The 288,358-nt window shown below is 48.3% G+C and overlaps 2 protein-coding genes across 2 annotated transcripts; both read left to right on the top strand.

Moving 5' to 3' along the window:
- The first annotated feature begins 102,492 nt into the window (after positions 1-102,492).
- LOC134911017 (formin-2-like) lies at positions 102,493-212,680 on the top strand. The gene is made up of 5 exons (XM_063919410.1): positions 102,493-102,501; positions 102,743-103,641; positions 104,417-104,490; positions 206,463-206,655; positions 212,591-212,680. Exons 1-4 carry the CDS (start codon positions 102,493-102,495, stop codon positions 206,606-206,608), a joined length of 1,128 nt encoding a protein of 375 aa, XP_063775480.1. The 3' UTR covers positions 206,609-206,655; positions 212,591-212,680.
- Positions 212,681-212,682: 2 nt separating this feature from the next.
- Positions 212,683-222,483, top strand: LOC134910571 (zinc finger protein 318-like). Its single transcript, XM_063918763.1, has 7 exons — positions 212,683-214,069; positions 216,834-216,933; positions 217,072-217,313; positions 217,570-218,250; positions 218,430-218,514; positions 218,616-218,734; positions 219,195-222,483. The coding sequence occupies exons 1-7, from the start codon at positions 212,774-212,776 to the stop codon at positions 221,601-221,603; spliced, it is 4,932 nt and encodes a 1,643-aa protein (XP_063774833.1). The 5' UTR covers positions 212,683-212,773; the 3' UTR covers positions 221,604-222,483.
- Positions 222,484-288,358: the final 65,875 nt, after the last annotated feature.

Genomic DNA, 288,358 nt, shown 5'->3' with positions numbered 1-288,358 from the left:
GATGTCCGACCAGAAGATGAGGCAAAACGGCCAGTCAGCCATGAGTTCCAGTAGCTGGCGCCTGATCTCGAGGCGAATGTCGAGCCCAGTGCGGCGTACCAGATCATTGCCCCCCAGATGCAAGACCAAAATCAGGGGGTACCCAAATCGGCCAACTGCCGCCCGAAGCCAGTCCCGCAGGCCATCCCAGCGGAGGCCTCTACGCCCCAACCAGCGCACAGCCTGCAGCTCTGGAAACCGGGCAGTGTCGCAGGCCAGAGCCGACACGGACAGCCAATAGATGTAGGAATGGCCGACAAACCATATAAAGTGCGGATCTAACCGCCGCCCTGCAAAAGAAGGTGTGACGAAGGTTAGGAATGAAATAAGGTATGTAAATGAGAAACCTGACTGCATCCCTAACGGGGAGGGAGTGGGGGGGGGGGGGGGCGCCCAATTTGACTTGAGGCAAAAACAAAACTTCGTTAGCCGGCAAAAGCCGAAATTAAAACCAACGATAAAACAAAAATTCCTCAAGGCCCCCGCAATCACAAAGTGCAACTGCGACGAGCGGCTAGTCCTCAAAGGGGCGCACTGGGAGGAAAAGGCCTGATATAGCGTCTGACTGCACCAGACCTCCACCTACCCAGTGCCCGGACTTCGACCTCGGACCAACCCGCCGCAGCAGCAGCTGAAGCAGCGCCGATGCGGAAAGAGTGAGTCCCATAGACGGTCGGAGATAGACCTAGGTACAAAATACAATGCCCCAAAACCGACCGGAATTGATATCTGGTCAACGGGGAGCCGTCACTATGGACGAGCCACCCGGTGGGCGTTGGAGGCCGTATGGACGAATATGCCCGGGCCGCGGAAACTGGACAAATGCCCCGCGCACGAGCCGGACCCATTCGAACCCACTGCCCCCTGCCGGCTACGTCAGTCTTGGAGCGCTGAATCCTGCACCATAAACCGTCGGGGCGGATGACGACGTGGGCCTCCAGCATGGGTGAGACAGAAGCCCGAGAGACGGACACCAGCTCACCCACCCTGAACGCACCGTGGAAGGCCATAGTAAAGGCCGCCCGGAAGAGGCGAACCTCGTATCCCGAAAAGCAAATGCTCTGTAGGGATCCCAAAATCCGCCTCAACAAAGCACCGGTGATCGGCTGGCGAGTATCCGGGAGGGGCGGGGTGGCCCGAGCCCAACCTTTCAACACCCGCCGGAGGAAAAAGGACTTCGTAAAATCCGCTTCCCCCTGCAGCTGCAGAAAGTAAGATATACCTGCCAGAACCCTGTTAACAGACGCCCGCGAAATCCCGTCGGAGTACAGAACCCAGATGTAATCTAAAAGTAAATCATGAGAGGTCTTACCACACTGGCCTCTCTCCAGGAGGAAGCGACACCACCGCTCCCAGGCGGCCCGATAGGCCGCAAAAGTTGCAGGGGCCAATGACCTGTGAGCTAACGCCTCCAATCCGGGTGGATGACCTGCCACACAGAAGCAGGACATAATTCCCCATGGAGGAGAGCTGCAGGAGCCAAGCGCCTAAATCGCTGCAAATCGCCGCGTGACAGTGCATCTGCAATTTCGTTACGCACGCCACGGACATGTTTGGCTCGCAACGTAATGTTGTTCACCAAACATAACAAGACTATCTGCTCAATGACCCGCAATACCGGCAAGGACGTGGATTTTTGGCGGTTGATGGCAAAAACCACTCCCAGATTGTCGCACCAGAAGACAACATGTTTATTACGCAGGGCATCGCGCCATAATTCCAAGACGACCAGAATAGGAAAAATTTCCAGCAACAGCATGTTCGTAGTGAGGCCCTTGCTAAGCCAGGCATGCGAGGCATGAGAGGCGCACCAACGACCCGCAAAGTAAGCGCCGAAAGCGCCGGAGGCGTCCGTGAAAAGCTCCAGGGTCGGGCTAGACACGACCGCCTCCTGCCAAATACAGATGCCGTTGAAACGAACAAGAAATTCGTCCCAAATGCTTAAATCCCGATGGATTTCGAGGGACAACCTGAGGAAATGATGCGGGCGTCTAACCCCCACGGTAGCCCGTTCCAATTTTCTACAGAAAACCCTGCCCATGGGGATCACTTTGCAAGCAAAGTTAAACAGGCCCAATAGGGATTGGGCCTGTTTGAGAGTGAGCTTGCCCGCGGACAGCGCATATATGATACCGTCACGTAAACGCAACACCCTGTCCGAAGGGAGCCTACAGAGACCACCGACCGTATCAATCTGGATCCCGAGGTAAACCAAGGAGGCGGAGGGTCCCTCCGTCTTTTCTGGTGCAACCAGAACCCCGAAGCGTGCAAAGAGGGCCAGAGCCCCCTGCAGCAAGTTGACGCAGCGAGGGGAGTCTGAGGGGCCGATAAAAAGAAAATCGTCCAAGTAGTGGGAAATTCCCCGTTCGCCCGTTGCCTGCTGGAGACACCAGTGGAGGAAGGAACTAAATCTCTCAAAGTAGGCGCAAGAGATAGAACAACCCATAGGGAGGCACCGATCTATGTAGTAGCCATCGTCCAGCTTAAAACCCATAAACTTGAAGGCGGAAGGGTGCAGCGGAAGGAGACGAAACGCAGACTGGATGTCCAACTTACACATAACTGCCCCAGGGCCAAAAGACCGTACGGTGTCAATGGCCGAATCAAAGGATAGGTAAACGACCCTACACTGGTCAGCAGGGATGGCATCATTAACCGAGGACCCCATAGGACAGGAAAGGTGTTGGATGAGGCGAAATTTGCCCGCTGTCTTTTTGGGCACTACGCCTACGGGGGACAAGACCAAATCTGGCAAGGGGGGTTCCCGGAAAGGACCTATCATCCTCCCTAAAGCCACCTCTGCCTCTACCTTGTGCCGGAGCACGTCCGGAAACTCCCGAGCCGAACGCAGGTTAGTACCCACCCCGGGACCCACCCGTCCATGTATCGGCAAGGGGAAACCCGACGCGAAACCCAAGTGTAAAAATTGGGCGTCCCCCGACCGCGGGTATCGTCGCAGCCAGGGAATGAGCGCCCGAAGTCTAATTGGGGTGGGAGCTGTGGCTAGCGCCGGTGGCCGCGGGAGCGCGACTCTGTCGGGGCTGCGAGCCAAAAGCACTCCCGGTCCCAGGACTGGGGCAATCCTTAATCCCGTGGCCCCCGCCACATCTGATACAGGAGTGGCGAAAACGACATTGCCCCCCCAAGTCGCATTGTGCATTATTAAAAGCGAATCATTTCCCATGCCCCGCCCGCCCTGCGCCTCCGCGAAAGCCGACAGACCGAGAGGCAGGTTTTTTTGCCCATCGTCTTGCCGTGCCGCCGTCATCAGTGCCGGCCGAAACCTGTGTCAATTCAGAGCACAATTCCACGTCTTTTTTACCAAAGTTATAGATCTGCCGCCCGTGTTGTTTTTGCGTCGGAAATCCTCGTCGTAGCGCCGCCAGGCAGACCCTTTGTACTTATGGTACAGAACGTGTATGAGAAATTGATAGCGCACCACATTCATATGTTCATCCGGGCGCGTCTCCAGGTAACACGCCGCAAAGATCAACATGCAGCGGACCCAATTCTGGTAGGACCGCAAAGCTTCCTCGCTACCCTGCCCCTTTTTCTTAGCCGAAAACAAGGCTTTGCGATTGTCGCTGGTAAGGGCAAAAATGTTCACATATTGGCCCTTACGGATACGGTCCCGGACCCGGGGCCTGAGTCCACGTTGTACCGCCGTATTGGCGCAGTGCACGGTGTCCGATTCCACCGATACTTGGGAAGCGGACGAGGTGGAATACCGACGCTCGCGTCGTCTGCAACGCTTCACCCTGTGCAACCCACCATCTGAGGAGGACAGACCCTCCGAGGAAGTAGAGGCAAGGGAGGAATCTGTGCCCCGACGCCTGCGCCTGCGCCTACTGCGCTTGCCGGAAATCCTACCCGCGCTGCTACCTATGCTAGAGGCGCTGGAGCGAGTACCCGAACCCAAGCCGCTATGGTGTGACACCGCGCTCCCCTTGGACCAGTTAGGGTCCGAGGAAGACTCACCTGCTCGAGAGGGAACGCCGTCCGCGCCTCCGGCCACCGAACGACTCGTGGATACACCGGCGGACTCCATTGCCGACCCGACTACCGTGGCTGGGGAGACAAAAGAGACATTGTTCCCCTGCTCCACCACCGGTCCCGCAGCCGCCGGGAGCAGGGCAGAAGGGGGGGGGGTAGTCGCGCCAGGAGACAGAAGTGGGATAAGGGATTGCGCGATGCTATCCGCCAAGGAAGCAGTGGGCCGCCCCAGTCCCCCGGGTACGGAAGATAACAAGGGAGCCACCGCCGACACCACAGCGGCACAAATGGCAGACAAGACGGTGGCGTCCACCAAGGGTGCAGCCGCAGGGGAAGGTGAAGTAAGAACGGACCCCCTCCGCGAGTCACGCGCCCGACGTGAGGTACGCAAACCTCCCGTCGGGAGCAAGGATCCGGAGGATCCCTCACTGTCGGGAATCATGGCACAACCGTCTGGCTGTGCCAGACCGCGGATAGACCGCCGACCCCTCGACCGTCTACCGACCCGAACGTCGGCCACAGGAGGAGAAGTCGGAGAGTCGTCACCACTAGAAGGGGGGAGCGCGACGTCGGACTGAGTGCTGACCGCAGAAGCGTCAGCAGGAGAAAATTGGATGCGGGGAGGGGGTGCTGGTTCGTGAGCCGCCTGCGCACGCCGCCCCCTAGTGGGGTGATTTGCCGGCAGGCGCGACCCCGGCCGCTGTCTGCCAGGAGCCGCGCGGCCACGGGCGGCGGCCGAAATACTCGCCAAGGCGGGCGTACAGGAAGGGCCCGACGCCCCGGGCCCCACCACGAAGGGGGAGGTCGGGCGGGCAGGCACACCGGGGGCGGGCGCGGGCCGCCCCCGCACGACAGGCCCCGCACTGTCTGCAATAGGTAATGCCCCCCCCCCGCTGGCGCGGAGCGGGGGCGACGCCCCACCCCCACGCGGGAGGGCGCTGACCGCACGGGTAAGGGGGGTAGTGGCACAGAGGGGGTATGCCTCATATGGGCCCCCCTCATGTTTGCAGCACGCGCAGGCAGCAGTCCGGCTGCCGCACGACCCCCCACCCGCCCACTGAAAGCGCCGGCCGTGTTGGGGACTGGTGAGAGCCGCCGGGCGGGAGCTCCGCCCCCGCCCCACGTGACCCGTGCGTCCACCCGCTGCAACAAGCGGCGGGGCCAGGGACGGCAAAACACCGTCCCTGGCAAGCCGTCTGAGGCTTCTCCTGCTCCCCGGCGCTCCGTCCCCCGCCGCTGACTGCAGCGGGGAAGGAGACGGGGAGGACGCACGTGGGGGAGCGCGGGCGGGCGGCCGAGCGCGGGCGGGCGGCCGAGCTCGGCCGCGCACAGCCCTCGTCTCCCTCACAGCAGCCGAAGCAGCAGGGCTTCCCCGACCCGGCGGGACATCAGGGGCATCTAAAAGCCGGGCGGGGAGGCCAGCGCTGCGTGCAGGACGGGAACGGGGGTTTTGCAACCCCGACATGGTCCAGGGAGAGGGGGGGGCTGAGGAGTCACCGCAGGCAAGGGGGGGAATACACAGATAAATAACCTCTAAGAGAGGAGGGGGAACAGTAGGAATAAAAGAGTTAGGAATAGGATAAATGTAGAAGTACGAATACAGGCAAGATAAGATATGGAAAAAGAGAAGGAAAATAAAGTAAAATTACTGAATGACTGAATAATACTTGCTCTGCCTCACGTGAAGACACTGAAAGAGGCAGGAAATGGTGGATTAGCAACCTATATCCAGGCAGTACAGCCCCTATCCACAATCCGGCCAATAGCCTCCCGGTTCCTCCATCTACGTTCCTCCCACTACAAAAACCTTAACCCCTTGCAGGCCAAAGTGATGCACCGAGCAGCGCTCTGCAAGCACGGACGGCGTGTTTATGCTGCTGCTGTCATATTATATTCCTTACGCAGTCTTGCGGTGACACGCACACTCCTGCTTACCCCTCCAGGCAGTACACACACACAAACAGGCACACGCACACCCCTGCTTACCCCTCCAGCAACATACATACATGCCTGCTTACCCCTCCATTGCTGGACACATGCACACACACACATACACACCCCTGCTTACCACTCAAACAACACACACACACCCCTCCATTGCTGGACACATGCATCCCCCCACCCCTCTTACCCCTCCAATAACACCCACCCACCCATCCATTGCTGGACACACACACACACACACACACACACACACACACACACACACTGCTTACCCCTCCAACAACACACACACAAACCCCTCGATTGCTAGACAGTAGACACATGCACCCCCACACACACCCCTGCTTACCCCTCCAACAAAACACACAAACCCCTCCATTGCTGGACACATGCATGCATGCACACACAAACACCCCCCCCCCCCCCAATAACACACACACCCCTCCATTGCTGGACACATGCATGCATGCACACACACCCGCCCTCTTACCCCTCCAATAACACACACACCCCTCCATTGCTACACGCTTGCAGCTTACCCCGGGCCCTCCATCATTGTGAGCGGGCGGTTGGCAGGTCCGGACCGGGGCACTCCGTGTCTGCGCACACTGGCTGGTGCTCAGTCACAGCGGCGACCGGGAGGCAGACGGCAGGTCCGTGGCGGGGGCCTTCCTTCGCGTCGCTCACAGCGGCGGGCGGGCGGGAGTCAAACGATAGGTCCTGGGCCCTCCCTCTATTTATTGCACTCTCCTGGCCGCGTCTGTGAGTGCAGTGAATAGAGGGAGGGCCCAGGAAGACAGCACGTCTGGAGGTCTCACAGCGGCGCCGGCGGACTAGCAGCGGCAGGCAACATGGGGCGAGCGGGTCGTGCAGGTGCCAGTGGCGCCCCCTTCTGCTGGGGCTGTCACGGCGCCCAGGGCACGTGCCCTGCTCGCCCCATGCTAGTTACGCCTCTGCACATACATATACACATATACTTAGCATATTAAACATGCATACATACATATATATATATATATATATATATATATATACATACACATACAGTACACGTATATATACACACATGTATATATATCATATATGTGTGTGTTTATATGTATGTATGTATATACCTGTGTATATATGTATGCACATGGATATATATGTACTATAATTAAAATAAAGTAAACTTTTATTAAGCACTTACAAGTGCCACCAGGAAGACAGCAGGCTGCAGAGGACGCTAGACAGACATTAATAATACTCATGCAGCAAAAAATAATAATAATTTACTCACCGGTAATTCTATTTCTCGTAGTCTGTAGTGGATGCTGGGAACTCCGTAAGGACCATGGGGAATAGACGGGCTCCGCAGGAGACTGGGCACTCTAAAAGAAAGATTAGGTACTATCTGGTGTTGTTACGCACACCAGTGCTAACAGGAGTATACCGGTGTATGAACAGAGAGGGATGCGAAGCAAACGAACTCACAGACAGTATAACATAACATACACAGGAGGTGATGGAATAACTAATAAACACAAAGTGAACGGAGAAGCCCAAAGGCTCAGGAACTGGGTGTCTCCCTAGTGTCAGGAATGCTCAGATGGAATAGAGCGGACAATGAAGCGAGGTGTAGTGATTTAACATGTGGAGCACCCGAAATGATGTTGCTAAGAGCAACAGAAAAAACCCCAAAGGGTTACCAACGGGTGTGGGAATAAACTCCTTGGTCAGAGATAGAAATATAGACACAAGGAGAGTATCCACAATCCTAACCCCCAATTGCAGGGCACAGGTTCAGCTTACTGCCACTAAGCTGACACCTGGACGCCCTGCACAGTGAGGGAGGATTAAGCAAGCAGGTCTGAAAGTACAGCCGCAAACCTGCTGGGTTCACAGAATAGCAAAAGAACCCCAGCAGGTTAAACAACTGACTCCAGTCTTACTGCTAGGTCCGGATTGGCAGAATGAAGTACCGAATCCCAAGGCCTATTTGCAGTAAGCAACAAGTAAATACAAAGTCACACAGTACTAGCTAACTCTCTGGAACTGGCTAACAAACAAAGATTCAGCAGCATTTGCCTAGCCTGAGAGGATGGTTTATATAGCAGGTGCTGTCCACGCCCCACTCAGACCTCACAGACTGTGAGCACAAAACCAGCGCCGGATTCCCTGCCGTGCACAGAGCCTGTAACCACTACACAGTAAAAACCCGGACCGGAGTATCAGCTGCGCTCAGGTTACTTGCCTCCCGGTTGCCATGGCGACGTGGCAGCACAGAGCAGGAGATCCTAACAGTACTCCCCCTCTGACGAGGGGTCAAAGAACCCTACCACCGGGTTTATCGTGGAACTGCGAGAAGAAAGAGCGTATCAGTCTGGGGGCATGAAGATCACAACTGCGCACCCACGACCGCTCCTCCGGGCCATACCCCTTCCAGTGCACCAAAAATGACAGCCGACCCTGAACCATCTTGGAGTCAAGAACCCTTTCAACCACAAACTCCCTCTGACCCCGTATCAGAAGAGGAGAAGGTCTTCCACTGGAAGAAGGATTACTAACCGCCAGTTTTAAAAGGGAACAATGAAATGTTTTATTGATACCCAATGAACGGGGCAGATCTAACTGAAATGCCACCGGATTGATAACCCTGGTGATCTTATAAGGGCCGATGAACCGGGGGCCTAACTTATGAGATGGCTGTCTCAACTTCAAATTCTTGGTGGACAACCAGACGAAGTCTCCTAATTTGAAGCTGCAGGGTCTTCTCCGCTTATCAAAAACCCTTTTGGTCACTAATGACACAGACACAAGGGCTTTCTTCACTTTCCTCCAAATACCCCTAAGGGCCGAAACCACAGAGGAACCACCAGGCGTGGAATCCAGGGGGTCAAAAGAATTGGCCTTAGGATGATGCCCATACACAAAGGAAGGGAGAGATCCCTGTAGCAGAGTGAGCCGCGTTGTTATAGGCAAACTCCGCCATGGACAGATGAGCAACCCAGTCAGTATGACACTTGGAGACATAACACCTGAGGAACTGCTCCAAGGACTGGTCCACCCTCTCAGTCTGCCCATTAGACTGTGGATGGTAGCCTGACGACAAGCTCACAGAAATCTGGAGATCAGAACAAAATGCCCTCCAGAATTTGGCCACAAACTGGGATCCGCGGTCAGAGACCACATCAAGTGGCAACCCGTGGAGGCGCACAACATGCTGCATAAATAACTCAGACAGGCGTCTGGCCGATGGCAACCCAACCAGTGGAACGAAATGCGCCATCTTCGAAAACCTGTCAACGACAACCCAAATGGCTGTCATCCCCGAGGATTTGGGCAAGTCCACCACAAAATCCATGGAAATGTGGGTCCATGGCTTAGATGGAATAGAGAGTGGATGTAATGGGCCGACAGGAACCCCTCTAGGAGTTTTATTTCGTGCACAAACGTCACATGCCCAAACCCACTGATCCACATCCCTAGCCACCGAGGGCCACCACACCGCCCTAGACAGCAACTCCCGAGTTCTGGCAATACCAGGATGCCCTGCCGACCTCTTGGCATGGAATTCCAGGAACACTCGCTGTCTTAACCTAGGAGGCACAAACAAGAGACCTACCGGAAGGTCTGGAGGAGCCTGCTCCTGTGCTCTAGGGACTAATGACAAGAGGTCCTGGGTAATGCCCACTTTAATACATGATGGGGACACAATGGGCAATGGCTCCTCGGTGGTCTCTTGGACTGGAGCAAAACTCCGCGAGAGCGCATTAGCCTTGATGTTTTTTGACCCAGGGCGATATGTTATCAAAAAATTAAAGCGAGCAAAAAACAAAGCCCATCGTGCCTGCCTGGCATTGAGCCGCTTCGCTGACTCTAAATATGCCAGATTCTTATGGTCGGTGAGAATTGAGACCACAAACTTAGCCCCCTCAAGCCAGTGTCTCCACTCCCCGAGTGCATCCTTTATAGCCAACAATTACCGGTTACCCACATCATAATTCATCTCGGCAGACGAAAATTTACGGGAAAAGTAAGCACAGGGATGAAGGCGATTATCAGACACCCCCATCTGAGAGAGCACTGCCCCAATACCTATCTCAGAGGCATCCACTTCTACCACAAAAGGACGCTCTGGATCTGGGTGTCGCAGCACCTTGGCAGAGACAAATGCCCTTTTGAGACGGGCAAAGGCCGCTTTGGCCTCACAAGACCAGTGAGCAACATCCGCCCCTTTCTTAGTGAGTGCCACCAAGGGGGCCACTATAGACGAAAATCCAGCGATAAACCGTCTATAAAAATTCGCAAAGCCCAAAAAACGCTGAAGCGCCTTCAAACTAGTGGGCTGCACCCAATCCAGGACTGCCTGTACCTTAGAACCCTCCATTTGGAAATCTTCTGAGGAGATAATATACCCTAGAAATGCGATTTGCTGGACTTCAAATTCGCACTTCTCCAGCTTCGCCCCAAGCTGGTGGTCTCTGAGTTTCTGGAGGACTAAGCGTACATGCTTCCGATGTTCCTCCAGGGAATGGGAGAAGATTAGGATGTCATCTAGATAAACAACTAAGAATCTATCCAAATATTCCCTGAGCACATCGTTCATGAATTCCTGGAAGACTGCCGGGGCATTAGAGAGCCCAAAAGGCATCACCAAATATTCATAATGCCCTGAGTGGGTATTAAAGGCAGTCTTCCATTCATCCCCCTCTCTTATTCGGATTAGATTGTAAGCACCGCGTAGGTCAATCTTAGAAAAAATGGTGGCAGTACGAAGCTGGTCAAACAAAACCGAAATGAGAGGCAGTGGGTACGAGTTTTTAATCGTGATACGGTTCAATTCCCTGAAGTCGATGCAGGGTCGCAACGAGCCGTCCTTTTTACCCACGAAGAAGAACCCCGACCCAACTGGGGACTGTGAGGTCTGATAAATCCCTTAGCCAAGTTCTCCTGAATGTACTCTGCCATAGCCTGAGTCTCAGGACGTGACAGGGAGTACAACCTGCTCTTGGGAAGCTTAGCATCCGGCAACAAATCAATGGCACAGTCATAGGGGCGATGGGGAGGTAGTACCTCCGCAACTTTTTTGGAGAACACATCCGCAAAATCTGCATAACATCCTGGCAATCCTGGCAAACTTAGCTGCGAGAGCCTGACTGGAAGGCTCAAGCAACTCCTGAAACAATCACTACCCCAGCTAAGAATCTCCCCAGAGACCCAGTCAAATTGAGGGTTATGGGCCCTTAACCAGGGTAACCCCAAAACCAATGGGGCAAAAGAATAGACAGTCACATAGAAAGACAATTTTTCAGAGTGTGTGGCTCCAATAAACAAAGGAATTTGGCTGGTGCAGGAGGTAATTTTACCCTGGGGCAATGGTTCCCCGTTTAACCCACAGATCTCAATCTCTGATGCCAAAGGTACTGAGGGAACAGAGTGTTCCAGGGCGAATTGACGGTCCATGAAAACCCCATCGGCCTCACTGTCAACAAAGGCCTCAGTCTTGACAGTTTGACCGAGGATCTCCAAAGTCACCGGAATGAGAAAAGTCTTTTTGGGAAATTCTGACTTCTGGCCTGACAGGATATTTCCCATCACCCTCAGGCCCTGAAGTTTTCTGGCTTTTCTGGGCATGATACTACAACCGGATTCCCTGCCGTGCACAGAGCCTGTAACCACTACACAGTAAAAACCCGGACCGGAGTATCAGCTGCGCTCAGGTTACTTCGCTAACACTTGCCTCCCGGTTGCCATGGCGACGTGGCAGCACAGAGCAGGAGATCCTAACAGGTGTGCACTGGCTCCTCCCTCTATGCCCCTCCTCCAGACCTCAGTTAGGGAAACTGTGCCCGGAAGAGCTGACACAACAAGGAAAGGATTTGGAATCCAGGGTAAGACTCATACCAGCCACACCAATCAAACCGTACAACTTGTGATAACCATACCCAGTTAACAGTATGAACAACAACTGAGCCTCATTTAACAGATGGCTCATAACAATAACCCTTTAGTTAAGCAATAACTATATACATGTATTGCAGAGAGTCCGCACTTGGGACGGGCGCCCAGCATCCACTACGGACTACGAGAAATAGAATTACCGGTGAGTAAAATCTTATTTTCTCTGTCGTCCTAGTGGATGCTGGGAACTCCGTAAGGACCATGGGGATTATACCAAAGCTTCCAAACGGGCGGGAGAGTGCGGATGACTCTGCAGCACCGAATGAGCAAAGGCAAGGTCCTCCTCAGCCAGGGTATCAAACTTGTAGAACTTAGCAAATGTGTTTGAACCCGACCAAGTAGCGGCTCGGCAAAGCTGTAAAGCCGAGACCCCTCGGGCAGCCGCCCAAGAAGAGCCCACCTTCCTTGTGGAATAGGCTTTTACTGATTCAGGATGCGGCAATCCAGCCGCAGAATGAGCTAGCTGAATCGTGTTACAGATCCAGCGCGCAATAGTTTGCTTTGAAGCAGGAGCACCCAGCTTGTTGGGTGCATACAGGATAAACAGCGAGTCAGTTTTCCTGACTCCAGCCGTCCTGGCTACATAGATTTTCAAAGCCCTGACTACATCCAGTAACTTGGAGTCCTCCAAGTCCCGAGTAGCCGCAGGCACCACAATAGGTTGGTTCAAATGAAATGCTGATACCACCTTAGGGAGAAATTGGGGACGAGTCCTCAATTCTGCCCTGTCCATATGGAAGATCAGATATGGGCTTTTACATGACAAAGCCGCCAATTCTGACACACGCCTAGCTGAAGCTAAGGCCAACAGCATGACCACCTTCCACGTGAGATACTTTAGCTCCACGGTCTTAAGTGGCTCAAACCAGTGTGATTTCAGGAAATCCAACACAACGTTAAGATCCCAAGGTGCCACTGGAGGCACAAAAGGGGGCTGAATATGCAGCACTCCCTTAACAAACGTCTGAACTTCAGGCAGTGAAGCCAGTTCTTTTTGAAAGAAAAGATAGGGCCGAAATCTGGACCTTTATTGACCCCAATTTTAGGCCCTTAGTCACCCCTGACTGTAGGAAGTGCAGAAATCGACCCAGCTGGAATTCCTCTGTTGGGGCCTTCCTGGCCTCACACCAAGCAACATATTTTCGCCATATGCGGTATTAATGCTTTGCTGTCACATCCTTCCTAGCTTTTATCAGCGTAGGAATGACTTCATCTGGAATGCCCTTTTCCGTTAGGATCCGGCGTTCAACCGCCATGCCGTCAAACGCAGCCGCGGTAAGTCTTGGAACAGACAGGGACTCTGCTGTAACAGGTCCTGTCTGAGAGGCAGAGGCCATGGGTCCTCTGAGATCATTTCTTGTAGTTCTGGGTACCAAGTTCTTCTTGGCCAATCCGGAACGATGAGTATAGTTCTTACTCCTCTCTTTCTTACTATCCTCAGTACCTTGGGTATAAGAGGAAGAGGAGGGAACACATAAACCGACTGGTACACCCACGGTGTCACAAGTGCGTCCACAGCTATCGCCTGAGGGTCCCTTGACCTGGCGCAATATCTTTTTAGCTTTTTGTTGAGGCGGGACGCCATCATGTCCACCTGTGGCAGTTCCCAACGATTTACAATCTGTGTGAAGACTTCTTGATGAAGTCCCCACTCTCCTGGGTGGAGGTCGTGCCTGCTGAGGAAGTCTGCTTCCCAGTTGTCCACTCCCGGAATGAACACTGCTGACAGTGCTAGCACGTGATTCTCCGCCCATCGAAGAATCCTTGTGGCTTCTGCCATTGCCATCCTGCTTCTTGTGCCGCCCTGGTGGTTTACATGGGCGACCGCCGTGATGTTGTCTGACTGAATCAGTACTGGTTGGTGTTGAAGCAGGGGCTCTGCTTGACTCAGGTCGTTGTAATCCGTGGTCACCAGGACCCAGTCCTGTATTCCGAACCTGCGGCCCTCGAGAAGATGAGCACTCTGCAGCCACCACAGCAGAGACACCCTGGCCCTTGGGGACAGGGTGATCAATCGATGCATTTGAAGATGCAATCCGGACCATTTGTCCAACATATCCCACTGAAAGATCCTTGCATGGAACCTGCCGAAGGGAATTGCTTTGTAAGAAGCCACCATCTTTCCCAGGTGCAAAAAAGAAGAATTTACCAATTGGTAATTCTAGCCAGGTGCTGATTGGGGAGGTTCAACACAGCAGCTATATATGAGGTTGGTCAGACCTCGCATACAATAGGCAATAGAAATAATAAATAGCGCTAGTAGGTCATAGATGGGATAAGTATATCAAACAACATATTTAATACATAATAAAACCAATGTAACATCCATATGGAGTAATAATATATGATAAATAAAACATTAAAAAAACCTTAATGAAAAAGGATTTAGGAAAAAACTCCCATGTGCACTGATAAAGCAGTTGTGGAGATAATAGGACCTGTTCCTATGAAGTAGTCCCCTTCTAAAAGTCCATAGACCCACTTAGTGGTCGAATGCCGACATTAATAGTTACCACAGGTATGTCCAAGGATAATTTTAAGCGGCTTGGCAGTCCGCAGTATTGCAATTCCTCGGTGAGGTAGGTGGTTTAGCAATTTCCACAGTTCAATTGGTATACCTCTAGTTGGGGTCTTTGGGTCCCAGTGAAGTGGGGGGAACTTGGTTCAGGTCGTCCAATCTCCAAACAGTGCAGGTCCAGGGATTGATGCAGAAAGGCAGCTCACACCGCTTTCCCAGGACTCGCGTGCAGTGATGCACCAACACCTGTTTTGGTTTCAGGAGGTCCCTGACCAGAGATGACAATTCCTGGGCCTTCTCCACCGGGAGAAACACCTTCTTCTGTTCTGTATCCAGAATCATGCCCAGGTAAAGCAGACTTGTCGCAGGAATCAGCTGCGACTTTGGGATATTCAGAATCCAGCCGTGCTGTTGCAACACTTCCTGAGAGAGTGCTACGCTGATCAACAACTGCTCTCTGGACCTCGCCTTTATGAGGAGATCGTCCAAGTACGGGATAATTATAACTCCCTTCTTCCGAAGGAGTATCATCATTTCAGCCATTACCTTGGTAAATATTCTCGCTGCCGTGGAGAGACCATACGGCAACATCTGGAATTGGTAATGACAGTCCTGTACCACGAACCTGAGGTACTCCTGGTGAGGTGGGTAAATGGGGTCATGTAGGTAAGCATCCTTGATGTCCAGCGACACAATAAAATCCCCCTCTTCCAGGCTTGCAATAACCGCCCTGAGCGATTCCATTTTGAACTTGAACTTCTTTATATAAGTGTTCAAAGATTTTAAATTCAGAATGGGTCTCACCGAACAGTCCGGTTTCGGTACCACAAACATTGTGGAATAGTAACCCCTTCCCTGTTGAAGGAGGGGGACCTTGATTATCACCTGCTGGAGGTACAGCTTGTGAATTGCCGCCAGTACTACCTCCCTTTCCCTGGGAGCAGCTGGCAAGGCTGATTTGAGGTAACGGAGAGGGGGAGGCGCCTCGAACTCCAGCTTGTATCCCCGAGATACAACTTGTACAGCCCAGAGATCCACCTGTGAGCGAACCCACTGGTCGCTGAAGTTTCGGAGACGCGCCCCCACCGCACCTGGCTCCGCCTGTGGAGCCCCAACGTCATACGGTGGACTTAGTGGAAGCAGGGGAGGATTTTTGTTCCTTGGAACTGGCTGCCTGGTGCAGCTTCTTTCCTCTACCCTTGCCTCTGGCCAGAAAGGATGCGCCTCTGACCCGCTTGCCTTTCTGAGGGAATCAATGTTGTCTGACAGGGTATCAGTCCATGCTGCTGCAGCACTACACATCCAGGCTGAAGCAATAGCAGGTCTCAGTAGAGTACCAGAGTGTGAATACACAGACTTCAGGATAGCTTCCTGCTTTCTATCCGCAGGCTCCTTTAGGGTGGCCGTATCCTGAGACGGCAGTGCCACCCTTTTAGATAAGCGTGTGAGCGCCTTGTCCACCCTAGGGGATGTTTCCCAACGTAACCTGTCCGTTGGCGGGAAAGGGTACGCCATCAGTAACCTCTTAGAAATCACTAGTTTCTTATCAGGGGAACTCCACGCTTCTTCACACAATTCATTTAATTCATCAGATGGGGGAAAAGTCACTGGCTGCTTTTTCTCCCCAAACATAATACCCTTTTTGGTGGTAACCGGGTTAACGTCAGAAATGTGCAATACATCTTTCATTGCAGTAATCATGCATCGGATGGCCTTTGTAGACTGTACATTTGTCTCATCCTCATCTACACTGGAGTCAGACTCCGTGTCGACATCTGTGTCCACTATCTGGGCTAGCGGGCGTTTATGAGCCCCTGACGGCTTCAGAGTCGCCTGGGCAGGCACGGGCTGAGACCCCGGCTGTCCCAAGGCTGCTGCGTCATCTAACCTTTTATGTAAGGAGTTGACACTGTCGGTTAAGACCTTCCACATAGCCATCCAATCAGGTGTCGGCCCCGTCGGGGGCGACACCACACTTATCTGCCCTTGCTCCGCCTCCACGTAACCCTCCTCATCAAACATGTCGACACAGCCGTACCGACACACCGCACACACACAGGGAATGCTCTGACTGAGGACAGGACCCCACAAAGTCCTTTGGGGAGACAGAGAGAGAGAGAGTATGCCAGCATACAACACAGCGCTATATAACACAGGGATTTACACTATAATAAGTGATTTTTCCCAATAGCTGCTTAATTATCTTATTTGCGCCTAAATTTATGTGCCCCCCCTCTCTTTTTTACCCTTCTTGTATCAGGATACTGCAGGGGAGAGCCTGGGGAGCTGCTTCCAGCGGAGCTGTGAAGGGAAAATGGCGCTGGTGTGCTGAGGAAGAAGGCCCCGCCCCCTCAGCGGCGGGCTTCTGTCCCGCTGTTTCGGACTAAAAAATGGCGGGGATTTTACTAGAGATGAGCGGGTTCGGTTCCTCTGAATCCGAACCCGCCCGAACTTCAGGTTTTTTACACGGGTCCGAGCAGGCTCGGATCTTCCCGCCTTGCTCGGCTAACCCGAGCGCGCCCGAACGTCATCATCACGCTGTCGGATTCTCGCGAGGCTCGGATTCTATCGCGAGACTCGGATTCTATATAAGGAGCCGCGCGTCGCCGCCATTTTCACACGTGCATTGAGAGTCATAGGGAGAGGACGTGGCTGGCGTCCTCTCCGTTTAGAGAAGAGAGAGACACAGTATTTTGGGGAGCATTATTAGGAGGAGTACTACTATACTGTATACTACTATACTACTTGCTGAAGTGATATTTATAGATTAGATAATAGATAGTGTAACTGTAAGTGTATTATCTGACTTGTGGGGGAGACACTGACAGTGGGGAGCAGTTAGAGTCTGAGAGCAGGACTCAGGAGTACATATAACGTACAGTGCACACTTTTGCTGCCAGAGTCAGTGCCACACTGCCATTGTTGTGACCACACTGACCACCAGTATAATAATATATTTTGTGATTGTCTGCTTAGGCCTCGGAGTACTAGTTGCAAGTTGCAACGTGACCTGAAGTGACCACCAGTTTAATAATCAATCACCACCAGTTTAATATATATATATATATATATATATATATATAAAATTGTATATAATATATATATATATAATATTGTATACCACCTACCCGTGTTTTTTTTTTTTTTTCATTCTTCTTTATACATACTACTATAGTAGCTTACTGTAGCAGTCTGCGGTGCTGTGCTGACCTGACAGTGTCCAGCAGGTCCGTCATCAGTCATTACATAATAAATATATATAGTACCTGTCCGGCTGCAGTACTAGTGATATTATATTGATTTCATCTCATTATCAATAATTTATCATCCAGTCTAGACTCTATATTAGCAGCAGACACAGTACGTTAGTCCACGGCTGTAGCTACCTCTGTGTCGGCACTCGGCAGTCCATCCATAATTGTATACCACCTACCCGTGGTTTTTTTTTTTTCTTTCTTCTTTGTACATACTACTATAGAGTATAGTAGCTTACTGTAGCAGTCTGCGGTGCTGCTGAGCTGACAGTGTCCAGCAGGTCCGTCATCAGTCATCATTACCTAATAAATATATTATCTACCTGTCCGGCTGCAGTACTAGTGATATTATATATACATACATATATATATTGATTTCATCTCATTATCAATCATCCAGTCTATATTAGCAGCAGACACAGTACGTTAGTCCACGGCTGTAGCTACCTCTGTGTCGGCACTCGGCAGTCCATCCATAATTGTATACCACCTACCCGTGTTTTTTTTTTTTCTTTCTTCTTTGTACATACTACTATAGTATAGTAGCTTACTGTAGCAGTCTGCGGTGCTGCTGAGCTGACAGTGTCCAGCAGGTCCGTCATCAGTCATCATTACCTAATAAATATATTATCTACCTGTCCGGCTGCAGTACTAGTGATATTATATATACATACATATATATATTGATTTCATCTCATTATCAATCATCCAGTCTATATTAGCAGCAGACACAGTACGTTAGTCCACGGCTGTAGCTACCTCTGTGTCAGCACTCGGCAGTCCATCCATAATTGTATACCACCTACCCGTGGTTTTTTTTTTTCTTTCTTCTTTGTACATACTACTATAGTATAGTAGCTTACTGTAGCAGTCTGCGGTGCTGCTGAGCTGACAGTGTCCAGCAGGTCTGTCATCAGTCATCATTACCTAATAAATATATTATCTACCTGTCCGGCTGCAGTACTAGTGATATTATATATACATACATATATATATTGATTTCATCTCATTATCAATCATCCAGTCTATATTAGCAGCAGACACAGTACGTTAGTCCACGGCTGTAGCTACCTCTGTGTCGGCACTCGGCAGTCCATCCATAATTGTATACCACCTACCCGTGGTTTTTTTCTTTTCTTTCTTCTTTGTACATACTACTATAGAGTATAGTAGCTTACTGTAGCAGTCTGCGGTGCTGCTGAGCTGACAGTGTCCAGCAGGTCCGTCATCAGTCATCATTACCTAATAAATATATTATCTACCTGTCCGGCTGCAGTACTAGTGATATTATATATACATACATATATATATTGATTTCATCTCATTATCAATCATCCAGTCTATATTAGCAGCAGACACAGTACGTTAGTCCACGGCTGTAGCTACCTCTGTGTCGGCACTCGGCAGTCCATCCATAATTGTATACCACCTACCCGTGGTTTTTTTTTTCTTTCTTCTTTGTACATACTACTATAGAGTATAGTAGCTTACTGTAGCAGTCTGCGGTGCTGCTGAGCTGACAGTGTCCAGCAGGTCCGTCATCAGTCATCATTACCTAATAAATATATTATCTACCTGTCAGGCTGCAGTACTAGTGATATTATATATACATACATATATATATTGATTTCATCTCATTATCAATCATCCAGTCTATATTAGCAGCAGACACAGTACGTTAGTCCACGGCTGTAGCTACCTCTGTGTCGGCACTCGGCAGTCCATCCATAATTGTATACCACCTACCCGTGGTTTTTTTTTTTCTTTCTTCTTTGTACATGCTACTATAGTATAGTAGCTTACTGTAGCAGTCTGCGGTGCTGCTGAGCTGACAGTGTCCAGCAGGTCCGTCATCAGTCATCATTACCTAATAAATATATTATCTACCTGTCCGGCTGCAGTACTAGTGATATTATATATACATACATATATATATTGATTTCATCTCATTATCAATCATCCAGTCTATATTAGCAGCAGACACAGTACGGTAGTCCACGGCTGTAGCTACCTCTGTGTCGGCACTCGGCAGTCCATCCATAAGTATACTAGTATCCATCCATCTCCATTGTTTACCTGAGGTGCCTTTTAGTTGTGCCTATTAAAATATGGAGAACAAAAATGTTGAGGTTCCAAAATTAGGGAAAGATCAAGATCCACTTCCACCTCGTGCTGAAGCTGCTGCCACTAGTCATGGCCGAGACGATGAAATGCCAGCAACGTCGTCTGCCAAGGCCGATGCCCAATGTCATAGTACAGAGCATGTCAAATCCAAAACACCAAATATCAGTAAAAAAAGGACTCCAAAACCTAAAATAAAATTGTCGGAGGAGAAGCGTAAACTTGCCAATATGCCATTTACCACACGGAGTGGCAAGGAACGGCTGAGGCCCTGGCCTATGTTCATGGCTAGTGGTTCAGCTTCACATGAGGATGGAAGCACTCAGCCTCTCGCTAGAAAACTGAAAAGACTCAAGCTGGCAAAAGCACCGCAAAGAACTGTGCGTTCTTCGAAATCCCAAATCCACAAGGAGAGTCCAATTGTGTCGGTTGCGATGCCTGACCTTCCCAACACTGGACATGAAGAGCATGCGCCTTCCACCATTTGCACGCCCCCTGCAAGTGCTGGAAGGAGCACCCGCAGTCCAGTTCCTGATAGTCAGATTGAAGATGTCAGTGTTGAAGTACACCAGGATGAGGAGGATATGGGTGTTGCTGGCGCTGGGGAGGAAATTGACAAGGAGGATTCTGATGGTGAGGTGGTTTGTTTAAGTCAGGCACCCGGGGAGACACCTGTTGTCCGTGGGAGGAATATGGCCGTTGACATGCCTGGTGAAAATACCAAAAAAATCAGCTCTTCAGTGTGGAGGTATTTCAACAGAAAAGCGGACAACAGGTGTCAAGCCGTGTGTTGCCTTTGTCAAGCTGTAATAAGTAGGGGTAAGGACGTTAACCACCTCGGAACATCCTCCCTTATACGTCACCTGCAGCGCATTCATAATAAGTCAGTGACAAGTTCAAAAACTTTGGGTGACAGCGGAAGCAGTCCACTGACCAGTAAATCCCTTCCTCTTGTAACCAAGCTCACGCAAACCACCCCACCAACTCCCTCAGTGTCAATTTCCTCCTTCCCCAGGAATGCCAATAGTCCTGCAGGCCATGTTACTGGCAATTCTGACGATTCCTCTCCTGCCTGGGATTCCTCCGATGCATCCTTGCGTGTAACGCCTACTGCTGCTGGCGCTGCTGTTGTTGCTGCTGGGAGTCGATGGTCATCCCAGAGGGGAAGTCGGAAGACCACTTGTACTACTTCCAGTAAGCAATTGACTGTCCAACAGTCCTTTGCGAGGAAGATGAAATATCACAGCAGTCATCCTGCTGCAAAGCGGATAACTGAGGCCTTGACAACTATGTTGGTGTTAGACGTGCGTCCGGTATCCGCCGTTAGTTCACAGGGAACTACACAATTTCTTGAGGTAGTGTGCCCCCGTTACCAAATACCATCTAGGTTCCACTTCTCTAGGCAGGCGATACCGAAAATGTACACAGACCTCAGAAAAAGACTCACCAGTGTCCTAAAAAATGCAGCTGTACCCAATGTCCACTTAACCACGGACATGTGGACAAGTGGAGCAGGGCAGGGTCAGGACTATATGACTGTGACAGCCCACTGGGTAGATGTATGGACTCCCGCCGCAAGAACAGTAGCGGCGGCACCAGTAGCAGCATCTCGCAAACGCCAACTCTTTCCTAGGCAGGCTACGCTTTGTATCACCACTTTCCAGAATACGCACACAGCTGAAAACCTCTTACGGCAACTGAGGAAGATCATCGCGGAATGGCTTACCCCAATTGGACTCTCCTGTGGATTTGTGGCATCGGACAACGCCAGCAATATTGTGTGTGCATTAAATATGGGCAAATTCCAGCACGTCCCATGTTTTGCACATACCTTGAATTTGGTGGAGCAGAATTTTTTAAAAAACGACAGGGGCGTGCAAGAGATGCTGTCGGTGGCCAGAAGAATTGCGGGACACTTTCGGCGTACAGGCACCACGTACAGAAGACTGGAGCAACACCAAAAACGCCTGAACCTGCCCTGCCATCATCTGAAGCAAGAAGTGGTAACGAGGTGGAATTCAACCCTCTATATGCTTCAGAGGTTGGAGGAGCAGCAAAAGGCCATTCAAGCCTATACAATTGAGCACGATATAGGAGGTGGAATGCACCTGTCTCAAGCGCAGTGGAGAATGATTTCAACGTTGTGCAAGGTTCTGATGCCCTTTGAACTTGCCACACGTGAAGTCAGTTCAGACACTGCCAGCCTGAGTCAGGTCATTCCCCTCATCAGGCTTTTGCAGAAGAAGCTGGAGACATTGAAGGAGGAGCTAACACGGAGCGATTCCGCTAGGCATGTGGGACTTGTGGATGGAGCCCTTAATTCGCTTAACAAGGATTCACGGGTGGTCAATCTGTTGAAATCAGAGCACTACATTTTGGCCACCGTGCTCGATCCTAGATTTAAAGCCTACCTTGGATCTCTCTTTCCGGCAGACACAAGTCTGCTGGGGTTGAAAGACCTGCTGGTGAGAAAATTGTCAAGTCAAGCGGAACGCGACCTGTCAACATCTCCTCCTTCACATTCTCCTGCAACTGGGGGTGCGAGGAAAAGGCTCAGAATTCCGAGCCCACCCGCTGGCGGTGATGCAGGGCAGTCTGGAGCGACTGCTGATGCTGACATCTGGTCCAGACTGAAGGACCTGACAACGATTACGGACATGTCGTCTACTGTCACTGCATATGATTCTCTCACCATTGAAAGAATGGTGGAGGATTATATGAGTGACCGCATCCAAGTAGGCACGTCACACAGTCCGTACTTATACTGGCAGGAAAAAGAGGCAATTTGGAGGCCCTTGCACAAACTGGCTTTATTCTACCTAAGTTGCCCTCCCACAAGTGTGTACTCCGAAAGAGTGTTTAGTGCCGCCGCTCACCTTGTCAGCAATCGGCGTACGAGGTTACATCCAGAAAATGTGGAGAAGATGATGTTCATTAAAATGAATTATAATCAATTCCTCCGTGGAGACATTGACCAGCAGCAATTGCCTCCACAAAGTACACAGGGAGCTGAGATGGTGGATTCCAGTGGGGACGAATTGATAATCTGTGAGGAGGGGGATGTACACGGTGATATATCGGAGGATGATGATGAGGTGGACATCTTGCCTCTGTAGAGCCAGTTTGTGCAAGGAGAGATTAATTGCTTCTTTTTTGGTGGGGGTCCAAACCAACCCGTCATTTCAGTCACAGTCGTGTGGCAGACCCTGTCACTGAAATGATGGGTTGGTTAAAGTGTGCATGTCCTGTTTATACAACATAAGGGTGGGTGGGAGGGCCCAAGGACAATTCCATCTTGCACCTCTTTTTTCTTTAATTTTTCTTTGCGTCATGTGCTGTTTGTGGAATGTTTTTTGGAAGGGCCATCCTGCGTGACACTGCAGTGCCACTCCTAGATGGGCCCGGTGTTTGTGTCGGCCACTAGGGTCGCTTATCTTACTCACACAGCTACCTCATTGCGCCTCTTTTTTTCTTTGCGTCATGTGCTGTTTGGGGAGGGTTTTTTGGAAGGGCCATCCTGCGTGACACTGCAGTGCCACTCCTAGATGGGCACGGTGTTTGTGTCGGCCACTAGGGTCGCTTATCTTACTCACACAGCTACCTCATTGCGCCTCTTTTTTTCTTTGCGTCATGTGCTGTTTGGGGAGGGTTTTTTGGAAGGGCCATCCTGCGTGACACTGCAGTGCCACTCCTAGATGGGCCCGGTGTTTGTGTCGGCCACTAGGGTCGCTTATCTTACTCACACAGCTACCTCATTGCGCCTCTTTTTTTCTTTGCGTCATGTGCTGTTTGGGGAGGGTTTTTTGGAAGGGCCATCCTGCGTGACACTGCAGTGCCACTCCTAGATGGGCACGGTGTTTGTGTCGGCCACTAGGGTCGCTTATCTTACTCACACAGCTACCTCATTGCGCCTCTTTTTTTCTTTGCGTCATGTGCTGTTTGGGGAGGGTTTTTTGGAAGGGCCATCCTGCGTGACACTGCAGTGCCACTCCTAGATGGGCCCGGTGTTTGTGTCGGCCACTAGGGTCGCTTATCTTACTCACACAGCTACCTCATTGCGCCTCTTTTTTTCTTTGCGTCATGTGCTGTTTGGGGAGGGTTTTTTGGAAGGGCCATCCTGCGTGACACTGCAGTGCCACTCCTAGATGGGCCCGGTGTTTGTGTCGGCCACTAGGGTTGCTTATCTTACTCACACAGCTACCTCATTGCGCCTCTTTTTTTCTTTGCGTCATGTGCTGTTTGGGGAGGGTTTTTTGGAAGGGCCATCCTGCGTGACACTGCAGTGCCACTCCTAGATGGGCCCGGTGTTTGTGTCGGCCACTAGGGTCGCTTATCTTACTCACACAGCTACCTCATTGCGCCTCTTTTTTTCTTTGCGTCATGTGCTGTTTGGGGAGTGTTTTTTGGAAGGGCCATCCTGCGTGACACTGCAGTGCCACTCCTAGATGGGCACGGTGTTTGTGTCGGCCACTAGGGTCGCTTATCTTAGTCATCCAGCGACCTAGGTGCAAATTTTAGGACTAAAAATAATATTGTGAGGTGTGAGGTATTCAGAATAGACTGAAAATGAGTGGAAATTTTGGTTTTTGAGGTTAATAATACTTTGGGATCAAAATGACCCCCAAATTCTATGATTTAAGCTGTTTTTTAGTGTTTTTAAAAAAAAACACCCGAATCCAAAACACACCCGAATCCGACAAAAAAAATTCGGTGAGGTTTTGCCAAAACGCGGTCGAACCCAAAACACGGCCGCGGAACCGAACCCAAAACCAAAACACAAAACCCGAAAAATTTCAAGTGCACATCTCTAGATTTTACACATATACAGTCACAGACTGTATTATGTGTATTTTTATGCCAAAGGTATTTTTATTGCTGCCCAGGGCGCCCCCCCCCCCCCCCAGCGCCCTGCACCCTACAGTGACCGGAGTGTGTGGTGTGCTGTGGGAGCAATGGCGCACAGCTGCGGTGCTGTGCGCTACCTTAATGAAGACAGGAGTCTTCTGCCGCCGATTTCATCACTTCTCTTCTGTCTTCTGGCTCTGCAAGGGGGACGGCGGCGCGGCTCCGGGAACGGACGATCGAGGTCAGGCCCTGTGTTCGAACCCTCTGGAGCTAATGGTGTCCAGTAGCCTAAGAAGCACAAGCTAGCTGCAAGCAGGTAGGTTTGCTTCTCTCCCCTCAGTCCCACGTAGCAGTGAGTCTGTTGCCAGCAGATCTCACTGAAAATAAAAAACCTAACAAATACTTTCTTTCTAGCAAGCTCAGGAGAGCCCACTAGGAGCACCCAGCTCTGGCCGGGCACAGGTTCTAACTGGGGTCTGGAGGAGGGGCATAGAGGGAGGAGCCAGTGCACACCAGATAGTACCTAATCTTTCTTTTAGAGTGCCCAGTCTCCTGCGGAGCCCGTCTATTCCCCATGGTCCTTACGGAGTTCCCAGCATCCACTAGGACGTCGGAGAAATAATAAAAATTTTTTTTGGTGGAGGGGGGTTTCTGGGTGCTCAGAAACCCCCCCTGGGTGCGCCACTGATAACATAACTGTCACTGTATGATATACAGATCACTGTGAGGGCTATAGAATCACTGTCTACCCAGCTAGTACAGCTAGTGCCTAGGTTTCTATAGGGGTGATGCGATACTGTCAGATTTGCCAAGCTTTGGAATGTGAAGCTCCAGCTTTGGCTACTTCTCCATTGCCACTCCTGATGATGCATGTGCAGTGTGCACCGGGGACTTAGGGGGTCATTCCGAGTTGATAGCTGGCTGCAGTTATTCGCAGCGCAGCGATCAGGCTAAAACAGGAACTAAACAGACTGAAGAAGTAGGTCTTGAGCTACTCTGAAACTGCACATATTTTTTGTAGCAGCGCTGCGAACCTTTCGTTCGCACTTCTGCTAAGCTAAGATACACTCCCAGAGGGAGGCGGCTTAGCGTTTGCACTGCTGCTAAAAGCAGCTAGTGAGCGAACAACTCGGAATGAGGGCCTTAGACCATGAAGAATTAGCTTTACTCTTTCACCCTGCATCCAGCTCTTTGCATGGATGAGCTCTTATCAGAGCATGTCAGCTTTCACGAGCAGGGCCTTCTTCCCTCATGTACTTTTGACGCTTACATAATCTATTTTCTTTTCAATACTCCCTTTGACAGCACCAAATCCCTCAGATTTCTGCCACCCTGATACTTAGCTCAGTGTCGGCTGCTGAAGCAGCCATGTTTATATACCCTGTACTTGTCCTATATTGTAAGTCACTGTTTTTTTGTTTTTGCTTATTTGTTTACGTACTCTGTAATTGGGCGCTGCGGATCCCTTGTGGCGCCAAATAAATAAAGGATAATAATAATGTCTCCTGGTAAGAGGATGTTAGTACTTGTAAATTTGCATAATTTTCCCTTTGCGAATTTCTGTAAAAATGATTTATCACATCTGCATGAAAAAAATAGGATTTTAATTACAGTACCTACCGGTAAAACCTTTTTTTCGTAGTCCGTAGGGGATACTGGGAATCCATTTAGTACCATGGGTATACACGGGTCCAATGGAGGAGCCTTGGGCACAGTGTGCGCTGGCTCCTTCCTCTATGCCCCTCCTACCAGACTCAGTCTAGGAAACTGTGCCCGAGGAGACGGATATACTTTGAGAAAAGGATATAGAAAAAGGAAAGTGATGAGATTCCGAACCAGCACACACAAAACAAGAGGAAAGCCATGCTAACCAAACTTGAAACCAGGAACAGCAACAGCTGAACCAAACAACATTACTGAATCAATTAACAGTGCAGGAAGAACGAAGCACCGGACGGGCGCCCAGTATCCTCTACGGACTATGAGAAAAGGATTTACCGGTAGGTAATTACAATCCTATTTTTTCTTACGTCCTAGGGGATACTGGGAATCCATTTAGTACAATGGGGAAGTACCAAAGCTCCCAAACCAGGTGGGAGAGTGCTGAGGTTCCTGCAGAACTGAATGACCAAACTGAAGGTCCTCAGAGGCCATAGTATCAAACTTTGCAAACATGTTCGAACCTGACCAAGTAGCTGCTCGGCAGAGCTGTAGAGCTGAGACACCCCGGGCAGCCGCCCAAGAAGAACCCACTGACCTAGTAAAGTGGGCCTGTACAGATTTTGGTACTGGTAAGCCTGCTGAGGAATAAGCATGCTGGATAGTGAGCCTGATCCAGCGTGCAACTGACTGCTTTGAAGCAGGACACCCAATTTTGTTGGGATAATAAAGAATGAACAGCGAGTCCGATTTCCTGTGATGAGCTGTCCTCTTTACATACACCTGCAAAGCCCTCACAACATCCAAAGACTTTGAAGTAGCAGAGGTGCCCGTAACGACCGACCCACAATAGATTGGTTGATGTGAAATGCGGACACCACCTTAGAAAGAAATTGCTGACAATTCGTGAGTTCAGCTCTGTGGTCATGGAAAATTAAATAGGGGCTATTGTAAGACAATGCCCCCAGCTCCGACACACGTCTTGCTGAAGCCAAGGCCAACAGTGTGACGGTTTTCTGTAAGATACTTCATATCCACCTCCTGTAACGGTTCAAACCAGTCTGATTGGAGGAAGTGCAGCACCAAATTGAGATCCCAAGGTGCCTTGGGAGGCACAGAGGGAGGTTGAATGTGTAAAACACCCTTCAAGAACATCTGGACCTCAGGGAGAGAAGCTAATTATTTCTGATAGTAAATAGACAAGGCCAAATCTGGACTTTAATGGAGCCTAGACGTAGGCCCACATCCACTCCCGACTTCAGAAAAAGCATGAAACTTCACAGATGAAATTCCACCATAGAATATTGTCTGCTTTCACATGAGACATACTTCTTCCCTATACAGTGGTAATGTTTAGACGGTACTCCCTTCCTGGCTTGGATCATAGTCAGGATGACCTTGTCAGGAATCCCTCTCCTGGCTAGAATCAGCCGTTCAACTTCCATGCCATTAAACGTAGCTGCGGTAAGTCTTGATAGACGAACGGGCCCTGTTGCAGAAGAACCTCACAAAGAAGTAGATGCCACGGAGCTTCGATCAGCATCTCAAGAAGATCTGCGGGAAAATCTGCGTACCAGGCCCTTTGCGGCCAGTCCAGAGCAATAAATATTGCTTCAACCTTTTCCCTTTTTATTCTTTTTAGAATTCTTGGGATCAGAGGAACTGGAGGAAACACACCAGCTGGTAGATTAATGGAGTTAGAACACAGAAAGAAAAAGTATTCCACATTGGGGCACTCATCTGTAACTGGCTGTAATGATATTTCTAAATCTAGGTGCAGGACGATTCCCTCTAAAACGTAACCTTTATTATAATTAGTATAAAATACCAGTAATGGGTAGCTAGCGAAATATTAGAAGAAAATGTGTGAAAAGTGAATAGTGTAGAAGAAAAATCAAAAAATAAAAATAGAACACACACCAGTCTCAAATATGATCAATCAGTTAGATAATTCTCTCCTATAATGATTATACAACTATATCGTTGTGCTTGTTATCAATATTGACCTATAGGATTATATACATAAATTGTGCGCTCCCCTCATTGGGATATATGGGCTTATTGTTAGGGTATTTTAAATTGGGAGATCCACTTTAATATTGGTCACAGTGTACGATAATCACAGTCTGCAATTCGCATACTGATGCCATGAGTAGGTAAAATTCTGACACACTTGTGATTGTTACTCATGTAGACAAATTAATGCAGTACCATGTCTTAATAAGTGATGATTTTATTCTTGTGATCCTAATTTACTACACATTCCAGTCTGATTTGTATGAAAACTGAGGTACTGCAGCGATATAATCTGAACACTTCTCTGTGCAACAGTGGAATCACTTAAATTAAATTGATGTTCTTGTCTAACATGCATTAACACAGGTCAGTTGAGGGGTTAATCTTACTGGAGCATAACATTACAAACTCTCCGGGAGTTGGTAGGTGTCCTACGTCTCCCTGCTCCTATGTGTAATCAATCAGAAGCAGCTAAGTCAGGCCGTAAAATTGTAGCTCAGTCGGAGAATCTTGGTGACATACACTTAAGATAATAATCTATTTCACTTGGTGCAGTATGTCTACGGCTGATTATGTCAGTCTAGAATGGTCTGACTACAATACAAGGTATCACAAACGTGTTGTACAAATAGTGGACTCATTCACACTGACCCGCTACAAATGTATCAGAATCAGCCGTGTCAGTGTTAGCATAACCTGGCTACTTTACATTGTATCCACCACATGTGCTGCCAGTTACGTTCTCTTGCAGTTGCCATATAACATAGTGAGGGATCTATTCTGTATATAGATATTGAGCTAACTGTTTCTATGAATTAAATCCTAATATGCTGGCTGGATAAAAGGGAGAGATCGAGTGTCAGTTTACTGCGTGTCTTGTTGTTCAATGCCGTTAATAGCAATAGTGCATTATATCAGACTCGTTCTCTCAACTGTGCCCAAATAAGCTTTAATATATCCCTGGTGAGAGGGAGACAACACTTAATTAATATCTAATAGTATCCTACGGTACATTTGATCCGGTGCCCCGGATATCAGATTATCTCAATAATCAACATATACTGATTGCACAATAAGATATAATGTATAGAGACAGTGTGATCATTTAAAAACACGGCACCCAGAAGGTGGGTGGCGTGCTAACCAATGCGCATTTCGCATATAAGCTTTAAAGCTTATATGCGAAATGCGCATTGGTTAGCACGCCACCCACCTTCTGGGTGCCGTGTTTTTAAATGATCACACTGTCTCTATACATTATATCTTATTGTGCAATCAGTATATGTTGATTATTGAGATAATCTGATATCCGGGGCACCGGATCAAATGTACCGTAGGATGCTATTAGATATTAATTAAGTGTTGTCTCCCTCTCACCAGGGATATAGTAAAGCTTATTTGGGCACAGTTGAGAGAACGAGTCTGATATAATGCACTATTGCTATTAACGGCATTGAACAACAAGACACGCAGTAAACTGACACTCGATCTCTCCCTTTTATCCAGCCAGCATATTAGGATTTAATTAATAGAAACAGTTAGCTCAATATCTATATACAGAATAGATCCCTCACTATGTTATATGGCAACTGCAAGAGAACGTAACTGGCAGCACATGTGGTGGATACAATGTAAAGTAGCCAGGTTATGCTAACACTGACACGGCTGATTCTGATACATTTGTAGCGGGTCAGTGTGAATGAGTCCACTATTTGTACAACACGTTTGTGATACCTTGTATTGTAGTCAGACCATTCTAGACTGACATAATCAGCCGTAGACATACTGCACCAAGTGAAATAGATTATTATCTTAAGTGTATGTCACCAAGATTCTCCGACTGAGCTACAATTTTACGGCCTGACTTAGCTGCTTCTGATTGATTACACATAGGAGCAGGGAGACGTAGGACACCTACCAACTCCCGGAGAGTTTGTAATGTTATGCTCCAGTAAGATTAACCCCTCAACTGACCTGTGTTAATGCATGTTAGACAAGAACATCAATTTAATTTAAGTGATTCCACTGTTGCACAGAGAAGTGTTCAGATTATATCGCTGCAGTACCTCAGTTTTCATACAAATCAGACTGGAATGTGTAGTAAATTAGGATCACAAGAATAAAATCATCACTTATTAAGACATGGTACTGCATTAATTTGTCTACATGAGTAACAATCACAAGTGTGTCAGAATTTTACCTACTCATGGCATCAGTATGCGAATTGCAGACTGTGATTATCGTACACTGTGACCAATATTAAAGTGGATCTCCCAATTTAAAATACCCTAACAATAAGCCCCTATATCCCAATGAGGGGAGCGCACAATTTATGTATATAATCCTATAGGTCAATATTGATAACAAGCACAACGATATAGTTGTATAATCATTATAGGAGAGAATTATCTAACTGATTGATCATATTTGAGACTGGTGTGTGTTCTATTTTTATTTTTTGATTTTTCTTCTACACTATTCACTTTTCACACATTTTCTTCTAATATTTCGCTAGCTACCCATTACTGGTATTTTATACTAATTATAATAAAGGTTACGTTTTAGAGGGAATCGTCCTGCACCTAGATTTAGAAATATCATTACAGCCAGTTACAGATGAGTGCCCCAATGTGGAATACTTTTTCTTTCTGTGTTCTAATATGATTAATTTATTCCAGGGAGCACCCCCAAACTAATTATTAATACTAACAATTTTTTCTAAGAACTGTTTTTGACTATAAACAATGGGAAGTAACTGATTGATATGTATATATGACCTATATGATCTGTGCGGATTTTTTCTTCGTTTGGAATCAGATTAATGGAGTTGTCAGAGCGTCTACCGCCACAGCTTGTGGGTCTCTCGACCTGGAACAATACCGCTTGAGCTTCTTGTTGAGTCGAGAGGCCATGGCGATCTGTGGATATCCCCACCGACATGTCAACCACTGGAACACCTCCGGGTGAAGGCCCCACTACCCTGGATGCAGGTCATGTCTGCTGAGGAAGTCTGCTTCCCAGCTGTCTACTCCCGGAATGAAGACCGCCGACAATGCCACAGTGTGTTTTTCCACCCAGAGGACGATTCTTGACACCTCTGACATTGCTGCTCTGCTTTTCATTCTGCCATGTCGGTTTATGTACGTTACCGCCGTTACATTGTCCAACTGGACTTGAATGGCCTGATTCCGAAGTAGAGCTGAGTTCCAGGATGTGTATTTGAAGGTCGACTTACTGACTTGACCATCTTCCCTGAAACTACACCCCCTGGGTGACTGCTCACCAACCTCTGAGGCTTGCATCTGTGGTTAGCAGAATCCAATTCTGAATCCCGAACCTCCTACCCTCGTTGAGGGGAGAAGTCTGTAGCCACCACAGGAGGGAGATCCTGGCTTTTGGCGACAGACTAATCCTCTGGTGCATGTGAAGATGCGATCCAGATGACTTGTCCAACAGATCCAGCTGGAAGGGCCTCGCATAAAACCTTCCGTACTGAAGCACCTCGTAAGAGGCCACCATTTTCCCCAAAAGGCGAATGCACAGATGCACCGAGATCTGGGTTGGCTTCAGGACTGCACGAATCATCAACTGGATTACCATAGACTTCTCTAAGGGAAGGAACGCTATCTGAGACTCTGTGACTAGTATAATTCCCAGGATAGAAAGCCTCTGTGTCGGTTCCAGGTGAGATTTTGGTCAATTCAGATTCCACCCGTGATCCAGGAGTAGTCTGGTTGAGAGGGCAATGCTGTCCAACAACTGCTCCCTGGGCGTTGCCTTTATCAGGAGATCGTCCAGGTACGGAATTATGTTCACTCCCCGTTTGCGGAGTAGAAACATCTCTGCCATCATTTTGGTGAACACTCTCTGTGCTGTGGAGAGATCAAATGGCAGGGCCTGGAACTGGTAGTGACAGTCTTGCAGCGAAAAACCGTTGATAAGCCTGATGAGGCGGCCAGATCGGAATGTGAAGGTATGCATCCTTGATATCCAGAGACACTAGGAATTCCCCCTCCTCTAGACCTGAGATCACTGCTCTCAGCGACTCCATCTTGAAATTGAACACTCGTAAGTATGGGTTCAACGACTTGCGGTTCAGAATCAGTCTTACCGAACTGTCCGGTTTCGGTACTACAAACAAGTTGGAATAATACTTCTTGTTTTGCAGATGAGGTGGAACTGGAACAATGACCTGGGTCTGTACCAGTTTTTGAATGGCGTCCTGTAAAGTTATACTTGCCTCTTATGAAACTGGTACGCCTGATTTGAAGAATCTGTGAGATGGGAGCTCCTGAAACTCCAGTCTGTAGATATGGGAAATAAGATCTATGACCCAAGGATCCTAGCACGAACTTGTCCAGATGTGACTGAAGAATTTTACTCGGGCTCCCACCTGCCAGTCCTCCAGGTATCGCGGTCCACCGTCACGCTGAAGGTTTTGAGGAAGCAGAGCTTGAGCTCTGTTCCTGTGAACAGGCAGTTGCTGGTTTGCGTGGTTTACCTCTAGTGCCTCTGGTGGCTGTAGAAGAACCTCTCAGTAGTACGTGCCTTAAGCAAGCCTATTTCTTCCACCATAAAGTTCGCAGAGTCCTGCATATGTTGCAGGAGTAAAATAATCTCCCCTTGAGGCAAGGTATCTAACCCCTCAATTAGGTTACCTGACCATTTGGCAGTGGGTCTTGTAATCCACCCACATGCTATAGTGGGTCTCTAGGCCACCCCCGCAGCTGTATATAAAGATTTGAGCGTAATCTCAATCTTGCGTTCAGCGGTGTCTTTCAGGGAGGCTACACCCGGGACAGGCAATACTGATGCATCCACTATCGTTTTCCCATTTTTTCCTATCCTTGGGAGGAAAAGATGATAGCAACCTTTTAGAGATTTGAAATTTCCTATCAGGATTAACCCACGGTTCTTCAAACAGGGTATTTAGTTCCTTTGACACAGGAAAAGTGGCTGAGGAATTTTAGATATTAAAATAATATTCCTCACTCTCCTCTGTCACCTTATCAGGGATATGCAGAACTTCTCTGATAGCCTCTATGAGAGCCTTTATTCCCTGTGACAGAGTACCCTCCCCCACCTCCATTTCTGACCCCTCATCATCAGACTTAGACTGTACGTTTTTGCGGAAAAATGGCAAGGGACTGAGACGCTGGTTTGGGTAACGAGCCTCTTTTCATAAACTCAGACATAGATTGTCTTAAGTATTGCGTCCCTTTCTCATTGCAGAACAATTTATTAGAAATATTGGAAATCATTCCCCTAATGGAGTTCAGTCATGCTGGCTCTTCCCCACTAGCCTGGGAAGGGACACTAAACTGAGTACACAGTAGTGAACCGCCTGGAGAAGAGGAATACTGTGCTTTACATGAAACACTCCTTGCCTGACATACTCTAACAGTGACAGCGCGCACACACACACACACACGCGAAAAGGTTAAATGCACAATTATCCCACAAAGAGCCCTTCCAGGGAGACACAGAGAGTGCATGGAGCCAGCCCACGGCACCCTTACCAGTAATGCCAAGTTTAGCCGGGTCGCAGACTACCTAGATTAGGGACTTAGTATACTAATAACGAGATTTATGGTAAGAACTTACCTTTGTTAAATCTCTTTCTGTGAGGTACACTGGGCTCCACAAGGATTGGACAATGGGGTGTAGGATCTTGATCCGAGGCACCAACAGGCTCAAAGCTTTGACTGTTCCCAGAATGCACAGCGCCACCTCCTCTATAACCTCGCCTCCCTGCACAGGAGCTCAGTTTTTAGTTAACCAGCCCAATGCAGTAGCAGGAAAAGAGACGACAACGGTTAGTAGCTACATACACCACACTCTCATGACGAGAAGTGTCAGCGGCTAATGCCATACCAACCCAAAGAAGCTAAGTGCATCAGGGTGGGCGCCTTGTGGAGCCCAGTGTACCTCGCAGAAAGAGACTTAACAAAGGTAAGTTCTTACCATAAATCTCATTTTCTGCTGCCGGGTACACCGGGCTCCACAAGGATTGGACAATGGGGATGTCCTAAAGCAGTTCCTTATGGGAGGGGACGCACTGTAGCAGGCACAAGAACCCGGCGTCCAAAGGAAGCATCCTGGGAAGCGGCAGTATCGAAGGCATAGAACCTAATGAACGTGTTCCTGGAGGACCACGTAGCCGCCTTGCACAATTGTTCAAGGGTCGCACCACGTTGGGCCGCCCAAGAAGGTCCAACAGACTGAGTAGAAAGGGCCGTAATGTGAGTAGGAGCTGATAGACCAGCCTTCACATAAGCATGTGCAATCACCATTCTAATCCATCTGGCCAGGGTCTGCTTGTGAGCAGGCCAGCCACGTTTGTGAAATCCAAGCAAAACAAAGAATCAGATTTTCGAACAGAAGCAGTTCTCTTCACGTAGATACGGAGAGCCCGTACCACATCCAAAGACCGCTCTTTGGGAGACAGATCAGGAGAGACAAGGGCCGGAACCACAATCTCCTGATTAAGGTGGAACGAAGAAACCACCTTAGGTAAATATCCGGGACGAGTCCTAAGAACCGCCTGGTCACGGTGAAAAATCAGATATGGGGAACTACAAGACAAGGCACCCAGATCCGACACTCTTCTAGCAGAGGCAATAGCCAGCAAGAACACCACCTTAAGGGAAAGCCACTTAAGGTCAGCTGAACCCAGGGGTTCAAACGGAGGCTCCTGCAACGTCTCCAAAACCACCGACAAGTCCCAAGGAGCCACAGGCGGGACATAGGAAGGTTGGATACGCAACACACCCTGAGTGAAAATATGAACATCAGGTAAAGTCGAAATTTTTCTCTGAAACCACACCGACAAGGCAGAAATATGAACCTTGAGGGAGGCCAGACGCAGGCCTAAATCTAGGCACTGCTGTAGAAAAGCCAAAAGTTTGGCTGTACTAAACTTGGAAGCGTCATAATTATTAGATGCGCACCAAACAAAGTAGGAATGCCAGACCCTATAGTAAATCCGAGCAGAAGCCGGTTTCCGGGCCCGCAACATAGTTTTAATGACCTCTTCAGAAAAATCCTTAGCCCTCAAGACGGAAGCTTCAGGAGCCATGCCGTCAAAGACAGCCGGGCTAGGTCCTGGTAGACACAGGGGCCCTGAACGAGGAGGTCTGGGCGTTGTGGAAGCAGAAGTGGACACTCTGACGATAGGCCTTGCAGGTCTGAGAACCAATGCCGTCTGGGCCACGCCGGAGCTATGAGAAGCAGATTTTCTTTTTCTTGCTTGAAGTTCCGAATTACCCTGGACAGGAGTGACACCGGAGGGAGCACGTACGGCAGCCGAAACCTCCACGGCACCGCCAGCGCATCCACAAATGCTGCTTGGGGATCCCTTGTTCTTGCTTCGAAGACCGGAACCTTGTGATTGTGTCGAGACGCCATCAGATCTACATCTGGAAGACCCCACTTTTCCAATAGAAGTTGAAACACTTCTGGATGGAGGGTCCACTCGCCGGCATGCACGTCCTGACGACTGAGAAAGCCTGCTTCCCAATTCAGGACTCCCGGAATGAATATTGCTGATAAGGTCGGTAGATGGCGTTCCGCCAAACGTAGAATCCGTGAGACTTCCTTCATTGCTGAATGGCTTTGAGTGCCGCCTTGATGATTTATGTAAGCCACAGTGGTGGCGTTGTCTGACTGTATTTGAACAGGACGGTTCTGAATTAAATGCTGGGCCAGGTTCAACGCATTGAAGACTGCCCGCAATTCCAGAATGTTGATCGAGAGGAGAGACTCCTCCTTGGTCCACCGACCCTGAAGGGAGTGTTGCTCCAGCACCGTGCCCCAACCTCTTAGACTGGCATTTGTCGTCAACAGGACCCAGTTGGATATCCAGAAGGGACGGCCCCTGCACAACTGTTGGCCCCGGAGCCATCAAAGTAGCGACATACGGACCTCCGGAGTCAATAAGATCATGTGAGACCTGATCCGGTGAGGCAGGCCGTCCCACTTGGCTAGAATCAGCCTCTCGAGGGGGCGAGAATGGAATTGAGCATACTTCACCATGTCGAATGCTGAGACCATGAGGCCCAGCACCTGCATCGCCGAATGTATCGACACTTGCGGACGAGAAAGGAAGCAACGAATCCTGTCCTGAAGCTTCAGGACTTTCTCCTGAGACAAGAACAACCACTGGTTGTGAGTGTCCAATAGCGCTCCCAGGTGCACCATGCTCTGAGCAGGGACCAGGGAGGATTTCTTCCAGTTGATGAGCCACCTGTGGGCTTGTAGAAACCGGACCGTCATATCCAGATGACACAGGAGAAGTTCTGGGGAATTTGCCAGGATTAACAAGTCGTCCAGATACGGCAGTATCCTGACCCCTTGACGGCGGAGTACCACCGTCATCACCGCCATTACTTTGGTGAAGACTCGCGGAGCCGTTGTCAAAAAAAAAGGTAACGCCCAAAACTGGTAATGAAGGTTGCCAATAGCGAACTTCAGGTATTGCTGATGTGACGCTGTTATAGGAATATGCAAGTAAGCATCCTGTATATCCAGGGAGACCATGTAGTCCCCAGGTTCCAAGGCCCGAACTATAGAGCGAAGGGTTTCCATACGGAACTTGGAAACCTTCACAAACCTGTTCAATGCCTTGAGGTTGAGAATGGGCCGGGAGGACCCATTCGGTTTCGGGACTAGAAACAGCAGAGAATAGTACCCCCGGCCCCTCTGAGCAAGAGGCACCTGTACTACGACTCCTGTATCCAGGAGGGTCTGTACCACCGAATTCAGAGGGTTTGCCTTTGTCTAGTCCGACGGGACGTCTGTCTGGCAAAATCGATGAGGGGGTCGGTTTTTGAAGGCTATGGCGTAACCTCGAGTGATGACTTCCCGTACCCAGGCATCTGAAGTGGTCTTCAACCATTCCTGGGTATAACCTAGAAGCTGGCTCCCACCTGGGATCCCCTAGGGGGAGGCCCGCCCCGTCATGCGGCAGGCTTATCGGTCTTGGAAGCTGGCTGACGAGCAGCCCAGGCTCTTTTGGGCTTCGGCTTACCAGGTTTGGAAGTGCGGGCCTGTTTGTAGTACGCCTGACCTTTTGCTTTACCTGAAGGGCGAAAGGGTCGAAAGGACGTACCTTTAGCCTTCGATACAGAAGGAGCGGTATTTGGTAGACAGGCAGTTTTGGCAGTAGCCAAGTCAGCCACTATCTTATTTAAGTCCTCCCCAAACAGAATATTTCCCTTGAAAGGGAGTACCTCCAGGGTTTTTCTAGAGTCCAGATCCACAGACCAGAATCTCAGCCACAATATCCGGCGAGCCAGGACTGACGTAGTAGAGGCCTTGGCTGCTAGGATACAGGCATCCGAAGCCGCCTCTTTAATATAGCGAGAAGCTGTGACAATATATGACAAGCATTGTCTAGCATGGTCAGAGGAGATTTTACACAAAAGTTAGGTATTTTACTCACGGCATAACGAGGATTTTTCATCGTTCTGGTGAACGTACTGTGATTGACAGGAAGTGGGTGTTTCTGGGCGGAAACGTGACGTTTTCTGGGCGTGTGTGAAAAAACGTTGGCGTTTCTGGGAAAAACGCAGGAGTGTCTGAAGAAACAGGGGAGTGTCTGGGCGAATGCTGGGTGTGTTTGTGACGTCAAACCAGGAACGAAACCGACTGAACTGATCGCAATGGCTGAGTAAGTCTGGAGCTACTCAGAAACTGCTAAGAATTTTCTATTCGCAATTCTGCTAATCTTTTGTTCGCAATTCTGCTAAGCTAAGATACACTCCCAGAGGGCGGCGGCTTAGCGTGTGCAATGTTGCTAAAAGCAGCTAGTGAGCGAACAACTCGGAATGAGGGCCATCGTGACTAAATCACAGAGAAAAAAATAAGAATTTACTTACCGATAATTCTATTTCTCATAGTCCGTAGTGGATGCTGGGGACTCCATAAGGACCATGGGGAATAGCGGCTCCGCAGGAGACTGGGCACATCTAAAGAAAGCTTTAGGACTATCTGGTGTGCACTGGCTCCTCCCCCTATGACCCTCCTCCAAGCCTCAGTTAGGATACTGTGCCCGGACGAGCGTACACAATAAGGAAGGATTTTGAATCCCTGGTAAGACTCATACCAGCCACACCAATCACACCGTATAACCTGTGATCTGAACCCAGTTAACAGCATGATAACAGAGGAGCCTCTGAAAGATGGCTCACAACAATAATAACCCGATTTTTGTAACAATAACTATGTACAAGTATTGCAGACAATCCGCACTTGGGATGGGCGCCCAGCATCCACTACGGACTATGAGAAATAGAATTATCGGTAAGTAAATTCTTATTTTCTCTGACGTCCTAAGTGGATGCTGGGGACTCCGTAAGGACCATGGGGATTATACCAAAGCTCCCAAACGGGCGGGAGAGTGCGGATGACTCTGCAGCACCAAATGAGAGAACTCCAGGTCCTCCTCAGCCAGGATATCAATTTTGTAGAATTTTACAAACGTATTTGCTCCTGACCAAGTAGCTGCTCGGCAAAGTTGTAAAGCCGAGACCCCTCGGGCAGCCGCCCAAGATGAGCCCACCTTCCTTGTGGAGTGGGCATTTACAGATTTTTGGCTGTGGCAGGCCTGCCACAGAATGTGCAAGCTGAATTGTACTACAAATCCAACGAGCAATAGTCTGCTTAGAAGCAGGAGCACCCAGCTTGTTGGGTGCATACAGGATAAAAAGCGAGTCAGATTTCCTGACTCCAGCCGTCCTGGAAACATATATTTTCAGGGCACTGACAACGTCTAGCAACTTGGAGGCCTCCAAGTCCCTAGTAGCCGCAGGCACCACAAATAGGTTGGTTCAGGTGAAACGCTGAAACCACCTTGGGGAGAAACTGAGGACGAGTCCTCAATTCCGCCCTGTCCGAATGGAAAATCAGATAAGGGCTTTTTCAGGATAAAGCCGCCAATTCTGACACGCGCCTGGCCCAGGCCAGGGCCAACAGCATGACCACTTTTCATGTGAGATATTTTAACTCCACAGATTTAAGTGGTTCAAACCAATGTGACTTTTGGAACCCAAAACTACATTGAGATCCCAAAGTGCCACTGGAGGCACAAAAGGAGGCTGTATATGCAGTATCCCTTTTACAAACGTCTGAACTTCAGGGACTGAAGCTAGTTCTTTTTGGAAGAAAATTTACAGGGACGATATTTGAACCTTAATGGACCCCAATTTCAGGCCCATAGACACTCCTGTTTGCAGGAAATGTAGGAATCGACCCAGTTGAATTTCCTCCGTCGGGCCTTACTGGCCTCGCACCACGCAACATATTTTCGCCAATTGCGGTGATAATGTTTTTGCGGTTACATCCTTCCTGGCTTTGATCAGGATAGGGATGACTTCATCCGGAATGCCTTTTTTCCTTCAGGATCCGGCGTTCAATCGCCATGCCGTCAAACGCAGCCGCGGTAAGTCTTGGAACAGACAGGGTCCTTGCTGGAGCAGGTCCCTTCTTAGAGGTAGAGGCCACGGATCCTCCGTGAGCATCTCTTGAAGTTCCGGTTACCAAGTCCTTCTTGGCCAATCCGGAACCACGAATATAGTGCTTACTCCTCTCCATCTTATCAATCTCAGTACCTTGGGTATGAGAGGCAGAGGAGGGAACACATACCCTGACTGGTACACCCACGGTGTTACCAGAGCGTCTACAGCTTATTGCCTGAGGGTCCCTGGACCTGGCGCAATACCTGTCGAGTTTTTAATCATGTGGAAGACTTCTGGGTGAAGTCCCCACTCTCCCGGGTGGAGGTCGTGCTGAGGAAGTCTGCTTCCCAGTTGTCCACTCCCGGAATGAATACTGCTGACAGTGCTATCACATGATTTTCCGCCCAGCGAAAAATCCTTGCAGCTTCTGCCATTGCCCTCCTGCTTCTTGTGCCACCCTGTCTGTTTACGTGGGTGACTGCCGTGATGTTGTCCGACTGGATCAACACCGGCTGACCTTGAAGCAGAGGTCTTGCTAAGCTTAGAGCATTGTAAATGTCCCTTAGCTTCAGGATATTTATGTGAAGTGATGTCTCCAGGCTTGACCATAAGCCCTGGATATTCCCTCCCTGTGTGACTGCTCCCCAGCCTCGCAGGCTGGCATCCGTGGTCACCAGGACCCAGTCCTGAATGCCTAATCTGCGGCCCTCTAGAAGATGAGCACTCTGCAACCACCACAGGAGGGACACCCTGTTAGGCGCCGAGGTCCGCTCGTCGGTGCGGCCCGGCGCCTAGCAACCAGGGACGCCGTGCGCGTACAGCCGCCGGCTCCCTGGCAACGCTAGACGCCGGGCGCACGGAGCCGCTCAGACCCTAGCAACGGGGACGCCACGTTCGGGCCGCGTTCCCCGTTGCTGGGTCTTTTCTAATTGTATAATGGTGTGCTGGCCGTGCAGCATGCAAGCTGCACGGCATTACTTGTGATTACCCAGTCTGGCTCCTGATTGGGGAGCTCACAGTTATAAGCACCCTTTGGACTTCTCACAGACGCCGGTGATAGCTTCCTGTTTGCCTGTGTCGGTTACAGAGAGTTCCAGTCCTGCTCAATCCGGTTGTTCCTGTCCTCAGTGATCCTGTACTCGGAAGTTGTCATCTGTTCCTGGAGTCTGACCGAGCACCTTTAAACATCCTGTGGTGTTCGTGAGTCGCGGCGTAGCCGTGTGTTGCGGCTTGACCGCTTACTGTTTATTATTTTGTATCTTTGTGTTCTGGAGCTTTTGCGGAGGATTCCGCTCCCCCTGATCCACTCTGGTATCCAGCGGTGCTGGATAGGAGTTACGGATCAGTGGATCTTTGGTTGTCCTTTTCCCTGGCGGCTAGTCCGCACATACTTTTTGGTTTAGTTAGTTAGCTTGTAACCCCTGGCCTGGTTGCTTAGTCAGAGGGCCCCTTGTTATCACCCTGTCTCGGATTTCCCTTTGTCTCCCATTTAGACCTGAGGGGGCATCGGGGTTGGGCAGACATAATCCGCCCTTCGAACGCGGCTGCCATGGGCTCAAGCAACCATAGTCTCGCAGGGGATTTCTGATAACACGGGCGAGACAACGGAGTTAGGGCGCCAGGGGTTACTAGGCTCTCCTGCTCCCACAACCAGTATATCTTTCCAGTACTCAGACCTCTGCCATAAGATCTCCTCTGGTCTGGAGTACGGGAATCCTAACATTATCACCGGCCAGACTAAAATTTAAAATTAAACAGGAGTTAATTTTTCCCTTGTTCAGTTGGGAGATTTGTCGGCCTCATGAATCCCACCGGTGTCGGGCCAAATCCTGGCCAGCTTCTAGTTAGCCAGATTCAAGAACTTACTCAGATGGTTCAGGATCTGTCCCTTCGGGTGAGGTCACAGGAAGATCTGTTACGGACTTCCCCGAGGGTCATTCCTGAACCAAAAATGCATCTGCCTGACCGTTTTTCTGGGGATAGAAAACAGTTTTTTTATTTTAAAGAGTCTTGTAAACTTTATTTTCGTTTGAGACCAGTCTCCTCAGGTACGGAGGCTCAGCGGGTTGGAATTATTATTTCTCTGCTTCAGGGGGATCCTCAGACCTGGGCTTTTGGTTTAAAGACAGACGATCCGGCTTTATTTTCTGTAGACGCCTTTCTAAAGTCTTTAGGGCTATTGTATGACGACCCTGATAGAGAGGCATCCGCCGAGAGTCAGTTGCGTGCTCTCAGACAGGGTAGGAATCCCGCAGAGATTTATTGTACGGAGTTTCGCCGTTGGTCGAACGACTGTGGATGGAATGACCCAGCCCTGCGCAGTCAGTTTCGCCTCGGCTTATCTGAGTCTATAAAAGACAGTCTCCTTCAGTATCCCGCTCCTGAGACTCTCGATAAACTCATGGAGCTCTCTATTAAGATTGATCGTCGGCTCAGAGAGCGGAGGGCTGAAAAAGGAGCATCTGTCGGGTCAACTCCTTGTGTTTTTTCCATCCCTGTGGACATAGAGGAGCCTATGCAGATAGGTCTCTCCAAACTGTCTCCTGAAGAAAGAACCAGAAGGCAAAATTCTGGTCTTTGTTTATACTGTGGAGGTAAGGGACATTTTGCCCGTAGTTGTCCGAACAAGTCGGGAAACGTCTCGACCAAGTGAATTGTGAGGGGGTTCACTTTGGTCTGCAGCTTATCTCCTCAAATAATTCACTGTTAGTCCCAGCTAAAGTTTCCTTTGGCAGCCTCTGTTCCTCGGTCTCTGTTTTTGTGGACAGTGGAGCTGCAGGGAACTTTATGGATTTAACATGGGCCAAGACCTTAGGTATTCCTCAGTTAGCCTTGGGTAGGTGTATCACCATGCATGGTTTAGATGGGAGTCCCTTGTCCAATGGGGTTATTTCTCTCTGTACACCTCCTGTTCTACTCTCGGTAGGAGCTCTGCATTCTGAAAAAATTGAGTTTTTCCTCACCCATTGCCCAGCAGTTCCAGTGGTTCTGGGTCACCCTTGGCTGGCCTTTCATAATCCCATCATTGATTGGCAGTAGGGGGAGATCTCACAATGGGGTACCATCTGTAATAAGGAATGTATTACGCTTCCCATCAGAATAGCTGCTGCCATTCCCGCACCCATTCCTGTGGAATACCAGGATTTTGTTGATGTTTTTTCCAAGGGCAATGCGGATATTCTGCCTCCCCATAGGCCTTATGATTGTGCTATTGAGCTAATTCCTGGTGCCACTTTGCCTAAGGGAAGGTTATATGCATTGTCCGGACCTGAAACTGTGGCCATGAATGAGTATGTTAAAGAAAGCCTAGGGAAAGGATTTATCAGGCCATCTAAATCCCCTTTAAGTGCAGGCTTCTTCTTCGTAGAGAAGAAGGATGGTTCACTCAGACCCTGCATTGACTTTAGAGCCTTGAATAAAATCTCAGTAAAAAATACTTACCCTCTGCCACTGATCTCTGTCCTCTTTGATCAGCTACGTTCGGCTGTGATTTTTTCCAAGATTGACCTGAGAGGAGCATATAACCTCATCAGAATCAAGTCAGGGGATGAGTGGAAAACGGCATTCAGTACTCAGTCAGGCCACTATGAGTATCTGGTTATGCCATTCGGCCTGTCTAACGCTCCGGCAGTTTTCCAGGATCTCATTAACGATGTGCTCCGTGAATTTCTTGGAAAATTCGTTGTAGTCTACTTAGACGATATTTTGATTTATTCTGACTCTGTAGAACAACATGTTACCCAGGTGCGTCAGGTTCTAAAAAAATTACGTGAAAATCACCTATATGCCAAGCTGGAGAAGTGTGAATTTCATGTCACGGAGGTATCCTTTTTAGGACACATTATTTCCCCTCGGGGATTCCGTATGGAACCAAAGAAGCTCCAAGCCATTCTTAGTTGGGCGCAACCCACCAACTTAAAAGCAATTCAGCGCTTTTTAGGGTTTGCGAACTACTATAGAAGATTTATTCACTCTTTCTCTGACCTAGTTGCTCCCATTGTGGCACTGACTAAGAAGGGAGCGGATCCTACCAATTGGTCACGTGAAGCCGAGCTATCTTTTCAGGCCTTGAAACAAGCCTTTGTCTCAGCCCCTGTCCTCAGACACCCCAACCCAGAATTGCCTTTCATTGTTGAGGTTGATGCCTCAGAGGTTGGAGTAGGGGCTATCCTATCTCAGAAGGATCCGGATTCCCTTGAATTACACCCTTGTGCCTTTATGTCCAGGAAATTCTCTTCTGCTGAATCCAACTACGATGTTGGTAACCGGGAATTGCTGGCTATTAAATGGGCTTTCGAGGAGTGGAGGCATTGGCTTGAGGGAGCGACTCATATCATTTCAGTTTTGACTGATCACAAAAATCTTCAATACATTGAATCAGCTAAACGACTGAATGCCCGGCAGGCTCGTTGGGCTTTATTTTTTACTCGTTTCAAATTCATTATCACCTTCAGGCCAGGTTCCAAGAATACCAAGGCAGATGCCCTGTCACGCAGTTTTCTTCCAGTTCAAGACAACAGTCCTGTTACTCCCATACTTCCGTCTTCAGTCATTCGGGCAGGCCTCACACAGGATTTATTTACCCAGTTAAAGCTGCTTCAACATCAGGCTCCTGGAAATACTCCTGCTGGTCGTCTTTTTGTCCCTGAGTTTTTGAGAGCAACTGTTTTGACGGAGTTTCATGATAGCAAAGTTGCCGGGCATCCGGGAATCGCTAAGACTTTGGAATTAGTCTCCCGCTCAGTATGGTGGCCTGGTCTTTCCAAAGACATTAAAGAGTTTGTTTTTTCATGTCAGGTCTGTGCACAGCATAAAGTTCCCCGTTCTTTGCCTATCGGTCAGCTTATGCCCTTGAATGTTCCTCTTAGGCCATGGTCTCATATCTCCATGGATTTTGTGGTGGACCTCCCTCTGTCAGCCGGATGCCGAGTCATATGGGTGGTAGTGGACCGTTTTAGTAAAATGGCCCATTTCATTGCTCTTCCCCGATTGCCATCTGCCCAGGGATTGGCAGTCTTGTTCCTCCGCCATGTTTTCAGACTCCATGGGTTACCCACTGATATTGTTTCCGATCGGGGTCCACAATTCATTGCACAGTTTTGGAAATCTTTTTGTGTCTCATTGAAGATGAAATTATCTTTAACGTCAGGCTACCATCCCCAATCCAACGGGCAGACTGAGCGAGTTAACCAATCACTAAAACAATATTTGCGGTTGTACTCGGCCAAACTCCAAAATGACTGGTCTGAGTTTCTTCCATTGGCGGAGTTCGCTTACAATAATGCCTGTCATTCCTCCACCAATGTGTCTCCATTTTTTGCAGTTTTTGGTTTTCACCCCAGAGCTAATTCCTTTTTTCAACATTCCTCTGTTTCCTCACTGACCTTGACCTCTCATCTTAGGCTCATTTGGAGAAAAGTGCACCTGGCTCTCAGAAAAGCGGCATTTCAGGAAAAGAGATTTTCTGACAGGCTCCGGCGGCCGTGCACTTTTAAAGTAGGAGATAGGGTGTGGTTGTCGACTCGCAACATTAAACTTCGACAAACCTCAGCCAGATTGGGTCCTAAATTTATTGGACCATTTCACATTATCAAAAAAGTCAATCCAGTTGCCTTCCGGTTACGTTTACCAAAAACTTTACGGATCGGAAATACTTTCCATTGCTCATTACTGAAACCATATGTTTCGTCCAGTAGATTTCCTCGTAAGATATCTCAGGAGAGATCACCAATAGTTGTACAGGGTCAGCAGGAGTTCTTGGTGGAGAAGGTTCTCGATTCCAAGTTGTCCCGGGGTCGGCTTTATTTTTTGGTGCATTGGAGAGGTTATGGTCCAGAAGAAAGGTCTTGGGTCCTGGATAAGGATCTCCATGCCCCGAGGCTCAAGAGGGCATTTTTTCGAGAATTTCCTCGGAAACCTGGCTTTAGGGGTTCCTTGACCCCTCCTCAAGGGGGGGGTACTGTTAGGCGCCGGGGTCCGCTCGTCGGTGCGGCCCGGCGCCTAGCAACCAGGGACGCCGTGCGCGTACAGCCGCCGGCTCCCTGGCAACGCTAGACGCCGGGCGCACGGAGCCGCTCAGACCCTAGCAACGGGGACGCCACGTTCGGGCCGCGTTCCCCGTTGCTGGGTCTTTTCTAATTGTATAATGGTGTGCTGGCCGTGCAGCATGCAAGCTGCACGGCATTACTTGTGATTACCCAGTCTGGCTCCTGATTGGGGAGCTCACAGTTATAAGCACCCTTTGGACTTCTCACAGACGCCGGTGATAGCTTCCTGTTTGCCTGTGTCGGTTACAGAGAGTTCCAGTCCTGCTCAATCCGGTTGTTCCTGTCCTCAGTGATCCTGTACTCGGAAGTTGTCATCTGTTCCTGGAGTCTGACCGAGCACCTTTAAACATCCTGTGGTGTTCGTGAGTCGCGGCGTAGCCGTGTGTTGCGGCTTGACCGCTTACTGTTTATTATTTTGTATCTTTGTGTTCTGGAGCTTTTGCGGAGGATTCCGCTCCCCCTGATCCACTCTGGTATCCAGCGGTGCTGGATAGGAGTTACGGATCAGTGGATCTTTGGTTGTCCTTTTCCCTGGCGGCTAGTCCGCACATACTTTTTGGTTTAGTTAGTTAGCTTGTAACCCCTGGCCTGGTTGCTTAGTCAGAGGGCCCCTTGTTATCACCCTGTCTCGGATTTCCCTTTGTCTCCCATTTAGACCTGAGGGGGCATCGGGGTTGGGCAGACATAATCCGCCCTTCGAACGCGGCTGCCATGGGCTCAAGCAACCATAGTCTCGCAGAGGATTTCTGATAACACGGGCGAGACAACGGAGTTAGGGCGCCAGGGGTTACTAGGCTCTCCTGCTCCCACAACCAGTATATCTTTCCAGTACTCAGACCTCTGCCATAAGATCTCCTCTGGTCTGGAGTACGGGAATCCTAACACCCTTGTCCTTGGTGACAGGGTTATCCGCTGATGCATCTGAAGATGCGACCCGGACCATTTGTCCAGCAGGTCCCACTGGAAAGTTCTTGCGTGGAATCTGCCGAATGGGATTGCTTCGTAGGAAGCCACCATTTTACCCAGAACCCTTGTGCATTGATGCACTGAGACTTGGCTCGGTTTTAGGAGGTTCCTGACTAGCTCGGATAACTCCCTGGCTTTCTCCTCCGGGAGAAACACCTTTTTCTGGACTGTGTCCAGGATCATCCCTAGGAACAGAAGACACGTCGTCGGAACCAGGTGCGATTTTTGGAATATTGAGAATCCAATCGTGCTGCCGCAACACTACCTGAGATAGTGCTACACCGACCTCCAACTGTTCCCTTGATCTTACCCTTATCAGGGAATTGTCCAAGTAAGGGATAACTAAAATTCACTTCCTTCGAAGGAATATCATCATTTCGGCCATTACCTTGGTAAAGACCCGGGGTGCCGTGGACCATCCATACGGCAGCGTCTGAACTGATAGTGACAGTTCTGTACCATAAACCTGAGGTACCCTTGGTGAGAAGGGTAAATTTTGACAAGAAGGTAAGCATCCTTGATGTCCCGAGACATCATGTAGTCCCCTTCTTCCAGGTTCGCAATCACTGCTCTGAGTGACTCAATCTTGAATTTGAACCTCTGTATGTAAGTGTTCAAAGATTTTAGATTTAGAATCGGTCTCACCGAGCCGTCCGGCTTCGGTACCACAACAGTGTGGAATAATACCCTGTTCCCTGTTGCAGGAGGGGTATCTTGATCATCACCTGCTAGGAATACAGCTTGTGAATGGCTTCCAAAACTGTCTCCCTGTCAGAAGGAGACATCGGTAAAGCCGACTTTAGGAAACGGCGAGGGGGAGACGTCTCGAATTCTAATTTGTACCCCTGAGATATCAGCTGAAGGATCCAGGAGTCTACTTGCGAGTGAGCCCACTGCGCGCTGAAATTCATTGAGACGGGCCCCCCACCGTGCCTGATTCTGCTTGTAAAGCCCCAGCGTATACTGAGGGCTTGGCAGAGGCGGGAGAGGGTTTCTGTTCCTGGGAACTGGCTGATTTCTGCAGCCTTTTTCCTCTCCCTCTGTCACGGGGCAGAAATGAGGAACCTTTTTTCCGCTTGTCCACGAAAAGACTGCGCCTGATAATACGGCGTCTTCTCATGTTGAGAGGCGACCTGGGGTACAAACGTGGAATTCCCAGCTGTTGCCGTGGCCACCAGGTCTGAAAGACCGACCCCAAATAACTCCTCCCCTTAATAAAGCAATACTTCCAAATGCCGTTTGGAATACGCATCACCTGACCACTGACGTGTCCATAACCCTCTACTGGTAGAAATGGACAACGCGCTTAGACTTGATGCCAGTCGGCAAATATTCCGCTGTGCATCACGCATATATAGAAATGCATCTTTTAAATGCTCTATAGGCAAAAATATACTGTCCCTATCTAGGGTATCAATATTTTCAGTCAGGGAATCCGACCACGCCAACCCAGCACTGCACATCCAGGCTGAGGCGATTGCTGGTCGCAGTATAACACCAGTATGTGTGTAAATACCTTTTAGGATACCCTCCTGCTTTCTATCAGCAGGATCCTTAAGGGTGGCCATCTCAGGCGAAGGTAGAGCCCTTACAAGCGTGTGAGCGCTTTATCCACCCTAGGGGGTGTTTCCCAACGCACCCTAACCTCTGGCGGGAAAGGATATAATGCCAATAACATTTTAGAAATTATCAGTTGTTATCGGGGGAAACCCACGCATCATCACACACCTCATTTAATTTCTCAGATTCAGGAAAACTACAGGTAGTTTTTCCTCACCGAACATAATACCCCTTTTTTGGGTGGTACTCGTATTATCAGAAATGTAAAACATTTTTCATTGCCTCAATCATGTAACGTGTGGCCCTACTGGAAGTCACATTCGTCTCTTCACCGTCGACACTGGAGTCAGTATCCGTGTCGGCGTCTATATCTGCCATCTGAGGTAACGGGCGCTTTAGAGCCCCTGACGGCCTATGAGACGTCTGGACAGGCACAAGCTGAGTAGCCGGCTGTCTCATGTCAACCACTGTCTTTTATACAGAGCTGACACTGTCACGTAATTCCTTCCAACAGTTCATCCACTCAGGTGTCGACCCCCTAGGGGGTGACATCACTATTACAGGCAATCTGCTCCGTCTCCACATCATTTTTCTCCTCATACATGTCGACACAAAAGTACCGACATACAGCACACACACAGGGAATGCTCTGATAGAGGACAGGACCCCACTAGCCCTTTGGGGAGACAGAGGGAGAGTTTGCCAGCACACACCAGAGCGCTATATATATATACAGGGATAACCTTATATAAGTGTTTTTCCCCTTATAGCTGCTGTATAGTTAATACTGCGCCTAATTAGTGCCCCCCTCTCTTTTTTAACCCTTTCTGTAGTGTAGTGACTGCAGGGGAGAGCCAGGGAGCTTCCCTCCAACGGAGCTGTGAGGGAAAATGGCGCCAGTGTGCTGAGGAGATAGGCTCCGCCCCCTTATCGGCGGCCTTATCTCCCGTTTTTCTATGTATTCTGGCAGGGGTTAAATGCATCCATATAGCCCAGGAGCTATATGTGATGCATTTTTTGCCATCCAAGGTGTTTTTATTGCGTCTCAGGGCGCCCCCCCCCAGCGCCCTGCACCCTCAGTGACCGAAGTGTGAAGTGTGCTGAGAGCAATGGCGCACAGCTGCAGTGCTGTGCGCTACCTTGTTGAAGACAGGACGTCTTCTGCCGCCGATTTTCCGGACCTCTTCTGCCTTCTGGCTCTGTAAGGGGGCCGGCGGCGCGGCTCTGGGACCCATCCAAGCTGGGCCTGTGATCGTCCCTCTGGAGCTAATGTCCAGTAGCCTAAGAAGCCCAATCCACTCTGCACGCAGGTGAGTTCGCTTCTTCTCCCCTTAGTCCCTCGATGCAGTGAGCCTGTTGCCAGCAGGTCTCACTGAAAATAAAAAACCTAAACTAAAACTTTCACTAAGAAGCTCAGGAGAGCCCCTAGTGTGCACCCTTCTCGTTCGGGCACAGAGATCTAACTGAGGCTTGGAGGAGGGTCATAGGGGGAGGAGCCAGTGCACACCAGATAGTCCTAAAGCTTTCTTTAGATGTGCCCAGTCTCCTGCGGAGCCGCTATTCCCCATGGTCCTTACGGAGTCCCCAGCATCCACTTAGGACGTTAGAGAAAATAAGAATTTACTTACCGATAATTCTATTTCTCATAGTCCGTAGTGGATGCTGGGGACTCCGAAAGGACCATGGGGAATAGCGGCTCCGCAGGAGACTGGGCACAAAAGTAAAAAGCTTTAGGACTACCTGGTGTGCACTGGCTCCTCCCACTATGACCCTCCTCCAAGCCTCAGTTAGGATACTGTGCCCGGACGAGCGTACACAATAAGGAAGGATTTTGAATCCCGGGTAAGACTCATACCAGCCACACCAATCACACCGTACAACTTGTGATCTGAACCCAGTTAACAGCATGATAACAGAAGGAGCCTCTGAAAAGATGGCTCACAACAACAATAACCCGATTTTTGTAACAATAACTATGTACAAGTAATGCAGACAATCCGCACTTGGGATGGGCGCCCAGCATCCACTACGGACTATGAGAAATAGAATTATCGGTAAGTAAATTCTTATTTTCTCTAACGTCCTAGTGGATGCTGGGGACTCCGAAAGGACCATGGGGATTATACCAAAGCTCCCAAACGGGCGGGAGAGTGCGGATGACTCTGCAGCACCGAATGAGAGAACTCCAGGTCCTCCTCAGCCAGGGTATCAAATTTGTAGAATTTAGCAAACGTGTTTGCCCCTGACCAAGTAGCTGCTCGGCAAAGTTGTAAAGCCGAGACCCCTCGGGCAGCCGCCCAAGATGAGCCCACTTTCCGTGTGGAATGGGCTTTTACAGATTTTGGCTGTGGCAGGCCTGCCACAGAATGTGCAAGCTGAATTGTACTACAAATCCAACGAGCAATCGTCTGCTTAGAAGCAGGAGCACCCAGCTTGTTGGGTGCATACAGGATAAACAGCGAATCAGATTTTCTGACTCCAGCCGTCCTGGAAACATATATTTTCAGGGCCCTGACTACGTCCAGCAACTTGGAATCCTCCAAGTCCCTAGTAGCCGCAGGCACCACAATAGGCTGGTTTAAGTGAAAAGCTGAAACCACCTTAGGGAGAAATTGAGGACGAGTCCTCAATTCTGCCCTGTCCGTATGAAAAATTAGGTAAGGGCTTTTATAGGATAAAGCCGCCAATTCTGAGACACGCCTGGCTGAAGCCAGGGCTAACAGCATTATCACTTTCCATGTGAGATATTTTAAGTCCACAGTGGTGAGTGGTTCAAACCAATGTGATTTTAGGAATCCCAAAACTACATTGAGATCCCAAGGTGCCACTGGAGGCACAAAAGGAGGCTGTATATGCAGTACTCCCTTGACAAACGTCTGAACTTCAGGAACAGAAGCCAGTTCTTTTTGGAAGAATATAGACAGGGCCGAAATTTGAACCTTAATGGACCCCAATTTGAGGCCCATAGACAGTCCTGTTTGCAGGAAATGCAGGAAACGACCCAGTTGAAATTCCTCTGTAGGGGCCTTCCTGGCCTCGCACCACGCAACATATTTACGCCAAATACGGTGATAATGTTGTACGGTTACATCCTTCCTGGCTTTGATCAGGGTAGGGATGACTTCATCCGGAATGCCTTTTTCCTTCAGGATCCGGCGTTCAACCGCCATGCCGTCAAACGCAGCCGCGGTAAGTCTTGGAACAGACATGGTCCCTGCTGGAGCAGGTCCTTTCTTAGAGGTAGAGGCCACGGGTCTTCCGTGAGCATCTCTTGAATTTCCGGGTACCAAGTCCTTCTTGGCCAATCCGGAGCCATGAGTATAGTCTTTACTCCTCTCCTTCTTATGATTCTCAGTACTTTTGGTATGAGAGGAAGAGGAGGGAACACATACACTGACTGGTACACCCACGGTGTTACCAGAGCGTCCACAGCTATTGCCTGAGGGTCCCTTGACCTGGCGCAATATCTGTCCAGTTTTTTGTTGAGGCGGGACGCCATCATGTCCACCTTTGGTTTTTCCCAACGGTTCACAATCATGTGGAAGACTTCTGGGTGAAGTCCCCACTCCCCCGGGTGAAGATCGTGTCTGCTGAGGAAGTCTGCTTCCCAGTTGTCCACTCCCGGAATGAACACTGCTGACAGTGCTATCACATGATTCTCCGCCCAGCGAAGAATCCTTGCCACTTCCATCATTGCCCTCCTGCTTCTTGTGCCGCCCTGTCTGTTTACGTGGGCGACTGCCGTGATGTTGTCTGACTGGATCAACACCGGCTGACCCTGAAGCAGAGGTCTTGCCGGACTTAGGGCATTGTAAATGGCCCTTAGTTCCAGGATATTTATGTGAAGTGACGTTTCCATGCTTGACCACAAGCCCTGGAAATTTCTTCCCTGTGTGACTGCTCCCCAGCCTCTCAGGCTGGCATCCGTGGTCACCAGGACCCAATCCTGAATGCAGAATCTGCGGCCCTCTAGGAGATGAGCACTCTGTAACCACCACAGGAGAGACACCCTTGTCCTTGGAGACAGGGTTATCCGCTGATGCATTTGAAGATGCGATCCGGACCATTTGTCCAGCAGATCCCACTGAAAAGTTCTTGCGTGGAATCTGCCGAATGGAATCGCTTCGTAAGAAGCCACCATCTTTCCCAGGACCCTTGTGCATTGATGTACTGACACTTGGCCTGGTCTTAGGAGGTTCCTGACTAGGTCGGATAACTCCTTGGCCTTCTCCTCCGGGAGAACACCTTTTTCTGTACTGTGTCCAGAATCATCCCTAGGAACAGCAGACGTGTCGTCGGAATCAGCTGCGATTTTGGAATATTTAGAATCCATCCGTGCTGTCGTAGTACTACTTGAGATAGTGCTACTCCGACCTCTAACTGTTCTCTGGACCTTGCCCTTATCAGGAGATCGTCCAAGTAAGGGATAATTAAGACGCCTTTTCTTCGAAGAAGAATCATCATTTCGGCCATTACCTTGGTAAAGACCCGGGGTGCCGTGGACAATCCAAACGGCAGCGTCTGAAACTGATAGTGACAGTTCTGTACCACAAACCTGAGGTACCCTTGGTGAGAAGGGCAAATTGGGACATGGAGGTAAGCATCCTTGATGTCCAGAGACACCATATAGTCCCCTTCTTCCAGGTTCGCTATCACTGCTCTGAGTGACTCCATCTTGAACTTGAACCTTTTTATGTAAGTGTTCAAGGATTTCAGATTTAAAATGGGTCTCACCGAGCCGTCCGGCTTCGGTACCACAAACAGCGTGGAATAATACCCCTTTCCCTGTTGTAGGAGGGGTACCTTGATTATCACCTGCTGGGAATACAGCTTGTGAATGGCTTCCAATACCGCCTCCCTGTCGGGGGGAGACGTTGGTAAAGCAGACATCAGGAACCGGCGAGGGGGAGACGTCTCGAATTCCAATTTGTACCCCTGAGATACTACCTGCAGGATCCAGGGGTCCACTTGCGAGTGAGCCCACTGCGCGCTGAAATTCTTGAGACGGGCCCCCACCGTGCCTGAGTCCGCTTGTAAGGCCCCAGCGTCATGCTGAGGACTTGGAAGAAGCGGGGGAGGGCTTCTGTTCGTGGGAAGAGGCTGTCTGCTGCAGTCTTTTTCCCCTTCCTCTGCCCCGGGGCAGATATGAGTGGCCTTTTGCCCGCTTGCCCTTATGGGGACGAAAGGACTGAGCCTGAAAAGACGGTATCTTTTTCTGCTGCGAGGTGACTTGGGGTAAAAAGGTGGATTTTCCAGCCGTTGCCGTGGCAACCAGGTCCGATAGACCGACCCCAAATAACTCCTCCCCTTTATACGGCAATACTTCCATATGCCGTTTGGAATCCGCATCCCCTGACCACTGTCGCGTCCATAATCCTCTTCTGGCAGAAATGGACATCGCACTTACTCTTGATGCCAGAGTGCAAATATCCCTCTGTGCATCTCGCATATATAGAAATGCATCCTTTAAATGCTCTATAGTCAATAATATATTGTCCCTGTCCAGGGTATCAATATTTTCAGTCAGGGAATCCGACCAAGCCACCCCAGCACTGCACATCCAGGCTGAGGCGATTGCTGGTTGCAGTATAATACCAGTATGTGTGTATATACTTTTAAGGATATTTTCCAGCTTTCTATCAGCTGGTTCCTTGAGGGCGGCCGTATCAGGGGACGGTAACGCCACTTGTTTTGATAAGCGTGTGAGCGCCTTATCTACGCTAGGGGGTGTTTCCCAACGCGCCCTAACCTCTGGCGGGAAAGGGTATAATGCCAATAACTTTTTAGAAATTAGCAGTTTTTTATCGGGGGAAACCCACGTTTCATCACACACCTCATTTAATTCATCTGATTCGGGAAAAACTACGGGTAGTTTTTTCACACCCCACATAATACCCTTTTTTGTGGTACTTGTAGTATCAGAAATGTTCAAAACCTCCTTCATTGCCGTGATCATGTAACGTGTGGCCCTACTGGAAAATACGTTTGTTTTCTCACCGTCGACACTGGAGTCAGTGTCCGTGTCTGTGTCTGTATCGACCTGAGGTAACGGGCGCTTTAGAGCCCCTGATGGTGTTTGAGACGCCTGTACAGGTATTAACTGATTTGCCGGCTGTCTCATGTCGTCAACAGTCTTTTGTAAAGTGCTGACACTATCACGTAATTCTTTCCATAAGACCATCCAGTCAGGTGTCGACTCCCTAGGGGGTGACATCCCTAACACAGGCAATTGCTCCGCCTCCACACCATTTTCCTCCTCATACATGTCGACACAACGTACCGACACACAGCACACACACAGGGAATGCTCTGATAGAGGACAGGACCCCACTAGCCCTTTGGGGAGACAGAGGGAGAGTTTGCAAGCACACACCAGAGCGCTATATATATATATATATATATACAGGGATAACCTTATATAAGTGTTTTTCCCTAATATAGCTGCTGTATATATTTATATGCCAATTTAGTGCCCCCCCTCTCTTGTTTTACCCTGTTTCTGTAGTGCAGGACTGCAGGGGAGAGTCAGGGAGCCTTCCTCCAATGGAGCTGTGAGGAAAAAATGGCGCCAGTGTGCTGAGGAGATAGGCTCCGCCCCTTTTTTGGCGGCCTTTCTCCCGCTTTTTTATGTAAAAATTGGCAGGGATTAAATACATCCATATAGCCCAGGAGCTATATGTGATGTATCTTTTGCCAAAAAGGTGTTTTTATTGCGTCTCAGGGCGCCCCCCCCCAGCGCCCTGCACCCTCAGTGACCGGAGTGTGAAGTGTGCTGAGAGCAATGGCGCACAGCTGCGGTGCTGTGCGCTACCTTAGTGAAGACAGGACGTCTTCTGCCGCCGATTTTCCGGACCTCTTCAGTCTTCTGGCTCTGTAAGGGGGACGGCGGCGCGGCTCCGGGACCCATCCATGGCTGGGCCTGTGATCGTCCCTCTGGAGCTAATGTCCAGTAGCCTAAGAAGCCCAATCCACTCTGCACGCAGGTGAGTTCGCTTCTTCTCCCCTTAGTCCCTCGATGCAGTGAGCCTGTTGCCAGCAGGTCTCACTGAAAATAAAAAAACCTATTTAAACTTTTACTCTAAGCAGCTCAGGAGAGCCACCTAGATTGCACCCTTCTCGTTCGGGCACAAAATCTTAACTGAGGCTTGGAGGAGGGTCATAGGGGGAGGAGCCAGTGCACACCAGGTAGTCCTAAAGCTTTTTACTTTTGTGCCCAGTCTCCTGCGGAGCCGCTATTCCCCATGGTCCTTTCGGAGTCCCCAGCATCCACTAGGACGTTAGAGAAATACGTAATACAGTATATCTTTGTGAAAATTCTATATTAGATAAAACCTGACGCACCAAGCCCCCTTAGGTTATAGAATATAGGGATAGCAAGTTGAGTGAAAAACACGAAATGGACAACACTCAGCTATCTAATGTACACACAGATAGTCACAGTTTGTACAATGCAGAGGTTATTACTGACAATAATACTGCACTGGACTAGCTTACACAGCTACATAACAATAGATATAACAGTACACAGTAAGAACTGGATGTATATCACAGGGTAATTGTACTATAAAACCCTGACTAAGTGCACTCTTTCTTACTAACACTGACTAAAACAGGCCGGTAGAATACTTAAGTGTCATGTAAAGTCACAGCACTGACAACCAGGCGGCTTTACATAGGAGGATTTGCCCAAGCAGTCCCAGGAACAGTGAGCTGAGGGATAATGGCGCCGCAGACACTGACAGGGATTGTGGAAAAGACAGAGATGCAGCTCCAGGGCGGGAACACTTGCTAGCAATGACGCCCTGGGGCTGAGGGAGGGGCTTCAGGTCTAAGCCTTATCCCCTCTGCTTGCAAAACCACCGGGTACTGTGGGCGATATAAGAATTGGTTTAGAGGGAAAACCTGACCTGCGCCCATGCCCTGGTGATCTAGTGGGATCGCCTGTATCCACAGTGTCCACTGCCAGCGAGCGCGTCCCGCCTCCCACTGACCGCGCCGGATCGCGATAAAGACCGGGTACCGCAAGAGGGACCCACTTACCACCTCCCGAAGTGCGGCCACGCGATCCTGGAGAGCCCCTGCCGCGTATGTCTGACGTGAAGAAAACCGGAGCCTCCACTGTAGGTACCCGGCAACCAGGGCTCGGGAGTGTACAGCACCGCTGGGGAGAGCTGGATCTGCAGCAGTGAATGTCACAAAACATTTACCACCACTGCTGCCCTTGAAGTCTTCACTTTTTACCTCATAAAAAGCATTTCTTAGGGCTGCTTGGAGCAGCCCCTCTGTTAAGTGCCTGCTTACTGCAGCACCAACTTACAAAGCTGAGCTCCTGTGCAGGGAGGCGGGGTTATAGAGGAGGCGGCGCTGTGCATTCTAAGAACAGTCAAAGCTTTGAGCCTGTTGGAGCCTCGGATCAAGATCCTACTCTACACCCCATTGTCCAATCCTTGTGGAGCCCAGTGTACCACGCAGCAGAAAAGTAATTTCCCCCACTGCTATGACCCACTGGTACCGCTGAGGTAATCTGGAGTCTCTCCGGAGAAGCTACGCGACCATGTCAGTCAGTGTCTGTGTCAGCTGCAGAGGGAAAATGGTGCTGGTGAGTCGCTGGATCCGCTCATAGTGAAGCCCTGCCCCACCAATGGCGCGCGGTCTTCCCGCACTTTATTATACTGGCTGTTTGTGTCTGAGTGAATAAAGGGGGTAATTCTGTGTTGATCGCAGCAGCAAGTTTGTTAGCAATTGGGCAAAACCATGTGCACTGCAGGGGGGGGGGGGCAGATATAACATTTGCAGAGAGAGTTAGATTTGGAAGGGGTGTGTTCAACTGAAATTTAAATTTAAATTAAGCAGCCAGTATTTACTCTGCACAGAAACAAAATAACCCACCCCAATCTAACTCTCTCTGCAAATGTTATATCTGCCCCCCCTGCAGTGCACATGATTTTGCCCAATTGCTAACAAACTTGCTGCTGCGATCAACTCAGAATTACCTCCAAAATGGAGACAGACTCCTTTTATGGCTTTGTTGCCAGTCTGGGTACTGTGTCTGCTGTTCAGCGTCTGTGTCCTTACCAGACTTGCCTACTCTCCCGGAATGGCCGGGAGGCTCCCGAAAATCGGGTGACCCTCCCGGCCCCCCGGAAGGGCAGGCAAGTCTCCCGATTACAGGGGTCCCCCAAAGCCCGGCCGCCCACTTAGCGAGTAAAGTGGGCGGTCCGGGCAGGCGATGACGCAATTCTTGTTGATTCGCGTCATCGTAGCCACGCCCCCTGCTGTATAATGCCATAATAGCGGCATTACACAGCGGGGGGCGGGGCTAACACGTCACGGTCCCTATGGTCACGCCCCCGGCCCGCCTCCGCCACGCCCCCGGTCCGCCCCCCTCGGCATACATATCCCAGCCCGCCCTCCTGCCGAACGGACCTGGCTGCTCTCTCCCGGAGAGAGCAGCAAAAAAGTAGGTAAGTATGGTCCTTACACAGGGAGACGCAGTCCGTCCCGCTCAGAAGCCGTGCATCTCCGTATCCTCATGCCGCCATAATGGCCGGTGACTTGCTAACCGGGACGCCGGCTTAGTAGTCACCACTCTTCTTTCTTCTGGCTCTGTTAGGGGTGGCGACGTGCTTCGGGAATATACGCTCGCCGCGGTGGGGCTTGCGAATAGTTCCCTCAGGAGCTAGCGTCCTGTCACCGGGGAACGGGACCATTAACACTTCAACAGGTTGGGCCGTTCCCCCACCCCACCCCCCTGAGTCCCACGTAGCAGGCAGGCTGGTGCCATCCAGTCCTGCCTAAAAATAACAAACAGAGAAAATAAAAATAAAAGGATTTTAATACCTACCGGTAAATCCTTTTCTCTTAGTCCGTAGAGGATGTTGGGGTCATCATAGAACCATGGGGTATAGGCGGGATCCGCAGGAGACATGGGCACTTTAAGACTTTGAAAGGGTGTGAACTGGCTCCTTCCTCTATGCCCCTCCTCCAGACTCCAGTTATAGGAACTGTGCCCAGGGAGACGGACATTTCAAGGAAAGGATTAATTGTTAAACTAAGGTGAGATTCATACCAGCTCACACCTCAAGCATGCCGCACAACGTGGCATTCAACAGAACACAAGCCAATGGCATGAACAATTTCAGCAACAGGCTGACTATGGGGGTAATTCCAAGTTGATCGCAGCAGAAAACTTTTTAGCAGTTGGGCAAAACCATGGCCCTCATTCCGAGTTGTTCGCTCGTTATTTTTTTCTCGCAACGGAGCGATTAGTCGCTAATGCGCATGCGCAATGTTCGCACTGCGACTGCGCCAAGTAAATTTGCTATGCAGTTAGGTATTTTACTCACGGCTTTTTCTTCGTTTAGGCGATCGGAGTGTGATTGACAGGAAGTGGGTGTTTCTGGGCGGAAACAGGACGTTTTATGGGCGTGTGGGAAAAAACGCTACAGTTTCTGGGAAAAACGCGGGAGTGGCTGGAGAAACGGAGGAGTGTCTGGGCGAACGCTGGGTGTGTTTATGACGTCAAACCAGGATCGACAAGCACTGAACTGATCGCAGATGCCGAGTAAGTCTGGAGCTACTCTGAAACTGCTAAGAGGTGTGTAATCGCAATTTTGAGAATCTTTCGTTCGCAATTATAAGAAGCTAAGATTCACTCCCAGTAGGCGGCGGCTTAGCGTGTGCAAAGCTGCTAAAAGCAGCTTGCGAGCGAACAACTCGGAATGAGGGCCCATGTGCACTGCAGGTGTGGCAGATATAACATTTGCAGAGAGAGTTAAATGTGGATGGGTTATTTTGTTTCTTTGCAGGGTAAATACTGGCTGCTTTATTTTTACACTGCAATTTAGATTTCAGTTTGAACACGCACCACCCAAATCTAACTCTCTCTACACATGTTATATCTGCCCATCCTGCTGCGATCAACTTGGAATTACCCCCTATAAACGTAACACAACCTGTGTGTAACGACAACTAATAAATGCAGATACAGTACGCACTGGGACGGGCGCCCAGCATCCTCTACGGACTAAGAGAAAAGGATTTACCGGTAGGTATTAAAATCCTATTTTCTCATACATCCTAGAGGATGCTGGGGTCATTATAGAACCATGGGGTTATACCAAAGCTCTAGAACGGGCGGGAGAGTGCGGATGACTCTGCAGCACCGATTGACCAAACTTAAGGTCTTCATTGGCCAAGGTGTCAAACTTGTAGAACTTTGCAAAAGTGTTTGACCCCGACCAAGTAGCTGCTCGGCAAAGTTGCAATGCCGAGACCCCCCCGGGCAGCCGCCAAGGATGAACCCACCTTTCTAGAAGAATGGGCTTTTACCGATTCCGGTAACGGCAATCCAGCCATGGAATGAGCCTGCGGAATCGTGTTACAGATCCAGCGTGCAATGGTCTGCTTGGAAGCAGGACACCCAACCTTGCTGGGAGCATACAGGACAAACAGAGCTTATGTTTTCCTAATCTGAGAAGTTCTGGCGACATAAATCTTCAAAGCTCTGACCACATCCAGAAATTTTGACTCAGCGAAAGCGTCAGTAGCCACAGGCACCACAATAGGTTGGTTCACGTGGAAAGAGGAAACCACCTTCAGCAGAAATTGTTGACGTGTCCTCAATTCAGCTCTATCTTCATAGAAGATAAAATAAGGGCCCTTGTGAGACAAGGCCGCTAATTCAGACACCCGCCTTACAGAAGCCAAGGCCAAAAGGATGACCACTTTCCAAGTGAGGAATTTCAACTCCACCTTCCGTAAAGGTTCAAACCAATGTGATTGAAGGAATTGCAACGCCACATTAAGATCCCATGGTGCCACTGGAGGCACAAATGGATGTGCAACACGCCTTTCACGAAAGTCTGAACTTCTGGAAGGGGGGCCAATTGTTTCTCAAAGAAAACGGACAAGGCCAAAATCTGGACCTTAATTGAGCCCAATTTTAGGCCCACATCCACACCTGCTCATAGAAAATGGAGAAAACGTCCTAGCCGAAACTCCTCTGTAGGAGCCCCCTTGGATTCACACGTATTTTCTCCAAATACGGTGGTAATGTTTAGACGTTACCCCTTTTGAATAATGAATAAGTGTGGGAATGAATTCACTGGGAATACCCTTACGGGCTAGGATTTTGCGCTCAACCACCATGCCGTCAAACGTAGCCGCGGTAAGTCCTGATACACCCACGGCCCCTGTTGTAACAGATCCTCGCGCAGAGGAAGAGGCCAGAGATTTCCTATGAGTAATTCCTGAAGCTCTGTATACCAAGCCCTCCTTGGCCAGTCTGGGACAATGAGGATCGCCCGGATCTTTGTTCTTCTTATGATCTTTAGAACATTTGTAATGAGAGGAAGTGGAGAGAATACATACACCGACTGAAACGGTGTTACCAGTGCATCCACTGCAATTGCTTGAGGGTCCCTTGACCTGGAACAATATCTCTGAAGCATCTTGTTGAGCCGAGATGCCATCATGTCTACTTGAGGAACTCCCCAACGACTTGTCACCTCTGCAAAGACTTCTTGGTGGAGGCCCCACTCTCCTGGATGGAGATCGTGTCTGCTGAGGAAGTCTGCTTCCCAGTTGTCCACTCCAGGAATGAAGATCACTGACAGAGCGCTTGTATGCTTTTCCGCCCAGCGGAAAATCCTCGTGGCTTCTGCCATTGCCGCTCTGCTTTTCGTTCCACCCTGACAGTTTATGTACGCTACTGCTGTTACAGTGTCCGACTGGATCAGTACAGGCAGATCTCGAAGAAGATGTTCCGCTTGCAGAAGGCCGTTGTAAATGGCCCTTAACTCCAGAACATTTATGTGGAGACAAGTTTCCTGACTTGACCATCTTCCTTGGAAGTTTTCTCCCATTGTGACTACCCCCCAGCCTCGGAGGCTTGCATCCGTGGTCACTAGGATCCAGTCCTGAATCCCGAACCTGCGCCCCTCTAGGAGGTGAGAGCTGTGCAGCCACCACAGGAGTGATAGCCTGGTCTTGGAAGACAGGATTATCCTCCGGTGCATGTGTAGGTGGGACCCGGACCACTTGTCTAACAGGTCCCACTGGAACACTCTGACATGGAACCTTCCAAACTGAATGGCCTCGTAGGCCGCAACCATCTTCCCCATCAACCGAATGCATTGATGGATTGACACTCTTGCTGGCTTCAGAATTTGTTTGACCAGACTCTGAAATTCCAGAGCCTTTTCCACTGGAAGAAAGACTCTCTGTAGTTCTGTGTCCAATATCATTCCCAAAAACCACAACCGCGTCATCGGAATCAACTGTGATTTTGGCAAGTTTAGGAGCCAACCATGTTGCTGAAGAACTGTCAGGGAGAGTGCAACTTTTTCCACCAACTGGACCCTGGATCTCGACTTTGGGGTATATTTACTAAGATTCGTAATTTCCGAAAATAGGTCAAAGTTCAATCACGAATGACATCGACAGTGTAAAACTGCAACTTTTTGAATTGATTACGATGGATTTACTAAGCTGTCGTATTCGTATTTTTCTTTGCTTCCGATGTCGATGTCATTCGTTTTTTTTAACCTATTTTTACGGCAGTGATTAGCAAAACACTGCCGTTTTTTTTTACAATCAATCTCGGCCGGATCTGTGTGATCCGTGCTGGGGTTCTTATTTTTTTTTTTTTTAATTAAACAATGTAAAATCCAAAAAAAAAATGCGTGGGGTCCCCCCTCCTAAGCATAACCAGCCTCGGGCTCTTTGAGCCGATCCTGGTTGCAGAAATATGGGGAAAAAATTGACAGGGGTTCCCCCATATTTAAGCAACCAGCATCGGGCTCTGCGCCTGGTCCTGGTTCCAAAAATACGGGGGACAAAAAGAGTAGGGGTCCCCCGTATTTTTAAAACCAGCACCGGGCTCCACTAGCTGGACAGATAATGCCACAGCCGGGGGTCACTTTTATACAGTGCCCTGCGGCCGTGGCATCAAAAATCCAACTAGTCACCCCTGGCCGGGGTACCCTGGGGGAGTGGGGACCCCTTCAATCAAGGGGTCCCCCCCCCCAGCCACCCAAGGGCCAGGGGTGAAGCCCGAGGCTGTCCCCCCCCATCCAATGGGCTGCGGATGGGGAGGCTGATAGCCATTTGTGATAATGAAAAGATATTGTTTTTAGTAGCAGTACTACAAGTCCCAGCAAGCCTCCCCCGCATGCTGGTACTTGGAGAACCACAAGTACCAGCATGCGGCGGAAAAACGGGCCCGCTGGTACCTGTAGTACTACCACTAAAAAAATACCCAAAAAAACACAAGACACACACACCGTGAAAGTATAATTTTATTACATACATACACACATACATACATACTTACCTTATGTTCTCACGCAGGTCGGTCCTCTTCTCCAGTAGAATCCAAGGGCTACCTGTTGAAGAAATTCTACTCACCAGATCCATGGGTCCAGGCTCCTCGGCAAATCCAGGGTTAATCCACGTACTTGAATAAATAAAAAAAAACGGTGTCCCGACCACGAACTGAAAGGGGACCCATGTTTGCACATGGGTCACCTTCCCACGAATGCCAGAAACCCACTTTGACTTCTGTCTAAGTGGGTTTCTTCAGCCAATCAGGGAGTGCCACGTTGTAGCACTCTCCTGATCAGCTGTGTGCTGCTGTCCTCACTGACAGGCAGCACGCGGCAGTGTTACAATGTAGCGCCTATGCGCTACATTGTAACCAATGATGGGAACTTTCTGCCCTGCGGTTGACCTAAAGTGACGTCACCGCTGAGCAGAAAGTTCCCAGCATTGGTTACAATGGAGCGCATAGGCGCTACATTGTAACACTGCCGTGTGCCGCCTGTCAGTGAGGACAGCAGCACACAGCTGATCAGGAGAGTGCTACAACGTGGCACTCCCTGATTGGCTGAAGAAACCCACTTAGACAGAAGTCAAAGTGGGTTTCTGGCATTCGTGGGAAGGTGACCCATGTGCAAACATGGGTCCCCTTTCAGTTCGTGGTCGGGACACCGTTTTTTTTTATTTATTCAAGTACGTGGATTAACCCTGGATTTGCCGAGGAGCCTGGACCCATGGATCTGGGGAGTAGAATTTCTTCAACAGGTAGCCCTTGGATTCTACTGGAGAAGAGGACCGACCTGCGTGAGAACATAAGGTAAGTATGTATGTATGTGTGTATGTATGTAATAAAATTATACTTTCACGGTGTGTGTGTCTTGTGTTTTTTTGGGTATTTTTTTAGTGGTAGTACTACAGGTACCAGCGGGCCCGTTTTTCCGCCGCATGCTGGTACTTGTGGTTCTCCAAGTACCAGCATGCGGGGGAGGCTTGCTGGGACTTGTAGTACTGCTACTAAAAACAATATCTTTTCATTATCACAAATGGCTATCAGCCTCCCCATCCGCAGCCCATTGGATGGGGGGGGACAGCCTCGGGCTTCACCCCTGGCCCTTGGGTGGCTGGGGGGGGGGACCCCTTGATTGAAGGGGTCCCCACTCCCCCAGAGTACCCCGGCCAGGGGTGACTAGTTGGATTTTTGATGCCACGGCCGCAGGGCACTGTATAAAAGTGACCCCCGGCTGTGGCATTATCTGTCCAGCTAGTGGAGCCCGGTGCTGGTTTTAAAAATACGGGGGACCCCTACTCTTTTTGTCCCCCGTATTTTTGGGACCAGGACCAGGCGCAGAGCCCGATGCTGGTTGCTTAAATATGGGGGAACCCCTGTCATTTTTTTCCCCATATTTCTGCAACCAGGATCGGCTCAAAGAGCCCGAGGCTGGTTATGCTTAGGAGGGGGGACCCCACGCAATTTTTTTGGCAAAAATAAGCACTTTCCCACCCCTTCCCACTGATATACATGCACGGATCTCATGGATCCCTGCATGCATCTCAAATCACGGAAAAAAAAAGCAGGTCTGTTTTTTTTTAGGACTTTTTTACGAGTTGTAATTTTTCACGGCAGTGTTTTGTGTTTTTTTGCTTTGCACTTCTTAGTAAATGACCGAGATTCATATCTAAACAGGCGTAATTTGACCGATGGTGTATTCATTCGTAATTTTTTACCTGAACTAGCAAAAAAATACGAATGCCCTCATCACTGCCGTGATTAGTGTTTAGTAAATGACCGAGATTAACCGAGATGACACTTTGAAGAAAAAACGGCATCTCGGTCAAAATCGGGAGCTTAGTAAATATACCCCTTTGTCAGAAGATCGTCCAAGTATGGGATAATCATGACTCCTTGCTTGCGAAGGAAAACCATCATCTCCACCATCACTTTGGTGAAAATCCTCGGAGCCGTGGACAGACCAAACGGCAACGTTTGAAATTGGTAATGACAATCCTGAATTGCAATCTCAGGTAAGCCTGATGCGGAGGATAAATGTGAACATGTAAGTAGGTATCCTTTATGTCCGCCGACACCATAAAATCCCCCTCCTCCAGACTGGAGACCACTGCGCTTAGAGACTCCATCTTGAATTTGAATCTCTTTAGGTACAAATTTAGGGATTTCAGGTTTAGGATTGGTATGACCGAGCCGTCCGGCTTCGGGACCACAAACAGGCTCGAATAAAAGCCTTCTCCCTGTTGTGACTCGGGGAACCCTGATGATAAGTTGATTTTGACACAACGTTTGTATTGCGTCGCAAACTACCTCCCTGTCCGGAAGAGAAGCTGGTAAGGCCAATTTGAAAAAACGGCGAGTGGGAACGTCTTGAAACTCCAGCTTGTACCCTTGGGATACTATTTGTAAAACCCATGGGTCTAGGTCCGAACGAAACCAAAACTGACTGAAGAGTTTGAGATGTGCCCCCACCGGTGCGGACTCCCGCATAGGAGCCCCGTCATGCGGTGGAAGTGGCAGAAGCCTGGGAGGACTTCTGCTCCTGGGAGCTTGACATGGCTGGTGAACGTTTACCTCTTCCCCTTCATCTAGTAGCAAGGAAGGAAGAACCTCGGCCCTTTCTGTATTTATTGGGCCGAAAGGACTGTATCTGATAGTGGTGCGTTTTCTTTTGTTGTGGGGGAACATAAGGCAAAAAAGACTTACCCGCGGTAGCTGTAGATACCATGTCATCAAGGCCATCACCAAATAAAGCCTTACCTTTATATGGTAGAGATTCCGTACTTTTCTTGGAATCAGCATCAGCATTCAATTGGTGAAAACACAACGCTCGTCTGAGACTGCCATGGCATTGGCCTTTGATCCCAAAAGACCAATATCTCTTGCAGCTTCCTTAAGGTATGCTGCAGCGTCCTTGATCTAACCCAGCGTCAAGAGGACGCTATCCCTATCTAGGGTATCTATTTCAGAAGACAAGTTGTCTGCCCACTTTTCGATAGCACTACTTACCCACGCAGACGCAATGACAGGTCTGAGTAGCGTACCTGTGGTCGCATAAATGGATTTTAACGTAGTTTTTTGTTTACGATCCGCAGGATCCTTAAGGGCCCCGTGTCAGGTGACGGGAGAGCCACTTTTTTAGACAAACGTGGCAGGGCCTTGTCCACGGTGGGGGGTGACTCCCACTTTTTCCTATCCGCCGAGGAAAATGGATAAGCTACCTTAATTCTTTTGGGAATCTGAAACTTTTTGTTAGGAGCTTCCCAGAGTTTTTCAAATAGCGTGTTCAGTTCATGAGGGGGGAAACGTTACCTCAGGTTTCCTTTCCTTATACATACAGACCCTTTTATCAGGGACAGCCGGGTCCTCAGTGATATGTAACACCTCTTTAACCGCGACAATCATGTACTGAATGCTCTTTGCCAATTTTGGATCTAATCTGGAATCGCAATAGTCGACACTGGAACCAGAGTCCGTGTTGCTATCAGTGTCTGCTAACTGGGCCAGCGTTCGTTTCTGTGACCCTGAGGGGACCTGACTTTGCAATAACATATCTTCTACAGATTTCTTCCATGCCTGGGTCTGAGACTCAGAATTATCTAGCCTCTTACTAATAAGAGCCACATTAGCATTCAAGGCGTTCAACACATTTATCCAATCCGGCGTTGGCGGTGCCGACAGGGTCACCCCCGCAGCCGTTTGTGTCCCTAATACAGCCTCCTCCTGGGAAGAGCCTTCAGCCTCAGACATGTCGACACACGTGCACCAAACACCCACAGACACACCGGGCCTATATGTGACAGAGACAGACCCACAGTAAAGCCTGTTAGAGAGACACAGAGATTTGCCAGCTCACACCCCAGCGCCCAATCAGCGGTTCTGAAGCGCCAAATAAATGCCTTAGACCTGTAGCGCTTTTAAATAAGAATTTACTTACCGATAATCTATTTCTCGTAGTCCGTAGTGGATGCTGGGAACTCCGTAAGGACCATGGGGAATAGCGGCTCCGCAGGAGACTGGGCACAAAAGTAAAGCTTTAGGACTACCTGGTGTGCACTGGCTCCTCCCACTATGACCCTCCTCCAAGCCTCAGTTAGGATACTGTGCCCGGACGAGCGTACACAATAAGGAAGGATTTATGAATCCCGGGTAAGACTCATACCAGCCACACCAATCACACCGTACAACTTGTGATCTGAACCCAGTTAACAGCATGATAACAGAGGAGCCTCTGGATAGATGGCTCACAACAATAACCCGATTTAGTTAACAATAACTATGTACAAGTATTGCAGACAATCCGCACTTGGGATGGGCGCCCAGCATCCACTACGGACTACGAGAAATAGAATTATCGGTAAGTAAATTCTTATTTTCTCTGACGTCCTAGTGGATGCTGGGAACTCCGTAAGGACCATGGGGATTATACCAAAGCTCCCAAACGGGCGGGAGAGCGCGGATGACTCTGCAGCACCGAATGAGAGAACTCCAGGTCCTCCTCAGCCAGGGTATCAAATTTGTAGAATTTAGCAAACGTGTTTTTCCCTGACCAAGTAGCTGCTCGGCAAAGTTGTAAAGCCGAGACCCCTCGGGCAGCCGCCCAAGATGAGCCCACCTTCCTTGTGGAATGGGCTTTTACAGATTTTGGCTGTGGCAGGCCTGCCACAGAATGTGCAAGCTGAACTGTATTACAAATCCAACGAGCAATAGTCTGCTTAGAAGCAGGAGCACCCAGCTTGTTGGGTGCATACAGGATAAACAGCGAGTCAGATTTTCTGACTCCAGCCGTCCTGGAAACATATATTTTCAAGGCCCTGACTACGTCCAACAACTTGGAGTCCTCCAAGTCACTAGTAGCCGCAGGTACCACAATAGGTTGGTTCAGATGAAACACTGAAACCACCTTAGGGAGAAAATGAGGACGAGTCCTCAATTCCACCCTGTCTGAATGGAAGATCAGATAAGGGCTTTTACAGGATAAAGCCCGCCAATTCTGACACGCGCCTGGCCGAGGCCAGGGCCAACAACATGACCACTTTCCATGTGAGATATTTTAACTCCACAGATTCAAGTGGTTCAAACCAATGTGACTTTAGGAACCCCAAAACTACATTGAGATCCCAAGGTGCCACTGGAGGCACAAAAGGAGGCTGTATATGCAGTACCCCTTTTACAAACGTCTGAACTTCAGGAACTGAAGCTAGTTCTTTCTGGAAGAAAATTGACAGGGCCAAAATTTGAACCTTAATGGACCCCAATTTTAGGCCCATAGACACTCCTGTTTACAGGAAATGCAGGAATCGACCTAGTTGAAATTCCTCCATCGGGGCCTTACTGGCCTCGCACCACGCAACATATTTTCGCCAAATGCGGTGATAATGCTTTGCGGTTACATCCTTCCTGGCTTGATCAGGGTAGGGATGACTTCATCCGGAATGCCTTTTTCCTTCAGGATCCGGCGTTCAACCGCCCTGCCGTCAAACGCAGCCGCGGTAAGTCTTGGAATAGACAGGGTCCTTGCTGGAGCAGGTCCCTTCTTAGAGGTAGAGGCCACGAGTCCTCCGTGAGCATCTCTTGAAGTTCCGGGTACCAAGTCCTTCTTGGCCAATCCGGAGCCACGAGTATAGTTCTTACTCCCCTCCGTCTTATAATTCTCAGTACTTTTGGTATGAGAGGAAGAGGAGGGAACACATACACTGACTGGTACACCCACGGTGTTACCAGAGCGTCCACAGCTATTGCCTGAGGGTCCCTTGACCTGGCGCAATACCTGTCCAATTTTTTGTTTAGGCGGGACGCCATCATGTCCACCTTTGGTTTTTCCCAACGGTTTACAATCATGTGGAAGACTTCTGGGTGAAGTCCCCACTCTCCCGGGTGGAGGTCGTGCCTGCTGAGGAAGTCTGCTTCCCAGTTGTCCACTCCCGGAATGAACACAGCTGACAATGCTATCACATGATTTTCCGCCCAGCGAAAAATCCTTGCAGCTTCTGCCATTGCCCTCCTGCTTCTTGTGCCGCCCTGTCTGTTTACGTGGGCGACTGCCGTGATGTTGTCCGACTGGATCAGCACCGGCTGACCTTGAAGCAGAGGTCTTGCTTGGCTTAGGGCATTGTAAATGGCCCTTAGCTCCAAAATATTTATGTGAAGTGATGTCTCCAGGCTTGACCACAAGCCCTGGAAATTTCTTCCCTGTGTGACTGCTCCCCAGCCTCGCAGGCTGGCATCCGTGGTCACCAGGACCCAGTCCTGAATGCCGAATCTGCGGCCCTCTAGAAGATGAGCACTCTGCAACCACCACAGGAGAGACACCCTTGTCTTTGGTGACAGGGTTATCCGCTGATGCATCTGAAGATGCGATCCGGACCATTTGTCCAGCAGGTCCCACTGGAAAGTTCTTGCGTGGAATCTGCCGAATGGAATTGCTTCGTAGGAAGCCACCATTTTTCCCAGGACCCTTGTGCACTGATGCACTGACACTTGGCCTGGTTTTAGGAGGTTTCTGACTAGTTCGGATAACTCCCTGGCTTTCTCCTCCGGGAGAAACACCTTTTTCTGGACTGTGTCCAGGATCATCCCTAGGAATAGAAGACGTGTCGTCGGGATCAGCTGCGATTTTGGAATATTGAGAATCCAACCGTGCTGCCGCAACACTACTTGAGATAGTGCTACCCCGACTACCAACTGTTCCCTGGATCTTGCCCTTATCAGGAGATCGTCCAAGTAAGGGATAACTAAAACTCCCTTCCTTCGAAGGAGTATCATCATTTCGGCCATTACTTTGGTAAAGACCCGGGGTGCCGTGGACAAACCAAACGGCAGCGTCTGAAACTGATAGTGACAGTTCTGTACCACAAACCTGAGGTATCCTTGGTGAGAAGGGTAAATTGGGACATGGAGATAAGCATCCTTGATGTCCAGAGACACCATATAATCCCCTTCTTCCAGGTTCGCAATCACCGCTCTGAGTGACTCCATCTTGAATTTGAACCTTTGTATGTAAGTGTTCAAGGATTTCAGATTTAAAATAAGTCTCACCGAGCCGTCCGGCTTCGGTACCACAAACAGCGTGGAATAATACCCCTTTCCCTGTTGTAGGAGGGGTACCTTGATAATCACCTGCTGGGAATACAGCTTGTGAATGGCTTCTGCTGCAGCCTTTTTCCTCTCCCTCTGCCACGGGGCAGAAATGAGGAGTCTTTTGCCCGCTTGCCCTTATGGGGCCTAAAGGACTGCGCCTGATAATACGGCGTCTTCTTATGTTGAGAGGCTACCTGGGGTAAAAATGTGGATTTCCCAGCCGTTGCCGTGGCCACCAGGTCTGTTAGACCTACCCCAAATAACTCCTCCCTTTTATAAGGCGATACTTCCATATGCCTTTTGGAATCAGCATCACCTGACCACTGTCTTGTCCATAACCCTCTTCTGGCAGAAATGGACAGCGCACTTACTCTTGATGCCAGTCGGCAAATATCCCTCTGTGCATCACGCATATATAGAAATGCATCTTTTAAATGCTCTATAGTCAGTAATATACTGTCCCTATCTAGGGTATCAATATTGTCAGTCAGGGAATCCGACCAAGCCACCCCAGCACTGCACATCCAGGCTGAGGCGATTGCTGGTCGCAGTATCACACCCGTGTGAGTGTATATACATTTTTAGGATATTTTCCTGCTTTCTGTCAGCAGGTTCCTTAAGGGCGGCCGTATCCGGGGACGGTAGTGCCACCTGTTTAGACAAGCGTGTGAGCGCTTTATCCACCCTAGGGGGTGTTTCCCAACGTGCCCTATCCTCTGGCGGGAAGGGGTATGATGCTAATAACTTTTTAGGAATTAACAGTTTTTATCGGGGGAAACCCACGCATCATCACACACTTCATTTAATTCCTCAGATGCAGGAAAAACTACAGGCAGTTTTTTCTCACCCAACATAATACCCTTTTTTAGTGGTACTGGTATTATCAGAAATATGTAAAACATTTTCCATAGCCTCAATCATGTAACGTGTGGCCCTACTGGAAGTCACATTCGTCTCTTAATCGTTGACACTGGAGTCAGTATCCGTGTCGGCGTCTGTATCTGCCATCTGAGGTAACGGGCGTTTTAGAGCCCCTGATGGCTTTTGAGACACCTGGACAGGCACAGGCTGAGTAGCCGGCTGGCTCATGTCATCAATCTTTTGTAAAGAGCTGACACTGTCACGTAATTCCTTCCATAAGCTCAGCCACTCAGGTGTCGACTCCCTAGGGGGTGACATCTCCATTACAGGCAATTGCTCCGCCTCCACACCATTTTCCTCCTCATACATGTCGACACAATCGTACCGACACACAGCACACACACAGGGAATGCTCTGATAGAGGACAGGACCCCACTAGCCCTTTGGGGAGACAGAGGGAGAGTATGCCAGCACACACCAGAGCGCTATATATATACAGGGATAACCTTATAGAAGTGTTTTTCCCCTTATAGCTGCTGTTTTATTAATACTGCGCCTAATTAGTGCCCCCCTCTCTTTTTTAACCCCTTTCTGTAGTGTAGTAACTGCAGGGGAGAGCCAGGGAGCTTCCCTCCAACGGAGCTGTGAGAGAAAATGGCGCCAGTGTGCTGAGGAGATAGGCTCCGCCCCTTTTTCACAGACTTTTCTCCCGCATTTTTATGGATTCTGGCAGGGGTTAAAATACATCCATATAGCCCTGGGGGTTATATGTGATGTATGTTTGCCAGCCAAGGTGTTTTTATTGCTGCTCAGGGCGCCCCCCCCCAGCGCCCTGCACCCTCAGTGACCACAGTGTGAGGTGTGTATGAGGAGCAATGGCGCACAGCTGCAGTGCTGTGCGCTACCTTGGTGAAGACTGATGTCTTCTGCCGCCAATTTTCCGGACCTCTTCTTGCTTCTGGCTCTGTAAGGGGGCCGGCGGCGCGGCTCTGGGACCGGACTCCGAGGCTGGGCCTGTGTTCGGTCCCTCTGGAGCTAATGGTGTCCAGTAGCCAAGAAGCCCAGGCTGGCTGCAAGCAGGCAGGTTCGCTTCTTCTCCCCTTAGTCCCTCGATGCAGTGAGCCTGTTGCCAGCAGGTCTCACTGAAAATAAAAAACCTAAAACTAAACTTTCACTAAGAAGCTCAGGAGAGCCCCTAGTGTGCACCCTTCTCGGCCGGGCACAAAAATCTAACTGAGGCTTGGAGGAGGGTCATAGGGGGAGGAGCCAGTGCACACCAGGTAGTCCTAAAGCTTTACTTTTGTGCCCAGTCTCCTGCGGAGCCGCTATTCCCCATGGTCCTTACGGAGTTCCCAGCATCCACTAGGACGTCAGAGAAATATAAGGTATATTGCACCAAATTAGCCAGTGTCCCCCTTCCGATTTGCACCCTGATACTTGTCAGTGTGAAGGAAGGACCAGCATCTCTGCAGCCTGATGGAGAGAAAATGGCGCCGAGTGAGCTGAGGACGAAGCTCCGCCCACCTAATGGCGCGCTTCCGTCCCGCTTCTTCTATGATTATACTGGCGGGGGTTTTGGACAGTCCTCGGCACTAATGTCCCTCTTTTGCCAGTGTCCACTGACGATATATTAGCTGCCCAGGGCGCCCCCCCCCCAGCTCCCTGCACCCTGTAGTGCTGTGTATATGTGGGAGCTTGGCGCGCAGCGTCCGCATGCTGTGCAGTATCTCAGAGAATGACGGCAGGCTTCGGCAGTGAGCATCTAGGCGTACCTAGCGATCAGCACCCTCAGGAGCTAATGGTGTCCTTTAGCCAGAAGCAGAGCCCTTGAACTCACTGGACGTGGGTCATACTCCGCTCCCCTAAGTCCCACAAAGCAGGGAGACTGTTGCCAGCAGCCTCCCTGAACAGAAAAAACCTAACAAAAAGTATTTTTCAGAGAAACTCAGTAGAGCTCCCTGTAGTGCGTCCAGTCTCACTGGGCACAATTCTAAAACTGAAGTCTGGAGAAGGGGCATAGAGGGAGGAGCCAGTTCACACCCTTTCAAAGTCTTAAAGTGCCCATGTCTCCTGCGGATCCCGTCAATACCCCATGGTTCTATGATGACCCCAGCATCCTCTAGGACGTATGAGAAAGAAAACTCTTCAGGAGCTTCCATGTGACGTGACTGGCTCCTCCGGACACATTTTCTAAACTTAGTCTGGTAGGAGGGGCATAGAGGGAGGAGTCAGAGCACACTATCAAATTCTTAACGTGCCCAAGGCTCCTAGTGGATCCGTCTATACCCCATGATACTAACTGGATTCCCAGTATCCCCTAGGACGTGATAAAAATGTGGAATGTAATAATTAAGCTCAGTGCCACTTCTTGCAGCGTGCGATGCACTTTGTGGCCACTTCTGCTCCCCCTCCTCCCTCTAGCATACTACTCCACTCGGAAGGAGGCAGTGTTTCGCCAAATGGTGCGGTTGTGTCACGATGTCGCGACACAACCGCGTCATTCCTCAAAGCCCCCACCCCCCGAGCGGAGTAGTATTAGGGAGGAGAGGGAGCAGAAAATCTACGCCCGCCAGTTAATGTACTTACAGCCCCATGGTAACGAGCATGGATGTCAGAGCATGAAAAATAAGAATTTACTTACCGATAATTCTATTTCTCGGAGTCCGTAGTGGATGCTGGGGTTCCTGAAAGGACCATGGGGAATAGCGGCTCCGCAGGAGACAGGGCACAAAAAAGTAAAGCTTTACTAGGTCAGGTGGTGTGCACTGGCTCCTCCCCCTATGACCCTCCTCCAGACTCCAGTTAGGTACTGTGCCCGGACGAGCATACACAATAAGGGAGGCATTTTGAATCCCGGGTAAGACTCATACCAGCCACACCAATCACACCGTACAACTTGTGATCTAAACCCAGTTAACAGTATGACAACAGAAAGGGCCTCTTAAAGATGGCTCCTTAACAATAACCCGAATTAGTTAACAATAACTATGTACAAGTATTGCAGATAATCCGCACTTGGGATGGGCGCCCAGCATCCACTACGGACTCCGAGAAATAGAATTATCGGTAAGTAAATTCTTATTTTCTCTATCGTCCTAAGTGGATGCTGGGGTTCCTGAAAGGACCATGGGGATTATACCAAAGCTCCCAAACGGGCGGGAGAGTGCGGATGACTCTGCAGCACCGAATGAGAGAACTCCAGGTCCTCCTTTGCCAGGGTATCAAATTTGTAAAATTTTACAAACGTGTTCTCCCCCGACCACGTAGCTGCTCGGCAGAGTTGTAATGCCGAGACCCCTCGGGCAGCCGCCCAAGATGAGCCCACCTTCCTTGTGGAGTGGGCTTTTACAGTTTTAGGCTGTGGCAGGCCTGCCACAGAATGTGCAAGTTGAATTGTGTTACAAATCCAACGAGCAATCGACTGCTTAGAAGCAGGTGCGCCCAACTTGTTGGGTGCATACAATATAAACAGCGAGTCAGATTTTCTGACTCCAGCCGTCCTTGCAATGTATATTTTTAAGGCTCTGACAACGTCCAACAACTTGGAGTCCTCCAAGTCGCTAGTGGCCGCAGGCACCACAATAGGTTGGTTCAGATGAAATGCTGATACCACTTTAGGGAGAAAATGCGGACGAGTCCGCAGTTCTGCCCTATCCGAATGGAAGATTAGATAAGGACTTTTATAAGATAAAGCCGCCAATTCAGATACTCTCCTGGCAGAGGCCAGGGCTAGTAACATAGTCACTTTCAATGTGAGATATTTCAAATCCACCTTTTTCAATGGTTCAAACCAATGGGATTTGAGGAAATCTAAAACTACATTTAGATCCCACGGTGCCACCGGAGGCACCACAGGAGGCTGTATATGCAGTACTCCCTTGACAAAAGTCTGGACCTCAGGGACAGAGGCCAATTCTTTTTGGAAGAATATTGACAGGGCCGAAATTTGAACCTTAATGGATCCCAATTTGAGACCCATAGATAATCCTGATTGCAGGAAATGTAGGAAACGACCCAGTTGGAATTCCTCCGTCGGAACCCTCCGATCCTCGCACCACGCTACATATTTTCGCCAAATGCGGTGATAATGTTTCACGGTGACTTCCTTCCGTGCCTTAATCAAGGTAGGAATGACTTCTTCTGGAATGCCTTTCCCTTTTAGGATCTGGCGTTCAACCGCCATGCCGTCAAACGCAGCCGCGGTAAGTCTTGAAAAAGACAGGGACCCTGCTGTAGCAGGTCCCTTCTCAGAGGTAGAGGCCACGGTTCGTCCGTGAGCATCTCTTGAAGTTCCGGATACCAAGTCCTTCTCGGCCAATCCGGAACCACTAGTATTGTTCTTACTCTTCTTTGCCGTATGATCTTCAATACCTTTGGTATGAGCGGCAGAGGAGGAAACACATACACTGACTGGTACACCCAAGGAGTTACCAGTGCGTCCACAGCTATTGCCTGTGGATCTCTTGACCTGGCGCAATATTTGTCCAGTTTCTTGTTGAGGCGAGACGCCATCATGTCTACAATTGGTCTTTCCCAACGGTCTATTAACATGTTGAAGACTTCTGGATGTAGACCCCACTCTCCCGGATGAAGATCGTGTCTGCTGAGGAAGTCTGCTTCCCAGTTGTCCACGCCCGGGATGAACACTGCTGACAGTGCTATCACGTGATTCTCCGCCCAGCGAAGAATCTTGGCAGCTTCTGCCATTGCACTCCTGCTTCTTGTGCCGCCCTGCCTGTTTACATGGGCGACCGCCGTGATGTTGTCCGACTGAATCAACACCGGCTTTCCTTGCAGGAGAAGTTCCGCCTGGCTTAGAGCATTGTAGATTGCTCTTAGTTCCAGAATGTTTATGTGAAGAGACTTTTCCAGACTCGTCCATACTCCCTGGAAGTTTCTTCCTTGTGTGACTGCTCCCCAGCCTCTCAGGCTGGCGTCCGTGGTCACCAGGATCCAATCCTGAATGCCGAATCTGCGGCCTTCTAATAGGTGAGCCTTCTGCAACCACCACAGAAGTGACACCCTTGTCTTTGGTGACAGGGTTATTCGCAGGTGCATCTGCAGATGCGACCCTGACCATTTGTCCAACAGATCCCTTTGGAATATTCGTGCATGGAATCTGCCGAATGGAATTGCTTCGTAAGAAGCCACCATTTTTCCCAGGACTCTTGTGCATTGATGTACTGACACTTTTCCTGGTTTTAGGAGGTTCCTGACCAGATCGGATAACTCCTTGGCTTTTTCCTCTGGAAGGAAAACCTTTTTCTGAACCGTGTCCAGAATCATTCCTAGGAACAGCAGACGAGTTGTCGGGATTAAATGGGATTTTGGAATATTCAGAATCCACCCGTGTTGTCTTAGCACCTCTTGAGATAGTGCTAAAGCTGTCTCCAGCTGTTCTCTGGACCTTGCCCTTATTAGGAGATCGTCCAAGTATGGGATAACTAATACGCCTTTTCTTCGAAGAAGAATCATCATCTCGGCCATTACCTTGGTAAAGACCCGAGGCGCCGTGGACAATCCGAACGGCAGCGTCTGAAACTGATAGTGACAGTTTTGAACAATGAACCTGAGGTACCCCTGGTGTGCGGGGTAAATCGGAACGTGTAGATACGCATCCTTGATGTCCAAGGATACCATAAAGTCCCCTTCTTCCAGGTTCGCTATCACTGCTCTGAGTGACTCCATCTTGAACTTGAACTTTTTTATGTAGAGGTTCAAGGACTTCAGATTTAGAATAGGCCTTACCGAGCCATCCGGCTTCGGTACCACAAATAGAGTGGAATAATACCCCTTTCCTTGTTGTAATAGGGGTACTTTGACTATCACCTGCTGAGCGTACAGCTTGTGAATGGCTTCCAACACCCTCTCCCTTTCGGAAGAGACGGTTGGTAAGGCAGACTTCAGGAAACGATGAGGAGGATCCGTCTCTAATTCCAACCTGTACCCCTGAGATATTATCTGCAGGATCCAGGGGTCTACCTGCGAGTGAGCCCACTGCGCGCTGTAATTTTTGAGACGGCCCCCCACTGTCCCCGAGTCCGCTTGAGAGGCCCCAGCGTCATGCTGAGGTTTTTGCAGGAGCCGGGGAGGGCTTCTGTTCCTGGGAAGGAGCTGCCTGTTGGTGTCTCTTCCCTCTTCCTCTGCCTCGTGGCAGGTACGACAAGCCCTTTGCTCTCTTATTTTTGTAGGAGCGAAAAGGCTGCGGTTGAAAGGTCGGTGCCTTTCTCTGTTGGGGAGTGACTTGAGGTAAAAAAGTGGATTTCCCGGCAGTAGCCGTGGCCACCAAGTCTGATAGACCAACTCCAAATAACTCCTCCCCTTTATACGGCAAAACCTCCATGTGACGTTTTGAATCCGCATCGCCTGTCCACTGTCGTGTCCATAAGGCTCTTCTGGCTGAAATGGACATAGCACTCACCCGAGATGCCAGTGTGCAAATATCCCTCTGTGCATCACGCATATAGATAAATGCATCCTTTATTTGTTCTAACGACAGTAAAACATTGTCCCTATCTAGGGTATCAATATTTTCAATCAGGGATTCTGACCAAACTACTCCAGCACTGCACATCCAGGCAGTTGCTATAGCTGGTCGTAGTATAACACCTGCATGTGTGTATATATTCTTTTGAATAACTTCCATCTTTCTATCTGATGGATCCTTAAGTGCGGCCGTCTCAGGAGAGGGTAACGCCACTTGTTTGGATAAGCGTGTGAGCGCCTTGTCCACCTTAGGGGGTGTTTCCCAGCGCGCCCTAACCTCTGGCGGGAAAGGGTATAATGCCAATAACTTTTTTGAAATTATCAACTTTTTATCAGGAGCAACCCACGCTTCATCACACACGTCATTTAATTCTTCTGATTCAGGAAAAACTGTTTGTAGTTTTTTCACACCATACATAATACCCTGTTTTACGGTATCTGTAGTATCAGCTAAATGTAACGTCTCCTTCATTGCCAAAATCATATAACGTGTGGCCCTACTGGAAAATACGTTTGAATTTCTACCGTCGTCACTGGAATCAGTGCCCGTGTCTGGGTCTGTGTCGACCGACTGAGGCAAAGGGCGTTTTACAGCCCCTGACGGTGTTTGAGGCGCCTGGACAGGCATTAATTGATTGTCCGGCCGCCTCATGTCCTCAACTGACTGTTTAAGGGAAGATAAACCATCACGTAATTCCACAAATAAAGGCATCCATTCTGGTGTCGACCCCCTGGGGGGTGACATCTGCATATTTGGCAATTGCTCCGCCTCCACACCAATATCGTCCTCATACATGTCGACACCACGTACCGACACACACCGCAAACTCACAGGGAATGCTCTAATGAAGACAGGACCCACTAGCCCTTTTGGGGAGACAGAGGGAGAGTCTGCCAGCACACACCACAAAACGCTATATATACAAGGGATATCCTTATATTAAGTGCTCCCTTATAGCTGCTTTAATATATATATATATAGCCATTAATGTGCCCCCCCTCTCTGTTTTACCCTGTTTCTGTAGTGCAGTGCAGGGGAGAGACCTGGGAGCCGTTCTGACCAGCGGAGCTGTGACAGAAAATGGCGCCGTGTGCTGAGGAGATAGGCCCCGCCCCTTTTTCGGCGGGTTCTTCTCCCGCTATTTTTCCAGTCAGGCAGGGGTTAAATATCTCCATATAGCCCCTATGGGCTATATGTGAGGTATTTTTAGCCTTGTATAAGGTTTATATTTGCCTCTCAGAGCGCCCCCCCCCAGCGCTCTGCACCCTCAGTGACTGCCCAGTGAAGTGTGCTGAGAGGAAAATGGCGCACAGCTGCAGTGCTGTGCGCTACCTTATGAAGACTGAGGAGTCTTCAGCCGCCGGTTTCCGGACCTCTTCACGCTTCAGCATCTGCAAGGGGGTCGGCGGCGCGGCTCCGGGACCGGACTCCACGGCTGGGCCTGTGTTCGATCCCTCTGGAGCTAATGGTGTCCAGTAGCCAAGCAGCAAATCCACTCTGCATGCAGGTGAGTTTACTACTTTCCCCCTAAGTCCCACGTTGCAGTGATCCTGTTGCCAGCAGGACTCACTGTAAAGAAAAAAACCTAAACTAAACTTTCTCTAAGCAGCTCTTTAGGAGAGCCACCTAGATTGCACCCTTCTCGTTCGGGCACAAAATCTAACTGGAGTCTGGAGGAGGGTCATAGGGGGAGGAGCCAGTGCACACCACCTGACCTAGTAAAGCTTTACTTTTTTGTGCCCTGTCTCCTGCGGAGCCGCTATTCCCCATGGTCCTTTCAGGAACCCCAGCATCCACTTAGGACGATAGAGAAATAAGAATTTACTCACAGGTAATTCTATTTCTCGTAGTCCGTAGTGGATACTGGGAACTCCGTAAGGACCATGGGGAATAGCGGGCTCCGAAGGAGGCTGGGCACTCTAGAAAGATTTATGACTACCTGGTGTGCACTGGCTCCTCCCACTATGACCCTCCTCCAAGCCTCAGTTAGGACACTGTGCCCGGACGAGCTGACATAATAAGGAAGGATTTTGAATCCCGGGTAAGACTCATACCAGCCACACCAATCACACCGTACAACTCGTGATACTATATCCAGTTTGACAGTATGAAAACAACTGAGCCTCTCAACAGATGGCTCAACAATAACCCTTTAGTTAGCAATAACTATTTACAAGTATTGCAGACAATCCGCACTTGGGATGGGCGCCCAGCATCCACTACGGACTACGAGAAAATAAGATTTTACTTACCGATAAATCTATTTCTCGTAGTCCGTAGTGGATGCTGGGGACTCCGTCAGGACCATGGGGATATAGCGGCTCCGCAGGAGACAGGGCACAATAATAAAAGCTTTAGGATCAGGTGGTGTGCACTGGCTCCTCCCCCTATGACCCTCCTCCAAGCCTCAGTTAGGATACTGTGCCCGGACGAGCGTGCATAATAAGGAAGGATATTGAATCCCGGGTAAGACTCATACCAGCCACACCAATCACACCGTACAACCTGTGATCTGAACCCAGTTAACAGTATGATAACAACGAAGGAGCCTCTGAAAAGATGGCTCACAACAAGAATAACCCGATTTTTGTAACAATAACTATGTACAAGTATTGCAGACAATCCGCACTTGGGATGGGCGCCCAGCATCCACTACGGACTACGAGAAATAGATTTATCGGTAAGTAAAATCTTATTTTCTCTGACGTCCTAGTGGATGCTGGGGACTCCGTCAGGACCATGGGGATTATACCAAAGCTCCCAAACGGGCGGGAGAGTGCGGATGACCCTGCAGCACCGAATGAGAGAACTCCATGTCCTCCTCAGCCAGGGTATCAAATTTGTAGAATTTAGCAAACGTGTTTTCCCCTGACCAAGTAACTGCTCGGCAAAGTTGTAAAGCCGAGACCCCTCGGGCAGTCGCCCAAGATGAGCCCCCTTCCTTTTGGAATGGGCTTTTACCGATTTTGGCTGTGGCAGGCCTGCCACAGAATGTGTAAACTGAATTGTATTACAAATCCAGCGAGCAATCGTCTGCTTAGAAGCAGGAGCACCCATCTTGTTGGGTGCATACAGGCTAAACAGCGAGTCAGATTTTCTGACTCCAGCCTTCCTGGAAACATATTTTTCAGGGCCCTGACAACGTCAAGTAACTTGGAGTCCTCCAAGTCCCTAGTACCCGCAGGTACCACAATAGGTTGGTTCATGTGAAAAACAGAAAACACCTTAAGGAGAAATTGAGGACGAGTCCTCAATTCTGCCCTGTCAGAATGAAAAATTAAGTAAGGGCTTTATATATGATAAAGCCGCCAATTCTGACACACGCCTGGCTGAAGCCAGGGCTAATAGCATCGTCACCTTCCATGTGAGATATTTTAAGTCCACAGTGGTGAGTGGTTCAAACCAATGTGACTTTAGGAAACTCAAAACAACATTGAGATCCCAAGGTGCCACTGGGGCACAAAAGGAGGCTGTATATGCAGTACCCCTTTTACAAACATCTGAACGTCAGGCACTAAAGCCAGTTCTTTCTGGAAGAAATTCGACAGGGCCGAAATTTGAACCTTAATGGACCCTAATTTTAGGCCCATAGACAGTCCTGTTTTCAGGAAATGTAGGAAACGACCCAGTTGGAATTCCTCTGTAGGGGCCTTCTTGGCCTCACACCACGCAACATATCTTCGCCAAATGCGGTGAAAATGTTTTGCGGTTACATCCTTCCTGTCTTCGACCAGGGTAGGGATGACTTCATCTGGAATGCCCTTTCAGGATCCGGCGTTCAACCGCCATGCCGTCAAACGCGGCCGCGGTAAGTCTTGGAACAGACAAGGCCCCTGCTGGAGCAGGTCCTTTCTTAAAGGTAGAGGCCACGGGTCTTCCGTGAACATCTCTTGAAGTTTCGGGTACCAAGTCCTTCTTGGCCAATCCTGAACCACGAGTATCATTCTTACTCATCTCCCTCTTATGATTCTCAGTACTTTTTGTATGAGAGGCATAGGAGGGAACGCATACTCTGACTGGTACATCCACAGTGTTACCAGAGCGTCCACCGCTATTGCCTGAGGGTCCCTTGACCTGGCGCAATATCTAGTTTTTTGTTCAGGCGGGACGCCATCATGTCCACCTTTGGTTTTTCACAACGGTTTACAATCATGTGGAAGACTTCCCGATGAAGTCCCCACTCTCCCGGGTGGAGGTCATGCCTGCTGAGGAAGTCTGCTTCCCAGTTTTCCACTCCCGGAATGAACACTGCTGAGAGTGTTATCACATGATTTTTCGCCCAGCGAAGAATCCTTGCAGTTTCTGCCATTTCCCTCCTGCTTCTTGTGCCGCCCTGTCTGTTTACGTGGGCGACTGCCGTGATGTTGTCCCACTGGATCAATACCGGCTGACCTTGAAGCAGAGGTCTTGCTAAGCTTAGAGCATTGTAAATTGCCCTTAGCTCCAGTATATTTATGTGGAGAGAAGTCTCCAGACTCGATCACACTCTCTGGAAATTTTTTCCTTGTGTGACTGCTCCCCAGCCACTCAGGCTGGCATCCGTGGTCACCAGGACCCAGTCCTGAATGCCGAATCTGCGGCCCTTTCATAGATGAGCACTCTGCAGCCACCGCAGAAGAAACACCCTTGTCCTTGGAGACAGGGTTATCCGCTGATGCATCTGAAGATGCGATCCGGACCATTTTTCCAGCAGATCCCACGGAAAGGTTCTTGCGTGAAATCTACCGAATGGGATCGCTTTGTAAGAAACCACCATTTTTCACAGGATCCTTGTGCAATGATGCACTGATACTTTTCCTGGTTTTAGGAGGTTCCTGACTAGCTCGGATAACTCCCTGGCTTTCTTCTCCGGGAGAAAACATCCTTTTCTGGACTGTGACCAGAATCATCCCTAGGAACAATAGACGTGTCGTCGGAAAAAAATGCGATTTTGGAATATTTAGAATCCACTCGTGCTGTCGTAGAACTACTTAAGATAGTGCTACTCCGACCTCCAACTGTTCTCTGGACCTTGCCCTTATCAGGAAAGCGTCCATATTTCTTTTAAGAAGAATCATCATTTCGGCCATTACCTTGGTAAAGACCCGGGGTGCCGTGGACAATCCAAACGGCAGCGTCTGAACTGATAGTGACAGTTCTGTACCACGAACCTGAGGTACCCTTGGTGAGAAGGGCAAATTTGGACATGTAGGTAAGCGTCCCTGATATCCAGTGACACCATATCGTCCCCTTCTTCCTGGTTCGCTATCACTGCTCTGAGTGACTCCATCTTGATTTGAACGCTTGTATGTAAGTGTTCAAATATTTCAGATCTCACCTAGCCGTCTGGCTTCAGTACCACAATATAGTGTGGAATAATACCCCTTCCCTTGTTGTAGAAGGGGTACTTTGATTATCACCTGCTGGGAATACAGCCTGTGAATTGTTCCCAATACTGCCTCCCTGTCGGAGGGAGACGTTGGTAAAGCAGACTTCAGGAACTTGTGAGGGGGAGACGTCTCGAATTTCCAATGTACACCTGGGATACTACGTGTAGGATCCAGGAGTCCACTTGTGAGTGAGCCCACTGCGTGCTGAAACTCTTGAGATGACCCCCTACCGCACCTGAGTCCGCTTGTACGGCCCCAGCGTCATGCTGCGGACTTGGCAGAAGCTGTGGAGGGCTTCTGTTCCTGGTGATGGGCTGCCTGCTGCAGTCTTCTTCCCTTTCCTCTACCCCTGGGCAGATATGACTGGCCCTTTTGCCCGCCTGCCCTTATGGGGACGAAAGGACTGAGACTGAAAAGACTGTGTCCTTTTCTGCTGAGATGTGACTTGGGGTAACAAAAGGTGGATTTTTCAGCTGTTGCCATGGCCACCAGGTCCGATGGACCGCCCCTTTATACGGCAATACTTCCATGTGCCGTCTGGAATCTGCATCACCTGACCACTGTCGTCTGGCAGATATGGACATCACATTTACTCTTGATGCCAGAATGCAAATATCCCTCTGCGCATCTCGCATATATAGAAATGCATCCTTAAAATGCTCTATAGTCAATAAAATCTTGTCCCTGTCAAGGGTATCAATATTTTCAGTCAGGAAATCCGACCAAGCCCCCTCAGCGCTGCACATCCAGGCTGAGGCGATTGCTGGTCGTAGTATAACACCAGTATATGTGTATATACTTTTAGGATATTTTTCAGCTTCCTATCAGCTGGCTCCTTGAGGGCTGCCGTATCTGGAGACGGTAACGCCACTTGTTTTTATAAGCGTGTGAGCGCCTTATTCACCCTAAGGTGTGTTTCCCAACTCGCCCTAACTTCTGGCGGGAAAGGGTATACCGCCAATAATTTTCTATCGGAGGAAACCCACGTATCATCACACACTTCATTTAATTTATCTGATTCAGGAAAAACTACAAGTAGTTTATTCACACCCTACATAATACCCTTATTTGTGGTACTTGTAGTATCAGAAATATGTAACACCTCCTTCATTGCCCTTAACATGAAACGTGTGGCCCTAAAGGAAAATACGTTTGTTTCTTCACCGTCGACACTGGAGTCAGTGTCCGTGTCTGTGTCTGTGTCGACCGACTGAGGTAAATGGGCGTTTTTACAAGCCCCTGACGGTGTCTGAGACGCCTGGACAGGTACTAATTTGTTTGCCGGCCGTCTCATGTCGTCAACCGACCTTGCAGCGTGTTGACATTATCACGTAATTCCTAAATAAGCCATCCATTCCAGTGTCGACTCCCTAGAGAGTGACATCACCAATACAGGCAATTTGCTCCGCCTCCTCACCAACATCGTCCTCCTACATGTCGACACACACGTACCGACACACAGCACACACACAGGGAATGCTCTGACAGAGGACAGGACCCCACTAGCCCTTTGGGGAGACAGAGGGAGAGTTTGCCAGCACACACCAAAAACGCTATAATTATACAGGGACAACCCCTTATACAAGTGTTTTCCCTTATAGCATTTTTATATATGTAATCATATCGCCAAATAAGTGCCCCCCTCTCTGTTTTAACCCTGTTTCTGTAGTGCAGTGCAGGGGAGAGCCTGGGAGCCTTCCTCACAGCAGAGCTGAGCAGGAAAATGGCGCCGTGTGCTGAGGAGAATAGGCCCCGCCCCCTTTTCGGCGGGCTCTTCTCCCGGAGTTTGTGAGATCTGGCAGGGGTTAAATACCTCCATTTAGCCTCAAGGGCTATATGTGATGTATTTTAGCCATAAAAAGGTATTATACATTGCTGCCCAGGGCGCCCCCCCCCAGCGCCCTGCACCCTCAGTGACAGTTGGTGACTGTTGGTGAAGTGTGCTGACAACAATGGCGCACAGCTGCAGTGCTGTGCGCTACCTTATGAAGACTGAAAGTCTTCTGCCGCCTGTTTCTGGACCTCTTCAACTTCGGCATCTGTAAGGGGGGTCGGCGGCACGGCTCCGGGACGAACCCCAGGGTGAGACCTGTGTTCCGACTCCCTCTGGAGCTAATGGTGTCCAGTAGCCTAAGAAGCAAATCCATCCTGCACGCAGGTGAGTTTTCTTCTCTCCCCTAAGTCCCTCGTAGCAGTGAGCCTGTTGCCAGCAGGACTCACTGAAAATAAAAAACCTAACTTAAACTTTTATTCTAAGCAGCTCAGGAGAGCCACCTAGATTGTACCCTTCTCGTCGGGCACAAAAATCTAACTGAGGCTTGGAGGAGGGTCATAGGGGGAGGAGCCAGTGCACACCACCTGATCCTAAAGCTTTTATTATTGTGCCCTGTCTCCTGCGGAGCCGCTATATCCCCATGGTCCTGACGGAGTCCCCAGCATCCACTAGGACGTCAGAGAAATAGAATTACCGGTGAGTAAATTCTTATTTTCTCTGACGTCCTAGTGGATGCTGGGAACTCCGTAAGGACCATGGGGATTATACCAAAGCTCCCAAACGGGCGGGAGAGTGCGGATGACTCTGCAGCACCGAATGAGAGAACTCCAGGTCCTCCTCAGCCAGGGTATCAAATTTGTAGAATTTTGCAAACGTGTTTACCCCTGACCAAGTAGCTGCTCGGAAAAGTTGTAAAGCCGAGACCCCTCGGGCAGCCGCCCAAGATGAGCCCACCTTCCTTGTGGAATGGGCATTTACAGATTTTGGCTGTGGCAGGCCTGCCACAGAATGTGCAAGCTGAATTGTACTACAAATCCAGCGAGCAATAGTCTGCTTAGAAGCAGGAGCACCCAGCTTGTTGGGTGCATACAGGATAAACAGCGAGTCAGATTTTCTGACTCCAGCCGTCCTGGAAACATATATTTTCAGGGCCCTGACAACGTCTAGCAACTTGGAGTCCTCCAAGTCCCCAAGTAGCCGCAGGCACCACAATAGGCTGGTTCAGGTGAAATGCTGACACCACCTTAGGGAGAAACTGGGGACGAGTCCTCAATTCTGCCCTATCCATATGGAAAATCAGATAAGGGCTTTTACATGATAAAGCCGCCAATTCTGACACTCGCCTGGCTGAAGCCAAGGCCAATAACATGACCACTTTCCACGTGAGATATTTCAGATCCACGGTTTTTAGTGGCTCAAACCAATGTGATTTTAAGAAACTCAACACCACGTTGAGATCCCAAGGTGCCACAGGAGGCACAAACGGGGGCTGAATATGCAGCACTCCTTTCACAAATGTCTGAACTTCAGGTACTGAAGTTAGTTATTTTTGAAAGAAAATCGACAGAGCCGAGATCTGTACTTTAATGGAGCCTAGTTTTAGGCCCATATTCACTCCTGCTTGCAGGAAATGCAGAAATCGACCTAGTTGAAATTCCTCTGTTGGGGCCTTTTCGGCCTCGCACCATGCAACATATTTCCGCCATATGCGGTGATAATGATTTTCCGTAACATCTTTCCTGGCTTTAATAAGCGTAGGAATGACTTCTTCCGGAATGCCCTTTTCCTTCAGGATCCGGCGTTCAACCGCCATGCCGTCAAACGCAGCCGCGGTAAGTCTTGGAACAGACAGGGCCCCTGCTGTAGCAGGTCTTGTCTGAGCGGCAGAGGCCACGGGTCCTCTGAGATCATCTCTTGAAGTTCCGGGTACCACGCTCGTCTTGGCCAATCCGGAACCACGAGAATTGTGTTTACTCCTCGCTTTCTTATTATTCTCAATACCTTTGGTATGAGAGGCAGAGGAGGGAACACATAAACCGATTGGTACACCCACGGTGTCACTAGAGCGTCCACAGCTATCGCCTGAGGGTCCCTTGACCTGGCGCAATATCTTTTTAACTTTTTGTTGAGGCGGGACGCCATCATGTCCACCTGTGGTTTTTCCCAACGGTTTACCAGCATCTGTAAGACTTCTGGATGAAGTCCCCACTCTCCCGGGTGGAGGTCGTGTCTGCTGAGGAAGTCTGCTTCCCAGTTGTCCACTCCCGGAATGAACACTGCTGACAGTGCTAGTACATGATTCTCCGCCCATCTGAGAATTCTTGTGGCTTCTGCCATTGCCATCCTGCTTCTTGTGCCGCCCTGTCGATTTACATGGGCGACTGCCGTGATGTTGTCTGACTGGATCAGCACCGGCTGGTGTAGGAGCAGGGATTTTGCTTGACTTAGGGCATTGTAAATGGCCGTTAGTTCCAGAATATTTATGTGAAGGGAAGTCTCTTGACTCAACCATAGTCCTTGGAAGTTTCTTCCCCGTGTGACTGCCCCCCAGCCTCGAAGGCTGGCATCCGTGGTCACCAGGACCCAATCCTGTATGCCGAACCTGCGGCCCTCTAGAAGATGGGCACTCTGCAGCCACCACAGTAGAGACACCCTGGTTCTTGGAGACAGGGTTATTAAGCGATGCATCTGAAGATGCGATCCGGACCATTTGTCCAACAGGTCCCACTGAAAGATTGTGGCATGGAACCTGCCGAAGGGAATTGCTTCGTAAGAAGCTACCATCTTTCCCAGGACCCGCGTGCAGTGATGCACCGATACCTGTTTTGGTTTCAGGAGGTCTCTGACTAGAGATGACAACTCCCTGGCTTTCTCCTCCGAGAGAAACACTTTTTTCTGGACTGTATCCAGAATCATCCCCAGGAACAGTAGACGTGTCGTCGGAACCAGCTGTGACTTTGGGATATTCAGAATCCAGCCGTGCTGGTGCAGCACTTCCTGAGATAGTGCTACTCCCACCAACAACTGTTCCTTGGACCTCGCCTTTATTAGGAGATCGTCCAAGTACGGGATAATTAAAACTCCCTTTTTTCGAAGGAGTATCATCATTTCCGCCATAACCTTGGTAAATACCCTCGGTGCCGTGGACAGTCCAAACGGCAGCGTCTGGAATTGGTAATGGCAATCCTGTACCACAAATCTGAGGTACTCCTGGTGAGGATGGTAAATGGGGACATGCAAGTAAGCATCCTTGATGTCCAGGGATACCATGTAATCCCCCTCGTCCAGGCTTGCAATAACCGCCCTGAGCGATTCCATCTTGAACTTGAATTTTTTTATGTATGTGTTCAAGGATTTCAAATTTAAAATGGGTCTCACCGAACCGTCCGGTTTCGGCACCACAAATAGTGTGGAATAGTAACCCCGGCCTTGTTGAAGTAGGGGTACCTTGATTATCACCTGCTGGGAATACAGCTTGTGAATTGCCGCTAGCACCGCCTCCCTGTCTGAGGGAGCAATCGGCAAGACAGATTTTAGGAACCGGTGGGGTGGAGACGCCTCGAATTCCAGTTTGTACCCCTGAGATACTATTTGAAGGATCCAGGGATCTACCTGTGAGCGAGCCCACTGATCGCTGAAATTCTTGAGGCGGCCCCCCACCGTACCTGGCTCCGCCTGTGGAGCCCCACCGTCATGCGGCGGACTTGGAAGAAGAAGCGGGGGAGGACTTTTGCTCCTGGGAACCTGCTGTTTGTTGCAGCCTTTTTCCCCTACCTCTGCCTCTGGACAGAAAAGACCTGCCTTTTCCACGCTTGTTTTTCTGGGTCCGAAAGGACTGGACCTGATAAAATGGCGCCTTCTTAGGCTGTGAGGGGACATGGGGTAAAAATGCTGACTTCCCAGACGTTGCTGTGGAAACTAGGTCCGAGAGACCATCCCCAAATAATTCCTCACCCTTATAAGGCAAAACTTCCATGTGCCTTTTAGAATCTGCATCTCCTGTCCACTGGCGAGTCCATAAGCCTCTCCTAGCAGAAATGGACAATGCACTTACTTTAGATGCCAGCCGGCAGATTTCCCTCTGTGCATCTCTCATATATAAGACTGAGTCTTTGATATGGTCTATGGTTAGCAGAATCGTGTCTCTGTCTAGTGTGTCAATATTTTCTGACAGTTTATCTGACCAGGCAGCGGCAGCACTGCACATCCATGCTGACGCAATAGCTGGCCTAAGTTTAATGCCTGAGTGTGTGTATACAGACTTCAGGATCGCCTCCTGCTTTCTATCAGCAGGTTCCTTGAAGGCGGCCGTATCCGGAGACGGTAGTGCCACCTTTTTAGACAAACGTGTGAGCGCTTTATCCACCCTAGGAGGTGTTTCCCAACGTGACCTATCCTCTGGCGGGAAAGGGAACGCCATTAGTACCTTCTTAGGAATTACCAATTTTTTATCAGGGAAAGCCCACGCTTCTTCACACACTTCATTTAATTCATCTGATGGGGGAAAAACTACGGGTAGTTTTTTCTCCCCAAACATAATACCCTTTTTAGTGGTACCTGTATTTACATCAGAAATGTGTAACACCTCTTTCATTGCCTCAATCATGCAGTGAATGGCCTTAGTGGGCATCAGGTTAGACTCATCGTCGTCGACACTGGTGTCAGTATCAGTGTCGACATCTGCGTCTGCGGTCTGAGGTAGCGGGCGTTTCAGAGCCCCTGATGACCTTTGAGACGCCTGGATAGGCACGAGCTGAGAAGCCGGCTGTCCCACATTTGGCATGTCGTCAAATTTCTTATGTAAAGAGTCTATACGTGCACTCATTTCTTTCCATAAGCACATCCACTCAGGTGTCTGCCCCGCAGGGGGTGACATCCCTCCTAAAGGCATCTGCTCCGTCTCCACATCATTATCCTCATCAAACATGTCGACACAGCCGTACCGACACACCGCACACACACAGGGAATGCTCTAACAGAGGACAGGACCCACAAAAGCCCTTTGGGGGGACAGAGTGAGAGTATGCCAGCACACACCAGAGCGCTATATAATGTAGGGACTAACTGAGTTATGTCCCCTATAGCTGCTTTTTCTATATAATGTATACTGCGCCTAAATTTTGTGCCCCCCCCTCTCTTTTTTTACCCTTTTCTGTAGTGTAGACTGCAGGGGAGAGCCAGGGAGCTTCCTTCCAGCGGAGCTGTGAGGGAAAACGGCGCCAGTGTGCTAAGGGAGATAGCTCCGCCCCTTTTCCGCGGACTATTCTCACGCTTTTTTCTATATTCTGGCAGGGGTATTTTCCACATATATAGCCTCTGGGGCTATATATTGTGGTATTTTTGCCAGCCAAGGTGTTATTATTGCTTCTCAGGGCGCCCCCCCCAGCGCCCTGCACCCTCAGTGACCGGAGTGTGAAGTGTGTGTGAGGAGCAATGGCGCACAGCTGCAGTGCTGTGCGCTACCTTGGTGAAGACTGATGTCTTCTGCCGCCGATTTTCCAGACCTCTTCTTGCTTCTGGCTCTGTAAGGGGGACGGCGGCGCGGCTCCGGGACCGAACACCAAGGACTGGGCCTGCGGTCGATCCCTCTGGAGCTAATGGTGTCCAGTAGCCTAAGAAGCCCAAGCTGGCTGCAAGCAGGCAGGTTCGCTTCTTCTCCCCTTAGTCCCTCGCTGCAGTGAGCCTGTTGCCAGCAGGTCTCACTGAAAATAAAAAAATAAGAATTTACTTACCGATAATTCTATTTCTCGTAGTCCGTAGTGGATGCTGGGGACTCCGTAAGGACCATGGGGGAATAGCGGCTCCGCAGGAGACTGGGCACAAAAGTAAAGCTTTAGAACTACCTGGTGTGCACTGGCTCCTCCCCCTATGACCCTCCTCCAAGCCTCAGTTAGGATACTGTGCCCGGACGAGCGTACACAATAAGGAAGGATTTTGAATCCCGGGTAAGACTCATACCAGCCACACCAATCACACCATATAACTTGTGATCTAAACCCAGTTAACAGCATGATAACAGAGGAGCCTCTAGAAAAGATGGCTCACTACAGCAATAACCCGATTTTTTGGTAACAATAACTATGTACCAGTATTGCAGACAATCCGCACTTGGGATGGGCGCCCAGCATCCACTACGGACTACGAGAAATAGAATTATCGGTAAGTAAATTCTTATTTTCTCTGACGTCCTAGTGGATGCTGGGGACTCCGTAAGGACCATGGGGATTATACCAAAGCTCCCAAACGGGCGGGAGAGTGCGGATGACTCTGCAGCACCAAATGAGAGAACTCCAGGTCCTCCTCAGCCAGGGTATCAAATTTGTAGAATTTTACAACCGTATTTGCTCCTGACCAAGTAGCTGCTCGGCAAAGTTGTAAAGCCGAGACCCCTCGGGCAGCCGCCCAAGATGAGCCCACCTTCCTTGTGGAATGGGCTTTTACAGATTTTGGCTGTGGCAAGGCCTGCCACAGAATGTGCAAGCTGAATTGTACTACAAATCCAACGAGCAATAGTCTGCTTAGAAGCAGGAGCACCCAGCTTGTTGGGTGCATACAGAATAAACAACGAGTCAGTTTTTCTATATTTCCAGGGCCCTGACAACGTCTAGCAACTTGGAGTCCTCCAAGTCCCAAGTAGCCGCAGGCACCACAATAGGTTGATTCAGGTGAAACGCTGAAAACCACCTTAGGGAGAAACTGAGGACAAGTCCTCAATTCCGCCCTGTCCGAATGGAAAATCAGATGAGGGCTTTTACAGGATAAAGCCGCCAATTCTGACACGCACCTGGCCCAGGCCAGGGCCAACAGCATGACCACTTTCCATGTGAGATATTTTAACTCCACATATTTAAGTGGTTCAAACCAATGTGACTTTTGGAACCCAAAAACTACATTTAGATCCCAAGGTGCCACTGGAGGCACAAAAGGAGGCTGTATATACAGTACCCCTTTCACAAACGTCTGAACTTCAGGGACTGAAGCTAGTTCTTTTTGGAAGAAAATTGACAGGGCCGAAATTTGAACCTTAATGGACCCCCATTTCAGGCCCATAGACACTCCTGTTTGCAGGAAATGTAGGAATCGACCTAGTTGAAAATTCCTCCGTCGGGGCCTTACTGCGCACCACGCAACATATTTTCGCCAAATGCGGTGATAATGTTTTGCGGTTATATCTTTCCTGGCTTTGATCAGGATAGGAATGACTTCATCCGGAATGCCTTTCTCCTTCAGGATCCGGCGTTCAACCGCCATGCCGTCAAACGCAGCCGCGGTAAGTCTTGGAACAGACAGGGTCCTTGCTGGAGCAGGTCCCTTCTTAAAGGTAGAGGCCACGGATCCTCCGTGAGCATCTCTTGAAGTTCCGGTTACCAAGTCCTTCTTGGCCAATCCGGAGTCACGAATATAGTGCTTACTCCTCTCCATCTTATAATTCTCAGTACCTTGGGTATGAGAGGCAGAGGAGGGAACACATACACTGACTGGTACACCCACTGTGTTACCAGAGCGTCTACAGCTATTGCCTGAGGGTCCCTTGACCTGGCGCAATACTTGTTGAGTTTTATAAACATGTGGAAGACTTCTGGGTGAAGTCCCCACTCTCCCGGGTGGGGGTCGTGTCTGCTGAGGAAGTCTGCTTCCCAGTTGTCCACTCCCGGAATGAATACTGCTGACAGTGCTATCACATGATTTTCCGCCCAGCGAAGAATCCTTGCAGCTTCTGCCTTGCCCTCCTGCTTCTTGTGTCACCCTGTCTGTTTACGTGGGTGACTGCCGTGATGTTGTCCGAATGGATCAACTCCGGGTGACCTTGAAGCAGAGGTCTTGCTGAGCTTAGAGCATTGTAAATGGCCCTTAGCTTCAGGATATTTATGTGAAGTGATGTCTCCAGGCTTGACCATAAGCTCTGGAAATTCCTTCCCTGTGTGACTGCTCCCCAGCCTCGCAGGCTGGCATCCGTGGTCACCAGGACCCAGTCCTGAATGTCGAATCTGCGGCCCTCTAGAAGATGAGCACTCTGCAACCACCACAGGAGAGACACCCTTGTGCTTGGTGACAGGGTGTCAGATTGTGTTTGGGCTGTGTCCCCGGAGGGGGCGCTAGTGGGTCAGTGGAGGTAGATGGGAGAAAACGAGGAGGCTGGATAACGTTCCTGCGCATGAGCGCAATGGTATTTATTTGGCAGATGATATTAAACAGGATGGTAGCAGAAACAATAATAACAGATGAATAAAGTCAATCACTCAGCATGATAACTGAAAGTCTATGGCAATGGATGACAGATGACTTGAGAAAATAATAACCGGTAATATATAAACAGAAGAACAAATGCTTGTGAAATGGTTCTGGTTTGGAAACCAGTGCAGGTTTTAAAACAGGAAACTTAGGCAGCAAGGTGTAGAATGGCAAACCTGAGCAGAGGCAGGAGTCTGACTTCACAGTGCAGGTGATGAGGCACTGGCAGCAGCAAGCTGTATCACAGGTGGAGGAATGAAACACACCTGGAGTCAGTCTCAACTGCAGGCTGAAGCACACAAGGTGGTGATGAGTGTGAAGCCTTGTTGCAGGTTGCAGGTATTGCTGGGCCTTGAAGTTCCACGGAGCTGTGCAGAGTAACCAGGAGTACAAGTTCTTAACCAGAGAACCAGGAACACAGGAGGAACAGGAACAGATCCTTTCACATGGGTCGCAGGAATGACACAAAGTCCAGGATGCCTGCAGACTGATCCTGCAGTCTCTTATGTACCCCATGGTGCACAGGGATTGGATGAGTGAAGGAAAGTGGGTGCGGCCAAGCACCGGATTGGCCGCAGTGTACTGGCTGTTTACAGACTGTCATGGCGGCGCCCACGCTGCGGCCTAGCAGGGACGCGGCGCGCTACATGCCCGCTATCTCAGGAGTGTTCCCAGGCCCTTGATGATGTCCCATGGCAGGGGCATAGGTGACAGGTGACCGCAGGGAGCCAGGACGGAGTCCGCAGCGGCGGACGGATGTCAGCCTGGTAAGTCGATTCCTGACAGTACCCCCTCCTTTAGGGGTGGACACCGAACACCCACGTGATTTGGAGGGATGAGTGCTGTGGAAGACACGGACCAACCTAGGAGCATGGACATCGGACGAATTCACCCAACTTCTCTCCTCTGGGCCATAACCGGACCAATCAACCAGGTACTGGAGACGTCCATACCGACAACGGGAGTCCAGAATTTTGTTGATCTCGAATTCCACGCCCCGCTGAGTTCGAACCTTGGGACCTACTGGAAGAGTATTCTGAAAGCGGTTTAGGACTAGAGGTCTGAGGAGAGAAATATGAAAAGCGTTAGGTATACGAAGGGAAGATGGTAACTTTAATTTATAGGCCACTGGGTTGATGACTCTTTCGACAGGGTAAGGACCAATGAAGCGTGGTGCAAACTTCATGGATGGGACCGTGAGACGGAGGTTACGGGTTGATAGCCAAACCTTGTCCCCAGGTTTCAAATGGGGAACCGCACGTCTCTTGCGGTCGGCAAAGACCTTGTACCGACTGGAGGCCTTTTTGAGGGAAACGTGAATTTTTCTCCAAATAGATGAAAACTGAGTCAGAGCAGTAGTGGCAGCAGGAACATCCACATGAGGGAGTTCTTGGAAATCAGGTACACGGGGATGTTGCCCATATACTGCAAAGAATGGTGTCGTTTCAGTGGCAGTATGGTATCGAAAGTTGTGGGCAAACTCGGCCCATGGGAGCAGATCGAACCAGTCATCCTGGGAAGATGAAACATATAATCTTAAAAAAGTCTCAAGTTCTTGATTGACCCTCTCTGTCTGCCCATTCGTCTGAGGATGGTATGAAGATGAAAACTTCAGTTTGACCTGCATGGCAGAACAGAGGGCCCTCCAAAACCTCGCTACAAACTGTACCCCCCGGTCAGATATTATTTCAGAGGGTAAACCATGTAAGCGGAAAATCTCCCGTAGGAAGATTTGGGCAAGTTTTGGGGCAGAAGGGAGACCCTGGAGAGGAACAAAATGAGCCATCTTGGTGAATCTGTCCACTACAACCCAAATGGTATTATGTCCTTGAGAAGGAGGAAGGTCGGTGATAAAATCCATGGACAGGTGTGACCAAGGACGACTAGGGATAGACAGTGGTTGTAACTGACCTGCTGGAGACTGACGAGGAGTCTTGTGCTGCACACATTTAGGACAGGATGCCACGAAATCCTGGATGTCCATTTTCATCTTTGGCCACCAATATGTAGCAGAAAGGAACTTGTAGGTCTTCAGGACCCCAGGATGACCAGTAAACTTGGATTGATGGGCCCAAGATAGCAACTTGGGACGGAGATCTGGGGAAACAAAAGTCTTACCAGGAGGAGGAGCTGGGGAGACTTGAGATGCAGCGAAAACCACGGGACTCAGGATGGAATGTGGCACTGAGTCAGATGTTCCTTCTTCAGATTCCATGGATCGGGATAACGCGTCGGCTTTCACATTCTGCGAACCTGGGCGGAAATGAAGCTTGAAATTAAAACGTGAGAAAAACATAGCCCACCTGGACTGGCGAGGGTTAAGGCACTGAGCTGCCTTTAAATATAGCAGGTTTTTATGATCCGTGTAGATATTAAACGGATGTTTGGCCCCTTCTAGGAGATATCTCCATTCCTCGAGAGCCAGCTTGATCGCCAGTAGTTCTTGATCTCCCACGGAGTAGTTAGCTTCTGCAGGAAGAAACTTTCGAGAATAAAATCCACAAGGGTGGACTTTCCCATCGGATCCCTTCTGGGAGAGAACAGCTCCAACCCCAACTGTAGAGGCATCTACCTCCAACTCGAAAGGTCTGTTGACATCTGGCTGAGACAGCACTGGAGCAGACATAAAGGCTAGCTTGATCTTCTGGAAGGCTGCCAAGGCTTCTTCTGACCAGTTGGAATGGTCTGCCCCTTTCCGAGTTAGGTTGGTAATAGGAGCGATGAGAGTGGAGAATCCTCGAATAAATTTTCTATAGTAGTTGGCGAAACCCAGGAATCGCTGGATAGACTTGAGAGAGTTTGGAATGGACCAATTGGCAATAGCTTCCAATTTTGTCGGGTCCATCTGAAGATCCGATCCGGAAATTATATAACCCAGGAAGGGTATAGAGGGAACTTCAAAGGTGCATTTAGATAGTTTCCCGTAGAGCCGGTTCTCACGAAGACGTCGGAGAACTTCACAAACTTGTAGACGATGAGATGGAAGGTCTTGGGAGAAGATAAGGATATCATCTAAGTAAACAACGAGGTACTTATACAGGACATCACGAAAGATTTCGTTCACAAAGTGTTGGAACACTGCTGGAGCATTACTCAACCCAAATGGCATTACCAGGTATTCATAATGGCCATCTCGAGTGTTGAAAGCTGTCTTCCACTCGTCACCACTCCGGATTCTGACGAGATTATAGGCACCGCGGAGATCTAACTTGGTGAAGATGCGGGCTCCTTTAACTCTGTCGAATAATTCGGTAATGAGTGGTAATGGATAACTATTCTTGATAGTAATGTCATTGAGACCCCGATAGTCAATGCATGGACGCAGTCCTCCATCCTTCTTTTTAACAAAGAAGAAACCTGCACCAGCGGGAGATGATGACGGACGGATGAATCCCTTCTGAAGATTCTCTCTGATGTAATTACTCATCGCCTCAGTTTCAGGAACAGACAACGGGTAGGTGCGCCCCCTAGGTGGCTTCTTGCCAGGAAGGAGATCGATGGGACAATCCCATTCCCTATGGGGCGGCAGGATATCAGCAGCCTTTTCACAGAAGACGTCTGAGAAGTCTTGATAAGCTGCTGGGAGACTTGACTGTGTCTTTACTTCGGTAGACTTAATGGGACACACTTGGGCTAAGCAGGATTGATGACAATGTGAACCCCATGAGGTAAGCTGCAACGTTGACCAGTCAAACTGTGGATTATGTAGCTGGAGCCAGGGCATGCCCAAGACAATCTCCTGGGTGGCTTGAGGGATGACCAGGAACTTGATCAGTTCAGAATGGAGAAATCCAACTCCCAGAACCACTGGAACAGTTTGATGAGAAATGTTCCCCTTGGAGATTCGACTACCATCCACAGCAGTAATGTAAACTGGACAAGAAAGTTCACAGGTAGATAGGCAAAATTTATTTACCGCAGCTTGGGTGATAAAGTTTCCTGCAGCACCGCAGTCCACTAATGCTGACGCAGACTGGAGCCCAACTGGAGTCTCTAGCATCACTGGAAGGATGAGGTCTTGTTGAGAAGGAGCTTGACTGAAAGATCCTAACTTGACTCCTCCCTTACAAGTCAGGATCTGGCGTTTCCCGAACGCACCGTGCAGGAGTTAATCTGATGGCCCGCAGCAGCACAGTATAGGCAGAGTCTCTCACGTAATCTTCTTGCCCGCTCTTCAGGAGTTAGGCGGGACCTATTTATCTGCATAGGCTCGTCAGAAGAGGGAGACTGGAACTGTACAGAAGGTATGAACCTTGATCTGCGTGGCTCACTCCGAGCGCGTTCATTATTGCGTTCGCGGATGCGAGAGTCCAACTTAATGCACAGGGAGGTCAAATCAGACAGTTGAACAGGAATGTCACGGGTCGCCAATTCATCCTTGATCCGATCCGAGAGTCCGTGCCAGAAAGCTGCTACCAGAGCTTGGTTGTTCCACTGAACCTCTGCAGCCAACGTCTGGAACTGGATGACATATTGTCCCATGCTTCGGGTACCTTGACGAAGTTGGATCAGGTCTGCCGAAGCTGATGTCGCACGACCAGGCTCGTCAAAGATCCGTCTGAAGGTTGACACGAAGTCTGTGTAGTTGTTAATCAGAGGGTCAGCACGTTCCCACAGAGGAGACACCCAACTCAGAGCAGATCCAGAGAGTAAGGAGATGATGTAGGCAACCTTGGATCTTGGCGTGGGGAAATTATGTGGCAATAACTCAAACTGTATTTCACATTGATTGAGAAACCCGCGACATAACTTAGGACTGCCATCATACTTGCTCGGCACGGGCAGATGCAGACGTGACACTGGAGCTGATGCAGCCGGCATAGAAAAACTCACAGCACTGGCAGGTGCTGGAGTAACAGGAACAGTAGGAGAGAGTACACTAGGCAGGGATTGCTGTAGTGTATCTAATCGGGAGGACATCCCTTGCAGGAATTGAAGCATCTGCTGCTGCGCAACCTCTTGACCATCCAGACGGGAGACCAGATTTTGCAAGGCCTCTGACCCCACACTCCGTCCACCATCCGAGTCCATGGATCCTGGACTTACTGTCAGATTGTGTTTGGGCTGTGTCCCCGGAGGGGGCGCTAGTGGGTCAGTGGAGGTAGATGGGAGAAAACGAGGAGGCTGGATAACGTTCCTGCGCATGAGCGCAATGGTATTTATTTGGCAGATGATATTAAACAGGATGGTAGCAGAAACAATAATAACAGATGAATAAAGTCAATCACTCAGCATGATAACTGAAAGTCTATGGCAATGGATGACAGATGACTTGAGAAAATAATAACCGGTAATATATAAACAGAAGAACAAATGCTTGTGAAATGGTTCTGGTTTGGAAACCAGTGCAGGTTTTAAAACAGGAAACTTAGGCAGCAAGGTGTAGAATGGCAAACCTGAGCAGAGGCAGGAGTCTGACTTCACAGTGCAGGTGATGAGGCACTGGCAGCAGCAAGCTGTATCACAGGTGGAGGAATGAAACACACCTGGAGTCAGTCTCAACTGCAGGCTGAAGCACACAAGGTGGTGATGAGTGTGAAGCCTTGTTGCAGGTTGCAGGTATTGCTGGGCCTTGAAGTTCCACGGAGCTGTGCAGAGTAACCAGGAGTACAAGTTCTTAACCAGAGAACCAGGAACACAGGAGGAACAGGAACAGATCCTTTCACATGGGTCGCAGGAATGACACAAAGTCCAGGATGCCTGCAGACTGATCCTGCAGTCTCTTATGTACCCCATGGTGCACAGGGATTGGATGAGTGAAGGAAAGTGGGTGCGGCCAAGCACCGGATTGGCCGCAGTGTACTGGCTGTTTACAGACTGTCATGGCGGCGCCCACGCTGCGGCCTAGCAGGGACGCGGCGCGCTACATGCCCGCTATCTCAGGAGTGTTCCCAGGCCCTTGATGATGTCCCATGGCAGGGGCATAGGTGACAGGTGACCGCAGGGAGCCAGGACGGAGTCCGCAGCGGCGGACGGATGTCAGCCTGGTAAGTCGATTCCTGACACAGGGTTATCCGCTGATGCATCTGAAGATGCGACCCGGACCATTTGTCCAGCAGGTCCCACTGGAAAGTTCTTGCGTGGAATCTGCCGAATGGGATTGCTTCGTAGGAAGCCACCATTTTTCCCAGAACCCTTTCATTGATGTACTGAGACTTGGCTCGATTATAGGAGGTTCCCGACTAGCTCGGATAACTCCCTGACTTTCTCCTCCGGGAGAAACACCTTTTTCTGGACTGTGTCCAGGATCATCCCTAGGAACAGAAGACAAGTCGTCGGAATTAGCTGCGATTTTGGAATATTGAGAATCCAATCGTGCTGCCGCAACACTACCTGAGATAGTGCTACACCGACCTCCAACTGTTCCCTGGATCTTACCCTTATCAGGGAATCGTCTAAGTAAGGGATAACTAAAATTCCTTTTCTTCGAAAGAGTATCATCATTTCGGCCATTACCTTGGTAAAGACCCGGGGTGCCGTGGACCATCCATACGGCAGTGTCTGAAACCGATAGTGACAGTTCTGTACCACAAACCTGAGGTACCCTTGGTGAGAAGGGTAAATTGGGACATGAAGGTAAGCATCCTTGATGTCCCGAGACATCATGTAGTCCCCTTCTTCCAGGTTCGCAATCACTGCTCTGAGTGACTCAATCTTGAATTTGAACCTCCGTATGTAAGTGTTCAAGATTTTAGATTTAGAATCGGTCTCACCGAGCCGTCCGGCTTCGGTACCACAACAGTGTGGAATAATACCCCGTTCCCTGTTGCAGGAGGGGTACCTTGATTATCACCTGCTGGGAATACAGCTTGTGAATGGCTTCCAAAACTGCCTCCCTGTCAGAGGGAGACCTCGGTAAAGCCGACTTTAGGAAACGGCGAGGGGGAGACGTCTCGAATTCCAATTTGTACCCCTGAGATATCACCTGAAGGATCCAGGGGTCTAATTGCGAGTGAGCCCACTGCGCGCTGAAATTCATTGATACGGGCCCCCACCGTGCCTGATTCTGCTTATAAAGCCCCAGCGTCATACTGAGGGCTTGGCAGAGGCGGGAGAGGGCTTCTGTTCCTGGGAACTGGCTGATTTCTGCAGCCTTTTTCCTCTCCCTCTGTCACGGGGCAGAAATGAGGAACCTTTTGCCCGCTTGCCCACGAAAGGACTGCGCCTGATAATACGGCGTCTTCTTATGTTGAGAGGCGACCTGGGGTACAAACGTGGATTTCCCAGCTGTTGCCGTTGCCACCAGGTCTGAAAGACCGACCCCAAATAACTCCTCCCCTTCTTCCAAATGCCGTTTGGAATCCGCATCACCTGACCACTGTCGTGTCCATAACCCTCTACTGGCAGAAATGGACAACGCACTTAGACTTGATGCCAGTCGGCAAATATTCCGCTGTGCATCACGCATATATAGAAATGCATCTTTTAAATGCTCTATAGGTTTAATTTCTCAGATTCAGGAAAACTACAGGTAGTTTTTCCTCACCGAACATAATACCCCTTTTTGGTGGTACTCGTATTATCAGAAATGTGTAAAACATTTTTCATTGCCTCAATCATGTAACGTGTGGCCCTACTGGAAGTCACATTTGTCTCTTCACCGTCGACACTGGAGTCAGTATCCGTGTCGGCGTCTATATCTGCCATCTGAGGTAACGGGCGCTTTAGAGCCCCTGACGGCCTATGAGACGTCTGGACAGGCACAAGCTGAGTAGCCGGCTGTCTCATGTCAACCACTGTCTTTTATACAGAGCTGACACTGTCACGTAATTCCTTCCAACAGTTCATCCACTCAGGTGTCGACCCCCTAGGGGGTGACATCACTATTACAGGCAATCTGCTCCGTCTCCACATCATTTTTCTCCTCATACATGTCGACACAAACGTACCGACACACAGCACACACACAGGGAATGCTCTGATAGAGGACAGGACCCCACTAGCCCTTTGGGGAGACAGAGGGAGAGTTTGCCAGCACACACCAGAGCGCTATATATATACAGGGATAACCTTATATAAGTGTTTTTCCCCTTATAGCTACTGTATTTTTAATACTGCGCGTAATTAGTGCCCCCCTCTCTTTTTTAACCCTTTCTGTAGTGTAGTGACTGCAGGGGAGAGCCAGGGAGCTTCCCTCCAACGGAGCTGTGAGGGAAAATGGCGCCAGTGTGCTGAGGAGATAGGCTCCGCCCCCTTCTCGGCGGCCTTATCTCCCGTTTTTCTGTGTATTCTGGCAGGGGTTAAATTCATCCATATAGCCCAGGAGCTATATGTGATGCATTTTTTGCCATCCAAGGTGTTTTTATTGCGTCTCAGAGCGCCCCCCCCCAGCGCCCTGCACCCTCAGTGACCGGAGTGTGAAGTGTGCTGAGAGCAATGGCGCACAGCTGCAGTGCTGTGCGCTACCTTGTTGAAGACAGGACGTCTTCTGCCGCCGATTTTCCGGACCTCTTCTGTCTTCTGGCTCTGTAAGGGGGCCGGCGGCGCGGCTCTGGGACCTATCCATGGCTGGGCCTGTGATCGGTCCCTCTGGAGCTAATGTCCAGTAGCCTAAGAAGCCCAATCCACTCTGCACGCAGGTGAGTTCGCTTCTTCTCCCCTTAGTCCCTCGATGCAGTGAGCCTGTTGCCAGCAGGTCTCACTGAACATAAAAAACCTAAAACTAAACTTTTCACTAAGCAGCTCAGGAGAGCCACCTAGTGTGCACCCTTCTCGTTCGGGCACAAAAATCTAACTGAGGCTTGGAGGAGGGTCATAGGGGGAGGAGCCAGTGCACACCAGGTAGTTCTAAAGCTTTACTTTTGTGCCCAGTCTCCTGCGGAGCCGCTATTCCCCCATGGTCCTTACGGAGTCCCCAGCATCCACTAGGACGTCAGAGAAACCTAATTTCTATACTTTCTTTCTAAAGGCTCAGGAGAGCCCCTAGTGTGCATCCAACCTCGGCCGGGCACAAAATCTAACTGAGGCTTGGAGGAGGGTCATAGTGGGAGGAGCCAGTGCACACCAGGTAGTCATAAATCTTTCTAGAGTGCCCAGCCTCCTTCGGAGCCCGCTATTCCCCATGGTCCTTACGGAGTTCCCAGCATCCACTAGGACGTCAGAGAAACCCCTGGAAACGCGCATGACACCCAGCACATGAAACCCCTCCAACGAACATGACACCCAGAGCGTAAAACCCCTGGCAACGAGTGTGACACCCAGAGAGTGAAACCCCTGGCATCGAGCGTGACACCCAGTGCATGAAACCCCTGGCAACGAGAGTGACACCCAGTGCATGAAAACCCTAGCAGCAAGCAGATAATTTAAAAGTAGGGTGTAAGGTTTTTTTCTGGAATGCCACACCTATTTTACTGCAGTCATGCCCATTTTAACGATGTCAAGACGCGCAAAATTGGGTTTATGTGTATGGGGCGGCGCAAGTTTTAATGTCGGGGGGGGGGGGGGGGAGCGCATTTTTTGGATGCTTGCACTGGGAGCCAAATTGTCTAGAAACAGCACTGACTAATGTTTCTAGGTGCCTAAATCTTAAGGTTTAAGCCAGTGGTTTCCAAACTTTTTTGAATCACGGCGCAATAGAATATCAGAATTTTCTCACGGCACCCCTAAACCAAAAATTTCTTATAGAGAAATTTAGAAAGAAATATTACATTAAGTAGATCGCGTTTATATATCATCCTTAGAATCAGTTGTGTGGTGAGGGACAAGATTTGCTTCTGTTTGGCCACATATTTTATGACTGGCAGCCACCAGCACTAGTTTTGACAATTATATTGACCATGAATCATTTAAATTGGTCCTGGACCACCAACCCAGGGCACGCCTGCAAGTGTCCCGACTCCCGAGGCACCCCAGGGAGCCACGGCACACAGTTTGGGAACTTCTGGGTTAAACTGTCACACTCCCTAGCAACCAGCACCATGGACACACAAGACGTCCGCCCGGCGTCTTCCAAACACTCCCACCAATGGCTGTCCCAGAATGAGTGTAGCCGGATGTAGTAAGATGGCTGCTGTAGGATGTGAAGGCACCAACCAGCATGGGTGTAGATAGATGACGGGCGCAGCGCCGATGACGTAGCGGCGTCAGATGCGTGCGCTGCAACATTAGAGTTTGGTGTCGAGTACATTCCCTTCCCGAATAGCCCGTTCGCCGCGGCTAGTGACCCGGTGCTCGCCATGTACCGGACCCCGATGCGGCGCGGCCAGTCCCCGGACATCCCACCCTTAATGAGCTGCGACAGGACCCGTAGCAGGTCACGGAGCTGGTCCCGGGGCTGCTCGCCGTCCAGGCCGCACCGCTCTCCGGTCAGGCGCGGCCGCTCCCGTTCGCCGGTCAGGCGCGCACGCTCCCGTTCTCCGGTCAGGCGCGGCCGCTCCCGTTCTCCGGTCAGACGCGGCCGCTCCCGTTCTCCGGTCAGGCGCGGCCGCTCCCGTTCTCCGGTCAGGCGCGGCCGCTCCCGTTCCAGGTCCCGCGGGCGCTCCCGCTCCAGGCCCTCACCGGAGCACCGCTCAAAGTCCCTGCACCGACGCTCCCCCTATACGTCTGGCCGCTCTCGCTCCAGGCCCTGCCGTTCCCCGTCCCCCCGCCACCACCCAACCACCCCACGCCGCTCTCCACGCCGCTCTCCATCCCCCCCACGCCGCTCTCCATCCCCCCGCCACCGCACAACGACGTCACGTCGCTCTCCATCCCCCCGCCACCGACAAACGACCTCACGTCGCTCTCCATCCCCCCGCCACCCCCCAACGACCCCACGTCGCTCTCCATCCCCCCACCACCGCCCAACGACCTCACGTCGCTCTCCATCCCCCCGCCACCCCCCAACGACCTCACGTCGCTCTCCATCCCCCCGCCACCCCCCAACGACCTCACGTCGCTCTCCATCCCCCCGCCACCCCCCAACGACCTCACGTCGCTCTCCATCCCCCCGCCACCCCCCAACGACCCCACGTCGCTCTCCATCCCCCCACCACCGCCCAACGACCTCACGTCGCTCTCCATCCCCCCGCCACCCCCCAACGACCCCACGTCGCTCCCCCGCCCTCCCGTGACCACTCTACGACTCCTCGCCGATCCCCGTCACCCCGGTACTCTGACCGGAACCGCTCCCCACCGAGTTCCCGGCAGCATGAGAGCAGCAGCAGAGAGCAGGTGAGGGCCACGCCTATGCAGTACTGAGTTGCCACGCCCACACAGATTAATTGGAGCCTTTTGTCATGTTCCTCCCGCTTGACTCCACAGCCCTTGACTACCTCACACCTTGTCACATGCTCCCTTCTTCTGTGGTCAAGTTTGCCAACCACTTCAGTCATGGGCCTGTCTCATTGCCTTCTTCCTCTCATATACGTGTGCCCGCCTTATCCCTCTTGTTCCCACCTACCTCTTGTTCATGGTTGACAACCCTAAAACCAGTCCACTGCCCAGTTATGGCCATACATCATTTCCCCGTACCCTAGTCAAATGTCCACCATGTTGCCTGACCCCTCCAATAGCCAAGTGTCTATCTTGTTACCTGTGACCCAATGCCCTCTACCATAGCCACATGCCCACCCCATTACCTAACCTCACTTCCCCGCTCAGTCCATTGCTTAATAACAGATCCAATCACCAATTCATTCCACCCCTAGCTAAGGGCCTGTCTCATAACCTCCCCATCCTATAAATAAATGGGCCGCTCTGTCGCCTGACCCCATCAATACTCCATCTTGTAATCAGACTTGTCTCGTCACCTGCCCTTTCCCATAGTCACAGATCTGCTTCATCACCTGTCCTCCAGTCTGAGCTATGTACTGTCCTGCCACTAGACATACCTACTCCATTTTAGACCCTCCCCACACTGCTCCAGTTACAGGCCCACCCTCTCCTGCAGACACCTGTATTGTTTTTGTATCATCAGGTATTTTCTGACTTTTTTTTTCCTCCACAGCGTCGCCACTCACCCAGTTACAATGCAGCCAGTGACCGCCGCTCCCCTGAACACCCTCTGGCCAGTGCTGACAGGTACAATACCCTACATCGCATGAAAATTAAAAGCTGTTGCAGAAGAGAAATGTTGATACATGTTAAGGAAGGTCAGCCATTCAGAGAACAAGGGTGTTATTCAATTTGTCCTGAGGGTGGCGGGTGATAAGTTTCGCCGCCGGGGGCTATTTAATTGGCCCCGATAAGCCGGCGCGTGCCGCGGCTTATCGGGGGTTTTGCTACACCTGCCTCCGGCAGGCGAATCAAAATGCCCGATAACAGCCCCATTTTCATCCGAAAACGGGGCTATTTCACCCGAAAACACACAGGTTTCACTGAACCAGTTTGTTTACGGACGGAAAATAAAAAGCTTTTACCGGCCGAGCAAATTAAATATCCCGACCGCAGCAGCCAAAGAAACATCAGGGTTTTTTACTCCCGATGTCTCTTTGGGCCAAATTGAATATTCCCCCCCCCCCCCCCCCCCCCCCAGTGTCTAGGTGACTTCTTGAAGTACATTTGGACTTCCACTTACAACCCCTACTGTTTCTGCACTGGAGTAGTAAGGTGACTAATATTAAAGGTACAACATTTCCACAGTGCCCTGGTTGCGAAAGTGTTAAATGGCATGATTGGCTGTAGATATCATTTTGGAGTCTTCCATTTTGTTGGCTCCTGTTCAGGACCCCTTTAATGTGGATGCACTACAAAATGCAATTTATGTTCAGATCATGTCCTGTTGTGGTGGATGTACTCAGCTTGGCCACTGTTCTGGCTCAGTCACCTGCTTGTACTTGGCTTGGTCCTCCAGCAATAGTGTGTGGTCGGCCATTCGATTTAAACTTTGTACTACTGTGTGATGCAATCGTCTGCCAGGGCTACATATTCATATACCTTTGGTAACAATGTGCCTCAACTAGTGTTCATACTAGGATTTTTTTAGGGCAGGGTGCTGATCATTGAGGAGGGCACATTTTCATTTTGAAGTGCACATTTTTGATGTGACTCTTTGCGCACAAAGCATAGCGCATATGCTTATAGTTTTTATACATATTTCTCTAACGTCCTAGTGGATGCTGGGGACTCCGTCAGGACCATGGGGATTAGCGGCTCCGCAGGAGACAGGGCACAAAAATAAAGCTTTAGGATCAGGTGGTGTGCACTGGCTCCTCCCCCTATGACCCTCCTCCAAGCCTCAGTTAGGTTTTTGTGCCCGTCCGAGCAGGGTGCAATCTAGGTGGCTCTCCTAAAGAGCTGCTTAGAAAAAGTTTTTAGGTTTTTTATTTTCAGTGAGTCCTGCTGGCAACAGGCTCACTGCATCGAGGGACTTAGGGGAGAGAAGTCAACTCACCTGCGTGCAGGATGGATTGGCTTCTTAGGCTACTGGACACCATTAGCTCCAGAGGGATCGAACACAGGCCCAGCCATGGAGTCCGGTCCCGGAGCCGCGCCGCCGACCCCCCTTGCAGATGCCGAAGATGGAAGAGGTCCAGAAGCAGGCGGCAGAAGACTTTTCAGTCTTCCTGAGGTAGCGCACAGCACTGCAGCTGTGCGCCATTGTTGTCAGCACACTTCACACAGCGGTCACGGAGGGTGCAGGGCGCTGGGGGGGCGCCCTGGGCAGCAATGTATAATACCTTTTTATGGCTAAAAAATACATCACATATAGCCCTTGAGGCTATATGGATGTATTTAACCCCTGCCAGATCTCACAAACTCCGGAGAAGAGCCCGCCGAAATAGGGGGCGGGGCTTATTCTCCTCAGCACACAGCGCCATTTTCCTGCTCAGCTCCGCTGTGAGGAAGGCTCCCAGGACTCTCCCCTGCACTGCACTACAGAAACAGGGTAAAACAGAGAGGGGGGGCACTTTTTTTGGCGATATTACTATATTTAAGCTGCTATAAGGATACAACACTTATATAGGGTTGTTCCCATATATATTATAGCGCTTGGGTGTGTGCTGGCAAACTCTCCCTCTGTCTCCCCAAAGGGCTAGTGGGGTCCTGTCTTCAATAGAGCATTCCCTGTGTCTGCTGTGTGTCGGTACGTGTGTGTCGACATGTATGAGGACGATGTTTGTGTGGAGGCAGAGCAATTGCCGGTAATGGTGATGTCACCCCCCAGGGAGTCGACACCGGAATGGATGGCTTTGTTTATGGAATTACGTGATAATGTCAGCACATTACAAAAATCAGTTGACGACATGAGACGGCCGGAAAACCAGTTAGTACCTGCCCAGGCGTCTCAGACACCGTCAGGGGCTGTAAAACGCCCTTTACCTCAGTCGGTCGACACAGACCCAGACCCAGACACGGACACTGAATCTAGTGTCGACGGTGAAGAAACAAACGTATTTTCCAGTAGGGCCACACGTTATATGATCACGGCAATGAAGGAGGCTTTGCATATCTCTGATACTACAAGTACCACAAAAAGGGGTATTATGTGGGGGGTGAAAAAACTACCTGTAGTTTTTCCTGAATCAGAGGAATTGAATGATGTATGTGATGAAGCGTGGGTTAACCCAGATAGAAAAGTGCTAATTTCAAAAAAGTTATTGGCATTATACCCTTTCCCGCCAGAGGTTAGGGCGCGCTGGGAAACACCCCCTAAGGTGGATAAGGCGCTCACACGCTTATCAAAACAAGTGGCGTTACCATCTCCTGATACGGCCGCCCTCAAGGATCCAGCTGATAGGAGGCTGGAAACTACCCTAAAAAGTATATACACACATACTGGTGTTATACTGCGACCAGCCATCGCCTCAGCCTGGATGTGCAGTGCTGGGGTGGTCTGGTCGGATTCCCTGACTGAAAATATTGATACCCTGGATAGGGACAGTATTTTACAGACTTTAGAGCAATTAAAGGATGCTTTTCTTTATATGCAAGATGCTCAGAGGGATATTTGCACTCTGGCATCGAGAGTAAGTGCGATGTCCATATCTGCCAGAAGAAGTTTATGGACACGACAGTGGTCAGGTGATGCGGATTCCAAACGGCATATGGAAGTATTGCCGTATAAAGGGGAGGAATTATTTGGCGTCGGTCTATCGGATTTGGTGGCCACGGCAACTGCCGGGAAATCCACCTTTTTACCTCAGACCCCCTCCCAACAGAAAAAGACATAGTCTTTTCAGCCGCAGTCCTTTCGGTCCTATAAGAAGCGGGCAAAAGGACAGTCATATCTGCCCCGAGGCAGAGGAAAGGGTAAGAGAGGGCAGCAAGCAGCTCCTTCCCAGGAACAGAAGCCCTCCGCGGGTTCTGCAAAGCCCTCAGCATGACGCTGGGGCTTTACAAGCGGACTCAGGAACGGTGGGGGGTCGACTCAAGAATTTCAGCGCGCAGTGGGCTTGCTCACAGGTGGACCCCTGGATCCTGCAGGTAGTATCTCAGGGTTACAGGTTGGAATTCGAGAAGTCTCCCCCTCGCCGGTTCCTAAAAGTCTGCTTTGCCAACGTCTCCCTCAGACAGGGCGACGGTATTGGAAGCCATTCACAAGCTGTTTTCTCAGCAGGTGATAGTCAAGGTACCCCTCCTACAACAGGAAAAGGGGTATTACTCCACGCTATTTGTGGTACCGAAGCCGGACGGCTCGGTAAGACCTATTCTAAATCTGAAATCTTTGAACCTGTACATACAAAAATTCAAGTTCAAGATGGAATCACTCAGAGCAGTGATAGCGAATCTGGAAGAAGGGGACTTTATGGTGTCCCTGGACATAAAAGATGCTTACCTGCATGTCCCAATTTGCCCTTCACATCAAGGGTACCTCAGGTTCGTGGTGCAAAACTGTCATTATCAGTTTCAGACGCTGCCGTTTGGATTGTCCACGGCACCTCGGGTCTTTACCAAGGTAATGGCCGAAATGATGATTCTTCTGCGAAGAAGAGGCGTATTAATTATCCCTTACTTGGACGATCTCCTGATAAGGGCAAGGTCCAGAGAACAGCTGGAGGACGGAGTAGCACTAACCCAAGTAGTGCTGCAACAACACGGGTGGATTCTGAATTTTCCAAAATCTCAGTTGACCCCGACAACACGTCTGCTGTTCCTGGGAATGATTCTGGACACGGTTCAGAAAAAGGTGTTTCTTCCGGAGGAGAAAGCCAAGGAGTTATCCGAACTTGTCAGGAACCTCCTAAAACCAGGAAAAGTGTCTGTGCATCAATGCACAAGAGTCCTGGGAAAGATGGTGGCTTCTTACGAAGCAATCCCATTCGGCAGATTCCACGCACGAACTTTTCAGTGGGATCTGCTGGACAAATGGTCCGGATCGCATCTGCAGATGCATCAGCGGATAACCTTATCGCCACGGACAAGGGTGTCTCTTCTGTGGTGGTTGCAGAGTGCTCATCTGTTAGAAGGCCGCAGATTCGGCATACAGGACTGGGTCCTGGTGACCACGGATGCCAGTCTGAGAGGCTGGGGAGCGGTCACACAGGGAAGAAACTTCCAGGGAGTATGGTCAAGCCTGGAGATGTCTCTTCACATAAATATACTGGAGCTAAGAGCGATTTACAATGCTCCTAAGCCTGGCAAAACCCCTGCTTCAGGGTCAGCCGGTGTTGATCCAGTCGGACAACATCACGGCAGTCGCCCACGTAAACAAACAGGGCGGCACAAGAAGCAGGAGAGCAATGGCAGAAGCTGCAAGGATTCTTCGCTGGTCGGAAGATCATGTGATAGCACTGTCAGCAGTGTTCATTCCGGGAGTGGACAACTGGGAAGCAGACTTCCTCAGCAGACACGATCTACACCCGGGAGAGTGGGGACTTCATCCAGAAGTCTTCCACATGATTGTGAACCGTTGGGAAAAACCAAAGGTGGATATGATGGCGTCTCGCCTCAACAAAAAACTGGACAGGTATTGCGCCAGGTCAAGAGACCCTCAGGCAATAGCTGTGGACGCTCTGGTAACACCGTGGGTGTTCCAGTCAGTGTATGTGTTTCCTCCTCTGCCTCTCATACCCAAAGTACTGAGAATTATACGGCAAAGGGGAGTAAGAACGATACTCGTGGCTCCCGATTGGCCAAGAAGAACTTGGTACCCGGAACTTCAGGAGATGCTCACGGAAAATCCGTGGCCTCTACCTCTAAGACGGGACCTGATTCAGCAGGGACCGTGTCTATTCCAAGACTTACCGCGGCTGCGTTTGACGGCGTGGCGGTTGAACGCCGAATTCTAAGGGAAAAAGGCATTCCAGAAGAGGTCATTCCTACACTGGTTAAAGCCAGGAAGGAGGTGACTGCACAACATTATCACCGCATTTGGAGAAAATATGTTGCGTGGTGTGAGGCCAGGAAGGCCCCCACGGAGGAATTTCAATTGGGTCGATTCCTACATTTCCTGCAAACAGGATTGTCTATGGGCCTCAAATTGGGGTCCATTAAGGTTCAAATTTCGGCCCTGTCGATTTTCTTCCAGAAAGAATTGGCTTCAGTTCCTGAAGTCCAGACTTTTGTAAAAGGAGTACTACATATACAGCCCCCGGTTGTGCCCCCAGTGGCTCCGTGGGACCTTAATGTAGTTTTGGATTTTCTCAAATCCCATTGGTTTGAGCCACTCAAATCGGCGGATTTGAAATATCTTACATGGAAAGTAACCATGCTACTGGCCCTGGCTTCAGCCAGGAGAGTGTCAGAATTGGCGGCTTTATCGTATAAAAGCCCATATCTGATTTTCCATTCGGACAGGGCAGAACTGCGGACGCGTCCTCATTTTCTGCCTAAGGTGGTGTCAGCGTTTCACCTGAACCAGCCTATTGTGGTGCCTGCGGCTACTAGCGATTTGGAGGATTCCAAGTTTCTGGACGTTGTCAGGGCATTGAAAATATATATTTCAAGGACGGCTGGAGTCAGAAAATCTGACTCGCTGTTTATACTGTATGCACCCAACAAGCTGGGTGCTCCTGCTTCTAAGCAGACGATTGCTCGTTGGATTTGTAGTACAATTCAACTTGCACATTCTGTGGCAGGCCTGCCACAGCCTAAATCTGTCAAGGCCCATTCCACAAGGAAGGTGGGCTCATCCTGGGCGGCTGCCCGAGGGGTCTCGGCATTACAACTCTGCCGAGCAGCTACGTGGTCGGGGGAGAACACGTTTGTAAAATTCTACAAATTTGATACCCTGGCTAAAGAGGACCTGGAGTTCTCTCATTCGGTGCTGCAGAGTCATCCGCACTCTCCCGCCCGTTTGGGAGCTTTGGTATAATCCCCATGGTCCTGACGGAGTCCCCAGCATCCACTAGGACGTTAGAGAAAATAAGATTTTACTTACCGATAAATCTATTTCTCGTAGTCCGTAGTGGATGCTGGGCGCCCATCCCAAGTGCGGATTGTCTGCAATACTTGTACATAGTTATTGTTACAAAAAAATCGGGTTGTTCTTGTTGTGAGCCGTCTGTTCAGAGGCTCCTACGTTGTCATACTGTTAACTGGGTTCAGATCACAAGTTGTACGGTGTGATTGGTGTGGCTGGTATGAGTCTTACCCGGGATTCAAAATCCTTCCTTATTGTGTACGCTCGTCCGGGCACAGTATCCTAACTGAGGCTTGGAGGAGGGTCATAGGGGGAGGAGCCAGTGCACACCACCTGATCCTAAAGCTTTATTTTTGTGCCCTGTCTCCTGCGGAGCCGCTAATCCCCATGGTCCTGACGGAGTCCCCAGCATCCACTACGGACTACGAGAAATAGATTTATCGGTAAGTAAAATCTTATTATTTTCCTCTTAATGTATCATTTACCCCTACATACACATAGGACACCCATGTAACACCCAACATCTGTACTGAGAAAAATACTATATATGTCCAGTCTTCTTGAAAGAACGGCTACAGCAGAGCTGGCCAAACCAGTCCTCGAGATCTACCAGCGGTTCACATTTTCCAGGCCACCTAGCTAGTGCACAGGTGTAGTCATTACTAATTAAGATGTGCTGCATTCATTCCTAACTGACAATTCTACAGATCTCCAGGAGGCCTGGAAAACATGAACTGTTGGTAGATCTCGAGGACCGGTTTGGCCAGCCCTGGGCTACAGCATATAAATAAGTGGATAATAATAAATGTCTCCTCCGGTGCTGAAGTAGCTATAATCGTTATGTGTTATAAAACAGAAAAGTTAAGCAGAGAGTTAAAATTTACAGTATATGTACAAAAAAAAAAAAAAAAATAAGTGTTCTTCTATTAGGGAAATAGTTTAAGCAGTACATTCTCACTGCTTACCCTGTTCTTTCCGGTATCCGTTCACATGGTCGACCATGTTATGGTCGACAGTCAATAGGTCGACATTGACATGGTTGACATGGACAAATGGTCGACATTGACATGGACAAATGGTCGACACATGAAATGTCGACGTGGGTTTTTGTTTTTCCTTTTTCTTTTGGGGAACTTTTCCATACTTTACGATCCATGTGGACTACGATTGGAACGGTAATCTGTGGCGAGCGAAGCGTTAGCCAAGTGAATTCACCATGCCCGAAGCGGTGCACTAATTGGGGTTCCCAGTCACTTTACGCAAAAAACGACACCAAAAAAAGTTTAAAAACCCCATGTCGACCTTTTCATGTGTCGACCATGTGTCCATGTCGACCATGTCAATGTCGACCAATAGTGGTCGACCTAATGACTGTTGACCATAACATGGTCAACAATTCATACCGGAACTGTTCTTTCCCTCTATCAGAGTGCTGTGCTATGCCATTTACAGTGCCTCCTCTTCCATCCATTTCATTAAGGATATAAATTGTTTCCAATTTCAGAGGTACGCAAGGAGTAGACAACTATATTGTAACATGCACTCTGACTGTTGCATTCTGTATACAAGGGGAGATTTATGATCATGCAGGGTGCGCTGGAAAAGGGCAGGGTGCTTTTTCACATCTCAAAAATGGGTAAGGTGCAGCACCCTGCTGAAACGGCGTAGAAGGAACACTACTCAACTGTTGCCTGCATGGGGGGATTTAAAGATCTTAATCATTCCGTTTTGAGTACTAGGTTTAGTCTAGAAGAATTGAATTTAATATATTCCAGTCATGTGGAGGAATGGTTCTTTACACTCTAGAGGGCATATGTATCAAAGCTTAGAGAGAGAGTACCAATCTGCTCCTTACCGTCATGTACTGTATCAAACACAGCCTGTAAATTGACAGGAGCTGATTTATCTCTCTCCACCTTATCTCTCTGTAAGCTTTGATACATATGCCTCTAGGTTACTAGGGTTCTATGGGTGTGTACACACTATGCAATATTGCATATGATCCAGCTGATCTCGGCCGGATTGTTGCGATATTGTATAGTGTGTACCCTTGATACAGGATACAACGCGCGCTCCTGCGAATCGTATCCTGGATCGCACGTCGGACCTGCTTGCAGGCCATCCCGGTGATATTGCTTACGAGGGCAATGCTGTCGAATGCAGCATGGCTCCGCTCCTAACCCCATCGCAGCTGACATCGGCAAATGTGTATGCACTTGCTGATGTCTGATCCCATCGAGGACAACATCGCATGTTTTGCGATGTCGTCCTAATGTGTAAATAGCCTATCTGCACAATCCTTTTCTGTTCTTGATGTTCAAAGAAGCTGCACATTTAGCCTTCATTGCACTTTACTGCACATTGATGTGCAACGATCTGAATGCTAGCAGATCCCACTTTAAAGATTGTCTAATGCTGGCCATAGTCATCCCACTCCCCATTCCCCAACCAGCTTCCTGGCATACAATAGATTGGAAGGTGCTTTCTGCAGCGGGGAACACTGGGATTCCACAGGGAATACATCGGGGTGTAGAGTTGGATCTTGATCCGAGGCACCAACAGGCTAAAAGCTTTGACTGTTCCCAGGATACATTGCACTGCCTCCAGGCACTGGAGCTCAGTTTGTAAGTTGGTGCCTGCAGTGCAGGTCACTAACAAGTGGGGCTGCGCTAGGCAGCCCTGAAAAGAGCTTTTTAAGAAGACTTCAAGGGCCGCAGCACTATTTAGCTAACGTCCTAGTGGATGCTGGGGACTCCGTAAGGACCATGGGGAATAGACTGGCTCCGCAGGAGACTGGGCACTCTAAGAAAGAATTAGGACTACTGGTGTGCACTCGCTCCTCCCTCTATGCCCCTCCTCCTGACCTCAGTTAGAATCTGTGCCCGGTCAGAGCTGGGTGCACTTTAGTGAACTCTCCTGAGCTTGCTAATAAGAAAGTATTTTAGTTAGGTTTTTTTATTTTCAGAGAGCTTCTGCTGGCAACAGACTCTCTGCTACGTGGGACTGAGGGGAGAGAAGCAAACCTACTAACTGCGGCTAGGTTGCGCTTCTTAGGCTACTGGACACCATTAGCTCCAGAGGGATCGAACACAGGAACTTTAACCTTGGTCGTCCGTTCCCGGAGCCGCGCCGCCATCCCCCTCGCAGAGCCAGAAGACAGAAGCCGGCGAGTGAAGCAAGAAGACGTCAAAATCGGCGGCAGAAGACTCCTGTCTTCATATGAGGTAGCGCACAGCACTGCAGCTGTGCGCCATTGCTCCCACATTACACCCACACACTCCGGTCACTGTAGGGTGCAGGGCACAGGGGGGGGGGGCCTGGGCAGCAATTGAGTACCTCCTGCAAAATAGAGCATATATACAGCTGGGCACTGTATATATGCATGAGCCCCCGCCATTATTGTACACAAAATAGCGGGACAGAAGCCCGCCGCTGAGGGGGCGGGGTTTCTTCCTCAGCACTCACCAGCGCCATGTTTTTTCTCCATAGCACCGCTGAGAGGAAGCTCCCCAGCCTCTCCCCTGCATTTACACGGTAGAAGAGGGTGAAAAAGAGAGAGGGGGGGGGGGGGGGCGGCACATACATTTGGCGTAAAAACAATATATACAGCAGCTACAGGGTTAACACTAAGTTACTGTGTGATTCCTGGGTCATATAGCGCTGGGTTGTGTGCTGGCATACTCTCTCTCTGTCTCTCCAAAGGGCCTTGTGGGGGAACTGTCTTCAAATAGAGCATCCCCTGTGTGTGTGGTGTGTCGGTACGTGTGTGTCGACATGTCTGAGGTAAAAGGCTCCCCTAAGGAGGAGATGGAGCTAATATGTGTGTGAGAGGGTGTCTCCGTCGACAACGCCGACACCTGTTTGGATATGTGTAAGTGCTAAGGTGAATTTATTGCACAAAAGATTAGAGAACAGACAGGAAATCTACCCATGTCTGTCCCTATGGCGCAGAGACCTTCAGAGTCTCACAATGCTCACTATCCAAAATAATAAACACTGATATCGATACGGAGTTTGACTGCAGTGTCGACTACGATAATGCAAAGTTACAGCCAAAATGGCAGAAACGTATTCAATATATGATTATTGTAATAAAAGATGATTTGCATATCACTGATGACTCATTTGTCCCTGACACAAGGGTACACATGTTTAAGGGGAAGAAAACTGAGGTAAATTTCCCTCCTCTCATGAGGAAAAAGAGCGGAAATCTCCAGACAAGAGACTGCAGCTTCCCACAAAGAATTCTCAGGCAGTATCCTTTCCCCACGAGGACCAGGATGTGATGGGAATCTTCCCCTAGGGTGTCACGTTTGCCCAGAAGGTAGCCTTAGCTATTCTCAGGGATCCTGCAGATAGCGTGCACATTCTGATACACTACTCAGACCGGCGATTGTGTCGGCAAGGGTTTATAGCGCTGCGGCGGCGTGGACAGGTACCTTATCAGCAGAAATTGAGACCCTAGTGTGTGTGTGTATGGTATGTATGTATGTGTGTGTGTATATATATATATATATTTCATCCACTAGGGGTCACTGGAGTACTCTTGGGATATGGACGGTTTCCGTAGGAACAAGGCACTGAATATTAAAATTTAGAACTCTCCTCCCCTCCATATCCCAGAGTACCTCAGTGTTTTTTCTGTGCTTCTCGTAGCAACAGGGCTTGTGTGGAGCTTAACCACAACACGGGCCACGGGGAGGGAGCAGAAGGGGTGGGGAGATGACATTAGCGGAGGGCTGCATAAGGGGGGTGACATTGATGAAATAGGCTGTTCAGCCTATATTACAGGGTCGGCTGCACTTGTTACATACACCCTGCACTGTGAGGTATGGCGGCCTTTTTAATCTTGCTTCCTGTCTTCCAGTTTGTGATTCCGGAACGTTCCTGTACTACATCTCTACTCCACCGGAGGCGCAAGGGTGTTGGTGGGAATGAGACACCTTAGTACTATTTACTGAGTCGTGCAGGTTGTCTGTCTTTGTATGTTGTATTGTCTGTCTGCATAATGAATAAGGCACCGGAAAAACCAAAAAAGCACTGCCATGTCTGTCAGAGTGTGTTACCGGATGGATCTACCACATGTACAGTATGTTTTGTGGATTCAGCTACGAATACAATCTCTGCTCTGCTATCTAAGCCGGTTTCATCCCCGGACCCTCCATCGGCTATGCTAGCAGATGTCATGGCTGGATTGCAATCAGAATTGGCCGCCGCTCGACAGGAGCGGGAAGCGGCAAGATCTGAGTCTAGGGTGAGACCGCTAGGAATACCGGAGGGGTCTCCGCCTTGACAACAGTCTAAGTCCATTTTGGGTAGTAGGGATAAATTTACTTTGTCTTATGATTTACCAGTTTCTGCTATGTTGCATTCTGACGATTCCATGCCAGACCTCACTGCGCAAGATGAGGGTGAGGAGGGCGAAGTGTACCAGCAGTCCGATAGTGAAGATTTTGACAGCCCAGGCATTGATACTCTCATCAGAGCGGTGCGTCAGTCTCTGAGGTTTACAGAATCTGAGGAGCCTCTGACAAATTATGAAGTCGTCTTTGCTAAACGACAGAGGACTCCGATGTGTTTTCCGGTTTCGGAATCTCTTAATAAGATGTTACTGGAAACGCCAAAGAATCCGGATAAACGGTTCTCTATACCTCGCAGATTTAAGTCTAGTTACCCGTTTCCGGAGTCTGTGACAGCGACATGGGAGAATCCGCCATTAGTGGATTCGTCTGTGTCTAAACTTACAAAGAAATTAACCATACCAGTACCAACGGCTACTACGCTTAAAGACCCTTCAGACCGTAAAATTGAAGCTATGCTAAAATCCATGTATATAGCAGCAGGAGTGTTGCTTAGACCTGGATTGGTTGGCATTTGGGTAACCAAGGCGCTCATGGTATGGATAACAGAACTCAAGTCTGCCCTACATGACGATCACCTTATACTTCTCGCTGATCAAATCTGGGAAGCTGCTGATTATCTATGTACAGCTTCTACTGACGTCTGTCAGCTCACTTCTCGCCTTTCATCATCGCTAGTTGCAGCACGACGAGAGGCGGAGGTCAAAAGAGGTATAGAGGCGTTACCTTACGGTGACGAGAAGTTGTTTGGTCCTGAATTGGACAAATGGATTGCGGAGGCCACGGGAGGTAAGTCTGTTTTCTTACCATTGCCTCCAACGGCGCCTAGACGGAAATACTCGGGCCCGGCGTTCAAATCTTTTCGGCCTCAGCCCTTTCGAGGCCGTGGTAGGGGACCAGCCACGGCCGGTAGACGAGGTCGAGGGCGTGGTTTCCAACAAACCAACGCCAGTCGTCAAGATGCTAAGGTCACCGACAAGCCAGTGGCATGACGGACTCCCAGCCCATCTTGGATCTCCAGTTGTGGGAGCACGCCTTCAGACGTTCCATTTGGTGTGGTTCCAGACGTCCACAGATGGGTGGATCCGCAATTTAGTGCTAAAAGGTTACAAAATAGAGTTCGACTGTCTCCCGCCACTGCGGTTTTTCAAGACTGCCTGTGTCGGACGACAAAAGGGCAGTTCTTCAACTTGCCATTCAGTCTCTGCTGGAGTCAGCAGTTTTGATTCCGGTCCCTGTACACCAACAAGGGCAGGGTTATTATTCCAGTCTGTTTGTGGTACCAAAGCCGGATGGCTCGGTCAGGCCAATATTGAACTTAAAGGGCCTCAATCAGTACGTCACTTACTACAGATTCAAGATGGAATCTCTGCGGTCGGTAATTGCAGGTTTAGAGCCACAGGAATTCATGATTGCGCTGGATCTCAAAGATGCGTATTTACACATTCCGGTTTGGCCACCTCATCAGAGGTTCTTGCGGTTTGCAATCCGGCAGAACCATTACCAGTTTCAGGCTCTACCGTTTGGCCTCTCGTCAGTGCCTCGGGTATTCACCAAAGTGATGTCTGTGATGATAGCTCATCTCAGATCCTTGGGAGTGATAATAGTTCCGTACTTGGACGATCTGCTCATCAAAGCTCCGTCTCAACAGATGCTCCTCCAACATGCGTTGCTAACGTACGATGTCCTAGTTCAGCGCGGTTGGATTGTCAACTTCATGAAATCACATCTGATTCCGTCTCAACGACTGCAATTCCTAGGTATGATTCTCGATACGGTAAATCAAAGAATTTACATACCAGAACAGAAAGTACAGATCATTCGTCATCTGGTTCGATTGGTGCTCAAGCCACGCACAGTCTCGGTACATTTGTGCATTCGCCTCTTAGGCACAATGGTGGCGGCTTTCGAAGCGCTTCAGTTCGGGAGACTTCACTCACGTCCTTTTCAACTGGATGTGCTCGCACAGTGGTCGGGCTCGCATCTGCAGATTCACCACAGAGTGAGGTTGTCGCCACGGGCCAGGGTATCTCTACTCTGGTGGCTCAATGTACACAATCTGACCGCATGGAAACTGTTCGGCGCCTGGAATTGGATAATTCTAACGACGGATGCGAGTCTCAGAGGTTGGGGAGCTGTAGTTCAAAATTGTCAGCTCCAGGGTCTCTGGGCGGCTCACGAAAGATTGCTGTCTATAAATGTCCTGGAACTCCGGGCAATTTACAATGCGCTACGACAAGCAGTGCACATTCTTCGGTCTCAGCCTGTCCAGGTGCAGTCGGACAATGCGACGGCGGTCGCATACATCAACAAACAAGGAGGAACGAGAAGCCGCATGGCAATGCGAGAAGTAGCTTGAATCCTCAATTGGGCCGAGCGTCACCAAGTGATGTTGTCGGCAGTGTTCATTCCGGGAGTGGACAACTGGGAGGCGGATTATCTCAGCCGTCGGGATTTTCATCCAGGAGAATGGGCATTACATCCAGAAGTGTTTCACAGGATGGTCCAGAGGTGGGGTTACCCTCAAGTGGACCTGATGGCATCTCGCCACAATCGCCAAACGCCCCAGTATGTGTCAAGAACGCGAGATCCAAAGGCAGTGGCGGTGGATGCTCTCACCGTCGTGTGGCCGTACAGCCTCGTGTACCTGTTTCCGCTGCTCCCTCTGTTGCTAAAACGGATCAAAAGAGAGTCCGTCACAGTCATACTAGTGGCGCCTCATTGGCCTCGGAGAGCTTGGTTCTCGGATCTCCGAGGACTACTCGCAGGCGAGCCTTGGCCGCTCCCACTTCGTCCGGACCTGTTACAACAGGGTCCGTTCCTTTACCCCGATTTAGCGCGGCTGCGTTTGACGGGGTGGCTGTTGAGATCGCCCTCTTAAGGAGAGAGGGCATTCCAGAATCGGTTATACCAACCATGTTACGTGCTAGGAAGCCAGTTACGGCAGCTCATTATTACAGAATTTGGCGTGCCTATATAGGTTGGTGTGAGGATCGGAAGTTTCCGACATCATCTTTCAAGTTATCCCGTCTTTTGTTATTTCTACAGACGGGGTTAGATGGAAGACTGCGTTTATCTACACTAAAGGTGCAGGTATCTGCTTTGTCAATTTACTTTCAAAGACGTTTGGCTCTATTGCCGTCTGTACACACTTTTCTGCAAGGTGTCCTCAGAGTACAGCCTCCATTCATTCCACCTACAGCGCCATGGGACTTGAATCTGGTTTTAGATTTCTTACAGTCTTCATATTTTGAACCCTTACACCAAGTGGATATTTAAGTTTCTCACTTGGAAAACAATTTTCCTACTAGCCTTGGCTTCGGCAAGGCGTGTTTCCGATTTGGGTGCCTTGTCATGCAAGCCACCGTATTTGGTGTTTCATGATGACAGAGCGGAACTTCGGACGAATCCCGCTTTCCTACCAAAGGTAGTGTCATCCTTTCACATCAATCAACCAATAGTAGTTCCTATGTTGACAGGAAATTCTGGAACCTTGGATGTGGTAAGTTCGTAAGACGGATACGTTGTTTGTTCTGTATGATGCTGCCAAGATGGGTTGGCCAGCTTCTAAGCAGACGTTATCCAGATGGATTAAACTGACCATACGTCAGGCTTACCTTCATGCTAGGTTACAGCCGCCTACATCAGTAACAGCTCATTCCACACGTTCTGTGGGAACTTCATGGGCAGCTGGTCGTGGGGCTTCTACGACGCAGCTTTGCCGTGCGGCTACCTGGTCATCAGTGCACACTTTTGTGCGCTTTTACAAGTTTGATACGTTTGCGGCATCAGCATCTAGCTTTGGCCGCCTAGTGTTACAGGTGCCAAACTGCTTTGGTACGTCCCAAGAGTACTCCAGTGACCCCTAGTGGATGAAAAAGAAAGTAGGATTTTGGTACTTACCAGGTAAATCCTTTTCTTTGAATCCATAGGGGGCACTGGATGCCCACCCAGAGCAGTTTTACCTGGTTTGCGGTAAGTTCAGGGAATCGTATGGTAACACATTCTCACCGACTGGTTCAAGTTTCAAGTTCTATCGGTTATTGTGCCAACTGTTTAGTTGTCAGTCACGTTATGTGTCAACTTTATTGTTGTCCGTTCTGTTATATGTAATTCTCCATTGTCAACCTCTCTATCGCTCCTGTTCGGCTCAGTAAAAGGTACTCCGGGATATGGAGGGGAGGAGAGTTCTAAATTTTAATATTCAGTGCCTTGTTCCTACGGAAACCGTCCATATCCCAAGAGTACTCCAGTGTCCCCTATGGATTCAAAGAAAAGGATTTACCTGGCAAGTACCAAAATCCTATCTATCTATCTATCTATCTATCTATCTATCTATCTATCTATCTATCTATCTATCTATCTATCTATCTATCATATCCCAATAAAGATGACAGCGGCACTCAGGGTTTTATAAACATGAAAAAACTGTATTCAAACGTGAATAACCAAGCCGACGTTTCGGGGCTTACCCGCCCCTTTGTCAAGGTGTTATACACCTTGACAAAGGGGCGGGTAAGCCCCGAAACGTCGGCTTATTTATTCACGTTTGAATACAGTTTTTTCATGTTTATAAAACCCTGAGTGCCGCTGTCATCTTTATTGGGATATTACACAATCGTCATCAGGAGGCACCAGGGTCACGTTTGGCCATCAGGAGGAGTGCCGGTCCACACCTGCTATATATATATATATATATATCTATCTATCTATCTATCTATATCAAACATGCCCAAAGAGACATGAGTATACTGGGGCCTAGAGTCAAAGCTATGTCGATTTCTGCTTCACGTGTCCTGTAGAATATGCAATGGACAGATGATGCCGACTTAAGAGGCATATGGAAGGCTGAGGATTGTGTGGAGAAGGGTTCTTGGACTTGGTCTCCACAGCTATAGCTGGTAATTCTGATATTTCTCTATCGTCCTAGTGGATGCTGGGGTTCCTGAAAGGACCATGGGGGAATAGCGGCTCCGCAGGAGACAGGGCACAAAAAGTAAAGCTTTAGGATCAGGTGGTGTGCACTGGCTCCTCCCCCTATGACCCTCCTCCAAGCCTCAGTTAGATTTTTGTGCCCGGCCGAGAAGGGTGCAATCTAGGTGGCTCTCCTAAAGAGCTGCTTAGAAAAGTTTAGCTTAGGTTTTTTATTCTACAGTGAGTCCTGCTGGCAACAGGATCACTGCAACGAGGGACTTAGGGGAGAAGAAGTGAACTCACCTGCGTGCAGGATGGATTGGCTTCTTTGGCTACTGGACATTAGCTCCAGAGGGACGATCACAGGTACAGCCTGGATGGTCACCGGAGCCTCGCCGCCGGCCCCCTTGCAGATGCTGAAACAAGAAGAAGGTCCAGAATCGGCGGCATGAAGACTCCTCAGTCTTCTTAAGGTAGCGCACAGCACTGCAGCTGTGCGCCATTTCCTCTCAGCACACTTCACACGGCAGTCACTGAGGGTGCAGGGCGCTGGGAGGGGGGCGCCCTGGGAGGCAATGAAAACCTATTTTTGGCTAAAAATACCTCACATATAGCCTCCGGGGGCTATATGGAGATATTTAACCCCTGCCAGAATCCGTTAAGAGCGGGAGACGAGGCCGCCGAAAAAGGGGCGGGGCCCATCTCCTCAGCACACAGCGCCATTTTCCCTCACAGAAAGGCTGGAGGGAAGGCTCCCAGGCTCTCCCCTGCACTGCACTACAGAAACAGGGTTAAAACAGAGAGGGGGGGCACTAATTTGGCGTTAGAAATATATAAAAAAGATGCTATAAGGGAAAACACTTATATAAGGTTGTCCCTATATAATTATAGCGTTTTTTGGTGTGTGCTGGCAAACTCTCCCTCTGTCTCTCCAAAGGGCTAGTGGGTCCTGTCCTCTATCAGAGCATTCCCTGTGTGTGTGCTGTGTGTCGGTACGTGTGTGTCGACATGTATGAGGACGATGTTGGTGAGGAGGCGGAGCAATTGCCTGTAATGGTGATGTCACTCTCTAGGGAGTCGACACCGGAATGGATGGCTTATTTAGGGAATTACGTGATAATGTCAACACGCGCCAAGGTCGGTTGACGACATGAGACGGCCGACAAACAATTAGTACCGGTCCAGACGTCTCAAAAACACCGTCAGGGGTTTTAAAACGCCCGTTTACTTTAGTCGGTCGACACAGACACAGACAGGGACACTGAATCCAGTGTCGACGGTGAATAAACAAACGTATTCCTTATTAGGGCCACACGTTAAGGGCAATGAAGGAGGTGTTACATATTTCTGATACTACAAGTACCACAAAAGAGGGTATTATGTGGGATGTGAAAAAACTACCGTAGTTTTTCCTGAATCAGATAAATTAAATGAAGTGTGTGATGATGCGTGGGTTCCCCCCGATAGAAAATATGGGCGGTATACCCTTTCCCGCCAGAAGTTAGGGCGCGTTGGGAAACACCCCTTAGGGTGGATAAGGCGCTCACACGCTTATCAGAACAAGTGGCGGTACCGTCTATAGATAGGGCCGTCCTCAAGGAGCCAGCTGACAGGAGGCTGGAAAAATATCATAAAAAGTATATACACACATACTGGTGTTATACTGCGACCAGCGATCGCCTCAGCCTGGATGTGCAGAGCTGGGGTGGCTTGGTCGGATTCCCTGACTAAAAATATTGATACCCTTGACAGGGACAGTATTTTATTGACTATAGAGCATTTAAAGGATGCATTTCTATATATGCGAGATGCACAGAGGGATATTTGCACTCTGGCATCAAGAGTAAGTGCGATGTCCATATCTGCCAGAAGATGTTTATGGACACGACAGTGGTCAGGTGATGCAGATTCCAAACGGCACAAAGGTGTATTGCCGTATAAAGGAGGAGTTATTTGGGGTCGGTCCATCGGACCTGGTGGCCACGGCAACTGCTGGAAAATCCACCGTTTTTACCCTAAGTCACATCTCTGCAGAAAAAGACACCGTCTTTTCAGCTTCAGTCCTTTCGTCCCTATAAGAGTCATATCTGCCCAGGGATAGAGGAAAGGGAAGAAGACTGCAGCAGGCAGCCCATTCCCAGGAACAGAAGCGTTCCACCGCTTCTGACAAGCTCTCGGCATGACGCTGAGACCGTACAGGACCCCTGGATCCTACAAGTAGTATCCCAGGGGTACAGATTGGAATGTCGAGACGTTTCCCCTGCGTAGGCTCCTGAAGTCTGCTTTACCAAGGTCTCCCTCCGACAAGGAGGCAGTATGGGAAACAATTCACGAGCTGTATTCCCAGCAGGTGATAATTAAATTACCCCTCCTACAACAAGAAAAGGGGTATTATTCCACACTATATTGTGGTACTGAAGCCAGAAGGCTAGGTGAGACCTATTCTAAATCTAAAAAAATTTGAACACTTACAAAGGTTCAAATCAAGATGGAGTCACTCAGAGCAGTGATAACGAACCGGGAAGAAGGGGACTATCTGGTGTCCCGAGACATCAGGGATGCTTACCTCCATGTCCCAAATTTGCCCTTATCACTAAGGGTACCTCAGGTTCGTGGTACAGAACTGTCACTATCAGTTTCAGACGCTGCCGTTTGGATTGTCCACGGCACCCCGGGTCTTTACCAAGGTAATGGCCGAAATGATGGTTCTTCTTCGAAGAAAAGGCGTCTTAATTATCCCTTACTTGGACGATCTCCTGATAAGGGCAAAGTCCAGGGAACAGTTGGAGGTCGGAGTAGCACTATCTCGGATACTGTTACAACAGCAGGGGTGGATTCTAAATATTCCAAAATCGCAGCTGATCCCGACAACAAGTCTCCTGTGCTTAGGGATGATTCTGGACACAGTCCAGAAAAAGGTGTTTCTCCCGGAAGAGAAAGCCAGGGAGTTATCCGAGCTAGTCAGGAACCTCCTAAAATCAGTGCATCATTGCACAAGGGCCATGGTAAAAAAATGGTGACTTCCTTCGAAGCAATTCCAGTCGGCAGATTTCATGCAAGAACTTTTCAGTGGGATCTGCTGGACAAATGGTCCGGATCGCATCTTCAGATGCATCAGCGGATAACCCTATATCCAAGGACAAGGGTGTCTCTCCTGTGGTGGTTACAGAGTGCTCATCTTCTAGAGGGCCGCAGATTCGGCATTCAGTTTTGGATGTTGGTGACCACGGAGGCCAGCCCGAGAGGCTGGGGAGCAGTCACACAAGGAAAAAATTTCCAGGGAGTGTGATCAAGTCTGGAGACTTTTCTCCACATAAATATAGCTAAGGGTAAATTTATAATGCTCTAAGCTTAGCAAGACCTCTGCTTCAAGGTCAGCCGGTATTGATCCAGTGGGATAAAACATCACGGCAGTCGCCCACGTAAATAGACAGGGCGGCACAAGAAGCAGGAGGGCAGTGGCAAAAACTGCAAGGACTTTTCGCTGGGCGGAAAATCATGTGATAGCACTGTCAGCAGTGTTTCATTCCGGGAATGGAAACTGGGAAGCAGACTTCCTCAGTAGGCACGACCTCCACCCGGCAGAGTGGGAACTTCATGGGGAAGTTTTCCACATAATTGTAAACCGTTGGGAATTACCAAAGGTGGACATGATGGCGTCCCGTCTGAACAAAAAACGGGACAGGTATTGCGCCAGGTTAAGAGACCCTCAGGCAATAGCTGTGGACGTTCTGGTAACACCGTGGGTGTACCAGTCGGTGTATGTGTTCCATCCTCTGCTTTTCATACCTAAGGTACTGAGAATTATAAGACGTAGAGGAGTAAGAACTATACTCATGGCTCCGGATTGGCCAAGAAGGACTTGGAACCCGGAACTTCAAGAGATGCTCACAGAGGACTTATGGCCTCTGCCGCTAAGAAGGGACTTGTTTCAGCAAGTACCATGTCTGTTCCAAGACTTACCGCAGCTGCGTTTGACGGCATGGCGGTGGAACGCCGGATCCTAAGGGAAAAGGCATTCAGGAAGAGGTCATTCCTACCCTGGTCAAAGCCAGAAAGGAGGTGACCGCACAACATTATCACCACATGTGGCGAAAATATGTTGCGTGGTGTGAGGCCAGGAAGGCCCCACGAAGAAATTTCAACTCTGTCGATTCCTGCATTTCCTGCAAACAGGAGTGTCTATGGGCCTCAAATTGGGGTCCATTAAGGTCCAAATTTCGGCCCTGTCGATTTTTCTTCCAGAAAGAATTGGCTTCAGTTCCTGAAGTCCAGAAGTTTGTCAAGGGAGTATTGCATATACAACCCCCTTTTGTGCCTCCAGTGGCACTGTGGGATCTCAACGTAGTTCTGGGATTCCTCAAAACACATTGGTTTAAAACCAGTCAAATCTGTGGATTTGAAGCATCTCACATGAAAAGTGAACATGCTCTTGGACCTGGCCTGGACCAGGCGAGTGTCAAATTGGTGGTTTTTTTCTCAAAAAAGCCCATATCTGTTTGTCCATTCGGACAGGGCAGAGCTGCGGACTCGTCCCCAGTTCTCTCCCTAAGGTGGTGTCAGTGTTTCACCTGAACCAGCTTATTGTGGTGTCTTGCGCCTACTAGGGACTTGGAGGACTCCAAGTTGCTAGATGTGGTCAGGGCCCTGAAAATATAGGTTTCAGGACGGCTGGAGTCAGGAAAACTGACTTGCTGTTATCCTGTATGCACCCAACAAACTGGGTGCTCTTGCTTTTAAGCAGACTTTTGCTAGTTGGATGTGTAATACAATTCAGCTTGCACATTCTGTGGCAGGCCTGCCACAGCCAAAATATGTAAATGCCCATTCCACAAGGAAGGTGGGCTCATCTTGGGCGGCTGCCCGAGGGGTCTCGGCTTTACAACTTTGCCGAGCGGCTATTTAGTCAGGGGAAAACACGTTTGTAAAATCCTACAAATTTGATACCCTGGCTAAGGAGGACCTGGAGTTCTCTCATTCGGTGCTGCAGAGTCATCCGCACTCTCCCGCCCGTTTGGGAGCTTTGGTATAATCCCCATGGTCCTTTCAGGAACCCCAGCATCCACTAGGACGATAGAGAAAATAAGAATTTACTTACCGATAATTCTATTTCTCGGAGTCCGTAGTGGATGCTGGGCGCCCATCCCAAGTGCGGATTATCTGCATTACTTGTACATAGTTACAAAAATCGGGTTATTATTTGTTGTGAGCCATCTTTTCAGAGGCTCCGCTGTTATCATACTGTTAACTGGGTTCAGATCACAGGTTGTACAGTGTGATTGGTGTGGCTGGTATGAGTCTTACCCGGGATTCATAAATCCTTCCTTATTGTGTACGCTCGTCCGGGCACAGTATCCTAACTGAGGCTTGGAGGAGGGTCATAGGGGGAGGAGCCAGTGCACACCACCTGATCCTAACGCTTTACTTTTTGTGCCCTGTCTCCTGCGGGGCCGCTATTCCCCCATGGTCCTTTCAGGAACCCCAGCATCCACTACGGACTCCGAGAAATAGAATTATCGGTAAGTAAATTCTTATTTTTGCTTTATATTCCTGCACAGCCTAGGAAAGCACGACATTATCAAATGCAGCTTTTCGAACAAAGAAACAAGAAAGTCCGAGGTGCGTACTTTCTTGCCAGAGGAAAGAAGCTGCACAACACAACTAGTTCCCAGGAACAGAAGTCCTCCCCGGCCTCTATGAAAATCCACCGCATGTCGCTGGGGCTCCACAGGCGGAGCTAGGCCCGGTGGGGGCATGCTTTCGTAAGTTCAGCCACAAGTGGGTTGACTCCCTGTTAGATCCCTGGGCAATAGATAGTGTCTCAGGGATACAAGCTGGACTTTGAGAAGATGCCTCCTCACTAACGGCCCTGCCGGCTTCCCCCCACGAGAGGGAAACAGGGTTAACTGCAATTCACAAATTGTATCTTCAACAGGTGGTGGTCAAGGTTCCCCTCCTTCGACAAGGAGTGGGTTATTATTCGACCATGTGGTAGTCCCGAAACCAGACGGTTCGGTCAGACCCATATTGAATTTAAAATCCCTGAACATATACCTAAAAAAGGTTCAATTTCAAGATGGAATCGCTAAGAGCGGTCATTGCAAGCCTGAAAAGGGGCAGATTTTATGGTGTCTCGGGGCAAAAAGGAGGTATACCTTCATGTCCCCATTAATCCACCTCATCAGGTGTACCTCAGAATTGCGGTACGGGATTGTCATTACCAATTTCAGACGTTGCCGGTTGGTCTCTCCACGGCCCCGAGAATATTCACCAAAATAATGGCGGAAATGATGGTGCTCCCGCGGAAGCAAGGTGTCACTGTTATCACGTACTTGGTCGATCTCCTCATAAAAGCGAGATCAAGAAAGCAGTTGCTGAACAGCGTATCACTTTCTCTGGAAGTGTAACGGCAACACGGCTGGATTCTATGTATTCCAAAGTCGCAGTTCGTTCCTACAGCTCATCTGCCTCTTCTAGGCATGATCGTAGACAGACCAGAAAAGGGTTTATCTCCCGATAGAGAGAGAGCTCAGGAGCTCGTGACACTGGTCAGAAATTTATTAAAACCAAAACAGGTATCAGTGCATCACTGCACTCGAGTCCTGGGAAGGATGGTGGCATCATACGAGGCCATTCCCTTCGGCAGGTTCCATGCGAGGACCTTCCAATGGGACTTACTGGTCAAGTGGTCCGTATCACATCTTCAGATGCATCGGTTAATCACCCTATCCCCCAGGGCCTGGGTGTCTCTCCTGTGGTGGCTGCAGAGTGCTCACCTTCTCGAAGGTCGCAGATTCGGCATTCAGGACTAGGTCCTGGTGACCACGGATGCAAGCCTCCGAGGGTGGGGGGCAGTCACACAGGGAAGAAATTTCCAAGGGCTCTGGTCAAGTCAGGAGACTAGCCTTCACATCAATATCCTGGAATTAAGGGCCATATGCAACGCCCTAAATCAAGCGGAGAACCTGCTTCGCGACAAATCGGTGCTGATTCAGTCAGACAACATCACAGCAGTGGCTCATGTGAACCGCCAAGGCGGCACAAGGAGCAGAGTGGCGATGGCGGAAGCCACCAGACTTCTTCGCTGGGCGGAGAATCACGTAAGAGCACTGTCAGCAGTGTTCATTCCTGGGAGTGGACAACTGGGAAGCAGTCTTCCTCAGCTGGCACGACCCCCACACGGGAGAGTGGGGACTTCATCAAGAAGTCTTCACGCAGATTGCAAGGTGGTGGGAACTGCCACAGGTGGACATGATGGCATCCCGCCTCAACAAAAAGCTATAGAGATATTGCGCCAGGTCAAGATACCCTCAGGCGATTGCTGTAGACGCATTAGTGACACCGTGGGTGTTCCAGTCGGTTTATGTGTTTTCTCCTCTTCCTCTCATAACAAAGGTGCTGAGAATCATAGGAAAAGGAGGAGTGAGAACAATACGCATTGTTCCGGATTGGCCAAGAAGGACTTGGTATCCAGATCTGCAAGAAATGCTCACAGAGGACCCATAGCCTCTGCCTCTCAGACAGGACTTGTTGCAGCAGGGGCCCTGTCTGTTCCAAGACTTACCGCGGCTGCATTTGTTGGCATGGCGGTTGAACGCTGGATCCTGGCAGAAAAAGGCATTCCGGATGAGGTTATTCCTACACTGATAAAGGCTAGGAAGGGGGTGACGGCTAAACATTATCACCGTATATGGCAAAAAAAATGTTGCTTGGTGTGAGGCCAGGAATGCCCCTATGGAGGAATTCCAGCTGGGCTGTTTCCTTCACTTCCTACAGTCGGGAGTGACATTGGGCCTGAAATTGGGTTCCATTAGGGTTCAGATTTTGGCCCTATCCATTTTTCTTTCAAAAAGATCTGACTTCTCTTCCTGAAGTCCAGAGGTTGTATAGGGAGTGCTGCATATTCAGCCCCTTTTGTGGCACCTTGGGATCTTAACGTGGTGTTGAGTTCCCTGAAATCTCGATGGTTTGAGCCACTTAAGACCGTGGAGGTAAAATATCTCACGTGGAAAGTGGTCGTGCTAGTGGCCTTAGCTTCGGCTAGGCGTGTGTCAGAATTGGCGGCTTTGTCATGTAAAAGCCCCTATTTGGTTTTCCATATGGACAGGGCAGAATTACGGACTCCTCCGCAATTTCTGCCGAAGGTGGTGTCATCTTTTCATTTGAACCAACCTATTGTGGTGCCTGCGGCTACTCGTGACTTGGAGGATTCCAAGTTACTTGATGTAGTCAGGGCTTTGAAGATTTATGTAGCCAGAACGGCTGGAGTCAGGAAAACTGACTCGCTGTTTATCCTGTATGCATCCAACAAGCTGGGTGCTCCTGCTTCAAAGCAAACTATTGCTCGCTGGATCTGTAACACAATTCAGCAGGCTTATTCTGCGGCTGTATTGCCGCATCCAAAATCAGTAAAAGCCCATTCCACAAGGAAAGTGGGCTGCTCTTGGGCGGCTGCCCGAGGGGTCTCTGCATTACAGCTTTGCCGAGCTGCTTCTTGGTCGGGTTCAAACGCTTTTGCAAAATTCTACAAGTTTGATACCCTGGCTGAGGAGGACCTTGTGTTTGCCCATTCGGTGCTGCAGAGTCATCCGCACTCTCCCGCCCGTTTGGGAGCTTTGGTATAATCCCCATGGTCCTTACGGAGTCCCCAGCATCCACTAGGACGTTAGAGAAAATAAGATTTTACTCACCGGTAAATCTATTTCTCGTAGTCCGTAGTGGATGCTGGGCGCCCGTCCCAAGTGCGGACTTTCTGCAATACGTGTATATAGTTATTGCTTAATAAAGGGTTGTATTATGTTGGCATCCATTGGTTGATGCTCTGTTGTTGTTCATACTGTTAACTGGGTATGGTTATCACAAGTTGTACGGTGTGATTGGTGTGGCTGGTATGAGTCTTACCCTGGATTCCAAAATCCTTTCCTTGTAATGTCAGCTCTTCCGGGCACAGTTTCCTTAACTGAAGTCTGGAGGAGTGGCATAGAGGGAGGAGCCAGTGCACACCAGTGGAGGGAGGGAGCGGCATACCCACGGCTAAATTCTTAAGGGTATGCCGTACCTGCCCACTTGCACCGCTGCTCCTCTGTAGAGAGCCGCCTTTCTCATCAGCACTGAGCATTTACAGGTACTTAAGTATTGTACATGTCATTTTAGACAGTGTTAGTTAAGAACAAGTGTACTGCTATCTGAATATTTGGTACAAGTATTCTGTGATATAACAATGGCCAGTAAATACTGGATATATATCTATACTCTTACATATTTATATGTAGTTTTACTAGTCCAGTGCAGTTTTTATTGTTTATATGTAATAACTTCTGCATTGTACATGTGACTGAGTGTGCCTGTAGCTGTTGTGTGGGATTCCATTCTCTTGTATCACATATTGCTATCACTATATTCTGTATATATAATATGTTACACAGAATATACGATTTGGTATTTTTACTGTGTGTTTCAGTCACCTCATACCGCTTAAATCCTTTGTCCTGTGTTTCCTGTTACATAACATAGGGGGTTATTTGCAGGTATTGTTTGTCTGGCTATATTGTACTGTTACGCCCTAAGGCTACATTCCTTATAATGTCTGCCACACAGGGCTGGAAATCCGTGGACACTTCTGCATCCTGCAGTACGGACACCACGGATTTAGTTTTAGCTGCTGGTTCAGGCACTGAGTTCCATACACCCAGTCAACCTGCAACACGTGTGGCCAATCAGGACCCACCTTGGGCAGCGTTCTCAAGTATGCTTACTACAATTGGGACACGTCTGTCGCCCCCTGTGGGACCTCCTGTGCCATAGCAGCCACATATTGTCCCTGTAGTTAATCCACCCTGGGTGGATACTCTGTCTACCCAATTACAACAATTTAAATCAATTTTTGGTTAGACAAATGTCTACCCAACGCACCTCTGCGGCGAAGGGGTCATCTAAATGGGCCATTTCTTCCTCACAATCCACTAATATTTCGGGTAATTCTTCAGATGAGGATGGGGAATATACTGATCCTTCAGACACATATACAGTTGCTTCTGATGAGGAATCTACAACCCTGCTGAACGAGCTCAGAGGGCTTAAAAAAGAGGAGGGGGGCACATTACAGGCGCAGTGAGTGGGAAATCAGTGTAATTTCATATAAAAGCGCTATCTGGGTTTATTCCAGTGTCATTTTGGCGTTGGGTGTGTGTTGGCATACTCTCTCTCTGTCTCTCCAAAGGGCCTGGATGGGGAATTGTCCCCTTATAGTTATATCCCTGTGTGTGTGGGGTGTCGGTACGTGCGTGTCGGCATGTCTGAAGCGGAAGGCTTATCCAAAGAGGAGATGGAGCAGATGAGTGGTGTGTCCCCGTCGGTGGTGCAGACTCAGGAATGGATGGATATGTGGCATATGTTAAATGCAAGTGTAGCATCGTTACATAAGAGACTGGACAAAGCAGAGTCCAGGGTGTCGACAGGGGGTCAATCCACGAATTACACAGACTTACAGGGCCCGTCGGGGTCTCAGAAACGTCCCTTGTCACAAATAGTGGACACAGATACCGACACGGACTCTGATTCCAGTGTCGACTATGATGAAGCGAGATTGCACCCTAGGGTGACAAAAAGTATTCAGTGCATGATTATTGCAATAAAAGATGTTTTGCATATCACTGATGAACCCTCAGTGCCCGACACGAGGGTGCACATGTTTAAGGAGAAGAAACAGGTAGTAAACTTTCCTCCATCTCATGAAAGTTATGTGAAAAAGCTTGGGACACTCCAGATAAGAAACTGCAGATTCCCAAAAGGATTCTTATGGCGTACCCTTTCCCTACACAGGATAGGGTACGTTGGGAATCCTCTCCCACAGTGGACAAGGCTTTAACACGCCTGTTCAAGAAGGTGGCGCTGCCGTCACCTGACACAGCGGCCCTCAAGGATCCTGCGGACCGCAGGCAGGAGACTACGTTAAAATCTATTTATACACATACTGGTACTTTACTTAGACCGGCAATTGCGTCGGCATGGGTATGTAGTGCAGTAGCAGCTTGGACAGATACCCTGTCAGCTGACCTTGATGCCCTTGATAGGGATACCATTTTGTTAACATTAGCCCATATTAAGGACGTGGTCTTATATATGAGGGTCGCTCAAAGAGACATTGGATTACTGGGTTCAAGAGCCAATGCCATGACTGTTTCTGCGAGACGATCCTTATGGATCCGCCAATGGACGGGTGATGCGGACTCAAAAAAGCATATGGAGGTATTACCTTACACGGGTGATGTATTGTTTGGGGATGGTCTCGCGGACCTGGTTTCCACAGCTACCGCGGTTAAATCTACTTTTTTTGCCCTTTGTTCCCCAACAGCAAAAGAAACCTCCACAGTATCAGATGCAGTCCTTTCAGTCGCATAAGTCCAGAAGAGGTCGGGGCTCCTCTTTCCTCGCCAGAGGTAAGGATAGAGGTAAGAGAACACCTGCTTCGGCTAGCTCCCAAGAGCAGAAGTCCTCCCCGGCTTCCGCTAAGTCCACCGCATGATGCTGGGGCTCCCCTACGGGAGTCCGCACTGGTGGGGGCACACCTTTGACTCTTCAGCCAAGTCTGGGTTCAGTCCGATGTGGACCCTTGGGCGAGGGAAATTGTTTCCCAGGGCTACAAGCAGGAATTCGAGGAGGTGCCCCCGCAAACGCTGTGTCAACAGCAAGTGATTGTCAGGGTTCCCCTGCACCACCAGGGAAAAGGATATTATTCGACCCTGTTTGTGGTCCCGAAGCCGGATGGTTCGGTCAGACCTATTTTAAATCTAAAATCCCTAAACCTGTACAAATTCAAGATGGAATTGCTCCGAGCTGTAATAGCCAGCCTGGAAGGGGGGGGGATTTTATGGTTTCGCTAGACATAAAGAATGCTTACCTTCATGTCCCCATATATCCCACTCATCAGCAGTACCTGAGATTCGCTGTACAGGATTGTCATTACCAGTTTCAGACGTTGCCGTTTGGGCTTTCCACGGCCCCGAGGATTTTCACCAAGGTAATGGCGGAAATGATGGTGATCCTGCGAAGGCAGGGTATCACAATTATCCCATACTTGGACGATTTCCTGATAAAAGCAAGATCAAGAGATCAATTGCTGAAGAACGTGTCGCTCTCCCTGAGGGTGCTCCAACAACACGGTTGGATTCTCAATCTGCAAAAGTCGCAATTGGTTCCAACGACTCGACTATCGTTCCTAGGCATGATACTGGACATGGAACGAAAGAGGGTTTTTCTGCCGTTGGAAAAAGCCCAGGACCTCCAGAACATGGTCCGAGATCTGCTAAAGCCAAAAAGAGTGTCAGTTGATCAATGCACTCAAGTTCTGGTTAAAATGGTGGCCGCATACAAGGCCATTCCTTTCGGCAGATTTCATGCAAGGACATTTCAGTGGGACCTTCTGGACAAATGGTCAGGGTCCCATCTACAGATACACCAGGAAATAACACTGTCCCCCAGGGCCAGGGTGTCTCTCCTATGGTAGCTGCAAAGTGCTCACCTTCTAGAGGGTCGCCGGTTCGGCATTCAAAACCTGGGTTCTGGTAACCACGGACGCGAGCCTCCGAGGATGGGGAGCGGTCACCCAAGGAAGAAATTTTCAGGGACTGTGGTCAGACCAGGAGTCCTGTCTGCACATCAACGTGCTAGAATTAAGGGCCATATACAACAGCCTTCGACAAGCGGAAAGTCTTCTTCGCAACCTACCGGTTCTGATTCAATCAGACAATGTCACATCCGTGGCGCATGTAAACTGCCAGGGCGGGACAAGAAGCAGAGCAGCAATGGCAGAAGCCACCAGGATTCTTCGCTGGGCGGAAAATCATGTAAGCGCTCTGTCAGCTGTCTTCATTCCGGGAGTGGACAACTGGGAAGCAGACTTCCTCAGCAGACACGATCTCCATCCAGGAGAGTAGGGACTTCATCAAGAGCTCTTTGCAGAGATAACAAGTCGTTGGGGACTTCCTCAAATAGACATGATGGCGTCACGCCTCAACAAAAAGCTTCGGATGTATTGTTCCAGGTGAAGGGACCCTCAGGCAGTGGCGGTGGACACACTAGTGACACCGTTGGTGTTTCAGTCGGTCTATGTGTTCCCTCCACTTCCACTCATCTCAAAAATATTGAGAATCATAAGACGAACAAGAGTGCAGACAATACTCATTGTTCCAGATTGGCCTCGAAGGGCCTGGTATTCAGATCTTCAGGAAATGATCGCGGAAGATCCGTGGCCTCTCCCTACCAGGGAGGACCTGTTGCAACAGGGGCCCTGTCTATTCCAAGACTTACCGCGGTTACGTTTGACGGCATGGCAGTTGAACACCAAATCCTAGCTAGAAAAGGTATTCCGGGGGAAGTCGTCCCTACTAAAGCTAGGAAGGAGGTAACGGCGAAGCATTATCACCGTATCTGGAGGAAATATATTTCTTGGTGTGAGACCAAGCATGCTCCTACGGAGGATTTTCAGCTGGGGCGTTTTCTCCACTTTCTACAGACAGGAGTGGATATGGGCCTTAAGTTAGGCTCCATTAAGGTGCAGATTTTGGCCTTCTCTATATTCTTTCAGAAGGAATTGGCTTCTCTCCCAGAAGTCCAGACTTTTGTAAAGGGAGTGCTGCACATCCAACCTCCTTTTCTCTGACGTCCTAGTGGATGCTGGGAACTCCGAAAGGACCATGGGGAATAGCGGCTCCGCAGGAGACTGGGCACAACTTTTAGGTCACCTGGTGTGCACTGGCTCCTCCCACTATGACCCTCCTCCAAGCCTCAGTTAGATTTTGTGCCCGGCCGAGGTTGGATGCACACTAGGGGCTCTCCTGAGCTTCTAAAAAGAAAGTATATAATTAGGTTTTTTATTTTACAGTGAGACCTGCTGGCAACAGGCTCACTGCAGCGAGGGACTAAGGGGAGAAGAAGCGAACCTACATGCTTGCAGCTAGCTTGGGCTTCTTAGGCTACTGGACACCATTAGCTCCAGAGGGATCGACCGCATGGAACTGGCCTTGGTGTTCGGTCCCGGAGCCGCGCCGCCGTCCCCCTTACAGAGCCAGAAGCAAGAAGAGGTCCGGAAAATCGGCGGCAGAAGACATCAGTCTTCACCAAGGTAGCGCACAGCACTGCAGCTGTGCGCCATTGCTCCTCATACACACTTCACACTCCGGTCACTGAGGGTGCAGGGCGCTAGGGGGGGGGCGCCCTGAGCAGCAATAAAAACACCTTGGCTGGCAAAAATACCATAATATATAGCCCCAGAGGCTATATATGTGATAATTACCCCTGCCAGAATCCATAAAAAAGCGGGAGAAAAGTCTGCGAAAAAGGGGCGGAGCTATCTCCTTCAGCACACTGGCGCCATTTCTCCCTCACAGCTCCGCTGGAAGGAAGCTCCCTGGCTCTCCCCTGCAGTCTACACTACAGAAAAGGGTAAAAAAGAGAGGGGGGGCACTAAATTTAGGCGCAGTATATATAACAGCAGCTATAGGGGACATAATTCAGTTAGTCCCTGCATTATATAGCGCTCTGGTGTGTGCTGGCATACTCTCACTCTGTCTCCCCAAAGGGCTTTTGTGGGTCCTGTCCTCTGTTAGAGCATTCCCTGTGTGTGTGCGGTGTGTCGGTACGGCTGTGTCGACATGTTTGATGAGGATAATGATGTGGAGGCGGAGCAGATGCCTATAGAAGGGATGTCACCCCCTGCGGGGCAGACACCTGAGTGGATGGACTTATGGAAGGAATTGCGTGCACGTGTCGACTCCTTACACAAAAAATTTGACGACATGCCAAATGCGGGACAGCCGGCTTCTCAGCTCGTGCCTGTCCAGGCGTCTCAAAGGCCATCGGGGGCTCTAAAACGCCCGCTACCTCAGATGGCAGACGCGGATGTCGACACGGATACTGACACCAGTGTCGACGACGATGAGTCTAGTCTAATGTCCACTAAGGCCATTCGTTGCATGATTGAAGCAATGAAAGAGGTGTTACAAATTTCTGATATAAACCCAGGTACCACTAAAAAGGGTATTATGTTTGGGGAGAAAAAACTACCCGTAGTTTTTCCCCCATCAGAAGAATTAAATGAAGTGTGTGAAGAAGCGTGGGCTTTCCCGGATAAAAGATTGGTAATCTCTAAGAAGTTACTAATGGCGTTCTCTTTTCCGCCAGAGGATAGGTCACGTTGGGAGACACCCCCTAGGGTGGATAAAGCGCTCACACGTTTGTCTAAAAAGGTGGCACTACCGTCTCCGAATACGGCCGCCCTCAAGGAACCTGCTGATAGAAAGCAGGAGGCGATCCTGAAGTCTGTATATACACACTCAGGCATTATACTTAGACCAGCTATTGCGTCAGCATGGATGTGCAGTGCTGCCGCTGCGTGGTCAGATTCCCTGTCAGAAAATATTGACACCCTAGACAGGGACACTATTCTGCTAACCATAGAGCATATAAAAGACTCAGTCTTATACATGAGAGATGCACAGAGGGAGATCTGCCGGCTGGCATCTAAAATAAGTGCATTGTCCATTTCTGCTAGGAGAGGCTTATGGACTCGCCAGTGGACAGGGGATGCAGATTCAAAAAGGCACATGGAAGTTTTGCCTTATAAGGGTGAGGAGTTATTTGGGGATGGTCTCTCGGACCTAGTTTCCACAGCAACTGCTGGGAAGTCAGCATTTTTACCCCATGTTCCCTCACAGCCTAAAAAGGCGCCGTTTTATCAGGTACAGTCCTTTCGGACTCAGAAAAACAGACGTGGAAAAGGCGGGTCCTTTCTGTCCAGAGGCAGAGGTAGGGGAAAAAGGCTGCAACAAACAACAGGTTCCCAGGAGCAAAAGTCCTCCCCCGCTTCTTCCAAGTCCACCGCATGACGGTGGGGCTCCACAGGCGGAGCCAAGGTACGGTGGGGGGCCGCCTCAAAAATTTCAGCGATCAGTGGGCTCGCTCACAGGTGGATCCCTGGATCCTGCAAATAGTATCTCAAGGGTACAAACTGGAATTCGAGGCGTCTCCACCCCACCGGTTCCTAAAATCTGCCTTGCCGATTACTCCTTCAGACAGGGAGGCTGTGCTAGCGGCAATTCACAAGCTGTATTCCCAGCAGGTGATAATCAAGGTGCCCCTACTTCAACAAGGACGGGGTTACTATTCCACACTGTTTGTGGTACTGAAACCGGACGGTTCGGTGAGACCCATTTTAAATTTGAAATCCTTGAACACATACATAAAAAAAAATTCAAGTTCAAGATGGAATCGCTCAGGGCGGTTATTGCAAGCCTGGTATCCCTGGACATCAAGAATGCTTACCTGCATGTCCCCATTTACTATCCTCACCAGGAGTACCTCAGATTAGTGGTACAGGATTGCCATTACCAATTCCAGACGCTGCCGTTTGGACTCTCCACGGCACCGAGGGTGTTTACCAAGGTAATGGCGGAAATGATGATACTCCTTCGAAGAAAGGGAGTTTTAATTATCCCGTACTTGGACGATCTCCTAATAAAGGCGAGGTCCAAGGAGCAGTTGTTGGTAAGAGTAGCACTATCTCAGGAGGTGCTACACCAGCACGGTTGGATTCTGAATATTCCAAAATCACAGCTGGTTCCGACGACACGTCTACTGTTCCTGGGTATGATTCTGGATACAGTCCAGAAAAAAGTGTTTCTCCCGGAGGAGAAAGCCAAGGAGCTGTCATCTCTAGTCAGAGACCTCCTGAAACCAAAACAGGTATCGGTGCATCACTGCACGCGGGTCCTGGGAAAGATGGTGGCTTCTTACGAAGCAATTCCTTTCGGCAGGTTCCATGCCAGAATCTTTCAGTGGGACCTGTTGGACCAATGGTCCGGATCGCATCTTCAGATGCATCGCCAAATAACCCTGTCTCCAAGAACCAGGGTGTCTCTGCTGTGGTGGCTGCAGAGTGCTCATCTTCTAGAGGGCCGCAGATTCGGCATACAGGACTGGGTCCTGGTGACCACGGATGCCAGCCTTCGAGGCTGGGGGGCAGTCACACAGGGAAGAAACTTCCAAGGACTATGGTCGAGTCAGGAGACTTCCCTACACATAAATATTCTGGAACTAAGGGCCATTTACAATGCCCTAAGTCAGGCAAAATCCCTGCTTCTACACCAGCCGGTACTGATCCAGTCAGACAACATCACGGCAGTCGCCCATGTAAATCGACAGGGCGGCACAAGAAGCAGGATGGCAATGGCAGAAGCCACAAGGATTCTCCGATGGGCGGAAAATCACGTACTAGCACTGTCAGCAGTGTTCATTCCGGGAGTGGACAACTGGGAAGCAGACTTTCTCAGCAGGCACGACCTCCACCCGGGAGAGTGGGGACTTCATCCAGAAGTCTTCACGCTGATTGTAAATCGATGGGAACGGCCACAGGTGGACATGATGGCGTCCCGCCTAAACAAAAAACTAGAGAGATATTGCGCCAGGTCAAGGGACCCTCAGGCGATAGCTGTGGACGCTCTAGTGACACCGTGGGTGTACCAGTCAGTTTATGTGTTCCCTCCTCTGCCTCTCATACCAAGGGTACTGAGAATAATAAGAAAACGAGGAGTAAGAACAATACTCGTGGTTCCGGATTGGCCAAGACTAGCGTGGTACCCGGAACTTCAAGAGATGATCTCAGAGGACCCATGGCCTCTGCCGCTCAGACAGGACCTGCTGCAGCAGGGGCCCTGTCTGTTCCAAGACTTACCGCGGCTGCGTTTGACGGCATGGCGGTTGAACGCCGGATCCTGAAGGAAAAGGGCATTCCGGAGGAAGTCATTCCTACGCTGATTAAAGCCAGGAAAGATGTAACTGCAAAGCATTATCACCGCATATGGCGGAAATATGTTGCTTGGTGTGAGGCCAAAAAGGCCCCAACAGAGGAATTTCAACTAGGTCGATTTCTGCATTTCCTACAAGCAGGAGTGACTATGGGCCTGAAATTAGGCTCCATTAAGGTACAGATCTCGGCTCTGTCGATTTTCTTCCAGAAAGAACTAGCTTCACTACCTGAAGTTCAGACGTTTGTGAAAGGAGTGCTGCATATTCAGCCCCCGTTTGTGCCTCCAGTGGCACCTTGGGATCTCAACATGGTGTTGAGTTTCTTAAAATCACATTGGTTTGAGCCACTTAAAACCGTGGAATTGAAATATCTCACGTGGAAAATGACATGTTGTTGGCCTTGGCTTCAGCCAGGCGTGTGTCAAAATTGGCAGCTTTGTCATGTAAAAGCCCTTATCTGATTTTCCATATGGATAGGGCGGAATTGAGGACTCGTCCCCAGTTTCTCCCTAAGGTGGTATCAGCTTTTCACTTGAACCAACCTATTGTGGTGCCTGCGGCTACTAGGGACTTGGAGGATTCCAAGTTACTGGACGTAGTCAGGGCCTTGAAAATTTATGTTTCCAGGACGGCTAGAGTCAGGAAAACTGACTCGCTATTTATCCTGTATGCACCCAACAAACTGGGTGCTCCTGCTTCTAAGCAGACTATTGCTCGCTGGATTTGTAGCACAATTCAGCTGGCGCATTCTGCGGCTGGACTGCCGCATCCTAAATCAGTAAAAGCCCATTCCACAAGGAAGGTGGGCTCATCTTGGGCGGCTGCCCGAGGGGTCTCGGCTTTACAACTTTGCCGAGCTGCTACTTGGTCAGGGGCAAACACGTTTGCAAAATTCTACAAATTTGATACCCTGGCTGAGGAGGACCTTGAGTTCTCTCATTCGGTGCTGCAGAGTCATCCGCACTCTCCCGCCCGTTTGGGAGCTTTGGTATAATCCCCATGGTCCTTTCGGAGTTCCCAGCATCCACTAGGACATCAGAGAAAATAAGATTTTACTCACCGGTAAATCTATTTCTCGTAGTCCGTAGTGGATGCTGGGCGCCCATCCCAAGTGCGGATTGTCTGCAATACTTGTACATAGTTATTGTTAACTAAAGGGTTATTGTTGAGCCATCTGTTGAGAGGCTCAGTTGTTTTCATACTGTTAAACTAGGTATAGTATCACGAGTTATACGGTGTGATTGGTGTGGCTGGTAGGAGTCTTACCCGGGATTCAAAATCCTTCCTTATTATGTCAGCTCGTCCGGGCACAGTGTCCTAACTGAGGCTTGGAGGAGGGTCATAGTGGGAGGAGCCAGTGCACACCAGGTGACCTAAAAGCTTTCTTTAGTTGTGCCCTGTCTCCTGCGGAGCCGCTATTCCCCATGGTCCTTTCGGAGTTCCCAGCATCCACTACGGACTACGAGAAATAGATTTACCGGTGAGTAAAATCTTATTTTGTGCCCCCAGTGGCACCGTGGGACCTTAACGTGGTGTTACGGTTCCTTAAATCACACTGGTTTGATTTCTCACTTGGAAAGTGGTCATGTTGTTGGCCTTGGCATCTGCGAGGCGTGTGTCCGAATTGGCAGCTTTGTCTCGCAAGAGCCCCTATTTGATTTTCCATGTGGATCGAGCGGAGTTGAGAACTCGTCCTCAATTTCTACCTAAGGTGGTTTCGTCGGTCCATATGAACCAACCTATTGTGGTGCCTGTGGCTACGGGTGACTTGGAGGATTCCAAGTCCCTTGATGTAGTCAGGGCCTTTAAAAATTTATGTAGCCAGGACGGCTCGAGTTAGGAAAACAGAGGCACTGTTTGTCCTGTATGCGGCCAACAAGGTTGGCGCTCCTGCTTCTAAGCAGACTATTGCTCGCTGGATCTGTAACATGATTCAGCAGGATCATTCTACGGCGTGATTGCCGTTGCCAAATTCGGTAAAGGCCCATTCCACAAGGAAGGTGGGCTCTTCTTGGGCGGCCGCCCGAGGCGACTCGGCATTACAGCTGTGCCGAGCAGCTACTTGGTCGGGTTCAAACACTTTTCCAAAATTCTACAAGTTTGATACCCTGGCTGATGAGGACCTCATGTTTGCTCAATCGGTGCTGTAGAGTCATCCGCACTCTCCCGCCCGGTCTGGAGCTTTGGTATAATCCCTATGGTCCTTACGTAGTCCCCAGCATCCTCTAGGACGTAAGAGAAAATAAGATTTTAAATCTACCGGTAAATCTTTTTCTCCTAGTCCGTAGAGCAGGGGTGGGGAACCTTTTGTTCTACCGTGGGCCATTTGGGTATTTATAAAATCCTTCGGGGGCCATACAAAAATTCTCAACTTAAAAAATTATCCTCTCTCCCTCCCTCCCCCAGTAGGTCTGCCCCTTAGAGGTACTGTGTGCCCAAAAAATGGGTGTGGCCAGTTAAAATGGGACGTGATACATGTATGCCCCCAATAGTCCAGTGCCAGATCCACAATTGCCCCCACAGTGCCAGGTATACAGATGCCCCCACAGTGCCAGGTATACAAATGCGCCCGTGCGCCCCCCCCCCCCTCCAGTGCCAGGTATAGAAATGCCCCCCCCCCCCCCCCCCCCCAGTGCCAGGTATACAAACGCCCCCCCCCCCCTACAGTGCCAGGTATACAAATGCCCCCGCCCCCCAAAAGTGCCAGGTATACAAATGCCCCCCCACAGTGCCAGGTATACAGATGCCCCCCACAGTGCCAGGTATACAGATGTCCTCACAGTGCCAGGTATACAAATGTGTCTCAACCCCTGATTGGCTCACGAACCGGCGGCTGGTTTGAAGTCCTACATGCCGCCGCCACCCGACATAGCCGCGCTTTCCTCCCTGTCCTGACAGCTGAGACACGCTGCCGCCGGACTGAGCGGCAGCGTGTTTCACTGACAGAAGCGGGTGGGCCGGAGCAAACGGCTTCGCGGGCCTTATACGGCCCGCGGGCCGGAGGTTCCCCACCCCTGCCGTAGAGGATGCTGGGTGCCCGTCCCAGTGCGGACAATTTCTGCAAGGCTTGTATATAGTTGTTGCTTACATAAGGGTTATGTTACAGTTGTGATCAGTTTCTGACTGATGCTGTGTTATTCATACTGTTAACTGGTTTGGTATATTCCATGTTGTACGGTGTGTATGGTGTGGGCTGGTATGTATCTCGCCCTTAGATTAACAAAAATCCTTTGATCGTACTGTCCGTTTCCTCTGGGCACAGTTCTTTAACTGAGGTCTGGAGGAGGAGCATAGAGGGAGTGCACACCCGTCTAAAGTCTTAGAGTGCCCATGTCTCCTGCGGAGCCCGTCTATACCCCATGGTCCTTACGGAGTCCCCAGCATCCTCTACGGACTAGGAGAAAAAGATTTACCGGTAGGTTTAAAATCTTATTTCTCTAACGTCCTAGTGGATGCTGGGGACTCCGAAAGGACCATGGGAATAGCGGCTCCGCAGGAGACTGGGCACAAAGTAAAAGCTTTACGACTAGCTGGTGTGCACTGGCTCCTCCCCCTATGACCCTCCTCCAAGCCTCAGTTAAGATTTTGTGCCCGAACGAGAAGGGTGCAATCTAGGTGGCTCTCCTGAGCTGCTTAGAGTAAAAGTTTAAATAGGTTTTTTATTTTCAGTGAGACCTGCTGGCAACAGGCTCACTGCATCGAGGGACTAAGGGGAGAAGAAGCGAACTCACCTGCGTGCAGAGTGGATTGGGCTTCTTAGGCTACTGGACATTAGCTCCAGAGGGACGATCACAGGCCCAGCCATGGATGGGTCCCGGAGCCGCGCCGCCGGCCCCCTTACAGATGCTGAAGCAAGAAGAGGTCCATAAATCGGCGGCAGAAGACTTTCCTGTCTTCATAAGGTAGCGCACAGCACTGCAGCTGTGCGCCATTGCTCTCAGCACACTTCACACTTCGGTCACTGAGGGTGCAGGACGCTGGGGGGGGGGGCGTCCTGGGAAGCAATGAATTTACCTTATTTGGCAAAAAATACATCACATATAGCTCCTGGGCTATATGGATGTATTTAACCCCTGCCAGTTTTCCAGAAAAAAGCGGGAGAAGAGCCTGCCGTGAAGGGGGCGGGGCCTATCTCCTCAGCACACAGCGCCATTTTTCCCACACAGCTCCGCTGGTATGAAGGCTCCCAGAATCTCCCCTGCATCCTGCAACTACAGAAACAGGATAAAAAAGAGAGGGGGGCACTTATTTGGCAAAATAACAGATATAAGCAGCTATAAGGGATAGACACTTAATGTAAGGTTGTCCCTATACATATATAGCGCTCTGGTGTGTGCTGGCAAACTCTCCCTCTGTCTCCCCAAGGGGCTAAGTGGGTCCTGTCCTCTATCAGAGCATTCCCTGTGTGTGTGCTGGGTGTCGGTACGTGTGTGTCGACATGTATGAGGAGGAAAATGATGTGGAGGCGGAGCAATTGCCTATAATGGTGATGTCACCCCCTAGGGAGTCGACACCTGAATGGATGGCCGTAATTAAGGAATTACGTGACCGTGTCGGCACGTTACAGAAAACTGTTGACGACATGAGACAGCCGGCAGCTCAGTTAGTGCCTGTCCAGGCGTCTCAAACACCGTCAGGGGCTATTAAACGCCCGTTACCTCAGTGGGTCGACACGGACCCAGACACAGACACTGACTCCAGTGTCGACGGTGAAGAAACAAACGTATTTTCCAGTAGGGCCACACGTTACATGATCACGGCAATGAAGGAGGTTTTGCACATCTCTGATACTGCAAGTACCAGAAAAAGGGGTGTTATGTGGGGTGTGAAAAAACTACCCGTAGTTTTTCCTGAATCAGATGAATTGAATGAAGTGTGTGATGAAGCGTGGGTTACCCCCGACAAAAAACAGCTAATTTCTAAAAAATTATTGGCACTATATCCCTTTCCACCAGAGGTTAGGGCTCGTTGGGAAACACCCCCTAGGGTGGATAAGGCGCTCACACGCTTATCAAAACAAGTGGCGTTACCGTCTCCAGAAACGGCCGCCCTTAAGGAGCCAGCAGATAGGAGGCTGGAAAATATCCTTAAAAGTATATACACACATACTGGTGTTATACTGCGACCAGCAATAGCCTCAGCCTGGATGTGCAGTGCTGGGGTGGCTTGGTCGGATTCCCTGACTGAAAATATTGATACCCTGGACAGGGACAATATATTATTGACTATAGAGCATTTAAAGGATGCATTCCTATATATGCGAGATGCACAGAGAGACATTTGCACTCTGGCATCAAGAGTAAGTGCGATGTCCATTTCTGCCAGAAGAGGATTATGGACGCGACAGTGGTCAGGGGATGCGGATTCCAAACGGCACATGGAAGTATTGCCGTATAAAGGGGAGGAGTTATTTGGGGGCGGTCTATCGGACCTGGTGGCCACGGCAACGGCTGGGAAATCCACCTTTTTACCCCAAGTCACCTCGCAGCAGAAAAAGATACCGCCTTTTCAGGCTCAGTCCTTTCGTCCCCATAAGGGCAAGCGGGCAAAAGGCCACTCATATCTGCCCCGGGGCAGAGGAAGGGGAAAAAGACTGCAACAGACAGCTTCTTCCCACGACCAGAAGCCCTCCCCCGCTTCTGCCAAGTCCTCAGCATGACGCTGGGGCCTTACAAGCGGACTCAGGCACGGTGGGGGCCCGTCTCAAGAATTTCAGCGTGCAGTGGGCTCACTCGCAAGTGGACCCCTGGATCCTGCAGGTAGTATCTCAGGGGTACAAATTGGAATTCGAGACGTCTCCCCCTCGCCGGTTCCTGAAGTCTGCTTTACCAACGTCTACCCCCGACAGGGAGGCGGTATTGGAAGCCATTCACAAGCTGTATTCCCAGCAAGTGATAATCAAGGTACCCCTCCTACAACAGGGAAAGGGGTATTACTCCACGCTGTTTGTGGTACCGAAGCCGGACGGCTCGGTGAGACCCATTTTAAATCTGAAAGCCTTGAACACTTACATAAAAAGGTTCAAGTTCAAGATGGAGTCACTCAGAGCAGTGATAGCGAACCTGGAAGAAGGGGACTACATGGTGTCTCTGGACATCAAGGATGCTTACCTCCATGTCCCAATTTGCCCTTCTCACCAAGGGTACCTCAGGTTTGTGGTACAGAACTGTCACTATCAGTTTCAGACGCTGCCGTTTGGATTGTCCACGGCACCCCGGGTCTTTACCAAGGTAATGGCCGAAATGATGATTCTTCGAAGAAAAGGCGTCTTAATTATCCCTTACTTGGACGATCTCCTGATAAGGGCACGGTCCAGAGAACAGTTAGAGGTCGGAGTAGCACTATCTCAAATAGTACTACGACAGCACGGATGGATTCTAAATATTCCAAAATCGCAGCTGATTCCGACGACACGTCTGCTGTTCCTAGGGATGATTCTGGACACAGTACAGAAAAAGGTGTTTCTCCCGGAAGAGAAAGCCAGGGAGTTATCCGACCTAGTCAGGCAACTCCTAAGACCAGGCCAGGTGTCAGTGCATCAGTGCACAAGGGTTCTGGGAAAGATGGTGGCTTCTTACGAAGCGATTCCATTCGGCAGATTCCACGCAAGAACTTTTCAGTTGGATCTGCTAGACAAATGGTCCGGATCGCATCTTCAAATGCATCAGCGGATTACCCTGTCTCCAAGGACAAGGGTGTCTCTCCTGTGGTGGTTACAGAGTGCTCATCTCCTAGAGGGCCGCAGATTCGGCATTCAGGATTGGGTCCTGGTGACCACGGATGCCAGCCTGAGAGGCTGGGGAGCAGTCACACAGGAAAAAAAATTTCCAGGGCTTGTGGTCAAGCATGGAAACGTCACTTCACATAAATATCCTGGAACTAAGGGCCATTTACAATGCCCTAAGTCAGGCAAGGCCTCTGCTTCAGGGTCAGCCAGTATTGATCCAGTCGGACAACATCACGGCAGTCGCCCACGTAAACAGACAGGGCGGCACAAGAAGCAGGAGGGCAATGACGGAAGTGACAAGGATTCTTCGCTGGGCGGAAAATCATGTGATAGCACGGTCAGCAGTGTTCATTCCGGGAGTGGACAACTGGGAAGCAGACTTCCTCAGCAGACACGATCTTCACCCGGGGGAGTGGGGACTTCACCCAGAAGTCTTCCACATGATTGTAAACCGTTGGGAAAAACCAAAGGTGGACATGATGGCGTCTCGCCTCAACAAAAAACTGGACAGATATTGCTCCAGGTCAAGGGACCCTCAGGCAATAGCTGTGGACGCTCTGGTAACACCGTGGGTGTACCGGTCAGTGTATGTGTTCCCTCCTCTTCCTCTCATACCAAAAGTACTGAGAATCATAAGAAGGAGAGGAGTAAAGACTATACTCGTGGCTCCGGATTGGCCAAGAAGGACTTGGTACCCGGAAATTCAAGAGATGCTCACGGAAGACCCGTGGCCTCTACCTCTAAGACAGGACCTGCTCCAGCAGGGACCATGTCTGTTCCAAGACTTACCGCGGCTGCGTTTGACGGCATGGCGGTTGAACGCCGGATCCTGAAGGAAAAAGGCATTCCGGATGAAGTCATCCCTACCCTGATCAAAGCCAGGAAGGATGTAACCGTACAACATTAACACCGTATTTGGCGTAAATATGTTGCGTGGTGCGAGGCCAGGAAGGCCCCTACGGAGGAATTTCAACTGGGTCGATTCCTGCATTTCCTACAAACAGGACTGTCTATGGGCCTCAAATTAGGGTCCATTAAGGTTCAAATTTCGGCCCTGTCGATATTCTTCCAAAAAGAACTAGCTTCTGTTCCTGAAGTTCAGACGTTTGTCAAGGGAGTACTGCATATACAGCCTCCAGTGGCACCTTGGGATCTCAATGTAGTGTTGGGATTCCTAAAATCACATTGGTTTGAACCACTCACCACTGTGGACTTGAAATATCTCACATGGAAAGTGGTAATGCTGTTAGCCCTGGCTTCAGCCAGGCGTGTATCAGAATTGGCGGCTTTATCCTATAAAAGCCCTTACCTAATTTTTCATACGGACAGGGCAGAATTGAGGACTCGTCCTCAATTTCTCCCTAAGGTGGTTTCAGCATTTCACTTAAACCAACCTATTGTGGTGCCTGCGGCTACTAGGGACTTGGAGGATTCCAAGTTGCTGGACGTAGTCAGGGCCCTGAAAATATGTTTCCAGGACGGCTGGAGTCAGAAAATCTGACTCGCTGTTTATCCTGTATGCACCCAACAAGCTGGGTGCTCCTGCTTCTAAGCAGACGATTGCTCGTTGGATTTGTAGTACAATTCAGCTTGCACATTCTGTGGCAGGCCTGCCACAGCCAAAATCTATAAAAGCCCATTCCACACGGAAAGTGGGCTCATCTTGGGCGGCTGCCCGAGGGGTCTCGGCTTTACAACTTTGCCGAGCTGCTACTTGGTCAGGGGCAAACACGTTTGCTAAATTCTACAAATTTGATACCCTGGCTGAGGAGGACCTGGAGTTCTCTCATTCGGTGCTGCAGAGTCATCCGCACTCTCCCGCCCGTTTGGGAGCTTTGGTATAATCCCCATGGTCCTTTCAGAGTCCCCAGCATCCACTAGGACGTTAGAGAAAATAAGAATTTACTTACCGATAATTCTATTTCTCATAGTCCGTAGTGGATGCTGGGCGCCCATCCCAAGTGCGGATTGTCTGCATTACTTGTACATAGTTATTGTTACAAAAATCGGGTTATTGTTGTTGTGAGCCATCTTTTCAGAGGCTCCTTCTGTTATCATGCTGTTAACTGGGTTCAGATCACAAGTTGTACGGTGTGATTGGTGTGGCTGGTAAGAGTCTTACTCGGGATTCAAAATCCTTCCTTATTGTGTACGCTCGTCCGGGCACAGTATCCTAACTGAGGCTTGGAGGAGGGTCATAGGGGGAGGAGCCAGTGCACACCAGCTAGTCGTAAAGCTTTTACTTTGTGCCCAGTCTCCTGCGGAGCCGCTATTCCCATGGTCCTTTCGGAGTCCCCAGCATCCACTACGGACTATGAGAAATAGAATTATCGGTAAGTAAATTCTTATTTTTTCCTACCTGCACAGCGCTGTCCAGGAAAGAAGCAAGTCCCTCCACAGCAATCTCCAGCTATCTCTCGGTACCAGGGGGTTGTAGAAGGGAGGGGGGGGGAGGCTGCTAAGTTACACAGTCAGCGCTCATAAGGAGTCTCCCTTATATGTATAAAAGCACTGTGTGTGGGTTGGCTCCAATCTGTGTCTCTCTTGCCATTCTTGGGGAGAAACTCTGTATCCCCTCTGTGTGTGTGTGTGTGTGTGTGTGTGTGTGTGTGTGTGTGTGTAGTGTTTGTGGTCACCAATAGCAATGTCCAGGGACTCTGGGGCAGATGTATTAACCTGGAGAAGACATAAGGAAGTGATAAATGCAAGGTGATAAACCCACCAGCCAATCAGCTCCTAACTGTTTGTTTACATATTGGAGGTGATTGGCTGGTGTGTTTATCACCTTGCATTTATCACTGGTTTATCACTTCCTTATGCCTTCTCCAGGTTAATACATCTGCCCCTCTGTGTCATATGCTGCAGAGGATTTGTCCTCTCAAGATGATCCCATTCCATGTAATCAGGATTGCACTGATTTAGCACAGATTCCAGCAAGGGAGCCAGAATTGTTATCCTCTATCAAAAATATGAATCTGCTACCCAGGTGCTGCAGAATATGGCAGTATGGCCGAGTTCTGGTACCTCAGGTCCACCCGCTGTGTACTCCCATAAGTGTCCTTTAGCACATATTATGCAGGATGACACTGATACAGATTCTGGTGGGGAACAGCATCTCTTGCTAAAGGGGTGCAGTTGATGGTAGAGGCTATTAGGGTTGTGTTGAATATTAATGATACACCACCTGAGCAGGTTGAGGAGGCTTACTTCACTGAGAAAAAGAAAGCCTTGCTAACCTTCCCTGCATCAAAAGAATTAAATGCTATTTCTCTTACGTCCTAGAGGATGCTGGGGACTCTGTAAGGACCATGGGGATAGACGGGCTCTGCAGGAGACAAGGGCACTTTAAGAAAGACTTTAGATCTGGTGTGCACTGGCTCCTCCCTCTATGCCCCTCCTCCAGACCTCGGTTTGATACTGTGCCCAGTGGCGACTGGGTGCTTACAGGGAGCTCTCCTGAGTTTCCTGTCAGAAAGTATTTTAGTTAGGTTTTTTATTTTCAGGGAGCCTGCTGGCAACAGACTCCCTGCATCGAGGGACAGAGGAGAGAGAAACAGACCTACTTCTGTGAGTTTCAAGGCACAGGTCTCAACCTGGAGTTCGTCCCGGAGCCGTGCCGCCGTTCTCCTAACAGAGCCGGAAGATAGAAGCCGGGTGAGTATGAGAAGTAAAGAAGACTTCAGAGGCGGCAGAAGACTTCATGATCTTCATTGAGGTAACGCACAGCAGTGCAGCTGTGCGCCATTGCTCCCACACACCTCACACACGGCAGTCACTTTAAGGGTGCAGGGCGCAGGGGGGGGCGCCCTGGGCAGCAATATAAACCTAATTTCTGGCAAAAGAGATATATATACAGCTTGGCACTGTATATATAAAGAGCCCCCGCCAGTTTTTATTATTTCTCTATCGTCCTAGTGGATGCTGGGGTTCCTGAAAGGACCATGGGGAATAACGGCTCCGCAGGAGACAGGGCACAAAAAGTAAAGCTTTACGATCAGGTGGTGTGCACTGGCTCCTCCCCCTATGACCCTCCTCCAAGCCTCAGTTAGATTTTTGTGCCCGGCCGAGAAGGGTGCAATCTAGGTGGCTCTCCTAAAGAGCTGCTTAGAAAAGTTTAGCTTAGGTTTTTTATTTTACAGTGAGTCCTGCTGGCAACAGGATCACTGCAACGAGGGACTTAGGGGAGAAGAAGTGAACTCACCTGCGTGCAGGATGGATTGGCTTCTTGGCTACTGGACATTAGCTCCAGAGGGACGATCACAGGTACAGCCTGGATGGTCACCGGAGCCTCGCCGCCGGCCCCCTTGCAGATGCTGAAACGAGAAGAGGTCCAGAATCGGCGGCAGAAGACTCCTCAGTCTTCTTAAGGTAGCGCACAGCACTGCAGCTGTGCGCCATTTTCCTCTCAGCACACTTCACACGGCAGTCACTGAGGGTGCAGGGCGCTGGGAGGGGGGCGTCCTGGGAGGCAAATGAAAACCTTTTTTGGCTAAAAATACCTCACATATAGCCTCCGGGGGCTATATGGAGATATTTAACCCCTGCCAGAATCCACTAAAGAGCGGGAGACGAGCCCGCCGAAAAAGGGGCGGGGCCTATCTCCTCAGCACACAGCGCCATTTTCCTCACACAGCTCTGCTGGTCAGGAAGGCTCCCAGGCTCTCCCCTGCACTGCACTACAGAAACAGGGTAAAACAAGAGAGGGGGGGCAAAATTGTGGCAAAACTATATTATTAAAGCAGCTATACAGGGAGCACTTATTATAAGGCTATCCCTGTCATATATAGCGCTTTTGGTGTGTGCTGGCAAACTCTCCCTCTGTCTCCCCAAAGGGCTAGTGGGGTCCTGTCTTCGTTAAGAGCATTCCCTGTGTGTCTGCTGTGTGTCGGTACGTGTGTGTCGACATGTATGAGGACGATATTGGTGTGGAGGCGGAGCAATTGCCAAATATGGGGATGTCACCTCCTAGGGGGTCGACACCAGAATGGATGCCTTTATTTATGGAAGTACGGGATAGTGTCAACACGCTAAAGCAGTCGTTTGACGACATGAGACGGCCGGACAATCAATTAGTGCCTGTCCAGGCGCCTCAAACACCGTCAGGGGCTGTAAAACGCCCTTTGCCTCAGTCGGTCGACACAGACCCAGACACAGGCACTGATTCCAGTGGCGACGGTGACGAATCAACCGTATTTTCTAGTAGGGCCACACGTTATATGATTTTGGCAATGAAGGAGGCGTTACATATTGCTGATACTACAGGTACCACAAAACAGGGTATCATGTGGGGTGTGAAAAAACTACCTATAGTTTTTCCTGAATCAGATGAATTAAATGAGGTGTGTGATGAAGCGTGGGTTGCCCCCGATAAAAAAATGCTAATTTCAAAGAAGTTATTGGCTTTATACCCTTTCCCGCCAGAGGTTAGGGCGCGCTGGGAAACACCACCTAGGGTGGACAAGGCGCTCACACGCTTATCAAAACAAGTGGCGTTACTCTCTCCTGAGACGGCCGCACTTAAAGATCCAGCAGATAGGAGGATGGAAAATATCCAAAAAAGTATATACACACATACAGGTGTTATACTACGACCAGCTATAGCGACAGCCTGGATGTGCAGTGCTGGGGTAGCTTGGTCAGAGTCCCTGATTGAAAATATTGATACCCTGGATAGGGACAATGTTTTACTGTCTTTAGAGCAAATAAAGGATGCATTTCTTTATATGCGTGATGCACAGAGGGATATCTGCACACTGGCATCACGGGTAAGTGCTATGTCCATTTCGGCCAGAAGAAGTTTATGGACGCGACAGTGGTTAGGCGATGCGGACTCAAAACGGCATATGGAAGTTTTGCCGTATAAAGGGGAGGAGTTATTTGGTGTCGGTCTATCGGATTTGGTGGCCACGGCTACAGCCGGGAAATCCACCTTTTTACCTCAAGTCACTCCCCAACAGAAAAAGACACCGACTTTTCAACCGCAGCCCTTTCGTTCCTTTAAAAACAAGAGAGCAAAGGGATATTCATATCTGCCACGAGGCAGAGGAAGGGGGAAGAGACAGCAACAGGCAGCTCCTTCCCAGGAACAGAAGCCCTCCCCCGCTTCTACAAAAGCCTCAGCATGACGCTGGGGCTTCTCAAGCGGACTCGGGGGCGGTGGGGGGTCGTCTCAAGAATTTCAGCGCGCAGTGGGCTCACTCGCAGGTAGATCCCTGGATCCTGCAGATAATATCTCAGGGGTACAGGCTGGAACTAGAGACGGATCCACCTCGCCGTTTCCTGAAGTCTGCTTTACCAACGTCCCCCTCCGACAGGGTGACGGTCTTGGAAGCCATTCACAAGCTGTACTCTCAGCAGGTGATAGTCAAGGTACCCCTTTTACAACAAGGAAAGGGGTATTATTCCACTCTATTTGTGGTACCGAAGCCGGATGGCTCGGTAAGACCTATTCTAAATCTGAAATCCTTGAACCTGTACATAAAGAAGTTCAAGATGGAGTCACTCAGAGCAGTGATAGCGAACCTGGAAGAAGGGGATTTTATGGTATCCTTGGACATCAAGGATGCGTATCTCCACGTTCCAATTTACCCCTCACACCAGGGGTACCTCAGGTTCGTCGTACAGAACTGTCACTATCAGTTTCAGACGCTGCCGTTCGGATTGTCCACGGCACCTCGGGTCTTTACCAAGGTAATGGCCGAGATGATGATTCTTCTTCGAAGAAAAGGCGTATTAATTATCCCATACTTGGACGATCTCCTAATAAGGGCAAGGTCCAGAGAACAGCTAGAGATGGGATTAGCACTGTCTCAAGAAGTGCTAAAACAGCACGGGTGGATTCTGAATATTCCAAAATCCCAGTTAATTCCGACAACACGTCTGCTGTTCCTAGGGATGATTCTGGACACGGTTCAGAAAAAGGTTTTTCTCCCGGAGGAAAAAGCCAAGGAGTTATCCGAGCTTGTCAGGAACCTCCTAAAACCAGGAAAGGTGTCTGTACATCAATGCACAAGAGTCCTGGGAAAAATGGTGGCGTCTTACGAAGCAATTCCATTCGGCAGATTCCACGCAAGAATTTTCCAGAGGGATCTGTTGGACAAATGGTCAGGGTCGCATCTTCAGATGCACCAGCGGATAACCCTGTCTCCAAGGACAAGGGTATCTCTTCTGTGGTGGTTGCAGAGTGCTCATCTATTGGAGGGCCGCAGATTCGGCATACAGGATTGGATCCTGGTGACCACGGACGCCAGCCTGAGAGGCTGGGGAGCAGTCACACAAGGAAGAAACTTCCAGGGCGTGTGGTCGAGCCTGGAAACGTCTCTTCACATAAACATTCTGGAACTAAGAGCAATCTACAATGCTCTAAGCCAGGCAGAACCTCTGCTTCAAGGAAAACCGGTGTTGATCCAGTCGGACAACATCACGGCAGTCGCCCATGTGAACAGACAGGGCGGCACAAGAAGCAGGAGTGCAATGGCAGAAGCTGCAAGGATTCTTCGCTGGGCAGAGAATCATGTGATAGCACTGTCAGCAGTGTTCATCCCGGGAGTGGACAACTGGGAAGCAGACTTCCTCAGCAGACACGACCTTCACCCGGGAGAGTGGGGACTTCATCCAGAAGTTTTCCACATGCTGGTAACCCGTTGGGAAAGACCAATGGTGGACATGATGGCGTCTCGCCTCAACAAAAAACTGGACAGGTATTGCGCCAGGTCAAGAGATCCGCAGGCAATAGCTGTGGACGCGCTGGTAACGCCTTGGGTGTACCAGTCGGTGTATGTGTTTCCTCCTCTGCCTCTCATACCAAAAGTATTGAGAATTATACGGCAAAGAGGCGTAAGAACGATACTAGTGGTTCCGGATTGGCCAAGAAGGACTTGGTACCCGGAACTTCAAGAGATGATCACGGAAGATCCGTGGCCTCTACCTCTGAGAAGGGACTTGCTTCAGCAGGGTCCCTGTCTGTTTCAAGACTTACCGCGGCTGCGTTTGACGGCATGGCGGTTGAACGCCGGATCCTAAAGGAAAAAGGCATGCCGGAAGAAGTCATTCCTACTTTGATTAAAGCAAGGAAGGAAGTAACCGCGCAACATTATCACCGCATTTGGCGAAAATATGTTGCGTGGTGCGAGGATCGGAGTGCTCCGACGGAGGAATTTCAACTGGGTCGATTCCTACATTTCCTGCAATCAGGATTGTCTATGGGTCTCAAATTGGGATCTATTAAGGTTCAAATTTCGGCCCTGTCGATTTTCTTCCAAAAAGAATTGGCTTCAGTTCCTGAAGTCCAGACTTTTGTTAAGGGAGTGCTGCATATACAGCCCCCTGTGGTGCCTCCAGTGGCACCGTGGGATCTCAATGTTGTTTTGGACTTTCTCAAATCTCATTGGTTTGAACCACTAAAAACTGTGGATTTGAAATATCTCACATGGAAAGTGACCATGCTACTAGCCCTGGCTTCGGCCAGGAGAGTGTCAGAACTGGCAGCTTTATCTTACAAAAGCCCATATCTGATTTTCCATTCGGACAGGGCAGAACTGCGGACTCGTCCGCATTTTCTCCCTAAGGTGGTGTCAGCATTTCATCTGAACCAACCTATTGTAGTGCCTGCGGCTACAAGCGACTTGGAGGACTCCAAGTTGTTGGACGTTGTCAGAGCTTTAAAAATATACATTTCAAGGACAGCTGGAGTCAGGAAATCTGACTCGCTGTTTATACTATATGCTCCCAACAAGTTGGGCGCTCCTGCGTCTAAGCAGACTATTGCTCGCTGGATTTGTAGTACGATTCAGCTTGCACATTCTGTGGCAGGCCTGCCACAGCCAAAATCGGTAAAAGCCCACTCCACAAGGAAGGTGGGTTCTTCTTGGGCGGCTACCCGAGGGGTCTCGGCATTACAACTCTGCCGAGCGGCTACGTGGTCGGGGGAGAACACGTTTGTAAAATTCTACAAATTTGATACCCTGGCTAAGGAGGACCTGGAGTTCTCTCATTCGGTGCTGCAGAGTCATCCGCACTCTCCCGCCCGTTTGGGAGCTTTGGTATAATCCCCATGGTCCTTTCAGGAACCCCAGCATCCACTAGGACGATAGAGAAAATAAGAATTTACTTACCGATAATTCTATTTCTCGGAGTCCGTAGTGGATGCTGGGCGCCCATCCCAAGTGCGGATTATCTGCATTACTTGTACATAGTTACAAAAATCGGGTTATTATTGTTGTGAGCCATCTTTTCAGAGGCTCCGCTGTTATCATACTGTTAACTGGGTTTAGATCACAGGTTGTACGGTGTGATTGGTGTGGCTGGTATGAGTCTTACCCGGGATTCATAAATCCTTCCTTATTGTGTACGCTCGTCCGGGCACAGTACCTAACTGAGGCTTGGAGGAGGGTCATAGGGGGAGGAGCCAGTGCACACCACCTGATCGTAAAGCTTTACTTTTTGTGCCCTGTCTCCTGCGGAGCCGCTATTCCCCATGGTCCTTTCAGGAACCCCAGCATCCACTACGGACTCCGAGAAATAGAATTATCGGTAAGTAAATTCTTATTATTTAAGCCGGACAGAAGCCCGCCGCCGAGGCGGCGGAGCTTCTCCCTCAGCACTCACCAGCGCCATCTTCTCCACAGCACAGCTGAGAGGAAGGTCCCCGGACTCTCCCCTGCTTATCCACGGTGAAAGGGGGTTTCAGAGAGAGAGGGGGGGGGGGCACATAATTGGCAGCAAATAATATTAGCGCTGGGTGTGTGCTGGCATACTGTCTCTCCAAAGGGCCTTGTGGGGGAACTGTCTTCAGATAAGAGGATTCCCTGAGTGTGTGGTGTGTCGGTACGGCTGTGTCGACATGTTTGATGAGGAGGCTTTTGTGGAGGCGGAGCAGGTGCCGATAAATGTGATGTCACCCCCTGCGGGGTCGACACCTGAGTGGATGGATATGTGGAAGGAATTACGCGACAGTGTCAACTCCTTACATAAAAGGTTTGATGACATAGCAGATGTGGGACAGCCGGCTTCTCAGCCCGTGCCTGCCCAGGCGTCTCAAAAGCCATCAGGGGCTCAAAAACGCCCGCTACCTCAGATGGCAGACACAGATGTCGACACGGATACTGACTCCAGTGTCGACGACGATGAGACTAGTGTACATTCCAATAGGGCCATCCGTTGCATGATTACGGCAATGAAAAATGTGTTGCACATTTCTGACATTAACCCTGGTACCACAAAAAAGGGTATTATGTTTGGGGAGAAAAAGCAACCTGTGGTTTTTCCCCCATCTGAAGAGTTGAATGAAGTGTGTGATGAAGCGTGGGCTTCCCCCGATAAGAAACTGGTAATTTCTAAAAAGTTACTAAGGGCGTACCCTTTCCCGCCAGAGGACAGGATACGTTGGGAGACATCCCCTAGGGTGGATAAAGCGCTCACACGCTTGTCAAAGAAGGTGGCACTACCGTCTCCGGGGACGGCCGCCCTAAAGGAGCCTGCGGATAGAAAGCAGGAGGCTATCCTGAAGTCTGTATATACACACTCAGGTATTATACTGAGACCGGCTATTGCTTCAGCATGGATGTGCAGTGCTGCAGCTGCGTGGTCAGATTCCCTGTCTGATAACATTGATACCCTTGACAGGGACACTATATTGCTAACCGTAGAGCATATTAAAGACGTAGTCTTATACATGAGAGATGCACAGAGGGATATTTGCCAGCTGGCATCTAGAATAAATGCAATGTCCATTTCTGCCAGGAGAGTATTATGGACTCGGCAGTGGACAGGTGATGCGGATTCTAAAAGGCACATGGAGGTTTTGCCTTACAAGGGTGAGGAATTGTTTGGGGATGGTCTCTCGGACCTCGTTTCCACAGCGACGGCTGGGAAGTCGACATTTTTACCCCATGTTCCCTTACAGCCAAAGAAAGCACCGTATTATCAGGTACAGTCCTTTCGGCCCCAGAAAGGCAAGCGGGTTAAAGGCGCGTCCTTTCTGCCCAGAGGTAGAGGGAAAAAGCTGCACCATACAGCCAGTTCCCAGGAACAAAAGTCCTCTCCCGCTTCCTCTAAGTCCACCGCATGACGCTGGGGCTCCACAGGTGGAGCCAGGTGCGGTGGGGGCCCGTCTCCGGAACTTCAGCGACCAGTGGGTTCGCTCACGGGTGGATCCCTGGATTCTACAAGTGGTATCTCAGGGGTACAAGCTGGAATTCGAGACGTCTCCCCCTCGCCGTTTCCTCAAATCAGCCTTGCCAACTACTCCCCCAGACAGGGAGGCGGTGCTGGAGGCGATTCACAAGCTGTACTCCCAGCAGGTGATAACCACGGTACCCCTCCTTCAACAAGGACGGGGTTACTATTCCACAATGTTTGTGGTACCGAAACCGGACGGTTCGGTGAGACCCATTTTAAATTTGAAATCCTTGAACACTTTTATATAAGAAGGTTCAAGTTCAAAATGGAATCGCTCAGGGCGGTTATTGCAAGCCTGGACGAAGGGGATTACATGGTATCACTGGACATCAAGGATGCTTACCTGCATGTCCCCATTTACCCTTCTCACCAGGAGTACCTCAGATTTGTGGTACAGGACTGTCATTACCAATTCCAGACGTTGCCGTTTGGTCTGTCCACGGCACCGAGGGTATTTACCAAGGTAATGGCCGAAATGATGATACTCCTTCGAAAAAAGGGAGTTCTAATTATCCCGTACTTGGACGATCTCCTTATAAAGGCGAGGTCCAGGGAGCAGTTGTTGATCGGAGTAGCACTAGCTCGGGATGTGCTACAACAGCACGGCTGGATCCTGAATATTCCAAAGTCGCAGTTGGTTCCTACAACGCGTCTACTGTTCCTGGGGATGGTTCTGGACACAGAACAGAAAAAAGTGTTTCTCTGACGTCCTAGTGGATGCTGGGAACTCCGAAAGGACCATGGGGAATAGAGGCTCCGCAGGAGACTGGGCACAACTAAAGAAAGTTTTTAGGTCACCTGGTGTGCACTGGCCCCTCCCACTATGACCCTCCTCCAAGCCTCAGTTAGATTTTGTGCCCGGCCGAGGTTGGATGCACACTAGGGGCTCTCCTGAGCTTCTAGAAAGAAAGTATATAATTAGGTTTTTTATTTTACAGTGAGACCTGCTGGCAACAGGCTCACTGCAGCGAGGGACTAAGGGGAGAAGAAGCGAACCTACCTGCTTGCAGCTAGCTTGGGCTTCTTAGGCTACTGGACACCATTAGCTCCAGAGGGATCGACCGCATGGAACTGGCCTTGGTGTTCGGTCCCGGAGCCGCGCCGCCGTCCCCCTTACAGAGCCAGAAGCAAGAAGAGGTCCGGAAAATCGGCGGCAGAAGACATCAGTCTTCACCAAGGTAGCGCACAGCACTGCAGCTGTGCGCCATTGCTCCTCATGCACACTTCACACTCCGGTCACTGAGGGTGCAGGGCGCTGGGGGGGGGCGCCCTGAGCAGCAATAAAAACACCTTGGCTGGCATATATATCACAATATATAGCCCCAGAGGCTATATATGTGATAAATACCCCTGCCAGAATCCATAAAAATGCGGGAGAAAAGTCCGCGAAAAAGGGGCGGAGCTATCTCTCTCAGCACACTGGCGCCATTTTCTCTTCACAGTGCAACTGGAAGACAGCTCCCCAGGCTCTCCCCTGTAGTTTTCAGGCTCAAAGGGTTAAAAAGAGAGGGGGGGCACTAAATTTAGGCGCAATATTGTATATACAAGCAGCTATTGGGAAAAATTCACTCAATATAGTGTTAATCCCTAAATTATATAGCGCTCTGGTGTGTGCTGGCATACTCTCTCTCTGTCCCCCCCAAAGGGCTGTGTGGGGTCCTGTCCTCAGTCAGAGCATTCCCTGTGTGTGTGCGTTGTGTCGGTACGGCTGTGTCGACACGTTTCATGAGGAGGCTTATGTGATGGCAGAGCAGATGCCGATAAATGTGATGTCGCCCCCTGGGGGCCGACACCAGAGTGGATGGATAGGTGGAAGGTATAAACCGACAGTGTCAACTCCTTACATAAAAGGCTGGATGACGTAACAGCTATGGGACAGCCGGCTTCTCAGCCCGCGCCTGCCCAGGCGTCTCAAAGGCCATCAGGGGCTCAAAAACGCCCGCTCCCTCAGATGGCAGACACAGATGTCGACACGGAGTCTGACTCCAGTGTCGACGAGGTTGAGACATATACAGTGTTCGCAAATACGCGCTATAGCGCGTATTTTACCCGGATCTGATGGCGGGGACTCACTTTTCAAAAATGGGAGGGTCCCCGGGGACGCGCTCCGCTGCAGCCAACTACTTGTAAATTGAAGGGGACGGCGCTTCTTGCCCGTACAGAGCGGAGGGGGAGCCTTACCACTGGCAGTCTGGCGGTGCCCCCTCCCCCTCTTGGTCACGTGCAGTGACCAGGAGGGGGAGGGGGCACCGCCGCACTGCCTGTGGTAAGGCTCCGCTCTGTACAGGCAGGAAGCGGCGTCCCCTTCAATTTACAAGTAGTTGGCTGCAGCGGCTTCACACGGGAGCCAGGCCGAGGTCACGCATACTGTACGACGTGTGTCCCCTGGTTACGTTTACTGTAGGCTGTGTCCGCCCATCCGCCCCCCCCCCCTCCCCTCCCCCCCGGTTACTTGTACTGAACGCTAAGTCATCCCTCCCTGGTTACGTGTACTGTACGCTGTGTGTGTCCCCTGGTTACATGTACTGTACGCTACGTGTCTCCCCGGTTACGTGTACTATACGCTATGTGCCCCACTGGTTACGTGTACTGCACACTGTGTGTGCGTGTCCCTGGTTACGTGTACTGTACACTATGTGCCCCACTGGTTACGTGTACTGCACACTGTGTGTGCGTGTCCCTGGTTACGTGTACTATACGCTATGTGCCCCACTGGTTACGTGTACTGCACACTGTGTGTGCGTGTCCCTGGTTACTACACAATCCACTAGGAACATCCGTTACATGATCCCGGCAAATAAAAAATGTGTTACGCATTTCTGACATTAACCCAAGTACCACTAAAAAAGGGTTTTTATGTTTGGGGAGAAAAAGCAGGCAGTGTTTTGTTCCCCCATCAAATGAGTGAATGAAGTGTGAAAAAGCGTGGGTTCCCCCGATAAGAAACTGGTAATTTCTAAAAAGTTACTGATGGCGTACCCTTTCCCGCCAGAGGATAAGTTACGCTGGGAGATATCCCCTAGGGTGGATAAGGCGCTCACACGTTTGTCAAAAAAGGTGGCACTGCCGTCTTAGGATACGGCCACTTGAAGGTACCTGCTGATAAAAAGCAGGAGGCTATCCTGAAGTCTGTATTTACACACTCAGGTACTAGACTGAGACCTGCAGATAGTGCTGCTGCAGCGTGGTCTGTAACCCTGTCAAACAGGGATACTAGTTTGCGAACATAAGACGTCGTCTTATATATGAGGGATGCACAGAGGGATATTTTGCCGGCTGGCATCCAGAATTAATGCAATGTCCATTCGGTCAGGAGGTTATTAGAGACCCGACACTGGACAGGTGATGCTGACTTTAAAAGGCACATAGAGCCTTATAAGGGTGAGGAATTGTTTGGGGATGGTCTCTGGGACCTCTTATCCACAGCAACAGCTGGGAAGAAAAATTTTTACCTCAGGTTTCCTCACAGCCTCAGAAAGCACTGTATTATCAGGTACAGTCCTTTCGGCTTCAGAAATGCAAGCGTGTAAAACGAGGGAAGAGGGAAAAAGCTGCACCAGTCAGCCAGTTCCCAGAATAAAAATTCTTCCCCCGCTTCCTCTGAGTCCACCGCATGACGCGGGAGCTCCACAGGCGTAGCCAGGTACGGTGGGGGGCCGCCTCAAAAATTTCAGCGATCAGTGGGCTCGCTCACAGGTGGATCCCTGGATCCTTCAAGTAGTATTTCAGGGGTACAAGCTGGAATTCGAGGCGTCTCCCCCCCGCCGTTTCCTCAAATCTGCCTTGCCGACAACTCCCTCAGGCAGGGAGACTGTGCTAAAGGCAATTCACAAGCTGTATTCCCAGCAGGTGATAGTCAAAGTGCCCCTACTTCAACAAGGACGGGGTTACTATTCCACACTGTTTGTGGTACCGAAACCGGACGGTTCGGTGAGACCCATTTTATATTTGAAATCCTTGAACACATACATAAAAAAATTCAAGTTCAAGATGGAATCGCTCAGGGCGATTATTGCAAGCCTGGAGGAGGGGGATTACATGGTATCCCTGGACATCAAGGAGGCTTACCTACAGGTCCCCATTTACCCTCCTCACCAGGAGTACCTCAGATTTGTGGTACAGGATTGCCATTACCAATTCCAAACACTGCCGTTTGGACTGTCCACGGCACCGAGGGTCTTTACCAAGGTAATGGCAGAAATGATTATACTCCTTCGAGAAAGGAAGTTTTAATTATCCCGTACTTGGACGATCTCCTTATAAAGGCGAGGTCCAAGGAGCAGTTGTTGGTCGGAGTAGCACTATCTCGGGAAGTGCTACAACAGCACAGATGGATTCTATACATTCCAAAGTCACAGCTGGTTCCTACCACACGCCTACTGTTCCTGGGGGATGGTTCTGGACACAGAACAGAAAAAAAGTGTTTCTCCCGCAGGAGAAAGCCAAGGAGCTGTCATCTCTAGTCAGAGACCTCCTGAAACCAAAACAGGTATCGGTGCATCACTGCACACGAGTCCTGGGAAAAATGGTAGCTTCTTACGAAGCAAAATTCCATTCGGCAGGTTCCATGAAAGAACCTTTCAGTGGGACCTCTTGGACAAGTGGTCGGGATCGCATCTTCAGATGCATCGGCTGATAACCCTGTCTCCAAGGACCAGGGTATCTCTACTGTGGTGGCTGCAGAGTGCTCATCTTCAAGAGGGCCGCAGATTCGGCATACAGGACTGGGTCCTGGTAACCACGGATGCCAGCCTTCGAGGCTGGGGGGCAGTCACACAGGGAAGAAATTTCCAAGGACTTTGGTCAAGTCAGGAGTCGTCCCTACACATAAATATTCTGGAACTGAGGGCCATTTACAATGCCCTAAGTCTGGCAAGGCCTCTGCTTCAAAACCAGCCGGTACTGATCCAATCAGACAACATCACGGCAGTCGCCCATGTAAACCGACAGGGCAGCACAAGAAGCAGGATGGTGATGGCAGAAGCCACAAGGATTCTCCGATGGGCGGAAAATCACGTCTTAGCACTGTCAGCAGTGTTCATTCCGGGAGTGGACAACTGGGAAGCAGACTTCCTCAGCGGACACGACCTACACCCGGGAGAGTGGGGACTTCATCCAGAAGTCTTCCAACTGTTGGTAAACCGTTGGGAAAGGCCACAGGTGGACATGATGGCGTCCCGCCTAAACAAAAATCTAGAGAGATATTGCGCCAGGTCAAGGGACCCTCAGGCGATAGCTGTGGACGCTCTAGTGACACCGTGGGTGTACCAGTCAGTTTGTGTTCCCTCCTCTGCCTCTCATACCAAGGATACTGAGAATAATAAGAAAACGAGGAGTAAGAACAATACTCGTGGTTCCGGATTGGCCAAGACGAGCGTGGTACCCGGAACTTCAAGAGATGATCTCAGAAGACCCATGGCCTCTGCCGCTCAGACAGGACCTGCTGCAGCAGGGGCCCTATCTGTTCCAAGACTTGCCGCGGCTGCGTTTGACGGCATGGTGGTTGAACGCCGGATCCTGAAGGAAAAGGGCATTCCGGAGGAAGTCATTACTACGCTGATTAAAGCCAGGAAAGATGTAACTGCGAAGCATTATCACCGCATATGGCGGAAATATGTTGCTTGGTGTGAGGCCAAAAAGGCCCCAACAGAGGAATTTCAACTGGGTCGATTTCTGCATTTCCTACAAGCAGGAGTGACTATGGGCCTGAAATTAGGCTCCATTAAGGTACAGATCTCGGCTCTGTCGATTTTCTTCCAGAAAGAACTAGCTTCACTACCTGAAGTTCAGACGTTTGTTAAGGGAGTGCTGCATATTCAGCCCCTTTTGTGCCTCCAGTGGCACCTTGGGATCTCAACGTGGTGTTGAGTTTCTTAAAATCACATTGGTTTGAGCCACTTAAAACCGTGGATCTAAAATATCTCACGTGGAAAGTGGTCCATGTTATTGGCCTTGGCTTCAGCCAGGCGCATGTCAGAATTGGCGGCTTTATCCTGTAAAAGCCCTTATCTGATTTTCCATTCGGACAGGGCGGAATTGAGGACTCGTCCTCAGTTTCTCCCTAAGGTGGTTTCAGCGTTTCACCTGAACCAACCTATTGTGGTACCTGCGGCTACTAGGGACTTGGAGGACTCCAAGTTGCTAGACGTTGTCAGGGCCCTGAAAATATGTTTCCAGGACGGCTGGAGTCAGGAAAACTGACTCGCTGTTTATCCTGTATGCACCCAACAAGCTGGGTGCTCCTGCTTCTAAGCAGACTATTGCTCGTTGGATTTGTAGTACAATTCAGCTTGCACATTCGGTGGCAGGCCTGCCACAGCCAAAAATCTGTAAATGCCCACTCCACAAGGAAGGTGGGCTCATCTTGGGCGGCTGCCCGAGGGGTCTCGGCTTTACAACTTTGCCGAGCAGCTACATGGTCAGGAGCAAATACGTTTGTAAAATTCTACAAAATTGATACCCTGGCTGAGGAGGACCTGGAGTTCTCTCATTTGGTGCTGCAGAGTCATCCGCACTCTCCCGCCCGTTTGGGAGCTTTGGTATAATCCCCATGGTACTTACGGAGTCCCCAGCATCCACTTAGGACGTTAGAGAAAATAAGAATTTACTTACCGATAATTCTATTTCTCGTAGTCCGTAGTGGATGCTGGGCGCCCATCCCAAGTGCGGATTGTCTGCAATACTGGTACATAGTTATTGTTACCAAAAAATCGGGTTATTGCTGTAGTGAGCCATCTTTTCTAGAGGCTCCTCTGTTATCATGCTGTTAACTGGGTTCAGATCACAAGTTGTACGGTGTGATTGGTGTGGCTGGTATGAGTCTTACCTGGGATTCAAGATCCTTCCTTATTGTGTACGCTCGTCCGGGCACAGTATCCTAACTGAGGCTTGGAGGAGGGTCATAGGGGGAGGAGCCAGTGCACACCAGATAGTCCTAAAGCTTTTACTTTTGTGCCCAGTCTCCTGCGGAGCCGCTATTCCCCATGGTCCTTACGGAGTTCCCAGCATCCACTATGGACTATGAGAAATAGAATTATCGGTAAGTAAATTCTTATTTTCTTTCCTCTGCTGCTCCTGCTCCGAAGAAACCGTTTTCTTCACCTACATCACAGCGCTTTTGGATTACGAAGCCCAGAAAGGCCAGACCTTCCAACACCTTCTTTCGGGGAGGTAGGCCCAAGTCCAAGAGATTCGCTACGGCAGATTCCCAGGAACAGAAACCTATTTCAGGTACACCAAAGTCCTCCGCATGACGGTGGACTGCTGGTCCCGGAGGTGGGTCCAGTGGGAGCGAGACTCAGGCAGTTCAGTCACGTCTGGGTGTCGTCTGGCCTGGATCCCTGGATGCAAGATATTGTGTCCCAGGGGTACAGGCTGGAGTTTCAAAATCTCCCCCCTCACCGATTTTTCAAATCAGGTTTACCAGCTCTGGCAGACAGGACGGTCCTACAAGCTGCCGTCCAGAAGTTGGTGGAGTCCCAAGTCATTGTGCCTGTATCACTTCATATGCTCAACAAGGGTTACTATTCGAACCATTTTGTGGTACCGAAATCGGATGGTTCGGTCAGGCCCATTCTGAACCTAAAGCCACTAAACTGCATTCTGAAGGAGTTCAAGTTCAAAATGGAGTCTCTAAGAGCGGTGATATCAAGTCTGGAAGAGGGGGAATTCCTGGTATCCCTGGATATCAAGGATGCATACCTCCACATTCCGATCTGGCTGCCGCATCGGGCCTATCTCTGCTTTGCCTTGTTGGACTGTCATTTCCAGTTCCAGACCCTGCCATTCGGCCTCTCAACGGCACCGAGGGTATTCACCAAGGTGATGGCAGAGGTGGTGGTTCTCCTTCGCAGACAGGGGGTGAACATCATTCCATATCTGGACGATCTGCTGATAAAGGCATCGTCCAAGGAGAAACTATTGCGGTCCATTGCTCTCACGACCGATATTATCAGTGTCCACGGTTGGATTCTGAACCTTCCACAATCACACTTGGAACCAACCAGGAGGTTGTCCTTTCTGGGGATGATCCTCGATACGGAAGTACAGAGGGTATTTCTTCCACTTGAAAAATCGTTGGTGATACAAATAATGGTCCGGGATGTCATGAAGCCAGCCCGGGTTGTGTCCATCAATGCATTTGCCTTCTGGGAAAGATGGTGGCCTCTTACGAGGCTCTCCAGTACGGAAGGTTTCATGCTCTGTCTTTCCAACTGGATCTCCTGGACAAGTGGTCAGGATCTCATCTGCACATGCACCTGAGAATTCGTCTTCTAAGAAATCGGGCCATTCAAGTGCAGTCGGACAACATAACAGTGGCTTACATAAACCGACAGGGCGGAACGAAGAGCAGAGCTGCCATGGCTGAGGTAACAAGAATCCTCCTTTGGGCAGAAAAACACGCGTTGGTTCTGTCAGCAATCTTCATTCCGGGAGTAGACAACTGGGAAGCAGACATCCTCAGCAGACACTATCTCCATCCGGGGGAGTGGGGTCTCCATCCGTAGGTGTTCTAAGACATAACAGACCTTTGGAGATTACCCCAAATATACATGATGGCCTCTCTTCTCAACAAGAAGCTTCAGCGTTATTGTTCCAGGACGAGGGACCCACAGTCAGTGGCAGTGGACGGCCTGGTGTCTCCGTGGGTGTTCCAGTCTGTATACGTGTTTCCACCACTCCCACTCATCCCAAGAATCCTAATGCTCATAAGGAGAACAAGGGTTCAAGTGATCCTCGTTGCTCCAGACTGGCCGAGAAGGGCTTGGTACGCGGACCTTCTGGATCTACTACAAGAAGAGCCAAGGCCTCTTCCTCTTCGAGAGGACCTGCTGCAGCAGGGGCCGTTCGCCTATCAGGACTTACCACGGCTACGTTTGACGGCCTGGAGATTGAACGCCTGATTCTAGCTCGGAAGGGCTAACGTCTAAACATTACCATCGTATTTGGAAAACATGTGTCTTCGTGTGAGTTCAAGAGGTTTTCTACGGTGGAGTTTCAGCTGGGACGGTTTCTCCTCTTCCTGCAGGCAGGAGTGGATATGGGCCTGAGGTTGGGATCTGTGAAGGTCCAGATTTCGGCCCTATCCATTTTCTTCCAGAAACAATTGGCTTCCCTCCCTTAGGTTCAGACATTTTTGAAGGGAGTTCTGCACATCCAGCCTCCCTTTGTACCGCCTACGGCGCCATGAGATCTTAACGTGGTGTTGCAGTTTCTCCAGTCTGACTGGTTTGAGCCTCTGCAAGAGGTAGAGGTCAAGTTTCTTACGTGTAAGGCTGTCACTTTGTTGGCCTTCGCTTCTGCTAGACGTGTGTCGGAGTTGGGGGCTTTGTCTTGTAAGAGCCCCTACTTGATCTTCCATGAAGATAGAGCTGAGCTCCGGACACATCGGTTTCTTCCGCAGGTTGTGTCGGCATTCCATATCAACCAACCTATTGTGGTGCCAGTTGCTACTGACTCCTCAGTTTCATTTAAGTCCTTAGATGTGGTAAGGGCTCTGAAGATCTATGTAAAGAGGACTGCTCTTCACAGAAAATCAGACTTTTTGTCCTATACGATCCCAAGAAAAATAGGATTTTGAATACCTACCGGTAAATCCTTTTCTATGAGTCCGTAGAGGATGTTGGGCCGCTCAAAGAACCATGGGGTATAGACTGGATCCGCAGGAGACATGGGCACTTTAAGACTTTCAAAGGGGCGTGACCTGGCTCCTCTATCCCCCACCAGACTCAGTTTGGAACTGTGCCCAGCGAGACGGACATTTCGAGGAAAGGATTTAACAACAAAGGTGAGCACAACACCAGCTCATGCCATAAACATGCCGTACAACATGGCAGATAACTGAACCCATGTCAACGGACATGAACAAAATTCAGCAAGAAGCTGAAGAAACCATAACACCAACTGTGTTTAACCAGAACTACACTGCAGATACAGTACGCACTGGGACGGGCGCCCAACATCCTCTACGGACTCATAGAAAAGGATTTACCGGTAGGTATTCAAAATCCTATTTTCTCTTACGTCCTAGAGGATGCTGGGGACTCCGTAAGGACCATGGGGATAGACCCAGGATCTAAAGAAAGACTTTAGATCCTGGGTGTGCACTGGCCCCTCCCTCTATGCCCCTCCTCCAGTTTACTACTGTGCCCAGAGGAGATAGGGTGCATTTCAGGGAGCTCTCCTGAGCTTTCTGACAGAAGTATTTTGTTAGGTTTTTTATTTTCAGGGAGCACTGCTGGCAACAGACTCCCTGCATTGAGGGACTGAGGGGAGAGAAGCAGTCCTACTCTCTGAGTGCAAGGTCCTGCTTCTTAGGCTACTGGACACCATTAGCTCCAGAGGGATTGGTACGCAGGATCTCACCCTAGCCGTCCGTCCCAGAGCCGCGCCGCCATCCCCCTCGCAGAGCCGGAAGATAGAAGCCGGGTGAGTATGAGAAGTAAAGACTTCAGAGGCGGCAGAAGACTTCATGATCTTCACTGAGGTAACGCACAGCACTGCAGCTGTGCGCCATTGCTCCCATACACCTCACATACTCCGGTCACTGTAAGGGTGCAGGGGGGGGGGGGCGCGCATATAAACCTCTTATTTGGCAAAAGAGAGCATATATACAGCTGGACACTGTATATATGCATGAGCCCCTGCCAATTTTACACTTTTAGCGGGACTGAAGCCCGCCGCCGAAGGGGCGGGGCTTCTCCCTCAGCACTCACCAGCGCCATGTTTTTCTCTACAGCTGAGAGGAAGCTCCCCGGACTCTCCCCTGCTTATACCACGGTAGATGAGAGGGTTTTAAAGAAGAGGGGGCACATAATTCGGTGCAGATAATAACAGCGCTACTGGGTAAACATTAAATTGCTGTGTTTTTTCCTGGGTCATATAGCGCTGGGGTGTGTGCTGGCATACTCTCTCTCTCTCTTTCTGTCTCTCCAAAGGGCCTTGTGGGGGAACTGTCTTCAGAAAGAGCATTCCCTGAGTGTGTGGTGTGTCGGTACGTGTGTGTCGACATAACACCAGGTCTGCGCTCAATAACAATGATGTTTATAAAAAACAATTTATTATAATATAAAAACAATAACAAACATACTAAAAAAGACCACAACAAATCCTAAAGCATGAAACTGAGGTGTTATAAGCCTCTAAAACTACATAGATGCATACATATATAGTAAATTGATGTATGAAAGGGACGCTGGAATTTATGGAGAGAGACACTCGCTATTGGATTGAATTAGTCTCTTGCCTTACTGGCAAAATAACACATAATATAGTCATTAAGACTATATATGTGTAAAATCCCCTGCCATATATTCCATAAAAAAGCGGGAGAAGCCCGCCGAGAAAGGGGCGGGGCTATCTCCCTCAGCACACTGGCGCCATTTCCTCTCACAGCTCCGCTGGAAGGACGCTCCCAAGGCTCTCCCCTGCAGTTTCCAGACTTCATAGGGTAAAAAAGAGAGGGGGGGCACTAAATTTAGGCGCAGTATCTGTATATTAATAGCGGCTATAAGGGAAAAATCACTGTATGTATAGTGTGAATCCCTACATTATATAGCGCTCTGGTGTGTGCTGGCATACTCTCTCTCTGTCTCCCCAAAGGACTTTGTGGGGTCCTGTCCTCAGTCAGAGCATTCCCTGTGTGTGCGGTGTGTCGGTACGGCTGTGTCGACATGTTTGATGAGGAGGCTTATGTGGAGGCGGAGCAGGTGCCGATAAATGTGATGTCACCCCCTGCGGGGTCGACACCTGAATGGATGGACTTGTGGAAGGAATTACGTGAAAGTGTCAACTCCTTACATAAAAGGTTTGACGACATAACAGATGTGGGACAGCCGGCTTCTCAGCTCGTGCCTGCCCAGCTGTCTCAAAAGCCATCAGGGGCTCTAAAACGCCCGCTGCCTCAGATGGCAGACACAGACGTCGACACGGATACTGAATCCAGTGTCGACGACGATGAGACTAATGTACATTCCAATAGGGCCACACGTTACATGATTGCGGCAATGAAAAATGTGTTGCACATTTCTGATGTTACCCCAGGAACCACAAAAAAGGGTATTATGTTTGGGGAGAAAAAACTACCAGTGGTTTTTCCCCCATCTGAGGAATTGAATGAAGTGTGTGAAGAAGCGTGGGCTTCCCCCGATAAGAAACTGGTAATCTCTAAAAGGTTACTAATGGCGTACCCTTTCCCGCCAGAGGATAGGTCACGTTGGGAAACATCCCCTAGGGTGGATAAAGCGCTCACACGTCTATCAAAGAAGGTGGCACTACCGTCTCCGGATACGGCCGCCCTAAAGGAGCCTGCAGATAGAAAGCAGGAGTCTATCCTGAAGTCTGTGTATACACACTCCGGTATTATACTGAGACCAGCTATTGCTTCAGCATGGATGTGCAGTGCTGCAGCTGCGTGGTCAGATTCCCTGTCGGAAAATAGATACCCTAGACAGGGACACTATATTGCTAACCATAGAGCATATTAAAGACGCAGTCTTATACATGAGAGATGCACAGAGGGATATTTGCCGGCTGGCATCTAAAATAAGTGCAATGTCCATTTCTGCCAGGAGAGGATTATGGACTCGGCAGTGGACAGGAGATGCAGATTCTAAAAGGCACATGGAAGTGTTGCCTTACAAGGGTGAGGAGTTGTTTGGGGATGGTCTCTCTGACCTCGTTTCCACAGCGACAGCTGGGAAGTTAGCATTTTTACCCCATGTTCCCTCACAGCCAAAGAAAGCACCGTATTATCAGGTACAGTCCTTTCGGCCCCAGAAAGGTAAGCGGGTTAAAGGCGCGTCCTTTCTGCCCAGAGGCAGAGGTAGAGGGAAAAAGCTGCAGCATACAGCCAGTTCCCAGGAACAAAAGTCCTCCCCCGCTTCCTCTAAGTCCACCGCATGACGCTGGGGCTCCACAGGCGGAGCCAGGTACGGTGGGGGCCCGTCTCAAGATGGTATCTCAGGGGTACAAGCTGGAATTCGAGACGTCTCCCCCTCGCCGTTTCCTCAAATCTGCCTTGCCAACAACTCCCTCAGACAGGGAGGCAGTGCTAGAGGCAATTCACAAGCTGTATGCCCAGCAGGTGATAGTCAAGGTGCCCCTCTTTCAACAAGGACTGGGTTACTATTCCACAATGTTTGTGGTACCGAAACCGGACGGTTCGGTGAGACCCATTTTAAATTTGAAATCCTTGAACACTTATATAAAAAAATTCAAGTTCAAGATGGAATCGCTCAGGGCGGTTATTTCAAGCCTGGACGAGGGGGATTACATGGTATCACTGGACATCAAGGATGCTTACCTGCATGTCCCCATTTACCATCCTCACCAGGAGTACCTCAGATTTGTGGTACAGGATTGTCATTACCAATTCCAGACGTTGCCGTTTGGTCTGTCCACGGCACCGAGGGTATTTACCAAGGTAATGGCCGAAATGATGATACTCCTTCGAAAAAAGGGAGTTTTAATTATCCCGTACTTGGACGATCTCCTGATAAAGGCGAGGTCCAGGGAGCAGTTGTTGGTCGGGGTAGCACTATCTCGGGAGGTGCTACAACAGCACGGTTGGATTCTAAATATTCCAAAGTCACAGCTGGTCCCTACGACACGTCTACTGTTCCTGGGGATGGTTCTGGACACAGAACAGAAAAAAGTGTTTCTCCCGGAGGAGAAAGTCACGGAGCTGTCATCTCTAGTCAGAGGCCTCCTGAAACCAAAACAGGTGTCGGTGCATCACTGCACGCGAGTCCTGGGAAAAATGGTAGCTTCCTACGAAGCAATTCCATTCGGCAGGTTCCATGCAAGGACTTTTCAGTGGGACCTGTTGGACAAGTGGTCCGGATCGCATCTTCAGATGCATCGGCTGATAACCCTGTCTCCAAGGACCAGGGTGTCTCTGCTGTGGTGGCTGCAGAGTGCTCATCTTCAAGAGGGCCGCAGATTCGGCATACAGGACTGGGTCCTGGTGACCACGGATGCCAGCCTTCGAGGTTGGGGGGCAGTCACACAGGGAAGAAACTTCCAAGGACTATGGTCAAGCCAGGAGACTTCCCTACACATAAATATTCTGGAACTGAAGGCCATTTACAATGCCCTAAGTCAGGCAAGACCCCTGCTTCAAAACCAGCCGGTACTGATCCAGTCAGACAACATCACGGTAGTCGCCCATGTAAACCGACAGGGCGGCACAAGAAGCAGGATGGCGATGGCAGAAGCCACAAGGATTCTCCGATGGGCGGAAAATCACGTCTTAGCACTGTCAGCAGTGTTCATTCCGGGAGTGGACAACTGGGAAGCAGACTTCCTCAGCAGGCACGACCTCCACCCGGGAGAGTGGGGACTTCATCCAGAAGTCTTCCAGCTGATTGTAAACCATTGGGAACGGCCACAGGTGGACATGATGGCGTCCCGCCTCAACAAAAAAAAAAAAACTAGAAAGATATAGCGCCAGGTCAAGAGACCCTCAGGCAATAGCTGTGGACGCTCTAGTGACACCGTGGGTTTACCAGTCGGTTTATGTGTTCCCTCCTCTTCCTCTCATACCCAAGGTACTGAGGATAATAAGGAAAAGAGGAGTAAGAACTATACTCATTGTTCCAGATTGGCCAAGAAGAGCTTGGTACCCGGAACTTCAAGAAATGATCTCAGAGGACCCATGGCCTCTGCCGCTCAGACAGGACCTGCTGCAGCAGGGGCCCTGTCTGTTCCAAGACTTACCGTGGCTGCGTTTGACGGCATGGCGGTTGAACGCCGGATCCTGAAGGAAAAGGGCATTCCGGAGGAAGTCATCCCTACGCTGATTAAAGCTAGGAAAGAAGTGACCGCAAACCATTATCACCGCATATGGCGAAAATATGTTGCGTGGTGTGAGGCCAGGAAGGCCCCAACGGAGGAATTTCAGCTGGGCCGTTTTCTGCACTTCCTACAGTCAGGGGTGACTATGGGCCTAAAATTGGGTTCCATTAAGGTCCAGATTTCGGCTCTGTCGATTTTCTTCCAGAAAGAACTGGCTTCATTACCTGAAGTTCAGACATTTGTTAAGGGAGTGCTGCGTATTCAGCCCCCTTTTGTGCCTCCAGTGGCACCTTGGGATCTCAACGTGGTGTTGGATTTCCTAAAGTCACATTGGTTTGAGCCACTCAAAACTGTGGAATTAAAATATCTCACGTGGAAAGTGGTCATGCTGTTGGCCTTGGCTTCGGCCAGGCGGGTGTCAGAATTGGCGGCTTTGTCATGTAAAAGCCCTTATCTGATTTTTCATATGGATAGGGCAGAATTGAGGACCCGTCCCCAGTTTCTCCCTAAGGTGGTATCAGCCTTTCATTTGAACCAACCTATTGTGGTGCCTGCGGCTACTAAAGACTTGGAGGATTCCAAGTTGTTGGACGTAGTCAGGGCCCTGAAAATTTATGTTTCCAGGACAGCTAGTGTCAGGAAAACTGACTCGCTATTTATCCTGTATGCACCCAACAAGCTGGGTGCTCCTGCTTCAAAGCAGACTATTGCTCGTTGAATCTGTAGCACGATTCAACTTGCACATTCTGCGGCTGGACTGCCGCATCCTAGATCAGTGAAAGCCCATTCCACGAGGAAGGTGGGCTCTTCTTGGGCGGCTGCCCGAGGGGTCTCGGCTTTACAACTTTGCCGAGCAGCTACTTGGTCGGGGTCAAACACATTTGCTAAATTCTACAAGTTTGATACCCTGGCTGAGGAGGACCTAGAGTTTGCTCATTCGGTGCTGCAGAGTCATCCGCACTCTCCCGCCCGTTTGGGAGCTTTGGTATAATCCCCATGGTCCTTACGGAGTCCCCAGCATCCACTTAGGACGTCAGAGAAAATAAGATTTTACTCACCGGTAAATCTATTTCTCGTAGTCCGTAGTGGATGCTGGGCGCCCATCCCAAGTGCGGATTGTCTGCAATACTTGTATATAGTTGTTGTTTAGCTGAAGGGTTATTGTTGAGCCATCTGTTGAGAGGCTCAGTTATATTTCATACTGTTAACTGGGTATAGTATCACGAGTTATACGGTGTGATTGGTGTGGCTGGTCTGAGTCTTACCCGGGATTCAAAATCCTTCCTTATTGTGTCCGCTCTTCCGGGCACAGTATCCTAACTGAGGTCTGGAGGAGGGTCATAGAGGGAGGAGCCAGTGCACACCAGGTAGTCCTAAAGCTTTCGTTAGTTGTGCCCAGTCTCCTGCGGAGCCGCTATTCCCCATGGTCCTTACGGAGTCCCCAGCATCCACTACGGACTACGAGAAATAGATTTACCGATGAGTAAAATGTTTTATATATATATATATATATATATATATATATATATATATATATATATATATATATATATATATATATATATATATATATAATGCTGTCCTGTATATAAGACATGCCCAAAGAGACATTAGTCTACTGGGTTCTAGAGTCAACACTATGTCGATTTCTGCTAGACGTGTCCTGTGGAACCGCATGACGCTGGAGCTTCGCTAAGGGAGTCCGTCCCAGTGGGAGCACGTCTTCGACTCTTCAGCCACATCTGAGTTCACTCACAGGTGGATCCCGGGGCATTAAAAATTGTTTCTCAGGGTTACAAGCTGTAATTCGAAAGGTGCCTCCTCGCCGGTTTTCCTTATCGGACCTACCGGCTTCTCCCCCAGAAAGGGAGATAATATTAAATACAATTCACACATTGTATCTCCAACAGGTGGTGCTCAAGGTTCCCCTCCTGCAACAAGGAAGGGGATATTACTCTACCTTGGCTGTAGTCCCGAAACGTATGGTTCGGTCAGACCTATTTTAAAATTAAAATCTCTGAACCTATACTGGAAAAGGTTCAAATTTAAAGTGGAATCGCTCAGAGCGATCATTGCCAGCCTGGAAGGGGGGGGGGGGGGGGAGTTTATGGTGTATCTAGACATAAAGGCTGCATACCTTCATGTTCCCATTTTTCTCTATCGTCCTAGTGGATGCTGGGGTTCCTGAAAGGACCATGGGGAATAGCGGCTCCGCAGGAGACAGGGCACAAAAAGTAAAGCTTTTCCAGATCAGGTGGTGTGCACTGGCTCCTCCCCCTATGACCCTCCTCCAGACTCCAGTTAGATTTTTGTGCCCGGCCGAGAAGGGTGCAATTCTAGGTGGCTCTCATAAAGAGCTGCTTAGAGAAAGTTTAGCTTAGGTTTTTTATTTTACAGTGATTCCTGCTGGCAACAGGATCACTGCAACGAGGGACAGAGGGGAGAAGAAGTGAACTCACCTGCGTGCAGGATGGATTGGCTTCTTGGCTACTGGACATCAGCTCCAGAGGGACGATCACAGGTACAGCCTGGATGGTCACCGGAGCCGCGCCGCCGGCCCCCTTGCAGATGCTGAAGTAAGAAGAGGTCCAGAATCGGCGGCTGAAGACTCCTGCAGTCTTCTAAAGGTAGCGCACAGCACTGCAGCTGTGCGCCATTTTCCTCTCAGCACACTTCACACGCAGTCACTGAGGGTGCAGGGCGCTGGGGGGGGGCGCCCTGGGAGGCAAATGTAAACCTATATAAAGGCTAAAAATACCTCACATATAGCCCCCAGAGGCTATATGGAGATATTTAACCCCTGCCTGTATTCACAAAATAGCGGGAGACGAGCCCGCCGAAAAAGGGGCGGGGCCTATCTCCTCAGCACACGGCGCCATTTCCTCTCACAGCTCCGCTGGTCAGGACGGCTCCCAGGTCTCTCCCCTGCACTGCACTACAGAAACAGGGTAAAACAGAGAGGGGGGGCAAATTTAATGGCAATATCTTGATATATATAAAGCAGCTATAAGGGAGCACTTATTATAAGGCTATCCCTGTCATATATAGCGCTTTTTGGTGTGTGCTGGCAGACTCTCCCTCTGTCTCCCCAAAGGGCTAGTGGGTCCTGTCTTCGTTTAGAGCATTCCCTGTGTGTCTGCTGTGTGTCGGTACGTGTGTGTCGACATGTATGAGGACGATATTGGTGTGGAGGCGGAGCAATTGCCAAATATGGGGATGTCACCTCCTAGGGGGTCGACACCAGAATGGATGCCTTTATTTGTGGAATTACGGGATAGCGTCAACTCGCTTAAGCAGTCGTTTGACGACATGAGGCGGCCGGACAATCAATTAGTGCCTGTCCAGGCGCCTCAAACACCGTCAGGGGCTGTAAAACGCCCTTTGCCTCAGTCGGTCGACACAGACCCAGACACAGGCACTGATTCCAGTGGTGACGGTGACGAATCAACCGTATTTTCCAGTAGGGCCACACGTTATATGATTTTGGCAATGAAGGAGGCGTTACATTTAGCTGATACTACAGGTACCACTAAACAGGGTATTATGTGGGGTGTGAAAAAACTACCTATAGTTTTTCCTGAATCAGAAGAATTAAATGACGTGTGTGATGAAGCGTGGGTTGCCCCTGATAAAAAGCTGATAATTTCAAAGAAATTATTGGCATTATACCCTTTCCCGCCAGAGGTTAGGGAGCGCTGGGAAACACCTCCTAGGGTGGACAAGGCGCTAACACGCTTATCAAAACAAGTGGCGTTACCTTCTCCTGAGACGGCCGCACTTAAAGATCCATCAGATAGGAGGATGGAAAATATCCAAAAAAGTATATACACACATGCAGGTGTTATACTACGACCAGCTATAGCGACTGCCTGGATGTGCAGTGCTGGGGTAGTTTGGTCAGAGTCCCTGATTGAAAATATTGATACCCTGGACAGGGACAATATTTTACTGTCGTTAGAACAAATAAAGGATGCATTTCTTTATATGCGTGATGCACAGAGGGATATCTGCACACTGGCATCACGGGTAAGTGCTATGTCCATTTCGGCCAGAAGAGCTTTATGGACGCGACAGTGGACAGGCGATGCGGATTCAAAACGGCATATGGAAGTTTTGCCGTATAAAGGGGAGGAGTTATTTGGAGTCGGTCTATCAGATTTGGTGGCCACGGCTACAGCCGGGAAATCCACCTTTCTACCTCAAGTCACTCCCCAACAGAAAAAGGCACCGACTTTTCAACCGCAGCCCTTTCGTTCCTTTAAAAATAAGAGAGCAAAGGGCTATTCATATCTGCCACGAGGCAGAGGTCGAGGGAAGAAACAGCAACAGGCAGCTCCTTCCCAGGAACAGAAGCCCTCCCCGGCTTCTACAAAAGCCTCAGCATGACGCTGGGGCTTCTCAAGCGGACTCGGGGACGGTGGGAGGTCGTCTCAAAAATTACAGCGCGCAGTGGGCTCACTCGCAGGTAGATCCCTGGATCCTGCAGATAATATCTCAGGGGTACAGGTTGGAATTAGAGACAGATCCACCTCGCCGTTTCCTGAAGTCTGCTTTACCAACGTCCCCTTCCGAAAGGGAGACGGTTTTGGAAGCCATTCACAAGCTGTACTCTCAGCAGGTGATAGTCAAGGTACCTCTTCTACAACAAGGGAAGGGGTATTATTCCACTCTATTTGTGGTACCGAAGCCGGATGGCTCGGTAAGGCCTATTCTAAATCTGAAGTCCTTGAACCTGTACATAAAGAAGTTCAAGTTCAAGATGGAGTCACTCAGAGCAGTGATAGCGAACCTGGAAGAAGGGGACTTTATGGTATCCTTGGACATCAAGGATGCGTATCTCCACGTTCCAATTTACCCCTCACACCAGGGGTACCTCAGGTTCGTTGTACAAAACTGTCACTATCAGTTTCAGACGCTGCCGTTTGGTTTGTCCACGGCACCTCGGGTCTTTACAAAGGTAATGGCCGAGATGATGATTCTTCTTCGAAGAAAAGGCGTATTAATTATCCCATACTTGGACGATCTCCTAATAAGGGCAAGGTCCAGAGAACAGCTAGAGATGGGATTAGCAATATTTCAAGAGGTGCTAAAGCAGCACGGATGGATTCTGAATATTCCAAAATCCCAATTAATGCCGACAACTCGTCTGCTGTTCCTAGGGATGATTCTGGACACGGTTCAGAAAAAGGTTTTTCTTCCCGAGGAAAAAGCCAAGGAGTTATCCGACCTGGTCAGGAATCTCCTAAAACCAGGAAAGGTGTCTGTACATCAATGCACGCATCTTCAGATGCACCTGCGGATAACCCTGTCTCCAAGGACAAGGGTATCTCTTCTGTGGTGGTTGCAGAGGGCTCATCTATTGGAGGGCCGCAGATTCGGCATACAGGATTGGATCCTGGTGACCACGGACGCCAGCCTGAGAGGCTGGGGAGCAGTCACACAAGGAAGAAACTTCCAGGGAGTGTGGTCGAGCCTGGAAAAGTCTCTTCACATAAACATTCTGGAACTAAGAGCAATCTACAATGCTCTAAGCCAGGCGGAACCTCTGCTTCAAGGAAGACCGGTGTTGATCCAGTCGGACAACTTCACGGCAGTCGCCCATGTAAACAGACAGGGCGGCACAAGAAGCAGGAGTGCAATGGCAGAAGCTGCCAGGATCCTTCGCTGGGCGGAGAATCACGTGATAGCACTGTCAGCAGTGTTCATCCCGGGAGTGGACAACTGGGAAGCAGACTTCCTCAGCAGACACGATCTTCACCCGGGAGAGTGGGGACTTCATCCAGAAGTTTTCCACATGCTAATAAACCGTTGGGAAAGACCAATGGTGGACATGATGGCGTCTCGCCTCAACAAAAAACTGGACAGGTATTGCGCCAGGTCAAGAGATCCGCAGGCAATAGCTGTGGACGCGCTGGTAACACCTTGGGTGTACCAGTCGGTGTATGTGTTTCCTCCTCTGCCTCTCATACCAAAGGTATTGAGAATCATACGGCAAAGCGGAGTAAGAACGATACTAGTGGCTCCGGATTGGCCAAGAAGGTCTTGGTACCCGGAACTTCAAGAGATGGTCACGGATGATCCGTGGCCTCTACCTCTAAGACAGGACCTGCTTCAGCAGGGACCGTGTCTATTCCAAGACTTACCGCGGCTGCGTTTGACGGCATGGCGGTTGAACGCCAGATCCTAAAAGGAAAAGGCATTCCAGAAGAAGTCATTCCTACCTTGATTAAGGCAAGAAAGGAAGTCACCGCGAAGCATTATCACCGCATTTGGCGGAAATATGTTGCGTGGTGCGAGGATCGGAGTGCTCCGACGGAGGAATTTCGACTGGGTCGTTTCCTACATTTCCTGCAATCAGGATTGTCTATGGGTCTCAAATTGGGATCTATTAAGGTTCAAATTTCGGCCCTGTCAATATTCTTCCAAAAAGAATTGGCCTCAGTTCCTGAGGTCCAGACTTTTGTCAAAGGAGTACTGCATATACAGCCTCCTGTGGTGCCTCCGGTGGCACCGTGGGATCTAAATGTAGTTTTAGATTTCCTCAAATCCCATTGGTTTGAACCACTAAAAAATGTGGATTTGAAATATCTCACATGGAAAGTGACTATGTTACTGGCCCTGGCGTCCGCCAGGAGAGTATCTGAACTGGCGGCTTTATCTTCTAAAAGCCCTTATTTAATTTTCCATTCGGATAGGGCAGAGCTGCGGACGCGTCCGCATTTTCTCCCTAAGGTGGTATCAGCGTTTCACCTGAACCAGCCTATTGTAGTGCCTGCGGCTACAAGCGACTTGGAGGACTCCAAGTTGTTGGACGTTGTCAGAGCTTTAAAAATATACATTTCAAGGACGGCTGGAGTCAGAAAATCTGACTCGCTGTTTATACTGTATGCACCCAACAAGTTGGGTGCGCCTGCTTCTAAGCAGTCGATTGCTCGTTGGATTTGTAACACAATTCAACTTGCACATTCTGTGGCAGGCCTGCCACAGCCTAAATCTGTTAAGGCCCATTCCACAAGGAAGGTGGGCTCATCTTGGGCGGCTGCCCGAGGGGTCTCGGCATTACAACTCTGCCGAGCAGCTACGTGGTCAGGGGAGAACACGTTTGTAAAATTCTACAAATTTGATACCCTGGCAAAGGAGGACCTGGAGTTCTCTCATTCGGTGCTGCAGAGTCATCCGCACTCTCCCGCCCGTTTGGGAGCTTTGGTATAATCCCCATGGTCCTTTCAGGAACCCCAGCATCCACTAGGACGATAGAGAAAATAAGAATTTACTTACCGATAATTCTATTTCTCGGAGTCCGTAGTGGATGCTGGGCGCCCATCCCAAGTGCGGATTATCTGCAATACTTGTACATAGTTATTGTTAACTAATTCGGGTTATTGTTAGGGAGCCATCTTTCAGAGGCTCCTCTGTTATCATACTGTTAACTGGGTTTAGATCACAAGTTGTACGGTGTGATTGGTGTGGCTGGTATGAGTCTTACCCGGGATTCAAAATCCTCCCTTATTGTGTACGCTCGTCCGGGCACAGTACCTAACTGGAGTCTGGAGGAGGGTCATAGGGGGAGGAGCCAGTGCACACCACCTGATCTGGAAAAGCTTTACTTTTTGTGCCCTGTCTCCTGCGGAGCCGCTATTCCCCATGGTCCTTTCAGGAACCCCAGCATCCACTACGGACTCCGAGAAATAGAATTATCGGTAAGTAAATTCTTATTATCCACCTCATCAGGCGAACCTGAGAATTGCGGTATAGTATTGTCATTACCAATTTCAGGGTAATTGGCGGAAATGATGGTGCTCCTACGCAAGCATGGAGTCACAGTTATCCCATACTTGGACGATCTCCTAATAAGGGCGAGATCAAAAGGTGTCACATCAACACGGCTGGATTCTCAATATCCCTAAGTCACAGTTGGTTCCTATGACTCGTCTGCCCTTCTTGGGTATGATTCTGGATACAGACCAGAAATGGGTTTACCTTCAGATAGAGAAGGCCCAGGAACTCATGACTCTGGTCAGGAACCTATTGAAACCAAGACAGGTGTCAGTGCATCACTGCACTCGAGTCCTGGGAAAGACATTCCCTTCGGCAGGTTCCATGCGAGGACTTGTTTCAAATGGGACCTACTGGACAAGTGGTCCGGGTTACATCTACAGATTCATCAGTTGATCACCTTATCCCCCAGGGCCAGGGTATTTCTCCTGTGGTGGCTGCAGAGTGCTCACCTTCTATAGGGCCGCAGGTTCGGCATTCAGGACTGGATCCTGGTGACCACGGACGCGAGCCTTCGAGGTTAGGGAGCAGTCACACAGGGAAGAAATTTCCAAGGTCTTTGGTCAAGTCAAGAGCCTTGTCTTCACATCAACATCTTGGAACTAAGGGCCATATACAACTCCCTACGTCAAGCGGAGACCTTAATTCGCGACCAACCGGTTCTGATCCAGTCAGACAACGTCACCGCTGTAGCTCATGTAAACCGCCACGGTGGCACAAAGAGCAGAGTGGCGATGGCGGAAGCCACCAGAATTCTTCGCTGGGCGGAAAATCACGTCTTAGCACTGTCAGCAGTGTTCATTCCGGGAGTGGACAACTGGGAAGCAGACTTCCTCAGCAGACACAACCTACGTCCTGGAGAATGGGGACTTCATCAGGAAGTCTTCGCACAGATTGCAATTCAGTGGGGACTGCCACAGATAGACATGATGGCGTCCCGCCTCAACAAAAACCTGCAGAGTTATTGCGCCAGGTCAAGAGACCCTCAGGCAGTAGTGGTAGACGCCTTAGTAACACCGTGGGTGTTCTAGTCAGTCTATGTATTTCGTCCTCTTCCTCTCATACCCAAGGGTTGAGAATAATAAGAAAAAGAGGAGTGGGAACAATCCTCATTGTTCCAGATTGGCCACGAAGGACCTGGTATCCGGATCTGCAGGAAATGCTTACAGAAGATCCGTGGCCTCTTCCTCTGACAGGACCTGTTGCAACAGGGCCCATGTCTGTTACAAGACTTACCGTGGCTGCGTTTGGCGACATGGCGGTTGAACGCCGGATCCTAGCAAAAAAAAGGCATTCCGGATGTGGTCATTCCTACGCTGATAAAGGCTAGGAAGGACGTGACATCTAAACATTATCACCGTATGTGGCGAAAATATGTTTCTTGGTATGAGGCCTGGGATGCTCCTACGGAAGAATTCCATCTGGGCCGTTTCCTTCACTTCCTACAAACTGGAGTGAATTTGGGCCTAAAATTAGGCTCCATTAAGGTTCAGATTTCGGCCCTACCCATTTTCTTTCAAAAAGAATTGGCTTCTCTCCCAGAAGTTCAGACTTTTGTGAAGGGAGTGCTGCATATTCAGCCACCTTTTGTACCTCCGGTGGAGCCTTGGGACCTTAACGTGGTGTTAAGTTCCTTAAGTCACACTGGTTTGAACCACTTCAAACGGTGGAGTTAAAATATCTCACTTGGAAGGAGGTCATGTTATTAGCCTTGGCTTTGGCTAGGCGAGTGTCGGAATTAGCGGCTTTGTCGCATAAAAGCCCCTATCTGATTTTCCATATGGATAGAGCGGAATTGCGGACCCGTCCTCAATTCCTGCCAAAACTGGTTTCATTCTTTCATATGAACCAACCTATTGTGGTGCCTGTGGCTACGCGTGACTTGGAGGATTCCGAGTCACTTGATGTGGTAAGGGCTTTGAAAATTTACGTGGCCAGAACGGCTAGAGTCAGAAAAACAGATGCACTGTTTATCCTGTATGCGACCAACAAGATTGATGCCCCTGCTTCAAAGCAGACTATTGCTCGCTGGATCTGTAACACGATTCAGCAAGCGCATTCTACGGCTGGGTTGCCGTTGCCTAAATCAGTCAAGGCCCATTCCACTATGAAAGTGGGCTCGTCTTGGGCGTCTGCCTGAGGGGTCTCGGCACTACAGCTGTGCCGAGCTGCTACTTGGTCGGGTACAAACACCTTTGCAAAGTTCTATAAGTTTGATACCCTGGCTGAGAAGGACCTCCTGTTTGCTCAATCGGTGCTGCAGAGTCATCCGCACTCTCCCGCCCGTTTGGGAGCTTTGGTATAATTCCCATGGTCCTTACGGAGTCCCCAGCATTCTCTAGGACGTAAGAGAAAATAAGATTTTAAACCTACCGGTAAATCTTTTTCACGTAGTCCGTAGAGGATGCTGGGCGCCCGTCCCAAGTGCGGACTACTTCTGCAATACTTGTATATAGTTATTGCTTGAATAAGGGTTATGTTATAGTTGCATCGGTATTGAACTGATGCTATGTTGTTTTCATGCTGTTAACTGGGTAGTTTATCACAAGTTATACGGTGTGATTGGTGTGGCTGGTATGAATCTTGCCCTTGGATTAACAAAAATCCTTTCCTCGTACTGTCCGTCTCCTCTGGGCACAGTTTCTCTAACTGAGGTCTGGAGGAGGGGCATAGAGGGAGGGGCCAGTGCACACCCAGGATCTAAAGTCTTTCTTAAAGTGCCCATGTCTCCTGCGGAGCCAGTCTATCCCCATGGTCCTTACGGAGTCCCCAGCATCCTCTACGGACTACGAGAAAAAGATTTACCGGTAGGTTTAAATCTTATTTTCTATTTCGTCCTAGAGGATGTTGGGCCGCTCAAAGAACCATGGGGATTTTACCAAAGCTCTAAAAACGGGCGGGAGAGTGCGGATGACTCTGCAGCACCGATAGACCAAATCTAAGGTCTTCATCGGCCAAGGTATCAAACTTGTAAAACTTAGCAAACGTGTTTGACCCCGACCAAGTAGCAGCTCGGCAAAGTTGCAATGCCGAGACACCCCGGGCAGCCGCCCAGGAGGAGCCCACCTTCCTAGTGGAATGGGCATTTACCGATTTCGGTAACTGCAAGCCTGCCGTGGAATGAGCCTGCTGAATTATTTGACAAATCCAGCGGGCAATGGTCTGCTTGGAAGCAGGACACCCAATCTTATTGGGATCGTATAAAATAAACAGAGACTCTGTTTTCCGCAATGGAGCCGTTCTGGCTACATACATTTTCAAAGCTCTGACCACATCCAGAGATTTATCCTCAGCCAAAGCGCCAGTAGCCACTGGCACCACAATAGGATGGTTAATATGAAAAGAGGAAACCACCTTTGGCAGAAATTGTTGCCGAGTTCTTAACTCAGCACGATCTTCATGGAAGATCAAATAAGGGCTCTTGTGAGACAAGGCCGCCAACTCTGACACCCGCCTTGCGGATGCCAATGCCAATAAAATGACAACTTTCCAAGTGAGGAATTTCAACTCCACTTTACGTAAAGGTTCAAACCAATGTGACTGAAGGAACGATAACACCACGTTAAGATCCCAAGGTGCCACAGGGGGCACAAAAGGAGGTTGGATATGCAACACCCCTTTCACAAAGGTCTGCACCTCAGGAAGTGAGGCCAATTGTTTCTGAAAGAAAATGGACAAGGCAGAAATCTGCACTTTAATGGAGCCCAATTTAAGGCCCGCATCCACATCATTTTGTAGAAAATGGAAAAAACGTCCAAGGTCAAATTTCTCCACAGGAGCTTTCTTGGACTCGCACCAGGAAATATATTTCCTCCAAATACGGTGATAGTGCTTTGACGTCACACCCTTCCTGGCAAGGATAAGAGTAGGTATGACTTCACTGGGAATACCCTTTTGGGCTAAAATCTGGCGTTCAACCGCCATGCCGTCAAACGTAACCGCTGTAAGTCTTGATAGACGAACGGCCCCTGCCGCAGCAGGTCCCCGCGCAGAGGAAGAGGCCAGGGATCGTCGACCAGTAACGTCAGAAGATCCGGGTACCAAGTTCTCCTTGGCTAGTCCGGGACCACAAGGATCGCCGGTATGTTTGTTCTTTTTAGAAGCCTCAGCACCTTTGGGATGAGAGGAACCGGAGGGAACACACACACTGAGGGGAACACCCAGGGTGTTGTCAGTGCATCCGCCTGAGGTTCCCTGGCACAGGAACAATACCTCTGAAGTTTCTTGTTGAGACAAGACGCCATCATGTCTATATGGGGAACCCCCCATCGATTTGTTAGCAGCGTGAAGACCTCCTGATGGAGGCTCCACTCTCCTGGATTCAGGTCGTGTCTGCTGAGGAAGTCTGCTTCCCAGTTGTCCACTCCCGGAATTAATATTGCCGACAGAGCGCTTGTATGCCTCTCCGCCCAGCGAAGAATCTTTGTGGCTTCCGCCATTGCCGTTCTGCTTCTTGTGCCGCCTTGGCGGTTTATGTAAGCTACTGCCGTGATATTGTCCGATTGGATCAGAACCGGCAGGTTTCGAAGAAGATGTTCCGCTTGTAGAAGGCCGTTGTAAATGGCCCTCAGTTCCAGAACGTTGATGTGAAGATGAGTTTCTGGACTTGACCATTTTCCCTGGAAGGTCACCCCCAGAGTGACTGCCCCCCAACCTCGGAGACTTGCATCCGTGGTCACTAAGATCCAGCCCTGGATCCCGAACCGACGTCCTGCAAGGAGGTGAGAGCTGTTGAGCCACCACAGGAGGGAGATCCTTTTGATTTAATGATGTGACACTTGCATGCAAAGCATTCAAAGTAGTTAACCAATCTGCAGTCGGCGGTGCCGACAGGGCCACCCCCAAAACATTTGGTGTCCTCAACAAATTGTCCCCAGGAGAGGAATAATCAGCCTCCGACATGTCGACACCTGAGAGACGGCACACACACCAAGCAGTGAGGGAACACAAAGGGAAATAGCCAGCTCACACCCCAGCGCCAAATAAACAGGTCTGTGAACACCAAAGATGTCCCAGAGCTGTCTGCGCTTGTTTTACATAAATAAATATGCCCCCGCCTGTCTTTTTAGCCACCTGGTACTTGCTGCGGAGAGGAAGGACCAGCGACTTCAGCTTGTGGAGGAGGAAATGGCGCCAGTGAGCAGTGAGGAAGAAGCTCCGCCCCCAATATGCCGGCGGGGGTTAGTGGGCAGTGCCAGGGCACTGTAGGATTATGCCAGCCTTATATATGAGGTAATATATGCTCCCCAGGAGCCATGCACCCCCAGCGCCATGCACCCAGCGGTGTGTACTCAGCGGGAGCCTGGCGCGCACTATGCATAGCCGCTGTGCGGTACCTCTACAATGCCGTCTTGAAAGATGAAGAGAAGTCTTCTTTCTTCTTATACTCACCTGTCTTCTGACTTCTGGATTGAAGAGGGGGGACGGCAAGCTGTGGGAGGGAGCATCCAGAAGAGCCCGGCGTTCGTCTCCCCTCAGGAGCTGCAGCAGAGCCCTGGAACTCATCAGAAGTGGGTCTAGACTGCTCTCCCCTCTTGCCCACGAAGCAGGGAGCCTGTAGCCAGCAGATCTCCCCAAAATAAAAAACCTAACATTAAGTTTTCTCTATCGTCCTAGTGGATGCTGGGGTTCCTGAAAGGACCATGGGGAATAGCGGCTCCGCAGGAGACAGGGCACAAAAGTAAAGCTTTCCGATCAGGTGGTGTGCACTGGCTCCTCCCCCTATGACCCTCCTCCAAGCCAGTTAGATTTTTGTGCCCGGCCGAGAAGGGTGCAATCTAGGTGGCTCTCCTAAAGAGCTGCTTAGAAAAGTTTAGCTTAGGTTTTTTATTTTACAGTGAGTCCTGCTGGCAACAGGATCACTGCAACGAGGGACTTAGGGGAGAAGAAGTGAACTCACCTGCGTGCAGGATGGATTGGCTTCTTGGCTACTGGACATCAGCTCCAGAGGGACGATCACAGGTACAGCCTGGATGGTCACCGGAGCCTTGCCGCCGGCCCCCTTGCAGATGCTGAAGTAAGAAGAGGTCCAGAATCGTCGGCAGAAGACTCCTCAGTCTTCTAAAGGTAGCGCACAGCACTGCAGCTGTGCGCCATTTTCCTCTCAGCACACTTCACACGGCAGTCACTGAGGGTGCAGGGCGCTGGGAGGGGGGCGCCCTGGGAGGCAAATGAATACCTATTTTGGCTAAAAATACCTCACATATAGCCTCCGGAGGCTATATGGAGATATTTAACCCCTGCCAGAATCCGTTAAGAGCGGGAGACGAGGCCGCCGAAAAAGGGGCGGGGCCTATCTCCTCAGCACACAGCGCCATTTTCCCTCACAGAAAGGCTGGAGGGAAGGCTCCCAGGCTCTCCCCTGCACTGCACTACAGAAACAGGGTTAAAACAGAGAGGGGGGGCACTAATTTGGCGTTAGAAATATATAAAAAAGATGCTATAAGGGAAAACACTTATATAAGGTTGTCCCTATATAATTATAGCGTTTTTGGTGTGTGCTGGCAAACTCTCCCTCTGTCTCTCCAAAGGGCTAGTGGGTCCTGTCCTCTATCAGAGCATTCCCTGTGTGTGTGCTGTGTGTCGGTACGTGTGTGTCGACATGTAGGAGGACGATGTTGGTGAGGAGGCGGAGCAATTGCCTGTAATGGTGATGTCACTCTCTAGGGAGTCGACACCGGAATGGATGGCTTATTTAGGGAATTACGTGATAATGTCAACACGCTGCAAGGTCGGTTGACTACATGAGACGGCCGACAAACAATTAGTACCGGTCCAGACGTCTCAAAAACACCGTCAGGGGTTTTAAAACGCCCGTTTACTTTAGTCGGTCGACACAGACACAGACAGGGACACTGAATCCAGTGTCGACGGTGAATAAACAAACGTATTCCTTATTAGGGCCACACGTTAAAGGCAATGAAGGAGGTGTTACATATTTCTGATACTACAAGTACCACAAAAGAGGGTATTATGTGGGATGTGAAAAAACTACCATAGTTTTTCCTGAATCAGATAAATTAAATAAAGTGTGTGATGATGCGTGGGTTCCCCCCGATAGAAAATTATGGGCGGTATACCCTTTCCCGCCAGAAAACACCCCTTAGGGTGGATAAGGCGCTCACACGCTTATCAAAACAAGTGGCGGTACCGTCTATAGATAGGGCCGTCCTCAAGGACCAGCTGACAGGAGGCTGGAAAATATCATAAAAAGTATATACACACATACTGGTGTTATACTGCGACTAGCGATCGCCTCAGCCTGGATGTGCAGAGCTGGGGTGGCTTGGTCGGATTCCCTGACTAAAAATATTGATACCCTTGACAGGGACAGTATTTTATTGACCATAGAGCATTTAAAGGATGCATTTCTATATATGCGAGATGCACAGAGGGATATTTGCACTCTGGCATCAAGAGTAAATGCGATGTCCATAACTGCCAGAAGATGTTATGGACACGACAGTGGTCAGGTGATGCAGATTCCAAACGGCACAAAGGTGTATTGCCGTATAAAGGAAGAGGAGTTATTTGGGGTCGGTCCATCGGACCTGGTGGCCACGGCAACTGCTGGAAAATCCACCGTTTTTACCCTAAGTCACATCTCTGCAGAAAAAGACACCGTCTTTTCAGCCTCAGTCCTTTCGTCCCTATAAGATCATATCTGCCCAGGGATAGAGGAAAGGGAAGAAGACTGCAGCAGGCAGCCCATTCCCAGGAACAGAAGCGTTCCACCGCTTCTGACAAGTTCTCAGCATGGCGCTGAGACCGTACAGGACCCCTGGATCCTACAAGTAGTATCCCAGGGGTACAGATTGGAATGTCGAGACATTTCCCCTTCGCAGGCTCCTGAAGTCTGCTTTACCAAGGTCTCCCTCCGACAAGGAGGCAGTATGGGAAAAAAATTCACAAGCTGTATTCCCAGCAGGTGATAATTAAATTACCCCTCCTACTACAAGAAAAGGGGTATTATTCCACACTATATTGTGGTACTGAAGCCAGAAGGCTAGGTGAGACTTATTCTAAAAAAATTTTTTTGAACACTTACAAAGGTTCAAATCAAGATGGAGTCACTCAGAGCAGTGATAACGAACCAGGAAGAAGGGGACTATATAGTGTTCCGGGACATCAGGGATGCTTACCTCTATGTCCCAAATTTGCCCTTCTCACTAAGGGTACCTCAGGTTCGTGGTGCAGAACTGTTACTATCAGTTTCAGACGCTGCCGTTTGGATTGTCCACGGCACCCCGGGTCTTTACCAAGGTAATGGCCGAAATGATGATTCTTCTTCGAAGAAAAGGCGTCTTAATTATCCCTTACTTGGACGATCTCCTGATAAGGGCATAGTCCAGGGAACAGTTGGAGGTCGGAGTAGCACTATCTAGGATACTGCTACAACAGCACGGGTGGATTCTAAATATTCCAAAATCGCAGCTGATCCCGACGACACGTCTGCTGGGCCTAGGGATGATTCTGGACACAGTCCAGAAAAAGGTGTTTCTCCCGGAAGAGAAAGCCAGGGAGTTATCCGAGCTAGTCAGGAACCTCCTAAAAACAGTGCATCATTGCACAAGGGTCCTGGTAAAAATGGTGGCTTCCTACGAAGCAATTCCATTCGGCAGATTTCACGCAAGAACTTTTCAGTGGGATCTGCTGGACAAATGGGCCGGATCGCATCTTCAGATGCATCAGCGGATAACCCTATATCCAAGGACAAGGGTGTCTCTCCTGTGGTGGTTATAGAGTGCTCATCTTCTAGAGGGCCGCAGATTCGGCATTCAGGATTGGATGCTGGTGACCACGGAGCCCAGCCCGAGAGGCTGGGGAGCAGTCACACAAGGAAAAAATTTCCAGGGAGTGTGATCAAGTCTGGAGACTTTTCTCCACATAAATATACTGGAGCTAAGGGTAAATTTATAATGCTCTAAGCTTAGCAAGACCTCTGCTTCAAGGTCAGCCGGTATTGATCCAGTGGGAAAAACTTCACGGCAGTCGCCCACGTAAACAGACAGGGCGACACAAGAAGCAGGAGGGCAATGGCTAAAACTGCAAGGACTTTTCGCTGGGTGGAAAATCATGTGATAGCACTGTCAGCAGTGTTTCATCCCGGGAATGGAAACTGGGAAGCAGACTTCCTCAGCAGGCACGACCTCCACCCGGGAGAGTGGAAACTTCATCGGGAAGTTTTTTCCACATGATTGTAAACCGTTGGGAAATACCAAAGGTGGACATGATGGCGTCCCGTCTGAACAAAAAACGGGACAGGTATTGCGCCAGGTCAAGAGACCCTCAGGCAATAGCTGTGGACGTTCTGGTAACACCGTGGGTGTACCAGTCGGTGTATGTGTTCCCTCCTCTGCTTCTCATACCTAAGGTGCTGAGAATTATAAGATGTAGAGGAGTAAGAACTATACTCATGGCTCCGGATTGGCCAAGAAGGACTTGGTACCCGGAACTTCAAGAGATGCTTACAGAGGTCTTATGGCCTCTGCCGCTAAGAAGGGACTTGCTTCAGCAAGTACCATGTCTGTTCCAAGACTTACCGCAGCTGCGTTTGTCGGCATGGCGGTGGAAAGCCGGATCCTAAGGGAAAAAGGCATTCCGGAAGAGGTCATTCCTACCCTGGTCAAAGCCAGAAAGGAGGTGACCGCACAACATTATCACCACATGTGGCGAAAATATGTTGCGTGGTGTGAGGCCAGGAAGGCCCCACAAAGAAATTTCAACTCGGTCGTTTCCTGCATTTCCTGCAAACAGGAGTGTCTATGGGCCTCAAATTGGGGTCCATTAAGGTTCAAATTCCGGCCCTGTCAATTTTCTTCCAGAAAGAATTGGCTTCAGTTCCTGAAGTCCAGAAGTTTGTCAAGGGAGTATTGCATATACAACCCCCTTTTGTGCCTCCAGTGGCACTGTGGGATCTCAACATAGTTCTGGGATTCCTCAAATCACATTGGTTTAAAACCAGTCAAATCTGTGGAAGCATCTCACATGAAAAGTGACCATGCTCTTGGCCCTGGCCTGGACCAGGCAAGTGTCAAATTGGTGGTTTTTTCTCAAAAAAGCCCATATCTGTTTGTCCATTCGGACAGGGCAGAGCTGCGGACTCGTCCCCAGTTCTCTCCCTAAGGTGGTGTCAGTGTTTCACCTGAACCAGCTTATTGTGGTGCCTTGCACCTACTAGGGACTTGGAGGACTCCAAGTTGCTAGATGTTGTCAGGGCCCTGAAAATATGTTCCAGGACGGCTGGAGTCAGGAAAACTGACTTGCTGTTATCCTGTAGGCACCCAACAAACTGGGTGCTCTTGCTTCTAAGCAGACTATTGCTAGTTGGATGTGTAATACAATTCAGCTTGCACATTCTGTGGCAGGCCTGCCACAGCCAAAATATGTAAATGCCCATTCCACAAGGAAGGTGGGCTCATCTTGGGCGGCTGCCCGAGGGGTCTCGGCTTTACAACTTTGCCGAGCAGCTACTTGGTCGGGCAAACACGTTTGCTAAATTCTACAAATTTGATACCCTGGCTAAGGAGGACCTGGAGTTCTCTCATTCGGTGCTGCAGAGTCATCCGCACTCTCCCGCCCGTTTGGGAGCTTTGGTATAATCCCCATGGTCCTTTCAGGAACCCCAGCATCCACTAGGACGATAGAGAAAATAAGAATTTACTTACCGATAATTTTATTTCTCGGAGTCCGTAGTGGATGCTGGGCGCCCATCCCAAGTGCGGATTATCTGCAATACTTGTACATAGTTACAAAAATCGGGTTATTATTGTTGTGAGCCATCTTTTCAGAGGCTCCGCTGTTATCATACTGTTAACTGGGTTTAGATCACAAGTTGTACGGTGTGATTGGTGTGGCTGGTATGAGTCTTACCCGGGATTCAAAATTCCTCCCTTATTGTGTACGCTCGTCCGGGCACAGTACCTAACTGGCTTGGAGGAGGGTCATAGGGGGAGGAGCCAGTGCACACCACCTGATCGGAAAGCTTTACTTTTGTGCCCTGTCTCCTGCGGAGCCGCTATTCCCCATGGTCCTTTCAGGAACCCCAGCATCCACTACGGACTCCGAGAAATAGAATTATCGGTAAGTAAATTCTTATTTTTAGAGAAACTCTAGGAGCTCCCCCTAGTGCCCTGTGTCTCGGCCGGGCACATTTCTAAAACTGAGTCTGGTGGGGGATATAGAGGGAGGAGCCAGGTCACGCCCCTTTGAAAGTCTTAAAGTGCCCATGTCTCCTGCGGATCCCGTCTATACCCCATGGTTCTTTGAGTGGCCCAACATCCTCTAGGACGAAATAGAAATTGGGTGTCCTGCTTCTAAGCAGACTATTTCTCGCTGGATTAGGTTCACTATCCAGCATACGTGTTCTGCGGCGGGATTGCTGTGTCCTAAGTCTGTTAAGGCCCACTCTACTCATAAGGTGGTGTTTTCCTGGGCGGCTGCCCAGAGAGTCTCGGCATTACAACTTTGCCGAGCAGCAACTTGGTCTGGGTCGAACACGTTTGCAAAGTTCTACAAGTTCGATACTTTGGCATCTGATGATCTGAAGTACAGTCAATCAGTTTTGCAGGAGCCTCCGCGCTCTCCCTCCCGTTCTTTGGTACATCCCCATGGTACTAATGTGGACCCCAGCATCCTCTAGGACCTAAGAGAAAATAGGGTTTTAATTACCTACCGGTAAATCCTTTTCTTGTAGTCCGTAGAGGATGCTGGGCGCCCGCCCAGCGCTTCATTTTCCTGCAGTTATCTGGTTCAGTTCAACTTTGTTGTTATGTACTGCATTATTACTTGGTAAATTAATGTTTCAGCGCTCAAAAACACTGGAATATGACCAATTAGCGCTGTTATGTGTTTATATTTGTAATCTCCACTCACTGCGTCGCCAAAGTGCCCCCCCCCTCCTCCTTTTTCCAACCTGTGAAGCTCAGCAGGGGAGAGAACAGGGAGCCAGCGGTTTCTCATGCAGCCTCTGTGGAGAAAATGGCGCTGGTTAGTGCTGAGGATCAAGCCCTGCCCACCCGACGGCGGGCTTCGGTCCCTTCATCATATACTAATAAAATGGCGGGGGTCCGCGGATTTACTGTCCCACAGCCTAATCCATCGTATTTATGGCCAAATTGAGGTTTATTGCTGCCCAGGGCGCCGCGCCCTGCACCCTTCAGTGCCTGCTTGTGTGTGTGAGACTGGGAGCAATGGCGCGCAGCTTACCGCTGCACGCTTACCTCATGAAGATCTGATGTCTTCTGCCGCCTGAAGTCTTTTCCTCAATACTCACCCGGCTTCTATCTTCAGCATCTGTGAGGAGGACGGCGGCGCGGCTCCGGGACGAACCCCAGGTGAGACCTGTGTTCCGACTCCCTCTGGAGCTAATGGTGTCCAGTAGCCTAGAAGCAGTGCCCAACTTTACAAGCCAGCTCTGCTTCTCTCTCCTCGATCCCACGATGCAGGGAGCCTGTTGCCAACAGGACTCCCTGAAAATAAAAAACCTAACAAAATTCTTTTTCCACAGAAAACTCTGGAGAGCTCTCTGCAGTGCACCCATTCTCATCTGGGCACAAGATCGAACTGAGGCCTGGAGGAGGGGCATAGAGGGAGGAGCCAGTGCACACCCATAGTCAAAGTTCTTTTTAGGTGCCCTGTCTCCTGCGGAGCCCGTCTATACCCCATGGTCCTTACGGAGTCCCCAGCATCCTCTAGGACGTAAGAGAAAATAAGATTTTAAACCTACCGGTACATCTATTTCTCCTAGTCCGCAGAGGATGCTGGGCGCCCGTCCCAGTGCGGAAACTCTGCGAGACTTGTATATAGTTGTTGCTTACATAAGGGTTATGTTACAGTTGACATCGGTCTTGGCCCGTTACTGTTGTTTTGTTCATACTGTTAACTGGTTATGTATGTTCCAGGTTACATGGTATGATTGGTGTGGGTTGGTATGAATCTTGCCCTTGGATTGCTAAATCCTGCCTTGTATTGTCCATCTCCTCTGGGCACAGTTCTCAAACTGAGGTCTGGAGGAGGGGCATAGAGGGAGGAGCCAGTGCACACCCATAGTCTTTTTAGGTGCCCTGTCTCCTGCGGAGCCTGTCTATACCCTATGGTCCTTATGGAGTCCCCAGCATCCTCTACAGACTAGGAGAAATAGATTTACCGGTAGGTTTAAAATCTTATTTTTAATTACCTACCGGTAAATCCTTTTCTCGTAGTCCGTAGAGTAGGGGTGGGCCGGATGCGGCCTGCGAACCGATTCTGCCTGTCCCGCTGTCCCATACCACTGTGCAATGACAAGCGGCCCGGCTGAGCCGCTTGTCATTGCACTACGAAGCTCCGAGATGCGGCGCCGCTGAGGAAATACCCGGTCTGCTGACCGGGATTTCCTCTGTGACATCAGGCGCTGGGCGGCATAGGGGACGGAGCCACGGCAGGAGCGAGCAGAGGACAGCGGGTAGCAGCAGCGGCTCTGCGCAGCGGGCAGCGGATCTGGCAGTAGGCGGTGGATAATCTGGGCAGCAGATCTGCCACTGTGCAAAAAATGCATCAAAGGTAAAGCTGCTATATGGGTCCGGGGGGGGGAGGGGAAGAGGAGAGGAGGGGGGGGGGGGGTAGAGACTGCTGTATAGGTTCAGGGGAAGGGGGGTAGAGACTGCTGTATAGGTTCAGGGGAGGGGGTGAAAGGGGGGTAGTGACTGCTATATGGGTTCAGGGGTTGGGGGAAGGGGGGTAGAGACTGCTATATGGGTTTAAAGGAGAGGGGATGTTTGAGACTGCTATGTGGGTTCAGGGAAGCGGGTGGGGGGAGCTGGTAATCAGCTGTGAATACGATTGACAACAGCATTACACAGGATGCTGTTTGTTTGTTTTCAGCAGTTTTTTATTTTTATTTTTTTATTACTGGATGTGTTTTTTAGACATTTGTATTTTGCCTGTAAAAAACTACGTATGCGGTGTAATGTATATTGTGGTGTGTGTGTGTGTTTTTATAGATAGATATATATATATATATATATATATATATATATATATATATATATATATATATATATATATATATATACTATGTTTTTATAGTTTTATTTATATATATATAACTATGGGCCTAATTCAGACCTGATCGCTAGTGTGATTTTTGCACTGCTACGATCAGGTAGTCGCTGCCTACAGGGGGAGGGGGTAATCGCTGTGCAGGGGAGCGATCGCATGTGCAAGAGAGCTGCAGAAACAGAAGTTTGTGCAGTCTCTGCGCAACCCAGGACTTACTCTTCCAGTGCGATGATCGGGGCCGGAGCTGACGTCAGAAACCCTCCTTCCAAACGCCTGGTCCATCCTGCATTTTTCCGTGCACTCCTCTAAACCGGTCAGTTGCCACCCACAAACGACCTCTTCCTGTCAATCACCTTGCGATCACCTGTGCGATCGCTTTGTTCGCACCATCCCATCACTGCCTGACGCTCCCCAGCGCGGCGGACCGATGTGCCTGCGCACTGCAATGCATGCGCAGTTCAGACCCGATCACCCGCTGTGCGAAAATACACAGCAGCGACTGGGTCTGAATTGGGCCCTATAACAGGTCTCATTTTGCAGCAACTGCTGACTAAGGGGCTGATTCAAACCTGATCACTGTGCTGCAAATTTTGCTGTCCTGCGTTCGGGTAGTCGCCGCCCCCAAGAGGAGTGTAAATTCACCCGTGCAAGTGTACGATCATATGTGTACGCAGAGCTGCAAAAATCTACTTTGTGCAGTGTCTGCGCAGCCCAGGACTTACTCCTACAAATATTTGTCATTCATATTAGTCCCCGCCCTTGTGTGTGGCCCTCGAATATTCAATGGAAGTGTTAAGCGACCCCCCAGCTGAAATAATTGCCCACCCCTGCTGTAGAGGATGCTGGGCGCCCGCCCAGCGCTTCGTTTTCCTGCAGTTGTTATCTGGTTCAGTACAACTTTGTTGTTATGTACTGCATTATTACTTGGTAAATAATGTTTCAGCTGTTGCTGATGTTTTTCAAGCTCGTTAGCTTGATGTGTCTTGTATGTGTGAGCTGGTGTGAATCTCGCCACTATCTATGTATAATCCTTCTCTCGAAGATGTCAGTCTCCTCGGGAACAGTTTCTAGACTGAGTCTGGTAGGAGGGGCATAGAGGGAGGAGCCAGCCCACACTCAAACTCTTAAAGTGCCAATGGCTCCTGATGGACCAGTCTATACCCCATGGTACTAATGTGGACCCCAGCATCCTCTACGGACTACGAGAAAAGGATTTACCGGTAGGTAATTAAAATCCTATTTACTCTCTTGCAGGTCCTGTACATAGACCCACTATTGCAACCTCCTGGGCTGCGTAAGGCTTTGAAGCATGGGTTCAGGTAATTGAGGATGAGCTGCATCAGGATTTTTCTGACACTGACAGATAATATCTGTCTTATATTACCACAGCCTTCCACTATATTCAGGAGACGGCCTCTGATGCAGGTGTAATGGCGGCCAAGGCATCTACTACGTCTATCCTGGCTCGTCAAATTATATGGTTCATGTCCTGGAAGGTGGACCTGGACTCCAAAAAGACCTTGGAGGTGCTTCCTTTTAAAGGAGACATCCTATTTGGGGAGGATCTAAACAAGATTGTGACGGACTTGGCTACTGACATGTCTGCGTGTCTCCCAAATACTAATCCTTCTGCTCCGAAGGCTAAGACTACCACCTTTCGTTCCTTTCAACCTCCAGGGAAAGCAAAGGGTCAAGCATATCAGCGACAGGCTCGTGCTTCCAAAACCACTAAGCCTAAATCTAAACAATTCTGGGGAACCCATCAGCCTGCTTCCAAACAAGACAAGCCTGCTTTCCCTGGGGGACCCCAGGATGACTTCTGCATCTCGCCCAGGCCTGGTTAAAGTCCGCTTTGGATGCCTGGGTGCGAGAAGTTGTCTCCCACGTGTACGCAATATCTTTCAAGAGATGTCTCCCTCGCCAGCTTTGCACAACTGTTATCCCTGTGGATCCGTTAAAAGCGCAAGCTCTACACTTGGTTGTATAATCCCTCCTGGATACAGGAGTGGTAGTGCCCGGTACCTCTGTCTCAGAGAGTCGGGATACTATGCAACTATGCTTCTAGTTCAAAAGCCAAATGGGTTCTTCCGGCCTATATTTAACCTCAAATCATTGAACAAGTTTGTGAGAGCATCCAAATTCCGTATGGAAACACTCTATAGTGCTGGCCATGGAACCCGAAGATTATATGGTTTCCCTGGACATACCTATTGCCATCAGCAATATCTGCAGATTACTACTGGCAACCTACATTATCAATTCCAGGCACTGCCTTTTGTATTGGCCACGGCCCCTCGGATCTTCACCAAGGTCATGGCCGTAATGACTGCTCTTCTCCGCCGACCGGGAATCTGGTTCCTGCCGTATCTGGACGACTTTCTGTTCCTGGCGAACTCCCAAGAGGTTCTCCTCAGTCATCTGGACGGACGGTCCAATTCCTACTAGCCCACGGGTGGCTCATCATGTGGAAAAAGTCCTCGCTGGTCCCTGCTTGGAGCATGGTGCTCCTGGGGTCACTAGTGGACACACACAACCAGCGATTGTTTCTGTCTCCAGAGAAAGTCCTGAAACTTCAGGACAGGATCAGATATTTCCTCTCACCCAAGAGTGTCGATACATTCGGCGATGCAAGTACTAGACCTCATGGTGTCTGCTTTAGACATGGTAGAGTACGCTGAATTTCATTCCCGCCCTCTGCAGAGGTTAATCCTTTCCAAGTGGGACGGCCTGCCTCATCGGATGCGGTCTCAATTGATCTCCTTGACTCCGGAGGTTCGTCTGTCACTAAGATGGTGGCTACAGTACCAACAGTTGAGCAGGGGCCGTCCCTTCTGGATCTCCAACTGGGTCCTCCTAACGACGGATGCCAGTCTGCAGGGTTGGGGCGCGGTGTTGGAGCAACACTCTCTCCAGGGTCGGTGGACCAGGGAGGGATCTCTCCTCTTGATAAATATTCTGGAATTGCGGGCAGTGTTCAATGCGTTGACTCTGGCCCTGCCTCTAGTACAGAACAGGCCTGTTCAAGTACAATCAGACAATGCCACCACAGTGGCGTATATAAATCATCAAGGCGGCACTCGAAGCCTCATGGCAATGCTGAAATATCAAAAATCCTCCTTTGGGTGGAACGCCATCTGCCAGCAACATCGGCAGTGTTCATCCCTGGAGTCCTCAATTGGGAAGCAGATTTCCTCAGTTGTCTGGACGTTCACGCCGGAGAGTGGAGTCTTCATCCGGAAGTCTTTCAACTCCTAGTGGACAAGTGGGGCCTACCAGATGTAGACCTGATTGTGTTGAGACGCTATAACAAGGTTCTGGTCTTCGGATCAAGGGCAAGGGATCCGCAAGCAGCGTGCTCTGCACGTTACATCTGCCCCCCCCCCCCCCCCCCTGCAGTGCACATGGTTTTGCCCAACTGCTAACAAATTTGCTGCTGCAATCAACTCTGAATTTCCCCCTCAGTACCTTACACTTAAGGTCGTGTTTTTACTGGCTATTGCCTCTTCTAGGAGAGTGTCGGACTTGGGCGCTTTGTCCTGTCGTCCACCCTTTCTGATATTTCACCATGACCGGGCAGTTCTTCGAACTCGCCCTGGTTATCTACCTAAGGTGGTTTCATCTTAACCAAGAGATTGTGGTTCCGGCCTTTATCTCTTCTGGTTTGTCCTCCAAAGAGCGGTCTTTGGATCTAGTACTGGCTCTCCGTATTTATGTAGAGAGGACTGCATCCCTCAGGAGGTCAGATACCCTTTTAGTACATTTTGGTTTTCATAAACGTGGCTGGCCTGCGAATAAGCAGACCATGGCCAGATGGATTAGAATGGTGATTGCACAAGCTTATGCACAGGCTGGTCTTCCAGCTCCTGTTGCTATCAAAGCCAATTCTACTCAGTCTGTTGGATCTTCTTGGGCGGCCCACCAAGGCGCGCCTGCTGAACAATTGTGCAAGGCGGCTACGTGGTCCTCAGTGAACACGTTCATCAGGTTCTATGCCTTCGATACCTCCACCTCCCAGGATGCCTCCTTTGGATGCTGGGTTCTTGTACCCGCTACAGTGCATCCACTCCCATGAGGAACTGCTTTATGAAATCCCTAATGTTGTTCCCTGCGGAATACAGTGTACCCCGCAGCAGAAAAGGAGATTTATGGTAGACTTACCATAGTTAAATATCTTGGGTTTGTATGGTATTAGCCGCTAGTCCCTTCTCCTGTCGTGAGAATGTGGTTCTATGGTGGTCATTCCGAGTTGTTCGCTCGCTAGCAGTTTTTAGCAGCCGTGCAAACGCTATGCCGCCTCCCACTGGGAGTGTATTTTAGCTTAGCAGAAGTGCGAACGAAGGGATCGCAGAGCGGCTACAAAATAAATAATTTTGTGCAGTTTCAAAGTAGCTTCAGACCTAGTCAGCGCTTGCGATCACTTCAGACTGTACAGTTCCTGTTTTGATGGCACGGACACGCCTTGCGTTCGCCCAGCCATGCCTGCGTTTTTGCTGGCACGCCTGCGTTTTTTCGAACACTTACTGAAAACGGTCAGTTGACACCCAGAAACGCCCACTTCATGTCAATCACTCTGCGGTCAGCAGTGCGACTGAAAAGCTTCGCTACACCTTGTGTGAAACTACATAGTTCGTTGTAATAGTACGACACGCGTGCGCATTGCGCCGCATACACATGCGCAGAACTGCCCTTTTTTTGCCTGATCGCTGCGCAGAGAACGAAAGCAGCTAGCGAACAACTCTGAATGACCCCCTATGTGACTAACCTCTACCGTCTCTTACCTGCTACTGCATTGGACTGGTTAATAAAACTGAGCTCCAGTGCCTGGAGGCGGGGTTATAGAGGAGGTGGTGCAATGCATCCTGGGAACAGTCAAAGCTTTAGCCTGTTGGTGCCTCGGCTTAAGATCCAGCTGTACACCCTGATGATGTTCCCTGTGGAATACAGTGTAACTCACAGAAATATTTAATTATGGTAAGTCTACCATAAATCTCCTTTTTGCACCTTACGATCTGTTGTATGATCCACAATGGACCCCTACGGATCGACTAATCATATGTGCCGCACATATGTTCATTTGATGCAACGTGCAACCCGCAGGGACATGCATCGTATTGTAATCGCACCCAAAACATGCGCAATATGCATGCGATGGGTCAAATGTACCGTGTTTAAGGCCGGCATAAGCTGTACCTGCAAGATTAGCCATAGGGCAGTGGGAGGTGTTAATATAGATGCTCACCCCTCAGATTGACATCGTTGGTGAAAATGAGACTCCTACCCCGTTCACACTGCTATTGCCGGGTCACACCTGGGAATTGAATACGGGTCCTTCCCAGGTGTGACCCGGCATTGGACCTGTGCAATGTGAATGGGGTGGATTCCGGGGGCGGGGCCAGAGGCGGCATCGGGGGTGGCGGCGGCGCTGGAGATGACATCATCTCCAGCATTGCCTCTCCCTATGGTGTGAACGGGTCCCAGGTCGCATCGACCCGGGTAACCCGTTCACACTGCGTCTAACCCGGTAATTACCTGGAAATAACCCTTCTTTATTCCCCGGTTGAATTACCGGTTCAGGCGACCCGGGAATTCAGCAGTCACCCGTTCACACTGCACTGCGACCTGTGCTGACTCTGCAAAATACAGGGCCGATACCGGGTTTTTGGTGCAGTATGAACGGAGTATCTGATGTCCTGATCCTGGTGGGGGAGCTTGCCACCCCACTTGTGAAAATAGCTGGTTTCATCAAGAGGGAGTGCATGTTTTCTGGCATAAGTTAATATTTGCCACAATCCGAAGCCCACCTACTGTATCAGAGTGTATTCTTGAGCAGGGAGGGCTTTAATGCATGAGGACTGTGACGGGTTATATTAGCCAGCGGTCCGCTGTCAGTAGGGGATTTAAGTTGGACACACAGAGGGTGATCCAGGCTGCATTGAACACATTGTGCATCTATGAAATATGCTGACGTATTTCTCACATGGCGCTCTAGAAAAGGGTAAGGGAGCAGGCGTTCTGCTAAAATGACCTAGCGTGAACACTAAGGGTACTTAGAGGGGATTACTTTGAAATAGCAGTGTGTATCTATGTGTGTGTGTTTACGTGTACATACAGACATACAGTCAGTCAGTCAGTCAGTCAGTCTAGACACTCCCAGGTTATTTAATAGCTACTTTGCTGGTTGCCTTCACAAATTTATCATACAACCTTCGGCAGGTGCGGCACTCCAGACCATAATAACACACAGCGCAAGCATGTCGTAAACCGTAACGTTTCAGTGCCCTTTATTAGGCATTTTCATCAGGCATGATAAAGGCTATTGAAATGTTACTATTTACAACATGCTTGCACTGTTATTACGGTCTGAAGTGCCGCACCTGCCGAGGTGTGTGTGTGTGTGTGTATAATATATATTTATTATAGTCAAAGTGTGGCACTTGCATAATTTGGCAAATTACTGGGGTGTCCTTTAGAGAGAGTCTAAGCTTATGATGTATGCAACAATGTTATATCCTACCAGGTAGTAGGGACACTTTCCAGATATTTAATTGATAATTTTTGTAAGCGAGAGTCCACAGCGCCTTACATAGCACTTAAGCATAACCAGCAGAAAGAAAATGGAAGGATTAAAGAAAACTAACCCAAAGGCCATACAAAACATTGCAGAACATGGGGTACTTGCTACTGTATATAGACATTGTTTCATATGCGCTCGCAGTACCCCCAGAGGTAGCGCTACCTATTGAGCCTAAAGTTTTGATGCCAGTGTGGTCAGGGAAGAAGCTCAAAAGGAAAGAGGGCCCTGCTTGTGAGCAACTCCAGTCTAGAGAGGACGGACAGAGGAAGGAGCATGGATGGCTGAGTTAGGATGAAAGCTGGAGGACTTTAATAAAGAATTGTGTTATATTAGGGGCAGCAGAGTTCCACTGCTTGGGAGCAGCACAAGCAAAATTTTGGGAGTGGGAGAAAGTAATCAGTTGGGATGAGAGATGGCAGTCACTGACTGAATATGAAGTGGGTGGCCAGGGGTGTGAAGGGATAGGAGAGTGGAAATTTAGGAGGAATAAATTGGGTTAGGGCTTTTATGTGCGCAAGGACTGCAAATTAGATTTCACGAACGTCCTAGAGGATGCTGGGGATTCCGTAAGGACCATGGGGATAGACGGGCTCCGCAGGAGACATGGGCATTAAGAAAAGACTTTAGACTATGGGTGTGCACTGGCTCCTCCCTCTATGCCCCTCCTCCAAACCTCAGTTTATTACTGTGCCCAGTGGAGATGGTGCAATTACAGGAGCTCTCCTGAGTTTCTGTGAGAAGTATTTTAGATAGGTTTTTTATGTTCAGGGAGCCTGCTGGCAACAGACTCCCTGCAGCGAGGGACTGAGGAGAGAGAAACAGACCTACTTTTTAGTAGCCTCTGTTTCTTAGGCTACTGGACACCATTAGTTCCAGAGGGATCGGTACGCAGGTCTCACCCTTGCCGTCCATCCCGGAGCCGCACCGCCAACATCCTCCTCACAGAGCCGGAAGAGAGAAGCCGGGTGAGTATGAGAAGTAAGAAGACATGACAAGCGGCAGAAGACTTTGTTTCTTCACTGAGGTAACGCACAGCACTGCAGCTGTGCGCCATTGCTCCCATACACCTCACACTGAGCGGTCACTGTAAGGGCGCAGGGGGGTGCGCCCTGGGCAGCAATAGGGACTTATCTGGTATAAATAACTTATATACAGCTGGGCACTGTATATAAGACGAGCCCCCGCCAGTTTTTGAAAATTTCGAGCGAGACAGAAGCCCGCCAACGAGGGGGCGGGACTTCTCCCTCAGCACTCACCAGCGCCATTTTCTCCACAGCGCAGCGCTGAGAGGAAGCTCCCTGGACTCTCCCCTGCTTATCCACGGATCAGAAGGTTTAAAGGAGGGAGGGGGTCACATAATTGGCGTTTTTCTCTGATATGTATACATTGCTATCAGGGTAAACATTTTATTGGTGTGTTTTTCCTGGGTTTTTATAGCGCTGGGTGTGTGCTGGCATACTCTCTCTCTGTCTCTCCAAAGGGCCTTCTGGGGGAACTATCTTCAGATAAGAGGATTCCCTGTGTGTGGTGTGTCTGTACGCGTGTGTCGGCATGTCTGAGGTGGAAGGCTCTCCTAGGGAGGAGGTTGGAGCAAATGATTGAAGTGTCTCTGTCGGCAACGCCGACACCGGACTGGATGGATATGTGGAATGTTTTAAGCGCTAATGTAAATTTATTAAATAAAAGGTTGGATAAAACTGAGGCAAAGGTGCATGCAGGGTATCAACCCCAGCCTACCCCTATGTCACAGGTATCTTCGGGGTCTCAGAAGCGCCCACTATCACAACTAGTTGACACAGATACCGACACAGATTCTGATTCTAGTGTCGACTACGATGATGCAAAGTTACAGCCAAAGTTGGCTAAAAGTATTCAATATATGATTATTGTCGTGAAAGATGTTTTGCATATCACGGAGGAACCTCCTGTCCCAGACACGAGGGTCCTTATGTATAAGGGAAAGAAGCCTGAGGTAACCTTTCCCCCTTCTGTCGAGCGGAACGAGTTATTTGAAAATGCTTGGGAATCTCCAGACAAGAAACTGCAGATTTCCAAGAGGATTCTTATGGCGCATCCTTTCCCAAAAAAAAGATAGCGTTGCCATCCCAGGATATGGCTACCCTCAGGGATCCTGCGGAGCGCAAATTGGAAGCTACTCTAAAGTCTGTTTACACACATTCTGGTACCTTACTCAGACCGGCGATAGCCTCGGCTTGGGTTTGTAGCGCTGTAGCAGCGTGGACTGATAGCTTATCGGCAGGACTTGATACCCTGGATAAGGATACAGATCTGTTGACCTTAGGACATATTAAAGATGCTGTCTTATATATGAGAGATGCTCAAAGGGACATTGGCATACTGGGTTCTAGGGTCAACGCTATGTCGATCTCTGCTAGGCGTGTCCTGTGGACCCGACAATGGACAGGTGATGCCGACTCAAAGCGGCACATGGAGGTTTTACCGTACAAGGGTGAGGAATTGTTTGGGGAAGGTCTCTCGGACCTGGTCTCCATGGCTACGGAGGGTAAATCAAATGTCTTGCCTTTTATTCCTTCACAGCCTAAGAAAGCACAACATTATCAGATGCAGTCCTTCGGCCACCGAGAAACAAGGGAGTACGAGGTGCGTCCTTTCTTGCCAGAGGTAAGGGCAGAGGGAAAAAGCTGCCGACCACAACTAGTTCACAGGAACAGAAGTCCTCCCCGGCCTCTGCGAAGTCCACCGCATGACGCTGGGGCTCCTCTACGGGAGTTCGCCCCAGTGGGGGCACGTCTTCGTCTTTTCAGCCACATCTGGGTTCTCACAGGTGGATCCCCTGGGCAGTAGAAATTGTTTCCCAGGGTTACAAGATGGAATTCGAAGAGGTGCCTCCTCGCCGGTTTTTAAAATCGGCTCTACCATCTTCCCTCCTGGAAAGGGAGGTAGTCTTAAATGCAATTCACAAGTTGTGTCTTCATCAGGTGGTGGTAAAGGTTCCACTACTCCAACAGGGGAAAGGTTATTACTCAACCCTGTTTGTATTCCCGAAGCCGGACGGCTCGGTCAGACCCATTTTAAATGTAAAATCCCTGAACCTATACCTGCAAAGGTTCAAATTCAAGATGGAATCGCTCAGGGCGGTCATCGCCAGCCTGGAAGGGGGGATTTTATGGTTTCCCTGGACATAAAGGATGCATACCTTCATGTCCCCATATATCCGCCTCATCAGGCATTCCTAAGATTTGCGGTACAGGATTGTAATTTCCAATTTCAGACGTTGCCGTTTGGGCTTTCCACAGCCCGAGGATTTTCACCAAGGTAATGGCGGAAATTATGGTGCTCCTGCGAAAGCAGGGTGTCACAATTATCCCGTACTTGGACGATCTCATAAAAGCGAGATCGCAGGAACAGTTGTTGAAGAGCGTGTCGCTTTCACTGGAGGTGCTACAGCAACACGGCTGGGTTCTAAATCTCCCGAAGTCGCAGTTAGTTCCTACGACTCGTCTACCCTTCTTGGGTATGATTCTGGATACAGACCAGAAAAGGGTATATCTTCCGACAGAAAAGGCCCAGGAACTCAGGACTCTGGTCGGGAATCTCTTGAAGCCGAAGCAGGTGTCAGTTCATCACTGCATGCGGGTCCTAGGGAAAATGGTGGCATCTTACGAGGCCATTCTCTTCGGCAGGTTCCATGCGAGAACCTTCCAATGGGACCTACTGGACAAGTGGTCCGGGTTGCATCTACAGATGCGTCAGTTGATCTCCCTGTCACCCAGGACCAGGGTGTCTCTGCTGTGGTGGCTGCAAAGTGCTCATCTTCTAGAGGGTGCTGGTTCGGCATCCAGGACTGGATTCTGGTGACCACGAACGCGAGCCTTTGGGGTTGGGGAGCAGTCACACAAGGAAAAAGCTTCCAAGGTCTTTGGTCAAGAGACTTGTCTTCACATCAACATTCTGGAGCTGAGAGCCATATACAACGCCCTTCGTCAAGCGGAGTCCTTGCTTCGCGATATACCAGGTCAGACAACATAACCGCAGTGGCTCATGTAAACCGCCAGGGAGGGACAAAGAGCAGGGCGGCAATGGCGGAAGCCACCAGGATTCTTCGCTGGGCGGAAAATCATGTAAGCGCTCTGTCGGCGGTCTTCATCCAGGGGGTGGACAACTGGGAAGCAGACTTCCTCAGCCGACACGACCTGCATCCAGGAGAGTGGGGACTTCATCGGGAAGTCTTAGCACAGATTGCAAGTCAGGGGGGACTGCCACAGATAGACATGATGGCATCCCGCCTCAACAAAAAGCTACACCGGTATTGCGCCAGGTCAAGAGACCCTCAGGCGGTGGCTGTGGACGCCCTACAGACACCGTGGGTGTTCCAGTCGGTCTATGTGTTTCCTCCTCTTCCTCTCATTCCCAAGGTGTTGAGGATAATAATAAGAGGAGTGCGGACGATTCTCATTGTTCCAGATTGGTCACAAAGGGCCTGGTATCCGGATCTGCAAGAAATGCTCACAGAAGATCCGTGGCCTCTTCCCCTATGACAGGACCTGTTACTACAGGGGCCCTGCCTGTTCCAAGACTTACCGCGGCTGCGTTTGACGGCATGGTGGTTGAACGCCGGATCCTAGCTGAAAAGGGCATTCCGGATGCGGTCATTCCTACTCTGATTAAGACTAGGAAGGACGTGACAGCTAAGCATTATCACTGCATATGGCGAAAGTATGTTTCTTGGTGTAAGGCCAGGAAAGCTCCTACGGAAGATTTCCACCTGGGCCGTTTCCTTCACTTCCTTCAAACAGGAGTGAATTTGGGCCTGAAGTTGGGCACCATTAAGGTTCAGATTTCGGCCCTATACATTTTCTTTCAAGAGAAATTGGCTTCTCTCCCAGAAGTACAGACTTTTGTGAAGGGAGTGCTGCATATTCAGCCTCCTTTTGTACCTCCAGTGGCGCCTTGGGACCTTAACTTGGTGTTGAGTTTCCTTAAGTCGCACCGGTTTGAACCGCTGGAATCGGAGTTAAAATATCTCACCTGGAAGGTGGTCATGTTGTTAGCCTTGGCTTCGGCTAGGCGAGTATCAGAATTGGCGGCTTTGTCTCATAAAAGCCCCTATCTGGTTTTCCATGTCGATAGAGCGGAGTTGCGGACCCGTCCTCCATTCCTGCCTAAGGTGGTTTCATCCTTTCATATGAACCAGCCTATTGTGGTGCCTGTGGCTACGAGTGACTTGGAGGACTCCAAGTCCCTTGATGTGGTCAGGGCTTTGAAAATTTACGTGGCCAGAACGGCTAGAGTCAGAAAAACAGAATCACTGTCTGTCCTGTATGCTGCCAACAGGCTTGGCGCTCCTGCTTCAAAACAGACTATTGCCCACTGGATTTGTAACACCATAAAGCAGGCTCATTCTACGGCTTGATTGCCATTGCCTAAATCGGTTAAGGCCCATTCCACTAGGAAGGTGGGCTCTTCTTGGGCGGCTGCCCGAGGGGTCTCGGCATTACAGCTGTGCCGAGCTGCTACTTGGTCAGGTTCAAACACGTTTGCTAAGTTCTACAAGTTTGATACCCTGGCTGAGGAGTACCTCTTGTTTGCTCAATCGGTGCTGCAGAGTCATCCGAACTCTCCCGCCCGTTTGGGAGCTTTGGTATAATCCCCATGGTCCTTACGGAGTCCCCAGCATCCTCTAGGACATTAGTGAAAATAAGATTTTAAACCTACCGGTAAATCTTTTTCACGTAGTCCATAGGGGATGCTGGGTGCCCGTCCCAAGTGCGTACTACTTCTGCGAGACTTGTATATAGTTTTACTTACATAAAGGTTATGTTATAGTTTCATCGGTCTTGTGCCGATGCTAAGTTGTTTCATACTGTTGACTGGTTCTTGTGTTCCAAGTTATACGGTGTGTTTGGTGTGTGCTGGTATGAATCTTGCCCTTGTATTGCTAAAATCCTTCCCTTGTACTGTCCATCTCCTTTGGGCACAGTTTCTCTAACTGAGGTCTGGAGGAGGGGCATAGAGTGAGGAGCCAGTGCACACCCATAGTCTAAAGTCTTTTCTTAGTGCCCATGTCTCCTGCGGAGCCCGTCTATCCCCATGGTCCTTACGGAGTCCCCAGCATCCTCTACGGACTACGTGAAAAATATTTACTGGTAGGTTTAAAATCTTATTTTTGAAGGGTAAGGAGAGCAAGTGAAGTATCTGGTGGAGAGGGGAGGCAGAAGCAATATGTTTTGGAGGATGAGCTGAGCAGAATCATTGAAGATAGTTGTAGGGTATATAGGAGGCCAGATAAAAGGACGTTGCAGTAGTCCAGACCAGTGAGTGGTGAGGGTCTTGGTTGCCTCTAGGGTGAGAGAGGGTCTGCTCCTGGAGATATTCCAAAGGGGGAAACAGCAAGACTAGGAGAGGGATTGAATGTGTGGTTGGGGTCAAGGATATCTCCAGTGGACTTGCTGGATAGATGAGATGGGTGATGGTTAGTGAAATCATGGGATGAGAGCGAGGCAACATGATCCACTCAGTCATAGACAGGTGAGGTTGCCTGATACTGTAACTCCAACAACTACATAGTAACAGTATTAGTCCTTCTCTTTTGTATTGTTTCAGATCTGCATCTAGCCATGACTCGATATCAAGTATCTACAAGAGTTCTGGTGACTCTCGCCCTATCTCTGGATACCCCTATTCCGTTACAAGCCTCCAGGCTAGAAGACCAGATGAACCACTGCCCATGCCAAAAAAGTCCATTCTAAAGAAACGTACTGAACCGGAGGCCATGCGCAATGACCAGTCTCCTCGGGTAGGTCCTCAGTCCCATGCTTCTTCCTCTATAACTGGACCCCACTGCTCATGTTGTTAATCTACTTTTCTCTTACGTCCTAGGGGATACTGGGAATTCATTTAGTACCATGGGGTATAGAGGGGTCCACTAGGAGCCATGGGCACTATAGAAGTTTGATTAGGTGTTCTGGCTCCTCCCTCTATGCCCCTCCTACCAGACTCCGTTTAGAAAATGTTCCCGGAGGTGACTGTCACGTCTCTGGAAGCTCCTGAAGAGTTTTCTGCATTTATTTTCTAAGATTGTTATTTTCAGGCAGGACTGTATGGCACCAGCCTGCCTGCTTTGTGGGACTTAGGGTGGGGGAACGGCCCAACCTCTCTCAGGTTTAATGGTCCCGTTCCCCGCTGACAGGACGCTAGCTCCTGAGGGCGCTATTCGCAAGCCGTACCACAGCGAGCGTACATTCCTGCAGCATATCGCCACCCCTAACAGAGCCTGAAGAGTGGTGAGTACTTAGCCGTCGTCCCGGTTAGCGGGTCGCCGGCCATTATGGCGGCATGAGGGTACAGAGACGCACTGCTTCTACACAGGGTGGACTGAGTCTCCCGACTGAGTACGGACTCGGACGCTAAACTGCGAACACCGTACCCAGACTGACATCAAAGCTATAAAAGGAGTCTGTCTCCATTTTATGCATATAGATGTACAGCCAGTTTAAAGAAGAGCAGGAAGGCCGCGGGGCTTCACTATGATCAGATCCAGCAGCTCACAGGTGCCATTTTCCCTACTGCAGCTGACAGCAGACACTTGACAGGTACGCGCAGCTCCTCCGGAGAGACTCCAGATTACCTCGGCGATACCAGGGGGTCATAGTGTTGGAGGGGGGAGAGTGATTTATTAGTGTATTAAGTCCGTAATCTAGGTACTTACTCTACGACCCGGCTAAACTTGGCATTAGCAATTAGGGCGCCTTGTGCTGGTTCCATAATCTCTGTGTCTTTCTGGAAGAGCTCTTTGTGGGTTAATTGTGCATTTAACCTTTTCCTGTGTGTGTGTGTGTGTGCTGTCACTGTTACCGTATGTCAGGCAAAGAGTGTGTTTCATGTAAAGCAGTGTTCCTCTTCTCCAGGGGGTTCACTAGTGTGTACTCAGTGTAGTATCCCTAACCAGGCTAGTGGGTCTGAACCAGCATGGCTGGACTCCATTAGGGGAATGAGTTCCTCCATTTCTACTAAGTTATCTCGGAATGAGATAGAGATGCAGTACTTAACAGTCTATGACTGAGTTTATGAAAAAGGACTCCGTACCCAAACCAGCGTCTCAGTCCCCTGCCATTTGTCCACAAAAACTTACTTTGGCCCATATCCTACAGTCTGACTCTGATGATGAGGGGTCAGAAATGGGGGGTGGACTTAGAGGTGGGGGAGGGTACTCTGTTGCAGGGAATAGAATCTCTCTGAGAGGTTCTGAATATCCCTGAGAGTGAGGAATCTTATTTTAATATAAAAAATAAATCCTCAGCCACTTTTCTTGTGTCAAAGGAACTCAATACCCTGTTTGAAGAATTGTGGATTAATCCAGGTAGGGAATTTCAAATTCCTAAATGGTTGTCATCTTTTCTTTTTCAGAAGAAAGGAAAAAATGGGAGAATCCACCAGTAGTGGATACATCGGTCTCCAGGCTCTCACGGAAAATTGTATTGCCTGTCCCAGGTGCAGCCTCCCTAAAATACGCGGCTGCCCGCAAAATTGAGATTATGCTCAAATCTTTGTATACAGCTGCAGGGTTTGCCCATAGACCCACAATAGCATGTGGGTGGATCATGCGAGCCATTTCTAAATGGTCCGGTAACCTAATTGAGGGGTTAGATACCCTGCCTTAAGGGGAGATTATTTTGCTCTTGCAACATATACAGGACTCTGAACTTTGTTGGAAGCCATAAAGGAGATATGTTTGCTTAATGCACGCGCTACAGCTATGGCAGTGTCTGCACGCAGGGGTCTATGGCTACACCAGTGGACTGCGGATGCGGACTCCAGAAAAGGCGTGGAAGGCCTACCTTTCACAGGCGAAGCCTTGTTTGGAAATGAACTAGACAAATGGATCTCCAAAGCTACTGTGGGTAAGACCACATACCTACCTTCTGCAGCTCCCCCAGCTAGGAAGGTCTATTCAGGATCCAGCTTAGTCCTTTCGGACGGCCAAGTTTAGGGGCAAGGCCAGAGGTTCCTCTACCGCCGCCAGAGGTGCTAGAGGTAAACCATGGAAACCAGCTACTGTTCACAGGAACAGAGTTCAGGCTCTGCTTCCTCAAAACCTTCCACATGATGGTGGACCGCAATTCCTGGAAGACTGTCAAGTGGGAGCTTGGCTAAACTTCTTCAGTCACATCTGGACAAGATTGTGCCACGATCCCTGGGTCATAGACTTTATATCCCAGGGCTACAGACTGGAGTTTCAGGAGCTCCCACCTCACAGATTCTTCAAATCAGGCTTACCAGTTTCACTTTACAACATGCCATTCAAAATCTGGTACAGGCTCAGGTCATTGTTCCAGTTCCACCTCATCTGCAAAACAAGGGGTACTATTGCAACTTGTTTGTAGTACCGAAACCGGACGGTTCGGTAAGACCGACTTTTTAATCTCAAGTCGTTGAACTCGTACTTACGAGTGTTCAAATTCAAGATGGAGTCTCTGAGAGCGGTGATCTCAGGTCTGGAGGAGGGGGAATTCCTAGTGTTTCTGCGTACCATCACATTCCGATCTGGCCGCCTCATCAGGTTTATCTACGGTTTGCACTGCAGGACTGTCACTACCAGTTCCAGGCCCTGCCATTTGGTCTCTCCACGGCACCGATGGTGTTCACCAAAGTGATGGCAAAGATAATGTTTCTACTCTGCAAGCAGGGAGTGAACATAATTCCGTACCTGGACGATCTTCTGATAAAGGCATCGTCCAGGGAACAGTTGTTGGAGAACAGTGGCCTCTCAACCAGACTACTCCCGGATCACGGGTGGATTCCGAATTTACCAAAATCTCACCTAGAATCAACGCAGAGGCTTCCTTTCCTGGGTATGATACTGGACACAGCCTCAGAATGTATTCCTTCCGTTGAAAAAGGCGATGGTAATCCAGTCGATTGTTCGGGCTGTCCTGAAGCCGACCCGGATCTTGGTGCATCTCTGCATACGCCTTCTGGGGAAAATGGTGGCCTCTTGTGAGGAGATTCCGTACAGAAGGTTTCATGCAAGGCCCTTCCTGCTGGATCTGTTGGACAAATGGTCTGGATCGCATATTCACATGCACCAGAGGATTCGTCTGTTGCAAAAAGCCAGGATCTTCCTCCTGTGGTGGCTACAAACTTCTCACCTAGTCGAGGTTTTGGATTCTGCTAATCACAGACGCAAGCCTCAGAGGTTGTGGCGCAGTCACAAATGGGGTGCAGTATCAGGGAAGATGGTCAAGTCAGGAAGTCATACTTCCAATAAACATCCTGTATCAGGCTATTCAAGTCGTACAATGTGACGGCAGTGACGTGCATAAACCGACAGGGCGGAACAAAAAGCAGAGCAGTAATGTCAGAGGTGTCAAGAATCCTCCTCTGGGTGAAAAACACGCCGTGGCATTGTCTGCGATCTTCATTTTGGGAATAGACAACTGGGAAGCAGACTTAGCAGTCACGACTTGCACCCGGGGGAATGGGGCCATCACTCGGAGGTGTTCAAGTGGTTGACGCGTCAGTGGTGATATCCACAAATAGCCATGATGGCCCTTTCGCCTCAACAAGAATCTCGGGCGATATTGTTCCAGGTCAAGAGACCCACAAGAAGTGGTGGCAGATGCTCTGACAACTCCGTGGGTCTACCAGTTGGTGTACGTGTAAACTCACACTTCCTCTGATCCCAAGAATTCTAAAAAGAATAAAAAGGGAAAAGGTTCAAGCAATCCTCATTGCTCCCGACTGGCCGCGAAGGGCCTGGTATGAGGATCTTCGCGAGGATCTTCTGCAACAGGGCCCATTTGTCTATCAAGACTTACCGTGGCTACATTTAACAGCATGGAAGTTGAACAGCTGATTCTAGCCAGGAAGGGGATTCCTGACAAGGTCATCCCAACTATGATTCAATCCAGGAACGGGGTAACATCTCTAAACATTAACACAGTATCTGGAAGAAATATGTCTCTTGGTGTGAGAGCAGATAATTCTCTGCGGTAGAATTCCATCTGGGACATTTCCTGCTTTTTCTGCAGTCGGGAGTGGATGTGGGCCTACGTCTAGGCTCCATAAAAGTCCAGATTTCGGCCTTGTCTATTTTCTTTCAGAAACAATTGGCTTCTGTCCATGAGGTCCAGTTGTTCTAATCTCCCTTTGTGCCCCCCATGGCACTTTGGGATCTCAATTTGGTGCTGCAGTTTCTCCAATCGGACTGGTTTGAACCGTTACAGGAGGTAGACGTAAAGTATCTTACGTGTAAGACCGTCACACTGTTGGCCTCGACTTTGGCAAGACGTGTGTTGGAGTTGGGGGCGTTGTCTTACAAGAACCCTACCTAATTTTCCATGAGGGCACAGCTGAACTCAGGTCTCGTCAGCAATATCTTCCTAAGGTGGTGTCCGCGTTTCACATAAACCAACCTATTGTGGTTACGGACACCTCTGCTACTTCAAAGTCTTTGGATGTTGTGAGGGCTTTGAAGGTGTATGTGAAAAGAACAGCTCGTCACAGGAAATCGGACTCTCTGTTCGTTCTCCTATGATTCCAATAATATTGGGTGTCCTGCTTCAAAGCACTCCATTGCACGCTGGATCAGTCTCACTATCCAGCATGCTTATTCCACGGCAGGCTTTCCGGTTCCTAAATCTGTACAGGCTCACTCTACTAGGTCGGTGGGTTCTTCTTGGGCTGCCCGGGGTGTCTCCGCTTTACAGCTCTGCCGAGCAGCTACTTGGTCTAGTTCGAACACGTTTGCTAAGTTCTACAAGTTCAATACTTTGGCCTCTGAGGACCTTCAGTTTGGTCATTCAGTTCTGCAGGAACCTCAGCACTCTACCACCCGGTTTGGGTGCTTTGGTACTTCCCCATGGCACTAAATGGTTTCCCAGCCAGTATACCCTCGGACGTAAGAGAAAATAGGATTGTAATTACCTACCGGTAAATCCTTTTCTCGTAGTCCATAGGGGATACTGGGTGCCCGCATGGTGCTTTGTTCTTCCTGCACGGTTACTTGGTTAAGTAATGTTGTTTGGTTCAGCTGTTGCTGTTCCTGTTTACAAGTTTTGGTTAGCATGGCTTTTCTTTTTATGGTTGTGCCGGTTCAAAAACTTACCACTTTCCTTTTTCTAAATCCTGCTCTCAAAGTATGTCCGTCTCCTCGGGCACCGTTTCCCAGACTGAGTCTGGTAGGGGCATAGAGGGAGGAGCCAGCACACCTAATCAAACTTCGATAGTGGCCATGGCTCCTAGTGGACCTGTCTATACCCCATGATACTAAATGGATTCCCAGTATCCCCTATGGACTACGAGAAAAGGATTTACCGGTAGGTAATTCAAATCCTATTTAAGTATAACATTTGGGGGTATTCATGAAGCAGTGAAAAGAGTGGAGAAATGAGTCAGTGGAGAAGTTGCCCATGTCAGCCAATCAGCACTGAGGTAATATTTATCAAGTGCAGTCTATTAAATTATATATAACCGCTTACTGGTTGCCATGGCAACTTCTCCGCTGACTCATTTCTCCACTCTTTTCACTGTATCATGACTAGACCATTTAGTTAGCAAATGTAGATTTCTTACTGTACTGGAACATACCTCCATTTCTTCTTTAAAAGTATTCTTGACACTATCCTGAAAAATACTTGACACCAGCAATGGAGTGTCTGTCATCATGGTTATATTGCACATAGTTCTTCATGGTTCTGTTCACAGATGTTTTTTTTTCTCCGAAAAAACAGGTTGATAATTCAAGTAACAACGATCTAAAAGATTTCAAGTCCTCCCCAGCTCCAGTGAGAAGCAGTGACGTAGGCTCTAATAGTTCTACTAAGGACCCCGACCAGACTATCTTGCCACAAACCACAATCAGTCATAGGACACCAGGAAACCAGGAGCATGTTCCTATCCTTCCAGCACACAATATGGATAGCATTTCCAAAATCATATCTGAAATGAAAAGCAACTCTCCACTTGTAACTGGCAGTAACCCATCTCCTGCAACACCAATGGGCAGAACCTTGACCACAGCAAAACAGGGTGGCACACTTCAACATGACCATTCTGAGACCAAACTGCCTACAGGAAATGTCCCTAACAGTAGCCAGTTTTCCTCCTCTATGGGAGACTTCCTGCATATGTTTAACAAAAGTGCATGTGAAGCTCAGGGTGTTCCTTTCAATAATAAAAGACCCTTTCTAGAATGTAAGGAAGAAGTTAAAACACCAGATAATAATAATATAGCCAAATTATCCCCTCTCCCGTCAAAAGTAAATATTTCAAGCAAAACTCTGGATCAGAATCAAAAAAGTACATCAGAAATTGAAGATGAGGAAAGATTCTTGTATGGTGATGAAGATAATAAGAATGCCATTTCCAAGAAGGTGCCGTCTAGCCAAAATCCCTCTGTACCTGCACCTGCCGCTGCTCCCAACAAGCAGGAGTTTGAAAAGATCCATGATCTGCTGAAGACAATCGGTTTGGACATTGGCGTTGCAGAAATCGGAAATCTCGCCGTCCGAACTCGAGAACGGCTTCATGGAAAGAAATTTGTACCGAAGATGCTGCAAGCTCCTACAAAAGAGCTCCCACAGGGTGGGGCCAGCACCAGTCCTGCTGACCCCAAACTAAAAACCTCTAAGCCCCCTGTTAAAACAGGGAAGGATAAAGAACTTGCTGAACCACCAGCAAAGATAGAGAAAACCGCCAAGCCAGTTCAGCCGGTTGAAGAGCAGACGCCACCAGTACCCCAGAACACAGAACCTACCACCAAAGAGAAAGCGCCTCCACTAATAAAGAAGCCAGTCCCCAAAGAGCAGGCTGTACCATCACCCAAAGTCGAAATACCCGTGCAGCCACCCACCATTAGCCCTGTGCCGGAGCCAATGTCTCCTGCTCCCCAAATTCCCATGTATCCTACATACAGTCCCACATCAATGGTACCTGGGTATTCAATGCCGCCCCCACCGCCACCCCCAAGCTATAATCCCTACTCGCCCTATCCTACGTATTCTTCATCCAACTGGCCGATGTATCCACCAGTCCATATGCCTGCCTCTATGGCTTCTCCCCAAATCTACAACCCATGTAATTTACGGGTTATAGAAACCACTAAAGACGTTATCACAGATGATGCCAGACGATTAGTTGCTGTAGATGTAGAGGATAAACTACTGTCCAAACAGAGAGCCAATCTCCGAAGCGAAACTGAGAAGATCAAAGTAAGTCTCTTGCTGAATACTGAAGGGCCTTTATTTTTAACCATGTACATATGTCCCAACTGGTAAGATCCATTGTTCAGGTTGTACCCTGATGAATCGCCGCAGAGTAGAACTTGAATCTCCTGTAGTCTCTGCCTCAGCTTGTTGAGTAGGTGTACAAAAGAGATCTATTATAGACAGCAAGCTTAAATAATAAAGACTAGCATGTTGGGTGTGATACGGGATTCCGGCGCTCAGGATGCCTGCAGTCAGCATCCCAATACTGGATCTCATGACCGTGCTTCCTAAGGAACGTATGCCTAATCCTTACTCTTCCCTCCTGCAGCCTAACCCTAACTTCCCTGATATTTATTTTCGGTATGTGGGCTGGCAGAATTTCGACTTCTGTATTCTCCCTAGTCTTCTGTTTGCCAGCATCCTGTTAACTACAGTGCATCCGGAAAGTATTCACAGCGCTTCACATTTTTGTTACAGCCTTATTCCAAAATTTAATAAATAAATTTTTTCCCTCCAGATTCTACACAATACCCCATAATCGACGATGTGAAAAAAGTTTTTGTTGAGATTTTTGCAAGTTTATTAAAAAATAAATCACATGTACATAAGTATTCACAGCCTTTGCCGGATGCACTGTATATCCCATTATGGTAGTTACACTTGCTGTGCCAGTACCTCCAAACTGCAGTTTGCACAGAGCCTTTCTGCTACTTTAATACACTAATCAACCAACTGGAAGAATAAATAGTGGAGCAGCTGTAAGTAACAATTATCACAGATCATCTTAATAACAGCTGGTATACTGTACACTAACATTAAATTGGGTGTGCTGTTAAAACGGCTGTCCTTAACACTTGCCTGGCATGGTGGCATCAGATGCGACCATGCCTGCAAGTGCTTTATCTGACCTGGTCGCACAGGAGAGAGTTAGATTTGGGTGGGGTGTGTTCAAACTGATATCTAAATTGCAGTGTAAAAATAAAGCAGTAAGTATTTGCCCTGCACAGAAACAAAATAACCCACCCATATCGAGCTCTCTATGCACATGTTATATCTGCCACACCTGCAGTGCACATGGTTTTGCCCAACTGCTAACAAATTTGCTGCTGCAATCAACTCTGAATTACCCGCATAGTCCCGATGTCCTCTCATTCACTAATACTAATATAATTACAGAGTGAAGCAGTTCCACCCGGTAATTTCATGAAACACGCGGGTCCTTTTTCTGTGTGAAAGGATCAATCCGTGCTGTAATTCCCGGGACTTCGACCCAGGAATTTTCCAGGGTCGGAGACACGGGAATTATGACACAGGTTGACCCTTTCACGCAGACAAAATACCCGTGGTGTTCTGCAAATTACCGGGTCGAAATTTTTGACCCGGTAATTTGCATGTCTGTGTGAAAGGGGGGGTCAGGCAGGTCCCGGCAAAACGACCCGGCACTGAACTGCCAGGTAATTGCCGCGGCTTTCAGACTTCTCTGTCTGAAAAGGGTATAAGAAAGATAAACCAAGCTCTATTTGTAAACATTATTATTATTTTTTTATTTTTTTATAATTATTTCTAAAAATGGCCATTACTGACATTCTATTGGTTAGACTATGATATGACATTTCACTGTTACACACTTTTTTTTGTTGTCTGCAGTATCTTCCAAGATGTTTGACCATCTTTCTCACACCTCCTCTTCACGTTTTTGTTTAAAGAAAAAAAATCTTCCCTTGTTCCCTCTCCTTGTTGATGTACTTACTTTTAGGAAGGTAGAATGGAGAAATCTCCAACCCTCCAGAGGACACTGTTTACGCACTTTGAAGTAGGGATGGCCATCAGTAGGTTAGCCTTCGATGGTACCATTGATGGATAAACCTCGATGGTGTAAAACCATCTATCGATGGTACCCTTTGCATTACTGTTAACTGAATTGAAAGCCAATCAAAGCCTGGGGGCGTGGCTTAATGGGTGTCAGGGGGCGTGGTTAAGCTCAGTGCCCTGACACTATTAGAAATAAAATAATATTCAGTAGCACTAAACCATTGATGGCGGGAAACCATCTGGTTCTCCCCCCCCCCCCATCGATGGTAAAAGTATTTGACATCAGTCATAGACCATTGATATTTTTGACTCATCGATGGTCGATCGCTATCCCTACTTTGAAGAGGGATCAAGTCTCCATAATATGCTATATAATGTATATTATTGCTTGTTTCAATGTGGTCTCCACTTATTTCCGATGACCTGTAAGGGGAGTGAGGGGAAAATAAGCAATGAACATCGCTAGACTCTTCTATTAACTCTCCCAAGGAGAATACAATTGCCCCGTATTTTGGGTGAATTTTTTTTTTAGATTGGTTTGTCATATGGTTTTTACTACTATTAGGGACACTGATGTTCATTGTAGAATGTTGGGTATTGCATGTAATTGAGGTAATTGTTAAACCCTATAAGCAAGTCTTCATGTTTCTGATCATCATATGATTTTTGTTTTGACTTTTACGTTGGTTTTAAACCACCTAGATCATGTTTAATTAGTGGTACAGTCCAGTGATATCTGTGACTTGTTGTGGGTGCTACTAACTGAAGAGGTTGCATCTCCAGCTTTTGTGCTAAATTCTAGGTAAGCGAAGCTAGACCGTTCTTTCTACATCATTACTGTGCTTTTGTCTGGTGTTGATCTGAACACTGGCCATAGGGCCCTATCTTGGTATATAATATGTAAAGATACATGCAAATTTGACATGAAGAAAAAAGACCCTGTCATTTATTGAAGGTCATGGTGGAGCTGTATGAGCTTAAGAAAGAGCATAAAGCCAAGAACGTGAACCTGCAGACACTGAGATCAAAGGTGGAGCAGCTACGGCTCCATCAAAGTGAGTGTTACCTGTCCATGTTTTATGAAACTGGAATGCATATGTTATGGGGTTGATAAATATATACTCTTACATCTCTTACTACCATAACGCAACCACCCATCGACTGTCCATGATGACTGTCTTTGTTTTTCCTAGTACTTCTGATGCAGAAGAAGCAAAAGGAGATGGATGGTCAGAAGGACCCTCTACTAGAAGAACTGAACTCTGTTATGTCGAGTGCCGAGAAGCAGATTACTTCCCTGTATGAAGAACTCGATGAAACAAAAGAGAAGTGGCAGAAGCTCATTAAGGTGGCAGAGATCCTAGGTGCCAGCCCAACTGAGTTAGCTGTGCCTAGAAAATGGGCCCTGGGCCTTGCCTCTCCTGTGTTTTCAAGGGTGAGTGTTTCACAAAGCCCTTGTATCATGAGAATTGGCTTTGCTTCAGGAACAGTGAACTGAATTAAATAGTTGTATTTCATGAGCCCAAATTTTAATATAATAGTAGCACAAGTGAAGCTACTCTTTGGCCAGTAGCTCCATTTGTGTTCTCCGATTTAAATGTGTGCCATTTATGCATTTCTTATGATTGATCATTTTCCGCTATGTGTTACATGTCCATTCTCTGCTTAGACATGTTTTCTTTCTTACCCAGGGTACTGATAGTGAGTTAAAAGCGAGTATTGACTCCAAGGCTAAGACTAAATTGAAGAGCAGCAGTGACCCAGTGTCTAAGAGTGACAAACACAAAAGAGGCTCAAAACCTGGTTCTGACAGTAAATCAGGGGCAGTCCACTCATCTGCAAGTTCTTCAGACTTATCCAGCAGTACTGTGAAGTCAGACAGAGATTTCAAGCATAGAAGCACCCCGCCGAAATCAGGCTCTGAGTTGCATAGAAGCACCCCGCCGAAATCAGGCTCTGAGTTGCATAGAAGCACCCCGCCGAAATCAGGCTCTGAGTTGCATAGAAGCACCCCGCCGAAATCAGGCTCTGAGTTGCATAGAAGCACCCCTCCGAAATCAGGCTCTGAGTTGCATAGAACCACCCCGCCGAAATTAGGCTCTGAGTTGAAAGACCAATCGGAGGCCAGACCATCTTGCTCCTCGAAGACCGATGATGGTTTAATGTCGCGAGACAAGTCCAGGTCGAAAAGCCCAAGGCCCAGTGCACCGCCTTCCAAGACGTCCCCTAAGCGCGAGGAACCAGAACCCGTTAATAAAAGTGAAATATTTGAATATTATGATTGTGGTGGACATTGGTGTGAGGACTGCAACAGTATCTTCATGACTCTGCCGGAGTTCCTCCTGCACTTGCATGATAAAAAGCACTCTCAGGTATGGCATTAAAAATAGGCTCCTATGACTTAATAATTATGGGTGCTCTTAATCATAATTGTCGCTGAGGAATGAGGTGGTTCAGGTATCTGTGTAGAGCTAGTAGTTTATTACCTCTTCTCATGTAAGTAGACCTGGCCATAGATATGTAACATTAATTCCCCTTTCTATTTAAATAGAACTCGAAAGAGCAGAAAAAGCCCTGGGATAAAAATAAAGCTGAAAATTCCGTTCGGAAACAGAAAGTGAATTTTCCCCTGAGAGGTGAGACTTTCCTCCTTACGTTGGCTTGGAGATCATCTTGAGGGGGTGGGGGGCATCTTGAATGTTCTCTTACTTGCCCGTTCTGCTCTCACATGTTGCAGGTCCTGAGTTCATGGTCCCAACTTATGGATACTACTGTGAACTATGTGAAGAAGTCTTTCCAGATTACAAGACTGCTGGGGAGCATCTCAAAGCTTATGCACACAATGCACAGTACAAGGTTTGTCTTTCCAAAATGTCTCCTTTAAACAGGATGCTTTCTTTGAGGTTAAGGGAAGTGCTAAGTCTCTGCTATAGTTCATGAGTGTCCTGGATATATATGTTGTCAATGTCTGCCTAGAGGGCTTGGCTATGATAACCTGCCCTAATTAAATTCTCCCCACATAAATAGATTCTAAACTTTAAAAATTGTGCGTTTTATAGAAAAGCATTACTGACCCTTTCCCATTTTTGAAGACCTGCGGATGGCTTTACATTGTATGATTCCGCTAAAAAGCTCTTCTACAGACTTTATGTTGTTCTTGTCTTAAGCAGCGAGAGGCCTACGTATAACAGACATAATTAAATGAAGAATAGTTTCCAAGTAAAGACTAATGCCTTTCTGATAAATATAAAACTGTTGCAATGTTAATTTCTTGTTATTAAATTAATTTGAATTTTTTTTTTTGTGTGGTCTCCAGAAACACATGAATGTGAACAGCAGTTATGAAATAGAGCGTCGTGAGAGGAAGAAAGAAGGCTTGTTAGCTGCTCAGGAGGAAGCTCGCAAACAGATGGAGCAAAAACGCAAAGCTACGGAGAAAAATGAGCCCCCCGAGCAGAACAAATCTAAGAAGGCGAAAAGAGAGGAACAGAACGAGGAAAGAAATGGCAAATGTAAATCATTTCCTTCACCAGCCAAGTCTGATAATAAAGGAAATACTACTCCAGATAAGGAGCCAGTTAAATCCTCTACTGTCGGGAAGTTTGTCTGGAAGACCTCAGAGAATAAAAGCCAAATTGTTAGTAGCGCATCAAAAATTGAGAGTGCTGCTAACAAGGATAAAGACGATGATGCAAAGGGTCATTCTGTGAAGGCAAAGGGGATTGAAATCAAATTATTGGGTAAGCCCAGTAATACACAAGGTAGTCCTCGAAATTCAACCCTCTCCTCCAACTCTTCTTCCTCCTCCATTAATTCTAGCACTTCAGCTATCTCCACATCCACCACAAGTTCCTCTACTGCTAATTCTACTTCTACAACTTTCACAACACAAACTAAAGTTCGACCCAATCTGCCAGGTCCTACCACCCACCGAAGAACTCCCTCCGTGGTTACAGTAAGCAAACCGGATCCTCTCGATACTTTCTTGTCTATAAAATCTTCAAGCACCTCATCAAAAGCTATTCCTATATTGAAAGGTAAACCACAACCAGTTTCCACAGTCCTAACAACAAAGGAGACCTCTAGCAGTGACAAAACGAACCAAGACAATACAGTCTTACTAACAATTAGGGAATTGGAGAAAATTAAGGAATTGGAGAAGAACAAGCAATTGGAATTGGAGAAGAACAAGCAATTGGAATTGGAGAAGAACAAGCAATTGGAATTGGAGAAGAACTTGGAATTGGAGAAGAACAAGCAATTGGAATTGGAGAAGAACAAGCAATTGGAATTGGAGAAAGCTCGAAAAGAGTGTTATGACATGCTGTTCAATAAAACGATAGTTACTGTTGGTCGTAATGCCGAGGCTAACAAAGGAAAAGAAACCGTAGCACCCACAAAACTGATGAGTTCCGTCTCTCGGAACAGTAGTGTCAATTCCAGCCCAAGTAATTCTGCCTCTTCTGCCAACCCTTCACATAAAGGTACCAGTAATCCCAGCATACTCTTACAAAAACCACGTTCTGTAACTGTCCAGCATGTGCAGGGTACAAAGTCTTCTAGTCAAACTTCTAGCAATGTGGCACCTGTCGAAACAAGTGACCCTCGAGGTAGCTGGACACCTGTCAAAATGGAGTCAACCAAAGCAGCAACCATTTCAAGTAGTTCAACAAACAGCACATCACAAGCTGAAAAAGGCAAGGATTGCAAAGCTTCCAATACGCCACTGGCTAGTAAGCCTGGGAACACCCATTCACAAGAGAAAGAAATAAAGATCATTTCACAAAAACCTGCAGAAACCAAGGCACCTAGTAAACCAGAACAGATTACTACCCAATTCACCTCTCTTTCAATGAACCCAGTGACTGGTAAACTGGAATATATTCCTTTGTATGAACAAATGATCAATAAGGAAACCACTGCCCTAAAACCATCAGAGAACAAGCCTGTTGCAACTACTGCTCCAGGTTTGAATCCAACTTCAGTGCCTGCTGTGAAGCCAAATCCCACTTACAATGCTACTGCCAAACTCAACCAAAAATTTAAAAGTGCACCTCTGTCTCTGCCATCTTCATTCTTTGGCCATGTACCAGATCTAGGGTATAAAGATATTAAAATATCATCTGCCAGAGCCCAGAACTCCAGTACTCAACCAGAGAATTCTGCAGCGGGTCAGCAGACCATTGAGAAGGAAAAGGTGACCACCAATTTGTCTGCTAAAATGAGTCCCGCTAAAGATCTGCAGCATGAACTGGACTCCTATTACATGCAAATAGCTACAGAAGACAATCCTGAAGACTTAACAACTTCTGAAGATCAAGAAATGGAAGCTCCACCAATTGTCTGCAGTGGTCCTGTCCAAATAAAAGTGGAAAATCCCCAAAAGACCATAAAACTAGAGAAGGCACAGCCTCACACGACTCCAGTTAAGCCTGTTGAATCTTGTGAAGATCTGGATGACTCTGACATGGCATGTGAAGTTCCTGATGTCACTTTGAGTGCTCTTAATGCCTCTAAGCAAAAACCCTTTGGTCAGAGCTTTGTGTCGTCCAGTTATGCATCATCGCAAGTCTATGGGACTGTGGCTAAGCAACCTATGCCTCTTCCATATGGAAAATCTATTGTGGATAAGGGTTATTCAAAGCCGGTACAAGAGAAGACCCCGCCTGTAACAGATTATCCCCAGGACGACTTGTCTGTATTAACCACATGTGATTCTGACTAAACATACATTCACCGCTAAAATGAACTGTAAAATAAATTGTAATAGTCTTGATTTATAGGGGGTACTTCCTCTACCATAAGAGGAGACCACGGCTCATTCTCCAGCTTCTACACAAACTATAAATATTGAGAAGGTCCCAGTCACGGCTAGCCCAGCCATTGCTTCCAGCAAAATGACTTGATTTTGTTATGTACTGCAGATTTGTTTTATGTTCGGAAACTGCTTTCGGCATTTAAATGTGTTCCAATTTTTCCATTGTTACCTTATGCAATTTGATTTTAAATTGTTGATTGTGCATCAAATTCTTGGTCAAGCACAGTCCTTTTGGCTTGTAATTTTTTTTATTTTTGTCTGAGAAGGGCATCTTTTCCATTTCAGATGTTTAGAAAGTGGTCTAAGCTAGATATGTCCCGGGACCAGAGATTTACGTAAGTACGTTCTCTACTAGGAAATGGCTCTGCATGGGGCAAGCTTACCTTAAATTTTCGAACTTGCTGTGTTGCAGTTCTGTAATTATTTGTTTTAGGATCACTGTTCTATATGCATACTTGTGTTTTAGATGTTTTTAGGTTGAGTTCATCCTGTGTTGCATAAGTGTTCCTCAGGCATCGTGGTATCCTGCAGAAAACTAAGTCGAGTAAGACCACTGATCCAACCATGAATAATTCCATACGTTGTTGCTGCCTTTTCGGAGAGAAACGCATGCAGTGACCCAGTGCAGTTCAGCTGCATGTTAAAAAGAGTGAAAGGAACACTATACTGGTCACACACATCCTGTGGTTGTAATACATTTCCTCTTAGCAGAATTCGTTTTTGTTTTGTTTAAACACAGTGTATGCTAACAATTATTTTTCAATAAAAGGTGATCATAAATAGTTAATCCCTTCTTTTTTTTTTTTTATCCAGTTTTAGTCAGTATTTCGACAAGTACAGCAACAAAGCTGTACAAGCTGAGTAAAACAAAAGCTTTGGTAAAGCTAGATCACAGGTTCTCAAATTCTGGGTCAGATGTAATAACCTGGAGAAGGCATAAGGAAGTGGTAAACCAGTGATAAGTGCAAGGTGATAAACACACCAGCCAATTGGCTGTAATATGCAGATTGTAAAGTGATAAACGCACCCGCCAGTCGGCTCCTAAATCACTTATCACTGGGTTTATCACTTGCTTATGCCGTCTTCAGGCTTAATACATCAGCCCCTCTGTCCTCAGGACCCTTCACAGTTTTTTTTATATTTTCAAAGTCCCCTGAGGATTTTTAAAATGTGATACACCGTGCAACTGCCACATGATCTGCCAAATGTGTACTGTGGGGTTCTGAGGAGCAAGTTTGAGAACCACTGAGCTAGAGGAATAGGACATGTCTATAATTTCTGTATTTCCTTTAATCATATCTGATGTTTTCACAGAGTTCATCTGAGATCGGTATCACGCATACAGCTCAGTCTTGCTGCCCGAGGCAGAGTCAGATTGACAGTATCCGTAATATGCCGTAACATGCCCACTAAACACCTTTTCTGTAATAACCTCAATCTTGATCAAGGAGAAGAGTTAGGGGCTGGATTGTTTTGTTCTGAGGAAAAAATACTGTATGAAGTGATTTGCCATGCTGTGCAAACGTGATTATTCTGAAGTTACTTTTATAGATCATGTATTTAATATAATAATAAACAGCTGTTTAATGCAGTCATCAGTGCCTGAAACTAGGCCGTCAAGAAGTCTTCAAACAGCCCATCGGTTCTATCATATTGGTTGGGCAACATACACATGATGGCTCCACCAATGATCTCATTAACTTCATCAAGAAGAACATATCCTGAATTTGGGGCTAGGAGAGCTACCAAGAAGCACTTTTCCGACTTTTGTGTTGGGACACATTCACAGTCCTGATGTCATTCTCACATCCACAGGAACGTGAAGCAGGGAGCCTAATTCATGTATAATTTCTAAAGGATGTTTGTAGACCCATTAGCCGTGTGTCCTCTTGTCTGCGAGTCGTGTGACGCTATGCTGTACTAACAATACCTCCAGACTTGCTGATTTTTATTTTTAAAAAATAAATTTCATACTCCGGTCTGCATACAATAATCTGCAATATAGAGTTGCAGGTGCCTTTGACGGAGTTTCTATGCAGTTCACCCCCCACTTGCATCTAATAGGATTGAACCCTGCGTGTGTCTCTATAAACATGTTAAACATCTGCTGTGTATGTGAGGATGAGTGTTGGTGTGCTGTGGAATTGCTGCTGAAGGAAGCGATACAGTAGATCAGTGGTTCTTGACTTCAGTCCTCGAGTACGGCCAACAGGACCATTGTTTCAGAATTTCTTTAATCATGTACAGGTGTGCATATTTTTTTTATTTTTTGCTGAGTCAGTAATTAGACAATCTTGAAAACATGACCTGTTAGGGATACATGATGATTGGAAGTAAGACATTAGTGTAGACGGGGAGCGATATTCTAGATATTTGCTATTCGTTCCCCTTTGTAAAGCTTGTACCACATTTGGGTTTACTTTCCTTTGTCTGTTACATATAACAAATATTGCTGTAAATATAATAAATATGTAAAGCAGTGGTACTCAACGCCAACCCTTAAGTTTTCCCAACAGGTCATGGTTTAAGGATTTTTGTCTGTGGATGCAAGTGCGATAATTACTGACCCAGCAAAACAGACGACCTCATCTTTGCAAGATTAAAGACATCCACAAAACGTGACCTGTTGGTGGTACTTGTCTGGATTTGAGAACCACTGATGAAGCGCTATCTGCTGACGTCTAATAGTATGCATTATATACGTTTCCATGTAGAGAATTCACGTCCGACTTGAAAATGTAACATGAAGCGGTTTTACAAAATGTCTTCTCCAAAACCTATTCCCTGGTGTATTACCAAGGTGAATTTATTCCTGATTCTGTAGGAACAAATATAAGATGCATTGTATATTCAAATTGGCTGGAACTTCGAAGCTTTGACTCACAGCACTTATAGGACAGGCTAAATGAAATAAATGTAGACAATTGTATAATGCTGCTGCACTCACTTAAACTGTTAACATACTGTATTTTCTTGAAACCTCAACGTGCTAAAATCCAAGATAAAATGAAACCTGTGGATGGTTGGGGAAGCTGGAGAGGTGATCTACTGGGAATTACTCCTGGCCTATTGAGAGCTGCATGTAGCCACCTGTTGTCAACATTTGTGACTGTCATTTGTTCTGTTTCATCTGTAATGTGATTGTTCTCTATACCGCTTCCTCATCATTATATCCTTGGTTCTGTCTCACCAACTCCATCTGCTCTTTCATTTTCTCTACAGCGACCAAGTGAGTTGGTCCCTAGTGTTTTGTCCCCAGGGATTTTTTAAGACCGCAGATAAGTGAGCACAGCATTTCCCTATTAACACACAGAGAACTGAGAGATTCTCACCTTGGGGCCTATTTATCATTAAATATTTCCAGGATATTACACCAAAACAGGTTTTTTGGGAGGATATATGCAAATGTTTAGTATCCTCCAGATGTACTACAGATGTGTCCACCGTTATCTTGAGTAGTTTTCTGTGCCTAGTCACAACATGATTTATTAGCATAAACCATTCATCTGTTGTTCTCAACTGCAATACAACACATAGAACAATACAGCAGGGGATTAAGTCTGACTGCCCAGTCTCAGTTAATCCTATTAAAGGTCAAGATAAATGTGGATACATCTGTATAAATGGATTGCAGCAGATGGCTCCATTGTCTGCTATGGTCCCTCCATCTCTAGCAGATTCTGCAGCCCCCATAGGTTTCTATGGGGAGTGGCGGCTATGAACAAAGCAAAAAAAAAAAGTTTGGAAGAGATTTTATTGTACTGAAATTCTTATTATTATGGAAACAGTAACGGGCCGATTCTATGACAGAAGATCCTACGCGACGTGTGGCTGCATTTCAATGTCTTACGGTAGGTGAAACATCACTTATTTTTGCTCTCACCTCTGGAACGAATCTTCCTATGAGTGTTGCTTCCTACAACACTACACTGTGGGTAATTCATTTGTTACCCGTGACTGCCACTTGATGGCTACAGATGGAGCAATTCAATTGTCTCTCCATTCAGGTGTGAATAGCCGTGAGGATGGAAAGACAGGTGTGAGCTAAAATGTGCAGTAAGTTGGCACTTTGGGCATCCAAACTTGAGTTTGGGCACGTCAATCAATACATCAGATGGGGTTGGCCACTGCACTGCTAAACCCAGTACCAATGGGTGAGCCCGTGGGGGGGGCAATTGAATTCCTTTTATTCCTTTCACAAAGCAATTGAATTCCTTTTATGCTTAGATTTCACTTTTTCTCCTGCATGCTCTAGTTTTGTTTTTTGTTTGTTTTTTTTCTCCATAGTTTTTTATCTTTTGACTCTTATGTTCTCCCCACGACAATCTCTCTTAACTTCTCTCATTGGTGCTTTGTAACAGTGCCAACCAATAAAATTAGACTATTGAAGAACATACCTTTTGGATTGGTCCACATGGTGCAGCAGACTGCCCTGGCTCACACATGTCAGTGACGTACGTGGAGTAGAGGCAATGTAATATGTACCAGACAGCTGGTCCTGAACTGCCAATCACGATTAGATTGGTGAGTGGGTGTGTCTAGGTGACAGGAAACCCTTCAAGGTAAGTACCTAGGATTTCAAAACTGTATGGATGTGTTTATAGCAACATGGTTAAGCACCCCTCCCCTTCCGTGTCTCTGCTAATTTAGTTTTTTTGTTAAAGTGAAAACCAATGCATTAAGTTGATTGGTCTATTATGACATGGTGTGGCTGTGTGCTGTGAATTTCTGCGCATCCTTCTGATTTAGAACCTCTTTTACCTCTTAGCAGGATGTAAATGGAGGATACATTGTGCACCCCTTGAATGTGAGAGCTGGGACTTCATCACGGGTATTCAATCTAGACAGTAAATATGCACAATGAATACATGGACAGTACCACTTCATAGGATTATACATATGGTTCATCTAGATCAGGGGTTCTCAAACTCGGTCCTCAGGACCCCACACAGTGCATGTTTTGCAGGTAACCCAGCAAGTGCACAGGTGTATTAATTACTCACACATTTTAAAAGGTCCACAGGTGCTAATTATTTCACTTGTGATTCTGTGAGGAGACCTGCAAAACATGCACTGTGTGGGGTCCTGAGGACCAAGTTTGAGAACCTGTGATCTAGATGACCCCATATTAATACATCATTTTATTTTTTTAGGTGTCATTCCCATGTAAATTGGTTTAAATAAAGTGTCATTCAAGTTTCTTAATTTCTCTTTCATCCACTAGGGGACACTGGAGTTCCTTAGACATTAGGGGTGTGAAGCTTGTAACCGGAGGTGTGGCACAATCTAAATCCGTATTGTCTGCACAGCCGGTTCCTCCCCCTTCACATCCCTCCTCCCTCAGTTTTGAAAATTGTGCTAGGAGGTAGCACATGGAGCTTAGAGCTCCTGAGAGAAAATAAACTAGTAACAGTATTTTGGAGCTGCGTCCACCTAATAAAAGGGAGACAAGGCTGACCTATATTGGGAGACAAAGATCCCTTTTGAAGGGACCTGCATCTCTCTACTGGAAAATCCTCATCTAAAACAGTGTGAGTACTGGTTTTACAAAGGGGCCCCTTTAGGTTCTTATTTAATTCTTGCTCTGTTTATTTAACTTAGCTCTGGTTTTTATTAGCTTACTTCCGCTTAATCCCTATCAGAGCTGTTAGATATAGAGTAATGGTTGGGTTTTTAGCCCTGCATCTCCCCAAGTGTTTCTGTTGCACGGTCCCGCAGGCGCGCTGGGGGGAACTTCTGCGCTGCTGAGGCGCGCGCGCTCTGGTATCTGATCATGCTGCGGGACTTAGAGGAAATGTCCCATAGCGCGTACAGCAAGGGGAGGTCACACCCAGCAAGGGCTCGGCTGATGCTGCGAGCGGCCCCGTAGCGCGGCAAGTGAAGACACTGGCGGGCATGGAGGACGGAGCGGTGGGCGGGCTGGGAGAGTAGGCGGGCCCGGAGCGGAGAGTAGAGAGGCGCTGTCTGCAGTGTACCGAGAGCGGAGGGGGAAACCATCAGAAGGTACACAACGAACGCCTCCCCATATGCTTCATATATAATGATCAGGTGACTAATAATTTTAGCTATCGGCCATTTTTAATCTGCAGCATTGCCGCCATTCTAAGGGGAGGGTATAAGCCCCCCCCCGTGCATAGTCACTAACTTCATTTTAATGGGAGGGGATAAACCCTTACCCTGGTATTGACACATCAGGCTATTTTAGTGTAGCAGTAGCTCCCTCTACTGGTAGAGATTTATATATATATTTATTTATTTTTACATGAGGATTTCCTGAAAATTTAATTCTTACTATTTATATCTTCAATGGATTTCTATGCAAAGATCCTGAAGACAATACTAAAAAGCACGTGGACAATCTCACCACCGTAGCTGATTTACAGTTCGGTCTGTGAGGGTTGCAAACTGGCTGGTGAAAATTTTCTTTTAAATTTTTTTTTTTTTTTTTTTTTAGATTTTAATTTTTTGACATTTCCCCTTTTTATGAAGGGGTAAGTTTGTCAGCTGGTTCCAATACCTTTTGCTTCCGTCATCCCGCAGTCTTTCCCTTCCTAGTTTAAAGGGTGAAAGCGCTGCGTAATACCCTAGTACAGGGTTTAAATAGCATGTATAATGCACCAAAGACTTCCAAGACCTGCTATGTTTGTACGTAGTGTAACAAAAAGCACAAGGCTTGGCAGCTTCGGGGTGTGCGACTCCTGCTTGGACAAGGACGCTCCACCTGGGAGCAGTGCTCCGCCTAGGTCATGGGAAGACAACCTGGCAAATAGAATCTCACATGAGATGGCGGAATCCCGCAGACAGCAATCCGAAAGGGCTGCGGGATTCTCCAAGACGATGGAGGAATTTCTCATCAAGTTAACGCCGCGAGCACATGCAGAAACTAATGTGCGCAAGGCAGTTAAAAGACCTCTTCCTATCATAACGGAACCAGACGAGGAAGGAGATCCCCTCATTGATACCGAGGAAGGTGAGTTAATGGAATCTACCCTGGACGCCGATTCTACAGAAGTAGACACGGCAGTCTCGGGTTTTGAGGCTGTAAAAGAGATCCTTGACTTCAAGGCGGAAGACGTCCAGGAACCAGAAAAATTCCATATATTCTAATCCCAAAAGCCGCGTTCTACGGTGTTTCCCATTACTAAATCCCTCCAATCTCAGATGGAGGAGGCTTGGAAACACCCGGACAAACGCTTTCAATTTCCAAAGCGGTTTCAAGCAACTTAACCCCTACCTAAGGGTGTCATGGATAAGTGGGAGACTCCACCTGTAGTGGATGCTTCCCTAGGAAGGTTATCGAAGAAGACAATATTGCTGATAACTAATGTGACGACTTTAAAGGATGCGTCCGATCGGAAGGTGGATACAACTTTAAGGTCAATATTCATGGCAGCAGGTGCAGCACAGAGACCTGCGATCGTATGTGCTTGGGTCAACAAGGCCATGGGCGCGTGGTCTGGGCGTATTGTACAAGCTATTGAGGAAAATAGCTTGGAAGAGATTACCCAACTGGCGGACCACATTCGAGAATCTGCTTCATACTTGTGTCAAGCCTTACAGGATCTTAGCAGAATAGCTTCGCGCATCTCTGTTTCGGCTATATCAGCTAGACGGACTTTATGGCTCAGGGAATGGCAAGGTGACTCTGACACCAAGAAGGCAGTGGAATCCATCCCCTTTGGGGGAGAGATACTTTTCGGTGCAGAGTTGGATAAGTGGATTACGCAGGAACCAGCAGGGAAGTCTACCTTTCTACCTACTCCATATACGAGAGCCGTTCCACAGGCTAGAAGAGGATATTCGGGACCGGCGTTTAATTCCTTTAGATCGCGGTCCTTTCGTGGACGAGGTTTTGGTACACAAGTCCGTGGAGGCAGAGGTAGAAGCCGTGCACAGGCAGCAGCCAGACAACAGGATAAACCTGTTGACAAGACCGTGGCATGACGGTCTTCCGGCCCACCTGGGTTCCCCCTTGGTGGGCGCCCATCTGGAAGGTTTTCGGGACATATGGACAATCACCTCTCCAGATCCTTGGATCAACAACATAATCTCCCAAGGGTACAGACTGGATTTTCAACAGAGACCTCACAGTCCGTTTTTTACAACGGGTCTGCCTTAATGCCCTCAGAAGGCAGAAGCACTACTGACAGCCATTCAAAAATTATTACGGTCAGAGGTCATTACTACAGTTCCCGCCTCTCAGAGAGGAACGGGTTTTTATTCCAGTCTTTTTGTGGTGCCAAAGCCACAGGCCGATACTCAATTTAAAAATTTTAAACCAGTTTCTAAAGATATACAGATTCAAGATGGAATCTATCCAGTCGGTCACTGCAGGTCTGGAACAGGGCGAATTCATGGTGTCCATGGACATAAAGGATGCATACCTGCATATTCCAATTTGGGCTCCCCACCAAGCTTACCTAAGGTTTGCACTGGTGAAGGATCATTACCAATTCAGAGCCCTACCATTTGGTTTATCATCAGCGCTGAGGATCTTCACAAAGATAATGGCAATCATGGTTGCGGGGTTGAGAGTGTTGGGAGTCACGATCATACCTATCTAGACGATCTTCTGATCAAGGCTTCCTCTCAAGAGAAGCTGATCAAAGATGTTCAGACGTCTTACCTATTTGTCATTCAACACGGATGGATTGTGAACTTCCAGAAACCAACCTCACTCCGACTCAACAAATTCAATTCCTTGGTCTCATCTTGGACACGGTACAATTAAAGATTTTTCTGCCAGAATCCAAGATCAAGGATATACAGAAGTCAGTAGATCAAGTACTAAGAACACCGTCATTGTCTCTGCGCCTCTGTGTACAACTTCTCTGAAAAATGGTGGAGTCGTTCGAAGCTCTCCAGTACGGCAGGCTTCATTCACGACCGTTCCAGATGAACCTCCTTGCTCAGGGAGCCAGTTCACACTGGCTTCTTCATCGTCTGATCCGATTTCACCCACACGTACGAGTCTCCTTGATTTGATGGTCATACACAAGAATCTCGCAGGGAAGAGATTCGGGATATGGAATTGGAGAATCCTGACAATGGACACCAGCCTCAGGGGTTGGGGTGCCGTCTTCGAGGACCATCAGTTTCAGGGACGATGGACGTTACAGGAGAGCAGATTGCCCATCAACATTCTCGAACTAAGAGCAGTTTACAATGCTCTTCTCGCCGAAAACGTAGTCAGGAATCACTACGTGAGGGTACAGTCGGACAATGTCACAACGACGGCTTACATAAACCGTCAGGGAGGAACAAGGAGCAGAATGGCGGTAAGAGAAGCCACAAAGATATTGGTATGGGCGGAAAGGCGAAACGTCATACTCTCGGCAGTGTTCATTCCAGGTGTGGAGAACTGGGAAGCAGATTATCTCAGTCGACAGGACAATCACCCGGGAGAGTGGTGCCTGCATCCACGGATTTTCGACGTGGTGAGGAGATGGGGTCTTCCTCAAGTGGACCTCATGGCGTCTCGGCAAAACCGTCAGCTGCCCCATTATGTGTCCAGAACAAGGGATCCGGCAGCAGGAGTGGACGCATTGACACTTCCTTGGGGGTACGAAAGGGTTTACATCTTTTCACCATGTCCACTCATTCCCAGGGTTCTGAAGAGGCTGAAACGAGAGCATGTGTGGGCGATTCTAATCGCACCAGATTGGCCACGCAGGAGTTGGTACTCGGATCTACAAGGTCTGTTAGCGTACAAACCATGGCGGTTACCTCAGAGAGAGGACCTGCTATCTCAAGGCCCGTTGCTACATCCGGACCTGAACAGGCTGCGTTTAACGGCGTGGCTATTGAGACCAGGATCTTAAGGAACAGAGAGATACCTAGAAGTGCTATTCCTACGATGATTGCAGCTCGAAAGCCGGTCACGGCCGGGCATTACTACAGAATTTTGATGAAGTACATCGACTGGTGTAAGGAACGTGGATGGAATTCGACGACCTTCCACTTAGCCAGACTTTTACTTTTCCTTCAGGCCGGACTAGACTTGGGTCTGCGCGAGGGATCTCTGAAGGTTCAAGTGTCGGCTCTTTCCATCCTTTTTCAACAGCGGTTGGCAGCCTTACCAGAGATTTAGACCTTTTTACAGGGGGTTCTGAGAATACAACCCCAGTTTTGTCCTCCCACTGCACTGTGGGATCTCAAATTGGTATTAGATTTTTTTAAATCACCACTCTTTGAACCGTTACCGAGAACAGACCTGAAACATCTCTCTTGGAAGGTAACGTTGTTGCTAGCCTTGGCGGGTTTCTGAGTTAGGAGCCTTATAGTGTAAGGAGCTCCGTACAAAAGCTGATTTTCCTTCTGAAACTTGTTTCGGGGTTTCATGTAAACCAGCCGATTGTGGTCCCATCTTTCCAGTGTCTGGCAGATGGGGATGTATCCTTGGATGTTGTCCGAGCGTTGCGGGTATACGTACACATTACGTCGTCCTTTAGAAGGTCCGACCATTTATTTGTCCTGTATGATGGGCCAAAGAAGAGTTGGCCGGCTTCTAAGCAATCTCTGTCCAGATGGATTAGACTTGCCATTCGGCAAGCTTATGTTTCCTGTGGTAAACAGGTTCCTGTACAGACGGGTGCTCATACTACCCGGTCGGTGGGTGCCTCCTGGGCGGCTGCTAGAGGTGCTTCCACGACTCAACTTTGCAGAGCGGCGACGTGGTCCTCAGCCCACACGTTCGCTAAATTTTACAAGTTTGATACCTTTGCGTCCGAGGATTCTAAGTTCGGACGTTTGGTTTTACAGGCGACAGACAGCACTCCCTCCCTAGGGGATAACTTTGGGACGTCCCCTAATGTCTAAGGAACTCCAGTGTCCCCTAGTGGATGAAAGAGAAGAGGATTTTGGTACTTTCCGATATATCCATTTCTCTGAATCCTCTAGGGGACACTGGACGCCCGCCTCGGTGCTGTCAGCCTGCTGTGTTTGGTTTATTGTTTAAACAGTTCGTGCAAACGGTGTTAGTTCGGTTAAAGAAGTGCTTGGTTGCTGTTTGTTATGTTGTACGGTTCGGTTCCTCGTCAGGTGCGGTAGTCTCATGTCCTATTCTCTCAGTCACATTTTCAAAACTGAGGGAGGAGGGATGTGAAGGGGGAGGGATCGGCTGTGCAGACAATACTGATTTAGATTGTGCCACACCTCCGGTTGCAAGCTTCACACCCCTAATGTCTAAGGAACTCCAGTGTCCCCTAGAGGATTCAGAGAAATGGATTTATCGGTAAGTACCAAAATCCTCTTTTTTTAGCATTCGGTATGTATGGTCATGATGAACCACATGTATGATCCTATGAAGTGGAACTGTCCATGTGCTCATTGTGCATATTTACTGTCCAACCCTGATGAAATCCCACTGAGGAACGGAATGCGTTGGGTTGTTCTTTGTGCCGAAGCATATGGAAGTATTGACAAAAGAAACTGATAAAAAAGAACACTTTGAAGACTTATCCATGTGAAAACAAACAGAGACTGTATATGTTTTTATTCTGTATTTTCATGAATAAATCATTTATGATTCTTACAATTAAGAACTGTTTTTAATGATAAGTAACTGTTTAAACAGTACCACACTTCCAGCGCCCTTGGATCTGTTTTCCTTTCTTGTTTATTGTGAACCTGGTTAACAGGCTTCTTCTACAGGTGCTGCTTTTGTCTTCCGTAGTGCTGTTGGGTACCTCCTTCCTTATATTTCTCTAACGTCCTAGAGGATGCTGGGGACTCCGTAAGGACCATGGGGACAGACGAGCTCCGCAGGAGACATGGGCACTTTAAGAAAGAATTTAGTTTTGGGTGTGCACTGGCTCCTCCCTCTATGCCCCTCCTCCAGACCCCAGTTTGATACTGTGCCCAGTGGAGACTGGGTGCTTTTCAGGTGCTCTCCTTAGCTTTCTGAGAGAGTATTTTGTTAGGTTTTTTATTTTCAGGGAGCTCTGCTGGCAACAGACTCCCTGCATCGAGGGACTGAGGGGAGAGAAGCAGCCCTACTCTCTTGAGTGTAAGGTCCGGCTTCTTAGGCTACTGGACACCATTAGCTCCAGAGGGATTGGTACGCAGGATCTCACCCTAGCCGTCCGTCCCAGAGCCGCGCCGCCGTCCCCCTCGCAGAGCCGGAAGATAGAAGCCGGGTGAGTATGAGAAGAAAAGAAGACTTCAGAGGTGGCAGAAGACTTCATGATCTTCACTGAGGTAATGCACAGCACTTCAGCTGTGCGCCATTGCTCCCACACACCTCACATACTCCGGTCACTGTAAGGGTGCAGGGCGCAGGAGGGGTGGGCACCCTGGGCAGCAATTTGGATCTCTTTTTGGCAAAAGTACAACATATATACAGCTGGGCACTGTATATATGTATGAGCCCCCACCAAATTTTACAGTTTCAGCGGGACAGAAGCCTGCCGCTGAGGGGACGGGGCTTCTCCCTCAGCACTCATCAGCGCCATTTTTTCTCCACAGCACCGCTGAGATGAAACTCCCCGGACTCTCCCCTGCTTATACTCTGTAGACAAGAGGGTTGAAAAGAGGGGGGGCACATAATTCGGCGCAAAATAACATACAGCATCACTACTGGGTTAACATTAAGTTACTGTGTTATTCCTGGGTTATATAGTGCTGGGGTGTGTGCTGGCATACTCTCTGTCTCTCCAAAGGGCCTTGTGCGGGAATTGTCTTCAGTAAGAGCTTTCCCTGTGTGTGTGGTGTGTCGGTACGCGTGTGTCGACATGTCTGAGGAAGAAGGCTATGTTAGAGAGGAGCGGGAGCAAATGAATGTGGTGTCTCCGCCGACAGCTGCCGACACCTGACTGGATGGATATGTGGAATGTTTTAAATGCTAGTGTAAACTCATTGCACAAATGATTAGACAAGGCTGAGGCCTTTGGACAGTCAGGGTCTCAATCCATGCCTGATCCTATGTCGCAGAGACCATCATGGTCTCATAAGCGCCCACTATCCCAAATTGTTGACACAGATACCGACATGGATTCTGACTCCAGTGTCTATTACGATGATGCAAAGTTACAGCCAAAATTGGCTAAATCCATTCGATATATGATTATGGCAATAAAAGATGTTTTGCATGTCACAGAGGAACCCCCTGTCCCGGACAAGAGGGTGCATATGTATAAAGGAAAGAAGCCTGAGGTAACCTTTCCCCCCCTCACACGAGCTGAATGAGTTATGTGAAAAAGCTTGAGAATCTCCAGATAAAAGACTGTGGATTTCCAAAAGGATTCTTATGGCGTATCCTTTCCCGTCAACGGATAGGTTACGATGGGAATCATCCCCTAGGGTGGACAAAGCATTAACACGCTTATCCAAGAAGGTAGCCCTGCCGTGCCAGGATACGGCTACCCTCAAAGATGCTGCTGACCGCAAACAGGAGGTTACCTTGAAGGCCATTTATACACATTCAGGTACCTTACTAAGACCGGCAATTGCGTCGGCCTGGGTGTGTAGTGCTGTAGCAGCATGGACGGATACCTTATCTGAGGAGATTAGTACCCTAGATAAGGATACTATTTTATTGACCCTGGGGCATATTAAAGATGCTGTCCTATATATGAGAGATGCTCAAAGAGACATTAGTCTACTGGGTTCTAGAATAAACGCTATGTCGATTTCTGCCAGAAGAGTACTATGGCAATGGACAGGTGATGCCGACTCAAAAAGGCATATGGAGGTTTTACCTTACAGGGGTGAGGAATTGTTCGGGGAAGGTCTCGGACCTAGTCTCCACAGCTACAGCTGGAAAATCTAATTTTTTGCCTTATATTCCCTCACAGCCTAAGAGAGCACCGTATTACCAAATGCAGTCCTTTCGATCACAAAGAAACAAGAAAGTGTGAGGTGCGTCCTTTCTTGCCAGAGGTAGGGGCAGAGGAAAGAAGCTGCACAACACAGCTAGTTCCCAGGAACAGAAGTCCTCCCCGGCCTCTACAAAATCCACTGCATGACGCTGGGGCTCCACTGGCGGAGCCAGGCCCTGTGGGGGCACGTCTTCGGAATTTCAGCCACATCTGGGTTCACTTCCAGGTGGATCCCTGGGCAATAGAAATTGTTTCTCAGGGTTACAAGCTGGAATTCGGAGAGGTGCCTCCTCGCCGTTTTTTCAAATCTGCCCTGCCAGCTTCTCCCCAAGAGAGGGAGATAGTGTTAAATGCAATACAAAAGTTGTATCTCCAACAGGTGGTGGTCAAGGTTCCCCTCCTTCAACAAGGAAGGGGTTATTTCTCGACCATGTTTGTAGTCCCGAAACCGGACGGTTCGGTCAGACCCATATTAAATTTAAAATCCCTGAACCAATACATGAAAAGGTTCAAGTTCAAGATGGAATCGCTAAGAGCGGTCATTGCAAGCCTGGAAGGGGGGGATTTTATGGTGTCTCTGGACATAAAGGATGCATACCTTGATGTCCCCATTAATCCACCTCATCAGGCCTACCTCAGATTTGCGGTACAGGATTGTCATTACCAATTTCAGACGTTTCTGTTTGGTCTCTCCACAGCCCCGAGGGTTTTCACGAAGGTAATGGCGGAAATTATGGTGTTCCTGCGGAAGCAAGGTGTCACAATTATGCCGTACTTGGACGATGATCTCATAAAAGCGAGATCAAGAGAGCAGTTGCTGAACAGCGTATCACTTTCACTGGAAGTGTTACAGCAACATGGCTGGATTCTCAATATTCCAAAGTCGCAGTTGGTTCCTACGACTCGTCTATCTTTCTTGGGCATGATTCTGGACACGGACCAGAAGAGGGTTTATCTCCCGATAGAAAAGTCCCAGGAACTCATGACTCTGGTCAGGAACCTATTGAAACCAAAACAGGTGTCAGTGCATCACTGCACTCGAGTCCTGGGAAAGATGGTGGCATCATACGAGGCCATTCCCTTTGGCAGGTTCCATGCGAGGACTTTCCAATGGGACCTACTGGACAAGTGGTCCGGGTCACATCTACAGATGCATCGGTTGAGCACCCTGTCCCCCAGGGCCAGGGTGTCACTCCTGTGGTGGCTGCAGAGTGCTTACCTTCTTGATGGCCGCAGATTCGGCATTCAGGACTGGATCCTTGTGACCACAGACGCAAGCCTCCGAGGTTGAGGAGCAGTCACACAGGTAAGAAATTACCAAGGTCTTTGGTCAAGTCAAGAGACTTGTCTTCACATCAACATCCTGGAGCTAAAGGCCATATACAATTCCCTGCGTCAAGCGGAGACCTTTCTTCGCGACCAACCGGTTCTGATCCAGTCAGACAACATCACCGCAGTGGCGCATGTAAACCGCCAAGGGCACGAGGAGCAGAGTGGCGATGGCGGAAGCCACCAGAATTCTTCGCTGGGCAGAGAATCATGTAAGCGCACTGTCAGCAGTGTTCATTCCGGGAGTGGACAACTGGGAAGCAGACTTCCTCAGCAGACACGACCTACACCCAGGAGAGTGGGGACTTCATCAGGAAGTCTTCGCACAGATTGCAAGTCGATGGGAACTGCCACAGGTAGACATGATGGTGTCCCGCCTCAACAAAAAGCTACAGAGGTATTGCGCCAGGTCAAGGGACCCTCAGGCAGTAGCTGTAGACGCCCTAGTGACACCGTGGGTGTTCCAGTCAGTCTATGTATTTCCTCCTCTTCCTCTCATACCAAAGGTGTTGAGGATAATAAAAAGAGGAGGAGTGAGAACAATCCTCATTGTTCCAGATTGGCCACGAAGGACCTGGTACCCAGATCTGCAGGAAATGTTCAAGGAAGATCCGTGGCCTCTTCCTCTAAGACAGGACCTGTTGCAACAGGGGCCCTGCCTGTTCCAAGACTCACCGCGGCTACGTTTGACTGCATGGTGGTTGAATGCCGGATCCTTGCAGAAAAAGACATTCCGGTTGAGGTTATCCCTACGCTGATAAAGGCTAGGAAGCACGTAACGTCAAAACATTATCACCGTATATGGCGAAAATATGTTTCTTGGTGTGAGGCCAGGAATGCTCCTACGGAAGAATTCCATCTGGGCCGTTTCCTTAACTTCCTACAAACTGAAGTGAATTTGGGCCTTAAATTAGGCTCCATTAAGGTCCAGATTTCGGCCCTATCCATTTTCTTTCAAAAAGAATTGGCTTCTCTCCCAAAAGTTCAGACTTTTGTAAAGGGAGTGCTGCATATTCAGCCTCCTTTTGTGCCTCCCGTGGCACCTTGCGATCTTAACGTGGTGTTCAGTTTCCTAAAGTCACACTGGTTTGAACCACTTAAAACGGTGGAGTTGAAATATCTCACGTGGAAGGTGGTCATGTTATTAGCTTTGGCTAGGCGAGTGTCGGAATTAGCGGCTTTGTCACATAAAAGCCCCTATCTGGTTTTCCATATGGATAGAGCGGAAATACGGACCCGTCCTCAATTTCTGCCAAAAGTGGTCTCGTCTTTTCATATGAACCAGCCTATTGTGGTGCCTGTGGGGCTACACGTGACTTGGAGGACTTTGAAAATTTACGTGGCCAGAACGGCTAGAGTCAAGAAAACTGAAACGCTGTTTGTCCTGTATGCAACCAACAAGATTGGTGCCCCTGCTTCAAAGCAAACATTTGCTCGCTGGATTTGTAACACGATCCAGCAAGCACATTCTACGGCTGGATTGCCGTTACCAAAATCGGTCAAGGCCCATTCCACTAGGAAGGTTGGCTCTTCTTGGGCGGCTGGCCGAGTGGTCTCGGCACTACAGCTGTGTCGAGCTGCTACTTGGTCGGGTTCAAACACCTTTGCAAAATTCTATAAGTTTGATACCCTGGCTGAGGAGGACCTCATGTTTGCTCAATCGGTGCTGCAGAGTCATCCGCACTCTCCCGCCCGTTTGGGAGCTTTGGTATAATCCCCATGGTCCTTACGGAGTCCCCAGCATCCTCTAGGACGTTAGAGAAAATAAGATTTTAAACCTACCGGTAAATCTTTTTCTCGTAGTCCGTAGAGGATGCTGGCCGCCCGTCCCAAGTGTGGACTACTTCTGCAATACTTGTATATAGTTATTGCTTCGATAAGGGTTATGTTATAGTTGCATCGGTCCTGAACTGATGCTATGTTGTTTTCATACTGTTAACTGGGTTATCACGAGTTATACAGTGTGGCTGGTATGAATCTTGCCCTGGATTAACAAAATTCTTTCCTCGTACTGTCCGTCTCCTCTGGGCACAGTTTCTCTAACTGAGGTCTGGAGGAGGGGCATAGAGGGAGGAGCCAGTGCACACCCAGAACTAAATTCTTTTTTAAAGTGCCCATGTCTTCTGCGGAGCCCGTCTACCCCCATGGTCCTTACGGACTATGAGAAAAAGATTTACCGGTAGGTTTAAAATTATATATATATATATATATTGCTGCGGTCCGGCACTCCGTGTTAGCCTTAGAAATATCTGTCGCTGGTGCCCTCACAAAGATGAATCAAATAGCCTTTCCATGGTGCGGCACTCTTGCTTGTTTCAGAAATAAACGGACTATAGTCCTTCTTGCTTCATATATATATATATATATATATATATATATCCAATAGTAAAGAAGGCACTCACCAGACTGGTATTGAAATGCAAAACAAGCGTTTATCAAGATTCACATCAGTGGTTAAATCATGGTTGGTCGACGTTTCGGTCCTAGCCGGACCTTCTTCCAGACCAGTATGTACAACCGTCACAATCACAGATCATCTGTGATTGTGACGGTTGTACATACTGGTCTGGAAGAAGGTCCGGCTAGGACCGAAACGTCGACCAACCATGATTTAACCACTGATGTGAATCTTGATAAACGCTTGTTTTGCATTTCAATACCAGTCTGGTGAGTGCCTTCTTTACTATTGGATGTGTTATGGGACCTTGTGAAAACAAGACTTTCCCTGGAATTTGGACACCCCAGCAGTTGACATCTCTCTTTACAGTGAGTGCCACTTCACTTCCTTTTGGTATATATATATATATATATATATATATATATATATATATAGCGCTAAAGATGAGAAAGCTTCAACTTAGGGAATTTACCCCCATTTACATGGGGTATGAACAACAGATAGTGAAAGAAGAGATTTCCCCAGGGAGCTGATGTCGTACTTTGGTATGTACAAATTTTGTATAATAAAATAATCTTTAAAAAGTGAGATTGTTTATTTTTTTTTAAAAAGCAATACCTAAAACTGTTCACAATTTGCCCAGAATAACAATAAACAATGTTTGTACAGACGATAGTTGTGTTGGTAATTCAAACAACATCAAAATGATCTTTGTAGAGATGTCGGAGAACAATGTGCTAACCCAACGCGTTTTGTCCTACAGACTTCATCAGGGGTGTATTAATCTAAACAATACAGAAACATTCATAAACAACTTCTTCACTCTTCTAGTTATAATACAATTAACTCTCTTCAAAAGCTTATTGAATACATACCAAAGAATCACAATATGGATATTATGCGAGGAGGAACAGAGGAGGAGGACTGGTATACAAGGATTCTATTGGGCTTTTAATTAGCCTTACTGCTTCATACTTAGTCAGAAAGGATTGTCTGATCATATTTGAATGTTAAACATATTTATCAAAAGTTGAACGTATAAATATGTTGCTCCATGGGGAAATCTCTTCTTTCAATATATATATATATATTTATTAGTTGTCCGTGTGCTGCCTGGCACTCAAAGCCAAATAGATTAATGGTGCTGCGGTGCCCTCCTCCTGGGAGATGAAGCCCAGTATGCAATGGTAGAAAACGTTCAGGCGGCACTCATCGGGCTGATTTCCAAGTTGTAGTTTATTAGCAAAAAGCCGACATTGGTTCGGAGCTTCCTCCGTCCTCAGGGCCAAATTACCAAATGTGCACAAACATATAAACCCACCACAATCAAGTCACAGAGGCTCTAACTGAACTCACCTGCTCCACGGTGCGACCGCGAGTCCACTCACCCGGTCCGCTGACGCGTCTCCCGGATTATGTCATCACGGTGCGCCGCGTCACAGGCGGTATCCATAGTAACCAGGACACATTACTATCACGTCCCTAGAGCCGACTGCAAAACAAAAGCAATGACAGGTTAAAGCGACATTAATAGACATCGTAGACATCATGCGATAATGAACAATATTAAAAAAACATACATATGTGAAGCAGTGCCACTGCTCTCGCTCATATCGCCTTCCAGCTGAGTTTACAGACCACAGATTGTGTATATAGTATGTACATACAGCTCATTATGCTAAATAGGAATATCTATAAAAATCACTGTAATCCTAAATTCTCATTAAGGCCCTTAGGTGCAATCGTTCCCAGGGAGAAAATCCACCTGGATTCCTTTTGCAACAGATGCCTGTTTCTATTACCCCCCCTAAGGGATCTAGGTACATGATCTATCAAAGTAGGCCTGATGCTAGCTACACTGTGCTTAGCCTCAAGGCAATGCCGGGCAAAGGGTTGATCACTAATGCCCTTCTCATAGGCCTTTTTGATGGTGCTGTAATGCAATGCCATCCTTTCCCTGAACTGCCGAATGGTCTTGCCAATATAGGCCAGACCACAGGGGCAGGTCAGGGGGGTATACAACATGTGTAGTCGTACAAGTAAGTCTATGGCGAAAATTGATTTTGCCACCTGTGAGGGGATGATTAAAGGTGGCCCCAGTGTTCAAGGTGTTGCAAGTTGCACACCCCAGACATATGAAGCAACCCAATTTCTGTCTCAAAAAATGGGATTCCCTGGATTTGGTGAGGTTGGTGACCTCAAGCTTCATAACCGTATCCCCCAAGTTTCTTCCACGTGTGTAACATGGCATCCGTGTATCTATTTAGGATGACTGGGCCTGATCCATCTGGATAATGGGCCACATTTGTTTGGCCTTGTGGACCACTCGTCTGCTAACAGTGGTGTAGGTATTTACCCAGGGTATTCTCTTTCCTGGGTTCCGTTTACACCTTAGTATGTTCTCGTGGCATATTGAAGACCTTGGCTTTAGCTACCTGTAGTGCTCTCACAGGATACCCTCGCTGTGCAAATTTGTCAAGCATATTGTCGAGGGCTACCACTGTCTCTAGGGGATCTGAAGTGATCCGTCTTACTCGCAAAAATTGCGAGTATGGCAGTCCCCTCTTTAAAGCCGACGGATGAAAGCTCTGATGACTGAGAAGCATATTACGATCCGTCGGTTTGATATATATAGACGTTGATAACCTTTGTGCGGAACAGGTAATGGACACATCTAGATAATTGATCGTGGCTTCATCTATGGTACATGTAAATTTAACTGGTTGAGGCGTCAAGTTATGTTTAACCCACAGATCTACTAATTCCTCCTTAGGCCCCCGACAGAATACCAGCAGATCATCTATATAACGTTTGTAGTAAACTACATGCTGCATAACTGTTGGGTTCAAATAAAACATCTGTTTCTCTACCTGATGCATATAGGCATTGGCGTACGATGGGGCCACAGCAGACCCCATCACACAGCCAGCCTGTTGTAAATAATATACACCATTAAACATAAAATAATTATGACTCAAGACCAAATGCAGTAATTTCAAAAACACACCTAGTTCAGGACCCGTATATAGCTCGTTGTCCTGCAGTAACTGGTGCACTGCCTCCACACCCGCATCATGAGGGATGCAGGTGTAGAGGCTAGTGACGTCAGCACTGCAGGGCAGTGTGTGGTGGCAATTCACCCAAATCATTCAACTGGACAAGCAGAGTAGTGTTAAGATAGGACGAGGTGGCTTGGATACAGGGATTTAGAAATGCATCAAGATATACTGATACTGGGTGGTACAGGGAACCCCGGGCCGACACTATAGGTCGGCCAGGAGGATCCACTAATGACTTGTGTACCTTCGGTACCGTGTAAAAGAGGCACCTTCGGGAATTCAACACTCAATGCTTGTTTAACTTCTGTAGAGATAAATCCCTGATCACAAACCCCCTGCACATACTGATCTAACTCACACTTATACTCAATAGTAGGGTCTCTTCCCAATTTTTAATATGTAACAGGGTCATTAAGCTGGCGGTCACACTCCTGTATATATGCTGTAAGGTCCTGAACAACTATCGACCCCCCTTTATCAGCTTTTCGGACTACTATGTCTGTTCGATCAGACAACCCCTTAAGCACCAATTTTTCATCTCTAGACATATTGCTAAAGGGATTCCTGGGGGGGATATTGCCCTCCCTTTCCAACATTCTAAGGAATGTTCTAATCGATGGATTCAAGCTGGGGGGGTCAAAGCTGGAACCTGGAGTAATTTTAAGTAATTGAGAAGGAATCATTTGGTCAGAGTCACCCAAAGATCTAGAGTTAAAGAACTCTTTCCGCCTCAAAGTCCTGCCAAGGCGATGGACTTCAACTTTCCAATTGAGTGGATCCGGCTCTGTAGCAGGCACGAATGACAATCCAGACGGTATAGGGAGGCATTGCCGGGTACCAGCACGTCAGCCAGTGACTCAGAGGCAGCATCATCTTCCAATCAGTCACGTGAGGCCCACATCCCTTTAGGACAGGCAACAGGAGTGACTCGGACACGTTCCAACAGGACTCCATCAATAAGACGAGGACGCGGCGCTCGCAACAAAATCAAAGGATCCTCCGGTCCAAATCCACAGAGAGTTTGAAGGAACTTATCTTTAATTTATCATCCACCCCGTTGTCTGATCAGGAATATAGATTATTAGCCAAAGGATTGTCATTCGTGCCTGCTACAGAGCCAGATCCACTCAATTGGAAAGTTGAAGTCCATCGCCTTGCCAGGACTTTGAGGCGGAAAGAGTTCTTTAACTCTAGATCTTTGGGTGACTCTGACCAAATGATTCCTTCTCAATTACTTAAAATTACTCCAGGTTCCAGCTTTGACCACCCCCCCCCCCAGCTTGAATCCATCGATTAGAACATTCCTTAGAATGTTGGAACGGGAGGGCAATATCCCCCCCCCAGGAATCCCTTTAGCAATATGTCTAGAGATGAAAAATTGGTGCTTAAGGGGTTGTCTGATCGAACAGACATAGTAGTCCGAAAAGCTGATACATGGGGGTCGATAGTTGTTCAGGACCTTACAGCATATATACAGGAGTGTGACCGCTAGCTTAATGACCCTGTTACATATTAAAAATTGGGCAGAGACCCTACTATTGAGTATAAGAGTGAGTTAGATCAGTATGTGCAGGGGGTTTGTGATCAGGGATTTATCTCTACAGAAGTTAAACAAGCGTTGAGTGTTGAATTCCCGAAGGTGCCTCTCTTTTACACGGTACCGAAGGTACACAAGTCATTAGTGGATCCCCCTGGCCGACCAATAGTGTCGGCCCAGGGTTCCCTGTACCACCCGGTATCAGTATATCTTGATGCATTTCTAAATCCCTGTATCCAAGCCAACTCATCCTATCTTAAGGACACTACTCTGCTTGTCCAGTTGAATGATTTGGGTGAATTGCCACCACACACTGTGCTCTGCAGTGCTGATGTCACTAGCCTCTACACCTGCATCCCTCATGATGCGGGTGTGGAGGCAGTGCCCCAGTTACTGCAGGACAATGAGCTATGGGGGTCATTCCGAGTTGTTCGCTCGCAAGTGAATTTTAGCAGATTTGCTCATGTTAAGCCGCCGCCTACTGGGAGTGAATCTTAGCATCTTAAAATTGCGAACGATGTATTCGCAATATTGCGATTACACACCTCGTAGCAGTTTCTGAGTAGCTTCAGACTTACTCGGCATCTGCGATCAGTTCAGTGCTTGTCGTTCCTGGTTTGACGTCACAAACACACCCAGCGTTCGCCCAGACACTCCCCCGTTTTTCCAGCCACTCCTGCGTTTTTTCCGGAAACGGTAGCGTTTTTCCCCACACGCCCATAAAACGGCCTGTTTCCGCCCAGTAACACCCATTTCCTGTCAATCACATTACGATCGCCAGAACGATGAAAATGCCGTGAGTAAAATTCCTAAGTGCATAGCAAATTTACTTGTCGCAGTGCGGACATTGCGCATTAAGCGGAAAATCGCTGCGATGCGAAGATTTTTACCGAGCGAACAACTCGGAATGACCCCCTATATACGGGTCCTGAACTTGGAGTGTTTTTGAAATTACTGCATTTGGTCTTGAGTCGTAATTATTTTATGTTTAATGGTGTATATTATTTACAACAGGCTGGCTGTGCGATGGGGTCTGCTGTGGCCCCATCGTACGCCAATGCCTATATGCATCAGGCAGAGAAAACAGATGTTTTATTTGAACCCAACAGTTATTCAGCATGTAGTTTACTACAAACATATAGATGATCTGCTGGTATTCTGGCGGGGGCCTAAGGAGGAAATAATAGATCTGTGGGTTAAACCTAACTTGACGCCTCAACCAGTTAAATTTACATATACCATAGATGAAGCCACGATCAATTATCTAGATGTGTCCATTACCTGTTCCGTACAAAGGTTATCAACGTCTATATATCAAACCGACGGATCGTAATATGCTTCTCAGTCATCAGAGCTTTCATCCGTCGGCTTTAAAGAGGGGACTGCCATACTCGCAATTTTTGCGAGTAAGACTGATCACTTCAGATCCCCTAGAGACAGTGGTAGCCCTTGACAATATGCTTGACAAATTTGCACAGTGAGGGTATCCTGTGAGAGCACTACAGGTAGCTAAAGCCAAGGTCTTGAATAAGCCACGAGAACATACTTTAAAGGTTTACTATTAACACTTTTGCCAGGTAATGAAAAAAGATACTAGCACTCCCTTTTGGAGATGAAATACGATTATTTATTCTTCATAAAGGTTCCATTGCATATAGACCCGACAGCTGTTTCAACCAGCACACTGGTTTTCTTCAGGGGCGCCTGAACAAAACCACTCTGCTGGTTGAAACCGCAGTCAGGCTGCAGCTGTCGGTCTATATGCAATGGAATCTTTATGAAGATTAAATTGTTTTTCATTTCCAAAAGTGAGTGCTGGTATCTTTTTTTCATTACCTGGGAAAAGTGAGTGTAAGAAAGGAAAAAAAAAAAAAATATATATATATATATATATATATATATATATATATGTATATATATATATGAGTCACTGATGTTTTGTGGAATATGCCTTATACTATAAAGTCAATATTTAGTAGCATTTTGTGGTTATACAATGAACCAGTCGTCCAATAAAAGTTGGGTCTTTTCTTACATTAATTTGTATGGTTTATTCATTATAAAATGCTCAAAGCAACACTGAAAAGCGCTTTAAACTCTAAGAAACCATTCATCATTAATTCCTCTAAGGAACTTGGATACATTGCAAACGTCCAGTATAAACCCTTTGAGGTACCGTGACACACTATCAAATGCTAGTATCTGCCTCTAGGTCGTGGATTGGACCAGTATTGGATTGTTTGCGCCTTCTCTTATCTAACTAGTCATCCCCATATGGTTCTCTATGCCATCTCCACCTGGCGTTCTCTGATCAACTGTTTAGCCTACCTCTTGACTCCTCTTTCTGTTCACATCTTTCTAAAGATGGTTGTCACCTAAGCCTAAAGTTTCTGAATCCCTCCAGCTTGTGGTAGATTGAGCAGTAGAAGATAGATAGATATATCTATATTTATTACAAGTTTGTAAAGATGAGAAGACCTGGAACTGAGACCAATAATATACATCCCCCAAAGAAAAATTTGGTAGGGGTGGGGGGTTTCTGGAGAAAAATGCTCATATCACAAAGTATGATGAAAACAGCTAGATATTGTCTCTTTAGTAGATGTTGGTAGAACCTCTATGAAACTCCAAAGTAGCAAAGAACTTTTTGGTATGGGCCTCTTTCTGGAGGGATGTCTCAAACTAGTCCTTGTGGAAAAAAAATTTTTTTTTACCTTGAATGTTTTAAGGGAAAAGTTAAGTCCATAAATATAAGAATGTTTTACGAGCAGCCAATGAAAATTACTAATACCAGTTTCCAAGTATCCTTCAGGACCCTAACGTCTGGGGGTAAGAGACCAAAGATTGCACATTCTGGGTTAATGGAGCATAGTTAATCAAATGATCGATAGTGAAATGTCTAACCCCTAGCCAAAACTGTCCAACCAAAGAGCAAGCTCGTAGGCAGTGATAAAAGATCAGCAGAGGTTTGACTATATTTGGGGCATGCAGGACTATCTAGAATACCCACTATGAATTCCCTATCAGGAGAAATGTATACGATAAAATATATTAAGGTGCATTCTGTATATTTGGCAACAGAAAAGGTATTAATGGAATATCTGCATTCCCAAGGAGGTCATCTGTAGATAACGATGGAAAATGTCCCAAACATTTGGCCATGCCTGTCTGGAAAGAGGAATGTACCACAGGGGTTCTAAGGAATTTTTAGTATGCGAAAACAGTGCCCTAGACAGTGGAGGTATTGATAATGAAGTGTCCACAGGGATGTCCCAGTCCCTCAGGCGGGATTTATTTGAAAATTTTACATGCATTATATTGGGCTTCAGGGAAAGAGAAGCCAATACCACCTAAGATGGGAAATTCGTCAACCGCTTCAGGATGGGACATTGATTTGTGAGATCTGGGATCAATAAGCTGACCCACTGTGCGAACCCCTCCTGCATTCATGACTGAAAAAATTTGTTATGCCTCTCCATTTTGAAAGTGTAGGTTCTGGTAAATAGACAAATTAGTATAAGTTTCATTTAAATTTGTGTCTTAATAAAACCAAATTTTCCTTATAAGAAGGTTATCAAGTATCTCAGATGGTATTTATGGTGTTTCACGATCTGCTGTATGCAAAAAGCCACCAAAGAAACCCATGGCAGAAAGTTTTGTTCCAGGTGTTAGCATAAATGAGGTGAGCTGTCAACCAGTCCTTTAAATAGCAGAATAAGGGCCTAATTCAGCATGAGTTTTAGTTGTGTGAACAATCGCACAACTACAACTCATTCAATGAACATGCGGGGGAGGGGCCGCATGCCGGCTGTCCCACCCACTAACATGTGAATGCTATGATTTGGGTCACAGTGGCTGCATGTGGTGTCATGCGGCCCGCCCTGCAAGCAGACCGAACATGCCTGCATTGTCTGTGCCAGGCCCCCCCAAGCACCACAGCACTGGCCCAAATATGACGCCCTGCCCCTGTCAGGCAGAGGCATTCGCATAAGTGAGACGCCGGCTCCTGTCCGTGCACACACTGCACAAGGGCTTCAGAATGCGACCACACTGCAGAAGCATCTCATGCTGAAGTTGGACCTAAAGCTGCATATTTATATGTCAACACATCTATGAAATGAATACCACAATAATGTTTAGGTTGACATAGCTTAATCATTCCTTGCTTAATATTCCAAATAAAATTGTGAAACAGGCGAGTTATAGGTGAGGCATCTTTTCGAGATGAGAATTAAGAGTACTTGAAGGGGGTACAGAAGTTTTGGAAAATAAACCATCCACAAAAGTTTCACCTACCCAATTTAGACAACTGGAGATTACCAGGGCCGTCTTTTCGTATGGGCTCAATGGGCTCTTGCCCAAGGGCCCAAGGAGTAAAAGGCTCATAGCTGAGGGTCCCCTCTTTCCAGGGGTACCACATTTTTTAAAATCGACCCTGGGGAACCGGAGATATCTGACTTCAAAGCAGTGGTCCCCATCCAAGCCTGTTAATTGTTCTTCCCAGCCAGATATCTCGGGTTCTGTCTGACTTAGAGTTTTTCTGAGGGTATAATCCAAAAGCTATGACTCTCCCCTTTCAGTGGACATTGGCAGCTTGTCTGCACTTTGCCCAGAACCTCAGATATCAGCCTTCTAGCAGCTGGTCCCTGCTCCAGCTCCACACGCCTAATATGCAGTTTTATATTTTTGTTGGTGGATTGCTCTGGCTACTGAAGTCTGATGCCCAAGTCCCCAGTACCTCCTGACAGGTGAGACACTCTAGTATTTTTTATCCCATTAAAGCTAAGAAATCTATTTCCAGGAACTGGAGATATCTACAGTAAAGCAAGCTGCCCTGACCCCCGTAAAATGATGAATATTAAGCCCACTCCACTATCCACCCCTCCCCTATGTATTAAACACCCCCTACCACCCTGGAAGTCATGTATCAGGGCCCCTTCATTCAGCCCAATGCCCCCTTTTACAGTTTAGTGTTCTCCTTTCCGCCCCATTTGTGCAGTAAAGGAGTAATTAGCAGAAATTATTTCTCCAGGTCCTACATGCTGAGCGAAAGATAGAACCCCCCTACCCCCCATGGGACATCAAAGCTGCCTACCCCCACCCCTACCGCTGATGGGTGGGTAGGGGCCCCAGTGCATTGCCGTGCCCAGGGGCCTACACTGCTGTTAAGACGGCTCTGGAGATTACCCATCTCCCCTAAATCAGTGGTAAGCGTGGTTAAACGTTTCCCAATATTATATTTTTTTTACAAATTATGGATATGTTTAGGGAGGATAATACTCAAGTAAGGAAGTTGTCCCTGTGCCCACTTAAGTGGTAAATTTGCTGCCCATGTAGGAAACTATGGTGTCTTCCCAGTAGGTTTGTGTAAAATCAATCTGATTTTGTAAAGATTTCCTGCACCATTTAAAAAATCGAATCGTAATGACCATTTATGTTTAAACGATACAGAACTTTGTGTGTGCATTGATAAAGTCAATTATTACCTTTGGACATAAGCTATATACTTATTATGGACTTAGTACGCAATTGGCGCACGGAGTACCGTAAGGGTACGCACTTAGCATAGCAGACGCTAGGCGTGGCACGACGCAAGAGCGACACGTACGCTCACGGGCTCACGCTTAGTATCGAGCACGCTATAGGCGCCCCGAGTACCGTAACGCTACGCTATTGGCGTAGCGGACGCTGCGCCATGAGAGTGAGACACGAGCGGTGCAGACGCTCACAGAATGATACACAGTAAACCTTATTAACAACACACTGTAAGGGTATGCTTATACTGTAAACCTTAGTACTGAGATACTACAATGATGTAACGCTTATTGACCTTGATAATATGAAAGCTGTTTGAGCGATTGAGACGCTCAGAAACCCTTTACAATAACTATTGAATACGCAAGGCCTTGTTTGGATCTAAAAACCACTCAGGTTCTAACACCCTCGTGGATGATTCTTTTGTGTAAAAAGGGGAAAAATAATACAGGTCATACACTACAGTCTAACATAGAAATCTAAACAGAATAACAAGGAATAATATAAACAATAGCGAAGCGATCGCAAACACAAAGCAAACAGAATGAGAACGAATGGCATACACAAAGGATAACAAAATGGCTACAGAGAACTTACACACGTGGGAATGATTTGCAAGCGCTTCCTGGATTCCAGCCCTCAGCCTTCAATGTGAAAACCTTGCAGAGAGAGTGAGTGACTGGCCCAGGAATGGTGGTCCTTATATACACAGCATACAGTAACAATACAATGGTCCCTATAATCTCGTTCATTGGACACAGGAATGTGTCTCTGCATTATAACAAAAGGTCATAGGTGGGTTTAAGCAGGTGGGCTGTGTCTATTTCCAACTGCCCAGGTGGGAGGTATCCTCAGGATTCCCGCCGCATGTGTAATAAACTGCAAATACAGTAAATGTCTATAAACTACTTTTGTACATAACTATACGCAGAAGCGAGCGATCTGTTCCTAACCAACACTGAAATGTTACCATTAAAATACTCTACAGCTGGATACTAAACACCACCTTTCTACCTTTCTCTGACCCTTCCTATCATGCAAAGAGGAATCCCTCTGTCCAAGAATCATTTACACTAAACATACTTGCTGACATTGTTAAGGGGAATATTATCTATAAAACACACTATATGGGTTAAATATGTTGCGATCGAGTCGCCCGCTAGACGCTTACAAACTTCGCCATAAATACACATCTCCATGCGCAGGAGATGCCGGAGCGTCCCTTACGCAACCTGAGGGGATGCGTACGCACGGGGGAGTGGGTGCACGAGCAGCAGGCATGTGCATTGGGGTTAGTACAAGGCATTGTGAATCAGGATATTTTTCGACTTTGACAGACCACCCTTTGGCAGTAAATAATAACTGCCACTATCTAAACAATTTAAGCAGAAAAATATATAATACCATGAACTATCTATTTATGATTGGGAGTAGGGAGGAGAGGAGAAGGTGGGAAATGTATGACCTAATGAGATAGTAAAAGCATGTATGTATGAAATCCATGTCTGAGGGGTCATGTATCATCGTGCCGTATGTGTTCTAAACCAAGCTTCGAGGTATTGCGAAGTATACATTGAATCCTTCTTATCCCGTATTAAGGGTCTGTAAATGGGCTAACAAACTCTACCGAGCTCTTTTCGGCTTTTTTTGTTCCAACAAATGGGGTGCACATTAGTTGATGATACATGAAGGGGGAAAATATGTGAGTGCTAATATATGTGTCTATATCACCTGTCGACTATGTGTGTCACTACCTGAAGATAGTAGAGATGAAGATAAGAAACATGCGTTATAAATGCATTCGTATGATTATGTATGTGGTCGTCCTTGGGCGTTTGTTGGAGTCTTGTTGATGTCTTGTCTGGATTGCTGTATCTTTGCTGTAAATGGCAAGCAAAGCTCTTCAAGTGTCCATAAAAATTACAGTCTCTAAGGGTTCATCAATTGTCGGTGAAACAGTTCATCAATGGTCTGTATAATGGGTCATCAAATTCTTCTTCCGGGTAGATGTCTTTTTACCTTGGAGAAAAACAAAGGAGAAACGGGTGAAAGAAACGGACCGTGGAATCACGTCTTATCACAGCATTGTCTCAATTGATGGGTCATAAATTAAACTAGTTGTAGTTACAATGCCCTCGCTCTTCAAACTCATTAATTTGGTACTTCGCTTGCAATTCATTAAGATTCGAACACATCTAAATATCAAACCAATCATTATGACAACTCCTAGGATACTCAAGAGGAATTTCCCTACAGCAACGATAACATTTTGAGCCCATTCTCCCAAACCTGAGAACCAATTGCGTGGGTTCAACCATGATTCCCAGCCGGTCAGTTCATTACCCACAGAAGTAAGGGTGAGGTTGTGCCTCCTTCGGAACTCCCACTTCAATTGCAAGATATCATCCATCTTTTGATCTATGACCTCTGTTGGGTCCTCTGTGCTGTTTGTGATATACGTACAACACTTCACACCATATTGAGTTGCTAGGGTGACACAATACCCTCCTGTTACTGCTGTGATGTAATTGAGAACCATCCTGTGCTGGATCAGTTCCGTTTTGTAAGCTTGCAATTCTCTCCCGGTATACCTGAAGGTGTCATCATACATCTCGGTGATATTGTCTATCAGGTTCGCTAGCGCAGTAATATACCTAAAATTTATAACTCCTCTGGCGGTACGGGTGATATCTAACGCGAGTAGGAGTTGAATCCCGGTGGATTCGTGGATAAAATCAGAGGCTGCATGCTCTGTCTTATCTACAAGGTGTCTCTTTACAATGTGTTCGTAATGGGTGTGAGTGTAAGGAGCTTGAGCATTGCGGTGAACGTCTTTCATCTTTTCATGGGTAATGGTCATTACTTCTGGCAACACTCTTCCAATGTAACACAATCCCTCTGAGTTTGGGGCAAGCCACTTATACGCCTTCCTCCCACATATGAAATATGCATCATCGGGGAGGACATATGGGACTGAATATGACATCACCATATTACAAACCTTCCAAGTGAAAAATCCTATCCCTAACTGTCTCATTTGTCTAGTACACGTATCAGGTTGTATGATATGCGCACAGTATCCTGGTGATACTTCTCCAACTCGCATGGGCCTACTTCCTAGAGTGTACCTATATTGGAAATATCTTCCACTGTTGGCTATTTGGCGTATAAGCTCTGAACCTACGGGCAGTCTATCGGCTCTGTATGAGAATGTCATGGTTTGGTTGTTCCATGTCACCTCCCAATTTCCCGGCTTTCAGGGATTGGAAATGTTAAAACATATTAGGGACCTATCCACATGATATTGGTGGAGCTTCAAACTAGGAGGCCTAGAAATATTAAATTTCTTGTCCACCGGTCTCCCACCCCTTAATTCAAGTACCTCATCTATCGTTAAAGAGTATGGCACTAGTCCTGACTTTCTATGACCTTGAGGTACTTGTGAGCACACCCAGCATTCTGTTTGGTTTAAAACCTTACCCACTAATGAGTGATAGTCACTCAATGGATGACGGTCCATATCGATATTAATGCTGGACTGACATCTCTGGATGCACCCGTCCTCAGCTATGTTGTCACAAATCCTACAGATACAGTTCTCTTCAGCTAACAATCCTTCACAATGTCTATTAGTGTCATGGCTACCAGATCGTTTTCTGATACTCGCCTTTGCTCGGTGATTGTGTTGCTCTTGGAATTCTACTAATCCATCCTAGTCATCAGAACCCATTTCGGATCTTTCTCGACCTCACTGGTACTTTCACCGAAACAGACTGCTCTGGTCAACAACAGGGTCAACAGGAAAACACGGACTGCAGTCTCTTGGGGCGAGTCCATCTTACAGGAGGAGAAAGAAAGAGTTGTAATGGGGGTAGGGAAAATAGCTAGGAGGGAAAAGAACTTGGCGCGACAACTGCCTCTGATCTTGTAGTTTTCTGTGCTCAGATGCAGTGACAACAGTCCTGCCTCTCAGCCTTCCCGGAACAGACACTCCAGTGATACGGTTTCCTCCACACTCTGCTCTTTGTCACGGGCTTTCTCTGGGTCAGCGACCTTCTTACAGTGGGATGAGTGGACCCAAGTCTCTCTCTCGGCAACCTTCAATGCTGTCGTGCTGGTCAATAAGACTTGGTACGGACCTTCCCACCGGTCAATCAGGCAACCTGAGCGTAGAAAATTGCGAATCATTACATAATCCCCAGGTTCAATGTCATGACAATTACTGTCCAGCAGATCAGGAATCACCAGCTTTAGATTGCTATTCTGATTCCCCAACTGCTTGCTCATCTTAACCAAATACTTTACAGTGACTTCATTGTTACATTTCAAATCATCCTGGGTGTCAATCATTACATGGGGTTGTCGACCAAAAAGAATTTCAAAGGGGGACAGATTAAGAGGGGACCTGGGAGTGGTTCTGATGCTGTACAGTACAAGTGGCAAAGCTTCTGGCCACAACAATCCAGTTTCAGCCATTACTTTGCTCAACTTGTTCTTAATAGTGCTGTTTACTCTTTCCACTTTCGCACTCGCCTGTGGGCGGTACGGAGTATGCAGCTTACTATTAATTCCCATTAATTTGCACATTACCTGAAAGACTTCACCTGTGAAATGGGTACCCCTATCACTTTCAATTATCCTAGGGATACCATACCTGCACACAAATTCCTGCACAATTTTCTTTGCAGTAAACGTAGCGGTATTTGTGGAGGCGGGGAATGCTTCAACCCAATTTGAAAACACATCAATACAAACCAATACATACTTTAAATTTCTACAAGGTGGCAATTGGATGAAATCAATTTGTATCACCTGAAAAGGGACGTCCGTTGGCGGAATATGGGATGGTTCTGTTGGTATCGCCTTTCCAATATTCTTCCTTAAGCAGGTGAGGCATGTCATTGCCCTCTTACCCGCATGGGAAGAAAATCCTGGTGCACACCAGTAGGCTCTTACCAACTTGCACATACCTTCTTTGCCAAGATGATTTAGCCCATGGGCCGCCTCCGCTAAACTTGGAAGGTATGCTCTGGGTGCCACTGGCTTACACTGTCCATCTGTCCAGAGTCCTGAGGACTCCTGGCCATATCCTTTTGACCTCCAAACTGCCTTTTCCTGTGGAGAACACAAGTTTTGCATTTCACTCAATTTCTGTGTGTTGACGGTATTGAATACCATCAGTTGTGTGATGTCTGTCTGTATGGGGGTGCTGGCTGCTGATTTAGCAGCTTTGTCTGCCCGGCTGTTACCAAGTGACACCGGGTCATGGCTGTATGTGTGGGCTTTACACTTGATAACAGCCACTCTGTCGGGTTCCTGTATCGCTACTAGAAGTCTTTTGTTGTGGGTTGCATGCGCCACGGGTGTGCCAGCTGCCGTCATGAAATTTCTGAGGCGCCGTAGGGCCCCGAAATCATGTACTACTCCAAAGGCATACCTAGAATCCGTGTAGATATTGGCTGACTTACCTTTAGCCAATTCACACGCTCTGGTTAGGGCGACCAGCTCAGCAACTTGTGCTGAGTGAGGTGGGCCCAGGGGTTTCGCTTCTATGGTACCTTTGTCATCTACGACTGCGTATCCAGTACACAAGTCTCCCGAGTCCGTCTGTCTGTGGCAACTACCGTCAGTGTAAAAAGTAAAATCTACACCTTCCAGTGGGTTGTCACTGATGTCAGGCCTTGCAGTGAAATTTTGGGTCAAATATTCCATACAATCATGTGTGTCAGTGTCTGTACTAATTCCTCCTTCGCCATCATTCTCATCCCCCACCCTTTGTGCCTGTCCAGGCACACCTGGGAGATACGTTGCAGGATTTAGTGTGCTGCATCTCCTTATGGTGATGTTTACAGGGGCCATTAGTGCTAATTCCCACCTTGTAAACCGAGCAGATGAGACGTGTCTGGTTTGGGCAGAATTCAGTAAGGCCGACACTGCATGAGGTGTATGGATTGTCAGGTTGTGTCCTAACACTACATCTTCGCTTTTACTCACTAGCAATGCTATCGCAGCAACACTTCGCAAGCATGTGGGGAGGGATCGTGCTACGGTGTCTAGCTGAGCGCTGTAGTAGGCTACCGGCCTGCTGGCATCACCATGCTTCTGGGTTAAAACACCTGCCGCACACCCAGCACTTTCCGTACCGTACAGTTCAAAGGGTTTCCCATAATCTGACATACCTAATGCTGGTGCCTGCGTTAGGCACTGTTTGAGTCTCTCAAATGACAGTTCGGACTCATCTGTGTGCGAAATCCGATCTGGTTTGTTTGATGAGACCATCTCTTGCAAAGGTAAGGCTAGTATGGAAAACCCTGGGATCCAGTTGCGGCAGTACCCGCACATTCCTAGGAAAGTGCGAATCTGTTGCTGAGTCTGTGGCAGAGTCATGTCGTAAATCGCCTGTATTCTATCAGCGGTGAGGTGTCTCAGTCCTTGTGTCAAACAATGTCCCAAATATTTTACCTTGGTCTGGCATAATTGCAACTTATCCTTTGAAACCTTGTGTCCCGTATCAGAAAGATGAAACAGCAGCTGTTTCGTGTCTCTCAAGGACGATTCGAGTGAATCAGAACACAGCAGTAAGTCATCTACATACTGTATTAATACTGATCCGCTCTCAGGTTGAAAGGATTGTAAACAATCATGCAAAGCCTGTGATAAAATACTTGGGCTGTCAATGAAACCTTATGGTAAACGAGTCCAGGTGTACTGTACTCCTCTGTATGTAAATGCAAACAAGTATTGGCTGTCAGGGTGCAGAGGTACCGAAAAGAAAGCGGAGCAGAGGTCAATTACAGTGAAAAATTTTGCAGTGGGAGGGATTTGCATAATGATGACAGCTGGATTTGGCACTACGGGGAATTGGCTCTCAACTATTTTGTTGATCCCCCTTAGATCCTGCACTAGCCTGTAACCCCTCCCCCCACTCTTTTTCACAGGGAAGATGGGACTATTGGCAGTGCTGGACGTCCTAACCAGAATGCCCTGTTGTAGCAAGCGCTCTATTACTGGGTAAACTCCTAACTCCACCTCTGGCTTCAGAGGATACTGTGGGATTTTTGGAGCTATCCTACCATCTTTTACTTGAACTACTACGGGAGCTACATTTGCCATCAATCCAGTGTCTTGTCCATCCTTGGTCCAAAGTGACTCCGGTATCTGGGAAATTATTTCCTCTACCTTGGATGGACACCTATCTGTAACAGCAGTGTGTGTCATTAACCTTTGTGGGGAGTCTAGCATATCCTGTACTTCCTGAGCGTGATTCTCGGGTATATCTAAGAACACACCTCCAGGGGTACAATATATGACACACCCCATTTTGCACAGTAAATCTCTCCCAAGTAGATTAGTCGGAGCTGATGCAGCTAGCAAAAAGGAGTGCTTGGTCTGCAAAGGCCCTATCGTAATCTCTGCTGGTTTGCTTAAGGGGTAGTGTTGTACTACTCCTGTTACTCCCATGGCTGGAATTGTTTTACCAGTGGTCTTCATACCCACCGTTGAATTTATCACTGACTTGGCCGCTCCCGTATCTACAAGGAAAGGTAGAGATCTACCAGCTACATCAATTGTGACCTCGGGTTCACTTCCAAGACTCGCAATTAATTTCACTGGCTGCAGACTACAGGTGTGGCCCCATCCCTATTGTATGTGGTGACCTTCCCGCAGCGCGCTGGCAGCTACAACATGTGAAGGGGGTAACTGGGAATTTTCAGAGACTTGCCAGTCTCTTCTTGGTGGGTACCTTCTTGTTTCCCCTGTATGTGTCCCATACCTCCGTCTCTGCGGTCCCTGATCCCAATTACGTGTGTCATGTCTAGGGGGTTGATATACCTTATGTGGGTCGTTAAACATACAATTCCGTGCAATATGACCTTCTTTGTGACAGTTGTAACATGTTATCACATTTGACTTACCCACAGGGGTCTGGGGCTTAGGCTGAGGTGGCTTTGTTGTAAGGGCTTGTATGCTTACTGCCATCAGCTTATTGCCCTTTGACTCCCTGTGTCTCATGATGTTCCGATCATGTTCAATAGCGGTCTCTCTCAAAGCAGCCACCGACATACCTCGCCAATTTGGTTGAGTGGTCTGTACCCTTGTTCTCAACACTTCCTTTAAACCATCCATTAATACAGAAACAGCCACTTCCCTATGATGCACATTTGTCTTAAGGTCTTCTATTCCAGTGTACCTAGCCATTTCCTGCAGTGCCCAATGGAAATAATCAGGAGCAGTTTCACCTTCTTTTTGTCTTATGGAGAAGATTTTGTTCCACTTGACAACAGCCGGGAAATATACTCCTAACTGCAGGTTGATCCGTTTTACATTGTCCTGATTGTACTCATCAGTGAGAGGTACCTCTTCATCTAACTTACAATCAGCGATAAATCTCGCAGAGCCGATATTGGAGGGCAAACATGCCCTCACAATGTCCGCCAATCTTTGTTATTGGGTTCTGCTGAGTTACCTAATTCTCTAATGAATCTTTGGCTGGCAACTAGATCTTTCCTAGGATCAGGAAATTCTGACATAATTGTCCTTAATTCTGTCCGAGACCAGGGACAATGCATTGCAATGTTCCTGACGGGAGTGACTCCCGAAGTGTCAGTTTTTCCATTTGGAACTGCGATCACTCTGACAGGATTAAGTTCAATTACATCATTCTGGGTTGATCTACAATGTGTGGTGTAATTGTTTCTGCATAATGTACAGTACCGTACTTACCTGTGGACACGACCTCACCTGTCCCTCCACTAGGGGCATTTGCTACTCCTCTTACTGGTTGGGCCGTGCCCACTGTAGTCTCTCTTATGGTGGCTGCTAGAGAGAGTGCCGATATTGTGGTAGGCTCATCTTCCTGGGGGAAGTTTAAGACGGGATTCAACTTGCACGGGTTAACATTAGCATCAATACACTTATCTACTTTACTCTTATCATTAATACATTTATTAAGTGCACTTTTATCATATACCAGTATGCCATTCTCTGTAGCCACTTTCTCTCCTGTTATGTATGGTGGTGGTGGTGCGGTAGCTATCAGTTTCCTGATAGGATTGGAACCAGCTGCTTGAGCTAATCCCCGTTGTATCTCACCCTCCTGTTGCCATAACTGTAAATAATCATAATGTCTAATCCGTTGCTTCCCGGATTTTATCAGACATACCCTTCTCCTTAAATTTTGCAAAACCTCAGGATTAAAACTGCCTACCCTAGGGAACTTCTCCCCATCGTTCACAGTCATATGTTCCCACTCATTGCATAAAACCTCGGCGTGTGATCTATATTTTTCACACATTATATACCTTGCCAACCCGACTGGTCGTGGCATTATATCAACCTAAACCTTGGTTGATCGTCTCTTACTTGAGCAACTGGCCCCCATTCTTTGCAGGTATTGCCTTCTCTGCAAATTCCTACAAAAACCACGTTCTCAGAGGTAAGGCGACGGTGAAAGTCCAACGAGTGCCTTCACCCACTCTCGCCCATGTCGACTAATACACCCACACACTGCTTCAGCACTGGCGTACTCAACCCAGGGCCCCTGTGTAACCTCTATTTACTGGGACGTGTGGGAGTATGCTACCCTCCCCAGTAAGTATCAGTTGCTGGAGAATTCCTGAGTGATCAGCGAACCTCCCTTAAAATAAAAAAAACCTACACAAATCACGTTAAAGTGTACAAATAGCGTTTATGATCCCGCAAAGCGTACGCAAATTGCATAATGGGTATCAAGGTAACCAACTAATGCACACAGTTACATGCGGTACAGTCGCACTGCGTATAAGTAACTATTACTTATCCGCCGCACGACCAACGGAATCGGTTGTTTAGACTGCGAAACCTTCAGCCGGAGCGTATTCTCAACACGGGCCTATATGGGTACTGCGCCAACCCCCGGGGCTGCGCTCACTACCTCTTACTTTTCTTAAGTCAGGGTCTTCAGAGCTTCGTATAGGTACTTTTAACGGATTTCTGACTTTGGCAGACCTTTTGGTCTGCTGTAACACTAATTGCTCCTCTTACCTTATTCACTGTTAACGTGAGATGGCCTTCTCCCACACCACCACGTGTTCACTTCATGGGTGTCCTTCTACGAGATCTCGATTTCCGGGGTTCACACAAAAGAAAACTTTACTTGCATACACACGCTCTTTCACTTCATATATACTTTGATTTTTCTGTACAGAAAATTTCTTTCATTCAGGTAACACAGGCTAATCCCAGAGGTAATGCAACGAGAGGAGGATCTTTTTAAACTAAGTTTAGGAAACTGAACAAATTTGTGCTATTATCTCGTGGCTTCCGTATCGCCTTACTGAAACAATGCTATCGTGTGATTTGTATTTAGTGGGCGTATCTGTACGCACGTTGCGTATTATACGCCACGTGTGTAGGCCTTTGCGTAGCGTACGCTGTCTCGCACTCGGTCAGAGACACGTGTACACAGGCAGAACACGTCCGCAGCAACACAAATAACACGCTTCTATAAATGCAAACGATATTTAACTATAATCGTTTACCAAACACCACACAGTATTTCCTGTATAACCTTTATAACTGGGTCAGGCTGCGTGCGTGTTTTACAATTACTCCCTTAAGTATTAGTTTTACTTTTAACTAAAATAGCAGCAAATTTCCTCAGCACGTGATCAATGCTAATGGCAAACAGAAAGGTAGATAGGTGAAAATACACAAATGAAAAGTACAGGTGTGTGTGTGTGTTGCGTGTGCAATTTGCACCAATACAGAAATTTAAAACAGATTTAAAACGACAATAGCTTAACGTTCTTACCTTTCGATTCCCGATCCCACCAGCATCCCTACAAACCAAGCGGAGCAGACGCTTATCTAATCAGCACTACCGTATACCCAACCACCAAACGGATAACAGGGGATACTACCTTCCCGCCCTTTGCGGATGGATAAAGTCTGCTTGGTTCCACTAGGTTGCGGATATGAGGAGGACCGGACGAGCCTTCAATTGATAAAGTCAATTATTACCTTTGAACATAAGCTATATACTTATTATGGACTTAGTACGCAATTGTCGCACGGAGTACCGTAAGGGTACGCACTTAGCGTAGCAGACGCTAGGCCGTGGCGCGACGCAAGAGCGACACATACGCTCACGGGCTCTTAGTATCGAGCACGCTAAAGGCGGCCGAGTACCGTAATGCTACGCTATTGGCGTAGCGGACGCTGCGCCGTGAGAGTGAGACACGAGCGGCGCAGACGCTCACAGAATGATACACAGTAAACCTTATTAACAACACACTGTAAGGGTATGCTTATACTGTAAACCTTAGTACTGAGATACTACAATGATGTAACGCTTATTGACCTTGATAATATGAAAGCTGTTTGAGCGATTGAGACGCTCAGAAACCCTTTACAATAACTATTGAATACGCAAGGCCTTGTTTGGATCTAAAAACCACTCAGGTTCTAACACCCTCGTGGATGATTCTTTTGTGTAAAAAGGGGAAAAATAATACAGGTCATACACTACAGTCTAACATAGAAATCTAAACAGAATAACAAGGAATAATATAAACAATAGCGAAGCGATCGCAAACACAAAGCAAACAGAATGAGAACGAATGGCATACACAAAGGATAACAAAATGGCTACAGAGAACTTACACACGTGGGAATGATTCGCAAGCGCTTCCTGGATTCCAGCCCTCAGCCTTCAATGTGAAAACCTTGCAGAGAGAGTGAGTGACTGGCCCAGGAATGGTGGTCCTTATATACACAGCATACAGTAACAATACAATGGTCCCTATAATCTCGTTCATTGGACACAGGAATGTGTCTCTGCATTATAACAAAAGGTCATAGGTGGGTTTAAGCAGGTGGGCTGTGTCTATTTCCAACTGCCCAGGTGGGAGGTATCCTCAGGATTCCCGCCGCATGTGTAATAAACTGCAAATACAGTAAATGTCTATAAACTACTTTTGTACATAACTATACGCAGAAGCGAGCGATCTGTTCCTAACCAACACTGAAATGTTACCATTAAAATACTCTACAGCTGGATACTAAACACCACCTTTCTACCTTTCTCTGACCCTTCCTATCATGCAAAGAGGAATCCCTCTGTCCAAGAATCATTTACACTAAACATACTTGCTGACATTGTTAAGGGGAATATTATCTATAAAACACACTATATGGGTTAAATATGTTGCGATCGAGTCGCCCGCTAGACGCTTACAAACTTCGCCATAAATACACATCTCCATGCGCAGGAGATGCCGGAGCGTCCCTTACGCAACCTGAGGGGATGCGTACGCACGGGGGAGTGGGTGCACGAGCAGCAGGCATGTGCATTGGGGTTAGTACAAGGCATTGTGAATCAGGATATTTTTCGACTTTGACAGACCACCCTTTGGCAGTAAATAATAACTGCCACTATCTAAACAATTTAAGCAGAAAAATATATAATACCATGAACTATCTATTTATGATTGGGAGTAGGGAGGAGAGGAGAAGGTGGGAAATGTATGACCTAATGAGATAGTAAAAGCATGTATGTATGAAATCCATGTCTGAGGGGTCATGTATCATCGTGCCGTATGTGTTCTAAACCAAGCTTCGAGGTATTGCGAAGTATACATTGAATCCTTCTTATCCCGTATTAAGGGTCTGTAAATGGGCTAACAAACTCTACCGAGCTCTTTTCGGCTTTTTTTGTTCCAACAAATGGGGTGCACATTAGTTGATGATACATGAAGGGGGAAAATATGTGAGTGCTAATATATGTGTCTATATCACCTGTCGACTATGTGTGTCACTACCTGAAGATAGTAGAGATGAAGATAAGAAACATGCGTTATAAATGCATTCGTATGATTATGTATGTGGTCGTCCTTGGGCGTTTGTTGGAGTCTTGTTGATGTCTTGTCTGGATTGCTGTATCTTTGCTGTAAATGGCAAGCAAAGCTCTTCAAGTGTCCATAAAAATTACAGTCTCTAAGGGTTCATCAATTGTCGGTGAAACAGTTCATCAATGGTCTGTATAATGGGTCATCAAATTCTTCTTCCGGGTAGATGTCTTTTTACCTTGGAGAAAAACAAAGGAGAAACGGGTGAAAGAAACGGACCGTGGAATCACGTCTTATCACAGCATTGTCTCAATTGATGGGTCATAAATTAAACTAGTTGTAGTTACAATGCCCTCGCTCTTCAAACTCATTAATTTGGTACTTCGCTTGCAATTCATTAAGATTCGAACACATCTAAATATCAAACCAATCATTACGACAACTCCTAGGATACTCAAGAGGAATTTCCCTACAGCAACGATAACATTTTGAGCCCATTCTCCCAAACCTGAGAACCAATTGCGTGGGTTCAACCATGATTCCCAGCCGGTCAGTTCATTACCCACAGAAGTAAGGGTGAGGTTGTGCCTCCTTCGGAACTCCCACTTCAATTGCAAGATATCATCCATCTTTTGATCTATGACCTCTGTTGGGTCCTCTGTGCTGTTTGTGATATACGTACAACACTTCACACCATATTGAGTTGCTAGGGTGACACAATACCCTCCTGTTACTGCTGTGATGTAATTGAGAACCATCCTGTGCTGGATCAGTTCCGTTTTGTAAGCTTGCAATTCTCTCCCGGTATACCTGAAGGTGTCATCATACATCTCGGTGATATTGTCTATCAGGTTCGCTAGCGCAGTAATATACCTAAAATGTATAACTCCTCTGGCGGTACGGGTGATATCTAACGCGAGTAGGAGTTGAATCCCGGTGGATTCGTGGATAAAATCAGAGGCTGCATGCTCTGTCCTATCTACAAGGTGTCTCTTTACAATGTGTTCGTAATGGGTGTGAGTGTAAGGAGCTTGAGCATTGCGGTGAACGTCTTTCATCTTTTCATGGGTAATGGTCATTACTTCTGGCAACACTCTTCCAATGTAACACAATCCCTCTGAGTTTGGGGCAAGCCACTTATACGCCTTCCTCCCACATATGAAATATGCATCATCGGGGAGGACATATGGGACTGAATATGACATCACCATATTACAAACCTTCCAAGTGAAAAATCCTATCCCTAACTGTCTCATTTGTCTAGTACACGTATCAGGTTGTATGATATGCGCACAGTATCCTGGTGATACTTCTCCAACTCGCATGGGCCTACTTCCTAGAGTGTACCTATATTGGAAATATCTTCCACTGTTGGCTATTTGGCGTATAAGCTCTGAACCTACGGGCAATCTATCGGCTCTGTATGAGAATGTCATGGTTTGGTTGTTCCATGTCACCTCCCAATTTCCCGGCTTTCAGGGATTGGAAATGTTAAAACATATTAGGGACCTATCCACATGATATTGGTGGAGCTTCAAACTAGGAGGCCTAGAAATATTAAATTTCTTGTCCACCGGTCTCCCACCCCTTAATTCAAGTACCTCATCTATCGTTAAAGAGTATGGCACTAGTCCTGACTTTCTATGACCTTGAGGTACTTGTGAGCACACCCAGCATTCTGTTTGGTTTAAAACCTTACCCACTAATGAGTGATAGTCACTCAATGGATGACGGTCCATATCGATATTAATGCTGGACTGACATCTCTGGATGCACCCGTCCTCAGCTATGTTGTCACAAATCCTACAGATACAGTTCTCTTCAGCTAACAATCCTTCACAATGTCTATTAGTGTCATGGCTACCAGATCGTTTTCTGATACTCGCCTTTGCTCGGTGATTGTGTTGCTCTTGGAATTCTACGAATCCATCCTAGTCATCAGAACCCATTCCGGATCTTTCTCGACCTCACTGGTACTTTCACCGAAACAGACTGCTCTGGTCAACAACAGGGTCAACAGGAAAACACGGACTGCAGTCTCTTGGGGCGAGTCCATCTTACAGGAGGAGAAAGAAAGAGTTGTAATGGGGGTAGGGAAAATAGCTAGGAGGGAAAAGAACTTGGCGCGACAACTGCCTCTGATCTTGTAGTTTTCTGTGCTCAGATGCAGTGACAACAGTCCTGCCTCTCAGCCTTCCCGGAACAGACACTCCAGTGATACGGTTTCCTCCACACTCTGCTCTTTGTCACGGGCTTTCTCTGGGTCAGCGACCTTCTTACAGTGGGATGAGTGGACCCAAGTCTCTCTCTCGGCAACCTTCAATGCTGTCGTGCTGGTCAATAAGACTTGGTACGGACCTTCCCACCGGTCAATCAGGCAACCTGAGCGTAGAAAATTGCGAATCATTACATAATCCCCAGGTTCAATGTCATGACAATTACTGTCCAGCAGATCAGGAATCACCAGCTTTAGATTGCTATTCTGATTCCCCAACTGCTTGCTCATCTTAACCAAATACTTTACAGTGACTTCATTGTTACATTTCAAATCATCCTGGGTGTCAATCATTACATGGGGTTGTCGACCAAAAAGAATTTCAAAGGGGGACAGATTAAGAGGGGACCTGGGAGTGGTTCTGATGCTGTACAGTACAAGTGGCAAAGCTTCTGGCCACAACAATCCAGTTTCAGCCATTACTTTGCTCAACTTGTTCTTAATAGTGCTGTTTACTCTTTCCACTTTCGCACTCGCCTGTGGGCGGTACGGACTATGCAGCTTACTATTAATTCCCATTAATTTGCACATTACCTGAAAGACTTCACCTGTGAAATGGGTACCCCTATCACTTTCAATTATCCTAGGGATACCATACCTGCACACAAATTCCTGCACAATTTTCTTTGCAGTAAACGTAGCGGTATTTGTGGAGGCGGGGAATGCTTCAACCCAATTTGAAAACACATCAATACAAACCAATACACACTTTAAATTTCTACAAGGTGGCAATTGGATGAAATCAATTTGTATCACCTGAAAAGGGACGTCCGTTGGCGGAATATGGGATGGTTCTGTTGGTATCGCCTTTCCAATATTCTTCCTTAAGCAGGTGAGGCATGTCATTGCCCTCTTACCCGCATGGGAAGAAAATCCTGGTGCACACCAGTAGGCTCTTACCAACTTGCACATACCTTCTTTGCCAAGATGATTTAGCCCATGGACCGCCTCCGCTAAACTTGGAAGGTATGCTCTGGGTGCCACTGGCTTACACTGTCCATCTGTCCAGAGTCCTGAGGACTCCTGGCCATATCCTTATGACCTCCAAACTGCCTTTTCCTGTGGAGAACACAAATCTTGCATTTCACTCAATTTCTGTGTGCTGACGGTATTGAACACCATCAGTTGTGTGATGTCTGTCTGTATGGGGTTACTGGCTGCTGATTTTGCAGCTTCGTCTGCCCGGCTGTTACCAAGTGACACCGGGTCATGGCTGTATGTGTGGGCTTTACACTTGATAACAGCCACTCTGTCGGGTTCCTGTATCGCTACTAGAAGTCTTTTGTTGTGGGTTGCATGCGCCACGGGTGTGCCAGCTGCCGTCATGAAATTTCTGAGGCGCCGTAGGGCCCCGAAATCATGTACTACTCCAAAGGCATACCTAGAATCCGTGTAGATATTGGCTGACTTACCTTTAGCCAATTCACACGCTCTGGTTAGGGCGACCAGCTCAGCAACTTGTGCTGAGTGAGGTGGGCCCAGGGGTTTCGCTTCTATGGTACCTTTGTCATCTACGACTGCGTATCCAGTACACAAGTCTCCCGAGTCCGTCTGTCTGTGGCAACTACCGTCAGTGTAAAAAGTAAAATCTACACCTTCCAGTGGGTTGTCACTGATGTCAGGCCTTGCAGTGAAATTTTGGGTCAAATATTCCATACAATCATGTGTGTCAGTGTCTGTACTAAATCCTCCTTCGCCATCATTCTCATCCCCCACCCTTTGTGCCTGTCCAGGCACACCTGGGAGATACGTTGCAGGATTTAGTGTGCTGCATCTCCTTATGGTGATGTTTACAGGGGCCATTAGTGCTAATTCCCACCTTGTAAACCGAGCAGATGAGACGTGTTTGGTTTGGGCAGAATTCAGTAAGGCCGACACTGCATGAGGTGTATGGATTGTCAGGTTGTGTCCTAACACTACATCTTCGCTTTTACTCACTAGCAATGCTATCGCAGCAACACTTCGCAAGCATGTGGGGAGGGATCGTGCTACGGTGTCTAGCTGAGCGCTGTAGTAGGCTACCGGCCTGCTGGCATCACCATGCTTCTGGGTTAAAACACCTGCCGCACACCCAGCACTTTCCGTACCGTACAGTTCAAAGGGTTTCCCATAATCTGACATACCTAATGCTGGTGCCTGCGTTAGGCACTGTTTGAGTCTCTCAAATGACAGTTCGGACTCATCTGTGTGCGAAATCCGATCTGGTTTGTTTGATGAGACCATCTCTTGCAAAGGTAAGGCTAGTATGGAAAACCCTGGGATCCAGTTGCGGCAGTACCCGCACATTCCTAGGAAAGTGCGAATCTGTTGCTGAGTCTGTGGCAGAGTCATGTCGTAAATCGCCTGTATTCTATCAGCGGTGAGGTGTCTCAGTCCTTGTGTCAAACAATGTCCCAAATATTTTACCTTGGTCTGGCATAATTGCAACTTATCCTTTGAAACCTTGTGTCCCGTATCAGAAAGATGAAACAGCAGCTGTTTCGTGTCTCTCAAGGACGATTCGAGTGAATCAGAACACAGCAGTAAGTCATCTACATACTGTATTAATACTGATCCGCTCTCAGGTTGAAAGGATTGTAAACAATCATGCAAAGCCTGTGATAAAATACTTGGGCTGTCAATGAAACCTTGTGGTAAACGAGTCCAGGTGTACTGTACTCCTCTGTATGTAAATGCAAACAAGTATTGGCTGTCAGGGTGCAGAGGTACCGAAAAGAAAGCGGAGCAGAGGTCAATTACAGTGAAAAATTTTGCAGTGGGAGGGATTTGCATAAGGATGACAGCTGGATTTGGCACTACGGGGAATTGGCTCTCAACTATTTTGTTGATCCCCCTTAGATCCTGCACTAGCCTGTAACCCCTCCCCCCACTCTTTTTCACAGGGAAGATGGGACTATTGGCAGTGCTGGACGTCCTAACCTGAATGCCCTGTTGTAGCAAGCGCTCTATTACTGGGTAAACTCCTAACTCCACCTCTGGCTTCAGAGGATACTGTGGGATTTTTGGAGCTATCCTACCATCTTTTACTTGAACTACTACGGGAGCTACATTTGCCATCAATCCAGTGTCTTGTCCATCCTTGGTCCAAAGTGACTCCGGTATCTGGGAAATTATTTCCTCTACCTTGGATGGACACCTATCTGTAACAGCAGTGTGTGTCATTAACCTTTGTGGGGAGTCTAGCATATCCTGTACTTCCTGAGCGTGATTCTCGGGTATATCTAAGAACACACCTCCAGGGGTACAATATATGACACACCCCATTTTGCACAGTAAATCTCTCCCAAGTAGATTAGTCGGAGCTGATGCAGCTAGCAAAAAGGAGTGCTTGGTCTGCAAAGGCCCTATCGTAATCTCTGCTGGTTTGCTTAAGGGGTAGTGTTGTACTACTCCTGTTACTCCCATGGCTGGAATTGTTTTACCAGTGGTCTTCATACCCACCGTCGAATTTATCACTGACTTGGCCGCTCCCGTATCTACAAGGAAAGGTAGAGATCTACCAGCTACATCAATTGTGACCTCGGGTTCACTTCCAAGACTCGCAATTAATTTCACTGGCTGCAGACTACAGGTGTGGCCCCATCCCTATTGTATGTGGTGACCTTCCCGCAGTGCGCTGGCAGCTACAACATGTGAAGGGGGTAACTGGGAATTTTCAGAGACTTGCCAGTCTCTTCTTGGTGGGTACCTTCTTGTTTCCCCTGTATGTGTCCCATACCTCCGTCTCTGCGGTCCCTCATCCCAATTACGTGTGTCATGTCTAGGGGGTTGATATACCTTATGTGGGTCGTTAAACATACAATTCCGTGCAATATGACCTTCTTTGTGACAGTTGTAACATGTTATCACATTTGACTTACCCACAGGGGTCTGGGGCTTAGGCTGAGGTGGCTTTGTTGTAAGGGCTTGTATGCTTACTGCCATCAGCTTATTGCCCTTTGACTCCCTGTGTCTCATGATGTTCCGATCATGTTCAATAGCGGTCTCTCTCAAAGCAGCCACCGACATACCTCGCCAATTTGGTTGAGTGGTCTGTACCCTTGTTCTCAACACTTCCTTTAAACCATCCATTAATACAGAAACAGCCACTTCCCTATGATGCACATTTGTCTTAAGGTCTTCTATTCCAGTGTACCTAGCCATTTCCTGCAGTGCCCAATGGAAATAATCAGGAGCAGTTTCACCTTCTTTTTGTCTTATGGAGAAGATTTTGTTCCACTTGACAACAGCCGGGAAATATACTCCTAACTGCAGGTTGATCCGTTTTACATTGTCCTGATTGTACTCATCAGTGAGAGGTACCTCTTCATCTAACTTACAATCAGCGATAAATCTCGCAGAGCCGATATTGGAGGGCAAACATGCCCTCACAATGTCCGCCAATCTTTGTTATTGGGTTCTGCTGAGTTACCTAATTCTCTAATGAATCTTTGGCTGGCAACTAGATCTTTCCTAGGATCAGGAAATTCTGACATAATTGTCCTTAATTCTGTCCGAGACCAGGGACAATGCATTGCAATGTTCCTGACGGGAGTGACTCCCGAAGCGTCAGTTTTTCCATTTGGAACTGCGATCACTCTGACAGGATTAAGTTCAATTACATCATTCTGGGTTGATCTACAATGTGTGGTGTAATTGTTTCTGCATAATGTACAGTACCGTACTTACCTGTGGACACGACCTCACCTGTCCCTCCACTAGGGGCATTTGCTACTCCTCTTACTGGTTGGGCCGTGCCCACTGTAGTCTCTCTTATGGTGGCTGCTAGAGAGAGTGCCGATATTGTGGTAGGCTCATCTTCCTGGGGGAAGTTTAAGACGGGATTCAACTTGCACGGGTTAACATTAGCATCAATACACTTATCTACTTTACTCTTATCATTAATACATTTATTAAGTGCACTTTTATCATATACCAGTATGCCATTCTCTGTAGCCACTTTCTCTCCTGTTATGTATGGTGGTGGTGGTGGTGCGGTAGCTATCAGTTTCCTGATAGGATTGGAACCAGCTGCTTGAGCTAATCCCCGTTGTATCTCACCCTCCTGTTGCCATAACTGTAAATAATCATAATGTCTAATCCGTTGCTTCCCGGATTTTATCAGACATACCCTTCTCCTTAAATTTTGCAAAACCTCAGGATTAAAACTGCCTACCCTAGGGAACTTCTCCCCATCGTTCACAGTCATATGTTCCCACTCATTGCATAAAACCTCGGCGTGTGATCTATATTTTTCACACATTATATACCTTGCCAACCCGACTGGTCGTGGCATTATATCAACCTAAACCTTGGTTGATCGTCTCTTACTTGAGCAACTGGCCCCCATTCTTTGCAGGTATTGCCTTCTCAGCAAATTCCTACAAAAACCACGTTCTCAGAGGTAAGGCGACGGTGAAAGTCCAACGAGTGCCTTCACCCACTCTCGCCCATGTCGACTAATACACCCACACACTGCTTCAGCACTGGCGTACTCAACCCAGGGCCCCTGTGTAACCTCTATTTACTGGGACGTGTGGGAGTATGCTACCCTCCCCAGTAAGTATCAGTTGCTGGAGAATTCCTGAGTGATCAGCGAACCTCCCTTAAAATAAAAAAAAACCTACACAAATCACGTTAAAGTGTACAAATAGCGTTTATGATCCCGCAAAGCGTACGCAAATTGCATAATGGGTATCAAGGTAACCAACTAATGCACACAGTTACATGTGGTACAGTCGCACTGCGTATAAGTAACTATTACTTATCCGCCGCACGACCAACGGAAACGGTTGTTTAGACTGCGAAACCTTCAGCCGGAGCGTATTCTCAACACGGGCCTATATGGGTACTGCGCCAACCCCCGGGGCTGCGCTCACTACCTCTTACTTTTCTTAAGTCAGGGTCTTCAGAGCTTCGTATAGGTACTTTTAACGGATTTCTGACTTTGGCAGACCTTTTGGTCTGCTGTAACACTAATTGCTCCTCTTACCTTATTCACTGTTAACGTGAGATGGCCTTCTCCCACACCACCACGTGTTCACTTCATGGGTGTCCTTCTACGAGATCTCGATTTCCGGGGTTCACACAAAAGAAAACTTTACTTGCATACACACGCTCTTTCACTTCATATATACTTTGATTTTTCTGTACAGAAAATTTCTTTCATTCAGGTAACACAGGCTAATCCCAGAGGTAATGCAACGAGAGGAGGATCTTTTTAAACTAAGTTTAGGAAACTGAACAAATTTGTGCTATTATCTCGTGGCTTCCGTATCGCCTTACTGAAACAATGCTATCGTGTGATTTGTATTTAGTGGGCGTATCTGTACGCACGTTGCGTATTATACGCCACGTGTGTAGGCCTTTGCGTAGCGTACGCTGTCTCGCACTCGGTCAGAGACACGTGTACACAGGCAGGACACGTCCGCAGCAACACAAATAACACGCTTCTATAAATGCAAACGATATTTAACTATAATCGTTTACCAAACACCACACAGTATTTCCTGTATAACCTTTATAACTGGGTCAGGCTGCGTGCGTGTTTTACAATTACTCCCTTAAGTATTAGTTTTACTTTTAACTAAAATAGCAGCAAATTTCCTCAGCACGTGATCAATGCTAATGGCAAACAGAAAGGTAGATAGGTGAAAATACACAAATGAAAAGTACAGGTGTGTGTGTGTGTTGCGTGTGCAATTTGCACCAATACAGAAATTTAAAACAGATTTAAAACGACAATAGCTTAACGTTCTTACCTTTCGATTCCCGATCCCACCAGCATCCCTACAAACCAAGCGGAGCAGACGCTTATCTAATCAGCACTACCGTATACCCAACCACCAAACGGATAACAGGGGATACTACCTTCCCGCCCTTTGCGGATGGATAAAGTCTGCTTGGTTCCACTAGGTTGCGGATATGAGGAGGACCGGACGAGCCTTCAATTGATAAAGTAAATTATTACCTTTGAACATAAGCTATATACTTATTATGGACTTAGTACGCAATTGTCGCACGGAGTACCGTAAGGGTACGCACTTAGCGTAGCAGACGCTAGGCCGTGGCGCGACGCAAGAGCGACACATACGCTCACGGGCTCTTAGTATCGAGCACGCTATAGGCGGCCGAGTACCGTAATGCTACGCTATTGGTGTAGCGGACGCTGCGCCGTGAGAGTGAGACACGAGCGGCGCAGACGCTCACAGAATGATACACAGTAAACCTTATTAACAACACACTGTAAGGGTATGCTTATACTGTAAACCTTAGTACTGAGATACTACAATGATGTAACGCTTATTGACCTTGATACTATGAAAGCTGTTTGAGCGATTGAGACACTCAGAAACCCTTTACAATAACTATTGAATACGCAAGGCCTTGTTTGGATCTGAAAACCACTCAGGTTCTAACACCCTCGTGGATGATTCTTTAGTGTAAAAAGGGGAAAAACAATACAGGTCATACACTGCAGTCTAACATAGATAAGCAGAATAACAAGGAATAATATAAACAATAGCGAAGCGATCGCAAACACAAAGCAAACAGAATGAGAACGAATGGCATACACAAAAGGATAACAAAATGGCTACAGAGAACTTACACACGTGGGAATGATTCGCAAGCGCTTCCTGGATTCCAGCCCTCAGCCTTCAATGTGAAAACCTTGCAGAGAGAGTGAGTGACTGGCCCAGGAATGGTGGTCCTTATATACACAGCATACAGTAACAATACAATGGTCCCTATAATCTCGTTGTTCATTGGACACAGGAATGTGTCTCTGCATTATAACAAAAGGTGTAGGAAAAAAAACTGTGTTCCCTAATGCACACCGAGTGAATAATATTACTATATAATAATAGTCAGATAATACGGAGATCTTAGTTGCGTATATCTGCAGATATAGGGTTAAGCCCCCAGGCCGATCGACAAGGCTTCTCCGTCACTGGGGGTCCCTAATACTAGGTATGGGCCTGGGGCGCAGGACCCCACAATGTCGGCACAGGTCGGCCACCCCAGATCAGCACACAGGTGAAAATTAATAGGGGTTAATAAGAAGCACAGAAGTGCTATGTAAGTGATGTGATTAAAATAATATATACAAAGTGATAGGAAAAATAATAAGTGTTAATAAAGTGTTAGGGTGTGCACACCCTAACACTTTATTAACACTTATTATTTTTCCTATCACTTTGTATATATTATTTTAATCACATCACTTACATAGCACTTCTGTGCTTCTTATTAACCCCTATTAATTTTCACCTGTGTGCTGACCTGGGGTGGCCGACCTGTGCCGACTTTGTGGGGTACTGCGCCCCAGGCCCATACCTAGTATTAGGGACCCCCAGTGACGGAGAAGCCTTGTCGATCGGCCTGGGGGCTTAACCCTATATCTGCAGATATACGCAACTAAGATCTCCGTATTATCTGACTATTATTATATAGTAATATTATTCACTCGGTGTGCATTAGGGAACACAGTTTTTTTTCCTACACAGAATTACCCCTCCCCTTTTAGCACCTGAGTGACATTACAATCTGATTGAGCAGCTTTCCACCTTGTGTATGTTATAACAAAAGGTCATAGGTGGGTTTAAGCAGGTGAACTGTGTCTATTTCCAACTGCCCAGGTGGGAGGTATCCTCAGGATTCCCGCCGCATGTGTAATAAACTGCAAATACAGTAAATGTCTATAAACTACTTTTGTACATAACTATACGCAGAAGCGAGCGATCTGTTCCTAACCAACACTGAAATGTTACCATTAAAATACTCTACAGCTGGATACTAAACACCACCTTTCTACCTTTCTCTGACCCTTCCTATCATGCAAAGAGGAATCCCTCTGTCCAAGAATCATTTACACTAAACATACTTGCTGACATTGTTAAGGGGAATATTATCTATAAAACACACTATATGGGTTAAATATGTTGCGATCGAGTCGCCCGCTAGACGCTTACAAACTTCGCCATAAATACACATCTCCATGCGCAGGAGATGCCGGAGCGTCCCTTACGCAACCTGAGGGGATGCGTACGCACGGGGGAGTGGGTGCACGAGCAGCAGGCATGTGCATTGGGGTTAGTACAAGGCATTGTGAATCAGGATATTTTTCGACTTTGACAGACCACCCTTTGGCAGTAAATAATAACTGCCACTATCTAAACAATTTAAGCAGAAAAATATATAATACCATGAACTATCTATTTATGATTGGGAGTAGGGAGGAGAGGAGAAGGTGGGAAATGTATGACCTAATGAGATAGTAAAAGCATGTATGTATGAAATCCATGTCTGAGGGGTCATGTATCATCGTGCCGTATGTGTTCTAAACCAAGCTTCGAGGTATTGCGAAGTATACATTGAATCCTTCTTATCCCGTATTAAGGGTCTGTAAATGGGCTAACAAACTCTACCGAGCTCTTTTCGGCTTTTTTTGTTCCAACAAATGGGGTGCACATTAGTTGATGATACATGAAGGGGGAAAATATGTGAGTGCTAATATATGTGTCTATATCACCTGTCGACTATGTGTGTCACTACCTGAAGATAGTAGAGATGAAGATAAGAAACATGCGTTATAAATGCATTCGTATGATTATGTATGTGGTCGTCCTTGGGCGTTTGTTGGAGTCTTGTTGATGTCTTGTCTGGATTGCTGTATCTTTGCTGTAAATGGCAAGCAAAGCTCTTCAAGTGTCCATAAAAATTACAGTCTCTAAGGGTTCATCAATTGTCGGTGAAACAGTTCATCAATGGTCTGTATAATGGGTCATCAAATTCTTCTTCCGGGTAGATGTCTTTTTACCTTGGAGAAAAACAAAGGAGAAACGGGTGAAAGAAACGGACCGTGGAATCACGTCTTATCACAGCATTGTCTCAATTGATGGGTCATAAATTAAACTAGTTGTAGTTACAATGCCCTCGCTCTTCAAACTCATTAATTTGGTACTTCGCTTGCAATTCATTAAGATTCGAACACATCTAAATATCAAACCAATCATTACGACAACTCCTAGGATACTCAAGAGGAATTTCCCTACAGCAACGATAACATTTTGAGCCCATTCTCCCAAACCTGAGAACCAATTGCGTGGGTTCAACCATGATTCCCAGCCGGTCAGTTCATTACCCACAGAAGTAAGGGTGAGGTTGTGCCTCCTTCGGAACTCCCACTTCAATTGCAAGATATCATCCATCTTTTGATCTATGACCTCTGTTGGGTCCTCTGTGCTGTTTGTGATATACGTACAACACTTCACACCATATTGAGTTGCTAGGGTGACACAATACCCTCCTGTTACTGCTGTGATGTAATTGAGAACCATCCTGTGCTGGATCAGTTCCGTTTTGTAAGCTTGCAATTCTCTCCCGGTATACCTGAAGGTGTCATCATACATCTCGGTGATATTGTCTATCAGGTTCGCTAGCGCAGTAATATACCTAAAATTTATAACTCCTCTGGCGGTACGGGTGATATCTAACGCGAGTAGGAGTTGAATCCCGGTGGATTCGTGGATAAAATCAGAGGCTGCATGCTCTGTCCTATCTACAAGGTGTCTCTTTACAATGTGTTCGTAATGGGTGTGAGTGTAAGGAGCTTGAGCATTGCGGTGAACGTCTTTCATCTTTTCATGGGTAATGGTCATTACTTCTGGCAACACTCTTCCAATGTAACACAATCCCTCTGAGTTTGGGGCAAGCCACTTATACGCCTTCCTCCCACATATGAAATATGCATCATCGGGGAGGACATATGGGACTGAATATGACATCACCATATTACAAACCTTCCAAGTGAAAAATCCTATCCCTAACTGTCTCATTTGTCTAGTACACGTATCAGGTTGTATGATATGCGCACAGTATCCTGGTGATACTTCTCCAACTCGCATGGGCCTACTTCCTAGAGTGTACCTATATTGGAAATATCTTCCACTGTTGGCTATTTGGCGTATAAGCTCTGAACCTACGGGAAATCTATCGGCTCTGTATGAGAATGTCATGGTTTGGTTGTTCCATGTCACCTCCCAATTTCCCGGCTTTCAGGGATTGGAAATGTTAAAACATATTAGGGACCTATCCACATGATATTGGTGGAGCTTCAAACTAGGAGGCCTAGAAATATTAAATTTCTTGTCCACCGGTCTCCCACCCCTTAATTCAAGTACCTCATCTATCGTTAAAGAGTATGGCACTAGTCCTGACTTTCTATGACCTTGAGGTACTTGTGAGCACACCCAGCATTCTGTTTGGTTTAAAACCTTACCCACTAATGAGTGATAGTCACTCAATGGATGACGGTCCATATCGATATTAATGCTGGACTGACATCTCTGGATGCACCCGTCCTCAGCTATGTTGTCACAAATCCTACAGATACAGTTCTCTTCAGCTAACAATCCTTCACAATGTCTATTAGTGTCATGGCTACCAGATCGTTTTCTGATACTCGCCTTTGCTCGGTGATTGTGTTGCTCTTGGAATTCTACGAATCCATCCTAGTCATCAGAACCCATTCCGGATCTTTCTCGACCTCACTGGTACTTTCACCGAAACAGACTGCTCTGGTCAACAACAGGGTCAACAGGAAAACACGGACTGCAGTCTCTTGGGGCGAGTCCATCTTACAGGAGGAGAAAGAAAGAGTTGTAATGGGGGTAGGGAAAATAGCTAGGAGGGAAAAGAACTTGGCGCGACAACTGCCTCTGATCTTGTAGTTTTCTGTGCTCAGATGCAGTGACAACAGTCCTGCCTCTCAGCCTTCCCGGAACAGACACTCCAGTGATACGGTTTCCTCCACACTCTGCTCTTTGTCACGGGCTTTCTCTGGGTCAGCGACCTTCTTACAGTGGGATGAGTGGACCCAAGTCTCTCTCTCGGCAACCTTCAATGCTGTCGTGCTGGTCAATAAGACTTGGTACGGACCTTCCCACCGGTCAATCAGGCAACCTGAGCGTAGAAAATTGCGAATCATTACATAATCCCCAGGTTCAATGTCATGACAATTACTGTCCAGCAGATCAGGAATCACCAGCTTTAGATTGCTATTCTGATTCCCCAACTGCTTGCTCATCTTAACCAAATACTTTACAGTGACTTCATTGTTACATTTCAAATCATCCTGGGTGTCAATCATTACATGGGGTTGTCGACCAAAAAGAATTTCAAAGGGGGACAGATTAAGAGGGGACCTGGGAGTGGTTCTGATGCTGTACAGTACAAGTGGCAAAGCTTCTGGCCACAACAATCCAGTTTCAGCCATTACTTTGCTCAACTTGTTCTTAATAGTGCTGTTTACTCTTTCCACTTTCGCACTCGCCTGTGGGCGGTACGGACTATGCAGCTTACTATTAATTCCCATTAATTTGCACATTACCTGAAAGACTTCACCTGTGAAATGGGTACCCCTATCACTTTCAATTATCCTAGGGATACCATACCTGCACACAAATTCCTGCACAATTTTCTTTGCAGTAAACGTAGCGGTATTTGTGGAGGCGGGGAATGCTTCAACCCAATTTGAAAACACATCAATACAAACCAATACATACTTTAAATTTCTACAAGGTGGCAATTGGATGAAATCAATTTGTATCACCTGAAAAGGGACGTCCGTTGGCGGAATATGGGATGGTTCTGTTGGTATCGCCTTTCCAATATTCTTCCTTAAGCAGGTGAGGCATGTCATTGCCCTCTTACCCGCATGGGAAGAAAATCCTGGTGCACACCAGTAGGCTCTTACCAACTTGCACATACCTTCTTTGCCAAGATGATTTAGCCCATGGACCGCCTCCGCTAAACTTGGAAGGTATGCTCTGGGTGCCACTGGCTTACACTGTCCATCTGTCCAGAGTCCTGAGGACTCCTGGCCATATCCTTATGACCTCCAAACTGCCTTTTCCTGTGGAGAACACAAATCTTGCATTTCACTCAATTTCTGTGTGCTGACGGTATTGAACACCATCAGTTGTGTGATGTCTGTCTGTATGGGGTTACTGGCTGCTGATTTTGCAGCTTCGTCTGCCCGGCTGTTACCAAGTGACACCGGGTCATGGCTGTATGTGTGGGCTTTACACTTGATAACAGCCACTCTGTCGGGTTCCTGTATCGCTACTAGAAGTCTTTTGTTGTGGGTTGCATGCGCCACGGGTGTGCCAGCTGCCGTCATGAAATTTCTGAGGCGCCGTAGGGCCCCGAAATCATGTACTACTCCAAAGGCATACCTAGAATCCGTGTAGATATTGGCTGACTTACCTTTAGCCAATTCACACGCTCTGGTTAGGGCGACCAGCTCAGCAACTTGTGCTGAGTGAGGTGGGCCCAGGGGTTTCGCTTCTATGGTACCTTTGTCATCTACGACTGCGTATCCAGTACACAAGTCTCCCGAGTCCGTCTGTCTGTGGCAACTACCGTCAGTGTAAAAAGTAAAATCTACACCTTCCAGTGGGTTGTCACTGATGTCAGGCCTTGCAGTGAAATTTTGGGTCAAATATTCCATACAATCATGTGTGTCAGTGTCTGTACTAAATCCTCCTTCGCCATCATTCTCATCCCCCACCCTTTGTGCCTGTCCAGGCACACCTGGGAGATACGTTGCAGGATTTAGTGTGCTGCATCTCCTTATGGTGATGTTTACAGGGGCCATTAGTGCTAATTCCCACCTTGTAAACCGAGCAGATGAGACGTGTTTGGTTTGGGCAGAATTCAGTAAGGCCGACACTGCATGAGGTGTATGGATTGTCAGGTTGTGTCCTAACACTACATCTTCGCTTTTACTCACTAGCAATGCTATCGCAGCAACACTTCGCAAGCATGTGGGGAGGGATCGTGCTACGGTGTCTAGCTGAGCGCTGTAGTAGGCTACCGGCCTGCTGGCATCACCATGCTTCTGGGTTAAAACACCTGCCGCACACCCAGCACTTTCCGTACCGTACAGTTCAAAGGGTTTCCCATAATCTGACATACCTAATGCTGGTGCCTGCGTTAGGCACTGTTTGAGTCTCTCAAATGACAGTTCAGACTCATCTGTGTGCGAAATCCGATCTGGTTTGTTTGATGAGACCATCTCTTGCAAAGGTAAGGCTAGTATGGAAAACCCTGGGATCCAGTTGCGGCAGTACCCGCACATTCCTAGGAAAGTGCGAATCTGTTGCTGAGTCTGTGGCAGAGTCATGTCGTAAATCGCCTGTATTCTATCAGCGGTGAGGTGTCTCAGTCCTTGTGTCAAACAATGTCCCAAATATTTTACCTTGGTCTGGCATAATTGCAACTTATCCTTTGAAACCTTGTGTCCCGTATCAGAAAGATGAAACAGCAGCTGTTTCGTGTCTCTCAAGGACGATTCGAGTGAATCAGAACACAGCAGTAAGTCATCTACATACTGTATTAATACTGATCCGCTCTCAGGTTGAAAGGATTGTAAACAATCATGCAAAGCCTGTGATAAAATACTTGGGCTGTCAATGAAACCTTGTGGTAAACGAGTCCAGGTGTACTGTACTCCTCTGTATGTAAATGCAAACAAGTATTGGCTGTCAGGGTGCAGAGGTACCGAAAAGAAAGCGGAGCAGAGGTCAATTACAGTGAAAAATTTTGCAGTGGGAGGGATTTGCATAAGGATGACAGCTGGATTTGGCACTACGGGGAATTGGCTCTCAACTATTTTGTTGATCCCCCTTAGATCCTGCACTAGCCTGTAACCCCTCCCCCCACTCTTTTTCACAGGGAAGATGGGACTATTGGCAGTGCTGGACGTCCTAACCTGAATGCCCTGTTGTAGCAAGCGCTCTATTACTGGGTAAACTCCTAACTCCACCTCTGGCTTCAGAGGATACTGTGGGATTTTTGGAGCTATCCTACCATCTTTTACTTGAACTACTACGGGAGCTACATTTGCCATCAATCCAGTGTCTTGTCCATCCTTGGTCCAAAGTGACTCCGGTATCTGGGAAATTATTTCCTCTACCTTGGATGGACACCTATCTGTAACAGCAGTGTGTGTCATTAACCTTTGTGGGGAGTCTAGCATATCCTGTACTTCCTGAGCGTGATTCTCGGGTATATCTAAGAACACACCTCCAGGGGTACAATATATGACACACCCCATTTTGCACAGTAAATCTCTCCCAAGTAGATTAGTCGGAGCTGATGCAGCTAGCAAAAAGGAGTGCTTGGTCTGCAAAGGCCCTATCGTAATCTCTGCTGGTTTGCTTAAGGGGTAGTGTTGTACTACTCCTGTTACTCCCATGGCTGGAATTGTTTTACCAGTGGTCTTCATACCCACCGTCGAATTTATCACTGACTTGGCCGCTCCCGTATCTACAAGGAAAGGTAGAGATCTACCAGCTACATCAATTGTGACCTCGGGTTCACTTCCAAGACTCGCAATTAATTTCACTGGCTGCAGACTACAGGTGTGGCCCCATCCCTATTGTATGTGGTGACCTTCCCGCAGTGCGCTGGGAGCTACAACATGTGAAGGGGGTAACTGGGAATTTTCAGAGACTTGCCAGTCTCTTCTTGGTGGGTACCTTCTTGTTTCCCCTGTATGTGTCCCATACCTCCGTCTCTGCGGTCCCTCATCCCAATTACGTGTGTCATGTCTAGGGGGTTGATATACCTTATGTGGGTCGTTAAACATACAATTCCGTGCAATATGACCTTCTTTGTGACAGTTGTAACATGTTATCACATTTGACTTACCCACAGGGGTCTGGGGCTTAGGCTGAGGTGGCTTTGTTGTAAGGGCTTGTATGCTTACTGCCATCAGCTTATTGCCCTTTGACTCCCTGTGTCTCATGATGTTCCGATCATGTTCAATAGCGGTCTCTCTCAAAGCAGCCACCGACATACCTCGCCAATTTGGTTGAGTGGTCTGTACCCTTGTTCTCAACACTTCCTTTAAACCATCCATTAATACAGAAACAGCCACTTCCCTATGATGCACATTTGTCTTAAGGTCTTCTATTCCAGTGTACCTAGCCATTTCCTGCAGTGCCCAATGGAAATAATCAGGAGCAGTTTCACCTTCTTTTTGTCTTATGGAGAAGATTTTGTTCCACTTGACAACAGCCGGGAAATATACTCCTAACTGCAGGTTGATCCGTTTTACATTGTCCTGATTGTACTCATCAGTGAGAGGTACCTCTTCATCTAACTTACAATCAGCGATAAATCTCGCAGAGCCGATATTGGAGGGCAAACATGCCCTCACAATGTCCGCCAATCTTTGTTATTGGGTTCTGCTGAGTTACCTAATTCTCTAATGAATCTTTGGCTGGCAACTAGATCTTTCCTAGGATCAGGAAATTCTGACATAATTGTCCTTAATTCTGTCCGAGACCAGGGACAATGCATTGCAATGTTCCTGACGGGAGTGACTCCCGAAGCGTCAGTTTTTCCATTTGGAACTGCGATCACTCTGACAGGATTAAGTTCAATTACATCATTCTGGGTTGATCTACAATGTGTGGTGTAATTGTTTCTGCATAATGTACAGTACCGTACTTACCTGTGGACACGACCTCACCTGTCCCTCCACTAGGGGCATTTGCTACTCCTCTTACTGGTTGGGCCGTGCCCACTGTAGTCTCTCTTATGGTGGCTGCTAGAGAGAGTGCCGATATTGTGGTAGGCTCATCTTCCTGGGGGAAGTTTAAGACGGGATTCAACTTGCACGGGTTAACATTAGCATCAATACACTTATCTACTTTACTCTTATCATTAATACATTTATTAAGTGCACTTTTATCATATACCAGTATGCCATTCTCTGTAGCCACTTTCTCTCCTGTTATGTATGGTGGTGGTGGTGGTGCGGTAGCTATCAGTTTCCTGATAGGATTGGAACCAGCTGCTTGAGCTAATCCCCGTTGTATCTCACCCTCCTGTTGCCATAACTGTAAATAATCATAATGTCTAATCCGTTGCTTCCCGGATTTTATCAGACATACCCTTCTCCTTAAATTTTGCAAAACCTCAGGATTAAAACTGCCTACCCTAGGGAACTTCTCCCCATCGTTCACAGTCATATGTTCCCACTCATTGCATAAAACCTCGGCGTGTGATCTATATTTTTCACACATTATATACCTTGCCAACCCGACTGGTCGTGGCATTATATCAACCTAAACCTTGGTTGATCGTCTCTTACTTGAGCAACTGGCCCCCATTCTTTGCAGGTATTGCCTTCTCAGCAAATTCCTACAAAAACCACGTTCTCAGAGGTAAGGCGACGGTGAAAGTCCAACGAGTGCCTTCACCCACTCTCGCCCATGTCGACTAATACACCCACACACTGCTTCAGCACTGGCGTACTCAACCCAGGGCCCCTGTGTAACCTCTATTTACTGGGACGTGTGGGAGTATGCTACCCTCCCCAGTAAGTATCAGTTGCTGGAGAATTCCTGAGTGATCAGCAAACCTCCCTTAAAATAAAAAAAACCTACACAAATCACGTTAAAGTGTACAAATAGCGTTTATGATCCCGCAAAGCGTACGCAAATTGCATAATGGGTATCAAGGTAACCAACTAATGCACACAGTTACATGTGGTACAGTCGCACTGCGTATAAGTAACTATTACTTATCCGCCGCACGACCAACGGAAACGGTTGTTTAGACTGCGAAACCTTCAGCCGGAGCGTATTCTCAACACGGGCCTATATGGGTACTGCGCCAACCCCCGGGGCTGCGCTCACTACCTCTTACTTTTCTTAAGTCAGGGTCTTCAGAGCTTCGTATAGGTACTTTTAACGGATTTCTGACTTTGGCAGACCTTTTGGTCTGCTGTAACACTAATTGCTCCTCTTACCTTATTCACTGTTAACGTGAGATGGCCTTCTCCCACACCACCACGTGTTCACTTCATGGGTGTCCTTCTACGAGATCTCGATTTCCGGGGTTCACACAAAAGAAAACTTTACTTGCATACACACGCTCTTTCACTTCATATATACTTTGATTTTTCTGTACAGAAAATTTCTTTCATTCAGGTAACACAGGCTAATCCCAGAGGTAATGCAACGAGAGGAGGATCTTTTTAAACTAAGTTTAGGAAACTGAACAAATTTGTGCTATTATCTCGTGGCTTCCGTATCGCCTTACTGAAACAATGCTATCGTGTGATTTGTATTTAGTGGGCGTATCTGTACGCACGTTGCGTATTATACGCCACGTGTGTAGGCCTTTGCGTAGCGTACGCTGTCTCGCACTCGGTCAGAGACACGTGTACACAGGCAGGACACGTCCGCAGCAACACAAATAACACGCTTCTATAAATGCAAACGATATTTAACTATAATCGTTTACCAAACACCACACAGTATTTCCTGTATAACCTTTATAACTGGGTCAGGCTGCGTGCGTGTTTTACAATTACTCCCTTAAGTATTAGTTTTACTTTTAACTAAAATAGCAGCAAATTTCCTCAGCACGTGATCAATGCTAATGGCAAACAGAAAGGTAGATAGGTGAAAATACACAAATGAAAAGTACAGGTGTGTGTGTGTGTTGCGTGTGCAATTTGCACCAATACAGAAATTTAAAACAGATTTAAAACGACAATAGCTTAACGTTCTTACCTTTCGATTCCCGATCCCACCAGCATCCCTACAAACCAAGCGGAGCAGACGCTTATCTAATCAGCACTACCGTATACCCAACCACCAAACGGATAACAGGGGATACTACCTTCCCGCCCTTTGCGGATGGATAAAGTCTGCTTGGTTCCACTAGGTTGCGGATATGAGGAGGACCGGACGAGCCTTCAATTGATAAAGTAAATTATTACCTTTGAACATAAGCTATATACTTATTATGGACTTAGTACGCAATTGTCGCACGGAGTACCGTAAGGGTACGCACTTAGCGTAGCAGACGCTAGGCCGTGGCGCGACGCAAGAGCGACACATACGCTCACGGGCTCTTAGTATCGAGCACGCTATAGGCGGCCGAGTACCGTAATGCTACGCTATTGGTGTAGCGGACGCTGCGCCGTGAGAGTGAGACACGAGCGGCGCAGACGCTCACAGAATGATACACAGTAAACCTTATTAACAACACACTGTAAGGGTATGCTTATACTGTAAACCTTAGTACTGAGATACTACAATGATGTAACGCTTATTGACCTTGATACTATGAAAGCTGTTTGAGCGATTGAGACACTCAGAAACCCTTTACAATAACTATTGAATACGCAAGGCCTTGTTTGGATCTGAAAACCACTCAGGTTCTAACACCCTCGTGGATGATTCTTTAGTGTAAAAAGGGGAAAAACAATACAGGTCATACACTGCAGTCTAACATAGATAAGCAGAATAACAAGGAATAATATAAACAATAGCGAAGCGATCGCAAACACAAAGCAAACAGAATGAGAACGAATGGCATACACAAAAGGATAACAAAATGGCTACAGAGAACTTACACACGTGGGAATGATTCGCAAGCGCTTCCTGGATTCCAGCCCTCAGCCTTCAATGTGAAAACCTTGCAGAGAGAGTGAGTGACTGGCCCAGGAATGGTGGTCCTTATATACACAGCATACAGTAACAATACAATGGTCCCTATAATCTCGTTGTTCATTGGACACAGGAATGTGTCTCTGCATTATAACAAAAGGTGTAGGAAAAAAAACTGTGTTCCCTAATGCACACCGAGTGAATAATATTACTATATAATAATAGTCAGATAATACGGAGATCTTAGTTGCGTATATCTGCAGATATAGGGTTAAGCCCCCAGGCCGATCGACAAGGCTTCTCCGTCACTGGGGGTCCCTAATACTAGGTATGGGCCTGGGGCGCAGGACCCCACAATGTCGGCACAGGTCGGCCACCCCAGATCAGCACACAGGTGAAAATTAATAGGGGTTAATAAGAAGCACAGAAGTGCTATGTAAGTGATGTGATTAAAATAATATATACAAAGTGATAGGAAAAATAATAAGTGTTAATAAAGTGTTAGGGTGTGCACACCCTAACACTTTATTAACACTTATTATTTTTCCTATCACTTTGTATATATTATTTTAATCACATCACTTACATAGCACTTCTGTGCTTCTTATTAACCCCTATTAATTTTCACCTGTGTGCTGACCTGGGGTGGCCGACCTGTGCCGACTTTGTGGGGTACTGCGCCCCAGGCCCATACCTAGTATTAGGGACCCCCAGTGACGGAGAAGCCTTGTCGATCGGCCTGGGGGCTTAACCCTATATCTGCAGATATACGCAACTAAGATCTCCGTATTATCTGACTATTATTATATAGTAATATTATTCACTCGGTGTGCATTAGGGAACACAGTTTTTTTTCCTACACAGAATTACCCCTCCCCTTTTAGCACCTGAGTGACATTACAATCTGATTGAGCAGCTTTCCACCTTGTGTATGTTATAACAAAAGGTCATAGGTGGGTTTAAGCAGGTGAACTGTGTCTATTTCCAACTGCCCAGGTGGGAGGTATCCTCAGGATTCCCGCCGCATGTGTAATAAACTGCAAATACAGTAAATGTCTATAAACTACTTTTGTACATAACTATACGCAGAAGCGAGCGATCTGTTCCTAACCAACACTGAAATGTTACCATTAAAATACTCTACAGCTGGATACTAAACACCACCTTTCTACCTTTCTCTGACCCTTCCTATCATGCAAAGAGGAATCCCTCTGTCCAAGAATCATTTACACTAAACATACTTGCTGACATTGTTAAGGGGAATATTATCTATAAAACACACTATATGGGTTAAATATGTTGCGATCGAGTCGCCCGCTAGACGCTTACAAACTTCGCCATAAATACACATCTCCATGCGCAGGAGATGCCGGAGCGTCCCTTACGCAACCTGAGGGGATGCGTACGCACGGGGGAGTGGGTGCACGAGCAGCGGGCATGTGCATTGGGGTTAGTACAAGGCATTGTGAATCAGGATATTTTTCGACTTTGACAGCATGGAAGAAGGAACTTGATTTATGCAGTTATCTCCTTTTTAAAATTTAATAATATATTTATATTTCTCATACGTAATAAAAGGATCCTGGGGTCTCCGTAAGGACCATGGGATATAGACGGGATCCGCAGGAGACATGGGCACACTATAAGACTTTGAATGGGTGTGAACTGGCTCCTCCCTCTATGCCCCTCCTCCAGACTCCAGTTAGATTCTGTGCCCAGGAGAGACTGGTCACACACTAGGGGAGCTCTACTGAGTTTCTCTGGAAAGAGTTTATGCTAGGCTTTTTTATTTTCAGAGAGACCTGCTGGCTACAGGCTCTCTGCTTCGTTGGACTGAGGGGAGAGAAGTCAGACCTACTTCTGTGAGTTTCAAGGCTCTGCTTCTTAGGCTACTGGACACCATTAGCTCCAGAGGGTTCGATCACTTGGTGCGCCTAGCTGCTTGTTCTCGAAGCCACGCCGTAAACCCCCTCACAGAAGCCAGAAGAAAGAAGCCGGGTGAGTATTGGAAGAAAAGAAGACTTCAGTGATGGCAGAAGACTTCAAGTCTCGGAGGTACCGCGCAGCGGTCACACTGCACGCCATTGCTCCCACTCACAAGCGGCACTACAAGGGTGCAGGGCGCAAGGGGGGGGGCGCCCTAGGCAGATATATATTTCTTCACTAACACTGGCAAAAGATGTATACAGTGCATAGACACTGTATACGGACCCCTGCTAGTATAAAAATGTAAAATATTAGCAGGGCTGAAGCGCGCCGAGAGGGGGCGTGGCTTAGCCCTCACAACTCGATACAGTGCCATTTTCTCATGTCCCCGCCAAAGCACTGTTAGGCAGCTAGCAGTGAAAAACGAGGGGGGGCACGGTGATTTTAGTGCAAAATATAGCACTATATACTATAATGTGCGTGTAGTTAATGAGTTGTGAATGTGTTTCTGTGTTTTTCCTGTCAGATATACCCATCATAGCTTTATAGTACACATGTGTGGACATGTGTGAGTGCTCTGCCACAAAATAGCTATGGGAATCCCTCTGTCGGCATTGCCGACTACTGGTGGTACTTGAGTCAGTAGATCAAGTGTCAGCAGGTCGGTAGTTGTATGCTTTTTCAAAAGTAAACACTGGGAGACACAGTAGTATGGGTGACCCTGTCGGCGCCAACTGTTATTACTGGGTGTAAATTAACATGAAGTACATAACCTATACCTGTATAGGGTACGGTTCCATGGGCCTGTAGCTCTAGCACAGACGTGGTTGTATTTGTGGGGGAATGATATTAAAATTATGTGTATATACTTCCCTCGAACCCCCCCCGGGGTCGCAAGAATGTTATTTTACCTAGTTGCTAGTCCCTGTTGTCGACGAGTACTATGTTTTATGTCGACCATAAGGTTTCCTGGTTAGATCCACAACTTTGGCATTCAGAACATGGTCGTACACATTAGCACACATTAATGTCACTAGGGACCCTACGGTTTTAGACAAAATACTTCTATGTATGATATATATATATATATATATATATATATATAGGATATGTGTGTATATGTTTATTTAAATATGTATATTCATATTACAAGTTCTAATGTATGCTGAAGTAAAGTTATTCCTTCTCATGTGCTGGTCACTCTGTTGATAAAGCTCTAGGTCAGCCGTGACGAGATGGTCTCAGATCCTCACGAGGAGCCCGAGAGTTTATTCTTTGCCCACCGCGGACAGAATAAAGTGAAAATCGACCCCTGATCTGCACAGGGCCCTGTCACAATGGATTGTATACAGGAAGCTAAGTGATATTTTAATTATATGCTTTGATGATATTTGCATTGCATACGCATGGGGGAGTGCTTGTATTCAGAAATGGTCGATTACCTTGGCATCCGATAGAATTACCCTAGACAGAGGGGACGTTACTTAGGTTGGGTCTTCTCTATAACATTGCGGCAGGCTGCCGTGAGACTACAAGAAGGATGGGACTCTTGGGTGCACGGACCACTTCCATGGCTCTCTCGGCTCGGAGGGCGTTGTGGATTCACCAAGGGAATGCTGAAGTTGACTCCGAGGGATACTGGAGTATCTTCCCTATGAAGGTGTAACCGGGGTTTGGGGATGCCTGGGTTAAGTTACTCTCGGCAGATACCACTGGTACGTCTACCTTCTTGAGCTAGGTTCCCTCACAACGTTTGATGATGCATTCTTTTGTGGGATGCAGTCATTTTAACAGGTTGGATACCGTTCGTTTTTTCCCTTTCTTTGCAGATAGTGGAAGGTGGAAAAGTAAGAGGTCTGCAGCCTTTTCAAGGTTGCAGAAGCAGATATCATCTTCTGTTTCTACCACATCCTACGCATGTCGCTGGGTCTATCTTGCTGGAGCCCACTCTGGTGGGAACTCATCTGGTGATCTTCAGTCAGTCCTGGTATGGACTTGGACCAGTGAGCTACAAATAGAATCCAAAGGGGGACATACTGGAGTTCCAGATGATACCCCGCTCTGTTTTTTCAGATAGATCTTACCGAGTCTCCTCTGGAAGGGGAGATAGTATGCGACGCCATACCAGAGTTGTGTCGGGATCAGGACATTGTCCTGCTGTCCCTGTCGTAAAAAAAAAAAAAGTTTCTACTTAAGAGGTTGACCTACAAAGTGGAATCTCTCAGGCCTGGGATCTCCAACACATATAATTTGAATTTAAGTGTGGTTTCATCCACATTAATCTTACCTGGATTTGCTATCCAGGATTGTCTTTGCCATTTCACCGGAGTGATGGCAGGATGATGGGTTTCCTTCAATAGTAAGAGCCATTATTGTTTTGTACTGAGATGCTCTCCTGACTACGGCGAGGTCAAGAAACAAGTGGTACAAATTGTGGTTTCTCTCTGACAGTTCTTCAACACAGAGAATCGCTGTTGCTCCCAATGACGCAGAGGTCTGCGG

Source organism: Pseudophryne corroboree, chromosome 4 (genome assembly GCF_028390025.1).
Source record: "Pseudophryne corroboree isolate aPseCor3 chromosome 4, aPseCor3.hap2, whole genome shotgun sequence".
Classification (NCBI taxonomy): domain Eukaryota; kingdom Metazoa; phylum Chordata; class Amphibia; order Anura; family Myobatrachidae; genus Pseudophryne; species Pseudophryne corroboree.
Note: the sequence above shows the minus strand (reverse complement) of the source record. Positions and strands in the feature narration are given on the sequence as shown.

Bases quoted from the DNA above. Each gene is read 5' to 3' on its own strand.
- LOC134910571 (XM_063918763.1), top strand. From the start codon at position 212,774: ATGGATAGCATTTCCAAAATCATATCTGAAATGAAAAGCAACTCTCCA. The intron at 217,314-217,569 runs GTGAGTGTTTCA...TTTCTTACCCAG, and splicing joins CCTCTCCTGTGTTTTCAAGG to GGTACTGATAGTGAGTTAAA. The intron at 218,515-218,615 runs GTGAGACTTTCC...CACATGTTGCAG, and splicing joins AGTGAATTTTCCCCTGAGAG to GTCCTGAGTTCATGGTCCCA.
- LOC134911017 (XM_063919410.1), top strand. The intron at 103,642-104,416 runs GTGAGGGCCACG...TTTCCTCCACAG, and splicing joins AGAGCAGCAGCAGAGAGCAG to CGTCGCCACTCACCCAGTTA. The intron at 104,491-206,462 runs GTACAATACCCT...GTATTGTTTCAG, and splicing joins CCTCTGGCCAGTGCTGACAG to ATCTGCATCTAGCCATGACT.